This window comes from Oncorhynchus mykiss, chromosome 7 (genome assembly GCF_013265735.2).
Source record: "Oncorhynchus mykiss isolate Arlee chromosome 7, USDA_OmykA_1.1, whole genome shotgun sequence".
Classification (NCBI taxonomy): domain Eukaryota; kingdom Metazoa; phylum Chordata; class Actinopteri; order Salmoniformes; family Salmonidae; genus Oncorhynchus; species Oncorhynchus mykiss.
In genome coordinates, this window is record NC_048571.1 from 60,685,103 (window position 1) to 60,942,547 (window position 257,445).

General features: G+C 43.0%; 2 protein-coding genes across 8 annotated transcripts; both read right to left on the reverse strand.

Annotated features, from left to right (window-relative positions):
* Positions 1-14,176: 14,176 nt before the first annotated feature.
* LOC110528989 (collagen alpha-1(VII) chain) lies at positions 14,177-137,423 on the reverse strand. 7 transcript variants are annotated; one of them, XM_036983696.1, is made up of 121 exons: positions 137,177-137,422; positions 110,395-110,467; positions 108,008-108,188; positions 107,661-107,817; positions 107,478-107,571; positions 106,546-106,704; positions 106,243-106,400; positions 101,165-101,294; positions 94,872-94,991; positions 91,857-92,012; positions 87,815-87,934; positions 87,396-87,545; positions 85,211-85,327; positions 83,585-83,731; positions 83,355-83,480; positions 83,114-83,260; positions 82,592-82,714; positions 82,112-82,390; positions 81,764-81,907; positions 81,424-81,555; positions 80,563-80,709; positions 80,055-80,186; positions 79,757-79,903; positions 79,450-79,569; positions 79,149-79,298; positions 78,850-78,986; positions 78,527-78,653; positions 75,702-75,845; positions 75,329-75,504; positions 75,117-75,155; positions 74,939-74,965; positions 74,787-74,831; positions 74,572-74,685; positions 74,417-74,488; positions 70,306-70,341; positions 70,149-70,202; positions 69,472-69,546; positions 69,261-69,374; positions 67,923-67,949; positions 67,728-67,781; positions 65,451-65,522; positions 65,237-65,296; positions 65,118-65,153; positions 64,966-65,010; positions 64,835-64,870; positions 64,515-64,559; positions 64,273-64,308; positions 64,084-64,119; positions 63,867-63,899; positions 63,680-63,751; positions 63,415-63,474; positions 63,172-63,207; positions 62,916-62,996; positions 62,250-62,285; positions 61,823-61,867; positions 61,420-61,491; positions 61,093-61,137; positions 60,966-61,001; positions 60,694-60,735; positions 58,573-58,653; positions 58,367-58,402; positions 58,235-58,270; positions 57,728-57,808; positions 57,585-57,620; positions 55,293-55,364; positions 55,145-55,189; positions 54,581-54,616; positions 54,085-54,120; positions 53,395-53,499; positions 53,222-53,287; positions 53,059-53,094; positions 52,900-52,935; positions 52,701-52,748; positions 52,403-52,438; positions 52,010-52,135; positions 51,486-51,695; positions 51,318-51,353; positions 51,190-51,234; positions 50,946-51,062; positions 50,773-50,844; positions 50,576-50,620; positions 49,773-49,808; positions 46,407-46,442; positions 46,275-46,319; positions 46,011-46,043; positions 45,776-45,838; positions 45,530-45,565; positions 45,303-45,383; positions 45,089-45,157; positions 42,081-42,116; positions 41,641-41,700; positions 41,446-41,490; positions 41,295-41,330; positions 41,166-41,201; positions 41,020-41,079; positions 39,520-39,645; positions 39,350-39,421; positions 38,571-38,606; positions 38,423-38,482; positions 38,268-38,312; positions 37,055-37,090; positions 36,886-36,921; positions 36,655-36,711; positions 36,419-36,490; positions 36,243-36,314; positions 35,928-35,963; positions 35,620-35,700; positions 27,807-27,860; positions 27,399-27,452; positions 27,198-27,260; positions 27,008-27,070; positions 20,840-20,956; positions 20,680-20,757; positions 20,250-20,303; positions 20,036-20,084; positions 19,789-19,797; positions 19,248-19,328; positions 18,717-18,848; positions 17,956-18,018; positions 17,291-17,473; positions 14,177-14,881 (listed from the first exon to the last, which is right to left on the reverse strand). In XM_036983696.1, exons 2-121 carry the CDS (start codon positions 110,456-110,458, stop codon positions 14,853-14,855), a joined length of 9,432 nt encoding a protein of 3,143 aa, XP_036839591.1. In that variant the 5' UTR covers positions 110,459-110,467; positions 137,177-137,422; the 3' UTR covers positions 14,177-14,852. The 7 variants fall into 7 exon arrangements, with proteins under 7 accessions (XP_036839591.1, XP_036839588.1, XP_036839590.1 ...); XM_036983693.1 differs by having other exon boundaries at positions 19,239-19,328; XM_036983695.1 differs by lacking the exon at positions 49,773-49,808 and adding an exon at positions 50,141-50,176 and having other exon boundaries at positions 19,239-19,328.
* Positions 137,424-245,198: 107,775 nt separating this feature from the next.
* Positions 245,199-248,645, reverse strand: LOC110528153 (PAK4-inhibitor inka1-like). The gene is made up of 3 exons (XM_021609979.2): positions 248,472-248,645; positions 248,331-248,368; positions 245,199-246,304 (listed from the first exon to the last, which is right to left on the reverse strand). Exons 2-3 carry the CDS (start codon positions 248,331-248,333, stop codon positions 245,330-245,332), a joined length of 978 nt encoding a protein of 325 aa, XP_021465654.2. The 5' UTR covers positions 248,334-248,368; positions 248,472-248,645; the 3' UTR covers positions 245,199-245,329.
* Between the last annotated feature and the right edge of the window lie 8,800 nt (positions 248,646-257,445).

A 257,445-nucleotide genomic window follows, 5' to 3' on the forward strand; every position in this document is an offset into this window, starting at 1 on the left:
TATCCCACACAGTCTCTGTGGTTCATATGTATGCCGAAATGAACTGTCTTACTCCAGCTCAGCACTTTTCATTCCTGGGAATTAGATTTGATTACCAATCACCCCTGTCTGTTACCACAGAAGGCGTCAGTTTTTCAGAGCTGTCTGTCCCAGCTGGGTTACAAGGCGCTTTGTCGCCAGTAACTATAGCTGGTTGGTAGGTTAACCTCCATGATAAAGTGTTTTATGTGTGCGGTGCAGATATAAGTTTTATTGTCACATACACCAGATTGGTGCAGTAAAATGTGTTGTTTTACAGGGTCAGCCATGGTAGTGCGGTGCCCTTGGAGAAAATGAGGGTTAAGTGCCTTGTTCAAGGACACCTGTCGCCAGATGGCACTGCCAATCGTGGTATGTCACGGATTGCAGGAGACTTTTATGCAAAACTTGGGACATAAAATATTTTTTCAACCTCAAATGCCACAGTGTTCACAGGTGCCAAAAGTGTTGTCTCCCGCATGTTAGTTAGATGAAAAGCGTCCCTTCTCCAGTGGTGGAAAAAGGACCCAATTGTCATACTTGAGTAAAAGTAAAGATACCTTAATAGAAAATGGCTCAAGTAAAAATATAAGTAGGTATAAAAAGTAAATGTAATTGCAAAAATATACTTAAGGATCTTAAGGATCAATCAGGGGTCTGGCAGCGTTTTAGGCGTTGTTTAAACTGTTGACTGTAGGAGATATTTGTGCTGCAGCGATTTGGCCATCACCACACACTTTTGTGAGGTTTTATCACTTGGATGTCACTGCTCCCAGTGTAGCCCACAGGGTGCTTATGGCTGGGACAGGGGAAATCACTAGGCAGCACGCCGTGTGCACAATACCTAGACTGACACATCTGGCAGGTTCAGGTCTGGGTGGTTTGCCATGGGCCGTTTTCATTTAGTATCCGTTGGAGTCGGCTTGGGGCGTGATTATATTTCCCCATATTATGTTGTACCAAAGTTGACTGACTGAAATGTAACGTAACATTATGACTATAACTAATATTCCCCGAAGAAGGGAAAAGAGGTCCAACATGAGGTACAGCCTGTTACTGGGTTGGGTGAAGAGCGGTATTGAATTGAAGGAATTAATCCGAGCCTCACGCTTATCATCTGTGGAAGGTGGGGCTTCCAGCGCGGCGCGGATTTCATTGGTCTTGTCAGGTGTGATTGTAGATCCTTCAACCAAAGTTGCGAGAGTGCAACACCCCAAAGTACCTTGTATCTTGTATCGCTCCTTCAGGGAACAGTAGTTAATAGGCATAGCGTTACATTTTCACATTTCACAGATGAGACATTTGAAATTAGTCTCATCTGTGAAGACAGTGATGCTTAGAAACCAACTCTGGGTCTAAGGCAACCCAGACCAAATGATGGAAGCATCAACTGAAAGATATAACCACTGGCCAAACCATTTCACAGAGGTATGATAATCTATTCCATTATTGTTGGCCTAACTACAGAATCGGTTCAAATGTGTGTGTCAGTGTATATAATATAAGTGTCTATACAATGGTGCCTAAATGTACACATTGTGTACATGTGCCTGTGTGTGTGTACGTGTCTGTCTGTGTATGTGTGTGTATAAGGGAGGCTTCCTGTCCAGTCTAGAAATCTTTCAATCCACAGCATCCAGTGACAGATAGAGGATGAGAAGCGCATTGACCTGTCACTGCAACCCCGAACACCCTTTCTCCTCATCCCCCTTTTCCTCCACCTCCACTCTCTCCAGTCTGTTCTCCCAGGATGCCAGTGACCCATGTACCTATCCGTCAGCTCACCCCCTCTCCCCCTCACCACCTTCTGTCAACCCCTCCTACCCTCTCCTCTCCCTCATTCCCTGCCATCTGTTCTCTAAATAACCTCAGCATCCCATCTTTAATACATCTTCACCATATTCCACCTGTATGGCTGATGGCGGCACAACGGTTCACAATGGCATAAGCCTCCACTCTAGAGAGCCTCCTTCACCTTCACAAGATGACCAGTGAAGACTGGCTCCAATTGGGACCCCAGCTAAAGCTGCCTGAGACGAGAGCAGAGGAGAGCTGCGTCCAATGAAAGAGAAGCAAGTCTGGAGTCCAGTAATCTAAGATGACACATCATTATAGAGTGCAGCTCTACTCGTGATGCAGAACGCCAATAACAATACACACAAATCTGTCTGCACTGAATGACCCCAGTCAATGGCAGATCTAATACCTAACCTGCTAATATATCCATATCTTCCTCTGGAGAGCTGACAGCTGTGTGTGTGTGTGTGTGTGTGTGTACTCAAGGTAAACCTTGTTAAGTGTTTTCAAAATAAAACTTTGAACGCACTGAATCAATAATTAATTACCTAAAGGAGTCATTTGATTGGCCCAGATGTAGTTAACAATTGCACAGGAAAACAGAGGAGCTAATCCCAGTAATGATCCCATGGTTCTGGAGTCTAGACAGAGTGTGGTTCATGGAGATCATTGTGGAATTGACTGTTGGTTGACTGGTGCAACTGGTCCACGTTGGCCATTTTGTGCCAAAAAACTCTAACTCTAGCTAGACTATCAGTTATCACTGAGAAATTAAGAATCATTTAAGCCACATTTGTCAAACCAGAGAGGAAATGGAAGAGATGGAAGAGAGGCCCAACTCAGCTAGAAATCTGTCTCCATCCAGCAGGTGGTGTTTTTTTTGTTGTTTCCCTACCAAGCAAGGATTCTTTGTATGGAGGTCAATGAGTGTCGAATTATGTAAAAACAGGTTTTATTTGCTACGTGAGATTTATTTTATCTAATAAAAGTTTTGTAATGCTTAAGTTGTTAGAAGTTTACTGATATAAGCAGGACATGTGACATCCCGGCAACCTTGAGAAAAAAACACTTTAAATCAGAGTTCTCTCGAGATGGCTGTATATATTCATGGAATGAGGCTAGTAGCATAGCATCTCTCTCCATTAAATACAGGCGGTTGACATCAACAACCCTCATTGAATATTCAAAAAAGGATTAGAATAATGAGATGTATCCACCAATCCAAAGAAAGGATAGTCTTCAGTTAGACAACCCGCTGTGCAGCTTTGTGGACAAGGACTCCCATTGTTAGTGCGGAGAGAGACATGTATCGTGTCAGTATATCCATAATCATTGGTCAAACTCATTCCACAGAGGGCTGAGTGTCTGCGGGTTGTTAGCACCTCTGTCAAAGCCTCTCCTTGTTCGGGCGGTGCTCGGCAGTCGACATCACCGGTCTTCTCGCCATCATTGATCCATTTTTTATTTTCCATTGGTTTTGTCTTGTCTTCCTACACACCTTGTTTCAATCCCATTCATTACCTGTTGTGTATTTAACCCTCTGTTTCCCCTCATGTCTTTGTCAGAGATTGTTTATTGTTTTGTTTTGTTTGTATTGGGTCCTCGTACCCATTTTGTTGTGTAATTATTCATAGTTTTGGAGTTATGTTTTATTTACAATCATTAAACAACTCCATTTCATTAAGTTTGATTCTCCTGCGCCTGACTTCCTTGCCACCTATACACACGACTCTGACAGCCTCCCTTGTACTTGATTGATTAATTAAGGTAACTGATTAGTAAGGAACACCCCTCACCTGATTGTCTAGGTCTTACTTGAAAGGAAAAAACTAAAACCAGTAGACAATAGGCCATCCATGGAATGAGTTTGACACCACTGGTTTAGGTGATTAAAATGAGCATCACCTGATTCAACTACTCAAGGGCTTGATGATTTGATGAATCAAGTGTGTTAGTGTAGGCATGGAAGAAGAATGGAAGAAGAAAAAAAATGTGACAGCTAAGGAGGACCCAGGACTGGAATAGAACCTCCCCTGGATTAAATCCCCAAAAGATCAAGAGGGTCAATTAACTTGATAGAAAAGGCAGGGTGACATTGTCCAGGGGTGGGGGTGGAGGTAAAAGCAGGGCAGGGCAGGGGGAACTCATCTGGCCTCAAGTGGCCAGATAGTTCGTTCTCTCTCTCAATGACGGCTCATTTCCACCACTTTCCACTTCCTGCTCAGCTGCATAATTATCCTAATTTCAGCCGAGAGATAAAGATAGGAGGAAGAGATGCTCTTCCAGATTCTCTCATGTTGGTAAAGCCAAAGTATACTTGAGAACAGTCCAGCACTGCACTGGCCAGGGGAGAAGGTAAGTTGAGCCACCTCTCAAAGTCAATGGCAGTTCTCTGTCCTGATAGAGTTGAGAGGGAGCCAGACGTGTAGAGCGAGAGAGAGAGAGTGTGTATGTGCATTGTGTAAGTGTGTATTGTTTTATGTGCACACGTGTGTGTGTGTGTGTGCGGGTGTGAGGAGTGGGGGAGAGCAATGCAACAAAAACAACCTAATAAAGACTGGGGGCATCAATAGTTTTAGCATAAATTGGAATGGGGAATGAAATAGTGAATGACAGCTGGCGGGAATGAGGAATGGCGTATGTTAATGTGGGTTTATGAGCCTGAGACGGCCCCAGAGACTTTTAATAACGCTCAGCTACTCTGGCACAGCCATTCAGGTGGCCCATAATCTGCACTGTCATAATGAAGAAAATATGCTAATGTGAAACCCATCAAACGAAACAACTTGTTTGTGTGTGTTCATGTGTGAGAGAGAGAGAGAGAGAGAGGGAAAAGGGGATAGAAAAGGAGAAAGGTTATTGCTTTTCATACTGTGACTCTGCACACACTGTCACTCCAGAACTTCTCAACTATGTCATGAATATTGCAAGTATGATGTTCTCAATTTTGCACTTTTCTCTTCAATTTGTGCTTCTTAAATACCTTCATAAGCATTTAATCATATCCCTGAATATACAGTACCAGTCAGTTTTGACACACCTACTCATTCAAGGATTTTCCTTTACAGTGCCTTGCGAAATTATTCGGCCCCTTGAACTTTGCGACCTTTTGCCACATTTCAGGCTTCAAACATAAAGATATAAAACTATTTTTTTGTGAAGAATCAACTACAAGTGGGACACAATCATGAAGTGGAACAACATTTATTGGATATTTCAAACTTTTTTAACAAATCAAAAACTGAAAAATTGGGCGTGCAAAATTATTCAGCCCCCTTAAGTTAATACTTTGTAGCGCCACCTTTTGCTGTGATTACAGCTGTAAGTCGCTTGGGGTATGTCTCTATCAGTTTTGCACATCGAGAGACTGACATTTTTTCCCATTCCTCCTTGCAAAACAGCTCGAGCTCAGTGAGGTTGGATGGAGAGCATTTGTGAACAGCAGTTTTCAGTTCTTTCCACAGATTCTCGATTGGATTCAGGTCTGGACTTTGACTTGGCCATTCTAACACCTGGATATGTTTATTTTTGAACCATTCCATTGTAGATTTTGCTTTATATTTTGGATCATTGTCTTGTTGGAAGACAAATCTCTGTCCCAGTCTCAGGTCTTTTGCAGACTCCATCAGGTTTTCTTCCAGAATGGTCCTGTATTTGGCTCCATCCATCTCCCCATCAATTTTAACCATCTTCCCTGTCCCTGCTGAAGAAAAGCAGGCCCAAACCATGATGCTGCCACTACCATGTTTGACAGTGGGGATGGTGTGTTCAGCTGTGTTGCTTTTACGCCAAACATAACGTTTTGCATTGTTGCCAAAAAGTTCAATTTTGGTTTCATCTGACCAGAGCACCTTCTTCCACATGTTTGGTGTGTCTCCCAGGTGGCTTGTGGCAAACTTTAAAAGACACTTTTTATGGATATCTTTAAGAAATGGCTTTCTTCTTGCCACTCTTCCATAAAGGCCAGATTTGTGCAATATACGACTGATTGTTGTCCTATGGACAGAGTCTCCCACCTCAGCTGTAGATCTCTGCAGTTCATCCAGAGTGATCATGGGCCTCTTGGCTGCATCTCTGATCAGTCTTCTCCTTGTATGAGCTGAAAGTTTAGAGGGACGGCCAGGTCTTGGTAGATTTGCAGTGGTCTGATACTCCTTCCATTTCAATATTATCGCTTGCACAGTGCTCCTTGGGATGTTTAAAGCTTGGGAAATCTTTTTGTATCCAAATCCGGCTTTAAACTTCTTCACAACAGTATCTCGGACCTGCCTGGTGCGTTCCTTGTTCTTCATGATGCTCTCTGCGCTTTTAACGGACCTCTGAGACTATCACAGTGCAGGTGCATTTATACGGAGACTTGATTACACACAGGTGGATTGTATTTATCAACATTAGTCATTTAGGTCAACATTGGATCATTCAGAGATCCTCACTGAACTTCTGGAGAGAGTTTGTTGCACTGAAAGTAAAGGGCCTGAATAATTTTGCACTCCCAATTTTTCAGTTTTTGATTTGTTAAAAAAGTTTGAAATATCCAATAAATGTCGTTCCACTTCATGATTGTGTCCCACTTGTTGTTGATTCTTCACAAAAAAATACAGTTTTATATCTTTATGTTTGAAGCCTGAAATGTGGCAAAAGGTCGCAAAGTTCAAGGGGGCCGAATACTTTCGCAAGGCACTGTATTTGTACTATTTTCTACATGGTAGAATAATAGGTAAGACATCAAAACTATGAAATAACACATATGGAATCATGTAGTAACCAAAACAAATGTTATATTTTAGATTCTTCAAAGTAACCACCCTTTGCACAATCTCTCAACCAGCTTCACCTGGAATGCTTTTCCAACAGTCTTGAAGGAGTTCTCACATATGCTGAGCACTTGTTGGTTGCTTGTCCTTCACTCTGCGGTCCAACTCATCCCAAAACATCTCAATATGGTTGAGGTTGGGTGATTGGAGGCCATGTCATCTGATGCAGCACCCAATCACTCTCCTATGTCAAATGGCCCTTACATAGCCTGGAAGTGTGTTTTGGGTCATTGTCCTGTTGAAAAACAGATGATAGTCCCACTAAGCGCAAACCAGATGGGATAGCGTATCACTGAAGATGCTGTGGTAGCCATGCTGGTTAAGTGTGCCTTGAATTCTATATAAATCACAGACAGTATCAGCAGCAAAGCATCTCCTCCTCCTTGCTTCACGGTGGGAACCACACATGTGGAGATCATCCATTCATTCACCAAATCTGCGTATCATAAAGACACGTTGGTTGGAACTAAAAATCTAAAATTTGGACTCATCAGATCGAAGGACAGATTTCCACCGGTCTAATGTCCATTGCTTGTGTTTCTTGACCCAAGCAAGTCTCTTCTTATTGGTGTCCTTTAGTAGTGGTTTCTTTGCAGCAATTAGATTATGAAGGTCTGATTCACGCAGTCTCCTCTGAACAGCTGATGTTTAGATGTGTCTGTTACTTGAACTCTGTGAAGCATTTATTTGGGCTGCAATTTCTGAGGCTGGTAACTCTAATGTCCTGAGAGCCAGTTTCATCATAGTGCTTGATGGTTTTTGTGACTGCACTTTAAGAAACTTTCAAAGTACTTAATGTTCCAGATTGACTGACCTTCATGTTTTAAAGTAATGGACTGTCATTTCTCTTTGCCTATTTGAGCTGTTCTTGCCATAATATGGACTTGGTCTTTTACCAAAAAGGGCTATCTTCTGTATACCACCCCTACCTTGTCACAACACAACTGATTGTCTCAAACAAATTAAGAAGGAAAGAAATTCCACAAATTAACTTTAAGGCAGACTTGTTTACTGAAATGCTTTCCAGGTGACTACCTCATGAAGCTGGTTGAGAGAATGCCAAGAGTGTGCAAAGCTGTCATCAAGGCAGAGGGTGGCTACTTTGAAGAATGTCAAATATATTTGGATTTGTTTAACACTTTTTTTTGGTTACTACATGATTCCATGTGTGTTATTTCATACTGTTGATGTCTTCACTATTATTCTACAACGTAGAAAATAGTAAAAATAAAGAAAAACCCTGGAATGAGTAGGTGTCCAAACTTTTGACTGGTACTGTATATCTGCCATGCATTATAGTCCTTCCGCTAATAGTTATTGAGAGGGGTAGATAGGGAATGTATAAAGAGGCAGATAATATGTATAATATCAATTTGTAATTCTAATTCGTTTCCAGTAAAACTGCTTACTGGCAAAAGAGAGAGCAGCCAAAAGTCCTGCAGGGCGCAACCAAGGTTCGGATCAATAGGCCAAATAAATGCTTACAGTGGCACTACTCTGATTTAACGTCTTACAGAACAGGGAACTTTGAGTGCCCTCACTAACACGCTCCTTGGATGATAGATAAGACCTGAGGTCAAAGCCTGAATGAAGCTGATGGGTAAAATTGGACACAGATAAGGGGACACACACACACACACAGATGCAAACACACACACAGCACATGGTTGGTCATCACCACACAGATGTACTGTATGTGCTTAAGATAAGATATACTATTGTTACCTGAGGATTGCACAATAGTGTCAAAGTTATAAGGTAAACGGCAATGGAAGCAAAACATACATGGCAGTAGATTTTTATTTCTGTGACAACAGCCCTCAGAGTACTTGGATAGGGAATATGTCAGGAGACAGTGTGATAGGGAGGGAGTGAGGGGAGGAGAGAATGAGAGAGGGAGAAAGGGTGACTTCTTGGCATGCGCCATCCATCCTCTTAGCTTATTCCTACTACTCTAGCACTGCCAACCACAGACCCTGCAGACAAGGTCACTCGAGGACTTCAGAACGTGCCTCTGCATCCTTCTAACTGAAAGGTGTTAGATGGATGATAACTACTTCATTGAGGTAAAATGTACTTGCTATGACTGTGATGTTTTTTTCCACCTTGGATATCTTAAGGTGAATGCACAAACTGTGAGTCGCTCTGGATAAGAACGTCTGCTAAATGACAAACGTAAAATAAAAAAGTTAGGGTGCAGTACTCACACAGACAGACGGAGCCCCCTCTGCACTGATACACAGGACTGTGATTCAAGATTCACTGCGGTATTGAAGTGACCTTGAAGGGATCACTCACCACAATCACCCATGAAAAGCTTCAAGTATATCATCTTATATGTGTATGCCATAAACAAAGATCAGCAGGTTAGAGTGGTAAGCAGGTTAGAGTGGCACTCAATTTAAATAATGTAATTACAATGCAAACATTGTACATGTGCACAAACAATCCTTGGCCCATGAAGGGCAAACCACATGCAACATAATTACTAACATTCATGGAAAATGGGAAAAACACAGAGTACAAATGTGCTCCAACACGCACGCACGCACGCACACACGCACACACACACACACACACACACACACACACACACACACACACACACACACACACACACACACACAGGGGTCTGGCATGAACCACCTGGGGTGTCTGAATCTCAATTAAGTTAGTGGATTAAATCAGAAATGTGATCAAACTCGGAGGTACCACAGCCCCCCTCTCATCTCTCAGAGGTACCACAGCTCCCCTCTCCTCTGAGGTACCACAGCCCCCCTCTCCCCTCTGAGGTGTCACAGCCCCCCTCTCCGAGGTACCACAGCCCCCCTCTGAGGTGTCACAGCCCCCCTCTGAGGTACCACAGCCCCCAGCCCCCCACTCCTCTGTCAGTAGGTACAGTACCAAAGAGGAAAGCAGTCTCCCAGGCAGAGGCTCATGGGAAGGATAACTCCCCCTCCTCTCGTGTCCCTCTCTAGAGCTACGGTTTTGATCGGTGACATGTTGCTTTATGTACCACTGACTGGTAAAAGCTGTATGACTCAATGACAGATGTTCTTGATCAGACACACACACACACACACACACACACACACACACACACACACACACACACACACACACACACACACACACACACACACATCCTGACTGACAGTAATAGACAGAGGGACTGAGTAGATTGAGAGCCAGGCTGGGTGCAGAGAAGTGTGACGAATACTAAAACACATCCAAGTCTTAAGCCTCCTATTCTGGGGCTCAACCAACCCCCCTCACCCACACAAGCACAACTTTCATGAACATGATCACACCTGTAATAACCATGTAATGGTGTGTATGCCCAAGGTGTGTATTCCCAGGGGATATATATATATATATATATATATATATATATATATATATATATATATATATATATATATATATATATATATATACGTACATACACATACCTACAAATATATATATATATATATATATATATATACAGTACTAGTCAAAAGTTTAGACACACTCATTCAAGGGTATTTCTTTATTGTTTTTTTTAACTATTTTCTACATTGTAGAATAATAGTGAAGACGTCAACACTATGAAATTACACACATGGAATCATGTAGTAACCAAAAAAGTGTTAAACAAATCTAAATAGATTGTTCGAAGTAGCCACCCTTTGCCTTGATGACAGCTTTGCACACTCTTGGCATTCTCTCAACCAGCTTCACCTGGAATGCTTTTTCTACACTCTTGAAGGAGTTCCCATATGCTGGGCACTTGTTGGCTACTTGTCCTTCACTCTGCCGTCCAACTCATCCCAAACCATCTCAATCGGGCTGAGGTTGGGTGATTGTGGAGGCCAGGTCATCTGATGCAGCACTCCATCACTCTCCTTCTTGGTCGAAGAGCCCTTACACAAGCTGGAGGTGTGTTGGTTCATTTTCCTGTTGTAAAAAAAAAGTATAGTGGGACTAAGTGCAAATCAGATGGGATGGCGTATGGCTGCAGAATGCTGTGGTGGCCATGCTGGTTAAGTGTGCCTTGAATTCTAAATAAATCACAGACAGTGTCACCAGCAAAGCACCCCAACACACCAACTCCTCCATGCTTCATGGTGGGAACCACACATGCAGAGATCATCCATTCACCTACTTGGCATCTCACAAACACACAGTGGTTGGAACCAAAAATCTCAAAGTTGGACTCATCAGACCAAAGGACAGATTTCCACCGTTCTAATGTCCATTGCTTGTGTTTCTTGGCCCAAGCAAGTCTCTTCTTATTATTGGTGTCCTTTAGTAGTGGTTTCTTTGCAGCAATTCGACCATGAAGGCCTGGAACACAGTCTTCTCTGAATTCACGTCTGTTATTTGAACTCTGTGAAGCATTTATTTGGGCTGCAACTTCTGAGGCTGGTAACTCTAATGAACTTATCCTCTGCAGCAGAGGTAACTCTGGGTCTTCCTTTTCTGAGGCGGTCCTCATGAGAGCCAGTTTCATCATAGAGCTTGATGTTTTTTGCGACTACACTTTGTGGCAATTTACCAGATTGACTGACCTTCATGTTTTAACGTAATGACGGACTGTCATTTATCTTTGCCTATTTGAGCTATTCTTGCCATAATATGGACTTAGCCCTATTTTGTAAAATACTATCTTCTGTATAACACCCCTAACTTGTCAAAACACATATGATTGTCTCAAACGCATTAAGGAAAGAAATTCCAAAAATTAACTTCTAACAAGGCACACCCGTTAATTGAAATGCATTCCAGATGACTACCTCATGAAGCTGGTTGAGAGAATGCCAAGAGTGTGCAAAGCTGTCATCAAGGCAAAGGGTGGCTACTTTGAAGAATCTCAAATATATATTTTTATTTGTTTAACACTTTTTTGGTTACTACATTATTCCATGTGTTTTCTTCATAGTTTTGATGTCTTCACTATTATTCTACAATGTTGAAAATAGTAAAAATAAATAAAAACCCTGGAATGAGTAGGTGTCCAAACATTTGACTTTTACTACAGTACATACATACATACATACATACATACATACATAACAAAAATATAAAACGCAACAATTTTTTTTTTTACTGAGATACAGTTCATAAAAGGGAATCCATCAATTGAAATAAATTAATTAGGCCCGAATCTATGAATTTCACAAAGTAGGGATGTGGATCAGAAAACCAGTCAGTATCTGATGTGACCACCATTTGCCTCATGCTGCTATGACACATCTCCTTCGCATAGAGTTGATCAGGCTGTTAATAGTGGCCTGTGGAATGTTGTCCCACTCCTATTCAATAGCTGTGTGAAGTTGCTGGATATGAACGGGAACTGAAACACGCTGTCGTACATGTCGATCCAGAGCTTCTCAAACATGCTCAATTGTTGACATGTCTGATGAGAATGCTGGCCATGGAAGAACTGTAACATTTTCAGTTTCCAGGAATTTGTACAGATACTTGTGACATGGAGCCGTGCATTAACATGCTGAAACATGAGGTGATGGCGGCGGATGAATGGCACAACAATTGGCCACAGGATCTTGTCATGGTATCTCTGTGCATTCATATTGCCATCGATAAAATGCAATTGTGTACGTTGTCTGTAGCTTATGCCTGCCCATACACCATAACCCCACCGCTACCATGGGACACTCTGTTCACAACGTTGACATCAGCAAACTGCTCTCCCACACAACGCTCTACACGTGGCCTGCAGTTGTGAGGCTGGTTGGACATACTGCGAAATTGTCTCAAAAATGTTACAGGCGGCTTATGGTAGAGAAATTAAAATTAAATTATCTGGCAACAGCTCTGGTGGACATTCCCTGCAGTCAGCATGTCAATTGCACGGTCTCTCAAAACTTGAGACATCTGTGGCATTGTGTTGGGTGACAAAACTGCACATTTTAGAGTGGCCTTTTATTGTCTCCAGCACAAGGTGCACCTTTGTAATGATCATGCTGTTTTATAAGCTTCTTGATATGCCACACCTGTCAGGTGGATGGATTTTCTTGACAATGGAGATATGCTCACTAACAGGGATGTTAACAAATTTGTGCGCAAACTTTGAGTGAAATAAGCTTTATGTGCCTATAGAGCATTTCTGGGATCATTTATTTCAGCTCATGAATCCAGCAGTTGACATGTTGCATTTATATTTTTTGTTCAGTGTATATATATATGAAAGAGGGGGGTGGGGGGGACCAGGGGAGGATGAGTCATACCCAACAGGCAGAGCATCCTCTCATTAATAAAACATTGTACAGCTGAATTAGAACATTCACCAATATGAACACACACACGCAGGAGTCGAGTGAAGCAAGGGAGTGTAAACAGATCAAAGTATCACCCTCAACCATGTGACTTGACCAGTAAACACCCATGGCCCTACTACAGTGGCTTGCGAAAGTATTCACATCCTTGGCATTTTTCCTATTTTGTTGCCTTACAACCTGGAATTAAAATATATTTTTTGGGGGGGTTGTATCATTTGATTTACACAACATACCTACCACTTTGATGTTGCAAAATATTTTATTGTGGCACATCTAGCCACTGGGATTTTTGCCATTCTTCAATGAAAAACTGCTCGAGCTCCTTCAATTTGGATGGTGTTCTCAGGGTGATGTGAGGTGTTGTGTTTGTGCCAGACATTGCGTTTTCCTTGATGACCAAACATTTCAATTTCAGTCTCATCTGACCAGAGTACCTTCTTGCATATGTTTGGGGAGTCTCCCACATGTCTTTTGGGGAACACCAAACATGTTTGCTTATTTTTTTCTGGACACTCTTCTGTAAAGCCCAGCTCTGTGGAGTGCACGGCTTAAAGTGGTCCTGTGGACATATACTCCAATCTCTGCTGTGGCGCTTTGCAGCTCCTTCAGGGTTATCTTTGGTCTCTTTGTTGCCTCTCTGATTAATGCCTTCTTTGCCTGGTCCGTGAGTTTTGGTGGGCGGCCCTCTCTTGTCAGGTTTGTTGTGGTGCCCTATTCTTTCAATTTTTTAATAATGGATTTAATGCTGCTCCATGGGATGTTCAAAGTTTCTGATATTTTTTTTATAGCCCAACACTGATCTGTACTTCTCCACAACTGTGTCCCTGACCTGTTTGGAGAGCTCCTTGGTCTTCATAGTGCTGCTTGCTTAGTGGTGTTACAGACTCTGGCCTTGCAGAACAGGTGTATATATACACAGATCATGTGACACTTAGATTACACACAGGTGGACTTTATTTGACTCATTATGTGACTTCTGAAGGTAATTGGTTGCACCAGATCTTATTTATGGGCTTCACCACTTTTCCGTTTCAATTTTTTTTAGAATTTTTTGAAACAAGTTATTTTTTTCATGTCACTTCAGCAATTTGGACTATTTTGTGTATGTCCATTACATGTAATCCAAATAAAAATCTATTTAAATTACAGGTTGTAATGCAACAAAATACGAAAAACGCCAAGGTGGTTGAATACTTTCGCACGGCACTGTATACACCTCTAAATTTGTTTTATATATTAAAAAACATTGCAGAAATACTATTATTCATTCTCTGGTTTATTCACATATTTCATAAAACAATGAGTAGTGTTTCCGAGCCAACATGAATGAGTGTGCTTTTTGCAATTTGAACATCAAACATGGCGAAAATACAAACAAATGAAATGTGCAATTTATATGTGCAATATAAAAATATATTTTAAAATAGCACCTTTTCTCTGTCAGGTTAAAACATGCAGAGTTTAACATGAATCATTAGGACACACAACACTATTTCCCAGGTAATACAAATATACATTTATATGTACATTACATTGGCAAAATATGATAACATGTATTGTGAGTGCCTCTTTATACATACAGAACAGCTATTTAGTGGACAGATTTGGAACTTATTACCTGTACATCCACCACAGATTCTGCATTCTGTGGTATGGTTGCATCAATGTTTGGACAACATTGTCTTCCTGTAATACGGTGCTGCTGTAATCACTAGACGTAATTCTGAGGGGGATTTAAAAGTTTGGCTGCAGAGTTAACGTAATATAAATGTACTTGAAATAAATAATAAAATCATCAACCATGAGAAAAGATCCGTCAATGGTGTATGTACTGTATACTAAAAACCTTGCCAATGTTTTATAGCTTTAAATATGAATTAAACAACCATTTGTTGCCCTTCTTTAGGGTGGAGAGGAGGTAGTCATGACACGCCCTTCATCATCGCCCCTTTTTCAAAGGAACAGCATCTGCAACAAAACACAAGAATCCGTTTTGGGGATACATGTTCTTGTGTGTACGTGTGTGTATGTGCAGCATGAATGTGTGTGTATTCAGCATGATATACACTACCGTTCCAAAGTTTGGGGTCACTTAGAAATGTCATTTTTAAAGGAACACATTTTTTGTCCATTAAAACATCAAATTGATCAGAAATACAGTGTAGACATTGTTAATGTTGTAAATTACTATTGTAACTGGAAATGGCTGATTTTAATGGAATATCTACATAGGCGTACAGAGGCCCATTATCAGCAACTATCACTCCTGTGTTCCAATGGCACGTTGTGTTAGCTAATCCAAATGTATCATTTTAAAAGGCTAATTGATCATTAGAAGACCCTTTTGTAATTATGTTAGCACAACTGAAAACTGTTGCTCTGATTAAAGCAATAAAACTGACCATCTTTAGACTGGTTGAGTATCTGGAACATCAGCACTTGTGGGTTTGATTACAGGCTCAAAGTATCCAGAAACAAAGACCTTTCTTCTGAAACTCGTCAGTCTATTCTTGTTCTGAGAAATGAAGGCTATTCCATGCGAGAAATTGCCAAGAAACTGAAGATCTCGTACAACGCTGTGTACAACTCCCTTCACAGAGCAGAACAATCTGGCTCTAACCAGAATAGAAAGAGGAGTGGGAGGCCCCGGTGCACAACTGATCAAGAAGACAAGTACATTAGACTGTCTAGTTTGAGAAACAGACGCATCACAAGTCCTCAACTGGCAGCTTCATTAAATTGTACCCACAAACCACCAGTCTCAGCATCAACAGTGAAGAGGCGACTCTGGGATGCTGACCTTCTAGGCAGAGTTCCTCTGTCTAATGTGTGTTCTTTTGCCCATCTTAATCTTTTCTTTTTATTGGCCCATCTGAGATATGGCTTTTACTTTGCAACTCAGCCTAGAAGGCCAGCATCCTGGAGTCGCCTCTTCACTGTTGACGTTGAGACTGGTGTATTGTGGGTACTATTTAATGAAACTGCAAGTTGAGGACTTGTGATGCGTCTGTTTCTCAAACTAGACACTCTAATGTACTTGTCCTCTTGCTCAGTTGTGCACCGGGGCCTCCCACTTCTCTTTATATTTTGGTAAGACCCAGTTTGCGCTGTGAAACACAGGAGTGATGGTTGCTGATAATGGGCCTCTGTACGCCTAGATATTAGATATTCCATAAATCTGCCGTTTCCAGCTACAATAGTCATTTACAACATTAACAATGTCTACACTGTATTTCTGATCAATTTGATTATATTTTACTGGACAAAAAATATGCTTTTCTTTCAAAAACAAGGACATTTCTAAGTGACCCCAAACCTTTGAACAGTAGTGTATGTCCAAGTTTTAAACCTCCTATTGTGGGTCTCAGCCAAAACCCACACACCTCCGCACATGGACACACACAGAGAACTTTAATAAACATGATTAAACCTGTAATAACCACGTAATGAGACACAAGGTGTCTCCCCAGGGGAAATCAAGATTAGACTACTGCAATACTCTGCTCTCGGGCTACCCGGATGAAGCACTAAGTACATTTCAGCTAGTGTTAAATACAGCCGCTAGAATCTTGACAAGATCCAAAACATGTGATCATATTACACCAGTGCTAGCCAGTGCTATACCGGCATCCTGTTAAGGCTAAGGTGGATGTCAAGGTTTTACTGCCAACCTACAAAACCTATCTCGCTGATTTGATCCTGCCATACATACCTACACGTATGCTACGGTCACTAGACACAGGCCTCCTTATTGTTCCTAGAATGTCTAAGCAAACAGCTGGAGGCTTCCTCCTATAGAGCTTCATTTTTATGGAATGATCTGGTGATCCATGTGAAACACACAGACTCGGTCTCAACCTTTAAGTCCTTACTGAAGACTCATCTCTTCAGTAGGTCTTATGATTGAGTGTAGTCTGGCCCAGGGGTGTGAAGGTGAACGGCAAGGCACTGGAGTGACAAACCACCCTTGCGGTCTTTGTCTGGCCAGCTATCCTCTCTCCACTGGGATTCTCTGACGCTGACCTTATTACGGGGGCTGAGTCACCGGCTTGCTCGCACTCTCCCATGCCGTCCCTAAGAGGGGTGCATCACATCTTGCCAGGCTTTTTTCGCTATACTTGACTTGAGTGGGTTGAGTCACTGGCATGATCTTCCTGTCCGGTTTTGTGCCCCCTCGGAGCTTGGTTCTTCTCTAAGTTTATTCATTGGTTCCTGCCTTTCTTTTCCTAGCCACCATGCTTCTACATCTGCATTGCTTGCTCTTTGGGGTTTTAGGCTGGGTTTTATAAATATATTTGATTGATTGATATGTATGTATGCACAGTAAGCTACTATGTGTGCTTGCTTGTGTGTGTATGTGTGTGTGTGTGTGTGTACCTGTGTCCTCCGGGAGGCAGCGCTCCTCACAGGTCTCCTGATGGAGGAAGCGGTTGGCGTTGCCCTCACAGCCGCTGTAGATGAAGGGTCTACAGGCCTGCACCTGGCTGTTAAAGTACCAGCGCAGAGTAAACCTCCCACAGCTGCCCTCCTCCAGGGGCAACACACAAAGGTCCACTGGAGCTTGAATACATCACACATACACACAGTGAGGAAAATCACAGTGAGAGAGACAGAGAGCTCCAACAGTAAGCTAGATGAATGTGATGTTAGTATTAATGTTAATGAACAGTAACTTAAAATTCTGTGATGAACATTAAATAAGTGACCATACAATTAACACAGTCTTTAAGGGATAGAAAATCTAAATTATGTCTGGGATAAAAGCTGAAGATGGCTTGTAAGGTCAAATCCATTCAGGTTTTATAAAAAAAAAAAAATTTCAGTACAATTCTTCGTATATTATCTATTGTAACTTTTGTCAATTTGCCACACAAAAACAATTCAGTGCCCAAATTCAGATATGCTTGGGTGTTTTGATTAGTTATCAACAGCAATCAAAGAAAATAAAACCATCATGCTAGAGAGGCCAGAGGCATGCAGAGATGGAGGCGGAGTTAACCCTTAACACCCCAGCAGTGGAGGAGAAAGTGGGCGGGGTTTACCTTCCCCTTTGACCTCTCTCCTGGACCTTTTTGCTTTCAGAGGGTCAACAGTGACTGTCTCACCTGTCGACATGCAATCATTCAACAAACATCAACATCTATCAACAGACACCCTGTAATAAGCAAACTAACACAAAACAAACACACTGAATCGACAACACAATAAAACGCACAAATACAGTCCTAACTTGATAAACATGCACATAATTTAACGTTTCACGTATTGTTGGAAATTAGAGATTTGCAAGACTGCTATATATATATACCCATATATCTTAAGTTAAGAACAGACCACTGTAAAACAACACATACAAAAACACTATCAACACAATAAAGACACACAGGAAGCTGTTGATGTTGATGGCAGTGTGTAAAGGGGATCCAGGGTTGGTTTGTGTGTTAGACTGGGTTCAGTGTGTGAGGATGGATTAAGGGTTAAATGAATACTTCAGGATTTTGGCAATGAAACCCTTTATCTACTTCCTCAGAGTCAGATGAACTCGTGGATGCCATTTTTAAGTTTCTAACTAGTGTTAGCGCAATTGCTTACTAGCGTAAGCACAATGACTGGAAGTCTATGGGAGCCGTTCCTGTAGACTTCCATTCATTGGGCTAATGCTGATTTGCGTTGGCTCGAAAACTACCTCTAACCTCCTACATACTGGATGCAGAGACATACAAATTGTATCCACTAGTTTATCTGACTCTGGGGAAGTGTATTGCTATCCCTTTAAGGGTGTGCGTTTGTGTGTGAGAAGTACCGTCGTTATGATTCGCAGCGGGGGTTAGGTGGATGCTCTGCTCCATAGCCATGGAATCATCGTAACTCTCCATAGAGTAGATATCTTCGTAGTCAGGGTCATTGGTGTTCACCACCACACGCAGCTCACGCCCTGCAACACAGCACAGGGCAGGGGGCGCCACAGCGGTCACAACCCTAACCCCAACCACCCCACGACCAGAGGGGAGACACCCCCCAACTCCTACAGCACAACACTGGACTTTCACCAAGGGCTCAGTCCACCCGTGAATGGGCCTTAATTCAGCTGGAATACCCCACTTACAAACCCTCTAACTTTAAAAAGCAGACAAAACAGAGTTAGAGAGTGAGTAAAACTGATGGACAGACAGAGATATCCTTTATAATGTTCAGAGAATACTGATGAGAAAACGGGGCCCATTGTTTAGAACCAGACACAGCATCACTCTGGGCTGTTTGTTAAGACATACTGATGGACAGACAGACAGGTAGTGATGAAGGACAGTTGGACAGACACACTCACCATCCTTACCATCCTTGCCCTGCCGGGCCAGCTGTTGCTCTGGAACAGGACGCGCCCTGGGGCGGGACAGAGTTTCTGTCACAACAACACCTGAGAGCAGGCCAGGATGGGGGACAGGGGGGGAAGGAAGAGGGGCCAGGAACATAAAAACAACAACAGGACATCCACACTGGTCAGTAACACACATAGACGTAGCCACCAGACACCACCGAAACCCAACATATACACCCATGAGAACATACAGTAGAACCAGTGGTTGAAGTGGACTGAAATAGATACCAGTACTCATTTTGGGTGCTAGTACTCATCATATTTTAGAGCCAATATTCTAAACAGGTCAGCACTGGCCCTCTTTAAGCACTGAGTAGAACAGATAACCACCTACATGGACCACACCACATAACAGAACCAAGACTACATAGTACAGACACACGTCAGAACCAAAAACACAGTGACTACATAAATTAATAATAAATCTAAACAGTTCATGTCAAAGCTAGCTACTGCCCTCATCCCATCGGGTCCACGTGTCAGACTGATACCCACTCACCTCCACAAGCTGAAAGACAAAGAGAAAAGGGAGGAGAGGAAAAGAGAATGTTACAGGGAAAGTCAATAGCAGTGAGAAGTTTTACATGGACAGAGGGTCTGAATCAGACTCTGTGGAGCATTACGTTCAATACAGATGTGTTAGCACCATTACTTGTTTCACTTGACGATGAGGAAGTGAAGTTTAACTGAGGACACCAGCATGTTGGATTGGGACATTGGGGTTTTGGCAGGTGACTAAGACTTACCACAGTGTTGGCTCATTTCTGTGCGGACGAATGTCCGAATCTCATCCTCCTTCACAGAGAGCCAGAGGGGAAGAGGAGGAGTGTAAGAGACAGGCAGAGAGACGTGACAGCATTATAATATGTGTGTGTGTGTGGTTGCATGCGTGTGTATGTGTAGGCAGGTTGGTGGTAGAGTCAGCAGATTTGGGCCTTGAGGCCCAGGTGAAGCACTGACCGTCAAGCCTGGTTCTCCTCTGTCTCCCTTGGCTCCATCTGGACCCAACTCCCCCTGCAGCAGAGACAGGTATTAGAACACACAGCTGACAAATAAACTGTTCTCAGAGTAGTTGAACAAACTAATAGCTCTATGATCCCAAGGTCAGATGTACTAAGTACATATCCACCACGAAGAATCAGAAATATAAACTGGAAAGGAACAACACCTGTGTTTTCAGTAATTAAATGTATTATGTCTGTTCAAAACCGTTTTCTACATTTTCTGTTTAAGTCTCCAAACTTTCCATTCAGTGCATACGGTTTAGAAAAAGGTCCCCAGCTTCACTGCTGTGTCTGTGCTGTGGCCAGTTTGAGGGAGTTATTGGGGGACAGTTGCAGTTAGATACTTTATGAGCAGACATACTGCACAGTAGAGAGGAGACACTCACCTCCTTGCCCCGGTCTCCTGGTTTACCTGGGATACCGCGTGGACCTATCATGGCAGGACCAAGAGGCCCCCGCTCCCCCTGACAATGACAACAACCATGTTGAACCATGTTTAATTTACCCCATAACTAGATGGCATAAACAACCAAAGCAAGTGAATACCTTCTGTCCTTGGAGGCCTTCGGGGCCCTTAGCTCCAGTTGGTCCCTGAGACCCTGTCAGTCCAGAGGACCCGTCTACTCCTCTGGGGCCTGGGGGGCCGGGGATACCTGAGGGGCCCTGTAGAGAGGAAGAGGGAGATGCCACAGACAGATACCCTTTACAAAAAACTCCTTCCTCTCCTTCCCTGCCTATTACAGTTGAGTCAGGCACTGGCATCATTGAGAAGAATTAGATAAGTGATGATTTTAATCAGCATTTTATCTCGGCAGGCTTTTTATTTTAAATAAATGGTAGATTAATTGATCCTGGTCTGTCATTCGACTGCTCTTCCCTCTCCCAGCCTCCATTTGGCTCGATGGAAGATCAGTCGACTTCTAGTGAATATCTTTTTCATTTCAACAACTTTCTACTTGTGATGTATTAGACACCTTGATTAAGATGAATGTAAAAATCAACTGGGGCTGATTTACATGTTCCTTTTCTTGCTGCAGCTTTCTGCTACCAATATGTTTTATCAGACGATTATCTTGGGTGCTATCCCCAGGGTTTGGAAGGTGGCCTATGTGCTCCCTCTCCACAAAGGTGGTGACCCCTCCAACCTAAATAATGATCGCTATCTCGAAATTGTCTTGCCTAGATTAAAAATAAATAGAACCAATAATAAACAGTCATCTTAGATCCTTCCTAGCTACAAGTGTTCACTGGTCTGGTTTCAGGCCAGGTTATAGCACCATCTCTGCTGCAACCTTGGTGTTAAATGATGTTGTAAAGGGTATGGATCGGAGGAAGCACTGTTGCTGCTCACTTTATTGAATTATTGACAGCTTTCGATAGTGTGGACCACTCTTTATTGATTCAAAGATTGTCTGAAATCGATATGGATCAGGAGTCATGTAATTGGTTCAGGACACAATGTGTTTTTTTTCTGATGGTGTTAAATCAGATTTCCTTGATATTACAAAAGGTGTCCCATAGGGATCGGTTTTAGGTCCTGTACTTTTTACTGTCTATATAAATAATGTTGGTCTATCTGCAAAAAATTGTAACAAACACCTGTATGCACTATTGCCCAGAGTTGTGGACTTGAGTCACATGACTTGAGAGAAAATAAAATACTGTGTGTGGTAAATCTTTATTACAGCTAATCCTACAATAATTGCTAGCGTTTCATCATTCCATCTCCGTACCGTTTATTGCAAACCTTAGATATTTCTGTTTCATGATTGATACGATATATTTCAATATATATATATATATATATTTCGATTTCTTACCCTCTGAGTGAGCGTGTGCACATGAACGTTCGCAACTCATGTCAGAAGTTCTGTTTATTTAATTCAATGTACGGTTTCCTTTGTTCATATTTCCCGGGTTATGTCCTTGTTCTGTGTGTCTGTGTCCTATGTCTCTGTCATTCTGGTTTGTGTAATAGGAGCAAAATGAGACATTTTATTTTACATTGTAGAACCAGTTCATTGGTAAAAGCCCAGTGGTTCCCAAACTTTTTATAGTCTCATACTCCTTCAAACATTCAACCTCCAGCTGCGTACCCCCTCTAGCTGTCACGTTCTGGCCTTTATTTCTGTTGTTTTGTCATTATTTAGTATGGTCAGGGTGTGAGTTGGGGTGGGCAGTCTATGTTTGTTTTCCTATGATTTTGGGATTTCTATGTTTCGGCCTAGTATGGTTCTCAATCAGAGGCAGGTGTTATTAGTTGTCTCTGATTGAGAATCATACTTAGGTAGCCTGGGTTTCACTGTTTGTTTGTGAGTGATTATCTATGTTAGTTGCTTGTGTCAGCTCAGTTCTTATGATAGCTTCACGGTCGTTATTGTTTATTGTTTTTGTACAGTTTACTTCGTGTTTTTTGTCATCTATTAAATGATGCATTCACACCACTCTGCGCTTTGGTCCGCTTCTTACGACGATCGTGACAGAATCACCCACCAACCAAGGACCAAGAGGCGTGGTCAACAGAGGCAGCAGCAAAAGCAGCAGCAGCAGGAGCAACAGCAGCAGCAATGGGAGAGGCAGCACTATTTGGAGAAGTGGACTAGGGAGGAGATCCTAGACGGGAAGGGACCCTGGGCAGAGCCAGGGGAATATTGCCGCCCAAAAGCCGAGCTGGAGGCAGCGAAAGCCGAGAGGCGGCATTATGAGGAGCTGACACGGCAGAGCGGCTGGAAGCCCGAGAGGCAGCCCCAAAAATGTCTTGGGGGGGGGGGGGGGGGGTACAGGGAGAGTGTGGCAGAGTCAGGAGCCAGACCTGAGCCAACTTCCCCTGTTTACCGTAAGGAGCCATGGATGTTATCGGAGCTGTCGGCGAAGCTGAGGGCTGAGTCTGAGAGGGTCGAGAAGTTATTGGACAGAATGGAGGAGCGTGAACGGATGAGAGATGAGGAGACACTCGAGGAGGTGTTAATAGAATTGGGGGAGCGTAAAGAGAAAGAGCAGTTGATTTGGCGTAGTATGCAAGGCATTCGCCCTGAGGTGCGTGTCCCCAGCCCGGTACCACCAGTGCTGGCACCCCGCACCAGGCTGTCTCTCCGTCCCATCAATACAGGTGCTCCCGCCTGTCCGGCGCTACCAGAGCTTCCGCCCCTCAGTCCAGAGGCGCCAGAGCCCCTCAGTCCAGCGCTGCCAGAGCCTTCATCCTCTCCAGCGCAGCCGGAGTCTCCCGCCTGTCCGGCGCTACCAGAGCTTCCGCCCCTCAGTCCAGAGGCGCCAGAGCCCCTCTGTCCAGCGCTGCCGGAGCCTTCCTCCTCTCCAGCGCTGCCGGAATCTCCAGTCTGCCCAGCGCCGCCTGAGCTGGCCGTCTGCCCAGCGCCGCCTGAGCTGACCGTCTGCCCAGCGCCGCCTGAGCTGACCGTCTGCCCAGCGCCGCCTGAGCTGCCCCTCAGTCCCGAGCTGCCCCTCAGTCCAGTGGGGCCATTTAGCAGGGTCGCCGTGTTTAGGAGGCCACGGAGGCGGACAATGAGGCGGAGAAAGACTGTGGTGAAGTGGGGTCCACATCCCGCGCCAGAGCCCACCCAGACCCTCACCTATAGGTTAAGGTTTTGCGGCCGGAGTCCGCACCTTTGGAGGGGGGGTGGGTACTGTCACGATCTGACCTTTATTTCTGTTTTGTCATTATTTAGTATGGTCAGGGCGTGAGTTGGGGTGGGCAGTCTGTTTGTTTTTCTATGATTTTGGGATTTCTAAGTTTCGGCCTAGTATGGTTCTCAATCAGAGGCAGGTGTCATTAGTTGTCTCTGATTGAGAATCATACTTAGGTAGCCTGGGTTTCACTGTTTGTTTGTGGGTGATTATCCATGTTAGTTGCTTGTGTCAGCTCAGTTCTTATGATAGCTTCACGGACGCAGCCCTATCCAGAAATCTAGCAGTGTCTTCAGAATAAATTCAATTTTCACAGAACCGCTTGTTGCAATTTCAATGAGGCTCTCTTGTTCAGATATTGGTAAGTGGACTGGAGGCAGGGCATGAACGGGATAACGAATCCAGTTGTTTGTGTCATCCAATTTGGTAAAGTACCTGCGTAATTGCGCACCCAGCTCACTCAGGTGCTTCGCTATATCACATTTGATTTTGTCTGTAAGCTTGAGTTCATTAGCACATAAAAAAATCATACAATGATGGAAAGACCTGTGTGTTATCCTTGTTAATGCAGACAGAAAAGAGCTCCAAATTCTTAATCATAGCCTCAATTTTGTCCAGCACATTGAATATAGTTGCAGAGAGTCCCTGTAATCCTAGATTCAGACCATTCAGGCGAGAAAAAACATCACCCAGATAAGCCAGTCGTGTGAGAAACTCGTCATCATGCAAGCGGTCAGACAAGTGAATATTATGGTCAGTAAAGAAAACTTTAAGCTCGTCTCTCAATAAAAAATGTTTTGTCAATACTTTGCCCCTTGATACCCAGCGCACTTCTGTATGTTGTAAAAGCGTTACATGGTCGCTGCCCATATCATTGCATGATGCAGAAAATACACGTTCGGGTGCCTTGCTTTAACGAAGTTAACCATTTTCACTGCAGTGTCCAAAACGTCTTTCAAGCTGTCAGACATTCCCTTGGCAGCAAGAGCCTCTCAGTGGATGCTGCAGTGTACCCATGTGGCGTCGGGAGCAACTGCTTGCACACACGTTACCACTCTACTATGTCTCCCTGTCATGGCTTTTGCGCCATCAGTACAGATACGAACACATCTTGACCACAAGTCCATTTGATGTGACAAAGCTGTCCAGTACTTAACAATATCCTCTCATGTTGTCCAGGTTTCCAGTGGTTTGCAGAAGAGGATGCTTTCCTTAATTGACCCCCATAAACGTAACGGACATATACCAGGAGCTGTGCCAGAATCGCCATGTCTGTTGACTCATCCAGCTGTAACGCATATAATTCACTGGCTTGTATGCGAAGCAGTAATTGTTTCAATCTCCTGCCATGTCAATGATGCGTAGTGCAACAGTATTGTTTGATTAAGGCATTGTCTGTATAGTTGTTTTGGCCTTTTCCCCCAGCATTGTCCCTGCCATATAAGCGGCAGCAGGAAGAATGAAGTCCTCCACAATAGTATGGGGCTTGCCTGTCCTAGCCCCTCGGTAGCTCACCATATAAGATGCTTCTAGCCCCTTCTTATTAATGGTATATGTTGCTTTTATACATGTCTTACTACTCAAAAGTAATCTTTATTCTCACTCAAAAATCTCCCATGGCTTATTTTTCAAATGGTCATGTTTCGTTTCTAAATGTCTGCGTAAGAGTGAAGGTTAATGTGATTAGATGTTAATTATTTGACTAGGCTACCTGTATTTGACATTTTGTTATTATTACGCTTAACACTAGATGGTTTAATTTTATTTTGGGCAGTGAAACGAGGCTACTCAGGCGAGAAAAAAAACTCACCCAAATGTATAGCCCAGTTGGAAAATATAAATGTACTTTCTGAAAATGTGAATCACATTTTTATTTGGTGTACCCCCGACAGCATTGCCGTACCCCAGTTTGGGAATACCTGTAATAGCCAATTGGGTAATTGTATGGTCCTGGGAGAGGCAAAGTGCTAATGTACAATGCACTTGGAATGTATTCAGACCCCTTGACTGTTTCCACATTTGATTACATTAAAACCTAATTGAATCTGTCTAACAAGGTGCTCAAACAAAATGGGTTAAATTGTTTTGAATACTTTTAGAATGCACTGTATCTGTTTGAGCTCCTGTTAGATTCAATTTGGTTTCTCAATGGGAGGCTCCAACTATGGGTTTCTGCATACTTGGAAATGGGCATTGCGAAATAAGTTAGTGAATCAACAGTGATGAGTGCAACATCAGTGGGAAGCTCAACAGTGATGGGTGTAACATCAGCGCGTGGATCAACAGCGATTGGTGTAACATCAGTGGGTAGCTCAACAGCGATGGGTGTAACATCAGCTGGTGGATCAACAGCAATGGGTGTAACATCAGCTGGTGGATCAACAGCAATGGGTGTAACATCAGCTGGTGGATTAACAGCAATGGGTGTAACATCAGCTGGTGGATCAACAGCAATGGGTGTAACATCAGCTGGTGGATCAACAGCAATGGGCTTAACATCAGCTGGTGGATCAACAGCAATGGGCTTAACATCAGCTGGTGGATCAACAGCAATGGGCTTAACATCAGCTGGTGGATCAACAGCAATGGGCTTAACATCAGCTGGTGGATCAACAGCAATGGGTGTAACATCAGCGGGTACTTTTGGTAAATGTGAAGGTGAATATTGATGTGGATATTGATGTGTATAGTGTGTATCGATGTGTATACAGGGCTCATCTGAGCACAGCGGAGGCTGCTAAGGGGAGGACAGCTCATTATAGCTGAAAAGGAGCTAATGGAATGGCATCAAACGCATGGAACCCATGCGTTTGATGTATTTGATACCATTCCACTGATTCCACTCCAGCCATTACCACGAGCCTGTCCTCCCAAATTAAGGTGCCACCAACCTCCTGTGTCTCAGCATGACTCCCTGTCAAAATGAAGGTTAAATAAAACAAAATCAGTTTTCATCAGACCTTATATACAGTACAGCTACAGTCAGTGGTCAGCTTGCGGTTTTTCTGTGGTCACATTCATAGTATTAGTGGTGCACTTTATGAGTGGATTCAGTTGTGGTTAAAGACTCACCCTTTCACCCTTCTCTCCCTGAGTTCCTTTGGGCCCCAAGACTCCATCCAAGCCTCGGTCACCCTACAAAACACACAGGCATGTAGTTACACACCGACACACAGTACCCCTGATACATTTTGAAAGATATATATCACACATAATGAAGTACGCACACGCGCACACACACAAACCATACATAGACTAATACCTTGGGTCCGATCAATCCCTCCTTGCCTGCGGTTCCAGTGGCCCCTGGAGAACCCAATTCTCCCTGAAACACAGATACAACAACACCTGGTAACATGTCCACACTAAGCTGATACAGTTTTAATACTAAATTCCAGATATTAGTCTGAATGGTGCACTGTTCAGAGCCCTCTAAACTTGTACTTCATGGGATGATTCTTACCTGCTCACCTTTCCTTCCAGGCAACCCTGACCGCCCATGGATCCCTGAATCTCCCTGATTACAGAAAGAGAAAGAAAGGGTAAAAACATTCAACACCATCAAAAAGTCCAATAGTATTCTGTTCTGTATGTAGTCCACGTCCACTATAGCCAGGTCATTAGAAAGACACACCATGGTGCATCCACACCGTTTTCCCCCTACTGTTAATCTTATTCAATGTCCTTATTAACAGGAAAAGGGAAAGAGGTCATAGTTACAGTGGCTATGAAACACTTTCATCACAAAACTCACCATGCAACTCCCATAAAGACCCCTCAGGGATAAATAAAGTGAATTAAATTGAACTTCCTGTCATACATTTCTTCCCCTCATCCCTCTTCCTCTCTCTCTCTCTCCCTCCCATTGTACCTTTTCTCCTTTTGGTCCGTCCGATCCACACGCCCCCTTTGATCCTCGGTCGCCCTGGAAATGATCAGTTAGTTAGTCAGTTAGAGAGGCAGATGAGGGGCCCTGTCAGTCACAGTGGGACAAACTACTCCAAACTGCCAATTCAGACAGAGAGCTTATACTGTACATACACTGACAGTCCTTTCAGCTGCCAGTCAAACCAAGCCTAACGAAAACAACCCCTCATTTACAAGGTGACTCATCAACAACTGTCACTTACTTCAACGGTTGCCAATACCAACCAGCTAGTCAAAACCGGATTGTGTTGTGTGAAGGTCAGATTTTTTTTTTTAGGGGGTAGATCAGCTTTAATATTGAGGATAGATTGTAGCTTCCATCAAGGTAATTGTATGCATAATTTCCAATCCCCCAGATATTTTTGGGGTTAATTTGTATTTTATTTTTTAAATTAAATATATACACACACACACGCACACACACAACCGTTCCAAAGTTTGGGGTCATTTAGAAATGTCGTTGTTTTTGAAAGAAAATTTTTAAAAATTGTCCATTAAAATAACATCAGATTAAAAATGTCTACACTGTATTTCTGATCAATGTTGTAAATGACTATTGTAATGGAAACGGCTGATTTTTTTAATGGAATATCTACATAGGCGTACAGAGGCCCATTATCAGCAACCATCACTCCTGTGTTCCTACGGCACGTTGTGTTAGCTAATCCATGTTTATCGTTTTAAAAGGCTAATTGATCATTAGAAAACCCCTTTGCAATTATATTAGCACAGCTGAAAACTGTTGTTCTGATTAAAGAAGAAATAAAACTGGAGCATCAACATTTGTGGGTTCGATTACAGGCTCAAAATGGCCAGAAACAAAGACCTTTCTTCTGAAACTCGTCAGTCTATTCTTGTTCTGAGAAATGAAGGCTATTCCATGCGAGAAATTGCCAAGAAACTGAAGATCTCGTACAACGCGGTGTACTACTCCCTTCCCAGAGCAGCGCAAACTGGCTCTAACCAGAATAGAAAGAGAAGCGGGAGGCCTAGAAGGCCAGCATCCTGGAGTCGCCTCTTGGGGTCACTTAGAAATGTCTTAATTTTTGAAAGAATAGCACAAAGAAATAAAAATCACACACAGACCGAGCTGTTTCTCAAACTGGGGCCTCCCACTAGAGCTGTGAGATGTTACCACTCTTCCACCAAGGCACCTGCAAGTTCCCAGACATTTCTGGGGGAATGGCCCTAGCCCTCACCCTCCGATCCAACAGGTCACAGATGTGCTCAATGTTATTGAGATCCGGACTCTTCGCTGGCCATGGCAGAACACTGACATTCCTGTCTTGCAGGAAATCACGCACAGAACGAGCAGTATGTCTGGTGGCATTGTCATGCTGGAGGGTCATGTCAGGATGAGCCTGCAGGAAGGGTACCACATGAGGGAGGAGGATGTCTTCCCTGTAACGCATAGCGTTGAGATTGCCTGCAATGACAACAAGCTCAGTCCGATGATGCTGTGACATACCGCCCCAGACAATGACGGACCATCCACCTCCGAATCCATCCCGCTCCAGAGTACAGGCCTCGGTGTGATGCTTATTCCTTCGACGATAAACGCAAATCCGACCATCACCCCTGGTGAGACAAAACCGCAACTCGTCAGTGAAGAGCACTTTTTGCCAGTCCCGTCTGGTCCAGCGACGGTGGGTTTGTGCCCATAGCCAACGTTGTTGCCGGTGATGTCTGGTGAGGACCTGCCTTACAACAGGCCTACAAATTCTCAGTCCAGCCCCTCTCAGTCTATTGCGGACACTCTGAGCACCAATGGAGGGATTGGTGCGTTCCTGGTGTAACTCGGACAGTTGTTGTTGCCATCCTATACCTGTCCCGCAGGTGTGATGTTCGGATGTATCGATCCTGTGCAGGTGTTGTTACACGTGGTCTGCCACTGCGAGGATGATCAGCTGTCTTTCTCGTCTCCCTATAGCGCTTTCTTAGGTGTCTCACAGTACAGATATTGCAATTTATTGCCCTGGCCACATATGCAGTCCTCATGCCTCCTTGCAGCATGCCCATGTTTGCGCAGATGAGCAGGGACCATGGGCATCTTTCTTTTGCTGTTTTTCAGAGTCAGAGTAGAACGGCCTCTTTAGTGTCCTAGGTTTTCATAACTGTGACCTACCGTCTGTAGGCTGTTAGTGTCTTAACGACAGTTCCACAGGTGGATGTTCATTAATTGTTTATGGTTCATTGAACAAGCATGGGAAACAGTGCTTAAACTCTTTACAATGAAGATCTGTGAAGTAACTTGCATTTTTACAAATTATTATTGGAGGTAATCCATTCACCTACTTTGTGTCTCACAAAGACACGGCGGAAAACAAAAATATCAAATTTGAACTCATCAGACCAATGGACAGATTTCCACCGGTCTAATGTCCATTGCTGGTGTTTCTTGGTCCAAGCAAGTCTCTTCTTATTGGTGTCCTTTAGTAGTGGTTTCTTTGCAGCAATTTGACCATGAAGGTCTGATTCACCCAGTCTCCTCTGAACAGTTGATGTTGAGATGTGTCTGTTACTTGAACTCTGTGAAGCATTTATTTGGGCTGAAATTTCTGAGGCTGGTAACTCTAATGAACTTATGCTCTGCAGCAGAAGTAACTCTGGGTCTTCCTTTCATGTGGCGGTCCTCATGAGAGTCAGTTTCATCACAGCGCTTGATGGTTTATATGACTACACTTTCAAAATGTTCCGGATTGACTGACCTTCATGTTTTAAAGAAATGATGGACTGGCATTTCTCTTTGCTTATTTGAGCTGTTCTTGCCATAATATGGGCTTAGTCTTTTACCAAATAGGCCTATCTTATGTATACCTTCCCTACCTTGCCATAACACTGATTGGCTCAAATTTATTTTGAAGGAAAGAAATTCCACAAATTCACTTTTAATAATGCACACATGTTACTTGAAACGCATTCCTGGTGACTACATCATGAAGCTGGTTGAGATAATGCCAAGAGTGTGCAAAGCTATCATCAAGGCAAAGGGTGGCTACTTTGAAGGATCACAAATATGAAATATATTTTGATTTGTTTAACACTGTTTAGGTTACTACATGATTCAATGTGTTATTTCATAGTGTTGATGTAGTCACTATTATTCTACAATGTAGAAACTAGTAAAAAGTAAAGAAAAAGCCTTGAATGAGTAGGTGTGTCCAAACGTTTGACTGGTACTGTACATACGTACACAAATACACACATCATACATATCTTTTAAAAAATTTTGTTCCTTTATTATTTCCCGCAAACCCTACCAATTGGAGTAAACAAATTAACAACACGTAGGCTTCTACATACATTTTACAGAAACAATCTATTTTACAATAGTTATATTTGGTTTGTTTTTAGTCCTGGCCTTCCTATAACCTCTCCCATCTATTTCTGATGTCCATCCAGTTTGATTTCTATTCGCCATACATTTTTAACTGTGCTATTTCACAATGTTTGAACCTATATACATTTTGCAGACACTATATTTTACATTTGTTATCTTGTTGTTATTAGTCCCACCCTTCAGCTCCATTCAACCCCTGCCATCGATCTTTTTATTTTCCATATATTTTCGAATTGTGCTGTGATCGGTACATCGAAAATCTCTACCCAACTATTTTGCAATCTATGGCACAACTTTTTGGTCCTTAAATGAAACTGGTATATATTTATCACAATTTTCTTAAAAACAATGTTGGTATTTAATGCATGGCTGACAGACGAGGTCAGCATGGGCTTGAACAAAAAATGACTCCTACAGTCACAGTGACCAGCAGAACTGATTTTGACCATGTTTGGCCATGAACAGACCACAGTTCCAGTCTTAGACTTACAGTGCATTCGGAATGTATTCAGACTCCTTGACTTTTTCCACATTTTGTTACATTACAGTCTTATTCTAAAATGGATTAAATATATGTTTATCCTCATCAATATACACAATACCCCATAACAACAAAGCAAAAACAGGTTTTTAGAATGTCTGCAAATTTATGAAAAATAAAAACAGAAAAACCTTATGTAAATAAGTATTCAGACCCTTTGCTATGAGAATCGAAATTGAGCTCAGGTGCATCCTTTTTCCATTGATCATCCTTGAGATGGTTCTATAACTTGATTGGAGTCTACCTGTGGTAAATTCAATTGATTGGATATGATTTGGAAAGGCACACATCTGTCTATATAAGGTTCCACAGTTGACAGTGCATGTCAAAGCAAAAACCAAGCCATGAGGCCGAAGGAATTGTCTGTAGAGCTCAGAGACAGGATTGTGTTGAGGCACAGATCTGGGGAAGAGTACCAAAAATGTATGCAACATTGAAGGTCCCCAAGAACACAGTGGCCTCCATCATTCTTAAATGTAGGAAGTTTGTAAACACCAAGACTCTTCCTAGAGCTGGCCGCCCTGTCACGCTCGTCGTTAGAATCATTGGAACAAGGTGCCGCGTGATAAGGTTTCAACATATTTATTTAGTGAAATGCACAAAAACAATAAAGAAAGAAGGAAATGTGAAGTCAATGAAGTGCTAACAGGCAACTAAACATAAACATAGAAATACTAGATCACCGGCCGCAAAACCTGAAACCAAATGGGGAGGGTAGGGGGGTGGTTAGTGTCGGTGGCGGATCCGGTGCGGGGCGAAGTGCCCACTCAGCTCACGGATCCGCCAGCATCGGTTGCGGCTCCGGTGCGGGGCGAAGTGCCCACTCAGCTCGCGGATCCGCCAGCATCGGTGGCGGCTCTGGTGCGGGACAAAGAACCCGCTCATCCCGAAGATCCAGCCATGGACTGAACACTGTGCCTGGACCTCGGCTCCTGCCATGGAACCGGACTGGACACCGGCACTGGCTTGGACATTGGTGCAGAGGAAGGCTCCTGCCATGAAGCGGGACTGGACACCGGCCCTGACTTGGACATTGGTGCAGAGGAAGGCTCCTGCCATGGAGCGGGACTGGACACCGGCCCTGGCTTGGACATTGGTGCAGAGGAAGGCTCCTGCCATGGAGCGGGACTGGACACCAGCCCTGGCTTGGACATTGGTGCAGAGGAAGGCTCCTGCCATGGAGCGGGACTGGACACCAGCCCTGACTTGGACATTGGTGCAGAGGAAGGCTCCTGCCATGGAGCGGGACTGGACGCTGTGTTTGGAAGCTCCGGACCATTGACCCTCGCTGAAGGTTCCGGACCGTGGACCGTCTCAGGATGTTTCGGACTGGGGAGGCGCACTGGAGGCCTGATGTGTGGGGCCGGTACAGGTGGCTGGTGACACGTACTTCAGGGCGAGTGCTGGGAGGAGGCACAGGACGTACCGGACTGGGGAGGCACACTGAAAGCCAGAAGCGTAGAGCCGGTACAGGTTGCACCAGCCTGCTAACCGGATCCTCTGGTCGGATGTTGAGCAGAACACACTTGCACAACATCTCTCTCATCTCTTTCTATCCCAACTTCTCCATTGCCTCCTTAACAGTCTCTGCCCCCCCCCCCAAAAATTAATATTGGTTTCTGCGGCCATGGTCTGACAATTCTTTCCTCCAGAGTTTGCCTTTCGGGCTCTGGCACTCTCTGGCACTCTCCTCGGCATGACCGGCCACCCCATGTGCCCCCCCCAAAAAATCTTGGGGTTGTCCTTGGGCTTTCTGTGGCTGTCCTCCATCCTTAACTTCCGTCTGCCGCCAAGGAAGGGTTTCGCATCCTCCCATGACTTCTTCCCATGTCCAAAACTCCTTCACCTGGTGAAAACGCTGCTTGGTCCTGGTTAGGTGGGATCTTCTGTCACGCTTGTCGTTAGAATCATCGGACCAAGGTGCCGCGTGATAAGGTTTCCACATATTTATTTAGTGAAACGCACAAAAACAATAAAGGAAGAAGGAAACGTGAAGTCAATGAAGTGCTAACAGGCAACTAAACAAATATAGAAAATAAACTAGAACACAACATAGAAATACTAGATCACCACCTATTCACGCCCTGACCTACTGTACCATAAAGAAACAATGGCTCTCTATGGTCAGGGCGTGACACGCCCAGCCAAACTGAGCAATCGGGAGAGAAAGGCCTTGATCAGGGAGGTGACCAAGAACCCAATGGTCATTCTGATAGAGCTCTAGAGTTCCTCTGTGAAGATGGAAGACCCTTCCAGAAGGACAATCATCTCTGCAGCACTCCAAAAGGACATTCAGGCTGTGAAAAACAAGATTATCTGGTCTGATGAAACCAAGACTGAACTCTTTGGCCTGAATGTCAAGCTTCATGTCTGGAGGAAACCTAGCACCATCCTTACGGTGAAGCATGGTGGTGGCAGCATCATGCTGTGCGGATGTTTTTCAGCGGCAAGGAATGGGAGACTAGTCAGGATCAAGGGAAAGATGAACAGAGCAAAGTACAGAGAGATCCTTGATGAAGACCTGCTCCACAGTGCGCAGGACCTCAGACTGGGGGCGAAAATTCACCTTCCAACAGGACAATGACTCTAAGCACACAGCCAATACAATGCAGGAGTGGCTTTGACTGTCCTTGATTGGCCCAGCCAGAGTCCGGACTTGAACTCGATCGAACATCTCTGGAGAGACCTGAAAGTAGCTGTGCAGCAACATCCAGCCGTGATTGGGAGTCCCATAGGGCACCGCACAATTGGCCCAGCGTCATCCGGGTTTGGCCGGGGTAGGCAGTCATTGTAAATAAGAATTTGTTCTTAACTGACTTGCCTAGTTAAATAAAGGTTTAAAAAAAAACATTTAAAACACTCCCCATCCAACCTGACAGAGCTTGAGAGGATCTGCAGAGAAGAATGGGAGAAACGCCCAAAATACAGGTATGCCAAGCTTGTAGCGTCGTACCCAAGAAGACTCGAGGCTGTAATCGCTGCCAAAGGTTCTTTAACAAAGCACTGAGTAAAGGGTCTGAATATTTATGTAAATGTGTTACTTCAGTATTTAACTTTTTTATAAATGTGCAAAATTTCCCCAATTTGTTTTTTGCTTTGTCATAATGAGTTATTGTGAGTAGATTTATGAGGGGATTTGAAGAAAAAAAATCTATTTTAGAATAAGGTTGTAACATAACAACATGTGGAAAAAGTCAAGGGGTCAGAATACTTTCACGAATGCAATGTAAAGGATGAGTAACTGGGTGATTTGTTGAGCATAATTGCTAGTGACAGATAAGGGGAAGTTGAAGGGGTTCTGATAGCATTGTGAGACTGAATGAGCTGGCTGATATTGTGCCGTCTGGATTAGTCATTTCTAAACCCAGATTATCATGCTGTGATTGTACTGCCGTTAGAGTGGCAAGGTCATGTGAAGGAAACACTGAACACATCTCAAAGTGTCCCTCAGACACACTTTGTCGTTACTTTAGAAGAGGACAGTGATTCACACAGTATACAGTAAGAAGGTTAGGGGGTTCTGATAGCCTATTAGTCTGGCAGAATGCCACAAACACACAAATTATACTTTTAACCGTCATTAAAGGTATTTATAGACCATATGAGAATGAACGCATACTCTATCCTGGGCTATATCCAGCTGAATTTATACTAATCCTCCATTACGTAATGTCAATTTGGAGCCATTGAAGAGTTATGGCTGGCGGCATGATCTGGGAGGCTGGCACTGGAGCTTAGAGGACGTATCAAGTTTGGCACCAAACTTCTTCAAGTGGGGATGAACTCAAAGACTGTTAAAATACAATGACAGACACAAGCACAAGACACGTACACAAACAGATGCATCACGCTGCACACACACACAGACGTACAAACCTTAATTCCACGCATTCCAGTTATTCCCATGTCTCCCTTCTCTCCTCTAAAGCCTGACATTCCATCTTTTCCTGGTGTACCCTGGGAGAAAAACACAATCAACCAGTCTTTTATCGATCAATAGGAGAGTGAATGGGGAGTTAGTCATAGGACCTGGAGTTTTTCCTGACCATGTGACCTGACCAGGAAGAACTTTAGATCCTAGTGATAGGCTATAATTAGGGCCCAGAGTTTTTCACATGTCAGTTCATGTGGTCAAGAAAAAGTATATATTGTTTTCATAACTGAGGGTGACATGGGAGACTCACAGATTCTCCAGGTACACCAGGCAGGCCCGCCTCTCCCTACAGACACAAAGACAAACCCATTAGAACACTGCATCTGTACAACAGTCCCCTACAGCATCCAGTCTGAGCAATACAGTGTTCCTTTTCACATAACATATTGTTGGGTGATGATCCATTCTCACATGACGGGTGGGAGAATTGTGCAATGCAACCATTATACACACAAGGACATTCTGATAGTGATTTTGATATTGACTGACTATCGATGATATTGGTTCTGACATATATGACACAGTGATGATGAAAGCTTTGATAAAGATCAGGTGATGTCGTCACCTTCTGTCCTCCTGGACCTCTGGCCCCCTGGAACCCTGTAGAGCCCCTGTCTCCTGGCTCACCTCTCAGACCCTGTGGAGACACACAGTTATACTCCTGTTATTAATAGCCTGCTCCCAGAGCTGTTTGTGTTTTTGCCAACTCCATGAATTGTTCATTGTCAAGCCCAACCTCACCTGCTCCCCAGCTGGGCCATCACTGCCTTTCAAGCCTTTCTCCCCCTGCCCCCCTTTTGGCCCTCGGTCACCCTGATAAAGAAGAGAACAACAGTTGTAAATTACCACTACCCACACACACACAGATTAGCAGTGTCATAGTCAATACTTGGTGCTCTGAAGTATTTTTGTGATCAATTGTTTTATTAGATCAATAAATTGGTGCTGTGAGGTTGAGGGTTGAGAGGGTCACACACCGTCTCTCCTTTGTTCCCCTTCTCTCCTGTAGGTCCTCCCACCAGGAGAGTATCGCCCTGCAAGGGAACAACATCATGGTCAGATAACTAGGTTTTAAAAAATTGTTTTAGAACTTTTATATTTTCACATTTTTATTTTCGTTGTCTCCCCTTTGCTCTTTTTCTGCACTTCTCTGTAATATTATACCACGTACACACACAATATTACTACTCATTCATTACAATTCATACCTTTTCTCCTTTGTCACCTTGAGGCCCCAATTCACCCTGAAATATATTGAGAGTAGGACTCACTAGGTAGGCATGTTAATTTGATTGACTATTTTACATGAGCAGAATGCTCAGGGGACAGAGAATGTTGGAAAATAAAGCTGTGGGGAATAATAGTCACAATATTCACCTTCTCTCCACTGCCTCCTTTGCCACCCGGAGAGCCCTGGTGAACACACACAAACACACACATTTAATCAAACAGAACACACAAAGGAAGAAAAACAATTATACTCCCACATGCACATCCTCACCAGCAATCGTCACCATTATGGTGTAAATCATCCTAAACTACAACCAATAGCTCTCTATACCCACCACAACTAGCACTCTCCTCTTGTATGAGAAACGAGTGTACTGTAATAGGTGAGTTCCTGTCTGTGTGTATGTCTCACCTGAGTTTAAAGTGGAATACCATGGGCACTCTACAGTACCAGGCCCCCTTCTGGAAGTTACCAGGCAACTAATGTGAGTCTGTCAGTATGGCCTTGATGAGAGCTAAGGTGAACAGGTTTAGTGGCCCTTGCCTTGGAGAACAGCCCTACTCTCAGTAGCACTAATGCACAGGCAGCGACAGAGGACCAGGGGCTGGCTGGCAGCTTTTAAAGGAGCTATGGTTGTACAGAGGCCTATCATTAGATCAAAGTGGAGGGTAGAACAATCTACTGCACTACTGTGCTCAGAGAAACAGGATATGTATACTCTATGTATGGTGGGATAATGAGCTTGACAGTAATGGATAAATGTATAGTCGTGATGGAAACGATTTAAAGGTTTATGCATCATGTTGATGAAGATGATGAAGTCTTTTGCTTTCAGAACTTTTCCTTTCGTTTGGGCCCTTTCTATTTACTGAAGTACACTGCTCAAGCCACACAAACGTTTGAGCTCTATCTATGTTCACTTCAGCCTTCCCCCTTCTGTCATTTTCTCTCTCACTCTATTAAGTTGCATCAATATTGAGGGTTGGGGCAATCAATGAAATCTAGTAATAAACAGACAGAAACAAACACCATAGAACTCTGAGGCAATTATCAAGCACAAGACAGAGGCGGTAGAGTCAAAATTGCTAGATAGTGATGTTGAGAGTAGATAAGATGAACAGGCGTAGAGCTCACAGGAGGCTGCTGAGGGGAGGATGGCTCATAATAATGTATGGAACGGAGTTAATGGAATGGTATCAAATACATGAAAACCATGTGTTTAATTTATTTGAAACCAGTCCAGCAATTCTGCTCCAACCATTACCACGAGCCATTCTCCCCAATGAAGGTGCCACCAGCCTCCTGTGGTAGAGATACATGAGAGACAGACAGTGATGAAAGAAGAGAAGACAGACGTACCACTAGTCCTCTCTCCCCGTCCAAACCTGCTCGACCCTCCTCCCCCTGCAAACATCAGGCACACAAATCTGTAAATCCCCCAACACACACAACTCTACAATACAACACTGTCAAATATAGATACAATTCAAACTCAAATGGTGATGTGGTTTTACCCGGGGTCCTGGGTCTCCTCTCTCGCCTCTCAATCCAGGTACTCCTGCTCCAATCGCTCCCTAAAGAGGAAGATTAATGAGCAATCTCACCCTATTTGATAAGATATTATACAGTATGGAAGACATGCTTATCTCTTTGTTAACTCACCTTGTCCCCTTTGCCTCCAGCAGTTCCCGGTGTACCCTGGTAAGGAAAAACAGGTATCTGTTAGTGTTCATGTTCAGTATAACACAAACACACAAAGTCTTGCTCTCTCCTTGGTCCTCTGTAGCTCAGTTGGAAGAGCATGGCTCTTGCAACACCAGGATAGTGGGTTCGATTCCCTGGGCCATCTATACATAAAAAGTATATGTATGCATGACTATAAGTCACAGCATCTGCTAAATCAAATGTCAAACATGGGGGCTTACATTTGTCCTGCTTCAAACATGTACTGTACAAGTGTGTAACCTTTACTGGTGTGAAAAGGAAATGTGTTTTTGACCCTGGAGCAATTAGGGTTAAGTGCCTTGCTAAGGGGCAGATCGACAGATTTCACCTAGCGGGCTCAGAGATTCAAACTAGCAACCGTGCGGTTACTGGCACAATGCTCTAACCGCTAGGCTACCTATAAGAAACTATCAGACCATATACCACGGGTATGACAAAACATTTATTTTTACTGCTCAAATTACGTTGGTAACCAGTTTATAATAGTAATAAGGAACCTCGGGGGTTTGTGGTATATGGCCAATATACCACAGCTAAGTGCTGTATCCAGGAACTCTGCGTTGCGTCATGCTTAAGAACAGCCCATAACCGTGATATATTGGCCATATACCACACCCCATCGGGCCTTATTGCTTAAATATATTATATATTTATTTGTCTCTCTCGCTCGCACACACTCAATTAAGTCATCATGATGCAATGTAAAGAATACTTACAACTAGGCCGGTGGGTCCAGGGGGCCCAGGACCTCCAGGGGTCCCTGCCTGACCAGCAAAGCCTTGGAGACCCTGGAGATGAGACAACATAATCATACAACACAGAGTAGGGCTAACAAGACAAGACCACACCAGTCACCCAACTACCGTGGCAATATAGGCCCTCTCACCCTGGGTCCTAGAGGTCCTGGGGGTCCTGGGGTTCCGTTCTCTCCTCTCAGGCCGGCCAGACCAGGGGTCCCTGCTATGCCACGGGCTCCTGGAGGACCTGCTGGGCCCGGGAGTCCTGTGTCTCCCTAAAACACAAACACACAGGGGTTCACATTCACTGTAGAAGAGCAGAAACTGCTAAGTTTGCATATGTCCTCGACTAACCGGTGCCCCCGCACATCGACTCTGTACCGGTACCCCCTGTATATAGCCTCCACATCGACTCTGTACCGGTACCCCCTGTATACAGCCTCCACATTGACTCTGTACCGGTACCCCCTGTATATAGCCTCTACATTGACTCTGTACCAGTACCCCCTGTATATAGCCTCCACATTGACTCTGTACCGGTACCCCCTGTATATAGTCTCCACATCGACTCTGTACCGGTACCCCCTGTATTTAGCCTCCACATTGACTCTGTACCGGTACCCCCTGTATATAGCCTCCACATCGACTCTGTACCGGTACCCCCTGTATATAGCCTCCACATTGACTCTGTACCGGTACCCCCTGTATATAGCCTCCACATTGACACTGTACCGGTACCCCCTGTATATAGCCTCCACATTGACTCTGTACCGGTACCCCCTGTATATAGCCTCCACATTGACTCTGTACCGGTACCCCCTGTATATAGCCTCCACATTGACTCTGTACCGGTATCCCCCTGTATATAGCCTCCACATTGACTCTGTACCGGTACCCCCTGTATACAGCCTCCACATCGACTCTGTACCGGTAAGCCCTGTATATAGCCTCCACATTGACTCTGTACCGGTACCCCCTGTATATAGCCTCTACATTGACTCTGTACCGGTACCCCCTGTATATAGCCTCCACATTGACTCTGTACCGGTACCCCCTGTATATAGTCTCCACATCGACTCTGTACCGGTACCCCCTGTATATAGCCTCCACATTGACTCTGTACCGGTACCCCCTGTATATAGCCTCCACATTGACTCTGTACCGGTACCCCCTGTATATAGCCTCCACATTGACTCTGTACCGGTACCCCCTGTATATAGCCTCCACATTGACTCTGTACCGGTACCCCCTGTATATAGCCTCCACATTGACTCTGTACCGGTACCCCCTGTTTATAGCCTCCACATTGACTCTGTACCGGTACCCCCTGTATATAGCCTCCACATTGACTCTGTACCGGTACCCCCTGTATATAGCCTCCACATTGACTCTGTACCGGTACCCCCTGTATATAGCCTCACTACTGTTATTTTACCGCTGCTCTTTAATTATTTGTTATTCATCCATTTTTTACTTAACACTTATTTCTTCTCTTAAAACTGCATTGTTGGTAAAGGGCTTATAAGTAAGCGTTTCACTGTAAGGTGTTGTATTCAGCTCATGTGATAAATAACATTTGATTTGATGTTAATATGAACATAGCTACATATGTGATTTGTGTTTATGAGAACATTTAGTATGATAGTAACCTTTAACCCTTGAGGTCCCAGCTGACCAGGAGGCCCTGCCAGTCCGATGCCTCTCTCTCCCTGCAACACAAATCCTGTTAGTACTGTCACATGGTTAGCAGCCAGGGAAACACAGACACGAGGAATCAGCTGGTGATTTGCATTACCTTGTCTCCTTTAGGCCCTGCATGTCCTCTGCCCCCCTAAAAGAGACAAAGTGGATGGAGAAGTAAGTAAGACTGACATCTGTTAGACATTAAATATTTGATATTACAAAATGTCAAAAGGTGACTCACATCTTCTCCAGGCTCACCATTTTCTCCAGCAGGGCCCTATTTCAACAAGACACAGAAACAGACAGACACACACACAATAATTTCCCTTATCACTGACATAATGTAGTGTCTGTGAATGTCGACTAATGTTGTTTTATGTGACATTACTCACCCTGTCCCCTTTGATGCCTGCAGGACCCTTGTCCCCCCTCTCACCCTAAAGGACAAACATTTTAGAAAAATACAACTTTAGAAACACGTGGTAACCCAGAAATCCCTAAACATTCTTGTTCATGTTTGGTAATCTGTATAGCAAATGCCTGAATAATAGCTGATGTAAATAACTGGTTCAACCAAGCAGACCTACCCGTAGCCCTGGCAGCCCTCTCTCTCCCATTGTCCCAGATAAGGTCACACCAGCAGGTCCCTGAACCAATCACAACCAACAGACAGCCCATTACATTAAACTCTGTTCCATCCTATTCCATTGCACCTAGTTCCTCACGAATCACAGCCTACTTAGAGGGAGACAGGAAAGATGAGAGACAGAGGGCCGGATTTGAACCCACGCCAACATGGCATATGTGATTGTGCTCAGCGGCCCTAACCGCTAAACCACCCCATACCATTCTGCTCTAGTCAAAGCCGTCTACAATACGTCTGTTTGTTGGCCTATGATTCAGTATGGTGATTCACTGGTTCTGAGTTGTCTATTGTGCCTTCATACACTGGTTCAACAGGGCGAGGTTGTAGTCAACACTAACCGGATGTTACCACGACCGAATAGTAACCATGAGAACCACTCACCTGTGCTCCTTTCACACCAGGGGGTCCTGCTACAGCCTGTAAAGGGGATGTATGGAGGGAGAAGTTGACGTGAAACTCAAACATCTGGATTAGGTTGTTTGAAAATTCACTGAAGATGGACAGCAATAGTAAAAAATTGAGAACTCCAACCCACTATGTTTTCAAAATATCATTTTTTATTATGCTACTGTTTTGGCCTTTTGACCTTCATTAGAGCATCCCATGAACGGGAGTGTCATTTGGTTAGTACAGTACATCTCGTCCTTTCAAAAGCTTTTCTCCTGAACCGTATTACATCCTGCTAAAGCGTCCGGCGAATAATGTGAGTGCGTGTGTGTGGGTTTGTATTACTATCCTCATGGGTACCGGAAACCCCCAAAAGTCCCTGCAAGGATTGTAAAACAAAGAACATTCTCCTTGTGAGGACATTTCCCAGGTCCCCATAAGGATAAAGGCTATTTTAGGCTTAGGGGTTATGTTTGCGTTTATGGGTCAGGTTTAGGAGTTGGGGTTAGATTTAGGGTTAGGTAAACAGGATTTTGATTGGAAATAAATGTTTGGTTTCAACAAGGATACTAAACATATGCTGTGTGTGTGCGTGCGTGCATGCATGTGTAGCACATGGGGATGTGTGAAACTTACTCCCTCAGCCGGAAATGTTGCCACTTTCGCCGCAGAATTGCTAGCTTTTCGCATGGCACTGACTGATAAGACACTTGAGGGGGAGGTCACTTGTGCTAGCAAGGTAGAGGTCCTGGATTTGAGCCTTGGTAAGAGCAGTGTGACATCCTTTACAAGTGCACATACAGTATATGCTTGAGCATTGGTGTGTCATTGTATGCGTATGTTTACATGTGTCTGCGCCCTCCTATTCATGCCAGTAATTACCTCTTCTTTGATTTGGAGAGATGTTGTAAAAAGAGGATATGAGTCATGGCCATTTACAGTAAAGAAAAGAGGGATAAATGTGCAGCTGGAGCTTCTGAATGAATTACTTATCAGAGTCCACAATATGTACAGTCCACACAGCAGTGTTGTAGAATATTGGACCATTGGCTTTCATACTTTTAGATTTCTCAGCACAGCTCAAACAATTTCTCCAACCATCACCATATTCAAATGAATAGGGCTCCACAGTGGCGCAGCGGTCTAAGGTAGAGGTCGACCAATTAAACGCCAATGGTTGATTAATTAGGGCCGATTTCAAGATTTCATAACAAATCGGTAATCGGCCTTTTTGGATGCCGATTATGGCCGATTACGTTGCAATCTGTGAGGAAACTGCGTGGCAGGCTGACTACCTGTTACGCGAGTGCAGCGTCAAAAGGACCTTGTGGCTGCAAGGAGCAAAGGTAAGTTGCTAGCTAGCATTAAACGTATCTTGTAAAAAATAATCAATCTTCACATAATCACTAGTTAACTACACATGGTTGATGATATTACTAGGTTAATTAGCTTGTCCTGCGTTGCATATAATCAATGCGGTGCCTGCTGGTTTATCATCAAATCACAGCCTAATTAAACTTCGCCAAACGGATGATGATTTAACAAAGCGCATTCCCTGCAAAAATGTACCCAACCATAAACATCAATGCCTTTCTTAAAATCTTTTTTTTTGAACCTGCATATTTAGTTAAAATAAATCAATGTTAGCAGGCAATATTAACTAAGGAAATTGTGTCACTTCTCTTGCGCACAGTGCAAGCAGAGTCAGGGTATATACAACAGTTTGGGCCGCCTGGCTCGTTGCGAACTGTGTGACCATAATTAATTTGCCAGATTTGTACATAATTATGACATAACATTGAAGGTTGTGCAATGTAACAGCAATATTTAGACATAGGGTTGCCACCCATTTGATAAAATACGGAACGGTTCTGTATTTCACTGAAAGAATAAACATTTTGTTTTCGAAATTATAGTTTACGGATTTGACCATATTAAATGACAAAAGGCTCGTATTTCTGTGTTGATTATATTATAATTAAGTCCATGATTTGATATTTGATAGAGCAGTCTGACTGAGCGGTGGTAGGCAGCAGCAGGCTCGTAAGCATTCATTCAAACAGCACTTTACTGCGTTTGCCAGCAGCTCTTAGCAATGCTTCAAGCATTGAGCTGTTTATGACTTCAAGCCTATCAACTCCCGAGATTAGGCTGGCAATACTAAAGTGCCTATAAGAACATCCAATAGTCAAAGGTATATGGTATAGAGAGAAATAGTTGACGCGTCATAATTCCTTTAATAATATCTACAACCTAAAACTACTTAACTGGGAATATTGAAGAACTGGGAATATTGAACCACCAGCTTTCATATGTTCTCATGTTCTGAGCAAGGAACTTAAACGTTAGCTTTTTTACATGGCACATATTGCACTTTTACTTTCTTCTCCAACACTGTGTTTTTGCATTATTTAAACCAAATTGAACATGTTTCATTATTTATTTGAGACTAAATAGATGTTATTTATGTATTATATTAAGTTAAAATAATGGTTTTCATTATTCATTCAGTATTATTGTAATTGTCATCATTACAAATATATATATAAATATCGGCCGATTAATCAGTATTTGCTTTTTTTTGGTTCTCCAACAATCGGTATCGGCGTTGAAAAATCATAATAGGTCGACCTCTAGTCTAAGGCACTGCATCTCAGTGCTAGAGGCATCACTACAGACCCTGGTTTGAGTCCAGGCTGTATCACAACCGGCCGTGATTGGGATTCCCATAGGGTGGCGCACAATTGGCCCAGCGTCGTCCGGGTTAGGCCGTCATTGTAAATAAGAATTTGTTTTGAACTGACTTGCCTAATTAAATAAAGGGTCAAAAATAAAATTAAAATAGGAACTGGAGCTGCGTTGGTTGGGCATTTTGGGGGAGGTGCGCGGTCGGGCAGTGCGGTCTCACAATGGCAATTGCGGCTCTGCGGCTGTGGACTCTGAATTAGCCTGAAGGAGAACTCAATCCAAACTCACATCACCTACCTGATCCTCTCACTCACCTTTCCTGGGGGGCCACTGTCCCCCTGCTCCCCTTTCAACCCTGTGGAGCCCATTGGTCCAGCGATACCCTGAAGGCGGGAAGAGGGGAGGACGTTTGATAAAGAACAAAAGCAGCAGCCTGAAAATCATTATCAAAGACAAATCCACACTGAAGCTGATGCCATCATAAGACATGCTATAAACATGAAGAGTCAGATACCATACAGTAGATACCTGTTTGCCTGGCAACCCTGGTGTTCCCTCTTTTCCAGGTATTCCATCTCTTCCTGGGACCCCTGGCTTGCCCCCCTCGCCCTATGGAGAGACACACACTGCATGTCACCACCAGAACTGATGTGCGTAAATTGATTGGTGTCTGTTAACTATGGTGGTGATGGAGGTGTGTGTGTGTTTGCTCTACGGTATGTGAGCTGTGAATCCTATGGAGCTGCTGTACTCACCGTCTGTCCCGGCAGACCTGGAGGTCCTGACGGACCCTGGGAAGAAAGAGTATCATTACAATACATCATAAAATATTAAACACACATTACTGTGTCAATGGCCTGTTGAATTACAGTAGGCCTAAATGGCAAGTGTGAGCATACAAGGGATCCCCAGTCCAATGGGAATATACTAGAGCAGCAGTTTAGCCTGCAAAAATCTCCAGTATGAGAGTTGGTTTATAGATGACTGATCTTTTGACGTACCACAGCTCCGGGAGGCCCTGCAGGTCCCGGCAATCCCATGCTGCCTTGGGGACCAGACAGTCCCTGTGGAACAGGAGATTCAATTCAAGTAGATTATTATAAAGCTCTGTGTCTTTGACTGTGAATGGGTGAGTAGTTGCCTAAACACTGAGGCAATAAACAACAGGAATACATACAACTCATAAAACGTAGTAGAAGACAAAATATATAATATAACACATAAAACAAGTGTCACCTGAACGCCAACCCCAGGCACTCCTTGATTACCCTGTCAGAGATAAAAACACACTCTCAGAAGAGAAGGGTACAGTATACACTTAAAATGATCATATCATTCCAGTGGCGTAATACTAAGCTACAATAGCCTAAGCCATATCTACACTAATCAATGCATCAGAGCTGGCACAGAGAATAAATAGGTAGGTATTCATTATGGAAGACAGGATACAACATACTTTATTGTCCATTTACATGGAAATGACATGGAAGACGATCTCACCTTGACCCCTGGTGGACCTGGAGGCCCGTTCGTACCGATCGGACCCTACAATTACAAACCGATAGTATCAGTATACTTATAGCGCTGTGTGTGTGTGTGTGTGTGTGTGAGAGAGGAGAGTATCATACTTACAGTTGATCCTCTAATTCCAGGTTCTCCAGGGTTCCCCTGCAAACAAGAGACAAGAGCATGCTGGATTCACATGACCAAGACATAGCACACACACAGAATGACACAAGCATGATGCAAGTTACAATACACAAACAGACAGCAAATTGAACATGTACAGAGACAAAGACACATACACACATAAACAAGTGCATACACAGTACATACAACAACCCCCCAAAAATGTTTACACACACACACACACACACACAATACACAACTCCAAACTACATAGACACAATACACAACTCCAAACTACATAGACACAATACACAACTGCATCCACATTCACAATACAAAGAAAAACACATGTTATATAATGTGCAAACAGTGCTTTGGGAGAGCTGAGAAGCAGACAACAGAGCAGGTGAAGCCACATGCACAAAAAGCCAGCAGACTTAAGCCTCTCAAATGCAAAATACATCTGTTAAATATCTGACGAGCATGTATTCTTTTTCAGTATTCACTATATACCCAATTATGTCCATTTGATCTTTGCTATGGTATGCTAGTGTTTGTCATCTATTCTCTTATTTCAGGTAAAGATGTGTGGTGTTTAATACATAAACCGTGGCGACGCGCAGAGCCCCACCTGTTTTGAGCCACACATTTTTTGTAAAAAAAAGGGGGGTTTGCCTGTTTTCAACAAATAATAATTTTATTTCTAATACACTTGAATAAATTATAATAGTTTCATAACAAAGAATGACATACCTGTAAATGCTTTCTCCTTTCTTACTTTTGAAGAAAGGGGGTTTAAATTGTCGTTTCTATTCATCATTAACACGTGTCATATATCAGTATGCAGAATAAAAAATATGACTGACTAACGGCAAATAAACTATTAACTATCAAAATAAAGTTGCACACATATATAAACTTCCAGAAATGTATTGGGTATTTATCAACGTTTTGGCATCACTGTGCCTTCTTCAGGGTGATATCAGTTTGCAAACAATGTAAAAAATATATACAAATATTACAAACATGGCTTCTTTTTTGCAGCTCCAAAATGCAGGTGTTTCAGCCTAGCTCAGTGTAACACCCTGATCTGTTTCACCTGTCTTTGTGCTTGTCTCCACCCCCCTCCAGGTGCCACCAATCTTCCCCGGTGCATTTATACATGCGTTTGTCTGTTGCCAGTTCGTCTTGTCAGGTCTTACCAGCGTGCATTCCAGTCTTCCTGTTTCTCAAGTTCTGTCTCCTAGTTTTCCCAGTTCTGACTATTCTGCATGCCCTGACCCTGAGCCTGCCTGCCGTCCTGTACCTGCCTGACTCTGACCCGATCACGACCCCCTGCCTATCCTCGACCTGCCCTTTGCCTGCCCCATGTTTACAATAAATAATCTGAGAACTGTACTATCCGCCTCCTGTGTCTCCATGGAGGTCATATCCTGAGTCGTGATAGTGTTTTCTGTGGTGGAAAATAGAGAGTGTAGGGGTTGGTAATGTTCTCTAGTTGCGCTGTTATTGACTCAGTGTTCTGTCACTCATGGGGACACTCCGTCACTGCCAAATCTAAGGGTAGAGCTCGGAAATTCAGGCCCTTGAGTGCTGCCATAGAGTTAAAAGTGCCCATCCAATAAGGCTCAAGGTCATTGGCCACAGATAAAATGACATCAAATGACTTTATATCTACAGTTGCTTTGATTAGAATTGATCATGTTAACATCATACTTTCAAAATCTTAGCTAGCAGTCATCATCATGAATCAAATTGACAATCTACTGGGATAATATTTTTTAATCCTTGTCATATGAAGATAAATAATGAAGCGAATTTATAGATAAAAAAGTATCGGTGCTCATTGGCCATTGGACATAAACATTACACAACAAGTTGGAAATCGCAAATTCAACAATGAGTGGTTTGGAAGCAATTCGTGGCTAACTGCAAGCAATGGTCTCAGTTCTAGGTGTACGGGTCTCTTTTCCAAGCTTAAAATTGTAAACATTCAACATTGGCCATGCTGTCGGTCCAGCATGATTTCTGCCGTGCTCAAAACATCTATTAACTCGGAACTGGAATATCTGACTTTAGTGAGTTCACGACAACTGGGAACTCTGGAAAAAAACTAGCTCCGACTGGGAAAATACGTTTTGAACAGTCCAACTCGGAATTGTAAGTCGGGAACTCGGGCCTCTTTGTAGAGCTACGACCTGAAGATCATTGATGTCATCATGATATGACCTAGTTTTTTTTCCCCCAAGTTCCCAGTTCTCTTGAAAGCACCATAAATCCAGGGAATGCCAGACTTTGATGACAAAATTTGATCACGAAAGACCACCGCACCACCTTCCTGTTCAAGTGAGCACAGCACAACAACGTGAGTCCAAAAATGTATTGTATGCTACTGCATAAACGATGGAATATGCCAGAGAGATATGTATACCGTAGCTAAGAAAGTAATACTAAGTATATGTTGTGTCGTAAGCTGTTAGTAGCCCATGTGCTTCACCTGAATAATTTAGTCTATTTCCCCCTCTTAATTTTGCCTACTGTTCTGACTTGGTGGTGCACATGTAGCCTATAACCTGTTTTAGAGAAATGTAATCATTGAATATTGTAAGAGCTTTCATTGTCTGCCTATATGCCCCCTTTGTTTGTCCTACGGTTCTGACTTGGTGTACAGGGAGAACACTGTAAGAACAGACCATGTTCTGAATTCTGTCGCTGTACATTTCAAAAGTGCTGAACAAATAGTTATATTGACAACGTCCGCCCTAGCTCGCTCATTAATATCTTAATAAAAATTATGGATTGCTGCTTGTCGTCCCCTTATGCCATAGTTTGTACATCTCAATTGTCACCGTTATAGTGCAATTAATGTATTGTTTAGTGTTGTGTTGTGTCGTGGCTTTGCTGGTATGCATCCCCCAAGTGTTCATTTTTTGCCCCATCAAAGATGTACATGTTGAAATCGCCACTGTACATAAAACATTCCAGACATCTTGGGTATGACAGGGGTGCTCTGGGAACAAGTGGTCCAGATTAATATGTCACAAGTCTCCTATCAAGGCCCAACTCTAGTTTCAGTCCCCTGGGAGATGGGCCCTAAAACCAATGAATGAGAATTAAAGTGGAGAAATGAATGCAGATGATGGTGAGGTGGAGGACTGTGTGACCGTGTATGTATGTTGATGGTGATCTGTTGATACTAGCGTCCCTTGACATGATGTTGCAATGCCATTTCCCAGGGCTACCCCCCCCCCCCCTTCCAAACGCATCTGCTTCAGTGAGTTGTTCCTGTACACTTTCTTCCCGAAATATGTACCCCAGCCCCTCCTATGGGTCACAAGCATGCCAGCCAGCAGCACAGAAAAAACCTACCGGTCTGCCCAGCACTCCAGGGAACCCAGGCAGGCCCTAGAGTCAGAGAGGGAGGAGAGGAAGAAGGATGGGGAGAGGAAGAAGGGAAAGAGTAGGTAGTTTGAAGTGTTGAAAAGAGAGGGAGGTACAGAAAGGGAGTAACATAGATCAAAAGGAGACATTTTGAAAGGGGGAGGTAAAAAGAAAGAGGGAGGGGTAGTTAGAAGCCGAGCTGCAAAAGGTTACTGTCTAAAGGTTATATGTAGCCTCAGCCCAAAGAAAACAGATACAGTAGCTCCATCAGCTCCATCGGCAGCCTAGCGCTCACAGCCTTTCATATGCAGGACCAGCCCAAAAGGAGGATGCCTGGCTGGGTTATTGTTACTCACTGAGCGGCCTTGAGGACCAGCTGGCCCTTGTGGACCCTGCTCCGAAACATTGTGGGATGAAATAAGAAGTGTTATCTTCTCTCTCCCTCTCCACACCTTCAGTTCTCTTTCTCCTTCTACCCATCTTTCTCCTCTTCCTGCACATGTTATGACTACTAGGGCCCTGAGTTCTTCCAGACCAGGGACACTCTGGGCCCTAGTTAGTCATGGCTGATTACATATCATCATTGATTGTCATACTCACCTACTGTATGGTTGGACATTTTATGATCACTGTGTCTGAAACACAACATTATCGGCTTAACTACAGTACAACCAAGCTATTGAAGAACTAAAAACTGTGTTTTCTTTTGATGTCTGGGATCTGTCTCCTGGAAGCTGTCTCTTAAAAAACAGATGAGTCTACAGTATGCACCCCCCCCCCCTCTCTCTCACCGGCTTCCCATCCTGTCCCGGTTTTCCAGGTTCTCCTGCTGTCCCCTGAAATGACCAGAAAACAACCTGGTTACTACTAGCTAACACTACAACAATGTCTTGACAACCTCTGCAGAACCATAATCACACAATGAAGAGGGTAATACAACCTGGCATCAGGGAGTGCCAACACTTTGGTCAGGGCAGCACACACTCACCTGAAAGCCATTGCGTCCCTGCTCTCCAGATGGACCTCGGTCGCCTTTATCTCCACGGGGACCTGCAATACCCTGTTACACACACACAACCACAGACACAGCAGGTTAAACACAGCAACACTATAAAGCCTGCCTAATGAAGTACTGTAATATATTGGGTTAGGTGTTCTCACCCCGTCTCCTTTGGATCCCTGTGGTCCTAAAGCACCAGGCTCTCCTTTCGGTCCTGTGACCCCAGGGGGCCCCCTTGCTCCGGGGAGTCCAGCCTGACCCTCTTCTGCAGAAGCACCCTAAAACACACACACGTACACCCCTCACTAAACACACTCCAAACAGTAGCCTCTGGATAAACAATGATATGTCTACTGTAATGACGACTCATTAGAAATTAGTAGTGTGTTCAGGTCAGGGACATACCTTTGGTCCAGGTGGGCCCACTAATCCAGCTAGCCCATTTTTCCCCTGATGAGAACAGTCAAGCGCATGTCAACATCCATATATACAGTACATTGAATGATGATTATCGTGGTGACGAATATACTCACATCCTCTCCTTTGTCACCTTTCTCTCCTCTATCCCCCTGAATTCAAAGTGGAATCACATGAAACATCTCTCATTCACATGCTCTTCCTCTTCTTTTTTTATTTTCATATTCCTCCTCTCTTCTCCCTCTCCTTGAACCCCTCCTTCCTCCCTTCCTTCTCTTTCTCACCTTATCTCCAGGTCGTCCAGCCTCTCCCAGTTCTCCGGCTCTCCCTGGTACTCCAGGTATTCCAGGTTTTCCTGGCTCCCCAGCCTGTCCCGGGGGCCCCACTGGGCCCTTCTCTCCGATGGCCCTCCCTATGGGTCCTGTGGCCCCTACAGGCCCCTGTTCCCCCTGCTCTCCCTTCACACCTCTCTCCCCAGCCAGCCCGCGAGCACCCTGAGATGCAAACGAGTAAAGACATTAATTACACATACTCTCCTAGAAATGATAATTGTTTTCAAAATCTATGCAATCATACAGAGAATCAATTTTAGAGTAAACAGAGAGATATACATTACATCATGGGTCAAAGAAGCACACGAACAGAATGTCTGAGTTCACTCTACTACACCATTTGTGTGGAGGTCTTGATATAAGCTCTATTCAAATCAAATTTTATTTGTCACATACACATGGTTAGCAGATGTTAATGCGAGTGTAGCGAAATGCTTATTCAACACAACGGCCCCAAATTGCCCCCGCCCACTCACATCTATCCCTGCTGGTCCTCTCTGTCCGGCCTCTCCCTTGTCTCCTCTCTGGCCCTTCTCAGCTTGCTCCACCACAGGCTTGACCAGAACATTCCTCCTCTCCACAACCAACTTCAAGTCCTGCACCTACAGACAGGCAGTACAGGAACAGAGATGTCAAGGTTTTATTCAACAGGCATCAAACTGAAGAAAACGGATTGAAACAGAGGGGGCCTACCTGGACGTGTCCAATGAGAACTGATTGTTTTCATTTCCAGTTGTAACCATTTTTAAAACACTTTGCTACGGCTAATGAATACGACCCAGGCTTGGTCAAGATGAGGGGAACTCATCTACACAACACAGCTATGACTTAATGTCACAGCACATTACAAAGATTTAGTGTTCACTTACCTCAATCCCAAGGTTAGAGAGGGCCTTCTGCACATCCTGATAGGAGAGAATCACAAACAGCGTCAAGGAGGAGAGACTATAGCACACAGTCATACTTGTTGGGCTTATACCTATTACTGAACATGATTTGGCTAACACTTGTGTAACGGAAGCTAATCTGCATGCCAAAACAGCTGTAAATCGTAGCATCCTTAGCATAATGTAAAAGCTCCGGAACACACGTGGTGTGTCTGTGGCTCTTCTTGTACAGTATGTCAGTCAGACAGGCCTCTGGGTTGTGCAGGTCAGGTTGTCTTACCACTGCTGTTCCAGGCCTGCCCGGTTTCCCGTCCTCTCCAGGGTCACCCTGTCAATAACATCTCAGTATTATCGCCCACATCCTACCTAAACCTTTATCGAAGATTCACAAACCCATACACATAGATAATCAGAAAAGAGCATGTATGCTCATTAATATGCAATCATGTAATCATACACACGCACACACAAAAACTTACACTTTCACCTTTACCACCCACTGCTCCTTTCTCCCCCTGAAATACAAGAGTGAGAGGGTGAGTGTGAGGTCAGAGATCAGACTAAAGGACAGATGGATGGATGGATGGAGAGACCTGGACCATGTATATGAATAAAGATTTAGACGATGACAAACTTACTCTGGCTCCTACAGCCCCTGGGATTCCAGGCTCACCCTGAGAGACACAGATATATGGGAATCACTATCAGTGATTCAGAGTGCACGAGTAACATACTAGAGACAAGTACTGCTACACCAGGCTATGCTATGATGCACAGCTCATATTCAACATAGTAACTCACTGGGGTTCCTGTATGCCCCTGAGGGCCAGGAATAGATGGTGCTGGCGCTCCCTTCACATAGACCACCTGAGAGGGAGAAGAGAGGGGAGAGAGATTACTGTATAACCAGAGCACCATAGACAAGTGACACAAAGACATATTTGAAGAAGCAGAACCATATGGAAGTACTGTACCTGTCCTGGAGGTCCGATGGTGCCAGGAACCCCTGGGGGCCCAGATTGACCAGTTGGCCCTGTAGGCCCTGCAAGGCCCCGGTCTCCCTTCAACCCGTCACGGCCCTGGAACAAATGCACAAGCACACAAATGCATACACACACACTTCAGACCAGCACGGACATTACTCCATTCCTAAGGGGCCTGAACTAGAAAGGAGGAAATCAAAGCAGGTGAGCCATGTCCCCCTATCCACCTCATCATCTTCTCTGATTTTCTAGAGATTATTAATATCAATTTGCGCGTGAAACTACAGCCGTGGCAGTTTGTGCCCCTGTGGATCCCCTCTCAGAAGTGGCTGGTGCTCAAAGGCAGGGCTTGATCATCAGACAATGTTGCATTTAAAAGGCTGACGCTTAGAGTGCTACTGATTCCACCGAGAAGGCAGGTTGTGATGGTAATATCAATATCCGAGTAAAGTACGCTAAATAGACACAAACTCTGACTGGAATTGAAGACGAGAAAAAAATAGAAGAGGGATAATGAGAGACACTAAGGAGCCGAGGAGAGTAGGATTGATGAAGACGGAGGGAAATAAGGAGAGAGAGGAAGAGAGAGACAGCAGGGGAGGAATTAAGGACATTTTTCAGACAGAGAGAGCGAGAGAACAAGAGTGGAGAGATTAAGATACAAGGTAACAAGTTACTAACGTCTCTTCCAGCAGCCCCAGCCTCTCCTTTGTCACCCTGTAAGGTAGAGAAACATCATTAATATCACACTCACATTAACTACAACTATTAACTATTTATTTCACCTTTATTTAACCAGGTAGGCTAGTTGAGAACACCTTTATTTAACCAGGTAGGCTAGTTGAGAACACCTTTATTTAACCAGGTAAGCTAGTTGAGAACACCTTTATTTAACCAGGTAGGCTAGTTGAGAACACCTTTATTTAACCAGGTAGGCTAGTTGAGAACACCTTTATTTAACCAGGTAGGCTAGTTGAGAACACCTTTTTTAAACAGGTAGGCTAGTTGAGAACAAGTTCTCATTTGCAACTGCGACCTGGCCAAGATAAAGCATAGCAGTTTGACACATACAACAACACAGAGTTACACATCGAATAAACAAAACATACAGTCACTAATACTGTAGGGAATAAAAAGAGTTTACAGAATAGTCCTGAGTGCCGTGACCAACACTGACCTTCCTGCCATCTTCCCCCGGTTCGCCATCCTCGCCCTGCAAAACACAACACAATAACAAACTTACCATACTAACAACGCTGAAATGCGCATTTATCAAAGCTCAGCATGCTGTTGTATCAAGCAGAGCCTCTCAGTCAGATAGATAATGTATTGCCGGTGCTTTGTCTGGTCATCCCATTACCTCTTCGCTTAACACTAAAAAACAGACAGGCTACATCCCAAATGGCTCCCTATTCCCTACATAGTGCACTACTTTTGACCAGAGCCCTATGGGACACAATCATAATCATTATGCAGCACAGCCACTCAGGTGGAATAAAAGCCTCACATTCCCATCTGATCAGTGCACTTTCACCAGAGGATGTGATAAACATGTCTAATGGTAATTACACACAGATAGACAGAGACACATAGGACTCACTGGTGATAAAGCTCATAATGAATAGCACTGAATAGCATCCAATTCCGTTTGTAATCAAACAAACAGAGGTATGATTGCCTGTAGTGTGTGTGTGTAGTATAAAAATGCCCTGCTATGTTAGAGGTCTGACTGATCCCTTACCATTTTCCCAGCAGTCCCTGGTTTTCCATCTTCTCCTGCTTTGCCCTAAAACACACCAATTAGGGTGATGAGACGTGATTAGCTGTTTGTGTGTGTGTGTGTGTGTGTGTGTGCATGTGTGTGCGGTTGAGAGTGTTTGCAAACTCACAGGTGTGCCTGGATTTCCTGCAGGCCCAATAGGGCCTGGGAGGCCCTGTGCACCTCTCAGTCCTGGCAGCCCCTGGTGACAGACAGACAGACAGACAGAGTGGAGGGGTGAGGGCTGAAACCACACAGCATCCTCTAGTCTTCAAACGCACTAAGTGCACAGAGATAGATAGATATCAAATCTAAATCATAGAAAATCAAATGTTATTTGTCACATGCTAAGTAAACAACAGGTGTAGACTAACAGTGGAATGCTTACTTTCGGCCCTTCCCAACAATGCAGAGAGAAAGAAAATAAAATAAATAATAGAAAACACGTAATAATAAAAGTAATAATAGATACAGAATGAGTAACAATAACTTGGCTATATACAAGGGGTACCAGTACCAAGTCCATGTGCAGGGGTGAAGGTAATTGAGGCTCCAGTGATGTACTAGGCTGTCCACACTACTCTCTGTAGCACCTTGCGGTCGGATGCCAAGCAGTTGCCATACCAAACGGTGATGCAGCCAGTCAAGATGCTCTCAAGGGTGCAGCTGTAGAACTTTGAGGATCTGAGGGCCCATGCCAAATCTTTTCAGCCTCCTAAGGGGGAAAAGGCATTGTCGTGCCCTCTTCATGACTGTGTTGGTATGTTTGGACTATGATAGATCCTAAGTGATGTGGACACCGAGGAACATGAAGCTTTCGACCCGCTCCACTAAAGCATGTGAATGGGGGCATGTTTGACCCTCTTTTTCCTGTTGTCCACAATCAGCTCCTTTGTCTTGCTGACAGGTTGATGTCCTGGCACCACACTGTCAGGTCTCTGACCTCCTCCTTATAGGATGCCTCATCGTTGTCGGTGATCAGGCCACTGTTGTGTCGTCTGCAAACTTAATGATGGTGTTGGAGTCCTGTGAGGCCACGCAGTCGTGAGTGAACAGGGAGTACAGGAGGGGACTAAGCATGCACCTATGAGGGGCCCTGTGTCAGGGGTCAGCGTGGTGGATGTTGTTGCTTACCCTCACCACCTGGGGCGTCCAGTCAGGATGTCCAGGATCCAGTTGCAGAGGAAGGTGTTCAGTCCCAGGGTCCTTAGCATTATGATGAGCTTGGAGGGCACTATGGTGTTGAACGCTGAGCTGTAGTCAATGAACAGCATTCTCACGTAGGGGTTCCTTTTGTCCAAGTGGGAGATGGCAGTGTGGATAGTTATAGAGATTGTGTCATCTGTGGATCTGTTGGGGCTGTGGGTCCAGGGTGTCTGGGATGATGGTGCTGGTGTGAGGCAAGACAAGCATTTCAAAGCATGGCTACAGATGTGAGTGCTACAGGGCAATAGTCATTTAGACAGGTTACCTTGGCGTTCTTGGGCACAGGGACTATGTTGGTCTGCTTGAAACATGTAGGTATTACAGACTGGATCAGGGAGAGGTTGAAAATGCCAGTGAAGACACTGTCCAGCTGGTCAGTGCATGCTCTGAGTATGCATCCTGGTAATGAATCTGTCTGGCCCTGTGACCTGGTGAATGTTAACCTGTTTAAAGGTCTTACTCACATTGGCTACAGAAAGTGTGATCACGCAGTCGTCCGGAACAGCTGGTGCTCTCACGCATGGTTCAGTGTTGCCTTGTCCATGTTCAGTCAAGTTTGCGAGAAAAATAGGATACTACAGCTCTTCAGGTTTTGTTGATAGGATAGTCTCAAACCGAGCCCGTCCAGTTTGTTCTCCAGTGATTGTACATTCGCCAATAGAAGAGAGGGAGGGCAGAGGCAGGTTTATTTACTCGCAGCCGTAGTTTCATCAGGATGCCTGCACGTCGGCCTCTATATCGCCGTCTCTTTCTCTTCTGAGTGTCGGGGATTAGGGCCTGGCCCGGGGTGAGCAGTATGTCCTGTGTCGCCGACTCGTTGAAGTAGAAATCTTCATCCAAATCGAGGTTAGTGATCGCTGTTCTGATGTCCAGAAGCTATTTTCGGTCATAGGAAATGATGGCGGAAACATTATGTACAAAAAAAGTTAAGATCAGGGCAAAAATAGCAGAATTGGTCAGGAGCCCGTAAAACAGCCGCTATACATTCCAGCGCCATTCTCCAGACAGATAGAGAATCCTCCACTAGCCTGAAGTCCTTTCTCACTTCTTAATGGGTCCTCTCCAAGGATCAGATTCGGCAAATGGTAACATTCTCAACTTGCTCCACTCATTGACTTTAACAGACTAATGAAAGCGCCAGAGAAACACACAAACCATCAAGAGTGCAGCCCTCTGGGACTGGGGTTGTGCACCCCGAGGGATGAATGGTACTCACATCTCTTCCTGGATCCCCTAGTTTCCCTGCTTCTCCCTGTAACATCAAAGGGAAATTATTGAGAGACATCTAGACACAGTAATGCTTATGTAATGCTCAGAGAATTTTACAGCTGAAGTAATGACAGAGACAGAGGTACTGACCCTCAGGCCGGCCGGTCCTGGTGCACCTGGTTTGCCATCCAAACCGTTGCGTCCATCCAGTCCAGACGCACCTCTCTCACCCTACAGAGAGGAACACACATGATGTATACAGTATGATCAGAATAAGAGCAGCACTGGGTTTGTATTGGACCTGAATACTATTTACAAAGGATACTACTCTACTGTACTGTGTCAGACTTTCAGTGCTCCAGCATCATTAATCAGAGTTAGTTAATTGTTTGGAAATTCTGATGGTAAGGTATTCTTTAGGATGTACAGTATGTTGTGTCTTTCATTCAGTGCTTCTGTAGGCTGTGATGATGCTGTGAGCTGGCCCCACTGCGATTCATCCCACTGGGAATCTGCAGACTGGGAAACAGGATCCGGTGGAATGAAGGACAGTGTAACCTGCCAATCACCAGCCAGTTTTGAGTCCCATATCCTATCATGATGGGTCCAATTGAAAATCAGCCTGTGTGAGAAGTCACTGTAGTGTGTTGTTCAAACCTTCTCTCCTGGGCCTCCTCTCTCTCCTGTGTCACCCTGGAGAAATAGAAAGAAAGTGCAATGAGTGAAATAGAGGGAGAGAGAGAGGGAAAGAGTGATTAGACAGAAACAGGCAGACAGACTGTGACTTACTCTTGCCCCTGAAGGTCCACGTTGTCCCTCAAGACCCTACACACACAAACAACAGATAAGGTGAGACAGAGAGAAGACACAAGGTAAGAATTACACACACCACAGCACACAAACAGACAGACAGACAGACAGACATCACGGGTCAGTATACTAGCCAAGCTCAAGCTTCTCAACGATACTAGATTTGGAAGCATGGTCTTACTCACACGCAACCCAGTGGCCCCTGAGGGCCCTGTCTCGCCCTTCTGACCTTTGCCCCCGTGCTCTCCCGGATCGCCAGCATCCCCCTAGACACAGGAAGTGACGTCAGACACTGGGCGGTTAGGTGGACTGGGAGAGAGAGCTGTGCTGTATATACAGTGGGGCCAAAAAGTATTTAGTCAGCCACCAATTGTGCAAGTTCTCCCACGTAAAAAGATGAGAGAGGCCTGTAATTTTCATCATCACTTCAACTATGACAGACAAAACGAGAAAAAAAAAAATCCAGAAAATCACATTTTTAATGAATTTATTTGCAAATTATGGTGGAAATTATGGTGGAAGTCAATACTTTATGGTGGAAGTCAATACTTTATATACTCTTTGTTGGCAATGACAGAGGTCAAACGTTTTCTGTAAGTCTTCACAAGGTTTTCACACACTGGTAATTTGGCCATGCATATCTCCTCTAGAGCAGTGATGTTTTGGGGCTGTTGCTGGGCAACACGGACTTTCAACTCCAAAAATTCACTATGGGGTTGAGATCTGGAGACTGGCCAGGACCTTGAAATGCTTCTTACGAACCACTCCTTCGTTGCCCGGGCGGCTTTCATGCTACCCAGCCACGTGCCCTTGCTTTTTTTTTGTGAATTTTACCCCTTTTTCTCCCCAATTTCGTAGTATCCAATTGTTGTAGTAGCTACTATCTTGTCTCATCGCTACAACTCCCGTACGGGCTCGGGAGAGACGAAGGTTGAAAGTCATGCGTCCTCCGATACACAACCAACCAAGCCGCTGCTTCTTTAACACAGCGCACATCCAACCCGGAAGCCAGCCGCACCAATGCGCCGGAGGAAACACCGTGCACCTGGCCACCTTGGCTAGCGTACACTGCGCCCAGCCCGCCACAGGAGTCACTGGTGCGCGATGAGACAAGGACACCCCTACCGACCAAGCCCTCCCTAACCCGGGCGACGCTAGGCCAATTGTGCGTCGCCCCACGGACCTCCCGGTCGCGGCCGGTTACGACAGAGCCTGGGCGCGAACCCAGGACTCTGAAGGCACAGCTGGCGCTGCAGTACAGCGCCCTTAACCACTGCGCCACCCGGGAGGCCCTGATGGAAGGAGGTTTTCACTCAACATCTCATGATACATGGCCCAATTCATTCTTTCCTTTACACGGATCAGTCGTCTTGGTCCCTTTGCAGAGAAACAGCCCCAAAGCATGATGTTTCCACCCCCATGCTTCATAGTAGGTATGGTGTTCTTTGGATGCAACTCAGCATTCTTTGTCCTCCAAACACGACGAGTTGAGTTTTTACCAAAAAGTTATATTTTGGTTTCATTTGACCATATGACATTCTCCCAATCTCCTTCTGGATCATCCAAATGCTCTCTAGCAAACTTCAGACGGGCCTGGATATGTACTGGCTTAAGCAGGGGGACACGTCTGGCACTGCAGGATTTGAGTCCCTGGCGGCGTAGTGTGTTACTGATGGTAGGCTTTGTACTTTGGTCCCAGCTCTCTGCAGGTCATTCACTAGGTCCCCCCGTGTGGTTCTGGGATTTTTGCTCACCGTTCTTGTGATCATTTTGACACCATGGGGTGAGATCTTGCGCGGAGCCCCAGATTGAGGGAGATTATCAGTGATCCTGTATGTCTTCCATTTCCTAATAATTCCTCCCACAGTTGATTTCTTCAAACCAAGCTGCTTACCTATTGCAGATTCAGTCTTCCCAGCCTGGTGCAGGTCTACAATTTTGTTTCTGGTGTCCTTTGACAGCTCTTTGGTCTTGGCCATAGTGGAGTTTGGAGTGTGACTGTTTGAGGTTGTGGACAGGTATCTTTTATACTGATAACAAGTTCAAACAGGTGCCATTAATACAGGTAACAAGTGGAGGACAGAGGAGCCTCTTAAAGAAGAAGTTACAGGTCTGTGAGCCAAAAATCTTGCTTGTTTGTAGGTGACCAAATACTTATGTTCCACCATAATTTGCAAATAAATTCATTAAAAATCCTACAATGTGATTTTCTGGATTTCTTTTCTTCTCATTTGCACAATTGGTGGCTGACTAAATACTTTTTTGCCCCACTGTATACAAAAATGTGTTTTTACAGTGTTACATACCTTTTCTCCTCTTTCTCCTTTAAGCTTTTGCTCTATTTCGCGCTGTAGAAGTTAGAGATCGACAAACAGAGAGATAGAGCGGGTGTTAGATAACCAACTAGATACGGTATGTGGTTCCGATGGCTTATTCAGTTGGAGTTTGGTGCTCGTAACACCATTTGTTTGGTATGATTCCCACAAAGGCTATATGTGTTGACTGAGTGTCGCATTTAGCCTCTGATAAATTACCATATTATTATTTTAAAAAGAGTTAGAATCTTATCAGGACTCACCATGTTCCCTGGAGGTCCTGGGAGGCCTTGAGCTCCCTATTGTGTCAACAAACACGTGTTGTTAATCGGTGTAGATTGGAACTATTATGTCAGATGAGATAAGACAACAAACAGATTAACCTCTGACCTCAACTCCTTTCTCTCCTCTTGGTCCAATAGATCCTGGGCTGCCCTGTGGAAGACACACACCACACACACACACACAGGATCACACAAACACCAACTGACTCACTGCTACTGTATTACACACAGAAACCAGCACAAATACTGACACAGACAGTATCAGATCAATCTGGCAGAAGAGTGTCATGTGAATGACTGACAAACAGGTGTCACAAACATGCATCCCACATGTCATCCTCTCTCTCGATAACTATTACACAGGAGACACAGACAGTATATCAGATACAACTGTCAGAGGGGTGTCACGTTGTCACATAAACATGTGTCTCACGTTGCGTCCGTGCGCTCCAGAGTCTCCCAGGTCTCCCTTCTCCCCTGCTCGCCCAGGCTGACCCGACAGACCCTAAGGACGGGAGGGAAAAAAACACACAGATTATGTGCTTAGTTACTATGGCAGTCCTCAAAACATCTTAGAAAATAAAAAATAAAAAGCTGCACACCCATGCAAATGGGTTTAACCAACGTTTCGACAGCTAAGCTGTCTTCGCCAGGGTTTCATCTGTCCTCAAAACATTCACTTCAGATCACGTAAGAAAGATTTCCTGTGGTTCATCATGACCTACATTAGTGACCAATCACCATATACAGTACAGCGAGACCATTCTGAAAAGAGGGCATAAAAGGCAATATTTTTACGTTTCATAGTTGTATGTGACACATTCGTGACTACTCACCCGCACTCCTCTCTCCCCTGCCTTCCCTGGTAGACCAGACTCCCCCTGGTGGAAGGAGAGAGAACAGAGAAAATGAGAGAGACCAATTGGGGAGAGGAAGAGGGAGAAGGAGGAGGAGAGGAAAACATAGAAACAGACAAATGCGATGCCTCTGCTCTTGTCTCTAGTCTCCATCAATCCCCTGTCAGATGAAAAGAGGGTCTGAAGCGTGACTAAATCATATGACGATACACATCTCTCATTCACCAATTCAGTTAATGCATGCTTCATCTAATACAGAGAATGGGAGCCAGAGAGGGAGAAGTGGCATTCAAACATGAAAAACTTTGAATGGAACTAGATAAGAGTGAGAGAGAGATAGAGAGAGAGAGAGAGAGAGAGAGAGAGAGAGAGATGTAGAGAGATGGATGGAGAGATTGTGACTTACGGGAGTGCCTTCGTCGCCCTTGTCTCCTTTGGCTCCCTGTAAAACACAGTCATCCATAATTAAGGCCCATGACAGGGGGAGAAGACAACGCTGACCACAATGACAGTCAAAACACAAACTTTTAAACAAGAACCCCACAACATCACATAGGGCAATGGTAAAAGTAGTGCTATATATACAGACTTGAAGTAGACTTAGTTGGTAGTACTAGTAGTATTGTTTTAGTATTAGTGCAAAAAGTAGTTGTAGTAAGTCATTAGTGATGTACCTCTAGTGGCATCAGGGTATGAGGGGCAGGGGTGAGAGATAGAAAGGACTGGTTAGGTCATCATAACAACACTTATACAACAAAGAGGTCAGAATAGACCAACTGTATTAGTACAGTAATTAGTTGCACTGGAATGGCAATATTACATTCATTCCCTTCAGTGGTACAGTAGAAATAACACGGTAATGGCCCAGTAGTGAAGAGAAAATCCAATAGCTATAAGATAATAGTTGCAGAGTTCTAACAGAGTAGCAGTGATAGAGTGATAACAGGACGTTAGCGCAGTGAGTGACCAGTAACAGGTCACAGCGGTTATTGTAGTGGGTGAGTGATTGTATAACATGCAGGGGTTTGGCAGAGGTGAAAAGCTCAAGGATCAGAGGGGTAGTGTCTCAGACCTCTTTCCCTGGGAGGCCATTCTTTCCTGCGGGTCCAGCTCGTCCTGTCTCCCCTCTCTCTCCTGGGTCACCTGGGTCTCCCTACAACACCAAGAGGAACGCATTGAGATCAGCTAGACTCACATGACACAAGAACTTTACTGTTACAAGTAAAGTACTTACAATATACTTCATGAAACAACAACACTGTTGTAACATAAACACTAAATAGAAGTTAAAATAAAGGAACAAAAGCCAATCAAGGCACGTGTCTCACCTTGGTCCCCAGTCTTCCAGCTATGCCAGGGACTCCCTAGAGGGAAAAGGACATGTCAGTGTGTAGGACATGGCCTACATGCTGAGCATCTGTAATCAGCTACACAGAGAAGCTCATTGAATAAAACATATATACTTTACAATATATCCTGTACCTCTGAGGCTTTCTGCACATCTATCAAAGAGATTTGGTTTGTAGCTTAGATAAAGATTGATACATGATCACAGCTTCATCTGAACTCACCCGATCCCCCTGCTCTCCTTTAGGTCCAGCCTGGCCAGGAGTGCCAGCACCTGGGGGACCCTGGAAGAATGCAAGAAAGAGAGAAATAAGAGAATGAGAAACAGTGAGAAGCATAAAGAGAGATGAACAGCAGAAAACATCTATACCCACTTGCATAGAGAGAATCATGAAATTACCTGTACACACACACACACACACCACCCAAGGGCAAGCAGTGCCCGTTTCATGCAGCGCTCTATCATGTACCCTGTGGGTACCTACTCACTTTTTCACCTTTCTGGGCTGGCTCGCCTTTCTGGCCCTTAGGCCCCTCCAGACCTGGCAGACCCGGTTCACCCTGAGGGAGGAGAGGAGGAAGAGAGAATGAGTCTATGGAGAAAGCATTGTTACTGTGTACAGTACATCAACATATCAATCATTGCAGTATGAGGAAGTCAAAGTGGGCAACTTGCCTGTTCACCTTTCTTCCCACCTAAGCCTGGCCCCTGGATGTGTAGAATGATACAGAGGATGAGATATCATTACATTAACCAATACTGACCAATCTTGATCTCTTCCTTCCAAAATGTATAGTGAATTGCTTCTATCAAAATCCATGTAATATAAATCATATCGGTCTATCTAACCATGAGGCATCAAAATAAATAATGTAGCTATGAGGTGACTCACACTCCGGCCAGGTTCTCCCTTAGCGCCCTCGCTGCCCTGGAAACAGAGAAGTTAGGATGTTTTTATCTAATGTTCATCTATGTTAAGTTGATGTCGTTGTTGTGATTACATTACACTGTTCAGTCATGTTAATTTTGTGGAGATTCACTTCGATTGATCAAAGAGTCAGTCAGACTACGTTAGCCTCACCTTCTCCCCTGGTAATCCACTGGTGCCAGGCAAACCCTGAAAGCAAATCAACACAGACTCACATGTACACACATGACTCACACATGACTCACACATGCTGATAAAATATCACAATTCTCTAAAGCTGTAGCTTGTATAATCAAATCCTATAACTAAATGACATGAATCAATAGTGTGAAGATGACCCAAATATGTCATGAAGAGAGAGACCAATAGAAGTACAGTAAGATATAGTTACTCACCCTCAGGCCTGGAGCCCCTGTAGAGCCTGGCTGTCCACTTTCCCCCTGAAACACACAGCGCCAGTGTGGTCAGGACAACACACTTCATGACACGGATCTCAGCAGGCTTTTCCAATACCTGTGACCTTCATGCTAATACTAATTGATTCGGTTCAGTATAGGAGTAGAAGTGAGTGAGTGAGGATGAATACTAGTGAACACATGAACATGTAAAACACATGTGATATTCCTACAATGTAGCTGTACAATATCAAGCTTAATGGTCATGAACAAGGTCACAGTGAAAAGAGGCATAACCAAATGCATGGAACTGTACTCACCCTCTCCCCTAGCAAGCCAGCAAGTCCTCTCTCCCCCTGGAAAGACAACACAGTCAGTTACAACCCACAGCAGACACACCAGTTTAACAGCAGGAGTCAAAATGGGTTAAAGGGTCTCTATCCTTACTCACCCTGTCACCTTGTGATCCAGGCTCACCTGGCTGGCCACGGTCCCCCTGAGAAGACAGAGAGAGCAGGGTCATCCATCCACCCAAATATAAATTGTTTCATCAATTCTAGACCCAAATATGGAGATTGTATCTAATGTTTTGTATTGTCTTACCTTGACTCCAAGGCCTCCAGCAGGCCCACGGAGACCCTAAATCACAAAAATACTACATTGTTGGAATATACTGTACATGATATGTAACAGATATGTATGCATGTGAATGTGTGTCCTACCCGATCACCAGGCTCTCCTGTCTTCCCAGACGGTCCTGGCAACCCCTCTGCACTCTCTCCCTGAAACATCAAAAACACTCAGTACACACTTTCTCTCTTTCACACATTCTCTCTTTCACACACACACACACACACACACACACACACACACACACACACACACACACACACACACACACACACACACACACACACACACACACACACACACAACCTTGTCTCCTTTGGCTCCCTGTTGTCCTGTAAGTCCTCTGGGACCTTGAGCTCCTGGGTTTCCATCAGAACCCTGAAACCAACAAAATACATCAATTATGGTAACAGACATATCAAACCATAGACATGAATAGGGCTGTGGCGGTCATGGAATGTCAGCGGGTAATGCAAATACCTGCCGTTCTCACAGTAATTGACCGTTAATTAACATCAACGTTTAGCATCTCGGGGCCTCCATGCAGAGACTACAAGCTGCTGATGCGGACCTTTGGAATTTTAAAAAGTCTAATACATGGATTTAATATAGCCTACACCATCACAATAAATCCATTATTTACTTTAGGCAGGTCTTAAGAAACATGTAGCCTATTTCAGAAGAACAGATTAGTGTGAGTTGTCCTTATGTTAGGCCCTGATCTGGCTATGCCATTTGGCTGTGAGCTACACTAGTTCATTTAGCCGGACAAGATTTTATAGTAAGAGGAAGACAATTGAACATAAACATAAAAAAACATAAAATTGAACATAAAATAGAAAAGCCTCAATTTGTCGGGGCATGGACTGTACAAGGTGTCGAAAGCATTCCACAGGGATGCTGACCCATGTTGAAAACAGTGCTTAGTTGTGTCAAGTTGGCTGGATGTCGTTTGGGTGGTGGACCATTCTTGATACACACAGGAAACTGTTGAACGTGAAAAACCCAGCAGCATTGCAGTTCTTGACACAAACCGGAGTGCCTGGCACCTACTACCATACCCAGTTCAAAGGCACTTAAATCTTTTGTCTTGCCCATTCACTCTGAATGGCACACATACACAATCCATGTCTCAATTGTCTTAAGGCTTAAAATCCTTCTTTAACCTGTCTCCTCCCCTTCATCTACACTGATTGAAGTGGATTTAACAAGTGACATCAATAAGGGATCATAGCTTTCACCTGGATTCACCTGGTCAGTCAATCTCATGGAAAGAGCAGGTGTTCTTAATGTTTGGTACACTCAGTGTGTGTGGAATTATTTTTTATTTAGAATGGCCCACCAAAAAAACATGTCATCTGTAGCCATCTGTAGCCTGCACTCAAATAGCGAATGGAGGAAGTGCAGCACATTTCAATATGCCAGGTGGGCTACACCGATTTTAAAGTGGAATAATGTGCTTAAATTTAAGCAAGAAATATAGCAGCACGAAAAAGCTGGGATCCTCTTTGAAATAGTGGCCAGTGATGACTGGGCTTATAAGAACACGTTTCACTAGGCTCTGTAGGCTATGGGCTCTCCAACCTGGTTCCAGGGGCCCTAGGCCTATAGCAGGGTTCCCCAACTGGCGACCTGCAGGCCAAATTTGCAAAAGCTGTCATCAAGGCAAAGGGTGGCTACTTTGAAGAATCTGAAATATAAAATATATTTTGACTTGTTTAACACTTTTTTGGTTACTACATGAATCCATGTGTTATTTCATAGATTTGATGTCTTCACTATTATTCTACCATGTAGAAAATAGTAAAATAAAGGAAAATCCTGTAATGAGTAGGTGTGTCCAAACGTTTGACTGGTTCTGTATTGTGAAATGAGTTTAGAACGGGTCATTATCATGCACCTGTTGGAACAGGGCCAGGGAGAAATAAGACATGTCATCCGTATGCAATTGAATAGCAAATGGAGGACGTTTTTCCCACAGTTCATTTTCCAGCCAGCCAGGTAGGCTACTACGGTTGTGTTGCAAAGTAAAGCAATGTGCTTAATATTAGAAAAGTTGAAGAATAAATATAGTAGGCCTAGCCTATAGAAAGCTGATGAGATCCTCCTTTTTTAAAATAAAACTATTTTCTCTTGCAATTTCATTGTCTATATACATTTTGCACAACATGGGCTTCTAGGAACAATTATTTCATTCCATGCATCAACCAGCTATGAGGAGTTGGCTCTCGCTGTGCAACAGGTGAAGTGTTCGATGTGATTTTCAATTGCATTTGCATTGATGTCAGAGTGGTTAGACTAGAGGGACAAGAGAGCGCTGAGTTCCAGGCCATTAGCGACTGGCCGTCAGCAAGTTTAGTAGGCTTCTAACGACCATCAGTGGCATCAGAGCACAGTTTTGGAGAAGCCTAGTTAATATGACAACATGGAATTTGACTACGATCATGACTCATGACTGCCGGTGTTGCGGTAATACGGTCACCGTAGCAGCCCTAGACAGTATAATTATCACCTCAGAGATCTGCACGATGCAAATGCAGACACATACACAAAGACACATGTCCAGTGATTGACAAATCTTACCGGTGATCCCTTCTCCCCCTTTACAGCCAAGCCACTGCCCACTCCTGGAGGTCCCTGTAAGCAAGACAAACACACAGACAGACACAGATAGAGAGAAATAAAATAGATGTGACAATCATTATCCTCTTGTCATTCCAACAGAGATATGTGCAATGAATCTACAAGACAAGCTGGGGACAGCACTGGATGACTCACCCTCTCTCCTGTGCTGCCCTTATCTCCCTAAAAGGAGAGAGAGAGAGAGAGAGAAAGAGAGAGGAGAGAGAAAGAATGGAATGATTAGTGATTGAGTTTTGTTGTTCCGCAGACGCTATATCATACATCCCAGTATAGGAATACATTGGACTCCCAGACATGCACACAATCACACTGCCCGTCTACTGCACTATGACGAAACATCAAGGCCTTTAAGTCTGAAGAGTATCTTGTTGTCAAGGAAACTGATGGAAGGGTACGATCAGGTGGAAAATTACAAGATACAGAGGAGGACGACAGAGATATTAAAAGAGAGAGAAAGGTTCCTAAGGTCACTCTTATACATCTCAACAGAACCAATCATTTTTAAATGACACATGAAAAGAAACTAGAAATCTAATCATGTTTTCGTTTTCCATATTATCATATCACAGCCAGACTGTTGGGGGTTATTCTCAAGGTTAGGATACATTTTACATGAAGAAGTAAAATATGTATGAACATCCCTCACAGCACTTCCATAACCTGAAGTTTGAACCATCTACGCACTTTTGAAAAGGGACATGTTTTTGGGAGCAACTTCAATTGAACCTGAACTGATGAGGTGCCTGCGAAATGAGTAGCAACTCTCTTCCAACCCTGTGTGTCCACTCTTGACGTTCACAGTATACATACACTCACGCATGTTCCCGCTCTTCCTCCCCCTGGCGCTCGAGGTTGCCAGGCTCCCCAGGATTACGCAATCAAGCCACCATCAGTACTCACACTTGTCTTTCCCGGTCACGCGCATCTGCCCTCATTAGACTCCGCCAAATTCTATTACTTGTGTTATTGCCTTCCCTATATCTGTCTGTTCCCTAGCTCTGTTCCCTGCTTCGGGATTGATGTTTGTCATATGTCCTTGTTTACCCATGTGCTGACGCTGTTTCTGTCGTGTTCCATGTACGTTCCCTATTAAATGTTTGACTCCCTGCACCTGCTTCTCCTGTCCAGCGTTGAGCCTTACACATACAGGTTACAGGCTACTTGAATGAGTGTCTTTCTTCCCCATGTGGCCACTTGATAGCCACAGTATACATACACCTGCATTGCTTGCTGTTTGGAGTTTTAGGCTGGGTTTCTGTACAGAACTTTGTGACATTAGCTGACGTAAGAAGGGCTTTATAAATACATTTGATTGATTGCTTGACACACAGGTTACAGGCTACTTGAATTTGTGTCTTTCTCCCACATGTGGTCACTCGTGATATTCACAGTATACATACAGGTTACATGCTACTTGAATTAGTGTCTTTCTTCCCATGTGGTCTGTTCAAGGACCAGACCAGGGTAACTGACCTTGATGGAGAGGCCAAGGGCGCCTGGTATCCCGGGGCGACCGTCCTGTCCTGGGATCCCTGCAGGTCCCACAAAGCCTTTGGCCCCTTCAGTTCCTGGACGCCCTGTGGTACCCTAGGTAACAGAGAAATATCATTAATCATCACAAAGAATTTGACCTACAATCACACGTGCATGTGTGTGTCTGACTGTGTGGGTGTGTGTGTCTCACTGGTAATCCTGGAATCCCTGGTTCTCCTTTCCTGCCAGGCAGACCTCCTCCTGAAACAGCCGACCCTGGTTCACCCTGAAACACCAGTAGAGAACCAGCTTAGTGAACATCGAATATACAAATAACAGATGGGATGACATACTGTCACAGATTCCCCCGGTACTGCTGCTAATTCTGTGCACCAGTTCTGGAGATCTACGTCACCAGAGTCTAGGCGTCACTGAACTGTCTCATTACGCACACCTGATTCCAATTCCCCTGATTAGTAATTGTATATATGTGCCCTCTGTTCACCATTGTCTTGTCAGTTATTGTTCCCATGTCCGTTGGTCTGTGAGTACCTGTTCTTTCGGCTTTTGTGCTGCGTGTATTGTGCACTTGTTATTATGGGTCTCGTCCCGTGTATTGTTGTGCACTTGTTATTACGGGTCTCGTGTAGTGTATTGCAGGTCTCGTCTCGTGTATTTATTAGAGGTTTAACCCTGCTCTTTTCTTTGGGTTACATCCCTGTGTCTTTGTATACGTGTTTGTTTTGGGCTTCATCCCCGTGCCTTTTCATGGCATGTTGTATATTTTGGGTGGAGTATTAAATCCCCCCCTATTACGAATTCCTGCACCTGTCTCCAATCACTTACAACATATAGTTTACTGAGGGAAAAGAGGTGTGCTGTACTCACCCTGTCGCCCCGGTCACCCTTTGTCCCTGATGCTCCTTTAACCCCAGGATCACCCTGCCACAGAGAAAACATCAAAAATCTGACTCCATAATACAACACACATAATTGCTAGATACAGTATAAACAGATCAAATAGGTATTGTTGAGGGATACTCACAGGATCTCCTCTGATACCTGGTCTCCCCTGTGAACCCTGAAAAAGACAAAATAGCAAAACATCTATTAAACAACGTCTAGAGCAGGTTGGACCAACTCCAGCGTCATTGTGGTTAGATTGTCTGCCCTGAGATTGAAAGGTAAGGGGTTCGATCCCTGGTCGAGTCATACCAAAAATGCTGAGCGCTTGGCATCAGTGGCGACCCATCATTCAGAGCAGGTGAGGCATAGCCTGTTTTGAGACCCACATTATTTGGCCTTTCCTGATTTGCATGTTATTTTGGCATTAACACGTGTCAAAAATACGTTTTCAAACAATGTAAAAAAATATATATATCATTGAGATAATAAAGCTGCATACAAACATGGTCTCATTTTTGTTTTCTTGAGTAAGGCAGCTCCAAAATGCAGGTGATTCAGCCTAGCTAAGTGCTTTCTGTGGTGGTGGGGAAAGCCAACAGAAAATACGGAGCGTTGCGCCGTGATTGGCTCAATGTTCTGTCACTCATGAGGAAACTAAGTCACAGTCAAGTCTAAGGGAAGAGCTAGAAAATTCAAGCCCCTTGGGTGCTGCCATAGAATTACATTAGAAGTGCTTTGATTGGACTGATACTTTCAAAATCTTAGCTAGCAGTCATCATCATGAATCAAGTCGACAATCTACTGGCAAATCATTTTTAATCATTGTCATATGAAGATAAATAATTAAGAGAAATTATAGATAAAACGTATCGGTGCTCATTGGCCATTGGACATAAACATTACACAACAAGTTGGAAATCGCAAATTCAACAATGTTTGGTTTGGAAGGAATCAGTGGCTAACTGCAAGCATTGCAAAGCAATCATTAGCCTGTTATTCAGTGGAGTGGCTGTGTGGTCTAAGATTAACCTCTTCATTCTACCCCCTCCTTTTTCGAACATTCTGTTAAAAATCGCGCAACATTTCAGCGTCCTGCTACTCACGCCAGGAATATAGTATATGCATATGATTAGTATGTGTGGATAGAAAACACTCTGAAGTTTCTAAAACTGGTTAAATCACGGCTGTGACTATAACAGAGCATGTGTTTCATCGAAAAGCGCAAGAAAAACTGGTCACTGAAAGCTGAAAAAAGTATCCATGCTTTGATCGCTTATTAACGTTTACAAATACCTAAAGTTGGGTTACAAAAGTAGGTTGAAGTGTTTTGTCAAAGAATATAGGCAACTTATATAATTTAAAAAATTACGTTGCGTGTTGGAAGAGAGCTTTTTTCCTGAACCAGACAGGCTATACAAATGAATATTTTGGGCATACATGGACGGATTTAATCGGGAAAAAGACCAATTTGTGATGTTTATGGAACATATAGGAGTGCCAACAAAGAATATCATCAAAGGTAATGAATGTTTTATATTTTATTTCTGCGTTTTTGTGTAGCGCCGGCTACGCTAATTATTTTGTTTACGTCCCCTTCAGGTATATTGGGGTGTTGCATGCTATCAGATAATAGCTTCTCATGCTTTTGCCGAAAAGCATTTTAAAAATCTGACTTGTTGGCTAGATTCACAACGAGTGTAGCTTTAATTCAATACCCTGCATGTGTATTTTAATGAACGTTTGAGTTTTAACGAGTACATTTAGCATTTAGCGTATCGCATTTGCATTTCCAGGTGCCTACTTGAGACGTCTGCGTCTCAAGTAGGATCAAGAGGTTTTAAGGGTCTCTTATCCTAGTTTAAAATGATAAACATTCAACATTGGCCATGCTGTCAATGAAGCATGACTTGTGCCACGCTCAAAACAACGTAACTCGGAACTGCAAAATCTGAATTTAATTTTGCCTACTGTTCTGACTTGGTGGTGCACATGTAGCCTACAACCTGTTTTTGAGAAATGTAATCATCGAATATTGTAAGAGCTTTCATTGTCTGCTTATACGACCCTTTATTTGGGTGTACAGTGAAAACACTGCAAGAATGGCCCATGTTCTGAATTCTGTTGCAGTACATTTCAAAAGTGCTGAACAATTGTTGCCTTATCCCATCTGGACAAAAATAATACCTATGTAAGAATGCTGCTCAGCATCCAACACTATAGTACCCTCCAAGCTCATCATCAAGCTGGAGGCCCTGGGTCTCAACCACTCCCTGTGCAACTGGGTCCTGGACTTTCTGATGGGCCGCTCCAAGGTGGTGAAGGTAGGAAACAGCATCTCCACCTCACTGACCCTCAACACTGGAGCCCCACAAGAGTGCGTGCTCAGTTCTATCCTGTACTCCCTGTTCACCTACGACTGCGTGGCCATGCATGCTTCCAACTCAATCATCAAGTTTGCAGACAACACAACAGTAGTGGGCTTGATCACCAACAACGACGAGACGGCCTACAGGGAGGAGGAGAGGGCACTAGGAGTATGGTGTCCGGAAAACAACCTCTCACTCAACGACAACAAAACAAAGTAGATGATCGTGGACTTCAGGAAACAGCAAAGGGAGCAGCCCCCTATCCACAAGGGTCAGCAGTGGAGGTCTCCAAATGTGGAGAAGCAGTGGTGAAATGGTCCACCCACACAGACAGCGTGGTGAAGAAGGTGCAACAGCGCCTCTTCAACATCAGGAGGCTGAAGAAATTTGGCTTGTCACACAAACCCTGATAAACTTTCACAGATGCACAATCGAGAGCATCCTGTCAGGCTTTATCACAGCCTGGTACGGCAACTGCACCGCCATCAACCACACGGCTCTCTAGAGGGTGGTGAAGGGGGAGAGGGAAAGTACATGACATCTACAGCACCCGATGTCACAGGAAGGCCAAAAAGATCATCAAGGACAACAACCAACCGAGCCACTGCCTGTTCACACCGCTATCATCCAGAAGGCAAGGTCAGTACAGGTGCATCAAAGCTGGGACCGAGAGACTGAAAAACAGCTTCTACCTATCTAAGGCCATCAGACTACTAAACAGCAATCACTAACTCAGAGAGGCTGCTTCCCACATTGAGATCCAATCCCTGGACACTTTAATAAATGGATCACTAGTCACTTTAAATAATGCCACTTTAATAATGTTTACATATCTTACATTACTCATATCACATGTATATACTGTATTGAGACCCAATCACTGGACACTTTAATAAATGGATCACTAGTCACTTTAAACAATGCCACTTTAAATAATGCCACTTTAATAATGTTTATATACCTTACATTAGTCATATCACATGTATATACTGTATTTTATACCATCTATTGCACCTTGCTTATGCCGACCATCGCTTATTCATATATTTATATGTACATATTCTCATTCACCCCTTTAGATTTATGTGTAGGTAGGTAGTTGTTGGGGAATTGTTAGATTATTTGTTAGATATTACTGCACTGTTGGAAATAGAAGCACATGCATTTTGCTACACAACATCTGCTAACCATGTGTATGTGTTTGATTGAATTTAAATTTGAATAGTTATATTGACTACGTCTGTCCTAGCTCGCTCATTAATGTCTTAATCAAATTTATGGATTGCCTCTTATCTGCTTGTCGTCCCCTTATGCCATAGTTTGTACATCTCAATTGTCAGTAGAAACCACACTTGTTTAAACAAATCAGCCATACCAGCTATGTTTTTTTAAAAGGTAGTAAATGAGGCTGAATTAACTGTTTCACTGCCAGATAGGCTCCGCTGATAGCCAGGTGTAGCAGTGGTAAGGTGTTGGGACTCTGCTGTTGGGACAGCTTTATGTAGGCCCTAACAGGTGATAGGCACTGTTTGTCACCGTTATAGTGCAATTCATGTATTGTTTAGTGTTGTTTTGTGTCTTTGTTGGCATGCATCCCACTCTTTTTTTCCCCCCCCCCCCAACAAGATTTACATGCTAAAATCGCCACTGCTCAGCATTAAGGAGATGGATTGGGGCTTAGGCCCTGCGATAGACTAGTGTCCTGTCCAGGGGATGTACATCAAGCTGCCTCACCCTACATAAACAGGAGATAGGCTCCTGCTCCTATGAACCGTTGGCCATTTACTACTTATAAGAACATCAGGATAACAACATGTGTTACTGGGTTTTAGATTAACACACTGGGACTGGCCCTGACTGTGATTTCGGTCCCTGACTACTCACCGGTACTCCTCCAGGGCCCGGGGTCCCTGGTCGCCCTGGCAATCCTGGACCCCCATCCAGACCAGGAAAACCCTGAAGAGGGAACAACAGTAAATACAGCAGAACAGTACAACAGTACTAGTGTTGAGTATACGTGTTTATGTGTATGTACTTACCCTCTCCCCCTTCTCCCCTCTAACACCAACTGAGGGGGCCTCACTCCCGCCAGGCAGGCCCTGTCGCCCTTCAGGCCCCCTTGGGCCGTCCCTGCCAGGCAAACCATCACGACCCTAGAACACACACACACAATTAAATATCTCAGTGAATGATAGGTAGACGCTAATGTTTGAGCTACCAGTAACAGATCAATATTCAGTGGTGAATGACTCACAGGCTCTCCTTTGCGTCCGTCAGTACCGTCTCGTCCTATCTCTCCCTGTAGCAGAGAGTCAGTAACTTTTCAGGACAACTGATACAACTACTGACCATAGAGCTTCCAAGACAACATTACAGAGCATGGTATTAAAACAATTCAATTGTTACCTTTTCTCCTCGCTCCCCTCGATCACCCTAGAGAGAGTAAAATGAACAGATAAGAGCGAGAGCAGGGCAAAGAGGGAAAGAGGGATGAAAAAGAGAGCACACACAAATTGAAAGGTATGGTGATAGTGTAGTGATGGCTACTGTATTTGGATGGATGAGGGACAATAAAGTAACTCACCCGAGGACACTGTATGGTACACGGCTCTGCCACTGGGCCCTGATAGGAAACAACATACACACTGAGACCCAGAGCACTCCACCATATTGTTGTCACTGAGTCCCTGGCAATGATTCACTGACTGACTGGGAGAGCATACATTGACAGCAATATCATGGGATCTACAGGATCTCTCTCTCACCTCCCCAACACCTTTTCCTCTCTTAACTCACCCCTCCCTCTGGTATCCTGGCGACACCACACAGCAGGTCAGCCAGGTCGGCGTGCAGGGTGCCAAGCTGGGTGGTATCACGAGCATATAGGAGGTTCTGGGTGCTGCCATCTGTCACCGCCTGGCGCAGTTCCTCAGAGTCCGCCCGACCTATACCCACCGCCAGCACTGTGACACCTGATAGACACACACACATGGTCATGTAAATGTTGGAATTGTATTTATTTACTGTACAACCTTTTTGTTTTAAAACAGTCAGTGACAAGGGACTGTGGGGATAAAAACTATTGTAGCAGATTCTATTAGTAGAGATGTGCAGGTGCTGTATATCTGCTTGTGTGTTAGTGCTTTCTATACAGTCTGTGTGAGGCTACCTGAGGCTTTGACAGCACTGGCTGGGACAGTGATGTTGTCGGATGATTTTTTGTCTGCAATGATCACCACTACGCCAGGAACTCTTGCTCTACGACCAGCTGTCGGGCTGAGAAGGAACTGTCTAGTGAACGTCAGCGCCTGGCCTGCAGGGAAAGATACACAGTTACATATCATCGCATACACGTATGCACACACGCACACCAGGTTATCCATTAGCCGGTAATTGGCGGATTTTGGACGATAAAATACATGAAAAGCCGATAAATAAAATTATAGCGACAGAGGAGCCTTGGCAAAGGCTACTGTTGATTGCGAAGATGGAACGAAGTTAGACCGTATGCCTATAGTGAAAAGCCTACAAGGCAGGGCTCCATTTAGTTGCATTATGCAACCCGTTGATTTGGCTGTGCGAGTAAAAAACATTATTGGTCGTATCGGTGCGGGCTGCATATTCATTCACCTCAATCAAAACATCCTATTTTTTAGGAGGCTAAAAACATGATTTGAAAGTGTCTTCCTGCATGTACCCGTTTCCTGCTGTTGTGTCGACCAAGCCACTCTATCTCTCTTCTTTCCCGGGGGAAAAAATGCTCTAGGAGAAAGAAAAGTGTTCTGATTGGATAACATTTTAAAATCCAATTGCTGGGAAAACACAGCTATCCTGTTGTCACAGACGGAGAGAGGATGTTCTCAGCTTTCTGTAGGTATACTTCAGTGGAGGCTGTTGAGGGGAGGACGACTTATAATAATGTCCGGAACGGAGTAAATGGAATGGCATCAAACACATGGAAACCGTGTGTTTGGTACCATTCCACTGATTCCGATCCAGCCATTAAAACAAGCCTGTCCTGCCCAATTAAGGTGCCACCAACCTCCTGTGGTATACATTTTATTGTTCAACCCCCATTTTGAGCTCAATAGCAACTATTTTACAAACAAGATATTTGATATGGCTTTGAGATACAAAGTGCGAAATGCACATTGGCCATTGCTAGTGCATAGGCCTCATTCAGCGGTATGTTACAACTGCAACATTTTGGGGGAAATTAAATGTACTGTTAGGTTAATACATGGCTACTATGAGTAGCTATTATCTATAGTTAGTGATGTGTTTTGAGTTTTCACTTACTTAAATAAATTAGCCTATGGTATTAGAGCATATAAAGATGCAGGCAAATTCAGCTCTATAATTGTCTACCCAAAATGCATGACAATCACTGGATTAGGTTGCACATTTTGTACATTAAAATATGTAGAATCACAACATGAAAAGATGATGAAACAACTAATTTCTTCAATACCATCTCAGTAGTCTATTACACTTTTAAATAAAGCACTGTGAATGACTGTGCGACCAAAGCATGGGCTGGTGTCACCAACTGAAAGACTTAGTGGCACCAGTGCACCAGGGAAAATGTAAGTCTAGAGACCTGTTACAATGGGAAAGTCCTCTGTATGGACAAGTGTTAATATTGTAGTGGACAAAGATAAGAAGAATGTTGGTGCAGCCAAATGCAGGCAACTGTGCAACTTATTAAGTAGGATGCAATTTTGGAACATTAAAATGTTTTTATTTATAATACTTTTTGTTTTATCATTATTATTATTGTATATCATTATTATTATTGTAGACCTATTTATTCATCTAAACCAGTTCTTTAAACATGCAAAACATGTTTTGTTTCATTCTGTTGAGACATTTTCGTTGGCTAAATTTATTTAAATTAAGTATTTTTAATTGTGTGCTCCGTACTAGCTGTAAAATCAGTTATAAGTAATCCTGTTGTAAAATAAATATAATCAGCCTATTGCTGTCATTTGTTGGATAACTGCTGCAATATAGCCTGTGCAAAACTTTTGTGAAGGTTAAAACCAGTTTGCAAGTGTTTTGCTTGATTCTGTTGAGCCATTTTCTTTTTCTGAATGAAGTTGCAACTGTAATGTTGTGTTTGCAGCAATATAATATCCTGCTCGTGTTTTCCCTAATGGCTTGAATTACTTTTGATATTACCTTAATAAAGTGTATACATTTTTGTGAAAGTTTGCTGTGGTGTGGCTATTAGCCTATTATACTGCAGGCCTATGATAAGCACACCGCTGCTCCAACTGACTCCGACAGTTAAGAAGAACGTTTTAGGCATACCAGAGTTACTACTATAATCTAACAATATAACGCTTATCTATATAAAAAAAATAGTATTATAGAAAATGAACGAATTAGCCTCCTTCTGTACACCTATAGTATAGCCTATCTGACAAGTATAAAGAAATTCATGTCGGCATCGCATGCTGCCGACATATCTTTGGGGCTCTGCCTAGGCTTCTTCTCCTTAATATATATATTTTAAATATTACTATAATACAGTGGACACCTAAGCCTATAGGCCTATGCATGCAATTCCCTGCTGCATTTAGTGCTCAAATCTGGGACAGCTTGAATCTTGAGGTGAACAGTTATTCTTTACAAGCATTTCACTAAATATGTGTGTGCGACCAATTACATTTTATTTGATTTATTGTTTTAGGAAAGACAAAAAACGATAAAACAATAGGATATAAAGTTGTGTATACGCTACTCATCAGAACACAGGGAATAGTATTTTTGTAATTAGTAAGGCCTATAGGTTGTTTTGAAGGACACATAAATATGGCTCATTTAGCCAATATGGGTGGACGGCCTAATGGGTTATGCACCCATGTCCGATAAATTAAAATCTTTCCAAATTGTCCTAATGCAAAACCCTGACACACACACACACACACACACACACACACACACACACACACACACACACACACACACAGGTATGTATAAAACACACACCTATAGCATTCCCTGGGCCGTCTTCAAAAGGCGTGGACAGGATCTCCTGAAGCAGCGTCTCACTGTTGCTATGGCGACTGAGCAGGAACCAGACCTTGGGCCGGGCGCTGTACACTACAATCCCCATCTGGAGGAGGCAGGAACCACAGAATATAACACCACACCACAGAATCACATCACAAAAGTACACCAGAAGCCAATATACAGATGTCTGGGCCTTCACAAAGCGTCTCAGAGTAGGAGCCCTCATCTAGGATCAGGTTCCTAACCGTCTTATTCATTATGATCTAAAAGGCTAAACTGATCGTAGACCACTCCAGTACCTGTGAATCCTGGGCTCCGATGCTGGTGAGGGAGCCGGCAGCGCTGGTCAGGAGAGAGAGCAGGGGCTCAACCAGGCTGGTCCGATCCCTGGAAGCTGGAACCAGGAACACCACGTCCAGACGACCACCTACACACACTGAAGACAGAGACACAGTGACAGAGAGAGGAATATTGAGTTGGGCTGGTTCCTCTTAGACTGGCAAAGAAACATTTGGGGAAGAAATGTCACAGTGCAGAAATGTTTAGAAAGTAGTAGTTTAAGGGATTCAGGGGCCAGTATGAGAATTGTCAGTCTTACCAGTACGTTCGTCCAGTGAGGTCTCAGGGCCAACCTCCCTCTGGAAGCTAGGCTGCAGGGTGAAGCGGTACCCCAGTCCCAGACGCAGCCCAGTCACCCTGTAGGAGCTGGATGTCCCAGGCAGAGGGATGGACTGACCCGGACCAGTATCTGTTTAGAGAACACACATACATGCAAGCAAGCAAGCACACACACACAAACCCACACGCACACACAGACAAAGATTAGAGATCAACCTTTCAATGTGTAACTTTGTCAATAAAATACTAAATTGAACCACATTATCCAGTGTCTGTCTCACCCCTTTCCTCTCTCCAGCGCAGGACGTATCCTGTAGCACCCGTTAATGGAACCCAGTCCAACAACACAGAATTCTCGGTAACCTCCATAGCACGCAGACCCCTTATAGGCTGTAAGGGAGCTGAGGGGAGGAGGAGAGAAGCAAGGGATCAGTAATGGAGAGAGATACTGTGACTACAGTGAGTGACTAGTTATAGCCTATTACTAGGGCCAAGAGTTTTTCTTGGTCAGGTCACATGGTCAGGAAACTCCTGTCCCTAACTATAGTGAATGAAAGGAGAGGAGATGGTGTTGACAGAGAAGTATACCTGTGGAGGCAGTGATAGTGACAGCTTGACTCTCTCTGTCCCTGAAGATGGCAGCCAACCTCACAGTGTAGCTCACCCCAGGCCGCAGACCATCCAGGTCAAACGAGGTTGCATCTCTACCTATCAGACGGCTCGATTCAGCCTCGCCTACATGGAACCAATAGAGAATATAATGAAACAGTAAACAAAAAAATCACAAAAATACATTTGGATGCACATTTTATGTATGCATATATATCTGTATATAAATCTGTGTGTGTATTTGTATATTTATCTTTGTGTGTATCTGTGCGTTTACCCAGGGCTGATCTCCAGTAGATGCGGTACCCTGTAACCCCGGCCATCCCTCTCCAGACCAGACGCAGCACCCCTGGGGTAGCCTCCAGCACCCTGACCCCTTCCACCCGGGCTACAGCAGCAGGTTCCCCTGCTACACACACACACAAACACACACACACACACACACACACACACACACACACACACACACACACATGAGAATACTGGGAGAGGAAATACAGTACTAAGCAGTAGCCATCAAAACACCACACACAGTATAATACTACAGGAAAGTTACAGTATTATGGGACATAACGCTAGATAGCAGGGTTGGGTTCAAATCCATTTAAAGTACACTGAAATTCAAATTCAACAATTTGGAATTGGAATTTAGATGACTTTCTGAATTGACATAGTACTACAGGAAAGTTACACCTTCCAATGTTTTCATATCCATTCTAATCAACAGAGGGACATGTTACCGCACAGTCTCTATTCTTTAAGGCTGTGATGTAGTGGTGACTCACGTGTGGTGACTCTGACAGAGACCGGGGTTCCCTGTCTGTTCTGGACCAGGGCCATGACCTGCACCTCATACTGAGCCCCTGGGTCCAGCTGCTCCAGATCCACCGCTGTCAGGTCACCACCCACCAGCTGGCTCCTCTCCTCCCCACCTACACCAAGACAGAAGGGGCAGTGGTGAGTGGTCTTGCACAAAATGGCTGCCATGTTTCATTAATATTATGTTAAAGCCCTTGGGGGTTTGTGGTATATTTCCAATATACCACGACTAAGGGCTGTCTCCAGGAACTCCATTTTGCATCATGCATAAGAACAGCCCTTAGCCGTGGTATATTGGCCATACCACACCCTCTCATGCCTTATTGCTTAAATAGACCAGAGATGGGCAACTGGAGGGCTGCAGGCGGGGCCCCCTTTTGTAGTCCCGTGGACCAATTTCGCAGGCCTATGGCCCCCATCCCCATCAAAGTTGCCCAACCCTATAACTGACCAATAAGAAAGAGAGTTCCAAACCTCTCTGCCAATAACAGCAAATGTTCAGTTTTCCCCTCCCCACAGACCACTCCCAAGTTGTCCTATCAAAATTCTTGCTTGAGAATTTGGCCATTGCTAAGAAGCTATTTCTGTTCATTTTTAACTATTTTTATTCAAAACAATCACAGTAGGGTACTTAATTGTTAGCCAGAAATGATTTGATATTGAGATAAAAACATCTGCATTGGACCTTTCAGTGTGAAAGGTGTAAATAGAGGTTCATATGTTAAAGATAAGCTATGGATACTATGCCATTGAATCATGAACTATCAGGGAATATCATTCAGATTTCAAAATGTTTCAAAGCAAAAAAAACTGATCAAATCTCTTACCATCAATTCGCTTCCATGACACACGATAGGCTGTTGCTCCCTGCACGCCCACCCATGTTACCCTGACGACCTCACCGCGGGACTCCTGGACTTGGAGTGAGGTCACTGTTCCCACAACACCCTGGTCTGATGCTGAGGACAGAGAGGTGGAAGAGTTCAGTCACCAATTTACAAGCACTGTTTATATGAGTGTAGCACTCATTTAATTCAATCAATCCTTAAAATTAACTAAGTGAGGGCAAAGAAAAGCTGTTATCATATTGTTGACAGCTAACCAGGGCTATCAAGAACAGAATGGATAGAGGTTAGTGGTCAATTTGGAAATTGAGCGATTGAGTACCTGTTCTGGTGTTCAGGGAGGCGGGGCGTCCTTCTCGAGAGCCAATCAGTGAGGAGACTGACACCCGGTAGGAGGAATCTTCCTGAAGGCTGTCAATGGTGAAGGAAGTGACATCAGCGGCCACTGTGCGGGAGGACTCCACTCCTGTAGAGAGATAGGATCAGGCAGAGAGGAGAATGCTACTGGGGATTGCTACTACTGTACTATTAGACTACAGAAACCACAAGACAATCCCTATAAAATGTGTTATTTGAGCCTTAATGTGCTTTGAGACCTAAGGTAAGGATCCATAAGAATGTAATTTATTCATCAAATGACATCCAAATAATTTATTGTAACCGCGCCTACCATCTTCACTGCGCCAGGTAATCTTGTAGTCAGTTGCCCTGGAAACAGGTGACCATGTGATGCGTATCCTCTGAGAGGTGACATCAACGATTCGCAGGCCGCTAACCGTGCTTGAGCTTGAGCCGGTGTTCCCATTGGTCCTGGCTGAGAGAGTGACCACTTCCCCGATGCGTTGACCAATCACAGCCGCCAAACCCAGGACCACAGCCTCATCTGGCTGTAACCCCTCCAACGTGTAGGTTGAGGCCTCTGGTCCCAGATCACGGGACTGTTCAGCATCTAGGAGTGAAACATACTGTTATAGACACAAACACTGGGACTGCTCAGCATCTAAATAGAGGGTGAGAAAGACAGTAACACATACATACATAAATAGGGATTGCTGCTTTAATTATGTTTATCATAACATGTAAAATAATTGTATTTCAGAGGACTAGTTTAGCACAAAATCATTCCAATTAGAAATCATCTGACACTTACTGTTGCCTTGTCTCCACGTGACCCTGTACCCTGTCGCCCCCAAAACACCTGCCCAGGCGATTCGGAGTCGCCGACCATTGATATTTGTCACACGTAGGTTGGTCACTTTCTCCAATGCTTGTTCTGCAATCATACATCAATAAGAACACTGTAGTTCAGTGGACAACCAAACATTTCCAATGTTCAATATCAAACTTTTATTTCCCATTTTAAAAACATTTTTCCGTTTCATGCCAACTAAACACGGCCCAGGTGCCATGTCCTGTACCTCCACACTAGCCCACAGGCCCTCTTCTGTCATCTCTGCCTGGGCTTGCTTCAGCTCACCTCTCCTCAGTATCTCTATTCACCACCCATTGACATGGATATTCAGCTGGCAGCCATTCATCACACAGCAGACCATTGTTTACCAGACTGGCAAACACACTGCAGCCCTGAGCCAAGATCTGCACCCATTCAATCTGTTCACATCCTCTCTCAAGACAAGCTGGAGCAAGCAGTAGCATACAATGTCTGTGTCACCTGCTTTGATGTAAACAGTGACCGGGTCCCCCTCGTTGTCTCCCACCACAGCGGTCACGCTGACCCCATAAGACACGCCCTCCGTCAGATCCCTAAGGTCAAGGGTCGTCTGGCTTCCAGGGACACTGCGTATTTCCTCTGTTTGCGCTATAAATACACAGTGTTAACACCTATGTGGCCTCTGATCTAAAAATAGTGCACATAAGGAGGGAAAAGGGTGTCATTTGAGACATGCCCTTACCTTCCGTATTGACCATGAGGATACGGTACTGTGTTGCCCCGGCAACCCCTGTCCATCCCAGTCGCACAGTGCTGCCCAGGGACTCTACCACTCGCAGGTTGGACACACTCCCCACCTGCTGTTCCACTATACAGGGACGAGGGACAGGAGGGGGTCAGTAAAATAGTAGTGAAACTGGTAAAATATACAAATAATTTAATGGGGGGGGTGCGCCTGCCACTATCCCTGACCTGTTGGAGAGGTGGAGACGGGGGTGGCCTCCTCTCGTCCATCATACAGGGTGAACAGGGTGATGACATACTCAGTGCTAGGCTGCAGCCCTGTCAGATCAAAACTAGTGGTGCTCCGGGAGAACGACTGACTTTGCACTCTGCCACCTGAGGAATACAGTAAGTCAGTTAGATGTTGACAGTCAGTCAGTGAGGGTACATCAATGTTTGTATGAGTGGATCAGTGTACTGTATGTAATTCATGCTGAACGGTTTGAAAGTACATTCATATTTTGTATGTGTGTGTGCTTGTGTGCACACTTGTGTGGCGCACAAGTGTGTGTGTGCATACGCATGTACAGTCCCAGTCAAAAGTTTAGACACCGACTCATTCAAGGTTTTTTTTTGTTGTTGTTTTTTTGACCTTTTTCTACATTGTAGAATAATAGTGAAGACATCAAAACTATGAAATAATACATACAGAATCATGTAGTAACCAAAAAAGTGGTAAACAAATCAAAATATATTTTATATTTCAGATTCTTCAAGGTAGCCACCCTTTGCCTTCATGACAGCTTTGCACACTCTTGGCATTCTCTCAACCAGCTTCACCTAGAATGCTTTTCCAACAGTCTTGAAGGAGTTCCTACATATGCTGAGCACTTGTTGGCTGCTTTTCCTTCACTCTGCGGTCTAACTCATCCCAAACCATCTCAATTGGGTTGAGGTCGGGTGACTGTGGAGGCCAGGTTATCTGATGCAGCACTCCATCACTCTCCTTCTTGGTCAAATAGCCCTTACACAGCCTGGAGGTGTGTTGGGTCATTGTCCTGTTGAAAAACAAATGATAGTCCCACTAAATGCAAACCAGATGGGATGGCGTTTCACTGCAGAATGCTGTGGTAGCCATGTTGGTTAAGTGTGCCTTGAATTCTAAATAAATCACTGACAGTGTCACAAGCAAAGACCCCCGCACCATCACACCTCCTCCTCCATGATTCACGGTGGAAACTACACATGCGGAGATCATCCATGCACCTACTCTGCGTCTCACAAAGACACCGCGTGATGTTGAGATGTGTCTGTTACTTGAACTCTGAAGCATTTATTTGGGCTGCAATCTGAGGTGCAGTTTGCTCTAATGAACTTATCCTCTGCAGCAGAAGTAACTCTGGGTCTTCCTTTCCTGTGGCGGTCCTCATGAGAGCCAGTTTAATCATAGCGCTTGATGGTGTTTGCGACTGCACTTAAAGAACATTTTACAGTTCACAACACAACTGATTGGCTCAAACGCATTAAGGAAAGAAATTCTACAAATTAACTTTTAACAAGGCACACCTGTTACTTGAAATGCATGCCAGATGACTACCTCATGAAGCTGGTTGAGAGAATGCCAAGAATGTGCAAAGCTGTCATCATGCAAAGGGTGGCTACCCTAAGAATTTCAAATATAAAATATATTTGGATTTGTTTAACACTTTTTTGTTTTCCACATGATTCCATATGTGTTATTTCATAGTTTTGAAGGCTTCACTATTATTCTACAATGTAGAAAAATAGTAAAAATAAAGAAAAACCCTGAATTGAGTAGGTGTGTCCAAACTTTTGACTGGTACTGTATTGTGAGGATGAGTGTTTGTGTCTGACCTTCCCCCTGCCTCCACTCCAGGCGGTATCCCCTGGCAGACTGGATTAGGTTCCAAGTGAGGCGGATGGAGGAGGGCCCGGTGGTGGCTGCCTTCAGCACCTGCTGCTCCAGACGCTCTGCATGGGGGGAACACACAGACACAACACAACCACTGATACATCATGCTATGTCAGAACCTCTTACAAATCCTTCAGGTGATATTCAGCTCTTTTAGGGGATTTCAATTCATGATGCATTTTCATTGGACTGCCAGTATAGTTGTTTTTAACAAATCTTACACTCTCAAAAATGCTGGGTTAAAAACAACCCATTTTGGGTTCTTTGGTAACCCAGAGCTGGGTAAATATTGCACGGAAAACACGCTGGGTTATTTTGACCCAGCCAGTTGGGTTGTTTGAATACCCTAACATGTTGGGTTGTTGGGATTACCCAAACATGGGTTCATTTAATCATCAGTTGGGTATTTCTTACTTTCATGCTGGATTGACCCAACAGCTGGGTCTTTTTAATATGACATTTACTCTCACAGGTGGCTAAAAATACATTTCCTGCGTGTCATGTCACTACTAAAACTACGCCTCCAGTTTGCTGATCTGACCGCTGCGTCACATCTCAATAACCCAGCACCAATAACCCAGCACCAATAATCCAGCACCAATAACCCAGCATCAACAACCAAACATTGCTATTTTTTAAGAAAACAACCCAACTAAGTGACCCAACACATCCAACTCAGCACTTGGGTCAAACAAACAACCCAGCATTTTTTAGAGTGTAGCTAGCTACACAAACATAGTTGTGTTTCCCTTCCCATTTGAGATCTAAGATCCCAGAGAGGAACATTAGGGGGTATTCTGTCCTAATTAGCTACAGCACCCACCTCCCTTAGAGACCAATGATGACTCGTCTTTAACTCACACACAATTCCATGCAATATTATTTGGGCGAACCGACCAAATTCATTTAGAAATGTGTGTTCTAGATCTGTCATATAAGAAGTGTCAGATCTGTTCTATGTGCGCTATTTCTAATGCGTCCTGTTCTTAAGTACATTTTTTGGCGTATTTTACTTTCGGTTTGCACTCCAGCTTCAAACAGCTGAAAATACTATATTTTTATTATGGAAAATATATTTTACAGCGGTTTAGAATGTACAATGATTGTCTACACTATACTTGCTTGTTTTGTCACATAAAATGAAGTTAGGCTAACTATTAGAATTTTAGCAACCAGGAAATGGCAGAGAAATTTCTGCACAGTGCACCTTTAAGTAAAGACATCCCTCTAAAATTAGTCATACACAGGGGGTGATTGTATTTGTGTGTGTGTGTGTGTGTGTGTGTGTGTGTGTGTGTGTGTGTGTGTGTGTGTGTGTGTGTGTGTGTGTGTGTGTGAGTGTGTGTGTGTGTGTGTGTGTGTGTGTGAATGTGTGTGTGTGTGTGTGTGCGCGCGTGTGTGTGCTTGTTCTTCTATCCTCGTGGGGGACCTGAAATCCCCAAATTTCCCCTCGTGGGGACATTTCCCACATCCCAATGAGGAAAAAGGCTATTTTAAGCTTAGGGGTTCGGTTTAGGGTTAGGGGTTAAGGTTAGACGTTAAGGTTTAGGATTATGGTTAGGGGTGAAGGTTAGGGTTAAGGTTAGGGTTAGGATTTGGTTTAGTATTAGAGTTAGGGAAAATAGGATTTTGAATGGATATACATTTTAGGTCCCCACGAGGATAGGAATCAAATCAAATCACATTTTATTTGTCACATGCTTCGTAAACAACAGGTGTAGACGAACAGTGAAATGCTTACTTAAGGGCCCTTCCCAACAATGCAGAAAGAAAAAATATAAATAATAGAAAACAATAATACGAGGAATAAAGAAATTCATAAAACTAAACGGTTGTTGTTCTCTCCATAGACATTTACCATATATACAGTGTTCTATATCTATGGCTCTCTAAGGCTCTATTATTCTATTTCTCCTTCTCTTTCTGCCTCTCCACCCCCTATAGTCCCTTACACTAAGGTCTGTTGAATGCAGCAGAAAGTATTTTATAAATGCATTCTTTCACTGGCTAAAATGAACCACAAGTAGAAGTTACTGGGACAGAGACAGATGAAAATAGACAGAGGGACAGAAGGAGAGGGAAATGTATGTCTGCAGTGCATACATGCATTTGTGTGTAGCTCTGTACCTATCTTGAACCTGGCGGTAGCAGCAGGTCCCTCTGTGTTGTCTTCGTAGAGGGCGATGACAGTGACAATGTACTCGGTGTCTGGCTGCAAGTTCAACAGGGTGTGAGTCTCAGTGTCGCCAGCCACCTCGACAGACTTCACATCACGTCCTGGGAGAGACACAGGTACAGGGGGAGAGGAGATAGGGGTGAGGGAGAGAAGAGAGGGGCAGGAAAGAAGAGAGCAGAGAGTAGACAGAGGAAAAATGGAAGGGTGAAATGGACAACGACAGTTGTTGTGTACACATTGTGTCACCGACTGCTCACTATATAAAGTATTAACAGATTCTATCATAAATTCCATTCTGCATTTCTGCAGAACAACCCTTTTGTGTAAATACAAAAGTCAATACTGATTGGTGCATCTCTCCGCTCCTTACCTGTGAATGGTCCCCAGACCAGTCTGTAGGCCCTGGCTCCACCCACTCCCCTCCACAGCACCCGGACACTACGCTCTGACACGGTCTCTACTGACAGCTGCTGGGCTGCCTCCAGACGCACTGCAACACACACACACACACACACACACACACACACACACACACACACACACACACACACACACACACACACACACACACACACACACACACACACACGAAGAATCCGCAAGGCTGTTAATCCTTTATATAATGAGCAGTCAGTTACATTATGTGTGCACAACAACTGTCCTTGTGTTGTGTGCTTAGTGCGCCCTCCTGTACTTCTTGTTCACCCATGACTATGTGGCCACGCACGACTCCAACACCATCATCAAGTTTGCCGACAACACAACGGTGGTAGGCCTGATCACCGGCGACGATGAGCCTACAGGGAGGAAGTCAGTGACCTGTGTTGCCAGGACAACAACCTCTTCGTCAATGTCAGTAAGACCAAGGAGCTGATCGTGGACTACAGGAAACGAGGGGGCGAGGACGCCCCCATCCACATCGTCAGAGCTACAGTGGAGCGGGTCGAGAGCTTCAAGTTCCTCGTTGTCCAAACCACTAAGGATTTAAAATGGTCCACACACACAAACAGACGTGAAGAAGGCGCGACAGGGCTTCTTCCCCCTAAGGACGTTGAAAAGACTTGGTATGGCCCCTCAAATCCTCAAAAAGCTAAACAACAGCACAATTGAGAGCATTTTGACTGGCTGCATCCCTGCTTGGTATGGTTTATGCAACGCCCTCGGTCACATGGCGCTACAGAGGGCGGTGCGGACAGCCCAGTACATCACTGGGGTTGAGCTCCCTGCCATCCAGGACCTCTACATCAGGCAGTGTGAAAGGATGGTCCGTAAAATTGTTAAAGGCTCCAGCCATCAAAGCCATAAACTGTTCTCTCTGACACCAACAGGCTCCTGAACAGCTTCTATCCCCAAGCCATAAGACTTCTAAATAGCCAACAAAATGGCCGCAGGGACTATCTGCATATACACTTTTTATTTGTACTTTTGCACTGATTCTACGGACACTCTACACACACACACACTCACTTAACACACACCCACATTCATACTGACTCTACACACTCATATACAATCATCACATATGGAGCTGCTACTTTGTTTATCAGATAACCTGATGCCTAGTCACCTTACCCCTATACATACTGTATCTACCTCTACCACTCCAGTATCCCTGCACATTGTAAATATGGTATTGGCACCAACTCTGGAATTATTACAATTGTTTAATTCTACTGATATTGATTATACTGCATTGTTGAGAAAGAGGAAGCAAGAAAGGCATTTCACTGTACTTGTGCACGTGACAATCACACACACACACACAGACACACACACACACACACACACACACACACACACACACACACACACACACACACACACACACACACACACACACACACACAGTATGCATCCTGAAATAGGGAAAATATGAACAACAGAGAAGAGCTTCAGACTTTTATTGATTAATGCAGGCAACAGTCAACACCAGGCGGCAGTATGATCATCTAACCATTTAAAAGTTGCCTGAGATAAACGCGCAAACCCACTGGGCACACACTTGTTGAATCAACGTTGTCCCACGTCTGAAATTATGTGGAACCAACGTGGAATAGATGTTTAATTGACATCTGTGCCCAGTGGGAAGCTGGCGATGAAAACCTTTCTGATTACTGTTACCTTACCACCTATCGTTCACATAAAGTCGCAAATGCATGAGGCCAATCTGTATAGTTTAGGGTTGAATATTTTCAGTGAACTGACTTGCCTAGTTAAATAAAGGTTAAATTGGTCAATAACAAAAAATAATCCTCAGCAATCTACACACAATACCCCATAAAGAGAAAGCGAAAACAGGTTTTTGAAATTGTAACAGATTTATAAAACATTTAAAACAGAAATACCTTATTTAAATAATTATTCAAACCCTTTGCTCTGAGACTCGAAATTGAGCTCAGGTGCATCCTGTTTCCCTAGATCATCCTTAACATGTTTCTACAACTTGATTGGAGTCCACCTGTACTAAATTCTATTGATTGGACATCATTTGGAAAGGCACAAACCTGTCTATATAAGGTCCCACAGTTGACAGTGCATGTCAAAGCAAAAACTAAGCCATTGAAGGAATTGTCCGTAGAGGTTCGAGACAGGATTGTGTCGAGGCACAGATCTGGGGAAGGGTACACAGTGGCCCCCATAATTTTAAATGGAAGAAGTTTGGAACCACCAAGACTGGCCGCCCGACCAAACTGAGTAATCAGAGGAAAACGGCTTTGGTCAGGGAGGTGACCAAGAACCCGAAGGTCACTCTGACAGAGCTCTAAAGTTAATCTGTGGAGATGGGAGAACCTTCCAGAAGGACAACCATCTCTGCAGCACTCCACCAATCAGGCCTTTATGGTAGAGTGGCCAGACGGAAGCCACTCCTCAGTAAAACGCAGATGACAGCCCGCTTGGAGTTTGCCAAAAGGCACCTAATGACTCTCAGACCATGAGAAACAAGATTCTCTGGTCTGATGAAGCCAAGATTGAACTCTTCGGCCTAAATGCCAAGCATCGCGTCTGAAGGAAATCTGGCACCATACCTACGTTGAAGCATGGTGGTGAAAGCATCATGCTGTGGGAATGTTTTTCAGTGGCAGGGACTGGGAGACTAGTCAGGATCGAGGGAAAGATGAATGGAGCAAAGTACAGAGAGATCCTAGATGAAAACCTGCTCCAGAGTGCTCAGGTCCTCAGACTGGGGCGAAAGTTCACCTTCTAACAGGACAACAAACCTAAGCACACAGCATGAAATCTCCCTCATCCGTACAAAAAAAGTTCCACATGATTTCCTCTTAAAGTAATTTTTTTGAGTCATTTCTGAATTATTTAATGTAACATACCTTCCCAAGTTCTCTCATGTCACCCCCCTCGTCTGCACACTCCACTGGCTTCCAGTTGAAACTCGCATCCACTACAAGACCATGGTGCTTACCTACAGAACAGCAAGAAGAACTGCCCTTCCCTACCTTCAGGCTATGCTCATACCCTACACCCCAGCCCGAACACTCCGTTCTGCCAACTCAGGTCTCTTGGCCCTCCCACCCCTACGCGAGGGCAGCTACCACTCAGCCTAGTCAAGCTCTTCTCTGTCCTAGGACCCCAATGGTTGAAGCTCTCCTGGCTTCAGGGGGAGAGCCCCATCTTCTGAAAACATCTCAAACCCTACCTCTTCAAACAGTATATTAAATAACCCCCCCCCCCCCCCCCCCCCATAAAAAATAATACATAAAAATGACCACCACTTGCACTTGACTCTCTGACTCTACTGATAGCTACGTTATTGAGGAAAAATGTACTTACTATAACTGTGATATGTGGTGGTTCCACCTAGCTATCTTAAGATGAATGCACTAACTGTAAGGTGTTCTGAATAAGAGCGTCTGCTAAAGGACTAAAATGTAAATGTAAAACTGTTTAACAAATCAAACATTAAACCTCGTAAACAATTAATGGTAATTCCTGGTAACCTCATAAACAATTAATTTAGACCCAGTGTTAATTTGAAATTCTATTTGCTGAAATGTGTGCCATTGCGCGGCTATTCGAGACTGCGTTTCATTTAAGTTTTACGGTACTTAATCTACTTTTTTTGGAATGAAAACTCTCTCATCATTTTATTTTAGCTCATATTTCATAGACATCTGGAAACACTAGATAGTTACTTTAATGTAGCTTTCACATTACTGGCACAAGGAACTGTGCTTGCTGTAACGGCAGGCTCAGGAGCATGGAAAGTTCAAGCACAGGAGCTTTGCAGCACACATCTCTTTTGCTTTATGCCAACTGTAGAACTTCTGAGCTTTTCCATTGAAAAGCAATGATTCACACCAATAATGTTAAGTGCACTTAAAACTGAAGATGATATAATGATGCATCATACAGTACTGACTGAGGGTAATGAGAGAGAGTGGGTGAGATGTACTTACATGTGCGTGAGGTGAGGGTGGCAGGGGAGACAGAGTTTCGGGGGAACAGGGGGTATAGGGTGAGGACGTACTCTGTGTCTGGCAGTAGCCTCTCCAGGGTGAAAGAGGTGGAGTCTGCAGCCAGAGACTGCTCCAATAGCTGGGCTGCAGGCTGACCTGTCAATCAATCATAGCCAGCCAATCACACAAGGGTTACAGGAGGCAACAGACAAGTAAATAGACAGCTCACTATTCACATCTTTAAATGCACTTGCTTATACTCGTAGTACATGTGTATGATATAAGAAAGAGCAAAAACAGTCTGTGCGTGAGTGTATGTGTGTCAGTATTGGGCTGTGGCGGTCACAAAATTTTGTCAGCTGGTGATTGTCAAGCAAATAACTGTTGGTCTCATGGTAATTGATAGTTAATTAACATAAACACATTTAGCATCTCCTAATTACAGGCCTCTCTCGTCTTTTTAAGTGGGAGAACTTGCACAATTGGTGGCTGACTAAATACTTTTTTGCCCCACTGAACTTTAGGCTCTCCATGTGAGACTGGTACTCCTGCCATGCCCTGACTCAGGGATGGAGCTGTCGCGCTTAGTTAATGTGTCTGTGTGTGTGTGTATTGGACTTTTTTCTCACATGTCGTGCCACGCACCTCACACTATTTAACATAACACATCCCTTCTTTTGTTCTTCTTAACGTATCTCAAATGTACAGACCTATATCCATCCTGCCCTGCATATCTAAAGTCTTTGAAAGCCAAGTTAATAAACAGATCCCTGACCATTTCGAATCCCACCATACCTTCTCTGCTGTGCAATCCGGCTTCACGGGTGCACCTCAGCCACGCTCAAGGTACTAAACGATATCATAACCGCCATCGATAAAAGACAGTACTGTGTCTTCATCGACCTGGCCAAGGCTTTCGACTCTGTCAATCACCGTATTCTTATCGGCAGACTCAATAGCCTTGGTTTTTCTAATGACTACCTCGCCTGGTTCCCCAACTACTTTGCAGACAGAGTTCAGTGTGTCAAATCGGAGGGCATGTTGTCCGGACCTCTGGCAGTCTCTATGGGGGTACCACAGGGTTCAATTCTCGGGCTGACTCTTTTCTCTGTATATATCAATGATGTCGCTCTTGCTGCGGGCGATTCCCTGATCCACCTCTATGCAGACAACACCATTCTGTATACTTCTGGCCCTTCCTTGGACACTGTGCTAACTAACCTCTAAACGAGATTCAATGCCATACAACACTCCTTCCGTGCCTCCAAATGCTCTTAAACGCTAGTAAAATCAAATGCATGCTTTTCAACAGTTCGCTGCCCGCACCCGCCCGCCCGACTAGCATCACCACCCTGGACGGTTCCGACCTAGAATATGTGGACAACTATAAATACCTAGTTGTCTGGTTAGACTGTAAACTCTCCTTCCAGACTCATATTAAACATCTCCAATCCAAAATCAAATCCAGAATCGTCTTTCTATTTCGCAACAAAGCCTCATTCACTCACGCTGCCAAACTTACCCTAGTAAAACTGACTATCCTAACAATCCTCGACTTTGGCGATGTCATCTACAAAATAGCTTCCAACACTCTACTCAGCAAACTGGATGCAGTCTATCACAGTGCCAGCCGTTTTGTTATCAAATCACCTTATACCACCCACCACTGCGAACTGTATGCTCTAGTCGGCTGGCCCTCGCTACATATTCGTCCCCAGACCCACTGGCTACAGGTCATCTATAAGTCTATGCTAGGTAAAGTTCCGCCTTATCTCAGTTCACGATAACAACACCCACCCGTAGCACACGTTACAGAAGGTATATCTCACTGATCAACCCCAAAGCCAACACCTAATTTGGCCGCCTTTCCTTCCAGTTTTCTGCTGCCAGTGACTGGAACGAATTGCAAAAATCCCTGAAATTGGAGACTTTTATTTCCCTCACCAACTTTAAACATCAACTATCTGAGCAGCTAACCGATCACTGCAACTGTACATAGTCCATCTGTAAATAGCCCACCCAATCTACTTACCTCATCCCCATACTGTTTTTATTTTATTTACTTTTCTGCTCTTTTGCACACCAGTATCTCTACTTGCACATCATCATCATCTGCTCATTTATCACTCCAGTGTTAATCTGCTAAAATTGTAATTATTCACTCCTATGGCCTACTTATTGCTTAGTCATGCCTTTTGCACACACTTATAGACTTTATTTTTTCTACTGTGTCATTGACTTGTTTATTGTGTTATTGGCTTGTTTATTGTTTGCTCCATGTGTAACTCTGTGTTGTTGTCTGTGTCACACTGCTTTGCTTTATCTTGGCCAGGTTGCAGTTGCAAATGAGAACCTGTTCTCAACTAGCCTACCTGGTTAAATAAAGGTGAAATTAAAAAATTACAAAATTGCAGCCATATTATCTCCTCTTCAGATTGAGCCTCTACATTCAATCATTAATTCACACACCTGAAGTCTCCCTTAGTCTCTACTGCCCAGTTTTTAAAGTCTCTGTAAAGCTTTCTGTAAAAGTGTATGTGGTATTTATTTGTGGTAATGACTGGGTAATAAAACTCTTCTGATAGACAGGGAGAGCCGGGGGGCGGTATAATGTGAGACAACATCTCATCTCTACCATAGTACTGCATACTACCCTGATGTCCATAAATCTTCACACAGATTTACTTGTCTCAATTTGCCAACTGCAGGTTCTCTATTATCTATTATCCGTATCCCTTCTCTCCCTCTTGCTCTCTGTTACAGTCTTACCAGCCAAAAATAGATGTGTGAGGAGTTAAGTATTATATAATGACAGTTAACAAGATGGCTTGGCATGGCCCACAGAATGTTGTGTGGTATTTGTCCTTCATGCGTAAAGAATTTGAGTATGATCAGAGTAAGCAGTAGTCATATTGTGGATGTTCATGAGTTTGTGTGTGTGTGTGCGTGTGCGTGTGCGTGTGTGTGTGTGTGTGTGCATGCGTTTGTGTGTGTGCGTACGTGCGTGTGTCTGACCTCGGGGTCCGTAGGTGAGTCTATAGCCCTGGATCTGTGATGTGGGGGCATCCCAGCCCAGAGAGAGGGAGAAGAAACCAGCCTGGATTAGACGAAGACCAGACACCCCTGGTAGAGACTCTGTGAAACAAGGGATGGAGAATAGAGGGAGAGAGATAAAGGGAAGATGGAGGATAAGGATGATGAGAGGCGTATCCTATGAGGATGATGGTATAGCTTCACATGGAAGAATCACACATTGGGAAGAAACAGGGGAGTATTTGAAGTGAGTGACTTAGGAAAGACATGTGGAGAGAGAGGATGATATGGCAAAGAAAGACTGTTGATATGGTTCTTCACTTCATTAGATTCATCCGCTAGATGTAGTTTACCATAGCGCACCTCGTTTTATTACAGGCGACAGGTTCAGTAAACATCACTGCATTCTTTACCAGAAAGTTTGCTGGCCCTCTGAAGTATTGTAGGTCGATTCATTGCTCTCTTTTATCTATAAAGCTATCTTACAACCATTCCTAACATAATTAACAACCTTCTGATGTACAACTAACCATACCCGGTCTCAGGGTTGGCTAACTCTGGAAATCTCTTTCGTCTCTTCAGAGTTAGGTAAATCTGCTTTTAGCTTCTTTGCACCATGGAACAGAGTTCCATACAACTGGATGTACTGGTGCCTCTCAGGCAGTTCCACATGCTGATTGGCAGATGATGGAGGACCTCTTTGCTGAGAAATGTGATTGTTTTTCTTGAGTTTGTTTGTAATTTTGCATATTTGTATTTTGTAAATTGTGTATATCAAAATCAAATCCAATACAACAGGTGTAGTAGACCTTACCGTGAAATGCTTACTTACCAACCATGCTGAATATTTAAAAAAAAGTTTTTTAAATAAGCTAAAGCAAGAAAATAAGTTACAATAAAATAACAATAACGAGGCTATATACAGGGGGTACCAGTACCAAGTCAATGTGCGGGGGTACAGGTTAGTTTAGGTATATGTACATGTAGATAGGGGTAAAGTGACTATGCGTAGATAATAAACAGTGAGTAGCAGCAGCGTTAAAAAAGGCTGGGTCAATGCAAATCATCCGGTTAGCCATTTGATTAACTGTTCAGCAGTCTTATGGCTCGGGGGTAGAAGCTGTCAAGGAGCCTTTTGGACTTGACGCTCCGGTACCGCTTGCCGTGTGGTAGCAGAGAAAACAGTCCATGACTAGGGTGACACCGCCTAGTATAGAGGTCCTGGATGGCCGGAAGCTTGGCCCCAGTGATGTACTGGATGGTACTCACTACCCTCTAGCGCCTTGCGGTTGGATGCTGAGCAGTTGCCATACCAAGTGGTGATGCAACCAGTCAGGAGGCTCTCGATGGTGCAGCTGTATAACTTTTTGATGATCTGAGGACCCATGCCAAATTGTTTCAGTCTCCTATAGGGGAATAGGCATTGTCATGACCTCTTCACAACTGTCTTGGTGTGTTTGGACCATCATAGTTTGTTAGGGATGTGGACGCCAAGGAATTTGAAGCTCTCAACCCGCTATGTGAATGGAGGCGTGCTCGGCCCTCCTTTTCCTGTAGTCCACAATCAGCTTTTTTGTCTTGCTCACGTTGAGGGAGAGGTTGATGTCCTGGCAGCACACTGTCAGGTCTCTGACCTCCTCCCTATAGGCCCCGTGTTGAGGATCAGCGTTGCAGATGTGCTGTTGCCTACCCTTACCACCTGGGGGCATCCCATCAGAAAGTACAGGATCCAGTTGCAGAGGTAGGTGTTTAGTCCCATGGTCCTTAGCTTATTGATGAGCTTTGAGGGCAGTATGGTGTTGAACACTGAGCTGTAGTCAACGAACAGCATTCTCACATAGGTGTTACTTTTGTCCAGGTGGGAAAGGCCAGTGTGGAGTGCAATAGAGATTGTGTCCTCTGTGGATCTGTTGGGGTGGTATGCAAATTGTAGTGGGTCTAGAGTTTCCGGGATGATGGTGTTGATGTGAGCCATGACCAGGCTTTTAAAGCACTTCTTGGCTACAGACATGAGTGCTATGGGGCGGTAGTCATTTAGGCAGGTTACCTTGGCGTTCTTGGGCACAAGGACTAGGTCGGTCTGCTTGAAACATGTAGGTATTACAGACTCCTTCAAGGTGAGGTTGAAAATGTCAGTGAAGACACTTGGCAGTTGGTCAGCGCATGCTCTGAGTATGTGTCCTGGTAATCCGTTTGGCCGTGCGGCCTTGTGAATGTTCAGCGTGATCACACAGTCGTCCGGAACAGCTGGTTCAGTGTTGCTTGCCTCGAAGCGAGCATAGAAGGCATTTAGCTCGCCTGGTAGGCTTGCGTCACTGGAGAGCTCGCGGCTGGGTTTCCCTTTTTAATCCGTAATAGTTTGGAAGCCTTGCAACATCCGACGAGCGTCAGAGCCGGAGTAGTAGGATTTTATCTTAGTCCTGTATTGACTCTTCCTGTTTGATTGTTCGTCGGAGGGCATAGCGACAGCTCTAGTCACTGGTACTTCCTGCTTGAGTTTTCCTTGAAAGCAGGAATCAGGAGGATAGCAGATTTGCAAAATGGAGGGTGAGGAAGAGCGTTGTACTGTTGGATTCTGGGTTAAACTTGCTATCCTTTGATATCATAGAGACTGGTTTTTACATCAGAAGTTAATGTTTATCTGTAGGAGCCAGCTTTGGAATGTGCTGGGTGGACGGGAGGAAGTCACAGAATTGCTATAGGGGATACGGATGGACATCTGTGGATTAGGCAAATGAGGGGTTGAGGTCAGGTCAGATCCCCTTACAAGAGAAATTATGGTTTATTATCCTATTACTTCGTCTTCCTGTCGAACCATAATAGATGTAATTGGAGAGAAGGAGGAGTGCCTAAATTGGAGTGTTTATACTTTTGGTGGTGGAAACATGTTTTGTCTCATGCACCTGTATTGATCCTCTGGGAATAATTAAACTTGGTTAAGCTTTCATAGTGTCCGTTGAGATATTTACTCTGAGAATTAGAGCCTAACAGTACGTGTCTCTATGTGTGGAGTAAAGGTGGTCTATAGTTTTTCTCCCCTCTGGTTGCACATGTGACATGCTGGTAGAAATGAGGTAAAACGGAACAATAATGAACCAACAACAAACGGTGAGCCATCGTATTCATACATAAAAAACTAATAACGAAAGAAAAGTATTGCCACTTTGAATTTTGTAAAGTTAGTTTGGGAGAGGTGGAAACATTATTGTTATCGATCAATTATGACAAACCTCCTGGCATTAACAACTTAGATGGAAAGCTACTGAAGATGGTAGCTGACTCTATAGCCACTACTATCTGCCATATCTTTAATCTGAGACTAGAGGAAAGTCTTTGTCCTCTGGCCTGGAGGGAAGCCAAAGTAATTCCACTACCCAAGAGTGGTAATGCGGCCTTTACTGGTTCTAACAGCATACCTATAAGCTTTCTGCCAGCTCTTAGCAAACTGTTGGGAAAAAATGGTGTTTGACCGAATACAATGCTATTTTTCTTTAAACCAATTAACAACAGACTTTCAGCATGCTTATTGAGAAGGGCACTCAACATGTACTGCACTGACACAAATGACTGATGATTGTTTGAAAGAAATTGATAATAAGTAGATTGTGCGAACTGTACTGTTAGATTTCAATGCAGCCTTTGATATTATTGACCTTAACCTGTTGTTGAAAAAACGTATGTGTTATGGCTTTTCAACCTCTGCCATATCGTGGATTAAGAGCTATCTATCTAATAGACTTCAAAGGGTTTTCTTTAATGGAAGCCTCTCTAATGTCAAACATGTAAAGTGTGGTGTACCACAGGGCAGCTCTCTAGGCCCTCTAGTCTTTTCTATTTTTACCAATGACCTGCCACTGAAATTAAACAAAGCATGTGTGTCCATGTATGATGATGATTTAACCATATAGGCATCAGCAACCACAGCTAATGAAGTCACTGAAACCCTTAACCTTAACAAAGAGTTGCAGTCTATTTTGGAATGGGTGGCCAGTAATAAACTGGTCCTGAATATCTCTAAAGAGCATTGTAGTTGGTTCAAACGATTCCCTAAGTTCTAGACCTCAGATAAATCTGGTAATGAATTGTGTGGCTGTTAAACAAGTCGAGGAGGCTAAATTACTTGGCGTTACCTTAGATTGTAAACAGTCATGGTCAAAACACATAGACAGATGTTAAACAGATGGGGAGAGGTCTGTTCATAATAAAGAGATGCTCTGCTGTTTTGACACCACACTCCAAAAAGCAAGTTCTGCAGGCTCTAGTTTTTGTAATCAGAGGGCTGGTATAAATACTATGCATGCCAGTCTCTCCTGGCTAACAGCTGAGGAGAGACTGACTGCATCATATCTTATGTTTATTAGAAACATTGTGTTGAAAATCCCAAATTGTTTGCATAGTCAACTTACACAAAGCTTAGACACAGCATTGTCGACACACACACATACCGCACCAGACATGCCATCAGGGGTCTTTTCACAGTCCTCAAATTCTTAATATATTCAAGAAAGCGTACAGTATTATATAGAGCCATTATTGCATGGAACTCCGTTCCATCTCATATTGCTCAAATAAACAGCAAACCTGGTTTAAAAAACAGATAAAGCAACACCTCACGGCACAATGCCTCTTCCCTACTTGACATACAGTTGAAGTTGGAAGTTTACATACACCTTAGTCAAACACATTTAAACTCAGTTTTTCACAATTCCTGACATTAAATGCTAGTAAAAATTCCCTGTCTCAGTTCAGTTAGGATCACCACTTTATTTTAAGAATGTGAAATGTCAGAATAATAGTAGAGAGAATGTTTTACTTCAGATTTAATTTCTTTCATCACATTCTCAGTGGGTCAGAAGTTTACATACACTCAATTAGTATTTGGTAGCATTGACTTTAAAAAATTGTTTAACTTGGGTCAAACGTTTCGGGTGGCCTTCCACAAGCTTCCCACAATAAGTTGGTGAATTTTGGCCCATTCCTCCTGACAGAGCTGGTGTAACTGAGTCAGGTTTGTAGGCCTCCTTGCTCGCACACGCTTTTTCAGTTCTGCCCACAAATGTTCTATTGGATTGAGGTCAGGGCTTTGTGATGGCCACTCCAATACCTTGACTTTGTTGTCCTTAAGCCATTTTGCAACCTCTTTGGAAGTATGCTTGCGGTCATTGTCCATTTGGAAGACCCATTTGTGACCAAGTTTTAACTTCCTGACTGACCTCTTGAGATGTTACTTTAATATATCCACATAATTTTCTTTCCTCATGATGCCATTTATTTTGTGAAGTGCACCAGTATCTCCTGCAGCAAAGTACCCACACAACATGATGCTCCCACCCCTGTGCTTCACGGTTGGGATGCTGTTCTTCGGCTTGCAAGCCTCCCCCTTTTTCCTCCAAACATAACGATGGTCATTATGCCCAAACAGTTCTATTTTTGTTGCATCAGACCAGAGGACATTTCTCCAAAAAGTACGATCTTTGTCCCCATGTGCAGTTGCAAAGCATAGTCTGGCTTTTTTATGGCGGTTTTGGAGCAGTGGCTTCTTCCTTGCTGAGCGGCCTTCCAGCTTATGTCAATATAGGACTCGTTTTACTGTGGATATAGATGCTTTTGTACCCGTTTCCTCTAGTACTTCACATGGTCCTTTGCTGTTGTTCTGGGATTGATTTGCACTTTTCGAACACCAAAATACATCTCTAGGAGACAGAATGCGTCTGTCGGCTGCGTGGTCCCATGGTGTTTATACTTCCGTACTATTGTTTGTACAGATGAACTTGGTACCTTTAGGCATTTGGAAAATGCCCCAAGGATGAACCAGACTTGTGGAGGTCTACAATTATTTTCTAAGGTCTTGGCTGATTTATTTTGATTTTCCCATGATGTCAAGCAAAGAGACACTGAATTTGAAGGTAGGCCTTGAAATACATTCACAGTCATACCTCCAATAGGCTAATTGACATAATTTGAGTGTATGTATTGATATGTAGAATACGTGTGAATTAATAAAACATATGTAGTTCTGTCCTTGAGCTGTTCTTGTCTATTAATGTTCTGTATTATATCATGTTTCATGGTTTGTGTGGACCCCAAGAAGAGTAGCTGCTGCTTTTGCAACAGCTAATGTTACTCTCTCCTCTCTTCCCCACTTTCATCCCCCCTCTTCCTCCATCTCTCTCTGTGTACTCACTTATTTGTGCTTTGGTTTCTAATTATCTCATCTCATCTCTCCTACCCCTCCCTCCCCTTTTCCCTCTGTCCCACCCTGTCTGTGTACTCACTGGTTCGTGCCTTGGCAGAGACAGGCTCTCCCACACTGTTGGGGTATTGGGGGATGATCGTCACCAGGTAGTCTGTCTCTGACTTCAGCTCTCTGGCCACAAAGCTCCTCTGACCTGCAGACACTGTCTCCTGCAGGGGTAGACAGGGTGGGAGAGAGGGGTAAGTACAGAAGACAGGGGTGCATAGTTCTGGTTCACAAGAGGGCTGCAGTGTCAGCTGGTTTTTGACCAGATACTGGTTTATACCTGAGAAAAAGTATTTAGTCAGCTACCAATTGTGCAAGTTCTCCCACTTAAAAAGTTGAGAGAGGCCTGTTTTCATCATAGGTACACTTCAACTATGACAGACAAAATTAGGAAAAAAAATCCAGAAAATCACATTGTATGATTTTTTATGAATTTATTTGCAAATTATGGTGGAAAATAAGTATTTGGTCACCTACAAACAAGCAAGATTTCTGGCTCTCACAGACCTGTAACTTCGTCTTTAAGAGGCTCCTCTGTCCTCCACTTGTTACCTGTATTAATGCAATTTTTTGAACTTGTTATCTGTATAAAATACACCTGTCCACAACCTCAAACAGTCACACTGCAAACTCCACTATGGCCAAGACCAAAGAGCTGTCAAAGGACACCAGAAACAAAATTGTAGACCTGCACCAGGCTGGGAAGACTGAATCTGCAATAGGTAAGCAGCTTGGTTTGAAGAAATCAACTGTGGGAGCAATTATTAGGAAATGGAAGGCATACAAGACCACTGATAATCTACCTTGATCTGGGGTTCCACGCAAGATCTCACCCCGTGGGGTCAAAATGATCACAAGAACGGTGAGCAAAAATAGTGAATGACCTAGTGAATGACCTGCAGAGAGCTGGGACCAAAGTAACAAAGCCTACCATCAGTAACACACTACGCTGCCAGGGACTCAAATCCTGCAGTGCCAGACGTGTCCCCCTGCTTAAGCTAGTACATGTCCAGGCCCGTCTGAAGTTTGCTAGAGAGCATTTGGAGGATCCAGAAGAAGATTGGGAGAATGTCATATGGTCAGATGAAACCAAAATAGAACTTTTTGGTAAAAACTCAACTCGTCGTGTTTGGAGGACAAAGAATGCTGAGTTGCATCCAAAGAACACCATACCTACTGTGAAGCATGGGGGTGGAAACATCATGCTTTGGGGCTGTTTGCAAATTATGGTGGAAAATAAGAAACGACTACCGCCCAGTGTTGAGGATCAGCGGGGTGGAAATGTTGTTGCCTACCCTCACCACCTGGGGGCGGCCCGTCGGGAAGTCCAGTACCCAGTTGCACAGGGCGGGGTCGAGACCCAGGGTCTCGAGCTTGATGACGAGCTTGGAGGGCACTATGGTGTTAAATGCCGAGCTGTAGTCGATGAACAGCATTCTCACATAGGTATTCCTCTTGTCCAGATGGGTTAGGGCAGTGTGGAGTGTGGTTGAGATTGCATCGTCTGTGGACCTATTTGGGAGGTAAGCAAATTGGAGTGGGTCTAGGGTGTCAGGTAGGGTGGAGGTGATATGGTCCTTGACTAGTCTCTCAAAGCACTTCATGATGACGGAAGTGAGTGCTACGGGGCGGTAGTCGTTTAGCTCAGTTACCTTAGCTTTCTTGGGAACAGGAACAATGGTGGCCCTCTTGAAGCATGTGGTAAACACATTCAATATTGATATTGATTGAATATGTCCGTAAACACACCAGATAGCTGGTCTGCGCATGCTCTGAGGGCGCGGCTGGGGATGCCGTCTGGGCCTGTAGCCTTGCGAGGGTTGACACATTTAAATGTTTTCCTCACGTCGGCTGCAGTGAAGGAGAGTCTGCATGTTTTAGTTGCGGGCCGTGTCAGTGGCACTGTATTGTCTTCAAAGCGGGCAAAAAAGTTATTTAGTCTGCCTGGGAGCAAGACATCCTGGTCCGTGACGGGGCCGGTTTTCTTTTTGTAATCCGTGATTGACTGTAGACCCTGCCACATTCCTCTTGTGTCTGAGCCGTTGAATTGAGATTCTACTTTGTCTCAATACTGACGCTTAGCTTGTTTGATTGCCTTGCGGAGGGAATAGTTACACTGTTTGTATTCGGTCATGTTTCCGGTCACCTTGCCCTGATTAAAAGCAGTGGTTCGCGCTTTCAGTTTCACGCGAATGCTGCCATCAATCCACGGTTTCTGGTTTGGGAATGTTTTAATCGTTGCTATGGGAACGACATCTTCAACGCACGTTCTAATGAACTCACTCACCGAATCAGTGTATTCGTCAATGTTGTTGTCTGACGCAATACGAAACATATCCCAGTCCACGTGATGGAAGCAGTCTTGGAGTGTGGAATCAGATTGGTCGGACCAGCGTTGAACAGACCTCAGCGCTGGAGCTTCTTGTTTTAGTTTCTGTCTGTAGGCAGGGATCAACAAAATGGAGTCGTGGTCAGCTTTTCCAAAAGGAGGGCGGGGCAGGGCCTTATATGCGTCGCGGAAGTTAGAATAGCAGTGATCCAAGGTTTTTCCAGCCCTGGTTGCGCAATCGATATGCTGATAAAATTTAAAACTTGTTTTCAGATTAGCCTTGTTAAAATCCCCAGCTACAATGAATGCAGCCTCCGGATAAATGGATTCCAGTTTGCAAAGAGTCAAATAAAGTTCGTTCAGAGCCATCAATGTGTCTGCTTGGGGGGGGATATATACGGCTGTGATTATAATCGAAGAGAATTCCCTTGATAGATAATGCGGTTGACATTTGATTGTGAGGAATTCTAAATCAGGTGAACAGAAGGACTTGAGTACCTGTATGTTGTAATGATCACACCACGTCACGTTAACCATGACGCATACGCCCCCGCCCCTCTTCTTACCAGAAAGAAGTTTGTTTCTGTCTGCGCGATGCGTGGAGAAACCAGCTGGCTGCACTGACTCCGATAGCGTCTCTCCAGTGAGCCATGTTTCCGTGAAGCAAGGAACGTTACAGTCTCTGATGTCCCTCTGGAATGCTACCCTTGCTCGGATTTCATCAACCTTGTTGTCAAGAGACTGGACATTGGCGAGAAGAATGCTAGGGAGTGGTGCACGATGTGCACGTCTCCGGAGTCTGACCAGAAGACCGCTCCGTTTCCCCCTTTTACGAAGTCCTTTTTTGGGGTCGCCGGCTGGGATACATTCCGTTGTCCTGGGTGAAAGGCAGAACACAGGATCCGCTTCGCGAAAGTCATATTCTTGGTCGTACTGATGGTGAGTTGACGCTGCTCTTATGTTCAGTAGTTCTTCTCGACTGTATGTAATGAAACCTAAGATGACCTGGGGTACCAATGTAAGAAATAACACGTAAAAAAAACAAAAAACTGCATAGTTTCCTAGGAACGCGAAGCGAGGCAGCCATCTCTGTCAGCGCCGGAAGTAGTCAGCTACACCACCCGATGTCACAGGAAGGCCATAAAGATCATCAAGGACAACAACCACCCGAGCCACTGCCTGTTCACCCCGCTATCATCCAGAACGCAAGGTCAGTACAGGTGCATTAAAGCTGGGACCGAGAGACTGAAAAACAGCTTCTATCTCAAGGCCATCAGACTGTTAAACAGCCACCACTAACATTGAGTGGCTGCTGCCAACACACTGACTCAACTCCAGCCACTTTAATAATGGGAATTGATGGGAATTGATGTAAAATATATCACTAGCCACTTTAAACAATGCTACTTAATATAATGTTTACATACCCTACAATATTTATCTCATATGTATACGTATATACTGTACTCTATATCATCTACTGCATCTTTATGTAATACATGTATCACTAGCCACTTTAAACTATGCCACTTTGTTTACATACTCATCTCATATGTATATACTGTACTCAATACCATCTACTGCATCTTGCCTATGCCGCTCTGTACCATCACTCATTCATATATCTTTATGTACATATTCTTTATCCCTTTACACTTGTGTGTATAAGGTAGTAGTTTTGGAATTGTTAGCTAGATTACTCGTTGGTTATTACTGCATTGTCGGAACTAGAAGCACAAGCATTTCGCTACACTCGCATTAACATCTGCTAACCATGTGTATGTGACAAATAAAATTTGATTTGATTAGATTTTTTCTGTAAAGGGACCAGAACGACTGATCCGTGTAAAGGAAAGAATGAATGGGGCGATGTATCGTGAGATTTTGAGTGAAAACCTCCTTCCATCAGCAAGGGCATTGAAGATGAAACGTGGCTGGGTATTTCAGCATGACAATGATCCCAAACACACTGCCCGGGCAACGAAGGAGTGGTTCGTAAGAAGCATTTCAAGGTCCTAGAGTGGCCTAGCCAGTCTCCAGATCTCAACCCCATAGAAAATCTTTGGAGAGAGTTGAAAGTCTGTGTTGCCAAGCAACAGCCCCAAAACATCACTGCTCTAGAGGAGATCTGCATGGAGGAATGGGTCAAAATACCAGCAACAGTGTGTGAAAACCTCGTGAAGACTTACAGAAAACGTTTGACCTCTGTCATTGCCAACAAAGGGTATATAACAAAGTATTGAGATAAACTTTTGTTATTGACCAAATACTTAATTTTCCACCATAATTTGCAAATAAATTCATAAAAAATCCTACAATGTGATTTTCTGGATTTTTTTTCTCATTTTGTCTGTCATAGTTGAAGTGTACCTATGATGAAAATTACAGGCCTCTCTCATCTTTTTAAGTGGAAAAACTTGCACAATTGGTGGCTGACTAAATACTTTTTTGCCCCGCTGTATGCCATTCATTATTATGGTCATGAATCATGATTACACACAAGCGCACACATACACACAGTTACAGAAGGGGAATTTCACTGTTTTCCAGCCGACGTTTAATCTGCACAGACACAGAAACTCAATCAAACTCTAGATCCACCCATTAAAACATGTTCCTACTCAACCTAATCCCTCTCTGTCTGTCTGCCATGTAGCAGGCTCCCAAAACTACAATGAGCTACTAGAATCTGGGTCACATTTATAGTATGAGCTGCTGCCTGCTGCCCATCCCCTGAGTCAGGAATGAGCACCACACCCCCCTACCCAACCAGCAGTGCTCACCTGACGCAGCTCCGCTGTAATTGGCTGGCCCAGGCCAGAAAGGGGTGTGTACTGCACCACATAGCCACTCACAGGCCCCCCTGCAGGAGTCCACCGGAACCTGAGCGAATCAGAGGTCTGGCTTGAGAACTGGAGGTTAGAGGGACCGGAGAAAGCCTCTGCCAGAAAAAGAGAGAAAGAGATGGAGAGTGAAGACAATGAGGGAAATAAATATAGAGAGGTGATGTTAATTGTGTAATAGACAGTCATGTATTGTACTAAGCTGAATATGTTCCAGTGTAATGTATGGCAGTGTGTCTTTACCATCGCTAGCATAGACTCCCCCTGAGCTGGAACACACACGTGGGCCCACGAGGGACAGCAGTGTGTTGAGCAGCTTAAAGTCCCCCACAAAGAATGTGTAGTCCCTCTGAGGAGGAGTGGCTATCAGAGCCAACTCAGTCTGGTCTGCACTCTTTATACCTGACAGACATAAACAACCAGTCAAATACTGTACACACACTATCAAGATATACCGCCTGAGGCTTGTGGTCGGGATTAATGAGTCAATGTGGCAAGTCAGACGGTATCGGTCTCGACCAACAGGTTCTGAGACAGCTTCTACCTCCAAGCCATAAAACTGCTGAATAGCTAACCCTAGCTGGCTACCTGCACAGACCTGCTTGCTATTCACCTGCACCTTACGAGACTACTTGCACTGACTCTCAACACACCCAACCCATACACTCACACACACACAAACACACATGCACACTTATGGTCATCATTGCTGTTACTATTTATTTAAGCTGCTCAATCAAGTCACTATTCACTTTACTACTTGTAAATAACTGTCATAATTTACATAGCACATTCCATATTTGTACAACTTTGTGACTTACTTGTTAATATTTAGATTTTGTTATCTGACTGATATTCGACTTTGATTATTGTGATATTGATATTTGTACCTCACTGTTGAGGAGTGCTTGCAAGTAAGCATTTATTCTGTGCATGTGGGGATGCAGGTAGCCTAGTGGCTAGAGCGTTGGGCCAGTAACCGAAAGGCTGCTGGATTGAATCCCCGAGCTGACAAGATAAAAATCTGTTGTTCTGCCCGTGAACAAGGCAGTTAACCCACTGTTCCCCGGTAGGCCGTCATTGTAAATAACAATTTGTTATTAACTGACTTGCCTAGTTAAATAAAGGTTCAATTTATTTTTTTACTTTCATTTGATTTGTCCTCCCAAACCTACCCACTGCAAACATCTCCACTCCCAGACTCCGCAGCTTCTGAGCTGGGTCCCTTACATTGTCTTGCGACTTTCCATCTGTGATCAGTATACAGACCTACATCAGAGAGAGAGAGGAATATGTCATGGTCTCTCACAGGACAAAATATAGTCAGTCTTTCACTCCATTTTATCCCTCTGTCAGACCTTTGAGACGTTCCGGATGGAGGTGGGGTTGAAAAAGTTGTCAGCGACAAATTTGAGGCCGGCACCTGTGCGAGTGTTGCCACCCTTGTAGTTGAGGTTCTCCACAGCGCTGACCAGCTCAGTGCCATTCAGGTAGGTTGTGAAGGTGAACTCCACCCTGAATGGGACAAAACACACAACAATAAACTACTGCATCGCCTGGGGAAAAACATTCACCATTTTTAAGAGGGTAAAAAACTATTGGTAACAGACAAGAAAGAAGAGTCAAGTGTTAATGTGAAAGTATTGTACCAACATATCATTTTTAGAAGAAACAAACATTACAGACAAGACTCTCAGTGTCTGACCTAGAGGTGTCGCTGTACTGCACAGCCCCGAAGCGGATCCCTGATTGGCCCACAGAGCTGGTAAAGGGCTTGACGATGCCAGCCATGAAGCCCTTGACCTGCAGGAAGTTGGCCCTGCCGATACTTGATGAGCCATCTATCAGGAAGACTATGTCTGCTGCTCCAACATTATTACACCTGCCTAAAGAGAGGTGCATTAGTGAGTTTCTGTATCTTAGCTCTGAGAGTTTAAAATGTGGGCTACAGTAGGGCAGGCTACCATGATGAAGCAAGCAGAGAGTTAGTGCAGACATACGTGCAGACATACATGGCAATTTATTCGGTACACCCATTTAGTACCGGGTCAGACCCCCCTTTGCCTTCAGAACAGCCTGAATTCTTCAGGGCATGGAAACATTGCTCAATTGGTACCAAGGGACCTAACCTGTGCCAGGAAAACATTCCCCACACCATTACACCATTACATGAGGGCATGGACTCATGCTGCTTACACCAAATCCTTACACTGCCATCAGTATGGCGCAACAGGAACCGGGATTCGTCAGACAAGGCAATGTTTTTCCACTCCTCAATTGTCCAGTCTTGGTGAGCATGTGTCCACTGGAGACGCTTCTTGTTTTTAGCTGACAGAAGTGGAACCCGGTGTGGTTGTCTGCTGCAATAGCCCATCCGTGATAAGGACGAACGAGTTGTGCGTTCTGCGATGCCATTCTGCACACCACTGTTGTATTGTACCGTTATTTGCCTGTTTGTGGCTCACCTGTTAGCTTGCACGATTCTTGACATTCTCTTTCGACCTCTCATCAATGAGCTGTTTTCGGACTGCCGCTATCTGGATGTTTTTTGTTTGTCACACCATTGTCGGTAAACTCTAGACACTGTTGTGCATGAAAAGCCGAGGAGGCAAGATGTTTCTGTGATACTGGAACCGGTACGCCTGGCACCGACGATCATACCAGGCTCAAAGTCGCTTAGTTCACTTGTCTTGCCCATTCTAATGTTAAATTGAAAAGTAATGCCTTGATGCATGTCTGCCTGATTTATATAGAATGCCACGGCCACATAGCTCACTGTCTGTAGGAGCGAACAATTTTTGTGAATGGGGTGGTGTACTAAATAAACTGTATAGTGTGGCTTAGAATAGATAAAGTGTCTTCAGAAATAATTAATACCCCTTGACTTATTCACATTTTGTTGTGTTACAGCCTGAATTCAAAATGGATTAAATCAATAAAAAACATCACACAACACCCCATAATGACAAAGTGAAACATGTTAGAAATGTTTGCAATGTTATTCACACCCCTGAGGTAATACAAGTTAGAATCACCTTTGGCAGCAATTACAGATGTGAGTCTTTCTGAGTACGTCTCTAAGAGCTTTGCACAACTGGATTGTACAATATTTGCACATTATTACTTTTAAAATTCTTCAAGCTCTGTCAAGTTGGTTGTTGATCATTGCTAGAGCCATTTTCAAGCCTTGAAGTAGATTTTCAAACCGATTTAAATCAAAACTGCAACTAGGCCACTCAGGAACATTCAATGTCGTCTTGGTAAGTAACTCCAGTGTAGATTTGGCCTTGTGTTTTTTTCTTATTTTCTTATTTATTGTCCTGCTGAAAGGTGAATTTGTCTCCCAGTGTCTGTTGGAAAGCAGACTGAACCACCTCTAGGATTATGTCTGTGCTTAGCTGTATTCCGTTTAATTTTATCCTAAAAGATTCCCTAATGTTTGTCGATGACAAGCATACCCATAACATGATGCAGCCACCACCATGCTTGAAAATATGAAGAGTGGTACTCAGTGATGTGTTGTGTTGGATTTGTATTCAGGACATAAAGTTAATTTCTTTGCCACATTTTTTGCAGTTTTACTTTAGTGCATTATTGCAAACAGGATGCATGTTTTGGAATATTTGCATTCTGTACAGGCTTCCTTCTTTTTGGCAACTGAGTTAGGAATGACACCTGCCACTTTGTAGTGACTGGGTGTATTGATACACCATCCAAAGCATAATTAATACATTCACCATGTTCAAAGGGATATTCAATGTCTGTTTTTTTTTTAGTCATCTACCTTTGTGAGACATTGGAAAACCTCCCTGGTCTTTGTGGTTGAATCTGTGTTTAGAATTCACTGCTCGACTGAGGGAACTTATAGATAATTGTATGTGTAGGTTACAGAAATTAGGTAGTCATTCAAAAATCATTCTAAACACTATTATTGCACACAGAGTGATTCCATGCAACTTATTATGTGACTTGTTAAGCACATTTTTACTCCTGAACGTATTTGGAAAAAGTATGTGGAAAAAGTCAAAGGGTGTGAATACTTTCTGAAGGCACTGTAGTTGTTCTACTGTAGGCAGAGGGTTAATTGTTTACCTTGGGCTTCAGCCTGGTGCACCGAGGACAGCAGGACAGCCACAGGGAAAACCCAGCTCCACATCTTCACAACCTGCACACAGACACACACAACTGTTACACTATATACATATCCACATACAAATGTACACTGTAGACACACACACACACACTGAGTTGCGAAATACACACATATACACACACTGAGTGTGGTCAGACGCTGAGCTGGCCCACAGACCTTTAGTCAGTGAGGCCTCTGAGGGTCACAGAGTGTGGAGGGACACATTAGTCTACTGCCTGCCTTATTTCCCCTCACTTCACTACAAGGACCTCATCATGTCACTGATCAATGGGGCTAACTAAATAACATGCTCAGTGAAGAAAGCCCGTTTTCAACTACTCTTGTTAACATCATTGCTCTAAAGCAAGATGGCCCAATGTTCTTTATGGCCTTCTTTCCTTCTCTCCTCTCCTTCATGACCACCATGAAGGGGCTGCTTCTTTCCACCACAAGGTTGCTCAAAAAGAGGCAAGGTGCTGCACAACAGAAGAGCTACTTCGAAAAACCTAACAGATGCTGACCACTAGGGAATAACTCAAACCTGCTAACAAACATAGACATTCTTTCATAACTACTGTAGGCTACCAAAATTCCAAACCATTAAATGACACGTGTTTACATGTATATATAGGCAGTACAGAGTAACAGAGGAAGAGAGGGCAGAGTATATGTATTGGTCTGTATAGTGATTCACCATCCAGCATCTGTAGGTGTTTACAGTAGCATAGTGTGTCACACTACTGAACTAGCTCAACCCATAGAGCAGACTGAACGTCAAGCTCTTCTGAGTCCTGCTACATCAAAGAGGTCATGATGGGAATCCCACTTAACACACTCCTAAATACATTGTGCAGTATAACAAATAACTAAGTCCTTACAAACACACACACACACAGGGTTGGGAGTAACTGTTACATGTAATCAGTCACATGTAATCTGATTACAAAAACACTGTAGCTGTAATCAGTTATGTTACAAGCAAAAATATTACAGATTACAGATACATATGAAAAACTAGATAATTACTTATTATTTATTTTGAAATTCAGAAACGATGTTGCGAAAAAATACATTTATGACACTTTTCTGTTTTCGCGTTGACATTTAAAATAGTTGAGCTGACAGCCGTTTTGCACTGTTTCGCTATGGTTATAGTCAACAATCTAGCAAGAGGGCAATATTTTATTAATGTAGTGGCATACCCCCTAGAAAGCTATGACCTTTGGCTTTCACCTGGAATTGTTAATTTATGTCTGTGAAAAAGTACACAATAAAAGTATAATAAGACATACAAATATGATTCATACTTTATAATATGTCCATATATAGTTACAATCTGTTTTAGGAACATCTGCCCACAATATTTCAGCATCTTTACCAAATAAATAATGACATTACTGATAGTCACTAATGATCATCAATTAAATGTTTAAATCAACATTTGGAAGGGCTTTCGTGGAGTGATGGGTAACGCTGCTTCGAGGGTGGCTGTTGTCGATGTGTTCCTGGTTCGAGCCCAGGTAGGAGCGAGGAGAGGGACGGAAGCTATACTGTTACACTGGCAATACTAAATTGCCTATAAGAACATCCAATAGTTAAAGGTATATGAAATACAAAGGGTATAGAGAGAAATAGTCCTATAATTCCTATAATAACTACAACCTAAAACTTCTTACCTGGGAATATTGAAGACTCATGTTAAAAGGAACCACCAGCGTTCATATGTTCTCATGTTCTGAGCAAGGAACTTAAACGTTAGCTTCCTTACATGGCACATATTTCACTTTCACTTTCTTCTCCAACACTTTGTTTTTGCATTATTTAAACCAAATTGAATATGTTTCATTATTTATTTAAGGTTAAATTGATTAAGTTAAAATAAGTGTTAATTCAGTATTGTTATAATTGTCATTATTACAAATTTTAAAAAATTCAAAAATCTAACGATTTTTTCCCTCCAATAATCAGTATCGGTGTTGAAAAATCATAATCGGTCGACTTCTACTCTGTACGCATACGTAGATATTCCACTTTTTTTTTATCTGCCGTTTCCAGCTACAATAGTCATTTACAACATTAACAATGTCTACACTGTATTTCTGATCAATGTGGTGTTATTTTAATGGACAATTTTTCTTTTTTTTCTTTAAAAATCAAGGACATTTCTAAGTGACCCCAAACTTTTGAATGGTAGTGTACATATGAAATGAGTAAAGCAGTATGTAAACATGATTAAAAAGTGACTAGTGTTCCATGTCTATGTACATAGGGCAGCAGCCTCTAAGATGTGGGATTGAGTAACCGGGTGGAAGCCAGCTAATGATGGCTATTTAACAGTCTGATGGCCTTGAGGCCTGTACTGACCTCGCCTTCTGGATGATAGCGGGGTGAACAGGCCGTGGCTCGGGTGGTTGATGTCTTTTTGGCCTTCCTGTGACATCGGGTGCTGTAGATGTCCTGAAGAGCAGGCAGTGTGCCCCTGGTGATGCATTGGGCAGACCGCACCACCCCCCTGAGAGCCCTGCGGTTGTGGGCCGTGCAGTTGCCGTACAAGGCGGTGATACAGCCCGACATGATGCTCACTATTGTGCATCTGTAAAAGTTTGTGAGGGCCGTAGGGGCCAGGACAAATTTCTTCAGCCTTCTTCACCACATTGTCTGTGTGGGTGGACCATTTCAGATTGTCAGTGATGTGTACTGTGAAACTTGAAGCTTTTCACCTTCTCCACTGTGGTCCCGTCAATGTGGATAGGGGCACACTCCCTCTACTGTTTCCTGAAGTCCACGACCAGCTCCTTCGTTTTGTTGACGTTGAGGGAGAGGTTATTTACCTGGCACCACTTCACCAGGGCCCTCACCTCCTCCATGTAGGCTGTCTCGTCATTGTTGTTAATCAGGCCTACTACTGTCGTGCCGTCTGCAAACTTGATGATTGAGTTAGAGGCTTACGTGTCCACGCAGTCACGGGTGAACAGGGAGTACAGGAGGGGGCTAAGCACGCACACTTGTGGGGCCCCTGTGTTGAGTATCAGCGAAGTGGAGGTGTTGTTTCCTACCTTCACTACCTGAGAGCGGCCTGTCAGGAAGTCCAGGACCCAGTTGCACAGGGCAGGGTTCAAACCCAGGGCCCTGAGCTTAATGATGACCTTGGAGTGTACTATGGTGTTGAATGCTGAGCTATAGTCAATGAACAGCCTTCTTACATAGGTATTCCTCTTGTCCAGTTGGGATAGGGCAGTGTGCAGTGCGATGGCGATTGCATCGTCTGTAGATTTATTGGGAAGGTATGCAAATTGAAGTGGGTCTAGGAAGTCAGGTAAGGTAGAGGTGATATGATCCTTAACTATACTCTCAAAGCACTTCATGATGACAGAAGTGAGTGCTACGGGGCAATAGTAATTTAGTTCAGTTACATTTGCTTTCCTGGGTACAGGAACAATTGGGGACATTTTGAAGCAAGTGGGGACAGCAGACTGTGATAGAGGGAGATTAAATATGTCAGTAAACACTCCAGCCAACTGGTCTGCGCATGCTCTGAGGACGCGGCTAGGAATGCGGTTTGGGCCGGCAGCCTTGCGAGGGTTAACGCGCTTAAATGTCTTACTCACGTTGGCCACAGAGAGCGAGAGCCCACAGTCCTTGGGAGCGGGCAGCAAGTCGGTGGCAGTGTTATCCTCAAAGCGGGCTAAGAAGGTGTTTACTTTGTCCGGGAGCAAGATGCCGGTGTCCACGACGTGGCTGGTTTTCCCTTTGTAATCTAAGATTGTCTGTAGGCCCTGCAACATATGTCTCATGTCTGAGCTGTTGAATTGCGACTCCACTCTGAATAACTACACAGTTTGTATTAAACCATATTCAAAGTCACCTTTCCATGGTTAAATGCGGTGGTTGGCGCTTTCAGTTTTGCGTGAAAGCTGCCATCTATCCACGGTTTTTGGTTTGGGTAGGTTTTAATAGTCACAATGGAAACAACATCCACTATACACTTCCTGATGAACTCAGTCACCATGTCCGTGTATATGTCAATGTTATTCTCAGAGGCTACCCGGAGCATATCCCAGTCCGAGTGAATTAAACAATCTTGAAGCATTGATTCCGATTGGTCAGACCAGGGCTGAAAATACCTTAGCACATGTACTTCCTGTTTGAGTTTCTGCCTATAGGAAGGGAGGAGCAAAATGGAGTCGTGATCTGATTTGCCGAAGGGAGGGCGGGGGAGGGCCTTGAAGGCCATCCCGGAAGGGGGAGTAACAATGGTATAGCATTTTTAGAGCGTGAGTAGTACCGGCAATGTGTTGATAAAACTTTGGTAGCGTTTTCCTCAAAATTTTTTGTTAAAATCCCCAGCTACAATAAATGCGGCCTCAGGATATGTGGTTTCCAGTTTGCACAAAGTCCAGTGTAGTTCCTTGAGGGTCGTTGTGTTATCGGCTTTAGGGGGAATATACAAGGCTGTGACTATAACCAAAGATAATTATTTTGTTTGGAAATACAGTCTGCATTTGATTGTGAGGTATTCTAGGTCAGGTGAACAAAAGTACTTGAGTTTCTGTAGGTTATCACAATCACACCATGAGTAGTTCATGAGTAGTCATGAAACATACACCACCACCTTTCTTCTTCCCGGAGAGTTCTTAATTCCTGTCTGCACGATGTTCTGAGAACCCAGCTGGCTGTATGGACTGGGACAGTATATCCGGAGAGAGCCTTAATTGCATGAAACAGAGTATGTTACAGTCCCTGATGTCCCTCTGGAAGGAGATCCTTGCCCTGAGCTCGTCTACTTTGTTGTCCAGAGACTGAACATTAGCGAGTACTATACTCGGAAGCGGAGGATGGTGTGCACGCTTCCTGAGTTGGACTAGAAGTCCACTCCGAATACCTCTTCCGAATCAACATGCGTGCAATGGTGCACACGGGCGAACGCACATGCATGCCCGGTCTAGTCAGCATGTTAATGAGGTTTAATTCAGCGTTGAATAGGCAAAACCTTTACATTTGTTCTACCTGAGTGAGTCTGACCATAAGTCAGAGACCACTATGATGACACACTAAATGCATTTTATGGATTATTTTTGTCTTCTTCTAATGACCCTTAATGGGAGAGTAATTCAAAAGTAACAGAAAATAATCTGATTATGTTACTGATAATGGGTAACGCATAAATTGCGTTACTGATTATAATTTTGGACTGTAACTAATAACTGTAATGGATTACATTTACAATAGAAAGTAACCTATCCAACCCTGCGCGCACACATGCATGTGCACACACACATACACACAGTATCAAGATATACAGCCTGTGGCTTGTGGTTGGGAAGAATGAGTCAATGTCTTACTCATCCTATCGTTCACTAAAAATAGACAAGCACACCTGCCCCCGGCAAGGGTGGAATTTACATATTTGAATAAGTTTAGATTAAGTTCAGTTTTCTACATAGAAAACTAGGAAAGGGGAGAAGGAATCTCTCAGTATCTAACACAAAGTCACCCTGTTTCTGTTTGTGAAAGTCTAAATGTTTGTTCTGGTATGTATATACACTGAAGAACTCGGGCTGCTCTTCTTGTATATCAACAATCGACAGCTGGACAAATTTTTAAACATACAAAATATTACTTTGCTAGGAGACTCGAAACTGAGCTCAGGTGCATCCTGTTCCCATTGATCATCATTGAGATGTCTCTACAACTTCATTGGAATCCACCTGTGGTATATTCAATTGATTGGACATGATTTGGAAAGCCACACAACTGTCTATAAGGTCCCACACTTGACAGTATGTGTCAGAGCAAAAACCAAGCCATGAGGTTGAAGGAATTGTCCGTAGAGCTCAGACACAGGATTGTGTCGAGGCACAGAAGGCAACGCCCGGCCAAACTGAGCAATGGGGGGAGAAGGGCCTTGGTCAGGGAGCTCCAGAGTTCCTGTTAGTGAAAACATTCCAGAAGGAAAACCATCTCTGCAACAATCCACCAATCAGGCCTTTATGGTAGAGTGGTCAGACAGAAGCCACTCCTCAGTAAAAGGCACATGTCAGCCCGCTTGGAGTTTGCCAAAAGTCACCTACAGGACTCTCTGGTCAATTAAACCAAGATTGAACTTTTTGGCCTGAATGCCAAGCGTCTGGAGGAAATCTGGCACCATCCCCACGGTGAAGCATGGTGGTACAGCATCATGCTGTGGGGATGTTTTTCAGTGGAATGGACTTGGAGACTAGTCAGGATTGAGAGGAAGATGAACGGAGCAAAGTACAGAGAGATCCTTGATGAAAACTTGCTTCCGAGGGCTCAGGACCTCAGACTGGGGCGAAGGTTCACCTTCCAATAGGACAACGACACTAAGCACACAGCCAAGACAACACCGGAGTGGCTCCGGGGCAAGTCTCTGAATGTCATTAAGTGGCCGAGCCAGAGCCCGGACTTGAACCCAATCAAACATCTCTGGAGACCTGAAAATAGCTGTGCAGCGACGCTCCCCATCCAACCTGACAGAGCATGACAGGATCTGCAGAGAAGAATGGAAGAAACTCCCCAAATACAGGTGTGTAAAGCTTGTAGCGTCATAACCAAGAAGACTCAAGGCTGTAATCGCTGCCAAAGGTTATTGAACAAAGTACTGAGTAAAGGGTCTAAATACTTATGTAAATGTGATATCCGTTTTCATTTGTTTATTTATACCTCTTTTTGCTTTGTCATTATGGGCTATTGTGTGTATATTGATGAGGGGAAAAACTATTTAATTCACTGTGGAATAAGGCTGTAACGTAACAGAATGTTGAAAAAGTCAAGGGGTCTGAATACTTTCCGAATGCACTATAGCTTTAGAGCTAAACCCAAATTGCTACTTATCACTGTTCAGTTCATTAAAAAGTCCATAGCAGATGGAATAATACTAAAATGTGAATACATCAATTAGTCTGATTGTGTTTTTATTTTTCAGATAGGGGAGCAGTGAAAAAACAACCACTTTAGAGAATTGTCTGAGGGCAGAAACGCATAATGCGTGTTAAATGTTAGTTCCCCTTGTATGATTTAAAAATGACAGAAACAACATTCCTTTAACTTTTTGCCTAAAAAAAACAGCATCCAACATATTTAATGAATTCCAAATGCAGTGCCCATTTTCCATCTGAAACCCCAGACAGATTGAGTTCATCTATATAGGTTCCTCACCCATAAAATTAAATTGCTCACAATTGCTCAAATACAAACCAAATCCACCCTCATACTATTCATGCTATTTTTTATATTTCCTGCGGAATCTGTAAAGTTACAGTCCTTTTATGTTCAAAGTAATGGAACTGTCTGACCACGGCCTATTTACAGAAACCGTTATGATAAGACCATTGTCATTAACGATGAAGATAAGACATGTCTTTTAGGTCTTAATTTACAACTGAAACACTATACGTCAATGGCAGTTAAGTAAAATCAAACACCAGCTGGAAAGTACACAGTTGTGCACAAACTGGTTGAATCAATGTTGTTTCATGTGGAATCTACGTAGAAAATACATTGGGTTTTAAATGTCGTCAACTATTTTTTGAGGGTGAAATTTCAACCACAGGATTATGTCATCCTTGTAACCAATTTTCAGCTTAGATAAACCTTGTATAAAATAGTTGAATTTGTACCTTTGAAACAATGTCAGATCTTCAATGTTATATCCACTATCAGAAAAACTCTATAGGATGGGCAGCACCTCCTACTGTAGTTGATTGATCTACAGCTATTAATTTGGTCTCCCAATGTGGGTTTTAACCAAGCCCGGCTTTGCTTTGATATTTGTCACTGACTACTACCATTGTGTTACCATGAGAATTACTATTGACAGATGAGTTAATAACTAAATATACTCACTGTTGCCAGTGAAGTCATTCCAAAGGGTAGGTTTAACAATAATAATACTATTTAGGCCTATATAACTGGCAATGTCATCAACAGCTATTGTTTAAACTCAACCTAGGTTAACTAAAAGTATACAAAACATACAGTGCCTTCAGAAAGTTTTCACACACCTTGACTTATTACACATTTTGTTGTGTTACAGCCTGAATGTAAAATGGATTCAATTGAGAGCTTGTGTCACTGTACTACACACAATACCCTAAAATGTCAAAGTACAATTAATTTTTTCGAAATGTTGACAAATTAATAAAAAATGAAAAGCTTAACTTAGTGCTTTGGCAAAGTGGGTGGGGTTATATCCTGCCTGGTTGGCCCTGTCCGGGGGTATCGTCATACGGGACCACAGTGTCTCCCGACCCCTCCTGTCTCAGCATCCAGTATTCATGCTGCAATAGTTTGTGTCGGGGGGCTAGGGTTAGTCTGTTATATCTGGAGTATTTCTCCTGTCTTATCCAGTGTCCTGTGTGAATTTAAGGATGCTCCCTCTAATTTGCTCTCTCCCTCTCTTCTCTCGGAGAACCTGAGCCCTAGGACCATGCCTCATGCCTCGCTGTTTTCAACTCTTTCTCTACCGCACCTGCTGTCCCTAACTCTGAATGATCGGCTATGAAAAGCCAACTGACAATTACTCCTGAGGTGCTGACCTGTTGCACCCTCTATAACCACTGTGATTATTATTATTTGACCCTGCTGGTCATCTATGAAAGTTTGAATATCTTGGCCATGTACTGTTATAATCTCCACCCGGCACAGCCAGAAGAGGACTGGCCACCCCTCAGAGCCTGGTTCCTTCCTAGGTTTCTTCCTAGGTTCCTGCCTTTCTAGCGAGTTTTTCCTAGCCACTGTTCTTCTACATCTGCATTGCTTGCTGTTTAGGGTTTTAGGCTGGGTTTCTGTATCAGCACTTTGTGACATCGGCTGATGTAAAAAGGGCTTCATAAATATATTTGATTGAATTTGATTGATTATGGCATGCCTAAATAAGTTCAGGAGTAAAAATGTGAAAAAAATGTGTTTAGGAAGTCACAAAATAAGTGGCAAGGACTCACTCTGTTTGCAATAATAGTGTTTAAAATGATTTTTTTAATGACTACCTCATCTATTACCTCACACATACAATTATCTGTAAGGTCCTTCGGTCGAGCAGTGAATTTCAAACACAGATTCAACCACAAAGACCAGGGAGGCTTTCCAATGCCTCGCAAAGAAGGGCACCTATTGGTAGATGGGTAAAACGTGGGAAAAAAGTCGACATTGAACATCCCTTTCACTTTCAGCATGGTGAAATTGTTAATTACACTTTGGATGGTGTATCAATACACCCAGTCACTACAAAGATACAGGGGTTCTTAACTCCGTTACCGGAGAGGGAGGAAACTGCTCAGAGATTTCACCATGAGGCCAATGGCAACTTTTAAAACAGGTATAGAGTTTAATGGCTGGGATAAGAGAAAACTGAGGATGGATCAACAACATTGTAATTACTCCACAATACTAACCTAAATGGCAGAGTGAAAAGAAGAAAGCCTGTACACAATAGCAAACATTTTAAAACATGCATCCTGTTTAGGATAAGACACTAAAGTAAAACTGCAAAAAGTGTGGCAAAGAATATTTGAGCTGTTCTTGACATTATATGGACTTGGGTCTTTTACCAAATAAGGCTATCTACTGTATACCACCCCTACCTTGTTACAACACAACTGATTGGCTCAAACACATTAAGAAGGAAAGAAATTCCACAAATTAACTTTGAACAAGGCACACCTGTTAATTGAAACGCATTCCAGGTGACTACCTCATGAAGCTGGTTGAGAGAATGCCAGGAGTGTGCAAAGCTCTCATCAAGTCAAAGGGTGGCTACTTTGAAGAATGTCAAATATAAAATATATTTTGATTTGTTTTTGGCTACTGCATGATTACATATATGTTAGTTCATAGTTTTGATGTCTTCACTATTATTCTACAATGTAGAAAATAGTACAAATAAAGAAAAACCCTGGAATGAGTAAGTGTGTCCAAACTTTTGACTGGTACTGTATAATCCATATTTCCACATTCAAATGTTGCAGTGTGGTAAATATCCTATAAAGTGCCTTTAAGTGGTCTGTCTCGTGCTTTCTCTCCCCTCTCAGTTGATATTCCAGCTTCTCTCCTTCTTTGGCTCGCCACCCTTTCTCTCTCTCTCTGTCTGCCTCTCATTCTCTCATGGTTTCATCTTCTGTGACAGCACCTGTCCTTTTGTGACAGTATCTGTCCTTCTAATGTACATCACATTATTATCATTACCTACAAGCAAAATGAGTCAAACCTCTAATTTGGGACATGCAGTGCATTTGGAAAGTATTCGGTATTTTTCCACATTTTGTTACGTTACAGCCTTATTCTAAAATTAAATAATTTTTTTCACCTCATCAATCTACACACAATTCCCCATAATGACAAAGCGAAAACAGGTTTAGAAATCTTAGCAAATATAGCGAAAAAAAATGAAATATCACATTTACATTAGTATTCAGACCCTTTACTCAGTACTTTGCTGAAGCACTTTGGCAGCGATTACATTCTTGAGTCTTCTTGGGTATGACGTTACAAGCTTGGCACACCCTGTATTTGGGGAGTTTCTCCAATTCTTCTCCACAAATCTTCTCAAGCTCTATCAGGTTGGATAGGTAACATTGCTGCACAGCTATTTTCAGGTCTCTCCAGAGGTGTTCGATCGAGTACAAACCGAGCTCGGACTGGGCCACAAGGACATTCAAAGACTTGTCCCGAAGCCACTCTTGTGTTCTCTTGGCTGTGTGCTTAGGGTCGATGTCCTGTTGGAAGGTAAACCTTCGCCCCAATCTGAGGTCCTGAGCCCTCTGGAGCAGGTTTAGCAAGGATCTCTCGGTACTTTGCGCAGTTCATCTTTCCCTCGATCCTAAGTAGTCTCCCAGTCCATGCTGCTGAAAAACATCCCCACAGTATGATGCAGCCACCACCATTCTTCACTGTAGGGATGGTGCCTAGTTTCCTCCAGACGTGACACTTGGCATTCAGGCCAAAGAGTTCAATCTTAGCTTCATCAGACCAGAGAATCTTGTTTCTCATGGTGTGAGCGTCCTTTATGCCCCTTTTGGCTAACTCCAAGTGGGCTGTCATGTGCCTTTTACTGAGGAGTGGCTTCTGTCTAGCCACTGTACGATACAAGCCTGATTGGTGGAGTGCTGCAGAGATGGTTTTCCTTCTGGAAGGTTCTCCCATCTCCAAAGATTAACTCTGGAGCTCTGTCGGAGTGACCATCGCGTGCTTCGTCACCTCCCTGACCAAGGCCCTTCTCCCCCGATTGCTCAGTTTTGCAGGGCGGCCAGCTCTAGGAAGAATATTGGTGGTTACAAACTTGTTCCATTTAAGAATGATGGAGGCCACTGTGGTTTGGGGACCTTCAATGCTGTAGACATTTTTTGGTACTCTTCCCCAGATCTGTGCCTTGACACAATCCTGTCTCGGCGCTCTAAGAACAATTCCTTCGACCTCATGGCTTGGTTTTTGCTCTGCCATGCACTGTCAAGTGTGGGATCTTATATAGACAGGTGTGTGCCATTCCAAATCATGTCCAATCAATTGAATTTCAAGATTGATCAATGGAAAAAGGATGCACCTGAGCTCAATTTTCTAGTCTTTTCTAGTCTCATAGCAAAGGGTCTGGATACTTATGTAAACATTTGCAAAAATGACAAACCTGTTTTCACTTTGTCATTATGGGGTATTGTGTGTAGATTGATGAGGATGTTTTATTTATTTAATCAATTTCAGAATAAGGCTGTAACGTAACAAAACGTGGAAAAAGTCAAGTGGTCTGAATACATTCCAAATACATTCCGATTGCACTGTATGCTGTTTAATAGACAAATTAAACAACTTCTAGACAAATTAAACAACTTCTTTGCTTGCTTTGAGAACAATATAGTGCCACTGACACGGCCCACTACCAAAACCTGCGGGCTCTCCTTCACCGCGGCCAACATGAGTAAAACGTTTAAACATGTTAACCCTCGCAAGGCTGCAAGCCCAGACGGCATCCCTAGCCGTGTCCTCAGAGCATGCGCAGACCATTTGTCTGGAGTGTTTATGGACATATTCAATCAATCCCTATCCCAGTCTGCTGTTCCCACATGCTTCAAGAGGGACACCATTGTTCCTGTACCTAAGAAAGTGAAGGTAACTGAGCTAAACGACTATCGCCCCGTAGCACTCACTTCCGTCATCATGAAGTGCTTTGAGAGACTAGTCAAGGATCATATCACCTCCACCCTACCTGACACCCTAGACCAACTCCAATTTGCTTACCACCCCAATAGGTCCACAGACGATGCAATCGCAATCCCACTGCCCTAACCCATTAGGACAAGAGGCATACCTATGTAAGAATGCTGTTCATCGATTACAGCTCAGCATTTTAACACCATAGTACCCTCCAAACTAGTCATTAAGCTTGAGACCCTCGGTCTCGACCCCGCCCTGTGCAACTGGGTCCTGGACATTCTGACGGGCCGCCCCCAGGTGGTGAGGGTAGGAAACAACATCTCCTCCCCGCTGATCCTCAACACAGGGGCCCTACAAGGGTGCGTTCCCAGCGTTCCCAGCGTTCCCAGGGATGAGAGAGGCCAAGGCAGGTGTGAGAGAGTCCGAGGCAGGGGGTGAGAGAGCCCGAGGCAGGGGGTGAGAGAGCCCGAGGCAGGGGGTGAGAGAGACAGAGGCTGGGTGAGAGAGAATGAGAGCAACAGAGAGAGACAGAGGCAGGGGTGTATTAGAGTAGTGCTGGGACTATACCAATATCATGATACTCATTAGTAGAGTGGCAAGGAAATAAAACAAAAAATAAGATTTCACTTCTTAAGAAAACAGCCCTAATGTTGGAAACAAACATCATTATGTTGTCATCCAGAGTCACATTAATTTATTTTCCAAGCTATAGCGCACAATATTTTACATAAAGCAGGTTTTTAAAGGACAAAAGTTCGGTCTGTTTCGTATTTTCATTTATGCCCTTCGAAAAAAATATTGTGATACCGTTATCGTCCCGGTCCTAGAATAAAGTGAGTGTGTCTGAGTAAAAGATGGAAAGAAATGAACGAGAAAGGGAAAGAGATCGTGGAGAAAAGAAGAGAGTGAGACAAAGTAAGGAGGCAGTGAACACACACTGTACTTTCTCATAAGAGAGCAGCTGAGGCATGGAGGTAGTACAGACAGTGAGAGATGCCATTCTCCTGGGGGGGTCGCAAGCCGTCTCATAGTGACAGAGAGGACTGTTGTGTAACTGCAAGGTTCCCTTGGCGTGACATAAGCACAGGGACAGAGGAGGACAGAGGGGGGGGGGGGAGGGGGGTGTCACAGTCAATTATACAACTATTTCTCTCACTGGGGAGTTTTTGTGTAGGCCTAAGTGTACAGTAGGTGACACAGCATTTGCCCCTATCTGTGACGGGAGCAATGTTATAAAGAGCAGCTCTCCTGTCGGCCTATCTGTCTGAGTTCAAGAACTTGACAGGACGACCCAGTCAATGATCTTTAATCTCTAACCCCCAGGGCAAGTGTTGCACCTATCACCTTGGTCTGGAAGGCACTAGCCTCAAGCTTGATCATGTCCACATTCTCTTATTAGCCAAGCAAAACAAAGAGACTCCATTTTGATCAATTGTCTTAGAGAAGTTCATAACCCTGCTTGCACAAGCTCCCAACATGCCCCTGGGGAGGAAGATGTAGCAAATTAACAGTGTCAGTGACTTTATGAACCTCAAGCTTGAAGACTTTGTACTTGTAAGACATGTTTAAGTTTCTGCATTTCTTTAAACTCTTTTAAGTTTCCCTGTCTCTAGTGCATCTTTACCTGTCTCACTGCAAGAACATCTGCTCTAATGAGTCACTTTCCCCACATAGACACAGAGAAAGGACCGAGACAAACATACAAAGAGACTCTTTCCTCTACAGATTATGGCCTTTGTCTTGTTCATATTCCATGAGACATTAACAACCACTTAAGATCCAGCCTTTCGATATCAAACCCTAAACCCACATAAAAACATGAGTCACATCAGTTCCATACCACTGTCTAGACATCCCCAACCTCCATACAGACCTTTTAATAACCTCTGCTTTACCTAATTTGTCTTCTGAAGCTCCCTGAAGACAATAGAGATTCAGCTCCCTGACAAAACCAAGATGGACTCACACATGAAAGACAGTAACCAACAGCAGCCTTCCCTTCCACAGATGGAACACTTGGTAACAGTCCAGATCTCAACACAATGCAGCCCAGAAGAGCACCATGCCAGAAGCAGCAAATAAACCATGAATGAGGAGGAGAACAAAAAAAGAAGGATAGAGGAAAGAGGGGTGAAGGTGAAGGCTGAGAGGATGAGAGCGAGAGGAAAGCGACTATTGAGAGAAGGTAAGGAGGAAAACCAGACACTTCAGAGAAGGAGGAGAACTGGGTGTCAATCACTGTGGCGATGGGGGAGGTAGAAAAAACTGCAAAAAGCAAAACCCACAGTAAATTCAAAACAGCTCATAGAGGGATGGAGAGGGAAAGAGAGAGCGAGAGAAAGAAAGAAAGCCTATGGGAGAGAGGAATATATAGAAAGTGAGATGGAGAGAGAGTGGGAGAAAAAATTGAAAGATGAGGGAACAAACAGAGGGAGAGGAAGGGCTTTGCACTGCCAATTAAAGTTCTCATTGGATCTGGCAGACATATAACTACAGGATGTAGTGCTAGTCTCTTTGATGTGCTGGTATTGGAAAGTTCATTCAGCAGCTTAACAAATAATAGCCCAGCACAACAAAGAGACTAGCACGGTATAAATGGTATGAGTCAGAAAGCACCACCCTGCCCTTAGCAAGAGTTTTATTATGTCAGAGGAAGCTTCAGCCACCCACATCCCAGCCATCCCACACCTGCCTAGCTGGCTGGGCTGAGTCACACTGGCCCACCTGAGAACAAAACTACTAACTAACATATAGCCCTAGGTCTGGCTGGAGTTCCTGCTACTATTACTTAGACAGGGTGGGATTGAGCCTGCTGCCTAGCTCCATTACCCCCAGCCCGATATATATTGGCTACAATTGATTTACCTTTGTAAATAAACGTCTTGAAATAAACGCCATTGACACCAGTTCCCAATATGAAGGCCATCAATCAGTGTGAAATCTCTTATTTTGAAGACTTTTACAGAGTGTGAAATATGTAATGTTGCCAAGCAGACAAGGTCATTGCTTACGTAATCACCTGAGGCAAAACACTGCAACTATACTATACAATAATTGTCACAGAATACCATACCAATGTGGAGAGAACGAAGGCTGAAAATTGACTACAGACATCCTGTTCTTTTAAATTAACAGGCATGAATGCCTGTTTAGAAGATACACTTCATCCTGCATATTACTTCTTTGGATTATGAAGTCTAATGAACCAGGTGAATTCTGCCATCTGATGATGGATACTGAGGTAATGAGATGTGCTACAATTTGAGTTGGTCTGAGACTGTGAGGCAAGTCTATAGAAGTAGCCTAGTCTGAATCAGAACAGGCATTGGACCTTAGTTCGCAATATCAAAAACCTGATTTAAAAACAATTATGGCATAATTTGACAAGTAAGATGCTGATCAGTTGTCTGGTCTCATTCAAGTGCTTTGTCTCAGGGAGAATATTTTTTGGTTGATTGATAAACACAGAAAGCTATGCCTATGTCTAAGCACCTCTATAGAGGCTAGAGCAAACATGAATAAAACAAAGAAGCATACTCCATATAAAACGATGTAGATAGTATACCATGCACTTTCACTAAGTGAGTAGCCTAAACAGGGGCGGACTGGCTGGCTCAGTGGGCCTGTCTATCATGTTTATTTTGGCCAAAATGATCATTATTTGGCTAAATCAATAAATTGAACCTTTATTTAACTAGGCAAGTCAGTTAAAAACAAATTCTTATTTACAATGACGGCCTACCCCGGCCAAACCCTCCCCTAACCCAGACGACGCTGGGAAAATTGTGCGCCGCCCTATTGGACTCCCGATCACAGTCGGTCTGTAGTGATGCCTCTAGCACTGCAATGCAGCACTTTACACTGCTGCGCCACTTGGAAGACTAATAATGGGGCCATGAGGAAAGAAATGGTCCGGTGTGGGATCCTTGAGAAAAACAATTGGGCCAGTGTGGTCCCAGTCCGCCCCTGAGCATAAGAAACATGCTTAATGGCCCCCTGCAATGACGGTTTCGGGGTTTCCACTAGTTACCACAGGCAGAAAGTAAAAATGGTCTATATTGTAAAAATGTATGAAAGCAAACGTTTGCTTTTTGGTCTTAATTTAAGGTTAGGGGTAGGCATAAGATTAGCAGTGTGGTTAAGGTTAGGGTTAAAATCAGATTTTATGAAGAGACATTTTTTAAATAGGGTTTATGACGTTGTGGCTGTGGTCACGACAGGCCCCCAGTGTCCGGTCTGGAGCGTGAAGACACAAGCTTTGCTGGGCGGTTACTGAGTAGCAACCGATGATTGTTGATGGCGCCAGTGGGCAGGGCTGCCATCTTATCGGCTCTCAACCAATCATGCTATTTTTTTTACTTGTTTTGTACAATGTTTCTGCTACCATTTCTTTTGATTATGACCGAAAAGAGCTTCTGGACATCAGAACTGAGATTATTCACCTCAAATGGGACAAACTGCAAGCACATATATCATACCAACGGGACATTAAAAACTGTAACATCTTATGTTTCACCGAGTCGTGACTGAACACTCGATTGGCAAAACAAAACAGCAGCCTCTGGTAAGACACGGGACGAGGGCCTATGCTTTTATGTAAACAACAGCTAATGCACGATATCTAAGGAAGTCTCAAGGTTTTGCTTGCCTGAGGTATCTCATGTATCTCATGATAAGCTGTAGACCACACCATTTACCTAGAGAGTATTATCTATATTTTTTGTAACTGTCTACATTCCACCACAAAGCGAGGTTGGCACTAAAACCACACTAAATGAGCTGTATTCTGCCATAAGCAAACATGAAAACGTTCATCCAGAGGCAGCGCTCCTAGTGGCCGGTGACTTTAATGCAGGGAAACTTAAATCAGTTTTACCAAATTTCTGTCAGCGTGTTAGATGTGCGGCCAGAGGGAAAGAAATTCTGGACCACCTTTGCTCCACACACAGAAACACGTACAGAGCTCTCCCTCACCCCCAATTAGGCATATCTGACCATGACTCTATCCTCCTGGTTCCTGCTTACAGGCAAAGATTAGAGCAGGAAGCACCAGTGACTCGGTCTATAAAAAAGTGGTCAGATGAAGCAGATGCTAAACTACAGGACTGTTTTGCTAGCACAGACAGGAATATGTTCCGGGATTCTTCCGATGGAATTGATGAGTACACCACATCAGTCACTGGCTTTATCAGATGGTGCATTGAGGACGTCGTCCCCACTCTGACTGTACGTACATACCCCAACAAGAAGCCATGGATTACAGGCAACATCCACACTGAGCTAAAGGGTAGAGCTGCCACTTTCAAGGAGCGGGATTCGAACACGGAAGCTTATAAGAAATCCCGCTACTCTCTCCGATGAACCATCTAACAGGCAAAGTGTCAATACAGGACTAAGATCGAATCGCACTACACCGGCTCTGACACTCGTCCGATATGGCAGGGCTTGCAAACTATTGCAGACTACAAAGGGAAACACAGTCGAGAGCTGCCCAGCGACACAAGCCTACCAGACGAGAGAAATAACTTCTATGCTCGCTTCGAGGCAGGTAACACTGAAACATGCATGAGAGCATCAGTTGTTCCAGATGACAGTGTGATCACGCTCTCCGCAGCCGATGTGAGTAAGATCTTTAAACAGGTCAACATTCACAAGGCCGCAGGGCCAGACGGATTACCAGGACGTGTACTCCGAGCATGTGCTGCCCAACTGGCAAGTGTCTTCCCTGACATTTTCAACCTCTCCCTGTCTGAGTCTATAATACTAACATGTTTCAAGCAGACCACCATAGACCCTGTACCCAAGAACACTAAGGTAACCTGCTTAAATGACTACCGACCCGTAGCACTCACGTCTGTAGCCATGAAATACTTTGAAAGGCTGGTCATGGCTCACATCAACACCATTATCCCAGGAACCCTAGACCCACTCCAGTTTGCATACCGCACCAACAGATTCACAGATTATGCAATCTCTATTGCACTCCACACTGCCCTTTCCCACCTGGAAAAAAGGAACACCTATGTGAGAATGCTCTTCATTGACTACAGGCTCAGCGTTCAACCCTCAAAGCTCATCACTAAGCTAAGGACCATGGGACTAAACAGCTCCCTCTGCAACTGGATCCTGGACTTCCTGACGGGCCGCACCCAGGTGGTAAGGGTAGATAACAACACATACGCTATGCTGATCCTCAACACGGGGGCCCCACAGGGGTGTGTGCTCAGTCCCCTCCTGTACTCCCTGTTCACTCATGACTCCAACATCATCATTAAATTTGCTGATGACACAACAGTGGTAGGCCTGATCACCGACAACAATGAGCCTATAGGGAGGAGGTCAGAGACCTGACAGTGTGGTGCAAGGACAACAACCTTTCCCTCAGTGTGATCGAGACTAAGGAGATGATTGTGGACTACAGTGGAGCAGGTTGAGAGCTTCAAGCTTCCTGCCATCCAGGACCTCTATACCAGGCGGTGTCAGAGATGGGCCCTAAACATTGTCAAAGACTCCAGCCACCCTAGTCATAGACTGTTCTCTCTGTTACCGCACGGCAAGCGGTACCGGTGCGCCACATTTAGGCCCAAGAGGCTTCTAAACAGCTTATTTTTTTGTGCCATTCAGCCCACTGAGGTATTATAAGTATAATAGTATAATTCTGACACAAATTTACATTCAAAGAACAAGTGAGACAGATTCCCACCTTCTTTTTCACAGAAAACACAGATATCATCAATAGCCACACATTTGGATATCATAGAATTACATGGATATATCTTATGTAAAATTTTAACTTTGTTTGGTATACAATATTTGTAAGGCCTTAACCATGCATTTTTCCTGACAATGTCAGGAATAAGCGTGTTCCAGAAAAACGTTCCTCTCGGTGCAAGTTGGTTTTGTGAATGAAGAATTTGTCTTCTATATTTATTACGACAAGATTTCTCAAGTAAGCCCACGCCATCCAATCTGAGTTCTGGATAAACTTTGTGATCATTACCAAAGCTAAGATGAGTTTTCATTAGTGTAGTTGGACCACTGGGAACGGCTTTGATCACAGAAATAAACTCTCTGAAAGGTATTGGAAACTATTTAAATGTTATAAATTGCTCATATGTGAGAATATTACCCTTGTTGTTGAAAACATCAAGAACAAAGTCAATATTCCTCTCATGCCAGCTGGGGTAGAACAATGACTTATTCCTTACAGTTATGTCTTAATTATTCCACAAAAGAGCTTTATGTGGAGACAAATTGTGCAGGAAACATATTTTCTAGGCCATTAAAGCTTGTTGGTGAAACCTAGCCAATTTAGCAGGTAATCTTTCAGGAATATAATTACATTTCAGTCAAATTTGAAGACCTCCCGACTTATTAAACACATTATTTGGAATGAATCAGTAATGATCAAACATCTTATCTTGAAAGTGTTATTTATATCAACAAAATCCAACACTTCTAGACTGCCTTCAGCTCTTTTGTTAGAAAGTACTGACTTTTTTAGTTTGTGAGACTTATTTTTCCAGATGAAGTCAAGAAAGGTCTTATTGATCTCTTTACAAGTAGAAGGATTTACACATAACGATAATGAAGCGTACACAAAACAAGACAGTCCCTCTGCCTTGGACAGAAGTACTCTCCCAAGTATAGAAAGATCTCTTTGTAGCCAATTATTGAATATATTTTTGGGTTTCTTAATTTTAGGAGAGAAATTCAAATGTTGTCTGACTAGGTGGTTTTTTGACAGATGTATTCCTAAATATTTAACACAGTACTTCACATGAATATTTTCTATTTATTTATCATCAGAGTCAAATAAACATAAGATTTCACATTTAGAAACATTCCGTTTTAATCCTGATGCAATAGAAAATGCAGTTATAGCATTAAGGGCATGGGCGACCTGGTCTTTGTCTCTTAAGAAAAGAGTAGTATCATTAGCCAGTTGGGACATTTTGATTTCTTTGTTAAAAATGGTTAAGCCATACAAATTTGCATTTTTCAGAATATCTAAAGATAGAAGTTCCACAACCAAAATGAATAAAAATGGCAAAATTGGGCATCCCTGTCGTACACTTCTGTTGATACTGAATATTTTGGAAGTATTAAGGTTTAGTAACACAGTACTATTTATATCTTTGTAAAACATCCAAATTACTTTGATAAAATTTTCACCAAATCCCAAAAGTTTAAGAGACCTAAAGAGAAATTAATGTTCAATTGTGTCAAAGGCTTTACAGTAGTCCAAAAATAATACAACCGCATCTGAGTCAATTGCATCTGAATAAGCTTATGTGACGGCCCTTCATAAATCCTGTTTGAGTCTCATTTATAATGGTATCTATCCCTTTCTTTAATATTTTGGTGTAAACCAGAGCAATCAATTTGTAATCAATATTAAATAAAGTAATTGTCAATGAGACAAGGGTCTTTATTGAGCTTCGGAATCAATTAAATAAGGCCCTGTTTCATAGTAGAGACCATTTCCCCACTTTTAATGCAATCTTGAAACATATTAAAAATCAGGTCTTCTATTAACTCCCAAAACTGTCTAAAGAATAAAACTGAGAGGCCATCAGGGCCAGGATATTTATCTTTTTTCATTGAATTCAGAACCTCTCTAATTTATTCAATTGACACAGGTGAATCGCAAAATGAGTGGAAATCATCCTAAATTACAGGGACATCAAATCAAATCAAATCAAATTTTTATTTGTCACATACACATGGTTAGCAGATGTTAATGCGAGTGTAGCGAAATGCTTGTGCTTCTAGTTCCGACAATGCAGTAATAACCAACAAGTAATCTAACTAACAATTCCAAAACTACTGTCTTGTACACAGTGTAAGGAGATAAAGAATATGTACATAAGGATATATGAATGAGTGATGGTACAGAGCAGCATAGGCAAGATACAGTAGATGGTATCGAGTACAGTACATACAAATGAGATGAGTATGTAAACAAAGTGGCATAGTTAAAGTGGCTAGTGATACATGTATTACATAAGGATACAGTCGATGATACAGAGTACAGTATATACGTATGCATTTGAGATGAATAATGTAGGGTAAGTAACATTATATAAGGTAGCATTGTTTAAAGTGGCTAGTGATATATTTACATCATTTCCCATCAATTCCCATTATTAAAGTGGCTGGAGTTGAGTCAGTGTCAGTGTGTTGGCAGCAGCCACTCAATGTTAGTGGTGGCTGCTTAACAGTCTGATGGCCTTGAGATAGAAGCTGTTTTTCAGTCTCTCGGTCCCAGCTTTGATGCACCTGTACTGACCTCGCCTTCTGGATGATAGCGGGGTGAACAGGCAGTGGCTCGGGTGGTTAATGTCCTTGATGATCTTTATGGCCTTTCTGTAACATCGGGTGGTGTAGGTGTCCTGGAGGGCAGGTAGTTTGCCCCCGGTGATGCGTTGTGCAGACCTCACTACCCTCTGGAGAGCCTTACGGTTGAGGGCGGAGCAGTTGCCGTACCAGGCGGTGATACAGCCCGCCAGGATGCTCTTGATTGTGCATCTGTAGAAGTTTGTGAGTGCTTTTGGTGACAAGCCGAATTTCTTCAGCCTCCTGAGGTTGAAGAGGCGCTGCTGCGCCTTCTTCACAATGCTGTCTGTGTGAGTGGACCAATTCAGTTTGTCTGTGATGTGTATGCCGAGGAACTTAAAACTTGCTACCCTCTCCACTACTGTTCCATCGATGTGGATAGGGGGGTGTTCCCTCTCGTGGGTGAACAGGGAGTACAGGAGAGGGCTCAGAACGCACCCTTGTGGGGCCCCAGTGTTGAGGATCAGCGGGGAGGAGATGTTGTTGCCTACCCTCACCACCTGGGGGCGGCCCGTCAGGAAGTCCAGTACCCAGTTGCACAGGGCGGGGTCGAGACCCAGGGTCTCGAGCTTGATGACGAGCTTGGAGGGTACTATGGTGTTGAATGCCGAGCTGTAGTCAATGAACAGCATTCTCACATAGGTATGCCTCTTGTCCAGATGGGTTAGGGCAGTGTGCAGTGTGGTTGAGATTGCATCGTCTGTGGACCTATTTGGGCGGTAAGCAAATTGGAGTGGGTCTATGGTGTCAGGTAGGGTGGAGGTGATATGGTCCTTGACTCTCAAAGCACTTCATGATGACGGAAGTGAGTGCTACGGGGCGGTAGTCGTTTAGCTCAGTTACCTTAGCTTTCTTGGGAACAGGAACAATGGTGGCCCTCTTGAAGCATGTGGGAACAGCAGACTGGTATAGGGATTGATTGTATATGTCCGTAAACACACCGGCCAGCTGGTCTGCGCATGCTCTGAGGGCGCGGCTGGGGATGCCGTCTGGGCCTGCAGCCTTGCAAGGGTTAACACGTTTAAATGTCTTACTCACCTCGGCTGCAGTGAAGGAGAGACGGCATGTTTTCGTTGCAGGCTGTGTCAGTGGCACTGTATTGTCCTCAAAGCGGGCAAAAAAGTGATTTATTCTGCCTGGGAGCAAGACATCCTGGTCCGTGACTGGGCTGGATTTCTTCCTGTAGTCCGTGATTGACTGTAGACCCTGCCACATGCCTCTTGTGTCTGAGCCGTTGAATTGAGATTCTACTTTGTCTCTGTACTGACGCTTAGCTTGTTTGATAGCCTTGCGGAGGGAATAGCTGCACTGTTTGTATTCGGTCATGTTACCAGACACCTTGCCCTGATTAAAAGCAGTGGTTCGCGCTTTCAGTTTCACGCGAATGCTGCCATCAATCCACGGTTTCTGGTTAGGGAATGTTTTAATCGTTGCTATGGGAACGACATCTTCAACGCACGTTCTAATGAACTCGCACACCGAATCAGCGTATTCGTCAATATTGTTATCTGACGCAATACGAAACATTTCCCAGTCCACGTGATGGAAGCAGTCTTGGAGTGTGGAGTCAGCTTGGTCGGACCAGCGTTGGACAGACCTCAGCGTGGGAGCCTCTTGTTTTAGTTTCTGTCTGTAGGCAGGGATCAACAAAATGGAGTCGTGGTCAGCTTTTCCGAAAGGGGGGCGGGGCAGGGCCTTATATGCGTCGCGGAAGTTAGAGTAACAATGATCCAAGGTCTTTCCACCCCTGGTTGCGCAATCGATATGCTGATTAAATTTTGGGAGTCTTGTTTTCAGATTAGCCTTGTTAAAATCCCCAGCTACAATGAATGCAGCCTCCGGATAAATGGTTTCCAGTTTGCAAAGAGTTAAATAAAGTTTGTTCAGAGCCATCGATGTGTCTGCTTGGGGGGGAATATATACGGCTGTGATTATAATCGAAGAGAATTCTCTTGGTAGATAATGCGGTCTACATTTGATTGTGAGGAATTCTAAGTCAGGTGAACAGAAGGATTTGAGTTCCTGTATGTTTCTTTCATCACACCATGTCACGTTAGCCATAAGGCATACGCCCCCGCCCCTCTTCTTACCAGAAAGATGTTTGTTTCTGTCTGCGCGATGCGTGGAGAAACCCGTTGGCTACACCGCCTCGGATAGCGTCTCTCCAGTGAGCCACGTTTCCGTGAAGCAAAGAACGTTACAGTCTCTGATGTCCCTCTGGAATGCTACCCTTGCTGGGATTTCATCAACCTTGTTGTCAAGAGACTGGACATTGGCGAGAAGAATGCTAGGGAGTGGTGCACGATGTGCCCGTCTCCGGAGTCTGACCAGAAGACCGCCTCGTTTCCCTCTTTTTCGGAGTCGTTTTTTTGGGTCGCTGCATGGGATCCACTCCGTTGTCCTGTTTGTAAGGCAGAACACAGGATCCGCGTCGCGAAAAACATATTCTTGGTCGTAATTGGTCGTTGACGCTGATCTTATATTCAGTAGTTCTTCTCGACTGTATGTAATGAAACCTAAGATGACCTGGGGTACTAATGTAAGAAATAACACGTAAAAAAACAAAAAACTGCATAGTTTCCTAGGAACGCAAAGCGAGGCGGCCATCTCTGTCGGCGCCGGAAGTGCGCCGACAGGACATAATTCCGAATGTGGCAAATGTAGCGTTCACAACCATCTTCCTGAAATTGAGAGCTGTAAAGGTTTTCATAAAAGGAATTGAAAAATGATGATATTGTAATGGGATCTTTGCATAAAACATCATTCAATTTGAGTCAGTTATAGATTTTCTTTAATAGCTTCTCGGGAGAAGGCTGAATGTCATGCGTCCTCCAATACACAAACCAACCAGCCGTACTGCTTGGTTAACACAGCGTGCATCCAACCCGGAAGCCAGCCGCACCAATGTGTCGGAGGCTACACTGTGCACCTGGCAACCTTGCGCCCGGCCTTGCGCCCGGCCCGCCACAGGAGTCGCTGGTGCGCGATGAGACAATCCCTCCCTAACCCGGACGACGCTAGGCCAATTGTGCGTCGCCCCACGGACCTCCTGGTCGCGGCCGGTTACGACAGAGCCTGGGCGGGAACCCAGGGACTCTGATGGCACAGCTGGCGCTGCAGTACAGTGCCCTTAACCACTGCGCCACCCGGGAGGCCCCCATAGTTTCTCTTTTCAAGTGCAAAAAAGTAACTAGTGTTTCTTTCCCCCTCTTCAATTCATTTTGCTGTTGACCTTACAAAGGCATCCTTGCCAGATCTGTGTAAAGCTGTTCCAATTCTAGTTGTAAAGACTTGAATACAGACTCCTCTTCTTCAGACAGATTATCTTTCTTTAGAAAACTGTCAAGCTTGCTCATCATCTCTTTTTCTCTAAGGTTCTTTAATCGCATCAGCTCTTTGGCGCGTTTAATGGCTACCACTCTGACTTTATATTTGAAAAATTCCCATCTACTTCCATGACCCAAGTCTTTTCTTGCAAAAATATCATTAGCTAACGATTTGATGTTTTCAATGAGAGTAGAATCTTTAAGAAGTGTGTTGTTTCATTTCCAATATCCTTGAGAACCTTTTGATTTTTTCGTAGCTTGTACATTCAGGGAAATCAAGTGTTGATCAGAAAAGGGAGCCAACTGATGATCTACATCTATAACAAATTGTAACAAAAAAGGGGAAATTAGGAATAAATCTATTCTAGATTTACATGACAAAGTTTTGTTGGTCCAGGTATAACCCTTTGCATCTGGATTGAAATAACGCCAGGCATCTTCAACACAGAGATCCTTGCATAATGTAGTGATAATATTGCTATTTTGAGGGCTTTGACTCGTTCTAGGAGGAAAACGATCAGCAGATGCATCAGGTGTTTCATTAAAATCCCCTGAAATAATTACAAAAGCCTCTGAGTATTTGCGCTAGCACTCCGTGCACACAGGGAGCAGTGCGAGCAGTGACGTCGTCAGCACGTCTTCCAAAAACATGACATACATTGGATGACTGTAAAATGTTAATATCTGGAGTGCTGGAAAACAAAATCGGCCTCGGCGACAATTATTTGAACAATTTAATGGATGTTTTGTGAATAAAGGTGATGACTAAAGTGTCTTTTTAGACATTTTTAAATCTGACTTATCTATGTGGCCATTTATGGAAATTGTATTTCTGGGCCGGGCATCCGTTAAACTGCAGTACCGAAACAAAACTGTAGGAGCAGTCAGAAACGTGTTTCTAGATCGGAACCTTGGCCCCTTGATTCAGTCACATTCAGCAATATGGCTCGCTTGATGTGCAATCGAGACAGAGTTCCGATTGAGAAACAGACCAAGCAGACCTGGCCATGGTTTGGGGTTAGAGAAGTGAAACATTCTTCCTTAGTTGTTAATTTTCTCAAAATCTAAAAGGCACGACCTAGATAGTAGTTGAATATGTTATTACTCCAACCTTGTGAAAGTGACAAACTGACAAGTTTGTAATGAAGGCTTGCCTTTGATTTGACGGCCTAAACATGCGCAGTTCGGTGCGAAAAGACTATTAGAGGTGTTTCTCCGCATGACCTTAGTTAGCCAACATCGCCTACAAGCATGGGATTTCTATAATCAGTTTCTGCCTATCTTCATACTGTACGGTCATTGATTGGACGTTTTCTATAGGAATATGTGGATGACATCAACGCTATCACTATCTACTAGTTTTAATATCTATGGGTAACTAGTGACGACAACATTTTAGCGGCTATTAAGGATGCGCTGATGGTCATGTGTGACCAGCTTTAATGTGGTCCTAGGCCGCTAGCTGTCTGGACTCCACACTGACAACCCATTTAGCCCAGTTACGATTAAATTAAATCGTCAGCAATCACACTTTATAATCAAATTGATTAATACAAACTATTTGAGCAATTTTTAAATCAATAATGGATGGTCAAGACTTTCCACAACTTTGCGCCTGAGAGGCACCTTTTGGCAACTACACTAACATTTCGGCAATTCCTCCTTAATTGAACCAATAAATCATCGTTTCCTTTATCAGTGACATGGAGCAAATCCCCCGTGAAGCTGGACGCGTAGACCTAACCGCCTGCACTCTGCAGAGCATCCCAGCTCACAACGGACGGGAACGACCTCACCTGACAACGGTTCAAGTCCTAACTCACCTTTCCACTTGTAGCATATTAATCCACCCGTGGCTCCCTGTTCTGTCTCCAAACTACTGAGAGTTATTCAATTAATAAGCAAACTGTATATTTACTCTGTCACTCCAGTCCCTTGTCGGATAGCCGCCTCTGCTGCATAACGTTTATGAAGAGTATCGTGGCGCATCCCAGGTCCCGCGAAGCGATGATCAAAGTCGTGTTTTATTTAACTGTAACACAGACAGACTCGTTGGCTCAGGTTGGGCAGAAGCTGCAGTACTGTAAGTCCAGACTTGTTTGGTTGCCTGAAGGAGAGTTCCCTCGTTTTCCTTTTATTTTTTTCAGTCTCATTTTCTCTCTCTCCCTCCCAGTCCCGACCTGGGATTGCAAGCTCTACCCGCCCATGTCAGCAGCAGCCAATGGCGCGAAGACCTCGTGCGTTCATGAAATATTTGCAGCTATACCTTTATCAGGTAAGAACCCGAAGTATAAGCCTCTTATTATAGCTCAACGGTATAGGCTAACCCAGACTTAGATATTGTTTTCCTATTGATATTTATGTCTTAGAGTCAGAGTTTTGCACTAGGCATATGGGATGACACTATGCTGAAGGAAGTGAAGATACATTTAAACCAGAAAAGAAGAGATAAGGCCCAGCATAGCTTGTTTGGAAGGGAAGAAAAAAGTTCATATAGATTGGAGGATGGGAGGAAGAACACACAGCTAATTGTTTTGATTTGGATTGTTTTTATGACCATGCAGTAAGGATGTGGAAGGTGTACTCTTACAAGTGCTAAGTATGTTTGAGATGGGTTGACATGGGTCAGAGTAGTGCTTGACAGACATGTGCATATTTATGCACATCAGTCAGGGGAGGGGTGTTTGTGAGCATGCATGTGTGTGGGTGCATGTGTGCCAGCAAGAAGGGGGAAACTGTGCTGTGCAGATGTACATGTCTGACTTTCTTGAAGCAGTCAAACGAATTAAAACCATAACCATACCAGTCATAAAAACACATTCCAGTTCAGGACTGGACTCTGCATGTTCTACTAAGGCTGCTGCTTTAGGTTGTGGTTGGAGGCAGGAGCATAGGCACAGGTGGGTGGTGCGGGTGGGTGGCCCCACCGCACCCACTGGGGAGCCAGGTCCACCAATCAGATTTGTAATGCTCTTTACTTGTCAGTGTTCCAAACTAGACATTATTTGTATTTTTATATCATTTGACTTTTTTATATAAATATGCAAACACCATCAGATAGAATGCATAGCGAGCAGTGCACTGGGTTAGTCAGATTTGATTAAATATAACAGAACAGATTAAATAGAATGACATTTTCTCTCATGGGATGGGTTGCCAAAAATAACTGAAAGCCACACCTGCATTAAGCCACGAATATGATTGAATTGAGGCATATGTCACTATGCTTCTATGGGTATATGCACCATGCCACTGCCTACTTCCTTTGTTCATTTAGCAAACAAGACAGCTCATAATCCAGTGCCTTTATCACAGACAACTAGGGCTGGGCGATATGTACTAAAAAACATATCTAGATTTTTTTCTAATTTATGGGCAATTCACAATCTATAAGTTTTCTCTAAATAAGCTTTGTTGCACAATTAAAGTTCAATTCACTGCATTTAAAACAGTCAGGAATACATATAATTAATTCAGGGCTTGTGAAATTATATCCTGGCAAAATATAAGCTTTCCACAACCATAAAACGCATTCATATTTTAGTTATTTTATCAAAATAGTTTAACCTGTTTTTTTGTTGTTGCAATAATCATTGATCTGGCTTTCAATTCTGTCTATAAAATTCCCTTTTTGTAAAAAAAAAAAAAGATCAGAACCATGCACATCCACTAATAATGACCAACTTCTGGTAGTGGGCATTGTAGATAATGAACACTCTCTCAAGCACAAGCCTACATGCTAATGAGTAGCCAGCTAATCTTTATACACTGAGTATACCAAACATTAGGAACACATTCTGAATATTGAGTTGCATTTTTCTTTGTATTATCTTTTACCAGATCTATTGTGTTATATTCTCCTACATTCCTTCCACATTTCCACAAACTTCAAAGTGTTTCCTTTCAAATGGTACCAAGAATATGAATATCCTTGCTTCAGGGCCTGAATTACAGGCAGTTAGAGTTGGTTATGGCATTTTACGCGAAAATTTGAAAATATACCGCAAATCCTTAAGAGGTTTAAATCTTTTGTCTTGCCTACTCACCCTCTGAATGGCACACATACACAATCCATGTCTCAATAGTCTCAAGGCTTAAAAATCCTTCTTTAGCCTGTCTCCTCCCCTTCATCTGTTCTACACTGATTGAAGTGTATTTAACAAGTGACATCAATAAGGGATCATAGCATGCACCTGGATTCAATGTCATGGAAAAAGCAGGTGTTCTTAATGTTTTGTATACTCAGTGTATATTTGAGCTTTAATTAACTTTAAAAATGCTAACTTTTCTCTCAGCCTCATGACAAACTGTGTAGAAAAGTATGAGATGAGCTATGAAACTGCACGTTTCTCTCTGCTCCATGGCAAAATGTGTAGAATACAGTGGTGGTCGGTGCCATTTAAGATGAGTGAGGATTATTAAAAATGTTTATGAGCATAGCCTTATTTCTATTACAGCATATTGGATGACTGTCATTCATATTCAGTTCATCCAACTCAATGTAACATCAATAGGTTTAGGCTACTACATGATAGTCACATTTTCCCTGTACCCATCATGAGGTTGCTATGAAAGTTTATAACGTTGGCGCACAGGTCGAGAGAATTTTGAGTAATCAAGGTGACAGACAGTGACACATTCAATACACATTCTTGCCTGCATCTAGCTTATCTAGGATGTAATCATTAGTTCAACAGTTGCAAATTAGAGTTTCTATTGGTAAAATGCAGGTATAATTATCCCTGTTTGTTCAGTTTGCTTCCGTTTTAGAAACGTTTTTCAACAGAATCAGCGGAATGAATCATACGCAAACACAGTTCACTTTCATAGCAGCCACATAAAAACAGCATGATCACATGCTCATTGTATATATAATTCTTTCTCGCAAATATCTACGCGATCTCCTTCTCTCACTCTTGTGGACAACACGTCAGCTGTCTGTGACCAAGCGAATAAACCTTTTCAAGCTTTAGCTTCAAATCATGGCTGCTAACCGCCACACACAGCATACATCTTTGTCACGTCATAGTCAGCATAGCTACTAGAACTAACGCGTTAGTAAACCCGCTACAATCATGCGGTAAAGTGTGCCGTCAGAAAGCAGTTTAGCGGCGGCAGGGTAGCCTAGTGGTTAGAGCGTTGGACTAGTAACCGGAAGGTTGCGAGTTCAAACCCCCGAGCTGACAAGGTACAAATCTGTCGTTCTGCCCCTGAACAGGCAGTTCCCAGGCCGTCATTGAAAATAAGAATTTGTTCTTAACTGACTTGCCTGGTTAAATAAAGGTAAAATAAAAAAAAAAAATTAAAAAAAATACACCGGCTTGCCCTGATGGCAATAAATTAACAAAACCAAAAGCTTAACTTGGAAGAGTTCCAGTATTGGATAGCCATAGCTAGCTAGCTAACGTAACATCCCTCTCTGCACTGCTTCTTGACACAATGCTCGCTTAACCCGGTAGCCAGTCGCACCAATGTGTCAGAGGAAACACCGTACACCTGGCAACCGTGTCAGCGTGCATTGCGCCCAGCCCGCCACAGGAGTTGCTAGAGCGCAATGGGACAAGTATAACCCGGCCGGACAAACCATCCCCTAACCCAGACGACCCTGGGCCAATTGTGCGTCGCCTCATTGGTCTCCAGGTCGCGGCCGGCTGCAACACAGCTTGGGATCAAACCAGGATCTGTAGTGACGCAGCTAGCACGATGCAGTGCCTTAGACCGCTGTGCCACTCATTAGGCTCATAACATCCCTCTCTGTTTGAGCCGGTAAGCTATACTAGCTAGCTGCATTCGCTACCTAAATGAACGTAAACAAATCTCTCTCTCTGTCTCTCTCTCTTGCTTATCTTTAATTTTGGATTAAATTGATTTGTTCAAAATGGTTCAACTATTGTTTTTCTCTCTCTATGTCAACTACTCACCACTTTGTATGCACTGCAGTGCAAGCTGTAGCTAATGCTTTCAGTACTAGATACATTCTATGATCCTTTGATTGGGTGGACAACATGTCAATTCATGCCACTAGAGCAACGATAGGTTGGAGGACGTCCTCCCAAAGTTGTCATAATTATTGTGTAAGTCTATGGAAGGGGGTGGGAGCCATGAGCCTCCTAGGTTTTCTGTTGAAGTCTATCTACCCAGATGAGGACAGATGCTAGCTGTCCTCCAGCTACACCATTGTGCTACCCTACAGAGTGCTGCTGAGGCTACTGTAGATCTTCATTGCAAAACAGTGTGTTTTAATCAATAATTTGGTGACGTGAATATATTTAGTATAGTTTTATCTAACAAGGATGTCTTTTTTAATGTTTGACTATTTAAATGTATAAGAAATTCGCTGAGGAGGATGGTCCTCCCCTTCCTCCTCTGAGGAGCCTCCACTGGTAGAATTGCAGGAAATTAGCTATAAAACAGCAACATTTTCCCTTAGCCTCATGGAAAAATGTGTAGAATAGCATGAGATTATCTATAAAACTGCACAGTGTTCTCTTTGCCCCTTGGCAAAATGTGTAAAATTGCAGGAAGTTAGTCTGGTTGGAGGAGACAGAAACAAGGGGACTGACTGGGTATGCTGTGGTTGTTATGCCCCTCTGCCTTCCTAAATGCTACTACTCCCTATACCAGTCATACAGTCACTTTCTCATGACCCAAGTCAGGCTTTTAATTGCATAGTTACTCCCTCCAGTGACTTACAATCAATAAAAGAGATGAATCCATAGTAAAAAGCTAGGATTACAAAGAATGACCAACACACACACACACTACACTGTATTATTATTACACGTGTGATAAACAAAGAGGAACCATTTCAACCATGCTGCATTTACACAACCAGGACAAGATGGGATGCATAAACATTATATTCTTTTACTTTGACCAGACAATTATTAAGTAATTACCCAAGAGCCAGGCTGTCTCCCACTGCCTAATTAGCATAACTGTTGTTGTTATTGTCTGCATGTTCCTCTTCCTCTTTCTTCTTAAATGCCACAGGAAAAGGGCCAGACTGGGGGGGATTGAAGAGAGAACCGAGTGTAAAAAATGTTATGGAAGATGGGGAAAATGTGTCATAGACCTGTGTATAATACATGGCCTGGCTTAGTGGTTTAGCATTCCTGACCATTTAGTCAATTAAATGTTCTTATCCGATGGTCAACTTGATGTGCCAGTACATTGTGTACTACTAGGACAAGAATAGAGCAATGCAAGGGGACATATTTTTACCAACATCCTCTCACCTTGGATGTATGAAGACAGGAGGATAGATCAGGCAGGACAAGAAAGAGAATGTTAGAAGGAATGAAAGAGAGGCAACAGAATACAGAAACGGTGTGTATAAAGGCCACATCACGCTGCTTGCTTAATGAGTACCATTTCCTCCCGATTTGGCCAATATCTGACGCAAACTCGGGATCTCTGCCGTGCTAGCACACAAGACCGCCCTCCTGAAGCGTCTTACCAGTCTGTGCCATGCCAAAAGCTAGTTATGTGTGTGTGTGTGTGTGTGTGTGTGTGTGTGTGTGTGTGTGTGTGTGTGTGTGTATGTGTGCGTGTGTATGTGTGCATTTTGATTCGTTTTACAACCTGCGGCCAACTTTTTATTTTTATTTTTTATTTCACCTTTATTTAACCAGGTAGGCTAGTTGAGAACAAGTTCTCATTTGCAACTGCGACCTGGCCAAGATAAAGCGTAGCAATTCGACACATACAACAACACAGAGTTACACATGGAATAAACAAAACATACAATAATACAGTAGAACAAAAGAAAACAAAAGGTCTATCTATATACAGTGAGTGCAAATTGGGTAAGTTAAGGAAATAAGGCCATGGTGGCGAAGTAATTACAATATAGCAATTAAACACTGGAATGGTAGATCGGCAGAAGATGAATGTGCAGGTTGAGATACTGGGGTGCATAGGAGCAAAATAAATAAATACATAAATACCAGTATGGGGATGAGGTAGGTAGATAGATGGGCTGATTACAGATGGGCTATGTACAGGTGCAGTGATCTGTGAGCTGCTTTGACAGCTGGTGCTTAAAGCTAGTGAGGGAGATGTGAGTCTCCAGCTTCAGAGATTTTTGCAATTTGTTCCAGTCATGGGCAGCAGAGAACTGGAAGGAAAGATGACCAAAGGAGGAATTGGCTTTGGGGGTGACCAGTGAGATATACCTGCTGGAGTGCATGCTACGAGTGGGTGCTGCTATGGTGACCAGTGAGCTGAGATAAGGTGGGGCTTTATCTAGCAGAGACTTGTAGATAACCTGTAGCCAGTGGGTTTGGCGACGTGTATGAAGCGAGGGCCAACCAACGAGATCATACAGGTGACAAAACGGATGGCACTGTGATAGACTGCATCCAGTTTGTTGAGTAGAGTGTTGGAGGCTATTTTATAGATGACATCACCGAAGTCATGGATCGGTAGGATGGTCAGTTTTACGAGGGTATGTTTGGCAGCGTGAGTGAAGGATGCTTTGTTGCGATATAGGAAGCCGATCCTAGATTTAATTTTGGATTGGAGATGCTTAATGTGAGTCTGGAAGGAGAGTTTACAGTCTAACCAGACACTCAGGTATTTGTAGTTGTCCACGTATTCTAAGTCAGTGCCGTCCAGAGTAGTGATGCTGGACGGGCGAGCAGGTGCGGGCAGTGATCGATTGAATAGCATGCATTTAGTTTTACTTGCGTTTAAGAGCAGTTGGAGGCCACGGAAGGAGAGTTGAATGGCATTGAAGCTCGTCTGGAGGTTAGTTAACACAGTGTCCAAGGAGGGGCCAGAAGTATACAGAATGGTGTCGTCTGCGTAGAGGTGGATCAGAGAATCACCAGCAGCAAGAGCAACATCACTGATGTATACAGAAAAGAGAGTCGGCCCGAGAATTGAATCTTGTGGCACACACAGAGACTGTCAGAGATCCGGACAACAGGCCCTCCGATTTGACACACTGAACTCTATCAGAGAAGTAGTTGGTAAACCAGGCGAGGCAATCATTTGAGAAACCAAGGCTGTCGAGAATGTTGTGATTGACAGAGTCGAAAGCCGTGGCCAGGTCGATGAATACGGCTGCACAGTAATGTCTCTTATCGATGGCGGTTATGATGTTGTGTAGAACCTTGATCGTGGCTGAGGTACAACCATGACCAACTCTGAAACCAGATTGCATAGCGGAGAAGGTATGGTGGGATTCAAAATGGTCAGTGATCTGTTTGTTAACTTGGCTTTCGAAGACCTTAGAAAGACAGGGTAGGATAGATATAGGTCTGTAGCAGTTTGGGTCTAGAGTGTCACCCCCTTTGAAGAGGGGGATGACCGCGGCAGCTTTCCAATCTTTGGGAATCTCAGACGATACGAAAGAGAGGTTGAACAGGCTAGTAATAGGGGTTGCAACAATTTCGGCAGATAATTTTAGAAAGACTCCTTACTCCATGGTGGATAGGGGGAAGAGAGGGCGTGTGGTGCTCCCAGTTGCATTGCAGATGTTCTGAGCAAGGTGTGTCTTGCTGTAAATCATCCTTCACCAAAGCCATAATCTGGAGGCATGATGTCATCCTCCTCTGTTATTACTTATGGATCCAGGAGGTTAAGGGCCTGATACCTGTTCCCCATCCGGAGGGCATTGGGGAGGGAGTAGGGCAGGGCTGGAAGAGGGTACTTAGGACAGGGCTGGGAGAGGGTGCTTAGAGAGAATATAATATATAGAATACAAATGTATTCTGAATGGAAATGTGCCTTTAGCATTAACATACAAAAAAGGATCTCATAGAGGAGGATGCCGACTCCCAGGTAATATGGATCTGAAGCACTTCCCAGAACAGAGTACAATGGGAAACAGTCAATGGCCTTTACTCCTTGATCAAAGGCCCAAGAAAGGAAGAAAGGATGTGATGTAATGTGGAGTTTGAAGAAGAGTTTGATGTTCCCAGAAAAAGTATTCTAGTGGTTGTCACATATAGTCTACATGCCTACCTGCAATTAATTATTTTCATTATCTGTACTGTAGAGGCAGCATTGGAATCAGGTACCTACAAAAACCATAAACAGCTAGTATTGGTACATTTTACTGCTTAATAAAATAGCAACCTTTCTCTCTCTCCATGTCACAAACAAGTAGAATAAGGACATTCTGGATGATCCCTCTGTGCTATTCCAGATGGAGAGAGGAATGCAGAGATGATGTCTCTTTAATTTGTGCTGTCTTTGTACTTTCACCTTTCATGTCCTCCCTCTCCTTGATGGATGTCTCTCTTCTCAGTTGTGAGTACAGTTACGAAAGGAAGTTGCTTTCGTAGCAGGTTAGGAGAGCATTTTAGCTAACCCTTTTCCTAATCTTAACCTAAATCTCCTAACCTGCTGCGTACATTTTCCTAACCTGCTACAAAAAAGTCCCTTCCGGTCGTAGCTGTACTCCCTCTAGTCAGAACCTCTCTTCTCCCTCGTTCTCTTTTACAGGTTACACATGTGTTATGCTACATACCCACCTAAGGTGGATATTAGATGTAAGAATGTGTATGTACGCATGGGGGGAGAGTGAAGAAAGATTGACAAAACAGGTAGACGTTTTTCCTATGAAAACTTTATTACAGACCATTTTGACTTTCCTCTGTTCGCGATCGTGTGTGTTGTGTGTCAATGTCAACATGTCAGAGTGCATACTGTTGACAGGGAGAAAATACTACTGACACAAGCTGTGTTCAAACTAGAGGTCAACCGATTAATCGGAATGGCCGATTAATTAGGGCCGATTTCAAGTTTTCATAACAATCGGTAATCTGTATTTTTGGACACCGATTTGCCAATTTAATTTTTTTTATTTAATTTTTTTTAACACCTTTATTTAACTAGGCAAGTCAGTTAAGAACACATTCTTATTTTCAATGACGGCCTAGGAACGGTGGGTTAACTGCCTTGTTCAGGGGTAGGGACAGATTTTTACCTTACTAGTCCATCGCTCTAACATTGCACCTTACATTGCACTCCACAAGAAGCCTGCGTGGCAGGCTGACTACCTGTTACGCAAGGGCAGCAAGAAGCCAAGGTAAGTTGCTAGCTAGCATTAAACTTATCTTATAAAAAAAACAATCAATCTTAACATAATCACTAGTTAACTACACATGGTTAATGATATTACTAGTTTATCTAGCGTGTCCTGCGTTGCATATAATCGATGCAGTGCCTGTTAATTTCTCATTGAATCACAGCCTACTTCGACAAACGGGTGATGATTTAACAAGCTCATTTGTGAAAAAAGCACGGTCATTGCACCAATGTACCTAACCATAAACATCAATGCCTTTCTTTAAAATCAGTACACAAGTATATATTTTTAAACCTGCATATTTAGTTAATATTGCCTGTAACATTAATTTCTTATAACTATGGAAATTGTGTAATTTCTCTTGCGTTCCGTGCAAACAGTCAGGGTATATGCAGCAGTTTGGGCCGACTGGCTCATTGCGAACTGTGTGAAGTCCATTTATTCCTAACAAAGCCTGTAATTAATTTGCCAGAATTGTACAAAATTATGACATAACTTTGAAGGTTGTAAAATGTAACAGCAATATTTAGACTTAAGGATGCCATCCGTTAGATAAAATACAGAACGATTCCGTATTTCACTGAAATAATAAACGTTTTGTTTTCTAAATGATAGTTTCCGTATTCTACCATTTTAATGACCAAAGGCTCATATTTATGTGTGTTATTATGTTATAATTAAGTCTATGATTTGATAGAGCAGTCTGACTGAGCGATGGTAGGCACCAGCAGGCTCATAAGCATTCATTCAAACAGCACTTTCGTGCATTTGCCAGCAGCTCTTCGCAGTGCTTCAAGCATTGAGCTGTTTATGACTTCAAGCCTATCAACTCTCGAGATTAGGCTGGTGTAACCGATGTGAAATGGCTAGTTAGTTAGCGGCGTGCGCGCTAATAGCGTTTCAAACGTCACTCGCTCTGAGACTTGGAGTAGTTGTTCCCCTTGCTCTGCATGGGTAATGCTTCCCTCGAGGGTGGCTGTTGTCGATGTGTTCCTGGTTCGAGCCCAGGTAGGGGCGAGGAGAGGGACGGAAGCTATACTGTTTCATTGGCAATACTAAAGTGCCTATAAGAACATCCAATAGTCAAAGGTATATGAAATACAAATGGTATAGAGAGAAATAGCCCTATAATTCCTATAATAACTACAACCTAAAACTTCTTACCTGGGAATATTGAAGACTCATGTTAAAAGGAACCAACAGCTTTCATATGTTCTCATGTTCTGAGCAAGGAACTTAAACGTTAGCTTTTTTACATGGCACATATTGCACTTTTACTTTCTTTTCCAACACTTTGCATTATTTAAAGCAATGATTTATTTGAGGATTTATTTGAGGCTAAATTGATTTTATTGATGTATTATATTAAGTTAAAATAAGTGTTAATTCAGTATTGTTGTAATTGTCATTATTACAAATACATTTTAAAAAATTGTCCGATTAATCGGTATCAGTTTTTTTTGGTCCTCCAATAATCGGCGTTGAAAAACCAGAATCGGTCGACCTCTAGTTCAAATACCCATACTAACATACTGTATACTACATACTTAATGAGTATATACTACATAGTTACATTTAGTATACTGTAAACGAACGGTATCATTTCAGTTGAGTGTACTAGCGCTTCGCCTGTCTAACAGAAGTTGATGCTGTTGCTATGCAACCTCTTGCTAGCTTGTTAGCATAACAAATGACCAGCTAGACATTTAAAGATTTCGGGTGTGTTCGTAAATTCAATCTGGATTGCCAGAGTGCACTCTGGGCATTTGTAAATCCAGAGCGTTGCCAGATTGAGTTTACTAACGGACAATCTGACATCGCTCTCTGGCACTCTAGATTGAGATATGAATAATATTACCTTAGTAATATTATCTCTTAGGGCTTAGGTCCTAAGGCAGAAAAGAGAGAAAGAGAGAGAGAGAGAGTTAGAGGAAGCGTACTTCAATTCTCAGGACACTGGATAAGACAGGAAAAATACTCCAGATATAACAGACTGATCCTAGACACCCGACACAAACTATTGCAGCATAAATACTGGAGGTTGAGACAGGAAGGGTCTGGAGACACTGTTGCCCTGTCTGAAGATACCCCTGGACAGGGCCAACCAGGCAGGATATAACCCCACCCACTTTGCCAAAGCACAGCCCCAACACCACAAGAGAGATATCTTCAAACTACCAACTTACTACCCTGAGACAAGGCTGAGTATAGCCCACGGATATCTCCCCCACGGCACGAACCCGAGAGGGTGAAAACCCGAACAAGTCCAATACCACGTCAGTGACTCAACCCACTCAAGTGATGCACCCCTCCTAGGGACGGCATGGAAGAGCACCAGTAAGCCAGTGACTCAGCCCCTGTAATAGGGTTAGAAGCAGAGAATCCCAGTGGAGAGAGGGGAACCGGCCAGGCAGAGACAGCAAGGGCAGTGTGTCACTCCAGTGCCTTTCCATTCACCTTCACACACCTTGGCCAGACTACACTCAATCATATGACCCACTGAAGAGATGAGTCTTCAATAAAGACAAAGGTCGAGACCGAGTCTGCATCTCTCACATGGGTAGGCAGACCATTCCATAAAAATGGAGCTCTATAGGAGAAAGCCCAGCTGTTTGCTTAGAAATTCTAGGGACAATAAGGAGCCCTGCGTCTTGTGACCGTAGCGTACGTGTAGGTATGTACGATTTGGCAAGACCAAATCGGAAAGATAGGTAGGAGCAAGCCCATGTAATGCTTTGTAGGTTAGTAGTAAAACCTTGAAATCAGCCCTTGTCTTAACAGGAAGCCAGTGTAGAGGCTAGCACTGGTGTATGATACATTTTTACATGTACATTTTTTAGCAGTCTTGTTTAGCACTAACTAAATTGTATTTCGTGCTTTATCTGGGTAGCCGGAAAGTAGAGCATTGCAGTAGTATAACCTAGAAGTGACAAAAGCATGGATACATTTTTCTGCATAATTTTTGGCCAGAAAATGTCTGATTTTTGCAATGTTACGTAGATGAAAAAAGCTATCCTTGAAACAGTCTTGATATGTTCGTCAAAAGAGAGATCGGGGTCCAGAGTAATGCCGAGGTCCTTCACAGTTTTATTTGAGACGACTGTACAACCATCAAGATTAATTGTCAGATTCAACAGAAGATCTCTTTGTATCTTGGGACCTAGAACAAGCATCTCTGTTTTGTACAAGTTTAAAAGTAGAACATTTGCAGCCATTCACTTCCTTATGTCTGAAACACTGGCTTCCAACGAGGGCTTCACCATGTTTCATTGAAATGTACAGCTGTGTATCATTGCCAGCGGGAAGGTTGCTCAACTTTGTCCTTGGCTAAACCAACTAGGCTCGTAATTTAACTATTTTATTTGTATTTACAGGTGGCATACAAATTTGTTATTAATAAGGCACACGAAAGTTCACATGTTCCAGAAGCCATTTCTCCCAAAAAATGCATTTTGTAAAAAAATATGTTTATGTTCAAATGGCGCTCCTGTGAAGTAGTGATGCGCGACATATGCCCAGTTTCCTGAAACCAGTCACATATTTAGATGGCTTTCTTTCACTGATCCCAATATTCTGAACCAATTCTCTCTATGTATTCGTGTGAGTCTGTTGACAAAATTCAAAATGAAAGGTACACTGTATTTAAAGGGATGGCTTAAGATAACTGTACTGCCAATCCTGTTGAATGAAAACTCCATGAGAAAATCTATTAGCCATCAAGTGGGAGTGTTTTCAGCGCAAGCAAGGGAACCACGCTTGCAAAGCCTGTTGCACACCTGCATAAGGTAAATCCATTCTAAGCCCACAATGTAGGGGGGATCTAAGGGTTGCCCGGTAGAATTGAAAATTCCAAAAACAATGAATTTAGCTGTATTGATTTTGTTATTATGTTTGAGCAAAGGAACACAGCATTAGCCATGGCAAAATGCATAGAATTGCAGGAAATTAGCTTTAAAACTGCAACATTTTCTCTCAGCTCCATTGCAAAATGTGTAGAATTGCAAGAAATGTGCTTTAAAACCAGCCGTGCAGATGGGGCCGACTGCTGCTCTTGCCACGCCCCCTGCCATATCCCTGCTACACCCACCACGTAAGCCCTTTTTTGATCCAGAAAAACCCTGATAGGGGAGTAGGTAGAGGGGGAGAGAGATCCAATATCTAATGGTAGAAAAAAAAAACTGTGCCACACTAAAAATGTTTCCACCCACAGTTGTTATGCGAGTAAAGTAATGCCATATATTTAAAAAATCATGACAGTTGTGATGAAATAGGAAGTTTCGGTAAAATTGTATAAATGCAGACAGATACTTTTTTGGGTTCGACATGGTGGGATCTTTTTGTGTCGGTAAAATTAGTAATGCAAGAAATGGCGGTGGGAACGCCTTTACGTGCAATTATTGATTTAATAACCACCATATCGAAGTAAACTTGAAGTCATATCATTGAAGTCGATGATATGGTGTGTGGTCCTCCCACTACGACTTCGCAAACCATGAAGTTTATTAGGCTACTGATTAAGTAAGTTCCAATGAACTTCACAGGGTGGGAAAAGTGTGCAGTGGTGAGCTCGATGCTCCTTTCCAATACATATCGACGGTCTTATTCTGGTGAAATGATCATTTATGCTTGACTGCCATTTGACAAATACAAATATTGTCAAACGGGTGGTGCAACTCAATATTAGGAAGGTGATCCTAATGTTTGGTAAACTCAGTGTATATATAAAACACAGGAGAATCAAGTTTTTTGACTGCACTGGGCCCTTAAAACTGCTAAATGTTCTCTATTCCCCATGGCAAAATACAGTGCCTTGCGAAAGTATTCGGCCCCCTTGAACTTTGCGACCTTTTGCCACATTTCAGGCATCAAACATAAAGATATAAAACTGTATTTTTTTGTGAAGAATCAACAACAAGTGGGACACAATCATGAAGTGGAACGACATTTATTGGATATTTCAAACTTTTTTAACAAATCAAAAACTGAAAAATTGGGCGTGCAAAATTATTCAGCCCCTTTACTTTCAGTGCAGCAAACTCTCTCCAGAAGTTCAGTGAGGATCTCTGAATGATCCAATGTTGACCTAAATGACTAATGATGATAAATACAATCCACCTGTGTGTAATCAAGTGTCCGTATAAATGCACCTGCACTGTGATAGTCTCAGAGGTCCGTTAAAAGCGCAGAGAGCATCATGAAGAACAAGGAACACACCAGGCAGGTCCGAGATACTGTTGTGAAGAAGTTTAAAGCCGGATTTGGATACAAAAATATTTCCCAAGCTTTAAACATCCCAAGGAGCACTGTGCAAGCGATAATATTGAAATGGAAGGAGTATCAGACCACTGCAAATCTACCAAGACCTGGCCGTCCCTCTAAACTTTCAGCTCATACAAGGAGAAGACTGATCAGAGATGCAGCCAAGAGGCCCATGATCACTCTGGATGAACTGCAGAGATCTACAGCTGAGGTGGGAGACTCTGTCCATAGGACAACAATCAGTCGTATATTGCACAAATCTGGCCTTTATGGAAGAGTGGCAAGAAGAAAGCAATTTCTTAAAGATATCCATAAAAAGTGTTGGTTAAAGTTTGCCACAAGCCACCTGGGAGACACACCAAACATGTGGAAGAAGGTGCTCTGGTCAGATGAAACCAAAATTGAACTTTTTGGCAACAATGCAAAACGTTATGTTTGGCGTAAAAGCAACACAGCTGAACACACCATCCCCACTGTAAAACATGGTGGTGGCAGCATCATGGTTTGGGCCTGCTTTTCTTCAGCAGGGACAGGGAAGATGGTTAAAATTGATGGGAAGATGGATGGAGTCAAATACAGGACCATTCTGGAAGAAAACCTGATGGAGTCTGCAAAAGACCTGAGACTGGGACAGAGATTTTGTCTTCCAACAAGACAATGATCCAAAACATAAAGCAAAATCTACAATGGAATGGTTCAAAAATAAACATATCCAGGTGTTAGAATGGCCAAGTCAAAGTCCAGACCTGAATCCAATCGAGAATCTGTGGAAAGAACTGAAAACTGCTGTTCACAAATACTCTCCATCCAACCTCACTGAGCTCGAGCTGTTTTGCAAGGAGGAATGGGAAAAAATGTCAGTCTCTCGATGTGCAAAACTGATAGAGACATACCCCAAGCGACTTACAGCTGTAATCGCAGCAAAAGGTGGCGCTACAAAGTATTAACTTAAGGGGGCTGAATAATTTTGCACGCCCAATTTTTCAGTTTTTGATTTGTTAAAAAAGTTTGAAATAACCAATAAATGTCGTAACACTTCATAATTGTGTCCCACTTGTTGTTGATTCTTCACAAAAAAATACAGTTTTATATCTTTATGTTAGAAGCGTGAAATGTGGCAAAAGGTCGCAAAGTTCAAGGGGGCCGAATACTTTCGCAAGGCACTGTATGTAGACTTGCACGAAATTAACTCTCCACTGTCAGGAGGACGGCAACTAAATGTTTTTGCCACGAGGTGGGGCCCCCAACAAAAATTGGCTTTAGGTCCCCAAAAGGCTAGAGCCGGCCCTGGCCTACCCCCACTATATCTGTGAGCTGTTGGCTAGGATGCATCTGCCAAGACCAAAGTATGCACATTTGCTCTTTAACACAACAGTTTTTTTGAAAAAACTATCGGTAGAGTTGAACATGTGATGGAAACACATTGATTGAAAAAGTATATTTTTGCACCAATTTTTATCCACAACAAGTCAGTTTGTTGGAAACACACCACTGGTGGGAAATGTGTGTATTTTCTTCATGCAGATTGTAGAATAGTTGCATGAAAATCTGTTGCCAATTGGATGGAAACCTATTGGCAGCTTCCTGCCACACCCGTAGGGACAACCAGTAGAACAACTAACCAGAGCAATAACATTGCTACCTGTGTCTTTATCATTATTTTATTATTGTCCTCATTCATTATTACTGTATTGTCCTGTCAATCGATGTCATTGAGTATTGTTTTTCTTATTAATATCTGCGTCATCATTCATTGTTTGTGTTTCTATATGTTTGCTTTGTCAATATATGGGATTGGGAAGATCTCAATTGCATACTCCTAGCGTCCTCTCTCCTGTCTCCTCAACTTCTTCTCAAAACTGGAGAAGGTCACAGGAGAGGGACCTTTGGCTTTCTCATCCAACGGGTTTTGAGAAGGAGATCAGGAGAGGAGAGAGGAAGCGAATTGAGATCTTGCCCCTGTGTTTAACACTTCCCATGCCAATAAATGTCATTTAAATTTGAGAGATAGCGAGAGAGATGGGGAAAAGAGAAAATGGGAAGGAAAGGGAGTGTGTGGGCACAGTCACATGATGCAATGGATCCCTGTACCCACATGTCTCTCTGGTTTTAAAAGAGAAAATCTGTGGGTTTGATCCATGTTCTTTACATACAGCATTGCTGACATAGTGGACATCACAGGCAGAATTTATAGGAATTCCTGAAGAGAGCTGTATCAACATGGGAGAGTATACGTGGAAAACCATACTGACAAAACCTACTGTACTGTATCAACCAGTATTAGCTCTTAGGTTTCTCTAAGGCACTTTCTTCTCTCTGCGGTGTTCCTCCTTCCCATTGCATCAATGAGAGTGTAGGCAGGGCATACGGCCTAGGATCTGTCAAAGGAGGGGCACAAGGTGAAAATGTTGATGTGGTGTTCAGGTGCTAGCATGGATTGTATAAATGAAGCAATTACCTAAGCTTTTATGTTTCTGCCTGTGATCTCTACTCTTTACCTCACATATTGTAGGCCTACATATAAGATGCATATGGTAGGCTACAACCATACAGATGCTAGGCCTACAACAACATGTGTCATTGAGCTGATCATGCCTTATAATTCTAACAAAGGAAAACAATTCTCTGATTAAAAGTCTGGATTGAAAAGATGTTGGTTCTCCGCCTTATTGTGATTATTGTAACTGTTAATCACCTGTGAAAATATGCCATTTAGCAGATGCTTTTATCCAAAGCGACTTGGTCAGTTTGGGATGGCACACGCGGAGTCATTTGTGGCGCCAAAATGCTGTTTGCAGCTCTACACTAGGGTAACTACTCTTCCAGTTTCAATCATGCTTTTGTTTGATAAAAGTACAAAGTGATCATGTTTAAGAATTAGCCTAATGCTAAAGTTCAGCTAAAGAAATGTAAATGCATAGACTTACTTTGTCTTCATAATTGCAGACAGGTTGGACGTGTTTCCTGGTCAAAGATTGTGAGAGACAAAAAGAGGTGAGTTCGAGGCTCCACATTTAAACCATATTGTGGTTCATGCCAAAACTGTTGGATTCTCCAGGGTAGGATAGGCTAATTGGGAAATATTTAGATGTGTAACTTCAGGCATGGTTTAGCACCTTTATTGAAGTGTGTGCACTGCATACGGCAGAATTTGAAGACTGGAGACTCAACTTATAAAATAAGTTAAGAGTTGATTTGGAGCCTCAAGACTCTGGACTTGACTTTGACTTGACTGTCCATCTTTTGTCTCATTTTGTGGCACAGAGTCTGTGGATTACTCTCCAGACAGCCAGAGACAGAAACATTGCCCTTGCAAAGAAAAAACATGCAACAGATTGGCTATTGATACACACTCTGCCCTCTGATTGGACCAGCAAACTGTCAATCAACAGAGGTCGAGTGAGCTAGCGAACAGATTGCTGATGTTCTGTACAGCTTTAGGATTGTGGGCAGGGCAAACGTCAAACTGTAAGGATAAATAATTGCCATAATAAATAAATATGCTGCTCCAAAAATTGGTTGGTGATTATTAACTGTTTACTTTGCAAGCTCACCAGCAATGGGGCACCATGCAACAATTACTAGCATAGGCTTACTGGTCTTTTGGTATGTAAAAATTGCATGAACTTCATAATTAACTTATAAAGTTTGCATTTGGAATTTGTTGTGAAAATAAATTGTGGTGGAAACGCACCATAGAAGTGTCTCTCTTCTTGAGGGAACCCTGTTTGTCTTCCAGAGATTTGAGACTGGGATGGGGGTTCACCTTCCAGCAGAACAATTTTAATTACAGGTTGTAAGGCAACAAAATAGGAAAATGGGGGGTGAATACTTTCACAAGCCACTGTACATATTTTGAAGCATACATTGATGGCAGCTTCAACGGAAAGTATACAAAGAAATGACGCAACCTTGTAAAAATTCAAATTTTCTTGAAATCAATGGCTGAAGCGAGAGAAAATACACTGACTTCAGATTTAAATGTTGCCTATTCACATCTCATATGCTGTCTGACTACAATATTTTATCTTGATGCGTTAATAAATACATGCCGTGTTCATTTTGGCATGGTTACTTGCCTACAATACCCACTGTCGATCATAAGCCCATAGTACGTAAATAGAGCTAACTGGCTAGCTTCTACTCTTAGCTAGCCAGATGGTCACGTAGAATTTACATCTACCTTGGATAACATTAGTTTTAGGTCATTTTTGCCTGTTACACTATCTGGTTAACTACATTAAGATTCAAATATAGCTAGCTGATAGTTATGAAGTAAATGTTCTGCTTTGTGTATATCGTGTTTCATCACAATTATTGTCCTGGCTGGAAGAAGGTTCAGTGAATGGGGAGATGCAGCTTGAGGTAATACAAATTAAATGTTTTATGCGCTCTCCACACTCTTGTCCTCACAAGAATGTACTCGAGATAGCGTCCTCGGAGAATGCACTTGGAGCATAAGAGTGTGGAGCACGGCAGTATGCATATTGAGAAACACCCAGTGAGTATCCATTACCAGCTGATCTGGAAACAGTGACTGATTCCGTTACCAACTGATTTAGAAACAAAGTATCCAGTACCAGCTGATGTTAAATTAGTTGGATTTGGTCATATGTCTGCAGATACTGACCCAGACAATGGGTACAATTTTTTGCTTGACTTGTGCTTTTCATTTTCCCAGTAATATTGTAGCTGTGGTGGACAGCATGATTCTTAGCCCAGCTACACTTTCTTCAAAGCTACTCATGCTCTGTGGTTTCCAACTCCCACTCCTAACTACACAATCTCAGCTCAAATATGTATTTAGATTAAAATCCCTATTATAGACCTGTCCAGATCCAACTGAGATATGAAGTGTTTAGTTGTCTAACAGGAAAGCACGCACACACTGATACATGCTGTGGATAAGTATTACTGTCTTTCCAATCCAGTCAGTTTCCTTGTTGCATATCCCCAGATTTGCATATTGAGTCTGATACATAATTTTGTCCAAACCAAATGGATCAGATACCATTGCTGTCTTACAAATGTCATCCCTATAATTGTACAGTATCTAGGCATGTTGAGTGAGTCTAACAAACCGGCATTTGCTGAAATTGAGATAGCTGAATTTATATTATAGAGATCATTCAAATTCTTGACCTTGAAGTACTTTACAAATAATGCCTGAATGGATATACATTGTCATGTACCAGTATTTAACATGAGTATCTGCATAAATGTTTGGGCAAAGTGTGTGTGTGTGTTTGATCCACTTAAGGGTTTCAAAGTCCATTTAAAATGTTCTGATGAGAGAATGATGCCAGCTATAATAACAGTGTTTAAACCACTAGACAGGCAGATGTGCACTGGATAAGGAGAATGGATTAAACAAGAAACAAAGGTTCATTCTGATTTTTTAAACATGCATGTTCAAGGCATATGTTACGAATCCCTTTTGGCCCGACAGTCTAGGGGGGATGGTAATGAGACGTATAACATAACTCATGCAAATTATAATTGTGACAAAGTAAAAGTGTGAACGTAATAACCAGGACAACTGAAATCTACCGTCAAACTCAGTTTATTTGATAAACACACGGTAATGGGGGGGAGCAGGAAAAGGGGCTGAGCTGGACCCAAGGAAAGAAACAATAAATATGCAAAAACACCCCTAAGCTAGACTAGCCTACTTTAACAACAGCTAACTAACGAACCAAAAATACAGTGGGTGGCCCGCCCAGTTCTAACTAGTGTATTTAACAAAGTTCACCTACGGGTAGTGTATGCCCATGGGCGACTTGTCTTGGGTTCCCCCTTTTCCCACCAGCAACAAACAAACACCATAACCAAAACAATACTCACAGGGGATGACAAAGTGCTATGGAGGTGCTCAAACAAAAGAGAGGTTAATACACAAAAAGAGAGTGAAACACAGGATCTACAGACATGGCATTTACAGAGAGATTGAGCTCTAGAGCAAACAAATGATGGGGTTTTTAAACCATGGGGAAGGAACTGTGATAGGGTAGGAAACAGGAGGAGGTGTGTCTTCTGATTGAGGATTGATTGTTGACTGATTGGGGAGTGATGATTTTCACCTGTGAGGGGAGAAGGAGAGAAAAGAAACACACACACACAGGATACACACGCAGAATACTTGTATCCGTAACAGCATAGTTACATTTGGTGATCCAGATATCATACATTGTAAGATGTCTATATCCCTAAAATGCAACAATGGAGCAAGAGACAGACATACACATGTAGGGAGTAGCTTTTAACACTAAACAACGGTTCTGATCTAGCTGTCGATCACTGAGCTAACCTACCTGACAATCAACTTTCACTAGTAATCAGTAGAACCTCTCAATATGCTGAGTTAGGGAAGACGGTGGCGGCAAAGGGGGTTGTGGACATACACCAACTCCTGGGCAAAGCACGGCGACATCCCAAATGAGTGTTGGTAATTGTTGGTGTCTGTGTGTGTAATGTTCGGTATGTATCAGTGAGTAGCCACGTCTCTATCTATTTGCATTAGAATTATTTATACATTCTTTTTTTTTTTCGATATGTGTGTATTGTTAGATATTACTGCACTGTTGGAGCTAGGATCACAAGCATTTCGCTACAACAGCAATAACATCTGCTAAATGTGTGTATGCAACCAATAACATTTGATTTTGATTTGATACTTTATTGTAAACACTGCTTACAAAGCCTCTGTGTACTGTACCTTATGTGCATGCAGTGAATGCATGTACACTGTACAACATGTACGACGACAGCGTGTTCCAGCATGTTCCAGTTCCCACTAATATCCAGCAACTTTGCACAGCCATTGAAGAGGAGTGGGAAAACATTCCACAATCAACAGCCTGATCAACTCTATGCGAAGCAAATGTGTTGCGCTGCATGAGGCAAATGGTGGTCCCACCAGATACTGACTGATTTCTGATCCACGCCCATACCTTTTTTTTATAGTATCTGTGTCCAACAGATGCATATCTGTATTCCCAGTCATGTGAAATCCATAGATTAGGGCCTACTGAATTTATTTCAATTGGCTGATTTCCTTTATATGAACTGTAACTCAGTATAATCTTTGAAATTGTTCCGTGTTGCATTTATATTTTTGTTCAGTGTAAATACATGCAGGTGTACGTGTGTGTGCGCAGATGTTTAATCCAAACAGCCTTCTATAGACTCCTTGCATTAGAGTTGCAAAAAAGGCAACAAAAAAAACCCAGACAGATCCACACTCATCAGTCTTAGACATAGACACTGTGTTTATTTACATATAATTCAACTGTCCATCAACTCTGAATAAGGGTGAGTATGTTGGTGAGCTCCTGTGGACATGTTTGACTCTGTGGTAATTTGTATGCTGAGCTAAACATCAGAAGCCATTGATAGGGTGTGAAATCAGTCTTTGAGGGTACATTGAGAAAATCTAAGGGTAGGACCAGCGCATACAGTTGAATCAGAAGTTTACACCTTAGCCAAATACATTTAAACTCAGTTCTTCACAATTCCTGACATTTAATCCTTGTAAAACATTCCCTGTCTTGGGTCAGTTATTTTAAGAATGTGAAATGTCAGAATAATAGTAGAGAGAATACAGATTGTATTTCATTCATCACATTCCCAGTGGGTCAGAAGTTTACATACACTCAATTAGTATTTGGTAGCATTACCTTTACATTGTTTAACTTGGGTCAAATGTTTTGGGTAGCTTTCCACAAGCTTCCCACAATAAGTTGGGTGGATTTTGGCCCATTCCTCCTGACAGAGCTGGTGTAACTGAGTCTGGTTTGTAGGCCTCCTTGCTCGCACACGTTTTTTCAGTTCTGCCCACACATTTTCAATAGGATTGAGGTCAGGGCTTTGTGATGGCCACTCCAATACCATGACTTTGTTGTACTTAAGCAATTTTGCCACAACTTTTGAAGTATGCTTGGGGTCGTTGTCCATTTGGAAGACCCATTTGCGACCAAGCTTTAACTTCCTGACTGATGTCTTGAGATGTTGCTTCAATATATCAACATAATTTTCCAACCTCATGATGCCATCTATTTTGTGAAGTGCACCACTCTCTCCTGCAGCAAAGCACTACCACAACATGATGCTGCCACCCCTGTGCATCACAGTTGGGATGGTGTTCTTCGGCTTGCAAGCCTCCCCCTTTTCCTCCAGACATAACGATGGTCATTATGGCCAAACAGTTCCATTTTTGTTTCATCAGACCAGAGGACATTTCTCCAAAAGTACAATCTTTGTCCCCATGTGCAGTTGCAAACCGTAGTCTGGCTTTTTTATGGCGGGTTTGGAGCAGTGACCTTTCAGGTTATGTCGCCATAGGACTCGTTTTACTGTGGATATAGATACATTTGTACCCGTTTCCTCCAGTACTTCACAAGGTCCTTTGCTGTTGTTCTGGGCTTGATTTTCGCACCAAAGTACGTTCATCTCTAGGAGACAGAACGCGTCTCCTTCCTGAAAGGTATGACGACTGCGTGGTCACATGGTGTTTATAGTTGCGTACTATTGTTTGTACAGATGAACGTGGTACCTTCAGGCGTTTGGAAATTGCTCCCAATGATGAACCAGACGTGTGGAGGTCTACAATTTTTTGGCTGATTTCTTTTGATTTTCCCATGAGGTCAAGCAAAGAGTAGGAGATGTCCTAACCGACTTTCCAAAACTATAGTTTGTTAACAAGAAATTTGCGGAGTGGTAGAAAAACACATTTTAAATGCTCCAACCTAACTGTATGTAAACTTCCGACTTCAACTGTATGTTCACTTTTCAGGAGGAAAGAGCAAAGTATGTATGTGTCCGTGTAAGGGTTGTTCTCTGGTAATGTATGAGAATCACTTTAGGAGCATATTGAGGAGCTTGGCACGCTCTTCATCTACCATCCATCTCCTCCCTGTCTGCTTCCATGGTGACCCAGCATAGCCAAGACCCAGCAACACCCAGGCAGTGACGTCCTTCTCTGTGGGAGAGGAGTATTGGTGCTTAATCACAACTGGACATCTCTGCTGAAATACCCCGCTCTTGCCAGGCCACTCAAACTACCTGGCTGCTGGAGTAAACAAAGTGCTCGTCTTGCCAACCACACTTAAAAGGGGTTGTAAGAAGATAACTCTGAGTCCCTCTTGTGGTTATGAGATGGCAATACTACTTAACTGGACTCTCAACTATTTTTTATTTATTTAACTAGGCAAGTCAATTAAGAACAAATTCTTATTTTCAATGACAGCCTAGGAACAGTGGGTTAACTGCCTTTTTCAGGGGCAGAACAACAGATTACTACCTTGTCAGCTCGGCGATTCAGTCTTGCAACCTTCCGGTTACTAGTCCAACACTTTATCCACTAGGCTACCTGAGTTGGGGCAACTCATGTCAATACATGCTTGGCTTTGATGATGTAAAACAGAGACTATAGAAGAAAATATTTGGACACTGTTCCCATTCTTCTAAAAGTATTAGCTTGTCCCTTGATATGGCATTGTTGTGTTGAGAATTAAATGTTCTGATTTGAGCCAGCAGAGAGCATAGAATCTGTGTGTGCTTATCCTATGTCACACTGAGGAGGCAATTGTGTGATGATGCTTACACAGCCTATATCTATTGACGTTGCACAATCATTACTTGCAAGTGGTAAATATTGTGCATAATGTGGGTTTAAAAAATCTCTCATGTTTAACAAAAAATCGCACTCATAGAATAGTTTACCAATGACAGGGTGATTCTGGAGTAGTTTATGCTCTGAGGCCTGTGGACATACCCCGGTCTTTCAGATACATATCCCTCCCCTCACTCAGTTTATCTTCAGTAAACCTTTAGTAATTCATTTCTATGTGTTTTGTCTTTCATTGAACTCATAGTACATTTTAGAGAAGGTTCACTTACATATTCACAAACACAAGTATATATCTATCTATCATCAGGTATAGAACAATAGAATAACCACTAATGCAGTGGTGTGTATATAGTTCAACTACTTGTAATCAATCACTGATTGACTGTCAACTCAGAAGTGAGAAAACTGAGTCAAAGATTGAAGGCAACTGTGACCTGAAACATGTAACAATGTGAACAGTCAAACAATACAACATTGTCAGTTTGCTAAAATATCCTTAAAATGTGCAGTTGTCTCCACATTTCCTGGTGAATTATGTGGTTTCATTTAAGGACCAAAAAATTGACACCTGTGCCATACAGATTGCAAAATATTTGGGAAGAGATTTTCAATGTGCCAATTCCATGGCATGTGGTTTATGAAGTGATAAACAAAACAACACCGGATTCAAAAAGCTTTTCAATTTTAAATTATTCAAAATAATTATTGCAACCAGTAGACTGTTATGTATATGGGGAATACAACCATCCCAGCTCTGTAGATTTTGCTGTGAAGAGACAGAATCATTAGATCACTTGTTTTGGTACTGCCCATAAGTAGCTTGTTTTTGGTCGCAGGTTCAGGAATGGCTGAAAGATTGCAACATTTTCTTGGAGCTTAATAGCACTACTAGCTGACTTGAAAAGCCATGGTCTAATCGATCAATAATATAATAATACTCTTAGTAAAAATGTTAATCTTTAATTTACAATCTGTAGAAATTTAGAATAGCTTAGAATACTTCAGAACTTTTGTGAAGTATTACAGCACAGTTGAAAAATATATGGCAATTAGAAATCAAAACGGAATGGTTTTCAGAGATACTGTAGATGGGAGGGGTTTCAGGTAGATGAAGGTTGGGACTAAAAACGAGAAGGAAAAAAAGATAAATGCTTTCTAGTATTCTGTGTCTGTAAAATGTACATAGTTTGTATAAGCAGGAACTAGAAGACTGAATATTGTGGTCCATTGGTTTACTCCAAGTAGGGGAGGTAGAGTTAGTTAGGGGAAAATAATTTTTAAAAAATGCAGACAATTACATTGATAGAGTGGTTCTATCTGCAATATTAAAGCTGATCTACCTCCCCAATCCCCCAAATAACAGTTAAGAGGGTTTCTGTCTGATGTCAAGTCCATTATAGGCTGTGCTATGAACACAGCAGGTAAGCCTCATTTAGTGGTCTGTGAGGCCCCTCTACTGTACATGCGGGATCACAAACAGACAAAGGAAAATGTGTTTCTGATGAGGTGGTGAGTCATCTCTAAGATTTCCTATAGAAGCCCTGGTTAATACATTCAGAAGGCTTAACAGTGATTATTCTATCCCCTGGTCCTTTTTGTATCGCCTAATCTTCCACTTCAGCCTTTTCTAGTCATCTTTATCAAGGAAGTATGCACAATAAAACCTCATTGCAGATTAGCTGCCTTTGTTGTAACGGTTGTCGTTGGTGGAAGAAGGTGAAGTGGACCAAAGTGCAGCGTGGTACATATCCATAATACTTTTAACCAAAAAGGAATACACGAACAAAAACACCAAAACGATAACTGAACCGTTCTGACAGGTGCAACAAACACTAACCAGAAAATAATCACCCACAACTCAAAATGGGAAAACAGGCTACCTAAGTATGGCTCTCAATCAGTGACAACGATAGACAGCTGCCTCTGATTGAGAACCATACTAGGCCAAACACATAGAAAAAGAAAACCTAGACCTACAACATAGAATACCCACCCACATCACACCCTGACCAAACTAAAAATAGAAACATACAAAGCAACCTACTGACCGTAGGTTGCTTTGTATGTTTCTATTTTTAGTTTGGTCAGGGTGTGATGTGGGTGGGTATTCTATGTTGTAGGTCTAGGTTTTCTTTTTCTATGTGTTTGGCCTAGTATGGTTCTCAATCAGAGGCAGCTGTCTATCGTTGTCACTGATTGAGAGCCATACTTAGGTAGCCTGTGACATTTGTGCCCTATTTTTTACAACCTTGTCTTTACCTGTGTCTGCCACACCATATTTGAGCTGCCACTTGGGGTGTGATAGAAAACATCAAGAGGTTGGGAGATCCTATATCTCATATTTGTTTTTCTTCTCTATTTTGCACAGGGCAGGGCCAAATACAGAATTTGATCAGGGACAGAGACAACAAGATATGAACAACAGAAACTTGGCCCCACATCACAACAATATATGTGACCCTTACAGCCTAAAAACACCTCATATCATCATTATAGCGTTCCACCTGTATTCCTTCTCACCCTACAGCCCTCTCAGAGACATTCCCTGATACCATCTTTCCCTAAAATGTGGGGCCCTGGTTTGATCTCTTGCCCCTGATTGTTTTTATTGTCCCTCTGACATGCAGACACGCCATCCTATTGGGTAAAAGTACAACAAGGGCCCATCCCCTCACTCCGCTAGTACCAGAGTCCTCACAGCAGATTTCCAAGTACAAGGGCAGGGAGACCCATGATGCAACTGGACCATTACTAAAGATTCGAGTCCCTCTAAAGATGCCAGTCCGACGTCCCTCTATACCATAAATTACAAACGTTCTGCTCTCCCACAGTGCCTTCAGAAAGTATTCACACCCCTTGACTTTTCCACATTTTGTTGTGTTACAAAGTGGGATTAAAATTGATTTACTTGTAATTGTCTGTCCAAGGTCTACACAAAATACTATGTCAAAGTGGAAAACAAATTATAAAATATTTTTTAGATGTATGGAATATAAAACACTAATATAGAGTATCTTGATTAGAGAAGTATTCAATGCATGTTAGAATCCCCTTTGGCAACGATTACAGCTGTGAGTCTTTCTGGGTAATTCTCTAAGAGCTTTGCACACCTGGATTGTACAATATTCACCAATTTGTTGGTTGTTGATCACTGCTAGACAGCCATAGATTTTCAAGCCAATTTTTAAGTCAAAATTGTAACTTGGCCACTCAGGAACATTCAATGTAATCTTATTAAGCAACTCCAGTCTATATTTGGCCTTATGTTTTAGGTAATTGTCCTGCTGAAAGGTGAATTTGCCTCCCAGTGTCTGTTGGAAAGCAGACTGAACCTGTGCTTAGCTCTATTCCGTTTCTTTTTATCCTAAAAAAACTTCCTAGTCCTTGCCGATGACAAGCATACCCATAACATGATGCAGCCACCACCATGCTTGGAAATATGAAGAATGGTACTCAGTGATGTGTTGTGTTGGATTCACCCCAAACATAACATTTTGATTTCAGGGGGAAAAAATCTATTTCTTTACCACATTTTTTGCATTATTCATTTAGTGCCTTATTGCAAATAGGATGCATGTTTTGGAAAAAAATGATTCTGTACAGGCTTCCTTCTTTTCACTCTGTCATTCATGTTTGTAACTACAATGTTGTTGATCCATCCTCAGTTATCTCCTATCACAGCCATTAAACTCTGTAACTGTTTTAAAATTAACTGAGTTAAGGAGGTATCATTGTAGTGACTGGGTGTATCACAACTTGCAGACTTGTTTACGTGCTGCTGTGCATTTTGTTGCTAACCTTACTTTGCTACCTGACAACTTTACATTTTTAAATGTTTAATTACGTTTATATTTGTAGTTTTTCCCTCACTCAACTTTTTTTTCAACCTTTTCACTCTGGACGCTTTATCTGGACGTGGTGCGAAGCTAAGTAGTAGCATTAACATGATGCCTTCTAATTGCAGTCGCTGTACTCATAATATACAGGAGAACAATCGCCTTACGGCGAGGATAGCTGTGCTGCAAGCCCAGTTTCAGACGCAATCGTTAGGCAAGGGTAATTTAAGTGTAGGAAAGGATGAAACAGCACGGTCCCCGCAACCGGACAACTTTCTCATGGCTTCTGGAGGGAAATGCTGTAAGAATGCTCAAACGGTGTGGCTCATTCAGCAGACAGAAACTTTCAACCGGTTCTCCCCATTAAGCAGCGAGTCAGAGTCAGAGGCTGAGCCTTCTCTGGTCTCTACTCCTCCCGTTACGGGGTATGAGACGCCGAAGCCTCCCACCATTAGCTCTGACAAATTGAAAACCCTAGTCATTGACGACTCCATTACCTGCAGTATTAGACTTACAACAAATCATCCAGCGATCATACACTGTTTACCAGGGGGCAGGGCTACCGACGTTAAGGCTAACCTGAAGATGGTGCTGGCTAAAGCTAAAACTGGCGATAGTAGAGAGTATAGGGATATTGTTATCCACGTCGGCACCAACAATGTTAGGATGAAACAGTCAGAGGTCACCAAGCGCAACATAGCTTCAGCATGTAAATCAGCTAGAAAGATGTGTCGGCATCGAGTAATTGTCTCTGTCCCCCTCCCAGTTAGGGGGAGTGATGAGCTCTACAGCAGTCTCACAACTCAATCGCTGGTTGAAAACTGTTTTCTGCCCCTCCCAAAAGATAGAATTTGTAGATAATTTGCCCTCTTTCTGGGACTCACCCACAAACAGGACCAAGCCTGGCCTGTTTAGGAGTGACGGACTCCATCCTAGCTGGAGGGGTGCTCTAATCTTATCTACGAACATAGACACGGCTCTAACTCCCCTAGCTCCACAATGAAATAGGGTGCAGGCCAGGCAGCAGGCTGTTAGCCAGCCTGCCAGTTTAGTGGAGTCTGCCACTAGCACAGTCAGTGTAGTCAGCTCAGCTATCCCCATTGAGACCTTGTCTGTGCCTCGACCTAGGTTGGGCAAAACTAAACATGGCAGTGTTTGCCTTAGCAATCTCAATAGAATAAAGACTTCCTCCATTCCTGCCAATATTGAAAGAGATCGTGATGCCTCACATCTCAAAATAGGGCTACTTAATGTTAGATCCCTCACTTCCAAGGCAGTTATAGTCAATGAACTAATCACTGATCATAATCTTGATGTGATTGACCTGACTGAAACATGGCTTAAGCCTGATGAATTTACTGTTAAATGAGGCCTCACCTCATGATTACACTAGTGACCATATCCCCCCGCGCATGCCGCAAAGGCGGAGGTTTGCTAACATTTACGATAGCAAATTTCAATTTACAAAAAAACAAATAAACGTTTTTGTCTTTTGAGCTTCTAGTCATGAAATCTATACAGTCTACTCAATCACTTTTATCTCCTTTTACCTCCTGGGCCACATACAGCGTTCCTCACTGAGTTCCTTGAATTCCTATCGGACCTTGTAGTCATAGCAGATAATATTCACATTTTTGGTGACTTTAATATTCACATGGAAAAGTCCACAGACCCACTCCAAAAGGCTTTCGGAGCCATCATCGAGTCAGTGGGTTTTGTCCAAACATGTCTCTGGACCTACTCACTGCCACAGTCATACTCTGGACCTAGTTTTGTACCATGGAATAAATGTTTTTCCTCATAATCCTGGACTATCGGACCACCATTTTATTACGTTTGCAATCGCAACAAATGATCTGCTCAGACCCCAACCAAGGAGCATCAAAAGTCATGCTATAAATTCTCAGACAACCCAAAGATTCCTTGATGCCCTTCCAGACTCCCTCTGCCTACCCAAGGACGTCAGAGGACAAAAATCTTTAACCACCTAACTGAGGAACTCAATTTAACCTTGCGCAATACCCTAGATGCAGTTGCACCCCTAAAAAGTAAAAACATTTGTCATAAGAAACTAGCTCCCTGGTAAACAGAAAATACCCGAGCTCGGAAGCAAGCTTCCAGAAAATTGGAACGGAAATGGCGCCACACCAAACAGGAAGTCTTCCGACTAGCTTGGAAAGACAGTACCGTGCAGTATCGAAGAGCTCTCACTGCTGCTCGATCATCCTATTTTTCCAATTTAATTGAGCAAAATAAGAACAATCCTAAATGTCTTTTTGATACTGTCGCAATGCTAACTAAAAATCATCATTCCCCAAGAGAGGATGGCTTTCACTTCAGCAGTAATAAATTCATGAACTTATTTGAGGAAAAGATCATGATCATTAGAAAGCGAATTACGGACTCCTCTTTAAATTTGCATATTCCTCCAAAGCTCAGTTGTCCTGAGTCTGCACAACTCTGCCAGGACCTAGGATCAAGGGAGACACTCAAGTGTTTTAGTACTATGTCTCTTGACACAATGATGAAAATAATCATGGCCTCTAAACCTTCAAGCTGCATACTGGACCCTATTCCAACTAAACTACTGAAAGAGCTGCTTCCTGTGCTTGGCCCTCCTATGTTGAACATAATAAACGTCTCTCTATCCACCGGATGTGTACCAAACTCACAAAAATTTGCAGTAATAAAGCCTCTCATTTGAAAAAGACAAACCTTGACCCAGAAATGATTTTAAAAACTATCCGTCTATAGAATCTCACATTCCTCTTAAAAATGTTAGAAAAAACTGTTGCCTGCTAAACTCACTGCCTTCCTGAAGACAAACAATGTATACGAAATGCTTAAATCTTTTTTTAGACCCCATCATAGCACTGAGACTGCACTTGTGAAGGTGGTAAATGACCTTTTAAAGGTGTCAGACCGAGGCTCTGCATCTGTCCTCGTGCTCCTAGACCTTAGTGCTGCTTTTGATACCATCGATCACCACATTCTTTTGGAGAGATTGGAAACCCAAATTGATCTACACGGACAAGTTCTGGCCTGGTTTGGTTTAGATCTTATCTGTCGGAAAGATATCAGTTTGTCTCTGTTTGTCCTCTGACAAATCAACTGTACATTTTGGTGTTCCTCAAGGTTCCGCGTTAGGACCACTATTGTTTTCACTATATATTGTACCTCTTGGGGGATGTCATTCGAAAACACAATGTTAACTTTCACTGCTATAAGGATGACACACAGCTGTACATTTCGATGAAACATTTTGAAGCCCCAAAATTGCCCTTGCTGGAAGCCTGTGTGTCAGACATAAGGAAGTGGATGGCTGCAAATGTTCTACTTTTCAACTCGGACAAAACAAAGCTGCTTGTTCTAGGTCCCAAGAAACAAAGAGATCTTCTGTTGAATCTGACAATTAATCTTGATGGTTGTACAGTCGTCTCAAATAAAACTGTGAAGGACCTTGGCGTTACTCTAAACCCTGATCTCTCTTTTGATGAACATATCAATACTTTTTTCCATCTACGTAACATTGCAAAAATCAGAAATGTTCTGCCCAAAAATGATGCAGAAAAATGTATCCATGCTTTTGTCACTTCTAGGTTAGACTACTGCAATGCTCTACTTTCCGGCTACCCGGATAAAGCACAAAATACATTTCAGTTAGTGCTAAATACGGCTGCTAGAATCCTGACTAGAACCAAAACATTTGATCATATTACTCCAGTGCTAGCCTCCCTACACTGGCTTCCTGTTAATGCAAGGGCTGATTCCAATGTTTTACTGCTAACCTACAAAGCATTACATGGGCTTGCTCCTACCTATCTTTCCGATTTGGTCCTGCCGTACATACCTACACGTACGCTACGGTCACAAGATGCAGGCCTTCTAATTGTCCCTAGAATTTCTAAGCAAACAGCTTTAGGCAGGGCTTTCTCCTATAGAGCTCCATTTGTTTGGAAGGGGTCTGCCTACCCATGTGAGAGACTCAGACTCGTTCTCAACCTTTAAGTCTGTATTGAAGAATAATACAGTGCCTTGCGAAAGTATTCGGCCCCCTTGAACTTTGCGACCTTTTGCCACATTTCAGGCTTCAAACATAAAGATATAAAACTGTATTTTTTTGTGAAGAATCAACAACAGGTGGGACACAATCATGAAGTAGAACGACGTTTATTGGATATTTCAAACTTTTTGAACAAATCAAAAACGGAAAAATTGGGCGTGCAAAATTATTCAGCCCCCTTCAGTTAATACTTTGTAGCGTCACCTTTTGCTGCGATTACAGCTGTAAGTCGCTTGGGGTATGTCTCTATCAGTTTTGCACATCGAGAGACTGACATTTTTTGCCATTCCTCCTTGCAAAACAGCTCAAGCTCAGTGAGGTTGGATGGAGAGCATTTGTGAACAGCAGTTTTCAGTTCTTTCCACAGATTCTCGATTGGATTCAGGTCTGGACTTTGACTTGGCCATTCTAACACCTGGATATGTTTATTTTTGAACCATTCCATTGTAGATTTTACTTTATGTTTTGGATCATTGTCTTGTTGGAAGACAAATCTCCGTCCCAGTCTCAGGTCTTTTGCAGACAATCAGGTTTTCTTCCAGAATGGTCCTGTATTTGGCTCCATCCATCTTCCCATCAATTTTAACCATCTTCCCTGTCCCTGCTGAAGAAAAGCAGGCCCAAACCATGATGCTGCCACCACCATGTTTGACAGTGGGGATGGTGTGTTCAGCTGTGTTGCTTTTACGCCAAACATAACGTTTTGCATTGTTGCCAAAAAGTTCAATTTTGGTTTCATCTGACCAGAGCATCTTCTTCCACATGTTTGGTGTGTCTCCCAGGTGGCTTGTGGCAAACTTTGAACGACACTTTTTATGGATATCTTTAAGAAATGGCTTTCTTCTTGCCACTCTTCCATAAAGGCCAGATTTGTGCAATATACGACTGATTGTTGTCCTATGGACAGAGTCTCCCACCTCAGCTGTAGATCTCTGCAGTTCATCCAGAGTGATCATGGGCCTCTTGGCTGCATCTCTGATCAGTCTTCTCCTTGTATGAGCTGAAAGTTTAGAGGGACGGCCAGGTCTTGGTAGATTTGCAGTGGTCTGATACTCCTTCCATTTCAATATTATCGCTTGCACAGTGCTCCTTGGGATGTTTAAAGCTTGGGAAATCTTTTTGTATCCAAATCCGGCTTTAAACTTCTTCACAACAGTATCTCGGACCTGCCTGGTGTGTTCCTTGTTCTTCATGATGCTCTCTGCGCTTTTAACGGACCTCTGAGACTATCACAGTGCAGGTGCATTTATACAGAGACTTGATTACACACAGGTGGATTGTATTTATCATCATTAGTCATTTAGGTCAACATTGGATCATTCAGAGATCCTCACTGAACTTCTGGAGAGAGTTTGCTGCACTGAAAGTAAAGGGGCTGAATAATTTTGCACGGCCAATTTTTCAGTTTTTGATTTGTTAAAAACGTTTGAAATATCCAATAAATGTCGTTCCACTTCATGATTGTGTCCCACTTGTTGTTGATTCTTCATAAAAAAATACAGTTTTATATCTTTATGTTTGAAGCCTGAAATGTGGCAAAAGGTCGCAAAGTTCAAGGGGGCCGAATACTTTCACAAGGCACTGTATCTTCAGTAGGTCCTATGATTGAGTGTAGTCTGGCCCAGGAGTGTGAAGGTGAACGCAAAGGCACTGGAGCAACGGACCACTCTTGCTGTCTCTGCCTGGCCGGTTCACCTCTCTCCACTGGGATTCTCTGCCTCTAACCCTATTACAGGGGCTGAGTCACTGGCTTACTGGTGCTCTTCCATGCTGTCCCTAGGAGGGGTGCGTCACTTGAGTGTGTTGAGTCACTGGCATGGTCTTCCTGTCTGGGTTGGAACCCCCCCTTGGGTTGTGCCGTGGCGGAGATCTTTGTGGGCTATACTAGGCCTTGTCTCAGGATGGTTAGTTGGTGGTTGAAGATATCCCTCTAGTGGTGTGGGGGCTGTGCTTTGTCAAAGTGGGTGGGGTTATATCCTGCCTGTTTGGCCCTGTCCGGAGGTATCATCGGATGGGGCCACAATGTCTCCTGACCCCTCCTGACTCATCCTCCAGTATTTATGCTGCAGTAGTTTATATATCTTGGGGCTAGGATCAGTCTGCTATATCTGGAGTATTTCTCCTGTCTTATCCAGTGTCCTGTGTGAATTGAAGTACGCTCTCTCTAATTCTCTCTTTCTCTCTCTCGGAGTACCTGAGCCCTAGGACCATGCCCCAGGACTACCTGGCATGATGACTCATTGCTGTCCCCAGTCCACCTGGCCATGCTGCTGCTCCAGTTTCAACTGTTCTGCCTGCGGCTATGGAACCCTGACCTGTTTTCAACTCTCTAGACACAGCCGGAGCGGTAGAAATACTCTCAATGATCGGCTACGAAAAGCCAACTGACATTTACTCCTGAGGTGCTGACCTGTTGCACCCTTGACAACTACTGTGATTATTGTTATTTGACCATGCTGGTCATTCATGAACATTTGAACATCTTGGCCATGTTCTGTTATAATCTCCACCCGACACAGCCAGAAGAGGACTGGCCGCCCCTCATAGCCTGGTTCCTCTCTAGGTTTCTTCCTAGGTTTTGGCCTTTCTATGGAGTTTTTCCTAGCCACCATGCTTCTACACCTGCATTGCTTGCTGTTTGGGGTTTTAGGCTGTGTTTCTGTACAGCACTTTGAGATATCAGCTGATGTAAGAAGGGCTATGTAAATACATTTGATTTGAAACTGATACATCATTCAAAGTGTACTTAATAACTGCACCATGCTCAAAGGGACATTCATTTTTTTAACCTATCTACCAATAGTTGCCCTTCTTTGGGAATCATTGGAAAACCTCCCTGGTCATTGGGGTTGAATCTTTGCTTTAAATTCACTGCTTGACTGAGCGACCTTACAAATAATTGTATGTGTTGGGTACAAAGATGTGGTAGTCATTTAAAAATCATGTTTATCACTATTGTTGCACACAAAGTGAGTACTTACAACTTATTATGTGACTTATTAAGCACATTTTTGCTCCTGAACTTATTTAGACTTACCATAACAAAGGGGTTGAATACTTATTGACATTTCAATTTTTCATTTTTTATTATTTGTAAACATTTCAAAAACATCATTCCGCTTTGACATTATGGAGTATAATACTAGTAGGCCAGTGACACAAAATCTCAATTGAATCCGTTTTAAATTCAGGCTGTAACACAACAAAATTAGGAAAAAGTCAAGGTGTGTGAATACTTTCTGAAGGCTCTGTATATCCACCCCTTGTGGGGATTGTGTTCCAACAAAATGCCCTTTTATTTTTCAATGAGCCCGACTAAAGTGACTTTCTGCCTGAAATGTGCAGTATAGACTCCAGGTGGCAGTATAAACTTACTTTGTCACTTTCAGACAAGCATCTTTCCATACTATCCTGAAAGTGTAGATAAAATAACAGAAACATTTCTTGATTGAAAACTATACCAACTTTGCCAGTAGCAAAGAAAGATTGTGGTACAATGTAAGTGTAGCTGATGGTGTAGATCAGGGATGGGCAACTTTGATGGGGTGGGGGCCACAAAAATGTTTAACTCATCATGGGGGGCCGCAGTAGCTTATGGGTCTGCGTACCTCTATGAAGGGTTCAACCAATAACCATTTTATAATCTAAAAGTTCTTTCTAGAACCGTCTATGAAGGGTTCTACTCAGAACCCTTTTATCTTTGGAGGGTTCTTCTCCTATAAAACTGCCTTATTAGCCTTAAAAAATGTAATTATTTTTGACAATACATTGCGTGTATCATAAGGCCTTTCTCTGAGGGCCTAGTTATACCATAGCACATTGGTGTTAGGAATCTCCTGGTTTACATGCCACATCAGGCATGCAAGTCGAATTGTGCTTGGCTTGCAAAGTGATGTGTAATTCCTATTGGAATCCAGCCAGAGTTAGGATATCCAACAAGTAGAATTGTTAATCACCCACAACCTGCATTCAGAATGACTGCAGGGTAGGGAAGATTGAATACTGAGACTACCTCAATCATCTAAACTGGAACAAACATCTCAGTAACCTGTGTAATAAATCCAAATACTAAGAGATTGGATTAGTTTAGATGTTATTTATCTTTGTGTAGCATACAATTAATCAACCAATCAATGTACATGCATAAACACAGATATTACAGTAAAACAAACAATTCTGAAAATCGTCCTGCAATAGAGCATGCTGGGAAATATTATAAATGGTTTTATATAGAACCTTTCTTGCCTTCCAACGAATCCTTCTTGTCTACCAAATAATCATCAAATAACCATTTCTTTAAAAAAAAAACGGTTCTTAGGATGTTAAAGGTTCTAGGTAGAACCCTTTGCCTTACAAAGAACCCTTTTCTTCCAAAAATGGTTCTCCTGATCAAAATGGTTCTTGGTAGAATCCTATGGGAGTGTAGATGTATTTTTTTGATATAAATCTTTCCTCCTCTAGTCATACCTTATCTGAGAGGTCAGTAGCAAGGAGGTGGTCAGTTGTCCACATCCTGTATCTAACTTTAGTTTTAACCAGGGATTGGTTTTGGAGTTTTTTCAGCAGGATGTATACATATTTTTGGGCTAAATGCCTAATAAATCTGAGAAAACAAATGTAAACAAGAAGAGTCTATAAAACGGTGAGCCTCACATTACAGTATTTTACTGATACTCAGTTCAGAGCAGACTCGATGTCTATCTGTTGTTTGAAAGGTCAAAGTTGTAGCTTGTGAGGGTTGGGGTTATGATGTGTTGTAAAAGTTCACAGTAAAGTACTTAAAATTACTTACTGAGTCATACGGTAAGAAGTTTTTGTCCTCCAGCGCAGCTCTGGCCGGGCTAAAGTCCTCTACACTCTACCTACTAACCCCTCTTATCTGCCTTCATACTGAAAGGTCAATGTGTTTTTCTCTCATTGTCTAACCTCAGCCCTGTTTGACATTGGCCTTGTTTGTCATCCAGGATGATCCTGGGCTTATCAAAATGACCACAGTGCTCAATTCAATCAAACCTGCATCATAGTGTAGACAAACGTACCCTTTTTCCTGTAGTCAAATTAATAGTTAGTTTTTAGTTAGTTTTTTTTTCAGAATAGTTTTTTGTTCCTGTGGAAAATACCATGTAGACTCCCCTCACAGGTAAATGTGTCCAGTTTTCATAATAAGACGTGTGGACAGTTCACACACTCACACACTACCTGCTTACCAGTGGTGGGAAAAGTACCCAATTGCCATACTTGAGTAAAAGTAAAGATACCTTAGAAAACCTTAGAAAAATGAAAGTCACCCAGTAAAATACTGCTTGAGTAAAAGTCTAAAAGTATTTTGTTTTAAATGTACTTAAGTATCAAAAGTAAAAGTATAAATCAGGGCTCCCGAGTGGCACAGTGGTCTAAGACACTGCTTCTTAATGCAAGAGGCGTCACTGTAGTACCTGGTTTGAATCCAGGCTACATCACATCTGGCCGTGATTGGTAGTCCCATAGGGTGGTGCATGTTTGGCCAGGGTAGGCCGTCATTGTAAATAAGAATTTGTTCTTAACTGACTTTCCTAGTTAAATTATAAAACATAAAATTCCTTCTATTAAGCAAAGCATACTGCACAATATTTGTGTTTTTTATTTATTTACAGATAACCAGGGGCACGCTACAACATGCAGACATAATTTACAAACAAAGCATTTGTGTTTAGTGAGTCTGCCAGATCAGAGGAAGTAGGGATGACCAGTGATGTTCTCTTGATACTGTAAGCTTGTGAATTGGACCATTTTTCTGTCCTGCTAAGCATTCAAAATGTAACGAGTACTTTTGGGTGTCAGGGAAAATGTATAGAGTAAAATGTACATTATTTTCTTTAGGAATGTAGTGAAGTAAAAGTTGTCAAATAAATAAATAGTAAAGTGAAGTACAGATAACCCCCAAAAACGACTTAAGTAGTACTTTTAAATATTTTTACTTATGTACTTTTCACCACTACTGCTTACCTGCTCAGGCATCTGAGTGATGGATTGGGATGTGGAGAGAGGGAGAGGGGTCGTATTACCTGTGTGTCAGGGACAGCGAAGCAACTCTCTGGTTGTGTGGTAGTAGTTGTTACTGCTTCAGTCCTTTGTTACTGCTCATGGCTGGAGTGTGACCTCATACTTCCAGCTCCTTACAACAACAATAGAGATCAGTCTGTTTGTCACGAACCCACTGAATGTAATATGGTCCATAGTTTTGCAAATGTCATACATTACTTTTGCTTAGAGTATAAATCCTCCAAAGTATTTGAACATTTTGGGAGACCTTTCCATATGACTGTGGAGTCCTATCCAACATATATTTGGGAAGGAGGGAATCTAGGAGATCAAATTTCATAGCCCTCACCTCTGGGTTTCCAGTGTATAACAGGCTTACCCTACCTCACTGTGTGTTTTATTCACATACTAATCCACTGGCAGGTGATGACATAGTACTGGTGCTCTTTCTGTGGAAATATCCCTTCTCTCCTCCTCCTCTGTCTGCCTTGTCTGTCTGCCTGTCTGTGTCTGACTTACTGACATCCTTGGCTCTTATCTCTGGCTGCCCTCCTCTGGTGTGTGGTTGCAATACAATACAGTATTTGCATATATTTGTGTGGGAAAATTGGCCAAAATAATAAAAATGAAATAATAACACAATAAAATAACAATAACGAGACTATATACAAGGAGTACTGGTACTGAGTCAATGTGCAGGGGTACGAGACAGTTGAGGTCATTTAGGTAATACAGTGGGGCAAAAAAGTATTTAGTCAGCCACCAATTGTGCAAGTTCTCCCACTTAAGAATATGAGAGAGGCCTGTAATTTTCATCATAGGTACACTTCAACTATGACAGACAAAATTAGGAAACAAAATCCAGAAAATCACATTGTAGGATTTTTAATTAATTAATTAGCAAATTATGGTGGAAAATAAGCATTTGGTCAATAACAAAAGTTTCTCTCAATACTTTGTTATATACCCTTTGTTGGCAATGACAGAGGTCAAACGTTTTCTGTAAGTCTTCACAAGGTTTTCACACACTGTTGCTGGTATTTTGTCCCATTCCTCCATGCAGATCTCCTCTAGAGCAGTGATGTTTTGGGGCTGTTGCTGGGCAACACGGACTTTCAACTCCCTCCAAAGATTTTCTATGGGGTTGAGATCTGGAGACTGGCTAGGCCACTCCAGGACCTTGAAATGCTTCTTATGAAGCCACTCCTTCGTTGCCCGGGCGGTGTGTTTGGGATCATTGTCATGCTGAAAGACCCAGCCACGTTTCATCTTCAATGCCCTTGCTAATGGAAGGAGGTTTTCACTCAAAATCTCACGATACATGGCCCCATTTATTCTTTCCTTTACACGGATCAGTCGTCCTGGTCCCTTTGCAGAAAAACAGCCCCAAAGCATGATGTTTCCACCCCCATGCTTCACAGTAGGTATGGTGTTCTTTGGATGCAACTCAGCATTCTTTGTCCTCCAAACACGACAAGTTGAGTTTTTACCCCAAAAGTTATATTTTGGTTTCATCTGACCATATGACATTCTCCCAATCTTCTTCTGGATCATCCAAATGCTCTCTAGCAAACTTCAGACGAGCGTGGACATGTACTGGCTTAAGCAGGGGGACACGTCTGGCACTGCAGGATTTGAGTCCCTGGCAGCGTAGTGTGTTACTGATGGTAGGCTTTGTTGCTTTGGTCCCAGCTCTCTGTAGGTCATTCACTAAGTCCCCCCGTGTGGTTCTGGGATTTTTGCTCACCGTTTTTATGGTCATTTTGACCCCACGGGGTGAGATCTTGCATGGAGCCCCAGATCGAGAGAGATTATCAGTGGTCTTGTATGTCTTCCATTTCCTAATAATTGCTCCCACAGTTGATTTCTTCAAACCAAGCTGCTTACCTATTACATATTCAGTCTTCCCAGCCTGGTGCAGCTCTACTATTTTGTTTCTGGTGTCCTTTGACAGCTCTTTGGTCTTGGCCATAGTGGAGTTTGGAGTGTGACTGTTTGAGGTTGTGGACAGGTGTCTTTTATACTGATAACAAGTTCAAACAGGTGCCATTAATACAGGTAACGAGTGGAGGACGGAGGAGCCTCTTAAAGAAGAAGTTACAGGTCTGTGAGAGCCAGAAATCTTGCTTGTTTGTAGGTGACCAAATACTTATTTTCCACCATAATTTGCAAATAAATTCATTAAAAGTCCTACAACGTGTTTTTCTGGATTTTTTTTCTCAATTTGTCTGTCATAGTGTACCTATGATGAAAATGACAGGCCTCTCTCATCTTTTTAAGTGGGAGAACTTGCACAATTGGTTGCTGACTAAATACTTTTTTGCCCCACTGTATGTACATGCAGGTAGGGGTAAATGTGACTAGGCAATCAGGATAGATAATCAACAGAGTAGCAGCAGTGTATGTGAAGAGTGTGAAAGTGAGTGTGTATGTGTGTGTCACCTGCATAGCCTCACTTCCCATCCACTTTTTTCACGTATTTTGTCTTCTGAGACTCCTACTCCTTCTGTTTGCTTGTATTTTCACCAGAACCCCAGGCCTGACCCTGATATACACAGTGAAACACTCCCACCCACAAACCCAAAACACAGTCCAACACTCCCACCCACACACCCAAAACACACAATCAAAAGCTCCCACCCACCCATCCAAAAATCACAGTCAAACATACTGTTTGTCAGACGGCATGTTGGCAGTGGCTGCACAGGAGTCTCAAACACAATCTTAGAACAACTGAACCAGTCACTGTTTTAAGCAATGCTCATCTTTTCACCTCACATCCCACCAAAACAAATTATTTGTATCTGGATGCAAAGAAATTGTCCCATCACTAAAATAATATTTTGTACACTGAATGTACAAAACATTAAGGACACCTGCTTTTTCCATGACAGACTGACCAGGTGAATCCAGGTGAAAGCTATGATCCCTTATGGATGTTACTTAAATCCACTTTAATCCCTGTATATGAAGGGGAGGACACAGGTAAAATAAAGATTTTTAAGCGATTGAGACATGGATTGTGTATGTATGGAGGGTGAATGGGCAAGACAAAATATTTAAGTGCCTTTGAACGGGGTATGGTAGTAGGTGCCAGGCGCACTGGTTTGTGTCAAGAACTGCAACGCAGCTGGAGTTTTCATGCCCATCAGTTTCCCGTGTGTATCAGGATTGGTCCACCTCCGAAAGGACATCCAGCCAACTTGACACAACTGTGGGTAGCATTGGAGGCAACCTGGGCCAGCATCCCTGTGGAACGCTTTCGACACCATGCCCCAACAAATTGAGGCTGTTCTGAGGGCAAAAAGGGGGGTTGCAACTTAATATTAGGAAGGTGTTTCTACACTCAGTGTATAATAGCAGCATATATATTTTGCTCAGTGTCTTTATGTAATGTCTGGCTGAGCACCTGGTGGTGAGCACTGCAGCCAGATGTTTGAAGGTTGTGTAAGTATTGGATCTCTGCCCAGTGTTAGCAGTGGGGTCAGGGGAGTGAGTGCTAGTGAGGGAGAAATCAAGAGAGAAATATCATAACTTCCCTCTCACTGACTCTGCACTCCTGGCTCTCCAGTGCTGTAAACCTTTAAACCTGTTGTGTGTGTGTGTGTGTGTGTGTGTGTGTGTGTGTGTGTGTGTGTGTGTGTGTGTGTGTGTGTGTGTGTGTGTGTGTGTGTTGTGTGTGTGTGTGTGTGTGTGTGTGTGTGTGTGTGTGTGTGTGTGTGTGTGTTCGGGCTGGCTGAGTCAGTGTGTATGGTGGTGGGCCCCAGTGCTGGGGGCCAACTGTGTGTCTGAGCCCTGGGCCTGGCACCCATCACACACAGGAAACAGGCACTGGGCCCTAGAGATGAGCTGCACATTAAAACACACAGGAAACACACATAGGAAACTGAGGCTGAACCGACTGCCCGCTCGCCTCACTCCCCCATCCTCCACTTCTCTCCTCCTCCAGACAGCCAGGGCCAAGCTGACACAGCTGACAGCCCATCTAACCTCTCTGCAGAGCCGCACGCTCTCTCAGGCAAGATCCCACCCATCCTCCCACAGACACCCAGACACTCGGGAGGCTGGGAGCCAACTCTGGCTGTGGCAGATTGTATGAACTGATTTATAACAACGCATAACTCTGCAATGCTTTAGGCTAGAAACTATTCTAGTAAAAAAATACATTAATGAACAAAACAATCGGTAAAATGCCAGAGGAAGATGCAATGCCAATGCACATGGGATATCTTTGGTTTGTCTCTGTGACATTCAGAAGCTAAGCTGCGACCTTCTAAAGTCGAGGAGTCCAAAAAATTGTCTTTGCTTGGGAAGTAATCTTAATCTCTGTCGCTATCAATTGTTCTATTCACTTTCTGTAAAAGAGAATATGTATTATTCAATTGAGGGTTTATATAAATTATAATAATAAACCATATTTGGTAGCTGAATAACATTTGTGGAAATCGGGTCTATACTTTATTTTCCTTATCCATTATTATTTAGTTTATTTATTTATTTATTATTCTTATTCTTATTAGATAGCCTGCCTAAAATATGTCATCAGTCTTGTCAAACTATGTAGAATAGCAGGATATGAGTTTCAACCCCCCAGAAATGTCCTAGGTCCTTCAAATTAAACAAAATCAAGCTTTTGGTGGTGTATTTAATTTAGGCTCTCTCAATAAAATAAAAAAACATTTCAACAGTAAACATGTCGTCCCCCACTAACAGTGGTGTAAAGTACCTTTAAGTACTACTCCATACATTTTCCCTGACACCCAAAAGTACTCGTTACATTTTGAATGCTTAGAGGGACAGGAAAATTGTCAAATTCTCACACTTATAAAGAGAACAGAAACTGACTTTTAGAACTGTTAAAGCTTTATGGATTGATGAGGAATTGAATAACTGTATGGTTGAAAGAGATGGGGCAAATGGAGTGGCTAATAACTCTGGCTGCACATCTGACTGGCTGACTTACTGCAAATTGAGAAATTATGTGACTAAACTTAACAAAAAGAAGATAAAACTGTATTATGAAGCCAAGATCAATGGTCCATGATCAATGGAGAAAAAAAACTTTGGCGTACTTTTAATTGAAATTATGAGCAGAAAGACTAATTCAACTCTCTTTGATCGAATCAGATGGCTTATTCATCACAAAACCATTTGATGTTGCCAATTATTTTAATGATTACTTAATTGACAAAGTGTGCTAACTTAAGCAGGAAATGCCAACAACGAACACTGAGCCATCGTATTCATGCATAAAACAAATAATGAAAGAAAAGCATTGTAAATTTGGATTTTGTAACATTATTGGACAGGTGGAAAAATTGTTATCCTGCCACTGACAATTTAGATGGAAGGCTACTGAGGATGGAAGCTGACTCTATGGCCACTTCTATCTGTAATATCTTTAATCTGACTCTAGAGGAAGGTGTTTGTCCTCAGGCCTAGAGGGAAGTCAAAGTCCTTCCTCAACCCAAGAGCGGTAAAGCAGCCTTTATTGGTTCTAACAGCAGACCAAACAGTTTGCTGACAGCTCTTAGCAAACTGTTGGAAATAAATACTATGCTATTTCTCTGTACACTTTCAGCATACTTATAGAGGACACTCAACATGTACTGCATTGACACAAATTACTGATGATTAGTTGAAAGAAATTGATAAGAAGATTGTGGGAGCTGTACTGTTAGATTTCTGTGCAGCCTTTGATATTATTGACCATAACCTGTTGTTGAGAACTAATGTTTTATGGCTTTTCAATCTCTGCCATATCGTGGATTCAGAGCTATATATCTAATAGAACTGATGGTTTTCTTTAATGGAAGCTTCTCTAATGTCAAACAGATAGGGTGTGGTGTACCACAGGGCAGTTCTCTAGGCCCTCTTTTAAAAATATTTTTACCAATGACATGCCACTGGCATTAAACAGAGCCTGTGTGTCCATGTATGCTGATGATTCAACCATATACATGTCAGCAACCACAGCTAATGAAGTCACTGAAACCCGTAACAAGAAGTTGCAGTCAGTTTTGGAATGGGTGGCCAGTAATAAACTGTTCCTGAACATCTTTAAAACTAAGAGCATTAAATATGGTACAAATCATTCCCTAAGCTCTAGACCTCAAATGATTCTTGTAATGAATGTTGTGGCTGTTGAACAAGTTGAAGAAACTAAATTACTTGGTGTTACCTTAGATTGTTACGTGTCATGGTCAAAACGTAGATTGAATTGTTGTAAAGATGGAGAAAAGTCTGTAATGAAGAGATGTTCTGCTTTTTTGACACCAAACTCCACAAAGCAAGTCCTGCAGGCTCTATTTTTGTCTTATCTGTATTATTGTCTATCCATGTGGTCAAGTGCTGTGAAGAAAGACCTTGTTAAGCTGCAGCTGGTGCAGAGCAAAGCAGCACATCTTGCTCTTCTGTCACGGCCGTCGTCGGAATGAGACCAAGGTGCAGCTTGATGAGCGTACATTTTCCTTTTTATTAGAATGTCGCCAACAAAACAATAAACAATACAAAAACGACTGTGACGCTAAACAGGGCTATGATGCCTCTAACAAAGTTACTACCCACACTGAAAGGAGGGAAAAAGGTCGACCTAAGTATGATTCCCAATCAGAGACAATGATAGACAGCGGTCCCTGATGGAGAACCATACCCGGCCAAAACATACACTGCTCAAAAAAATAAAGGGAACACTACAATAACACATCCTAGATATTTTTTCTTTACATAGTTGAATGTGCTGACAACAAAATCACACAGGAATTATCAATGAAAATCAAATTTATCAACCCATGGAGGTCTGGATTTGGAGTGACACTCAAAATTAAAGTGTAAAACCACACTACAGGCTGATCCAACTTTGATGTAATGTCCTTAAAACAAGTCAAAATGAGGCTCAGTAGTGTGTGTGGCCTCCACGTGCCTGTATGACCTCCCTACAATGCCTGGGCATGCTCCTGATGAGGTGGCGGATGGTCTCCTGAGGGATCTCCTCCCACACCTGGACTAAAGCATCCGCCAACTCCTGGAGAGTCTGTGGTGCAACGTGGCGTTGGTGGATGGAGCGAGACATGATGTCCCAGATGTGCTCAATTGGATTCAGGTCTGGAGAACGGGCGAGCCAGTCCATAGCATCAATGCCTTCCTCTTGCAGGAACTGCTGACACACTCCAGCCACATGAGGTCTAGAATTATCTTGCATTAAGAGGAACCCAGGGCCAACCGCACCAGCATATGGTCTCACAAGGGGTCTGAGGATCTCATCTCGGTACCTAATGGCAGTCAGGTTACCTCTGGCGAGCACATGGAGGGCTGTACGGCCCCCCAAAGAAATGCCACCCCACACCATGACTGACCCACCGCCAAACCGGTCATGCTGGAGGATGTTGCAGGCAGCAGAACGTTCTCCACGGCATCTCCAGACTCTGTCATGTCTGTCACGTGCTCACGTGAACCTGCTTTCATCTGTGAAGAGCACAGGGCGCCAGTGGCGAATTTGCCAATCTTGGTGTTCTCTGGCAAATGCCAAACGTCCTGCACGGTGTTGGGCTGTAAGCACAACCCCCACCTGTGGACGTCGGGCCCTCATACCACCCTCATGGAGTCTGTTTCTGACCGTTTGAGCAGACACATGCACATTTGTGGCCTGCTGGAGGTCATTTTGCAGGGCTCTGGCAGTGCTCCTCCTGCTCCTCCTTGCACAAAGGCGGAGGTAGCGGTCCTGCTGCTGGGTTGTTGCCCTCCTACGGCCTCCTCCACATCTCCTGATGTACTGGCCTGTCTCCTGGTAGCGCCTCCATGCTCTGGACACCAATCTGTGTTGCTTCCTAAGTGGACAGTTTGATTTCACAGAAGTGTGATTGACTTGGAGTTACATTGTGTTGTTTAAGTGTTCCCTTTATTTTTTTGAGCAGTGTAGATACACAAATCATAGAAATAAAGGACATAGAATGCCCACCCAAATCAAACCCTGACCTAACCAAAATAGAGACATAAAAAGGCTCTCTCAGGTCAGGGCGTGACATCTTCATTGTAATCAGAGGGCTGATATGAATACCATGCATGCCAGTCTCTCTTGGCTAAGAGTTGAGGAGAGACTGACTTCATCTCTTCTTCTTTTTATAAGAATCATTGTGTTGAAAATTTGAAATTGTTTACATAGTCAACTTATGCACAGCTCTGACAGACACACTTACCCCACCAGACATGCCACCAGGGGTCCTTTTCATAGTCCCCAAAACCAGAACAAATTCAAGAAAGCGTACAGTATTTTATAGAGCCATTATTGCATGGAACTCCCTTCCATCTCATGTTGCTCAAATTAACTGCAAACCTGGTTTAAAAAAACAGATAAAGCAACGCCTCACAGCACAACACCTCTCCCCAATTTGACCTAGATATTTAGTATGTATATATTGATATGTACGTAGGTTATGTGTTCTGTTTTGAAATTTCTGCAGTTCTGTTCTTGTCTATGAATGTCCTGTATTATTTCATGTTCTGTGTGGATCCCAGGAAGAGTAGCTGCGGCTTTCGCAACAACTAATGGGGATCCTAATAAAATACCAAATACATCCCTGGTCACCCTTACTGCCTCTGATCTGGCGGTCTCACCAAAACCCAAATGCTTTGTTTACAAATTATGTCTGAATGTTGGAGTGTGCCCCTGGCTATCCGTATATATTTTTTTAAATAGATACAATCTATTTGGTTTGTTTAATATCAGGAATGAAAATGATTTATACTTTTTCTTTTAGTTTTTGATACTTAAGCGTATTTTAGCAAATACATTTACATGCTTACTTAAATATATTTGAAACCAAGTGCTTTTAGAGTTTTCCTCAAAGGGTATTTTACTGGGTGACTTTCACTTTTACTCAACTATTTCCCCCACTGCGCCTATTAGTGTAATTTTGTAAATGCCGGATCTCTATAGCAAGCCACATCATTCATTCAGCCAGTGTCATCATAGCGCTTGATGTTTTTTGCGACTGCGCTTGAAGAAACTTTCAAAGTTAAAAGGTACATTTATAACAATACTTTCCATTGCTGCCAGGCAATGACAGGATTGCCTGGGTGAGGCTGAAACGGGTCCGGAGGAGGCAAAGAGATGGTGGGGATGATGGGGGCAGGATCAGACATCCTCGTCACCAATGTTGTGTTGGAAGAAAGACATTTTGTTCCTTATAAACAGCTCCGGTTTATCCGCTGTCACTCTAAAATGCTCACGTTCCCCATCTAGCATAACAACAATGTTTAGCCAAAATACGGTAGCCCTTCAGGATAGCAATCCGGTGAGTAAAAGGAGACAATATAACGAACATAACTAAAGGACTTTTTTCAAATGTGGAAAGGGGGCACTTGGGAAAAAATATTGAGAATCCCTGCTTAGTATTCCCAGACTTGAGCAGGAAACTCTCCACAGCACCAACCATGCTTGCACCATGCATACTTTAGTTACAGAAAACTGTGCCACATAAAAATATGGTATACACTCAATAGTACACACTCTTTAAGACATGTACCCTATATGAGGCCCACCCATTAGTCTCTCGCTCTCTCTCTCTTGCTCTCTCTCATGCAGCTCATCCCAGAGCCCTGATTAAGCTCCCAGAGACGAGATAATGAAGGCTTTGCCTGTTTGTTGGATTAATCACTGTCATTATGCAGCAGTGCTGTTTTTTAGCTGACTCTGACACTAGGGGATATCACTTTTACCCTTGTGCTGAAAATGACCTTTTAGTCCCATGTATTCACTCTCCATGAAACAGAATCCATGTTGTGAGAACTTTGACTATATTATTAATAGTGGGTTCATATAATTGTGCTGTAGCACTCTGGGCCTACAATGAGCATTGCCCCAGTGAACACATACCTGTGAGGATTGAACTACTGTTATCTTAAATGCTTCCTCTTCTTGATTATAGCATTGCGCTCAAACTCCCATGAAAAAGTTGCCAGGACAGGAAGCAGTAAAGCACTGTGACAGTGAGAATACACAGAGCTCTGTTTAGTGTCCGTGTTTTAGATATTCGAGTACAATCATCTGACATATTCTACATTTACACAAGTTGATGTAGAGTGCATGCCGAGAAATGGAATGAAAGACTGGATGAAGCCAGACCGAAGTTAGAGGACACCATGACAAGCATCGTGATGGAGGGGAACACTTTGGCACCATGTTCATTATGTCATCATCATCTCTGTCCTCTTCATGGGACAAGATGCCCCCATGCAGCATCTGGTTCCCACATGTTACCTGGCCCAGGGCTCATCCATCAGTCTAGAGGGCTTCTGGGCTCCAGCTCCTAGTCAGCACCATCACACACACACACACGGGTGCACACTCAGCAGAGAGATTGAGGGGTTTACCTCAGTTTAGTAGAATCAGTACATCACTAACATCGTTTATTATTTAAGTCTTGAGAAGGGAGGATGTGAGAGATGAGAGACTGGGGATTTAAGGGACAAGTATGAAAGTTGAAAGATCCGTGGAGCTTTCATGAACCATATGAGAGAAGGCGTGAGTGCACATTGATCACGCTGGTGAAAAACTGAGTGCTGTGATAAAAGATGGAAGAAAAAATAAAGAGTGAACACGTGTCTGGGATAGAGAGTGTGATAGATGGGGGAGATAGAGAGGGTTACGGGTATATCAGAGGCTGATAAAGATATGAGACTCTTTGATGCCTTAAAGATCCAAACTGAAAGACTGATTGGACTTCTGGTCACATGGGATGTCAGTGAGTTCTGTGACACGTAGAGCTGTGATCCAATTGAAATGTGACCCCTAGTGTTTCAGCCCCACTCTGGCCTCTATTAACCCCCTGGGGGAGACTGACCCGTCTCTGTGACCCCTGACATGACCCCGCACTAGGGGGCTAGGGATGCTGGCTAACACTCACCTGGTTCTCATTACAGATCAATCATAAAGCAGACAGAGTCAGAGGCTCCCACGCTTATTTATACACAGAGGGGAGGAAGGGTTGGTTTTAACTGTGTGTGCTGTTAGTTAGTTTGTCCACAGTAGCTAACTTGTACTAAGTGTCACATAGGTTAAAATAAATACATTTGATGACTTCATCATAGTCATAATTATCTATAAGTAAACTAAGGCCAGAATGTAACATTCAGCTCTTTGAGCCCTCTATCCTGCAACCAGGCCATGCATATAGATGGGCTGTGTGTCGTTTCCCATTACTCTGACCTGGTGTGAGTCAGGTAGATGTCAGGTTAGTCCAATCTGGGCCTGTATTTAGTTACTTACCCTGGCTTTCTTTGTGTGTACCTGACATGTGCTCAGAGAGTAGGCTCCAGATGGAGAGGTGACATATGAATGTAAATGGGTATGGGTATACACTCTGATGTATGCTTGAGTCATAGACACTGTGTACTCCTGTATTTGATCTGTCCATCTGCACTGCGGAAGACCATCTGTGAGGTAAAGTCTGAAGGAATATCAGGTGACTCTGATACAAGAGCACATTTTGTCCTCTCAGAGTTGTTACTCCAAAGTAGGCATACGACTGCAACATGTAAAGTGTTGGTCCCATGTTTCATGAGCTGATATACAATATCCCAGAAATGTTCCATAAGCACAATCTCTGAAATTGGGTGCACAAATTTGTATACATCCCTGTTAGTGAGCATTTCTCCTTTGCCAATATAATCTATCCACCTGACATCAAGAAGCTGATTAAACAGCATGATCATTATACAGGTGCACCTTGTGCTGGGGACAATAAAAGGCCTCTGTAAAATGTGCAGTTTTGTCACACAACACAATGCCACAGATGTCTCAAGTCTTAAGAGTGTGCAATTGGCATGCTGACTGCAGGAATGTCCACCAGAGCTGTTGCCAGAGAATTGAATGTTAATTTTTCTTTCGCCTCCAACATCATTTTAGAGAATTTGGCAGTATGTACAATCGGCCTCAAACGCAAACCACGTGAAACCACGCCAGCCCAGGATCTCTACATCCAGCTTCTTTACCAGCGAGATGGTCTGAGACGAGCCACCCAGACAGCTGATGAAACTGTGGGTTTGCACAACAGAAGAATGTCTGCACAAAAGCTCATCTGCGTGCTCATCGTCCTCAACTTCAGTGGGCAAATACTCATCTTCGATGGCCACTGGCACGCTGGAGAAGTGTATTTTTCACGAATGAATCCCGGTTTCAGCTGTACCAGGCACATAGCAGTATGTATGGCGTCTTGTGGGCGAACGGTTTGCTGATGTGCTCCGTGGGGTTATGGTAGGGGCAGGCATAAGCTACGGACAACTAACACAATTGCATTTTATCGATGGAAATTTGAATGCACAAGATCTTGAGGCCCATTGTTGTGCCATTCATCCGCCATCACCTCATGTTTCAGCATGTAAATGCACAGCCCCATATCGCAAGAATCTGTACACAATTACTGAAATCTGAAAATGTGCGAGTTCTTCCAGACATGTCACCCATTGAGCAAGTTTGCGATGCTCTGCATTAGGGCAGTGGCAATCATGAAATTACTTCAGCCGGTGATTGTTAAGCGAATTGTCACGCCTTCTCCCGCTCCCCCTCCCTGGCGCTCAAAGGCGCCAGGCTCCCCATTACGCACTCCTCCCACCATCATTACGCACACCTACCTTCCCCTGTCACGCACAATTATTGCACTCACATGGACTCAATCACCTGTGTGATTACTTCCCCTATACAGGAAGTTCACATACACCTCAGCCAAATACATTTAAACTCAGTTTTCCACAATTCCTGACATTTAATCCTAGTAAAAATATCCCTGTTATAGGTTAGTTAGGATCACCACTTTATTTAAAGAATGTGAATGATTTATTTGGTAGCATTGCCTTTAAATTGTTTAACTTGGGTCAAACGTTTCGGGTAACCTCCAACAAGTTTCCCACAATAAGTTAGTTGAATTTTGTAGAGTCAAGTTTGTAGGCCTCCTTGCTCGAACACGCTTTTTCAGTTCTGCCCACAGATTTTCTATGGGAATGAGGTCAGGGCTTTGTGATGGCCACTCCAATACCATGACTTTGTTGTCCTTAAGCCATTTTGCCACAACTTTTGAAGTATGCTTGGGGTTATTGTCCATTTTGGAAGAACCATTTGCGACCAAGCTTTAACTTTCTGACTGATGTCTTGAGATGTTGCTCCAATATATCAACATAATTGTTTTTCCTCATGATGCCATCTATTTTGTGAAGTACACCAGCCCATGTAGAACAAGGGGAACAACTACTAGAAGGCTCAGAGCGAGTGAAGTTAAGTTTGAAACGCTATTAGTGAGCGCTAACTAGCTAGCCATTTCACTTCGGTTACACCAGCCTCATCTCGGGAGTTGATAGGCTTGACGTCATAAACAGCGCAATGCTTGATGCACAACGAAGAGCTGCTGGCAAAATGCACGAAAGTGCTGTTTGAATGAATGTTTACACGCCTGCTTCTGCCTACCACCGCTCAGTCAGATACTTGTATGCTTGTATGCTCAGTCAGATTATATGCAACGCAGGACACGCTAGATAATTTCTAGTAATATCATTAACCATGTGTAGTTAACTAGTGATTATGATTGATTGTTTTTTATAAGATAAGTTTAACACTAGCTAGCAACTTACCTTGGCTTACTGCATTCGCGTAACAGGCAGTCTTCTTGTGGAGTGCAACGAGAGAGAGGCAGGTGGTTATTGCGTTGGACTAGTTAACTGTAAGGTTGCAAGAATGGATCCCCCGAGCTGACAAGGTGAAAATCTGTCGTTCTGCCCCTGAACAAAGCAGTTAATCTACCATTCCTAGGCCGTCATTGAAAATAAGAATGTGTTCTTAACTGAATTGCCTAGTTAAATAAAGGTATAAAAATATATATATATTTAAATCGGCAAATCGGCGTCCAAAAATACCGATTTCCGGTTGTTATGAAAACTTGAAATCGGCCCTAATTAATCAGCCATTCCGATTAATTGGTTGACGTCTAGTACGAACACAGGATTCGATTCGGGAATGTCGTATTCCTGGTCGTAATGCTGGTGCTGGTGAGTTGCTGCCGCTCTGATATTGTAATAACATAGCAAAGATTTCTGGCCTAATAATGTAAGAAATAATACATAAAAAAACGAAATACTGCAAAGTTGCCTAGGGGCTAGAAGCACGGCTTCCCTCTCTATCGGCACCATTTTCATAGGCTATCGGCGCGATTTTCATAGCTTGGAGAAGCCTAATTACCATGACTAAACGGTCATGTGGAATTTGACTGCCATCATGACTCGCGACCTCCGGTTTGGCTGTAATATGGTCACCGTACAGCCCTATTCTTAATTGGCATGTATGACAGCATGTTTCAGTCCCACCAATATCCAGCAATTTTGCACAGACATTGAAAAGGAATGGGATAACATTCCACAGGCCACAATCAACAGCCTGTTCAACTCTATGTGAAGGAGATGTGTCGCGCTGCCCGAGGGAAATGGTAGTCACACCAGATACTGACTGGGTTTCTGATCCACACCGCTACCATTTTTTTACGGTATTTGTGTCCAAGAGATGTATATGTATTCCCAATCATGTGGAATCCATAGATTAGGGCCTAATGTATTTATTTAAATTGACTGATTTCCATATATGAAGTGTAACAAGCCCCCCCAAAAAACAAAACTAAAATGATTGTACTGTTTACAATACATATCCTACCGCATATTACGCATGGCAGAAAACAACATGGATTTAAGATGTCTTTGTTATATAATTATAGACTATCCCCCAAAGGAAATATATTCTAGTAATCACCTTTGAGTGTGGCCTATATTATTATGCATACTAGATGGACTGTTATCATATTCTACACTTCAAGCGTTCTATACATGAGTATGTGAGAGAAAGTATAGGCATATGAGATGCTGTTGGTTCATTGATTGTGCAAGGCAGCTTACAGAGTTAGCCTACAATTATAGTGAATTTGTATTTGATTTTGAATAGTATAGTAATAGGGCACTTCTTATATTTTCAGAATTAATAGGCTGACACTTTACCTTTAACTACAGAATATCTCACCACCGTGTGTTTCAATCTCCTCCTCTCTCTCCTTCATTCCTTTCTGGAGTGTGCATAGAGAGGTTGTCAACATTTTAATGAAATACAGTATGTTTTGTTGTGAAAACATGCTACTATTGATGTTCCCGAACAGATTTCACTTTGTTTCCCAAAGCACTGGGTAGCTGCAGGAACAGGATTGCAGAGCCCATGGCATACAGAGCTTGGGCAGAATATCACCTGCCATGAAGCGAGATGCTGCATGCTCTTCAAAACTGCAGGAAAGCGGCCTCCATTCACTTTTCGAGTGCATACATATGACATGTCCATTTTCCCCTGCCCCTGTTCCTGCCCATTTGATAATGGGCCGTTCTAAATCAAAACTAATTTGACATATAAGTAAAGACAAGATTACATTTAGAATAGTCTGATGGGTGAAAATATGATCCGTTGATGAGAGAACAGCATATAATAGAGAAATTGCGCAAAAGTCGTAAAAAATATCTGGCATTTGCCAGAATTGCCAGATGGCCAATCTGCCCCTGGTGATGAGGGAGGAGTGCCCTTCTCAACTGGAACAAGGCTGCATGGAGCATTTTTATCAAAAGCAATAACTTTTGCATGTGAAAACACTGACTCCTACTTATTACTCCAGGTGCTTAATAACATCACTTTTGTTTTGGGCCAACTTCCTACTTATTACTCCAGGTGCTTAAAAACATCACTTTTGTTTTGGGCCAACTTCTCCTTGGGCTTTGAGTAGGGCACCTGGCTCACGCCTGGGAGGCATTCCAAATCCAAAACAAATGCAATCAACTTTAATCCGATGCAAAATGCCTATCCGGGTGCCCGGGCCAGGTTAATCGAATCCCCTCATTGAGGGAATGAGTATTAATTAGAAACCTGATCCACACTCCCCACACCTGAGGAGCATTGGGCAGCTCAAAGGCAGTTCCCAAACAATGTTCTGGAGATTCAAGCCAGCAAAGACTCTACGCAGACGACACCATTCTGTATACATCTGGCCCTTCTTTGGACACTGTGTTAACTAACCTCCAAACGAGATTCAATGTCATACAACTCTCCTTCCGTGCCTCCAACTGCTCTTAAACGCAAGTAAAACTAAATGCATGCTATTCAATTGATTGCTGCCCGCACCCGCCCGCTCGACTAGCATCACTATTCTGGACGGTTCTGACTTAGAACATGTGGACAACTACAAATACCTAGGTGTCTGGTTAGACTGTAAACTCTCCTTCTAGACTCACATTAAGCATCTCCAATCCAATTAAATCTAGAATCGGCTTCCTATTTCACAACAAAGCCTCATTCACTCATGCTGCCAAACATACCCTCGTAAAACGGACTATCCTACCGATCCTTGACTTCAGCGATGTCATTTACAAAATAGCCTCCAAAACTCTACTCAGCAAATTGGATGTAGTCTATCACAGTGCCATCTGTTTTGTCACCAAAGCCCCATATACTACCCACCACTGCGACCTGTATGCTCTCGTTAGCTGGCCCTCGCTACATATTCGCCGCCAAACCCACTGGCTCCAGGTCATGTATAAGTCTTTGCTAGGTAAAGCCCCGCCTTATCTCAGCTCACTGGTCACCATAGCAACAACCACCGATCGCACGCGCTCCAGCAGGTACAGTGCCTTGCGAAAGTATTCGGCCCCCTTGAACTTTGCGACCTTTTGCCACATTTCAGGCTTCAAACATAAAGATATAAAACTGTATTTTTTTGTGAAGAATCAACAACAAGTGGGACACAATCATGAAGTGGAATGACATTTATTGGATATTTCAAACTTTTTTAACAAATCAAAAACTGAAAAATTAGGCGTGCAAAATTATTCAGCCCCCTTAAGTTAATACTTTGTAGCGCCACCTTTTGCTGCGATTACAGCTGTAAGTCGCTTGGGGTATGTCTCTATCAGTTTTGCACATCGAGAGACTGACATTTTTTCCCATTCCTCCTTGCAAAACAGCTCGAGCTCAGTGAGGTTGGATGGAGAGCATTTGTGAACAGCAGTTTTCAGTTCTTTCCACAGATTCTCGATTGGATTCAGGTCTGGACTTTGACTTGGCCATTCTAACACCTGGATATGTTTATTTTTGAACCATTCCATTGTAGATTTTGCTTTATGTTTTGGATCATTGTCTTGTTGGAAGACAAATCTCCGTCCCAGTCTCAGGTCTTTTGCAGACTCCATCAGGTTTTCTTCCAGAATGGTCCTGTATTTGGCTCCATCCATCTTCCCATCAATTTTAACCATCTTCCCTGTCCCTGCTGAAGAAAAGCAGGCCCAAACCATGATGCTGCCACCACCATGTTTGACAGTGGGGATGGTGTGTTCAGCTGTGTGGCTTTTACGCCAAACATAACGTTTTGCATTGTGGCCAAAAAGTTCAATTTTGGTTTCATCTGACCAGAGCACCTTCTTCCACATGTTTGGTGTGTCTCCCAGGTGGCTTGTGGCAAACTTTAAACGACACTTTTTATGGATATCTTTAAGAAATGGCTTTCTTCTTGCCACTCTTCCATAAAGGCCAGATTTGTGCAATATACGACTGATTGTTGTCCTATGGACAGAGTCTCCCACCTCAGCTGTAGATCTCTGCAGTTCATCCAGAGTGATCATGGGCCTCTTGGCTGCATCTCTGATCAGTCTTCTCCTTGTATGAGCTGAAAGTTTAGAGGGACGGCCAGGTCTTGGTAGATTTGCAGTGGTCTGATACTCCTTCCATTTCAATATTATCGCTTGCACAGTGCTCCTTGGGATGTTTAAAGCTTGGGAAATCTTTTTGTATCCAAATCCGGCTTTAAACTTCTTCACAACAGTATCTCGGACCTGCCTGGTGTGTTCCTTGTTCTTCATGATGCTCTCTGCGCTTTTAACGGACCTCTGAGACTATCACAGTGCAGGTGCATTTATACGGAGACTTGATTACACACAGGTGGATTGTATTTATCATCATTAGTCATTTAGGTCAACATTGGATCATTCAGAGATCCTCACTGAACTTCTGGAGAGAGTTTGCTGCACTGAAAGTAAAGGGGCTGAATAATTTTGCACGCCCAATTTTTCAGTTTTTGATTTGTTAAAAAAGTTTGAAATATCCAATAAATGTCGTTCCACTTCATGATTGTGTCCCACTTGTTGTTGATTCTTCACAAAAAAATACAGTTTTATATCTTTATGTTTGAAGCCTGAAATGTGGCAAAAGGTCGCAAAGTTCAAGGGGGCCGAATACTTTCGCAAGGCACTGTATATTTCACTGGTCATCCCCAAAGCCATTGGCCGCCTTTTCTTCCAGTTCTCTGCTGCCAATGACTGGAACGAATTGCAAAAATCACTGAAGCTGGAGACTTATATTGCCCACTCTAACTTTAAGCATCAGCTGTCAGAGCAGCTTACCGATCACTGTACCTGTACACAGCCCATCTGTAAATAGCACACCCAACTACCTCATCCCCATATTATTTATTTTTTTGCTCTTTTGCACCCCAGTATCTTTACTTGCACATCATCATCTGCACATCTATCACTCCAATGTTAATGCCAAATTGTAATTATTTCGCCACTATAGCATATTTATTGCCTTACTTCCTTAATCTTACTACATTTGCACACACTGTACATATATTTTTATTTTGTGTTATTGACTGTACGTTTGTTTATCCCATGTGTAACTCAGTGTTGTTGTTTTTGTCGCACTGCTTTGCTTTATCTTGGCCAGGTCGCATTTGTAAACGAGAACCTGTTCTCAACTAGCCTACCTGGTTAAGTAAAGGTGAAATAAAAAATATAAATAAATATAAAAAGGGAGAGGACAGGTACCATAGGCCGTGCTCAGCCACACCACTACCACTACCGCTGTGTCTGGGAGAGGTAAACCGGATGAGTGTGACCCTGCTCGGGAACACCCGAACAGAACGTGCCTGCTCAGGAAGAAGAGCCGGATGACGTGAGTGTGTAACAATAGTTTCCAGTATGATGACGTTACTGGTGAAGCTTTCTCCACCATCTCCAGATGTGGCCTACTATGACAAGACTGCAGATGCCACAACTACCGCATAGGAACAACATGATGCCAACTCCTAGGCGACGAACACTCCATGCGAAATGACTGGACTCTAGCGTATATGGGGTGTGAGTGTGCCAGGGCCTGTGTGTGCTTGTGTTTTTGTTCTGTATCATTTTATTATTGTAAAAAATCAATTTAAAAAATCAATTGAAAGAGAAAGATATTAAAGAACTGTAAAGTGACTGACTGCCTTCTGCCTGTGTTTGTGGTTTCGGGATTCAAAAATATCTTTGTTGACAAATACACTCTTTATATGATTACATGAGAGGAAATGTATAGTTACATTAACCTCAATGTGGCAATGGATGTTACTAATTTTAAGGTTGAATGTTACATTAGTTTGTAAGATGGCCTTAACTGTACAAAAGTGATATTGAATTGTGTTTTGGTTGTCAACGCAAGCAACCAAGTATCAACATTTGAAGGAGCTGTAACTTCTGCTTGCATAGTTCCATCCGTGCCACTGACTTAATCTGTCTTTAATTGAAGTTTAAATACAACGTAATAATTGATCAATTGGATTCACGTCTCCAACTCAACCAAAATCTAAGTTAAAGAATAGTCTCTAATCAAACTTTAAATAAAGTTTGATTTGATTTAGTAATCTATTCTTTAACTTAGATTTTAGTTTGAGATGGAGACGTGAATCAAACATATCAATTATAATTTTTTTTGAATAACTGTAAATGAAAGCCAGATTAAGTCAGTCAAACGGCAGTGCAGCATCGATCATCATGTCACCAGAATAATTTATTGGAAAGGAGCATCAAGATCACCTTCCACTTTCACCACCAGGTGAAGTTCATCATCATTTATTTAATTTGTAGCCTAATAAACTGCATGGTTTCCCGAGTTGTGGTGGGAGGACCACACATCATATCATGCATGACTCCAAGTTTACGTCTTCAATGGTTATTATTACTGAACAAAAATAGAAATGCACCATGCACCAATTTCAAAGATGTTACTGAGTTACAGTTCATAGAAGGAAATCAGTCAATTGGGGAGCCAGGCCCAGCCAATCGGAATTAGGGCTTTATTACAGACAGAAAAAACTGCACATTTTAGTGTCCTTTCATTGTCCCCAGCACAAGGTGCACCTGTGGAAAGATCATGCTGTTTAATTAGCTTCTTGATATGCCACACCTGTCAGGTGGATGGATTATAGAGACCCAAAGTGGAAGTGTCATAATACCCATTAAACCTAGCTGTCAAACAGGGAAATGGTTTCAATCGTTTTTTTCCACCATTCATTTTTCCCATAGAGGATTTTAGAAACACTTCAAATAAAAGGGCTGTGTTTCGTGTAGGCTTACCCTGGTGTGACGTTTTGATTACCATGTAAATCAGTCTCGGACAAGGGGATATTTCTGAAAATATTTGCCTCTATTTTCTCTCAGATTCGAAAATGCTAATTAGCATCAAAGTAGACATCACACAAAACTACAAATCAAGGATGCATCGATGGTGCAGCTGTAAAACCTTTTGAGGATCTGAAAACTCATGCCAAAACTTTTCAGTCTCCTGAGAGGGAACAGGTTTTGTCGTTCCCTCTTCACGATTGTCTTGGTGTGCTTGGACCATGTTTGTTTGTTGGTGATGTGGACGCCAAGGCATGCTCGGTCGTCCTTTTCCTCTAGTCCACAATCATCTCCATTGTCTTGATCACGTTGAGGGAGAAGTTGTTGTCCTTGCACTACACGGTCAGGTCTCGGACCTCCTCCCTATAGACTGTCTCATCATTGTCGGTGATCAGGCCTACCACTGTCATCAGCAAACTTAATGATGGTGTTGGAGTCGTGTCTGGCCGTTCAGTCATGAATGAGAGATTCTTACATTTGCTTCGATTCGGCAGCCTCGTCTAGATCATCATGGCATTTGTAGTTCTTTATGATCGCCACATTAGCAGCTAATTTAATTTTTTGGGGCGTAAATACAGGCTAATATATTGATGCTTTGCCAACAGGTATTGTGTCAACTTAGAACTTGCACAAGACAGTTCACAGAATGATCCATTTAAAGAAATGTAGCCAATTTATTCATTACTACATTTGGTTATGTAGTGAGGTCTGCACAACGCATCACCGGGGGCAAACTACCTGCCCTCCAGGACACCTACACCACCCGATGTCACAGGAAGGCCATAAAGATCATCAAGGACAACAACCACCCGAGCCACTGCCTGTTCACCCCGCTATCATCCAGAACGCGAGGTCAGTACAGGTGCATCAAAGCAGGGACTGAAAAACAGCTTCTATCTCAAGGCCATCAGACTGTTAAACAGCCACCACTAACATTGAGTGGCTGCTGCCAACATACTGACCCAACTCCAGCTCACTTTAATAATGGAAATTGATGTAAAAAATGTATCACTAGCCACTTCAAACAATGCCACTTAATTTAATATTTACATACCCTACATTACTCATCTCATATGTATATATATATATATATACTGTACTCTATATCATCTACTGCATCTTTATGTAATACATGTATCACTAGCCACTTTAAACTATGCCACTTTGTTTACATACCCTACATTACTCATCTCATATGTATATACTGTACTCGATACCATCTACTGCATCTTGCCTATGCCGTTCTGTACCATCACTCATTCATATACCTTTATGTACATATTCTTTATCCCTTTACACTTGTGTGTATAAGGTAGTAGTTGTGGAATTGTTTGGTTAGATTACTCGTTGGTTATTACTGCATTGTCGGAACTAGAAGTACAAGCATTTCGCTACACTCGCATTAACATCTGCTAACCATGTGTATGTGACAAATAAAATTGGATTTGATTTGATTTAGTTAACATTAGATAGCTAATCCAGAGATTCTTACCTTTGCTTCGATTCGGCATTCTCCTCTAGATCATCACGGCATTTGTAGTTCTCCTGCCACATTAGCAGTTAATTAACGTTTAATTTTTGGGGGCCTAAATACAGGCAAATATATTGATAAAAGTCACCTTGTCCTAGAGAGATTTACACAGTTATCAAAACGCCACGCCGGGGTATGCCTACACGAAACACAGTCCTAATTTGAAGTGTTTCTAAAACAAATGTGTCCACCTAATGTTTTAGAAATGAACTTTTTGTGCATATGAAACATTTCTGGGATGTTTTATTTCAGCTCATGAAACATGGGACCAGCACTTTACATGTTGCGTTTATATTTCTGTGCAGTAATGTATCAATATTTTATTTGCGCATAAAGGCCTTCCATCATCATTCCTCACACAATTCATCTTACTGACACAAGAAGATTCCACCATGTTCAAAGAACAAATGATCTCTCGACGTTTATACAATTTTACCGAAACTTTTTGTTTCCATCATGTTTCTGTCATTTGTATTTATGTGGTATAACTTTACTCGCATAAAAACTGTGGATGGAAACCTGGTTAGAGATCATATATGAGTAAAGTATGGTCACATTTCACTGTTAAACCTACCCTTTGGAAAGACTTCGATAGCAACAGTGAATCTATTTATTTAAATAGATCTCTCAACAATTACTCTCACGACAGGACATTGTTAATAGTCAGTGACAAATATCATAGCTAAGCAGGGCTTGGTTAAAACCCTGAATGAGAGACCAAATGTAGCTTATTCCATGTCACAATGTGTTGACAAATTACATTGAAACAATGTTGATTCAACCAGTTTGTACCCTGTGGGATGTGCATGTACAGTACGTTTGAACACAGGATTTTTACAGTACATCTCCTGCTGTGTCAGGAGCTGTCAGGAATGTGATGGATGGATGGATGGATGGATGGATGGATGGATGGATGGATGGATGGATGGATGGATGGATGGATGGATGGATGGATGGATGGATGGATGGATGGATGGATGGATGGATGGATGGATGGATGGATGGATAGATAGATAGATAGATAGATAGATAGATAGATAGATAGATAGATAGATAGATAGATAGATAGATAGATAGATAGATAGATAGATAGATAGATAGATAGATGGATAGATACTGTGGTGTTTTTCTCCATCACTCTGAGAGGTTCATAGACACTGTGTCAATGCCTTAGAGGAATGAGCAACACAAACACAACCACCGGCCAGTCTGCATGGAGACTGTGGACACAGCACATTGACGCTAAGTGTTTGAGTGGTCGTGCTGGTCCAGGCCTTTGTTAGCCCATGGGGGCTTGACCCCAGGTTCAACCGCTCATGAGAGTGCTAGAAGTCATAAAGTTAAACGTGAGAGAAAAGGATCATTAACGGACCAGGGCTATTGGTAATGAAAGACAGCAGGCGTTAGTTGTGTTGATGTGTGTCACCCAACACACTCTCTGTAAATGAGAATAGCCCTTCCTTCCCCGCTGCATTGTCTTATGTTATGAACAGGATGGGCCCTATAGAGCCACAGACAGCCAGCTGTCATATAATAGGGCTCTGGGTCACAGTGTCACTGTGTGTCCACTGTCCAGGTGTGCTCTCATTATGTGTGGCATGGTGAGTTTCCCTTTGAATGGCTTTACATTGGTTTTACAAGCCTAATTCATTAATTCAATACGTTTTGATTGTGATTTGTTGGCATTCTATCATTCAATACAGGAGTAGCCTATTCTAAGAAAACATTCAGATTGTTTCCACATTTACAAATAATTAGTTAGTTGAGAATGGCTATAGTGTGGTCTGCATGTGCAGACGTGTGGCATACCACTGAAAACATCTCCACTGTCAATGATAGGGCTCTTCATTCATGACTCGAGCTATAGCTTCTATGTTGACTCTGCAGCCAGCATGATGAAGACATTCACTCTAACTGTGAAAACATTGAGGTCACTATTGTGTGTTCATCTCTAAAGCTAAAATGCAGGTTGACATAGCATGTTTGATAGTCCTGTTTTGTTTTTCTCCCTGAAGATAAGTTAGTGCTCTATGACTCATTGTAAACATACAGTGCATTTGGAAAGTATTCAGATCCCTTGACTTTTTCCACATTTTGTTACATTACAGCCTTATTTTAAAATTGATTCAATTGTTTTTTTCCCTCATCAATCTACACAAAATACCCCACAATGACAAAACAAAAACAGTTTTTTATACATTTTTGCCAATAAAAAATAGAAAGTATTCAGGCCCTTTACTCAGTACTTTGTTAAACCACCTTTGGCAGTGATTACAGCCTTGAGTCTTCTGGGGTATGTCGCTACAAGCTTGGCACACCTGTATTTGGGGAGTTTGTCACATTTTTCTCTGCAGATCCTCTCAAGCTGTCAGATTGGATGGGGAGCGTCACTGCACATCTATTTTCAGCTATCTCCAGATATGTTTGATCGGGTTCAAGTCCGGGCTCTGGCTGGGCCACTCAAGGACATTCAGAGATTTGTCCCGAAGCCACTCCTGTGTTGTCTTGGCTGTGTCCTTAGGGTTGTTGTCCTGTTGGAAGGTGAACCTTCACCAACAGTCAGAGGTCCTGAGCTTTCTGGAGCAGGTTTTCATCAAGGATCTCTCTGTACTTTGCTTCGTTCATCTTTCCCTAGTCTCCCAGTGCCTGCCGCTGAAAAACATCCCCACAGCATGATGCTGCCACCACAATGCTTTAGGGATGGTGACAGGTTTCCTCCAGCTAGGCATTCAGGCCAAAGAGTTCAATCTTGGTTTCATCAGACCAGAGAGTCTTGTTTCACATGGTCTGAGTCCTTTAGGTGCCTTTTTTCAAACTCAAAGTGGGCTGTCATGTGCCTTTTACTGAGGAGTGGCTTCCATCTGACCACTCTACCATAAAGGCCTAATTGGTAGAGTGCTGCAGAGATGGTTGTCCTTCTGTAAGGTTCTCCCATCTCCACAAATGAACTCTGGAGCTCTGTCAGAGTGACCATTGGGTTCTTGGTTACCTCCCTGACCAAGGCCCTTCTCCCTCGATTGCTCAGTTTGGCCGTTCGGCCAGCTCTTCGAGAGTCTTGGTGGCTCCAAACTTCTTCATTTAAGAATGATGGAAGCCACTGTGTTCTTGGGGACCTTCAATGCCGCAGACTTGTTTTGGTACCCTTCCCTAGATCTGTGTCTCAACACAATCCTGTCTCGGAGCTCTACGGACAATTCTGCTTAGACATGCTTAGACATGCACTGTCATCTGTGGGACCTTGTACATTCAAGTTGTAGAAACATCTCATAGCAAAGGGTCTGAATACTTATGTAGATAAGGCATTTCTGTTTTTATTTTTTTATACATTTGAAAAAATGTTGCTTTGTCCTCATGGGGTATTGTGTGTAGATTGATGAGGACAAATATAATTTAATCAATTTTAGAATAAGACTGTCACAAAATAAAGTCACAAAATGTGGAAAAAGTTCACCGGATGTGCTACCTGTCCCAGACCTGCTGTTTTCAACTCTCTAGAGACAGCAGGAGTGGAAGAGATACTCTGAATGATCGGCTATGAAAAGCCAACTGACATTTACTCCTGTGGTGCTGACCTGTTGCACCCTCAAAAACCACTGTGATTATTATTATTTGACCATGCTGGTCATTTATGAACATTTGAACATCTTGGCCATGTTCTGTTATAATCTCCACCCGGCACAGCCAGAAGAGGACTGGCCACCCCTCATAGCCTGGTTCCTCTCTAGGTTTCTTCCTAGGTTTTGGCCTTCCTAGGGAGTTTTTCCTAGCCACCGTGCTTCTACACCTGCATTGCTTGCTGTTTGGGGTTTTAGGCTGGGGTTCTGTACAGCACTTTGAGATATCAGCTGATGTACTTAGGATGACCCTACCCTAAAATCTAACCCTAACCTTAACCTCTACTCTAACTTTAACCTTAACCATAACCTTAACCACAACTCTTACCTAACCCTAACATTTAACTTAACAATTTTAAATGTCAACTCCATTGGGGTAGGGAAGTACCAAGGATCTAGATAGCACGGACCCTCAGCCCAGAGCCGTGAAGTCTGTTTAGGTATGTGGTGGGTAAGAGGGACACATCCCATTGGGGATATTGTGTTACGCAAGTTATTTTTAAATCAGGAATATGTTTCTGGATGCTCTTCTGCAGGGGCCTGAATGTATAGAGGAGGGGGATTTGAGTAGACTTAGAGGTGAAGTTTCCTCAAATTACATTTGAATCCTCTTTTGTGCTCAAATACAGAAATACAATGCCTTTGTTCCTTCCTCAAAGTGGATGTGCTTTGGGGCAATATTACACAGTACAAATATAGTTCTAATGTAATTCTCTAAATATCTCAATTAATAATGCAGACTTGTGAATATGGATATAGTGGTAGTAGCTTAGACATTTCACTGTATCTATTTTAGGCCTAGATGGCCCTAGTGTTTCCTGTGGTCATACCTGGAGAGGGGATGCTCACACACATCAGTCTCTAACATTCCCAGGCCCAACCTATCTGAATCTGAACCCTCCTTTGTGGCCGAGTGGAATGTCCCGTGGTGCGGCGGGCTCCGGGGCCGAGGGGAGCACAGGGGAGCAGTAGCGCCAAGGTCGCCCCTCACAGGCCCGCTTTGTTGACTCCCCACAGCAAGGAGGGCCATTTCCTGCCCTCACAGGAAAAACTCCTATTGGAAACAGATTTTCGCTGACAGTTGACTGTGATCCCAGGCTCAGCTGAAACCACTCTCAGCATCTCCTGCTTTGAAACTCATCTGCCTCATCTGATGGGAGGAAGTGGGGGTTCTTTCCTTCATTATTTCACTTATTTATGACTGTTTTTTCTCTCTCCCTCTCGTCACAGATCTACAGCCATTGCTTCCCTGTGTTCTGATTACGTTTCACTGGTAAACGCATGTTGGGTTTTCAAATGTTAACATGCAGGGGCAGGGACGGGTGGATGGAGCCAGGGAGGAGACACCCAAACCTCAGCAGTGTGGCGGAGGTCCAGATGGACCAGCCGTAGCCCCAACATAAATAGTGTAGATGACACACCATCACAAAGCACTTTTAAATCTTCAGCCCCTTCAGCCAGAGAGAGCTAATATCTGAGCCCTGGAGTGCAAATAGGGCAAATAGGGCCCAGATATTGACAGTTATCTATTGGGTATATTCAACTGTCAGGAGAAACCTGACTGACCCTGGTGTCAACCCAAACACAGCCTTCCTGCAGTGCCCACCACACACACACACACAGAGTCTGGCTGACTCTGGCTGACTGGCACCACACGTGCTGACAGATCAGTCTAATAAATAGTGAATGTGATGGACCATGCTGCTGCTGTGGCGTCTGGTGGATGCTGAACGGATCATTTTATAAGGCATAGGGCATCACATAGGGAACAGGGAAAGTCCAGTTGCATAAGAATTGTCAATGGAGCACTCACTCATGTGTCAGAGGGGTGCAGTACTTCCCTGAAATGTTGTATAAGTGTTCCCTCCAAATTGTATTTACCTATGAAAAGCCAACTGACATTTACTCCTGAGGTGCTGACTTGCTGCACCCTCGACAACGACTGTGATTATTATTATTTGACCATGCTGGTCATTTATGAACATTTGAACATCTTGGCCATGTTCTGTTATAATCTCCACCCGGCACAGCCAGAAGAGGACTGGACACCCCTCATAGCCTGGTTCCTCTCTAGGTTTCTTCCTAGGTTTTGGCCTATCTAGGGAGTTTTTCCTAGCCACCGTGCTTCTACACCTGCATTGCTTGCTGTTTGGGGTTTTAGGCTGTGTTTCTGTACAGCACTTTGAGATATCAGCTGATGTAAGAAGGGCTATATAAATAAATTTGATTTGATTTGATTTGCTACCACACCAAAGCTACTCTCTGTTTATCATATATGCGTAGTCACTTTAACTATACATTCATGTACATTCATGTACATAACTATACATTCATGTGCATTCATACTATACTATCAATTAGCCCGACTAACCGGTGCCCCCGCACGCACATTGGCTACCCGGACTATCTGCATTGTGTCCCACCACCCACCACCCGCCAACCCCTCTTTTACTCTACTGCTACTCAGTTTATCATATATGCGTAGTCACTTTAACCATACCTACATGTACATACTACCGCAATTAGCCCGACTTACTGCATATAGCCTCACTACTGTTATTTTTCACTGTCTTTTTACAATTGTTTTTCATTTCTTTACTTATCTATTGTTCACCTAATACCTATTTTTTAAACTTAAATTGCACTGTTGGTTAGGTCCTGTCATTAAGCCTTTCACTGTATACACCTGTTCAGCTCATGTGACAAATCAACTTTGATTTGATTTGAAAGACTTGTTCATTTTAATACACCCCAGCAGAAGGGTCATTTCAGCCTGGCAGCTCATTTTCCAACTACACCCCAGCAGAAGGGTAATTTCAGCCTGGCAGCTCATTTTCCAACTACACCCCAGCAGAAGGGTCATTTCAGCCTGGCAGCTCATTTTCCAACTACACCCCAGCAGAAGGGTCATTTCAGCCTGGCAGCTCATTTTCCAACTACACCCCAGCAGAAGGGTCATTTCAGCCAGACCCAGGACAAGGCCAGGTATATTACCCAGTAGCCACTGGGCCATTCCTTTCGGGGGCCATTGTCAGGATTACCATGGTGATAACCCTAAGGGTCAAGGGAAGTGTGGCAGGAGGAGGACACCCCATACCGAGGCAGGAACAGGCTCCCAGAGGACCAGACTCTTCGTATGTTTACCTCACCTCAATTCTTCCACTAATAAATTAACAAAGCAAACAGAACATAGTGCATCTGCTTGATCCTAAGGGAGGAGGAAATAATTCCAAGCCACACAGAACTCTGATGCATGGTGGAAAGCACATGGACACATTGCACGTGGACACAAAACATACACTGTAGAGTCAGGGGTCAATTTAAAATATATATTTAATGTCTTGAGATACCTCCTTTGTGTTTTACAGTTATTGCTTGAATAGGATGATTGAGGATTCATTGAGGATGCTCAATATGTACACGCTAAGCAGCTGGCAGCTCATTGAGATTCTCCAAAAAGCATGAGCAAAGCACACCAGCATGAGAGCTCATAAATATAAACACAACCCTCTGATGTATGTGCTATTGTGCAACATTTAGTTTACTTTTAGTATGAGAAGCATGGAGCAAAACCCACATTTTTTCCATTGAAAAAGGATACTTATTGGTGGGCAGCCGGTGTGAGTAACTTGTCCCAGCGAATCTGTGTTTGTGGTGCGGTTAATGCAGGATGATTTCCTCTTCCCTAGGTGTTGTATTTCTCCCTGACTAATCCTCCTCTCATTTATAACCTTTTCTCTCCTTTGAGTTGATTCTTCTGCACCGCTGTGCATTACTTCTCCCTCTTCAAAGCCTTTGTCCTGTCTGCCGGTGGCTCAGGCCTCAACCTACCTGGGTAGGTCTTCTTAATGACCCATGGGTCTCCTAGCAACCAGGCAGGTGAGCTGGGTGTTCGGAAACAGAGGCAGATGTGGGTGTATTATAATCCATAGTCTCAAACCAAGAGGCTGCAGTAGGGCAAACTAACTCTCTTAAAACATCCCACAAGTTGGGTCCTAGTTTTTCAGCACCATGTAACTTAACATAAGTGTAATCATAGATCAACTTCACCATGATTCTCTCCACACTCCAATTGCTACAGTACAGTACACCTCTATTATTCCAAGTGTGTGTGTGTGCACGTGTGTGCAGTCGTGTGTGTGTGTGTGCCCGTGTGCCTGTGTGTATGTCCCTGTATGCAACCGGTGCGTGTGTGTGGTCTCCAATCTCTAGGACATAAGGGACCTCAGGAGAGAGCTACAGTATGTCTTCAGGGAGGGTGCGGTGACTTTTCCCAGCTCTCTTTCTCTCTGGCTGTCAGAGATAGAAATGGTGTTCACAGGCCTCTTAATAACATGCATCCTGGGATCTCTAAACTGGAGTTAGCGGGAGAGGGTTCACCCTCCCATCATATTCTCTCCACAGGGTTGGTTGCTGCCATGCCAGAATGACACACTGCAATTTGGCTGGGGCTGCAAGAGTGTATGCTGCAGCGCGCTGCTGGGAAAGAATGTGCGCTCTGTATCATTTTATCCCTCTAGATCTTGCCTATATTTGAACCTGAAGACATCTACTGAGGCGAAACAGATGCTTTGTTCAGAGTTCAAAGAGGAGGCTGTTATTAGCTGGGCCCAGTGATAAAGCACTGGAGAGGGAATATGGACTGTACATCTCAGTTCTCTCACCACCACAGCCCAGTCTCAACTGACCTCCATCTGGTAGTGCTGCCAAGAGCTGTGGTCTGTGTGTGAGTTAGAGACATGAGCACTTATCTGATGCTACAAGGGACAAATGTCACATTTAAGAGCTGAACAGCAAGTCCTTGAGATTTATGAGTGGAAATCCTCAATGCAAGTTTTGCTTTGTACAAATTTGTGTGGTATGTGTTGTGTGAATCTCTAAATGAGTAGGCACATTATAGAATATTGCATTATACAGTTGGAAAGAAAATAATGACAATACGGTACTGCAATGGCAACAACTTACTGTAACAGTCATCAATTTGTATGCTCTCCAGTTGCAGGGTGGCGTAGTGTGTGAAACTCTGTGTAGTGACACCATGGGCATTACAATAATCACACTTCACATCCTCTTACTCACCACACAACCACAATACTAAGTTTGAATGTCTTACCTAGGTGGTTTCAGAGGTACTGCTTATTGTCCTGAGATAGTATGATGAAGTTATATAACTGAATGGAAAGACAGAATAAAACTGTCACACAATTTGTCCAGCTGTATTTATTTCTCTTTCTTTCCCATCTCTCATTTTCCATCTATAGTCATGTGTACAGAGGGAGGGGGGGTTCGCTGGGCCTGGGTCCAGGGAGAGTGTGTTAACTGTGAGCCCCAGTCCTCTCCACAAACGTGACCTTCCTCACGAAGCGTTCCAACCTTTTGTGCTATTGAAAAAGGCCTCCTTCAACCATGCAAAGAGCGACACTGCAGGCTGAGAAATGAGATTCACATATCCCCATCTGCTACGCTAGCAGAAACAAACTGTAGATGTATTAACACACACACACACTGAATCAGCCAGCTGAAAATGGTTAGTAGTGTATTATAATAATAATATTAATATTTCATAATATATAATAACAGTAATATTATCACATTCCCGTTGGATCACATGCATAGAGAGCATTGATGCAATTCATGCATTTCAATGATATGTTGTTGTCATTCTTGCTGTACTTTCTGGGGCCTATTTTGGGGCTTTCATTCAAAGAGGGTTTAATCAATCAATCACATTCATTTATAAAGCCTTTTTTACATCAGCAGAAGTCACAAAGTGCTGTACAAAAAAAAAGCTTAAAACTCCACACAGCAAGCAATGCAGAAAAACTCCCTAGAAAGGCAGGAACCTAGAGTAGGAAGACATCTAGAGAGGAACCAGAATCTGAGGGGTGGCCAGTTCTGGCTGTGCCGGGTGGCGATTATAAGAGTACATTCCCATTAAGGCGTGTGTATTTTTTCTCTACATGCAGTCAGTAGGGTATCAGCTTGTTCCTAGCCTAGCGTTGACAGAGGGGACTCACAAGCCCCTGGCTTGCATCACAGGGCACCCATCTCCCTCCTTATGTCCCAAACAACTTATCCCCCCTCCTCCCCTCCCCATCCTCCCCCCTCCATTAGCCCCTCATCTCTCTGGTATATGCTCACTGCAGGTAGCCAACAGTGGGCTACAGGAGGCTCCAGACCCCCTCGCCAACATAAACATAGTAGTGGAGCTCACACAGAGACAGGTTGGGTCAGAGTTAACACTGGACTGATATGGCTGCTCTGCTGTAGTACTGTTGTACTCGGTGAAAAGCAGTGGCAGTCTTCAGCTTTTGCCTCTTTTGTGTTTATTGACACTCCATCTCCATGACAGTGGAGACAGCATGTACAGCATGCTATTGATTTATTCAATACAAACATGAATGCTGTATGTCTTGCTGTATGTGTTACTAATGGGTTATGTCAGGGTGTATGTCAGGGGGTCCACTCTGGGTGTTGTTCAGGAGACATGCAGTAGTGGTAGGTGAGAGAGGTGAGGAGGGGTAGACCAGTTCTCTGACTTGCCCCTCTAGCTAGCTTGCAATCTGTTGCCAATTATCCTGATTGGACGGCTGCTGGCCTACAGACAGCCTGCAGTGTGAGCGTGATTAGCTCTCTCCCAATGCCGCAGATACACCATCAGGTGTGAGGACCACATGGAGCAACGGTAATGAGAGATGGGTAGGAGCCATTTGGTGAGGTCCAGCTGTGTTCCACTCAGGCACTTTGGTCAAATAAGATTCCGGTGTTCACCACAGTTAAATCAATTTGGCTACACAATTAAAGGGATGTTCCACTCAAAATACAACCTTACTTTAAAGCTAATTTTGTAAGGCAAAAGGCTCATTGTGCATTAATTTATGGGAAAGAGAGGGGAAAGAACAGCAGGTCTGGTGGTGTAACATAAGAAGAGACCGGGTACTGAATGGAATAAGTCCTTAGAAAACAGTTTGAATAGCTTCCAGAATATTCCATTTTCACCATGGCCAAGTGCTATGTCTTTAATGATGAACTATTTCACCATTGTTTTTAACGCATATTTGGAACACTTCCAGAAGGTTAGTCCATAGATTCTTACTGAATTTCATAGATGTTTTGATTGCTGTAGCTATATTTGTATTGGTTTGGTTAAGATTAAGATCATTTTATTGTACACAAGGTCCAACTGAAATCTGACTTCCTCTTTATCCCAACCCCTCCGAAAGACACATACATGTTGGAGAGGTTGGAGCAGCGGGCTGCCACACTGGGCAGTTGTTGTGGGGGGTTAAATACCTTGCTCAAGGGCACAGCGGCAGGCAATGGCAGCTAGGATTTGATACCAACAACCCTCCAGTTGCTAGCTCACTTCAACAGATTTCTCCCATCCGACCCGGGATTCGAACTAGCAACCCTCCAGTTTCTGGCTCGCCACTCTAACCGCTAGCCTACCTGCTGCCAATTTGGCAATATTTTACGCACATTATTAACTGATGTCAAGATGCATGATGATGTTAAGATGATGTTAAGATGTCATAATATGTATGGTGTGGTGTGGTTACAAGAAGCAGCATATGTAACCAAACATGATATTTGATGTAGAATAGAATATACTGTAGCTTCCTCTCGGTTTCCACCTTCCATGCTATTGTTTGGACAGGCCACTGTAAACATCTCCATCTCTGGGGAGGACTAGTAGTAAATTGAGTTTGTTTATATTCACTCATGACACTAAGGCTGCTCAAGACAAGAGCAGTATCCTTATATAGACTTGGAGCATCAGTCTGTCTGACTGCAGTAAACATCCTCCTCAACCTCAGACTGTCCCATTCAGCCCCATACCTTCTCACTGATATCAGCCTGCTCTCCTCAGCCCCATACCTTCTCACTGATATCAGCCTACTCTCCTCAGCCCCATACCTTCTCATTGATATAAACCTACTCTCCTCAGCCCCATACCTTCTCACTGATATCAGCTTGCTCTCCTCAGCCCCATACCTTCTCACTGATATCAGCCTGCTCTCCTCAGCCCCATACCTTCTCACTGATATCAGCCTGCTCTCCTCAGCCCCATACCTTCTCACTGATATCAGCTTGCTCTCCTCGGCCCCATACCTTCTCACTGATATCAGCTTGCTCTCCTCAGCCCCATACCTTCTCACTGATATCAGCCTGCTCTCCTCAGCCCCATACCTTCTCACTGATATCAGCTTGCTCTCCTCAGCCCCATACCTTCTCACTGATATCAGCCTGCTCTCCTCAGCCCCATACCTTCTCACTGATATCAGCCTGCTCTCCTCAGCCCCATACCTTCTCACTGATATCAGCCTGCTCTCCTCAGCCCCATACCTTCTCACTGATATCAGCCTGCTCTCCTCAGCCCCATACCTTCTCACTGATATCAACCTACTCTCCTCAGCCCCATACCTTCTCACTGATATCAGCTTGCTCTCCTCAGCCCCATACCTTCTCACTGATATCAGCCTGCTCTCCTCAGCCCCATATCTTCTCACTGATATCAACCTGTCTCCTCAGCCCTATACCTTCTCATTGATATCAGCCTGCTCTCCTCAGCCCTATACCTTCTCATTGATATCAACCTGTCTCCTCAGCCCCATACCTTCTCACTGATATCAGCCTGCTCTCCTCAGCCCCATACCTTCTCACTGATATCAGCCTGCTCTCCTCAGCCCCATACCTTCTCACTGATATCAGCCTACTCTCTTCAGCCCCATACCTTCTCACTGATATCAGCCTGCTCTCCTCAGCCCCATACCTTCTCACTGATATCAGCCTGCTCTCCTCAGCCCCATACCTTCTCACTGATATCAACCTGTCTCCTCAGCCCTATACCTTCTCATTGATATCAGCCTGCTCTCCTCAGCCCCATACCTTCTCACTGATATCAGCCTGCTCTCTTCAGCCCCATACCTTCTCATTGATATCAGCCTGCTCTCCTCAGCCCCATACCTTCTCACTGATATCAGCCTACTCTCTTCAGCCCCATACCTTCTCACTGATATCAGCCTGCTCTCCTCAGCCCCATACCTTCTCACTGATATCAGCCTACTCTCTTCAGCCCCATACCTTCTCACTGATATCAGCCTGCTCTCCTCAGCCCCATACCTTCTCACTGATATCAGCCTGCTCTCCTCAGCCCCATACCTTCTCACTGATATCAGCCTGCTCTCCTCAGCCCCATACCTTCTCACTGATATCAGCCTACTCTCTTCAGCCCCGTACCTTCTCACTGATATCAGCTTGCTCTCCTCAGCCCCATACATTCTCACTGAAATCAGCCTGTCTCCTCAGCCCCATACATTCTCACTGATATCAGCCTGTCTCCTCAGCCCCATACCTTCTCACTGATATCAGCCTGCTCTCCTCAGCCCTATACCTTCTCATTGATATCAGTATGCTCTCCTCTCCAGACAATCCTAGAGGCTTACTCTCTCTCTCACACCAGAACTTAACCCATGCTGGCCTTGCTTGGTCCTTTGTGTCATAATGGGTCCCATTGTTTTTAAGAGTGTGATTGAGTCTCTCTACAGTGGTCACTTCTAGCCAAACGTCCAGTTAGGAGCAAACGCTAATAAGCTACTGTCCCTTTGACCAGCAACAGAGGCTGACCCATTGTTTTAAAACTGCAGGCCACATTGATGCTCAGTCTGTCACAAGTGACCCTATTGACAACTTCAACTACTGGGACATCTGCTCTGTGCTAATTTACAGAGTTCTCATCTACAGGACAGACTGCCAGGCTAATTTTCTCTCCAGTGTTAACTGGCAGACCCAGAGGAAGAAGGAAGAGTGTCTCCCTTCACATTGTTCTCCTAACAGACACAATCTGAAGGGGTATTCTCTACATTTAATTTGCCACTGCACACCATTGTTCTGTCTCTATCACTGGTATTGAATTGTGAATTAGTGCATGATTTGTTGCAATGAAAATATACTCTCTGATTCAATACAATTGTCATAAAAAATGCACACTGTAATGCTAATCTATCTCTGTTGATCGTAGCTCCTGTGTGGGAAAACATAGGTGATGATGTCAGCTGTTCTGTGAGTGACCCAGGTTTGTGAGAGTGGGCTCTGCTCTGTGTTGAGCTCCTGAGGGTGGGACACAGTCGTTTCCGGGGTGGTGAGGACCTTCAGAGTGTACATGGAAAAAGAGAGGGAGCAGATCACTGGGATTGAGTGGATTCTTTCATACCTGGTATAAATGTCCAGTTGAGCAGAGTGTTAAGGGTGTGTTGATGGTTTGTGGGTGCGGCCAGTACTCTGTGCCACATGTGGGCGGATCGGCTCCCGCCCCTCAGAGAGCAGACAGAGGGGCACACATCACCTCAGGGGTCAAGAGGAGTCACACTTCCTGTGGTCCGGGTCGACCGGTCGTCAGACCCCTGCTGTCAGACTCCTTTACTGGCTCCCTGATTGTTCTGATTTATCATCAGGCCCATTGATGTGGAGCCTGTTGAACACCAAAGAGTTTCACCCCAAACCAGATGTAGCACCAAACGACCTCTCTGCAGGTCATCACTGAGACTGATAAAACACAAGGAGGAGTGATGGCTCATATACCTTCACTTAGTCTATATGTACTAGGAACTATTTAATCTATAACGAGGTAAACCTCTAACTGTCCAGGCTGGGGTCAAATATAGCATTGGTCGTCTCTCACCCCCAGTTTAAATGCATCATCTGAACTGTCAGAGCGAAACTGCACGGCTCAATTCTGGAGTTATTTTGGTGGGTAATTACCGGCCTGTAGCGTAGTTTAATGTTTGTGGTAGGGAGGAGTAGTCTGTCCCCAGAGAGAGAGACCAGCAGGGTGACGTGGTCCTGATCAGGGACTGGAGAAGGAGAAGTGGCCACCATGGTCCTGTGTTTATATGCCTCTGCTGATGGTACATGAAAGCCTACCGCCTCACTAAGGACCAGAGAAAGGATCACCGCCCTGCAACCCTGCTGCGCTCCAGAGAGAGGCAGGTAGTGGAGGGGGCCAGGGACTAATGTGATCACATCAACCCCATTAGGAGGGTCCCACGTGTGGCAGGGCCGAGTGGTAGAGGGAGTGCACACAAAGGGGTGCACTGTCCCCCCCCACCCTCCCCCACCATCGGCTGGGTGGAGGAACTGCCTCTTGCTAATGTGAAAATGAACATAGAGGCTAATCAGAGACAGCAGACCCGTGCACTTAACCACTGAAGTACAGATGATGATGCATATTTAAAGTATGAGGCCAGTGACTGTGGTTTCCTTTGGTGTAATGCAATAAGAGAGGGAGTGAGGCACATCTGCAGCCAGGGGAGAGAAGAGAGGCCTGGAGCTAAAGCTGTGGTGGGAGACCAGAGGAAAATTCTCTCTCCTTGTACATCACTGGGATTGTGTTCACATACTAACTATGTTCAGGGACATAGTGTTCCACAAATATAAGGCACAATAGCACACAGTTTTTCTACAAAAACTGTCTTTGGATTTGTGGGACTTCAGAGTAGACCTACTACTTTATTTCCAATAGGCTTCCTTGATTAAATAAGAAAGATGAGTATAATTTATCTTTCGCGGTTATTCTGGCTAAACATGATAATTTCCTCAAGGAAAAGGCACAGTTGTCGAGGAATCAGTTATAGGTAAATGCAGCAATCAACACCTACATTACAGCAATTACATAGTCTATAGAGAGAGTAAGTAAACACTGACATAAAAACCCGATCAACAGAACCAACCAGCTATTAACCAGCAACCAGCTACCAAACAACTATCATAGCAGCAATGTCATATTTGGGCTTTTATAAGTTTTATTGCTGCCTTCCACTCACAAAACATGTAAATAGATAATCTACAAGTCAATACTGCTGGTAATATAAAAAGTCTGGGAAAGACACAGCCTGGTCTCATAGACTAGATGTAACATAGTAAACGTAAATCCAGGACATTAGTATGATATGTTCCATTTGGTGTGGTTACATAAGACAGAAGGTTACTTAAGGCAAAAAACGGAAGGTAGGTGGTTGGTCGATGGATGGATGGATGGATAGGCATTAAATGTGAACATCTAGCATGGATGGATGGTTGGGTGTATAACACAAATTGTTATACGTCCATCAAATTGGAATTTGTAACAAATAATACGTATGGCAAATTCTTAACAAATTGTATGAATTGCAATTTATTACATATCATACAAATTGTCATTTGTAACATTTCATACACAATGGATGATGGACATCCACAAATTAATGCATACCATATGAAATGTAACATATTAAATGGAGGCAGACAGATTTACATGTACTATGTTACGTCTACCCAGTGTCTCGGTTGCAGCATCATACGCTAAGAGAATTAATGACTTCTGTAGACTCGACTGTTTACTGAGGTGAATTTATCAAACCCGAGTCTAAACCAATCCATCTTGACAAGTCACAGAGAAGATTGCCAAATTGCTGCAATAACACAGCATTTGACCAAAAACCAACGTGTGTTATTTTTAAGTGTAATTTAAAAGAGGATGAAAAGCATAGCTTTTCTGGAATAGCTTCTCTGATTGTTAGGCTCAGGTTTAACACTCAGCAGCAATGTGAAAGTGAGGATCTTAACTGCAATCAGGCGTGTGTGTGTGTGTTTGATCTGCACTGAGCAACACGCATTAGTCACAATGACACGTTCCCTGAAAACAAGCCAAGAAACCAGCCTGACTTCCACTGCGTAAACACTAGTATTATCAGGGTTTATTAAGCCCGGTTGGCCTGATGTATGTATGTGTGTGTATATATAAGCATATAAGGGTCATTCTACAGAAGTGATGCAAATTGGGGATTGGAAAAAAATAGAATTTGTATTCTATTTTTCTCAAACTTTTAGCACACGTCTTCAAACATATGTCGGGTAGATAGATATACTATATATACTACTCACACACTTTGTTTGTATTGCATATTTAAAATATTTACCTGAATTCCTTACCACTCCACGAAATGTGGCACTACCCAAACATAGAGGTAGAACAATGAAGGTAGAACAATGATTTAGACATTGTTCATCATTTTGATTAACCTTCTATTACAGATGACTTTTAGAAAATGTATTTGCATACCATAGAACACAAATTTTAAAACTTAATTTTAACCAGATTTTCAAAAACTAACATTTAATTTAGAAAAATATAATCTCTATTCTTCTCTGTAAAATGTTCAATGTTGGTTGTATGAATCTGAAAATAAACTTGTTGATTGATTGAATTACTTATAAATCTAATTAATGACAGTGTTAGATGTTTAAATTATCACTTTACCTATCTTTATTTTGGTGTTTTCGGTGTCAGGTGTCAATCATAGAGATAAGTGGAGGACCAATATTTATACCAGGACATTGGTCCCAAGATCCAGACCCAGACCCAGTGAGTTGAGATCAAGACAAGTTGAAGACCGAATTTATGTGGTCCAAGACCACTAGATCGATAATCTGTAGGCCCTTTCTTCAATTGAAAGAAGCTCAAGTAAACTTGAGTACAGTACGATACATTATATTACAGTATTGCGCATTATAGACATCTACAGTATGTTTTGGCCAAAAACATGTTTGGGCTCTTGGAGGGTTGGAGCCCCTCTGCTGGCTATGCATCTCAATACTCTACACTTTTCCCTGACGTGTGCAATTGATCCTTACCCACATGGTGGTCCTCTGTAACTTAGTTGGTAGAGCATGGCACATGCCACTTTAAAATGGAGATGCCCCCTATTAGGTGTTCTGTAGGGACACTTCTTAAAAATACATGAAGATTTACCAACTTGCTCACTTATTTTCTCCAAAAGGTTTGCAGACTACTCACCATGTGCCATGCTGGAGAGGGGTGCAATCTCATCACCTGGTGATGTTTGTCGGGTGTGACATCAAAAATTGGGACAGCATTTTTTGGGGAAAAGGTTTTAAAAATGTATCAAATATGCTAATTAGATCAGTATCTTTCAACATAATAATATGCAACTTAAGATGTTCTATTAAAATAATAGTGTTAAAACTTTCACGTTTGGAGAACGTGGATGAACGTCTAATTCTGCTGTGAGACCGTGAGAGCTTGTTGAGTTTGCTACAGCAGGAAAATAATCCTGCAGCAACAGGATGTTAATTACAGTTGCAGCCAGAGGTTTACACACACTTAGGTTGGAGACATAAAACTTGTTTTTCAACCACTCCGCAAATTTCTTGTTAACAAGCTATAGTTTTGGCAAGTTCGTTAGGACATCTACTTTGTGCATGACACAAGTAATTTTTCCAACAATTGTTTACAGACAGATTCTTTCACTTCTAATTCACTGTATCACAATTCCAGTGGGTCAGAAGTGTACATACACTAAGTTGACTGTGCCTTTAAACAACTTGGAAAATTACAGAAAATTATGTATTGGCTTTAGAAGCTTCTGATAGGCTAATTGACATCATTTGAGTCAATTGGAGGTGTACCTGTGGATGTATTTTAAGGCCTACCTTTAAACTCAGTGCCTCTTCGCTTGACATCATGGGAAAATCAAAAGAAATCAGCCAAGACCTCATGGGATCATTCTGCCGTCATACCGCTCAGGAAGGAGACGCGTTCTGTCTCCTAGAGATGAACATACTTTGGTGCGAAAAGTGCAAATCAATCCCAGAACATAAGCAAAGGACCTTGTGAAAATGCTGGAGGAAACAGGTACAAAAGTATCTATATCCACAGTAAAAATGAGTCCTATATCGACATAACCTGAAAGGCCGCTCAGCAAGGAAGAAGACACTGCTCCAAAACCGCCATAAAAAAGCCAGACTACTGTTTGCAACTGCACATGGGGACATAGAGCATACTTTTTGGAGAAATGTCCTCTGGTCTGATGAAACAAAAATAGAACTGTTTGGCCATGATGACCATCGTTATGTTTGGACGAAAAAGGGGAGGCTTGCAAGCCGAAGAACAACATCCCAACAGTGAAGAACGAGGGGAGGGGGGGGGGGGGGGGGGCAGCATCATGTTGTGGGGTTGCTTTGCTGCAGGTGGGACTGGTACACTAAACAAAATAGTTGGCATCATGAGGAAGGACAATTATGTGGATATATTGAAGCAACATCTCAAGACATCAGTCAGGAAGTTAAAGCTTGGTTGCAAATGGGTCTTCCAAATGGACAATGACCCCAGCATACTTCCAAAGTTGTGGCAAAATGGCTTAAGGACAACAAAGTCAATGTGTTGGAGTGGCCATCACATCACCCTGACCTCAATCCCACAGAAAATCTGTGTGCAGAACTGAAGAAGCGTGTGCAAGCAAGGAGGCCTACAAACCTGACTCAGTTACACCAGCTCTGTCAGGAGGAATGGGCCAAAATTTACCCAACTTATTGTGGGAAGCTTGTGTAAGGCTACCCGGACCGTTTGACCCAAGTTAAACAATTTAAAAGCAATGCTACCAAATACTAATTGAGTGTATGTAGAATTCTGACCCACTGGTAATGTGATGAAAGAACTAAAAGCTGAAAAAAATAATTCTCTGTGCTATTATTCTGTCATTTCATATTCTTAAAATAAAGTGGTGATCCTAACTGACCTAAGACAGGGAATGTTTACAAGGATTAAATGTCAGGAATTGTGAAAAACTTTAAATGTATTTGGGTTTTAACTTTGCTAAGGTGTATGTAAACCTCAGACTTCAACTGTATTATGGGGTTATAATTAATGGACATTTTTTTGTAGGTGTTTTTGTACATGTTTTGTTAAGACAAATCAAGTCTGACATTTTAAAGTGGCAATTACAAACTTTAGAAGCCTTATTAAACCGCAAATACTCTGTTTGCATTTCTCTGCCGTGCAGGAAAATTCTCAGCAACAAAAGAGTGATCAAAATAAGGGCCTTTTTTCATAGACAAAAGTTTAAGGAGAGGAACCGCGACGACATTTCAATTGACATAACATATACGGAAACATTTCAATTTACATTAACAATGGAATGTTATGTGCCGAGAGAGGGTTTGGGCTTTGCAACTGACATTTACCATGAATATCCCAGTAAATCCACTAGCCAGCAGCCTAACCACATTACATGTTTGACTAATGGAACCAAATCACATCACACTTTGGAATAATGCATTAATTCCCAAGCAAATGCAGACAATTAAAAAACATATATTAAAAAAAATAAAAGATTTAATTTCTCATCCGTACACTCATTACAATTTCGCTTCAAGATAAAAGTTCCTGCTAGCTAGCTAAAGTTAACAGCATGTCTTCATTAAGTAACATAGTCTATTAAAATTTAATGATTACCCCTCTCATTTGAATATATAAGTAGGCCACAGTAGGCCTACCTTACAACTAAGGCTTCGTTTTTATCATTATCATGCAAATCATTACATGTGGTAAAAGCAAATTGCCACTGAAAACGTGTGTAAGTTAATTCACTTGGAAGTTGCAACGATCTATTTTGTATGGAAGCCGTTTTTTATGTCAATAGCTACAACAACAAAACAATTAGATAATACATCATTTATATAGGTTATGCTTCAACATAGCAGCAGGGCAACCGGCAAACGTATGGTGAACTGGCATTTACCCCATGAGTTTACATTTTGGTTTAATAAAAGATCTAACACAAAAGCGTTGAAAAGATGGACAAAATACTTTTGTTTAGACTGATTTCTCCTGCACAAGTAATCTTTGCTTCAGTCTGATCAACTGTAGGCTATTCGGACAAAACAGAGATGATAGTTCTAGATTGCAAGAAACCCATCTCGTCCAAATAGTTGACTCAAGGGCCTCCTGAGTCGAGCAGCGGTCTAAGGCACTGCATCACAGTGCTAGAGGTATCCCCACAGACCCGGGTTCGATCCCGGGTTGTATCACAACCGGCTGTGATCGGGAGTCCCATAGGGCAGCGCACAATTGGCCCAGCGTTGTTAGGGGAGGGTTTGGCCAGTTGAACCGTGTGTCTTCTGACACATTGGTATCGCTGACTTCCGGGTTAAGCAGGCAGGTGTTGTTTCCGGGGGATGTTTCCGCATGATTCAATCTTTGCTTCCTGACCCTGTTGGGGAGTTGCAGTGATGAGACAAGATCAGAATTGAGGAGAAAAAGTGTGTAAAATACAAGTTTGTCAAAAAGCACCTGGATGATTATCAAGAATCTTTGAAGAATGTTCTATGGACCGATGAGTCAAAATTATAACATTTAGGATGAGATGGGTCCCATCATGTCTGGCGAAGCCCAAACACTACATTCCACAGTAAGAACCTCATACCAACGGTCAAGCATGGCTGTGGTATTGTGATGCTTTGCTGCCTCATCACCTGGATGACTTGCCTTAATAGAAGGAACCATGAATTCTGTTCTTTATCAGATAATTATACAGGGGAATGTTAGGCCATCCTTCTGTGAGCTGAAGCTGAAGTGCAGCTGGGTCATGCAGCAAGACAATGAACCAAAACACACAATCAAGTCTACAAGGAAATGGTTAAAAAGCAACAAATGTGAAGTTTTGGAATGGCCTGGTCAAATTTGAGACCTAATCCCAATTGAGATGTTGCGGTAGGACTTGAAACGAGCAGTTCATCTCACTTAGTTAAAGCAGTTCTGCATGGAAGAGTGGAACAAAATCCATCCACAGTGATGTGAGAGACTGATCAACCAAACACTTTCTGTAGTTGTTGGAGTCATTGCATCTAAAGGTGACATAACCAGTTATTGAGAGTAAGGTGACAATTACTTTTTCACAAAGGGGCATTGGGTGTTGCATAACTTTGTTCATGAAATAAGCATGTAATTGTTGTGTTTTTGTTCACTCAGGTTCCCTTGATCTAATATTAGGTTTTGTTTGAAGATCTGATAACATTCAGTATAAAAAAATATGCAAAAGTAAAGGAAAGTAGGAAGGGGGCAAATACTTTTTTCACAGCACTGTATTTATAGCTTAAAATAAGAAAATGTATTTGTTTTCTGAGAAAATGTGAATGTGGTGAAATTAGATTTTTATTCAAACTTCTGGTGGCTAGGCTACCTACGCATTTTAAATCCAAAACTATTGACTGGAATTAATCGATCAACACAATAGTGATGACAGAATGTGTGAGTTACTTTTTGAAATATAATTATTATGAACAAGTACAAGGTTGCTGCAGTTTGACAGGGTTTAAATATTTTCATCCTCCTTTGAGCCAGGAGATTTTCCAGGAGTTTCTTTTTAACCATTAAACCTGATTAGAAAAAAATCTGGTCCCATCATAGCCCATATAAAACAATGTTTTACCTGGTTAGGTTAGCCTATCAGATCAAAATAATATATATAAAGAAATAACTGGGTACTTGTGGTGCCACCTCTGAAATCACCACACAATGTTACAAATGAAAAAAACATATCCTATTTGTGTGATCTAATTTCTCAACATTTTGAGATAGTGCAGCTCCCTTTTCTACATTTTGGTGTGTTACAGCCTGAATTTAAAATGGATTAAATTAAAATGATGTGTCACTGATCTACATACATTACCCCATAATGTGAAAGTTTCATTTGTTTGTAGAACATTTTAGAAAGTTATAAAAAATAAACACTTTTGAATGAATACCTCATCTCTATACCCCACACATACAATTATCTGTAAGGTCCCTCAATCGAGAGGTGGATAAAGAGTTTAATGGCAGTGATAGGAGTAAACAGAGGATGGATGATCAACAACATTGTAGTTACTCCACAATACTAACCTAAATTAAAGAGTGAAAAGAAGGAAGCCTGTAGAGAATGTTTGCAATAAGGCACTAAAGTAAAACTGCAAAAAATGTGGCAAAGAAATTAACTTTATGTCCCGAATACAAAGTGTTATGTTTGGGGCAAGTCAATCACAACACATCACTGAGTACCACTCTTGATATTTTCAAGCATGGTGGTGGCTGCATCATGTTATGGGTATGCTTATGTGTATCATTGGCAAGGACTAGGGAGTTTTTTTGGATCAAAATAAACGGAAAAGAGCTAAGCATAGGCAAAATCCTAGAGGAAAACCTGGTTCAGTCTGCTCAGAGACAATTTCACCTTTCAGCTGGACAATAACCTAAAACACAAGGCCAAATAAACACTGGAGTTGCTTACCAAGAAGACATTTGATTTTCCTTAGTGGCCTATTTACAGTTTTGACTTGAATCGGCTTGAAAATCTCTGGCAAGACTTGAAAATGACTGTTGAGCTATGATCTACAGTCAACTTGACAGAGCTTGAAGAAATGTTTAAAGAATAATGTGCAAATACTGTACAGCCCAGGTGGGCAAAGCTCTTAGAAAAGTACCCAGAAAGACTCACAGCTGTCACCGCTGCCAAAGGTATTGACTCAGGGCTGTGAATACTCAGGACTGTGTAAATGAGATATTTCAGTATTTCATTTTTTTTATACATTTGCAAACATTTCTTATTTTTAGGAGCATTCAGGGTTCAGCGCATTCAGGGTGGCATGGCCGTAAGTGTATTTTTTTATTAGGTCCCTCGGCTCATGTCTGCAACTCCTCAATGGGAGAGGCGAAGGTCGAGTCATGCGTCCTCCGAAACATGACCCGGCTGGCCGCCTACTTCTTATCACACTGCTCATTTAACCCGGATGTCAGCCGCACCAATGTGTCGGAGGAAACAGTTCGACTGACGACAGGAGTCAGCTTGCAGGCGCCCAGCCCTGTCACAAGGAGTCATTAGAGCATGATGAGCCAAGGAAAGCCCCACCGGCCAACCCTCCCGGACGGCGCTGGGCCAATTGTGCTCCGTCCTATTGGGCTCATAGTCACGGCCGGTAGTGGTGCCTCAGTACTGCAGTGCAGTGCTTTGACTGCAATGCACCCGGGACCCCTTGAAATTTGCTAACATTTCTAAAAACAGGTTTTCACTTTATAATTATGGGGTATTGTGTGAAGATGGGTGAGAATTCCATTTTGAATTCAGGCTGTAACACAACAACATGTGGAATAAGTCAAGGGGTATGAATACTTTCTGAAGGCACTATATCACTTTTTGGTGGCGGAAATGAGCTTCCATAGTTTTAAGTAGCTACTGTAATTGCAGCCGGCAGCTACTGCAAACATTTTGGAATGTAACAGGCTGTTACTCCAATTTCAGGAAAGAAATCTATCAAATAAGTCTCAAATATAAGGAAAAATAATATACATTTCAGCTTGTTCAAAAACATTGCTCTGCTATTCCCATTTATACTGTAGTGTTGAGCTCAACGAGACAATTCTGTTTCCACCAACTGTCGGGCGTGTGTCATGCGCTTCCTCTGGAGGTAGGGGTCGAGATGTAACAAGTTCACAAGTTTACATTATAGTAAAAAGTCTAACCGAGGAAATTACCTCAAAACCTCTAGAGAATCTGTTGTAGAGTGAAGACCTGCTAGAATCCTACATCTGTAGTGCATGGGACCACAAAGTGAGCTAATAGTACTGACTGAACTCACTAAAGAAGCAGTGCGTCCATCTGTCTGAAGATTGTTGAATTTTGAGGCAACATCTTGTTTCTGAGAACCAGGAGTTGTTTTTGCTGTACTGTTTAAATTGGAGCTCAGGCCCTAGTCAGAATCTCAGCTGGGCTAGGGCAGTCTCTCCCGCACAGCCACAAACTCTCATTCCAATCTAATATAAATACAAATGCAGTTGGAAATTGACTAAATGAAAGGCAGATTCCATGCTGGATGTGTTTTCAGTTGAAAGAGGACCTCTACTTTCACTTCTGTCACGAGTACAGTGGGGAGAGATGGTGGCTGTATAGTGGCTGGATGGTGACCATCAACAGGAGGTCAGTGCCCTGTGGTCAGGGTGATTAGTCAGACAGTGGTCAGTCTGTGTGGTCAGATGTGAAGACTTGTCAAGTCCTGCCCTGCAGCATCACTGGTGCTGTGCGCTGAGGGACATGGTGTCGTAGGTCAAAGATGTCCAGCACGGTCATCAAAGACAAAACAGCCATTCACTACCTCCATTATTCTCACCCTCTTTCGATGTGTGTGTGTGTGCGTGTGTGTGTGTGTGTGCACGTGTATCTGTATGCATGTCCATGCATGTGTGAGCAGTAACAATCATGCATGCCTTACCAGTTTTTACAACCAATGTTGAAAAGCTACATTGATGAGGTGACAGTAATGGTTATGATACTGTTTCACAGTTTCCCACGCTGCATCACGTTTGTCACTTGTCTCCGTCATGCTAAACAGCCGAACTGGTTCTGCCAGTCGGCCGTCTGAGGAGAGTTCCCATGTAGAGTGCCATGCCTCTCTGCCGTGCCTTGTGGCGTAGAGAGCTAGCTGTGCCTTGTGGTGCTGCCTGCAATGACTGCTCTCACCGAGCAGTCTGGCCTTTTCCTTGACTCAGTCTTACTCACCTAGTTAGCCTCCGTTCACACAACCAAGTGACCCACTGACAGTTCATACACATACATTGTGTCCCTTACAGCTGAGAATCAAGATATCCCCTCAGTAGGGTGGTTTTCCTTGGGCCATGGATGGTTTCTGGGACAACTAGGCATAGGAAGGTTTGTCAGCCTGTTGTGATTATATCTGAAAACAGGCTTGTGGCTATTGTGTGCCATGTGTGCTGTGTACTGTATTGTACTGTGCTGTGTGGCGTGTGAGGGGTTGGTTGAGGCTGGCTGGGCCTGGCAGGGCAGGGTTGACCTCTACATCAGACTAGGCCACAGCAGTCATTAACTCTAATCTATTTTCAGATCATGTCATCAGATGAGCTCAATCAGAAAGCATCATTAGATCTCAAAAGGACAACAATAACCACCCCATGACTGGCTAATAATCATGAACTGGCATGGGTCTCTTTATACAAAGATGTGATCTCCATTAGGTGTTTCCCCTGTTTCACTTTAGCTTCAACCGTTGACTTCACATTGCCGATAAACAGTAACTGGCATCTTAAACCGAGAATAAACATAGGACCTGAAATTCAGGTCAAGAGTTTGACACTGCCATAAGGTGGAATGTGTCCTGATAACTCATGTGTACTGCTGAGATAAACACCAAGAAAATCTAAGCATAGGCCTACTATAACATAATCAACCAAAGTAATGAATTGTGGTTCTTTTACTTGTTATCTTGAAACTACTCAATAGGGCCTTTTAGTGTAGTAACTTATTATCCTAACTTTAAAAGTAGTATAGGTTAGTTACTTGTATTTAGCACTGTCGTTTTGGGGTCTGGGAGAGTGTGTTTGAACTGTGTGTGTGAGTTTAATATTTTACTTTGCAGCAATTCGACCATGAAGGTCTGATTCACGTAGTCTCCTCTGAACAGTTGATGTTGAGATGTGTCTGTTACTTGAACTCTGTTAAGCATTTATTTTGGCTGCAATTTCTGAGGTTGGTAACTCTAATGAACATATCCTCTGCAGCAGAGGTAACTCTGGGTCTTCCATTTCTGTGGAGGTGCTCATGAGAGCCAGTTTCATCATAGTGCTTGATGGTTTTTGCGACTGCACTTGAAGAAACTTTCAAAGTTCTTGAAATGTTCCAGTTTGCCTGACCTTCATGTTTTAAAGTAATGATGGACTGTCATTTCTCTTTGCTTATTTGAGCTGTTCTTGCCATAATACGAACTTGGTATTTTACCAAATAGGGTTATCTTCTGTAAACCACCCCTACCTTGTCACAACACAACTGATTAGCTCAAACGCAATCGAAAGGAAAGAAATTCCACAAATTAACTTTTAACAAGGCACACCTGTTAATTGAAATGCATTCCAGGTGACTACCTCATGAAGCTGGTTGAGAGAATGCCAAGAGTGTGCAAAGCTGTCATCAAGGCAAAGGGTGGCTACTTTGAAGAATGTCAAATATAAAATATACTTTGATTTGTTTAACACTTTTTTGTTTCCATGTGTGTTATTTCATAGTATTGATGTCTTCACTATTATTCTACAATGTAGAAAATAGTCCAAATAAAGAATAACCCTTGTAGGTGTGTCTAAACGTTTGATTGGTACTGTATATAATAATATTACTTTTGTTGCTGTTGTTGTTGTTTTGCTGTAATACTACTAGCCACCTAGCAATTTTATGAAGTTGGCTTTAGCTAGCCCAGATAGGTTCCCAATCTTCCAACCTCATAACTAGCTACCAAGAAGAATTTCATGGTATCAATCAAGTTAGAGTAGCTAACTTGTCTAACTATCTTAGGCATACCTGCTGGCAAGGTTCAGTAAAATAACTAAATGTACTGAAGAAGACTCATATTTCTTTGAAATTCCTGACTTGATTTGCCCTAACAAAAAAAACATCAACTCGTACAGAAATGCCCATAAATTATAATACACATAAGAATTCACATTTCCTGTTGCTGCAGGATTTTTTCTGTACACTCTGTAGCCATAGAGCCTGCTACGCACTATGAACACACCGGCCAGGCCATCAGCAAACCACTCTCTGATTAGGGGCCTTCACACTGTTGCCCTGTGGGGCTGGGCAACAGTGTGACAACCTACATTTTTCTGATAGAGGATGGTTATTTAACGCATTTTGACTTCTCATTAACCCATTGCCAGTAATTACACTGGAAGGGTAGAATTATACAGCACTAGAATGATGAGCATGATCAGTGATCACGAAGTTAGCCTGATATGATTTCATTTTAAAAGCTGGAATCTCCGTAATATGATTTGTTATTGTTTTGTTGATGAAACGGAGAGGAACATCCAGTATTGTGGAAATAAGTAATTGCAGGACATATTCTGCTGTTCTATCTCACGTGCAATGACATCTGAAGGGGGAAAAAAGTGTTTGTTTGAAGTAACTTCTTTGTTGTAATATCCCAAGCGGACATGGCAGTTTCATTCAGTATGGATTCCAACATTAACTGGTCCATCATGTGATAATTTGACCATTGAAATAAAGAGAAGGGTGCAATTGCGGCCTGCAATTTGGGGCGTGCCTGCATGTGGTCTTTCCTGCATCTGCAGGAACCCCTCTTTGAACCTACAGTGCATTCAGAAAGTATTCAGACCCCTTCACTTTTTCCACCTTTTGTTACATTACAGCATTATTTTAAAATGGATTAAATACATACAAATCCTCATCAATGTACATACAATAACTCATAATGACAAAGCAAAAACTGTTTTTTATAAACTTGTGCAAATGTATAAAAACATATATAATAACGATGCATAATTTACATAAGTATTCAAACCCTTTGCTATGAGACAAGAAAAACCAAGCCATGAGGTCGAAGGAATTGTCCGTAGAGCTCAGAGAATGGATTGTGTCGAGGCACAGATCTGGGGAAGTGTACCAAAACATTTCTGCAACATTGAAGGTCCCCAAGAACACAGTGGCCTGCATCATTCTTAAATTGAAGAAGTTTGGAACCACCAAGACTCTTTCTAGAGCTGACCACCCGGCCAAACTGAGCAATTGGGGGAGAATGGCCTTGTCTGGGAGGTGACCAAGAAACCGAGTTCCTTTGTGGAGATGGGAGAAACTTCCAGAAGGACAATCATCTCTGCAGCACCCCACCAATCAGGCCTCTATGGTAGAGTGGCCAGATGGAAGCCACTCCTCAGTAAAAGGCACATGAGAGCCTGCTTGGAGTTTCCCAAAAGGCACGTAAAGGACTCTCAGATCATGAGAAACAAGATTCTTAGGTCTGATGAAACCAAGATTGAACACTTTGGACTGAATGCCAAGTGTCACGTCTGGAGGAAACCTGGCACCATCCCTACGGTGAAGCATGGCGGTGGCAGCATCATGCTATGTGGATGTTTTTCAGCGGCAGGGACTAGGCGACTAGTCTGGATCGAGGGAAAGATGAACGAAGCAAAGTACATAGAGATCCTTAATGAAAACCTGCTCCAGCTCTCAGGACCTCAGACTGGGGTGAAGGTTCACCTTCCAACAGGACAACGACCCTAAGCATACAACCAAAACAACGCACGAGTAGCTTCGGGACTAGTCTCTTAATGTCCTTTAGTGGCCCAGCCAGAGCCCAGACTTGAACCCGATCAAACTTCTCTGGAGAGACCTGAAAATAGCCACTCCCCATTCAACCTGACAGAGCTTGAGAGGATCTGCAGAGAAGAATGGGATAAACTCCCCAAATACAGGTGTGTCAAGCTTGTAGCGAGGCTATATTCGCTGCCAAAGGTACTTCAACAAAGTTCTGAGTAAACGGTCTGAATAGTTATGTAAATGTCATATTTCCATTTTTTATTTGTTAATACATTTGCAAAAATGTCTAAAAGCCTGTTTTTGCTTTGTAATTATGGGGTATTGTGTGTAGATCTAGGGGGAAAAAACGAATTAATCCATTTTAGAATAAGGCTTTAATGTAACACAATGTGGAAAAAGTGAAGGGGTCTGAATAGTTTCTGAATACATTGGTCCATTTTTAAGCGAGGACTCTGGTACACAGATGGGAGGTGGGGGCGTTCCAGTACAGTAGGTGGCGGTAATGTACCATAACAATAAGCACCATAACCACCGATAAACCTTACTTAAGAAGAAGAAGAGGTGGGGCCGACAACAGTAGCTAGCTAGCTAGGACACAGGTAGACAGTGTCCTTTGCCCCTGAAAAACTCTAATAGTATAATTTCCCTTTTGGCCAACATTTTAATTACATAGACAATCAGTGGAAATCCAAAACATCAGGTGGCGGTAATGTACCATAACAATAAGCACCATAACCACCGATAAACCCCACTTAAGATGAAGAAGAGGTGGCGCCGACAACAGTAGCTAGCTAGCTAGGACACAGGTAGACAGTGTCCTTTGCCCCTGAAAAACTCTAATAGTTTTATTTACCTTTTGGCCATCATTTTAATTGCATAGACAATCAGGGGAATCTAAAACATCAAGTGACACACAAGCATGAAGATGTTATCCTCGAGGGGGGCATTCATATGCAGGAACCAACGGGATGCTTGGGGGGTACAATTCCTGCAAATTCAGGGGCACAAAGGCCGTGTGAAACCAAATGTTTCTTCACTGCAAAAGGCAGCGTGACAGCCTTGTAATTAGTTCTGTAAACCCTCTGTGTCATGTCATCGTTTGGAAAGAGGAAAAAAATAATCTCCTATTTTTTTGTTGCATAACAAGGATGAATCTAATGATATCTTTAGTCCTAGCTGCTGGCTCTGCTGACTGATTTAAAGACAGTAACTGTCAGTAGGTCAGGCCTAGGAGTCTGATTTGTGTGTCTGACCCCACATACCCGCCTTCACCACCATATTCTCACTACATCAACATCTGCTTGTGTTCCCACCATTTATATGTACAGCTACTCAGCTCTGCTCTAGATCAAGACAGGAGGTCACTTAACAGATTCTACCCTCATACAACAAACTATGCTCCAACACCAGGACCAAGGGTAAAACAGCAGCCAGTCGCACAAGTCTAATGGAACATTAGGAAAATATAGAGTGATGAATATTCTCTGATCTGCAAGTCTGAGAAGCAACCATGCATTTGCCAGGAACAAAGATAATAATAATTTGACAATTTAGGTTATATTGTAACCAATAGTTTCAACTGTTTGATAGGATGATGAAATGTTGTAGGAAGTCAGGATGACACAGGGAACAGAGCAGGAGGAAGTGGGTCAGTGAGAGCACATTGACCACATTGAGACAAACACTGCCTGTCCTCTCTATGGCTGTCTCCTCAACACAGTGCCTGTCCACTGCTTGTCCACTCAACACAACGTGTCTGGGTCTGGAAAATGGCCCCTTTGTTGTAGACTGAAGACTGTGGGAGGGCCTTCTCTATGGAGCCGTGGAGGGGACAATTTGTGACACAGCCATGCTGGGTTCCACTGTGGTCCGCGACAGGAAGACAACTTATCAAGGTCACTGTTCTGACCTCAGCTTCCTGCCTGCCAGAATGACCCATTGTGCAGCTCGTAGACTGACTTCATCACTGCAGTTTGCCCACACTGCTGTACCAGCCTGGTCCAAGTCAGTGGGTTCAACATTTGTATTTAATCCTCACGTCTAACTAACGCTGTCAGGCAGGCCATACATAAGAACAACAGTTAGAGCAGTTGATTCAACTTTAAACACTACTGATCTCGGACCAGGATACCATTTCTCTCTTTCACACATCCCTGTGGTGTTTCTCCATCATACAGCTTTTCCTCCTCAGCTCAAACAACCCACACTCCCCCTCTCTTCTCCTCACAGAGCTGGCTTTGTGTTCATCCTCGGAGCCTCTCCTTATCTCCCCAGACCTTGGGTTCATCTGACCACGAGCCAGAAGTTGCTCCACCCCTCCTCACTCCCCCAGTCCAAGACATTTCCTGTGTCTCGAAACATTTGTAGAGCTGCGGTTATTGCTCTCCCTCTCACCCATGTATATTCTAATATAGTCGCCACAGTGGTTAAAGGTGATATATGTCACGCTTACATGCCACGCTTGCTCTCTGATGTTGTGTTAAATGGGAAATAGAATTTCAATGGATGTATAGTTGCATATGGTTGTCAGTAAGGCTTTATATGTTGTAGGGATGGGCATTTTACATTTTTTTATTGTCCGAGTACTCGGATATATTTTTTTTTGAGCACTCGAATGAAAAAATATGTACATTTTTAGAACACAAGGCCCATACAAAATGTATGCATTTATCTACTTGTCAACAGATCGCAACAATGCGTAGTTTATCATAAATTTGACAGATAACAAATCCTAATTGCTAAATGCCCCATATCAGCCTGGTCTCATAGACCTCATTGTGCTATTGTGTGTTTTTTTTCTCATTATTTGTAACTTATTATGTACATAATGTTTCTGCCACCGTCTCTTATGACCAAAAAGAGATTCTGGATATCAGTACAGCGATTACTCACCTCGTACTGGACAAAGATTTTTTCTTTAACAAGTCGGACGCGAAGTATTTACTTCAGACACCTGACAAGGCCCACATCCCCGTCATTCGCATGAAGAAGAGACGGAGATATTGGGGACATAGGTCAGGGGGCCTTGTAAGAATCCGACGGCAAGTGAGTAATCCCCTTCTACCATTAGTCCTATTATTCAGATAACAAAATCATTGGATAACAAAATGGATGAGTTCCAATCAAGACTATACTGGCAACAGGACATTAAAAACTGTAATATCTCATGTTTCACCGAGTCATGGCTGAACTACGACATGGATAACATACAGCTGGCTGAGTTTTCAGTCCATCGGCAAGATAGAACAGCTGCCTCTAGTAAGACAAGGGGTGGCAGTCTGTGTCTATTTGTAAATAACAGCTGGTGCACAAAATCTAATATTAAGGAAGTCTTAAGGTATCTCATGACAAGCTGTGGACCACACTATTTACCAAGAGAGTTTTCATCTATATTTTTCGTAGCTGTCTATTTACCACCACAAACCGATGCTGGCACTAAGACGCACTCAACGAGCTGTATAAGGCCATAAGCAAACAAGAAAATGCTCATCCAGAGGCGGCACTCCTAAAGGCCAGGGACTTTAATGCAGGGAAACTTAAATCCGTTTTTCCTCATTTCTACCAGCATGTTAAATGTGTAACCAGAGGAAATACAACTCTTGACCACCAATACTCCTCACACAGAGCTCTCCCTCACCCTCCATTTGGAAAATCTGACCATAACTCTATCCTCCTGATTCCTGCAAAAACTAAAGCAGGAAGTACAAGTGACACACTCAATAAGGAAGTGGTCAGATGACGCTGATGCAAAGCTATAGGACTGTTTTGCTAGCACAGACTGGAATACTTTCCGGGATTCTTCCAATGACATTGAGGAGTACACCACATCAGTCACTGGCTTCATCAATAAGTGCATCGATGACGTCGTCCCCACAGTGACCGTATGTACATACCCCAACAAGATGCCATGGATTACAGGCAACATCCGCACTGAGCTAACCCGGACACTTATAGAAATTCCGCTATGCCCTCCGTCAAACAGGCAAAGCGTCAATACAGGACTAAGATTGAATCGTACTACACTGGTTCCGATGCTCATCAGATGTGGCAGGGCTTGCAAACTATTACGGACTACAAAGGGAAGCCCAGCCACGAGCTTCCCAGTGTCATGAGCCTACCACACCAGCTAAATAACTTCTATGCTCGCTTCGAGGCAAGCCACACTGAAGCATGCATGAGAGCATCAGCTGTTGGGGACAACTGTGTGATCACGCTGTCCGTATCCGATGTGAGTAAGATCTTTAACAGGTCACCATTCACAAGGCCGCAGGGCCAGATGGATTAACATGATGTGTACTCCGAGCATACGCTGACCAACTGGCATGTGTCTTCACTGACATTTTCAACCTGTCCCTGACCAAGTCTGTAATACCAACATGTCAAATCAAATCATATTATATTGGTCACATACACATGGCTAGCAGATGTTAACGCGAGTGTAGCAAAATGCTTGTGCTTCTAATTCCGACTGTGCAGTAATATCTAGCAAGTAATCTAACAATTTCACAACAACTACCTTATACACACTAGTGTAAAGGAATGAATAAGAATAGGTACATATAAATATATGGATGAGCGATGGCCGAACGACATAGGCAAGATGCAGTCGATGGTATAGAGTACAGTATATACAGTGGGGCAAAAAAGTATTTAGTCAGCCACCAATTGTGCAAGTTCTCTCACTTAAAAAGATGAGAGAGGCCTATAATTTTCATCATAGGTACACTTCAACTATGACAGACAAAATGAGGGAAAAAAATCCAGAAAATCACATTGTAGGATTTTTTATGAATTTATTTGCAAATTATGGTGGAAAATAAGTATTTGGTCACCTACAAACAAGCAAGATTTCTGGCTCTCACAGACCTGTAACTTCTTCTTTAAGATTCTTCTTTAAGAGGCTCCTCTGTCCTCCACTCGTTACCTGTATTAATGGCACCTGTTTGAAGTTGTTATCAGTATAAAAGACACCTGTCCACAACCTCAAACAGTCACACTCCAAACTCCACTATGGCCAAGACCAAAGAGCTGTCAAAGGACACCAGAAACAAAATTGTAGAGCTGCACCAGGTTGGGAAGACTGAATCTGCAATAGGTAATCAGCTTGGTTTGAAGAAATCAACTGTGGGAGCAATTATTAGGAAATGGAAGACATACAAGACCACTGATAATCTCCCTCGATCTGGGGCTCCACGCAAGATCTCACCCCGTGGGGTCAAAATGATCACAAGAATGGTGAGCAAAAATCCCAGAACCACACGGGGGGACCTAGTGAATGACCTGCAGAGAGCTGGGACCAAAGTAACAAAGCCTACCATCAGTAACACACTACGCCGCCAGGGACTCAAATCCTGCAGTTCCAGACCTGTCCCCCTGCTTAAGCCAGTACATGTCCAGGCCTGTCTGAAGTTTGCTAGAGAGCATTTGGATGATCCAGAAGAAGATTGGGAGAATGTCATATGGTCAGATGAAACCAAAATATAACTTTTTGGTAAAAACTCAACTCGTCGTGTTTGGAGGACATAGAATGCTGAGTTGCATCCAAAGAACACCATACCTAATGTGAAGCATGGGGGTGGAAACATCATGCTTTGAGGCTGTTTTTCTGCAAAGGGACCAGGACAACTGATCCGTGTAAAGGAAAGAATGAATGGGGCCATGTATCGTGAGATTTTGAGTGAAAACCTCCTTCCATCAGCAAGGGCATTGAAGATGAAACGTGGCTGGGTCTTTAAGCATGACAATGATCCCAAACACACCGCCCGGGCAACGAAGGAGTGGCTTCGTAAGAAGCATTTCAAGGTCCTGGAGTGGCCTAGCCAGTCTCCAGATCTCAACCCCATAGAAAATCTTTGGAGGGAGTTGAAAGTCTGTGTTGCCCAGCAACAGCCCCAAAACATCACGGCTCTAGAGGAGATCTGCATGGAAGAATGGGACAAAATACCAGCAACAGTGTGTGAAAACCTTGTGAAGACTTACAGAAAACATTTGACCACTGTCATTGCCAACAAAGGGTATATAACAAAGTATTGAGATACACTTTTGTTATTTACCAAATACTTACTTTCCACCATAATTTGCAAATAAATTCATTAAAAATCCTACAATCTGATTTTCTGGATTTTTTTCCCCTCATTTTGTCTGTCATAGTTGAAGTGTACCTATGATGAAAATTACAGGCCTCTCTCATCTTTTTAAGTGGGAGAACTTGCACAATTGGTGGCTGACTAAATACTTTTTTGTCCCACTGTACATATGAGATGAGTAATGTAGGGTATTTAAACATTATATAAAGTGGCATTGTTTAAAGTGACCAGTGATATATTTATTTACATCCAATTTTTAATTATTAAAGTGGCTAGAGATTTGAGTCAGTATGTTGGCAGCAGCCACTCAATGTTAGTGATGGCTTTTTAACAGTCTGATGGCCTTGAGATATAATCTGTTTTTCAGTCTCTAAGTCCCAGCTTTGATGTACCTGTACTGACCTCGCCTTCTGGATGATAGCAGGGTGAACAGTCAGTGGCTCAGGTGGTTGTTATCCTTGATGATATTTTTGGCCTTCCTGTGGTATCCGGTGATGTAGGTGTCCTGGAGGGCAGGTAGTTTGTCCCCGGTGAAGCGTTGTGCAGACCTCACTACCCTCTGGAGAGCCTTACGGTTGTGGGCTCTCGATTGTGCATCTGTAAAGGTTTGTGTGTGTTTTTGGTGACAAGCCAAATATCTTCAGCCTCCTGAGGTTTAAGAGGCGCTGCTGCGCTTTCTTCACCACGCTGTCTGTGTGGGTGGACCCTTTCAGTTTGTCCGTGATGTGTACGCCGAGGAACTTAAAACTTTCCATCTTCAAGCAGACCACCATAGTCCCTGTGCCCGAGTACAACAAGGCACTGTAACCTGCCTAAGTGACTACCGACCCGTAGCACTCACGTCTGTAGCCATGAAGTGCTTTGAAAGGCTGGTCATGGCTCACATCAATACCATTATCCCAGAAACCCTAGACCCACTCCATTTTGCATACCGCCCCAACAGATCCACAGATCCAGATCCATTTCTATTGCACCCCACACTGCCCTTTCCCACCTGGACAAAAGGAAGACCTACTTTAGAATGCTAATCATCACTAAGCTAAGGAGCCTGAGACTAAACACCTCTCTCTGGACTTCCTGACGGGCCGCCCCAGGTGGTAAGAGTAGGTTACAACACATCTGCCAAGCTGATCCTCAACACAGTGGCCCCTCAGGGGTGCGTTCTCAGTCCCCTCCTGTACTCCTTGTTCACCCATGACTGCATGGCCAAGCACGACTCCAAAACCATCATTAAGTTTGCAGACGACAACGATGAGACAGCCTATAAGGAGTAACGGTACAGAGAGGTCAGAGACCTGGCAGTGTGGTGCCAGGATAACAACCTTTCCCTCAACGAGATCAACACAAAGGAAATGATTCTGGACTACAGAAAAAGGAGGACTGAGCATGCCCCCATTCTCATCAACAGGGATGTAGTGGAGAAGGTTGAAAGCTTCAAGTTCCTTGTTGTCGACATCACCAACAAACTATCATCAGTCATGAAGAGGGTACAACAACGCCTATTCCCCCTCAGGAGACTGAAAAGATTTGCCGTGGGTCCTCAGATCCTCAAAAGGTTCTACAGCTGCACCATCGAGAGCATCCTGACTGGTGGCATCACCGCCTGGTATGGCAACTGCTTGGCCTCCGACTGCAAGGCACTACAGAGGGTAGTGCGTCCGGCTCAGTACATCACTGGGGCCAAGCTTCCTGCCATCCAGGACCTCTATACCAGGCGGTGTCAGAGGAAGGCCCAAAATATTGCCAAAGGTCCAGCCACCCTGGTCATAGACTGTTCTCTCTGCTACCATGGGACAAGCGGTACCGGAGTGCCAAGTCTAGGTACAAAAGGCTTCTTAACAGCTTCAACCCCCAAGCCATAAGACTCCTGAACAGCTAATCAAATGACCACCCGGACTATTTGCATTGTCCCCACCCCACCCCCATTGTTACTCTGCTGCTACTCTCGGTTTATTGTCCATGCACAGTCACTTTACCTCTACCTACACGTACATATTACCTCAATTACCTTGACTAACCAGTGCTCCTGCACATTGACTCTGTACTGGTAATTCCTGTAAATAGCCTCGCTACTGTTATTTTATTGTTGCTATTTAAAAATAAAAAATAAATGATTTATTTTCTGATTATTTCTCTTTTTCCCCAATTAATTTAAGTTAATACTTTAACACTTTTTTTCTTAAAACTACACCTGTTGTATTCGGCGCATGTGACCAATCAAATTTGATTTGATTTAACCTAGCTCCTAACCCTAACCTCACGCTAGCTAACCTTAGCCACCTAAGAAAACATTAGCAACCTAGCCACCTAACTAACTATAGCCACAACAAATTGGAAGTCGTAATATATCATAAGTTTTGCAAATTCGTACCATATTGTACATAATACAATTTGTAACATATACACTGAGTGTAAAAAACATTAGGAACACCTTCCTAATATTGACTTGCACCCCCTTTTGCCCTCAAAACCCCCTCAATTCATCAGGGCATGGATTCTACAAGGTGTCGAAAGCGTGTCGAAAGCATTCCACAGAGATGCTGGCCCATGTTGACGCTAATGCTTCCCACGGTTGTGCCAAGTTGACAGGATGTCCTTTGGGTGGTGAACCATTCTTGATTCACACAGGAAACTGTTGAAAGTAAAAAACCCAGGAGCGTTGCAGTTCTTGATACACGCAAACTGGTGCGCTAGGCACCTACTACCATACCCCGTTCAAAAGCACGTACATTTTTTGTCTTGCCCATTCACCCGATAACTGGCACACATACGCAATCCATGTCTCAATTGTCTCATGGCTTAAAATCCATCTTTAACCTGTCTCCCCCTTCATCTACATTGATTTGAAGTGGATATAACTAGTGACATCATTAAGGGATCATAGCTTTCACCTGGATTCACATGGTCAGTCATTGAATGTTTTGTACACTCAGTGTATTGTACGAATTGCAATTCGTAACATACATACAAACTGGATGATGGACATCCACAAATTATTACACACCATACGAACCTTAACATATCAAACTAATTGAAATATCACGGATTTACATGAACTGTGTTACAATTTTCAAAATGGATGAACTATTCCACAATGAACACTGCATGGTGATGAATTACGGCCATGGCATCTGTTTGGTGACAAACTAATGTTTTTGCATATTTTCAGTGTGGAACCTGTATGTTTAGGGGGGTTATAGCGTAGGCTAACCAATTCTAAACGGTACTAGCAGTTTGCAAAGTACCTTAAGCGGAAAAAAGATTGGACACAATTATTCAAAAATTGCAGCTCATTGTTGGATCACATATTTTCTTACTTCAATCAACCAGTGCTCATAGAATTTGTAATAAAACTGTTGTCATTTAGGCAAGGAATGTTGCTTGTGTATCCCATCAGTTAAATATGTTTTTATAGGCATTTATTTCTGGAGCTTGTGTGCTCAATTAGCACACATGATTGAATGAAACAAAGAAGGGAAAGGGAATTTAGGAAGAAAAATGGTGTGATACTCGGCTTGGTTTCTTTTTTGTTGTGCCCTGCAAATGCACATGTACAAATGGAACACTAGAGTCAAAGCAAATGAACGTTGTCTTCAAGACAATTTAACTTGCCCGTTGGGGGGGCAGCCACAAATCACATTCCACCAAATAGTTTTACAGTATTATTATTATTTTTTAAATCTCTGGTTAAAAGATCATGCTTTGATGTCCGTTCGAGTACCTGATTACTCTTGCCCATTTGTTGTGATTGGAGAGGGAATGTTTATAGTGGTATGGTGGCTGCAATAATACAAAATATTCTGGAGCTCAGTTCTACAGGTCCTGCTGGGTATAAAGACAAGAACTAGGGAGAAGAGGCTGATTTATTGATTTTACCCCTCAGAGTCTGTGTGTTTTGGAGAGAGAAAGCATGTGAGGATTCTGGTGACTCTGTTTGTGACTGGGAGAATGTGGACATTTGTGTTTGGCAGTGAGAGTGTGTCTCTCCAAACAGTATGTCTTACAGTTTGGTCCTTTCCTGTTTGAGCACACACACAGAGCGACACACAGACAGCAGCTTCTTCTTATAGCAGGGGCATGGAGGAATGCATAGAACTTCTCTCCATATGTTTTTCACAGCTTTCCATGCTTGGGTTGAGGTCTCTTTGTGACTCTCATTATGTTACTGCAGTTGATCATTGTATAAAATGCACTGAATTCCTACATGTCAAACTGTGATTTCTTACTGTATTCAACGGTCATTTGGCATTGATACTGCATGGGCCAATTGCCGTCAATAAGCTTCCCATTACAAACAAACAAAAACAGACTACACAACGATGTGATATGTTCTGCTTGTGCCAATGTTTCCAACAATTGTCTATTATTGCATGACAGTCTTACTTGGACATCTCTTTTATTAGACAAAGGGGGAACTGGGCTCTGTTTTATGCGAGTTTAGAAACAAGAGATCGAGCGGGAAACAGAAAGGGCATTAATTGTCTCCAGAGAAGTTAATGTTTTTTCCGTTCTCCTCTATTGTGGTGTTTTTTTCTCTTTTTTCGATGCTTGGAGACGTCACGGTTGTGGCTGGCAGCGGCTGTGCTTTAGTCTCTGTTCGTGACTGCTGGGGTTTTTGGAGAAGAGCGGCCCACATCTAAAATCAAAATCAAATCAAATTGTATTGGTCACATACGCCGAATACAACAGGTGTACACTTTACAGTGAAATGCTTACTTATGAGCCGATTCCCAACAATGCAGAGTTAAAAATAAGACAAATATTTGCTAAAGAGAAAACAAAATAGTAACACAATAAAATAACAATACCGAGGCAATACAAGGAGTACCAGTACCGAGTCAATGTGCAGGGTAACGAGGTTGTTGAGGTAATACAGAATGTACATGTAGGTAGGGGTAAAAGTGACTAGGCAATCATGGTATATAATAAACAGAGTAGCAGCAGCATATGTGAAGAGTGTGAAAGTGAGCGTGTGTTGATCCTGAGAAAATCTGACCATTCTCAAACTGCTAATTAAGCATCTACTGTAAATCAGAGGAGGCTGTTGGGATGAGCTATAGGAGGACGGGCTCATTGTAATGGCTGGAATGGAATAAACAAACAGATCAAACTTATGGAAACCACATGTTTTACTCCGTTCCATTAATTCCATTCCAGCCATTACAATGAGCCTGTCCTCCTATAGCTCCTCCCACCAGCCTCCACTGCTGTACATGCAAACAGAGTATAATGTCCATCATGCAAAGTGTTCCTACATGAATCTACTCACTACAACACAAAAAACACCACACTGCATGAAAACACACAACCTTCACCTGATTTATAGACTCCTACATCAACTGTGATTCGACCTTTAGCACGGCTGTACATGCAGAGGTCATATTTATACTGAGCCATGTCTTATTTGCCTGTGAAAGAACCTGTTTGGCCCAGCAGAGGAAGAGGGGTTTGACCCCAGGGGTCATGTTTGGCCTTCATTGCGTTACGGCCATGAGAACCCAGGCAGGCTGGCCGGGCTCCGTGCAAGCCAAGGCCTCGTGGGATGCTCCCTCTCTCTGTGTGTGTCAGCCCCTCTTATGTTTCCCATGAACCTCATGGTTAAGGTTTAAGACACATCATGACATGTAGAGGAGTACAGCTGTGTGTTGTCACTAGATCATAAAAGTAGAACATATTAAAAAGTCTGCTCTTTTACAAATGGATTAGGGCTATTTCATTATTCAACATTTAATTCTCATGAATAAGATAACGTTTTTTCTTATTTGATTGCAAGAAAAATAACCATTAACATGATTTAAGACTATATAATAAAACTAAAGGCACAATTTTAGGCTGAAAATTAGATATACCATACTCCTCTAGTCCTCCTGACAATGCTGTGAAGGCTGTGTCTGTGAATATGTGGAGTGATTACTGTGTGCTGAGTGAGGACTCATTGCTGACTGCACCTTCTGATTGATTTTATTTACCCAGTCCTCTCATAGAGAGAGATGGGCATTAATCATGTTCAGCTTTTGTCATCCTTTCTCAGACTCCAGCCCTGACTGACTCCACCCCCCCCCCCCCCCCTCCCTCCCCTGCCCCCTCCACTTCCTGCCTACCACGCTCTCTCTGTGGAAGATTAGCTAGTGAAGGAGTTGTGTGTGTGTGTGTGTGTGTGTGTGTGTGTTTTTGAGTGCGCGCTTGTGTGTGTGTTTTTGCGTGAGCGCTTGCATGTGTGTGTAGGTGTGTGTGTCACTGTGTGTGTGCACTTCTTCTCACATGGCACCAAGACAGAAGGGAGCGAGAGAGGGAGAAAGAGTTGATTATACCTTCTATCAGAGACAGAAGTGGTCTAGCCCAGTGGCAGATATATCCTTAATCCTCAGTCTGTCTGAGTCTGGGTCTGATAGTGGGAAGCTCAGCACTGGGCAGGGCTCCAACACATTTTTTTATCCTTATATTGCTTTAGAGTCTGCAAGCCCACTGTGGTCATCATTATTTTCTAGCATTCAAAAGCTAACTCTTCAACTACGTTGTCCTCAGTTACTTTTTCTCCAATATAACAGACATCCTGTGAGATCATTACTGTACATATGGTGTTGTTGTTGTCCACATGTTTGGCCACAGGATGTTTTTTTACCCTCCTGAGTTTACTGAACGATAATGATTCTCACTGAGGAACACTGCTGCTACACTTGGCTGATTCATTTCCATTCCAGAGAGGGGCGTTTATGAACGGTTGATTAAGAGGTAGATAATGAATTTAATAGAAGCATAGACAGTAGGATCAGACTTTCTATAGATAAGTATTCTGGAGAAAGAGCACGACAAACAGCCAGGCTCATGTTATTATTTAATTGTAAATGTAACCTTCATTTAACTAGGCAAGTCAGTCAAGAACTAATTCTTATTTACAATTTACCGGGGAACTGCCTTGTTCAGGGGCAGAACGACAGAATTTTACCTTGTCAGCTCGGGGATTCAATCCAGCAACCTTTCGGTAACTAGACACTAGGCTACCTGCCACCCCAATGTTGAGACAACTGCTTAGCCTAGTTCTAGCTTGTTGACACCCAGTAGCCAGCACAGTGGGATGAGTTCAGACATGCTCCTTTATCCCCCTCATGTTCCCTCCATCTCTGATCCTGACACCAAACCACATTCCCTGGAAGTGGTAAGGAAAACCAGGGCTTCTGACAAAAAATGTTACTACCATTATGGTTTTTTTTGGCCAGTCAGACTTCTAGGTGACATATTTTAATAATGTGCATAAAATCAATCATCTTCGGTGTAATCAGCGTCTGCAGCTTCCAATGTACGGTGAAATGTAAATACACCATGACTGAACTGTTGTATTACTTATTTCCTCTCTCATTTGGAAATTGAGAAAGAAACGACGGTCCCTGTCTTCAGAAGATATCAACTGCTGTTTTGAAACCCTTCCTGGGGTGTGATATTAACCATGGCAGAGCATTTAGAGCGTTGGGCCAGTAACCAAAAGGTCGCTAGTTTGAAGCCCCGAGCCAACAAGGTGAAAAATGTGTTGATGGGATCTTGAGCAAGGCACTTAACCCTCATTGCGCCGAGGTCACCACTGATAATAGGACACCCTCGCCATCACTCTCAGGGGGAGTTGGGATATGCAAAACAAGAAAATAAATACAATACACACTTGTACATGTGTTAAATATAAACACCCTCTTCATTATTATATTGGTTTTCTATGAAAACCACACATAGCGAGTAGAATCTAAATGTTGTGTTTTGAATTGAGTTTCGAACTAGGCAAAATCCTGAGCACACTACACAGACTGCACAGAGGTATGAGACAAAGGTATGCTAAATGCTAACTAACTATGGCCTTCACACCTTTATCCCAGCCTAAAAGTGGTAACAATCATTACCATGGCTGAGCAGCTCTAGGGCTGATTGGAGGGGCTGTTGGCAGGTACGCTACAAAGTTCTTTGTCACCATCCACCCCAACTCCTCTCTTCTAATTTCTAGTCTCTCTGTGAAGAGCATGACCAGTGCTTGAATATCCAGTGCTTGAATTGAGCTGGTACAAACTGTTTTGTACTGCCTGACTTCCGGCTCCTCTTATAGAATACTGACTCTACCCGCACCTAACTATATAAAGAGTACCAGCACCCACAACGAGTATCAGTACCTATTTCAGTCCACTTTAAGCACTGCACATCTCCATTCCCTTTGTAGTAGTTAGCCCCCTGCCCAGTAGTTACCCCCCTGCTGCTCACACCTCTCATCTGAGCCCCCATCCCCTCTGCGACATTTGTCCACTTGATGTCACAAAGACAATTCGTCCACCCCCTGCTCAGATAGCCCCTATTGAAGCCATTCAAATACAGAGCCCGTTTAGGATCCGGTCTGTGTCTATACTGTTTCCAGAGTGTTGGTGCATTTCAGGTTTGGGGGTTACTGATTATACCTGGCTTTCACCCTTTTCTCCTTACAAACTTATCTACTGCAGTTTAGAAAAGCTCTGGGTGAAATAGGTCTACCCCGACACTGTAAAGCCACAAGAATGAGGAACATGCCAAACTTTAACAGAGGTCTGTCTATTTGTCTGATTCAGGCTTGCTGCCTCAGATTATCTGTCCGAGTTGATCGCTCGCTGCCCTCATCCTCTCACCTGAATGGCGTCGAATGATCTCTAAACCATCACACCTCCGGCATCCACACACATGTCTGTCTGCCCGCCTGGCTGTCTCACTGACAGTCCTCAGAACCCCAGTAATGATAAAGCTGTGTAGAGAAGCTAGAGTTGACCACTCCTAAGTCTTCTTAGGATTACTATGATATTACTATTGTAATCACAGATCTGTAGGGTCTTATTAGGGCAGCAGGTAGCCTAGTAGTTAAGAGCGTTGGGCCAGTAACCGAAAAGCAGCAAGGCACTTAACCACAGGAGGTTGGGGGCACCTTATTTGGGGAGAACGGCTCGTGGTAATGGCTGGAGCGGAATAGGTGGAATGGTTTCAAATACATCCAAAAATTGGTTTCCATGTGTTTGATGACATTCCATTTGCGCAGTTCCAGCCGTAAATATGAGCCATCCTCCCCTCAGCAACTTCCATTGCACTTAACCCTAATTGCTCCTGTAAGTTACTCTGGATAAGAGTGTCTGCTAAATTACTCAAATGTAAATGTTATTAAAGATATTCAAGGATAATTTAATGGTGTATTGTTGAAATGATTGCATTTGAACTACATTGGATACTACTATTCATTGGACCAGAGTTCATACAGTAGAGTAGACGTCTCTGGTTGTTACCCAACCCCGGTGTGAGGGAGACACGACACGACAGCTTCATCTCAGTTTAGTAGTTGTCATCCACTCCTGTGTGAGCCCCCTGTGCAGCATGGCACTATAAGGACTGGGATAAGAGGACCAGGCTCATTAGTGGCACCTTTAATGACTTCTACAATCAGCACATAACACTTTTTTATTCTGAATTAGCAAAAAACACAACACCTCAAGCATCTACCTACTCAAACTATGATCTATAGACCAAGTCAAGTGGAGGAACAAAGAAACTTTTTGGAACCTGTATGTTGGCGTAAAGTAGGCTCAGTAAAATGTGCTTGCTCCACAACTCTACAGCTTCATCTCTCTATATCTCTTATCCCTCTATAAATGATTCCCAGAGTTGGAGACAGATTGATGCACTTAGTAGCCGGGGTACCCAATATTTCTAAAAAGGAAGCTATACGCACTCAGAATACTTCCATACAAACTTCTAAGTTCAAACCCTCGTTTCTTCAAATACTAGACAAACCACTCTCATCCAGCCTGTTCTTTGTTGAGCATGTTTCTATAAAAATATTTTCTCAGCCATCATAAGTTTTTCCGTACTTTTTTTCAATGTAGAAACTTAAGACATTGGAGGATAAGGGTTCACCTCATCACAGCTGCCTCAGGTAGAATGGGCCTGGCTGGCTTTCTTTTAGGAAACCTAGATAAACAGGCAAAGATAAACGACACCCTGAGAGAGTCATCTCTCTTCTCTAATCCCCCGAGTCCTCCTTATCACATGTGATTGGTGGAGCTGTTTGCTCCTATGGAACTCTGGGAGAATCTATGCTGGAAACTCTTTTCGTCTTTACTTCTTAATGCTGTCAGTGTACTTTTATCATTAAACTGGACATAATAATTATAGAGGAAACCCTAAATTAGTGTATATCTTATTTTGGTGTAGATTTCCTCTATCTGTATCCTGTCTGAGTGAGTTCGCATTTTCTACTGAATGAGTGGAAACAAATGGTACCCTCCATTAGCCAATGACTGTGGATGAGTGGTCACTACCTGTGAGTCCAGCAGCCAAGTGACTATTAGAGCTGGATAAAGGAGGTGGTGGGCTGTTAGTTTGCTAGTGAGAGCCCTGCTTAGTAAAGCGAGGGATGAGGAGAAGAGTAAACTTATGCTCAATCTGAACACAGCTGCTCTGCTCAACTTTTCCTCACATAGCTCTGTTTGGACACATGAGACATTTGCTCATAAGACAGATGCAGCTGGGGCTGAGGCTGGCAGATAGTTGTGTTAATACTCCCCACGGTCTGTAAATAACTTGGTTGTCCTCTTTACGCTCTCTGGGATATATTCAGATATATTCAGTCCCTGTGGGTAGGGTAATATAGTGGAGTGGAGCAGTGAGACACAGGAGGTTGGTGGCACCTTAATTGGGGAGAACTGGCTTCTGGTAATGGCTGGAGCAGAATGAGTAGAATGGTATTAAATACATCAAACTCCGTTATCATCCTTCCTCCCCTCAGCAGCCTCCACTTATGTGAGGACATTGTGTTTAAACTGAGTCAAATATATGCCCTGAGGGAATACATGAAAAATATATATATATGCAGTGAAATGTGTGGTTTTACAAGGTTAGCCATAGCAGTACAGCACCCCAGGAGAAAATCAAGGTTAAGTGTCTTGCTCAAGGGCACATGAACAGATTATTCACCTTGTAGGCTCAGGTATTCGAATCAGCAACATATTGGTTACTGGCCCAACACTCTAACCGCTAGCCTACCTGCCACCCTACAAATGAGGGCAAATTAGATGAGAAAATATAATTTATTCCAACTTTTGTAAAGAAATCTTTGTGGTCTTTCATTTTATCATTCAATTATTTGATAACTGGAATGATAAAAACGGTTTACCAGTATTCTGGTGACTAAATGGTCCAAATGGTTTCTCAAGCTGGCATGATTTCTACCACTCTTGATGCTATTTGCCTTGAGTTCTAGATGTTTCTAATTAATAACATAGGGTTGTTCAATTTGATTTCAATCCCTTTTTGACCGCACCCCTTTTGATTTGAACAAAACTTTCTATACATATTTTTCCATGGTAGAAGTGGTCAGAAAGTAACATTTTGGACCTGAATGCCAAAACATTTAGGAGATAGAGGTGCTCCAAGTTTTGCATACCCCACCCTACAATGAGACGTCCATGTCTTCATCACTGGAAAAGATAAACGGTTGAGGATGACATCATTTAAAAGCTTAAAAACAGGTTTGGCAAACTATTTATAATTTCTAAAATGGTATATTTTTTTAACTGTCACTTTTTAACCATTAACGGCAATTATCTAAAATCACGTAAACACAGATTTTGTTTGTGTGCCTTTGACCATATTTCACATAATCGGAGGTGTTTGTGTTGTGCCCGCCATCGGTTGAGACAACATGCTCTTGAAAACAGGGTGGGTGTAATGTTTTGGCTGATAAATGTACTGAAATGGGAATACATTTTTAATTTCCTCTTTCAAATGGTAGCACAAAGATGGTTGACATAACTTTTATTAAAAAACATTTATTTCAAGAAATGACAAAATAGTTTGACAACCCTGTTTGTAAGCTTTTCAACTATATCCAACTCAACCATTTATATTTGTCAGTGATGAAAACAAGGATGTGTCACAGTAGTGTGGGGTATGCAAAATGGGGTAACTTTCAGCACCTCTATCTCCTGAATGTTTTGGCACCAAAAAGTAACTTTCTGACCTCTTCTACTATGGGCAAATGTGTATGGAAAGTGTCATTCAAATCAAAAGGGGTTCGGTCCAAAAGTGAAATCTTTGACATCAAATGGAACAACCCAGTAATTAAACCCTGCTTTGCGTTCAAAGTGGAATTATTATTTTACCCCATAATGTCAAAGTGGAATTATTATTTTACCCCATAATGTCAAAGTGGAATTATTATTTTACCCCATAATGTCAAAGTGGAATTATATTTTTTTGTTGTTGAAATTTTAACTAATTAATTCAAAACAAAAAACTGAAATGTCTTGAGTCAATAAGTATTTAACCCATGTTTTAGGGCAAGTATAAATAAGTTCAGGAGTGAAAAATATTCTTAACAAGTTATGTAACCGATGTGAAATGGCTAGCTAGTTAGCGTGGTGCGCGCTAATAGTGTTTCAATCGGTGACGTCACTCGCTCTGAGACCTTGAAGTAGTTGGTCCCTTTGCTCTGCAAGGGCCGCGGCTTTTGTAGAGCGATGGGAAACGATGCTTTGAGGGTGAATGTAGTCTGCGTGCAGAGGGTCCCTGGGACGAGGAGCGGGATGGAAGCTATACTGTTACAGTTACATAATAAGTTGCATTGACTCCGTGTGCAATAACAGAGTTTAAAATTATTTTTGAATGACTACCTCATTTCTGTACCCCACACATACACATCTGTAAAGTCCCCCAGTCGAGCAGTGAATTCAAACACACGTTCAACCACAAAGACCGTGGGGGGTTTCCAATGCCTCGCAAAGAAGGGCACCTATTGGTAGATGGGTAAAAAAAGAAGAAAAAAAATACATTGAATATTTTGAGCCTAGTGAAGTTATTAATTACACTTGGGATGGTGTATTACACCCAGTCACTACAAAGATACAGGCGTCCTTCCTAACTCCGTTGCGGGAGAGGATTCACCTTCCAGCCGGATAACCTTATACACAAGGCCAAGTCTACACTGGAGTTACTTACCAAGAAGACAGTGAATGTTCCTGAGTGGCCGAGTTAAAGTTTTTACTTAAATATGCTTGAAAAATCTATGGCAAGACCTGAAAATGGTTGTCTAGCGATGATCAACAACCAATTTGACAGAGCTTAAGATAAATATTTGGGCAAATGTTGCACAATCCAGGTGACCTAGAGACTTACCCAGAAAAACTCACAGCTGTAATCACTGCCAAAGGTGCTTTAACAAATTATTGACTCAGGGTTGTGAATACTTATGTAAATTAGATGTTTCTGCACAAAAATGTAAATACATGTTTTCACTTTGTCTTTATGGGGTATTGTCTGTAGATGGCTAAATAACAACAGCAATTTCATCCACTGTAAGTCAAAGGGATATGAATACTTTCTGAAGGCAATGTATTTTCTATGAAAAAAAATCGATGGAAAAGTTCATGGAAACATAGCTAATGACACAACAAATATTTCCAATTTCAAATAATACAATGTTTTATTTTTGGCAGCTTATAGTCAGAACATAGTGATAACATTTTTCAAAAATTGTGAAACATTGTCTATTGTTCAGAATAGGAGTCTATTAGTGGCTGACCTGGAGTCAGATGTAGCCAATGATGTCATTACAGATAATAGGCTGTCTGCTGCCAGTCTGCATGAGGGCAGTGAATTGATAGAAGTCTGTGTCTAGATCATGAAGGCCAGAGTGGGACTGGTGGAAGAAGGGGGACTGACGCGGGGCAGGGGCCTGCACCCCTAGGGGGCAGGAGAGTCGTTTGGGGGCCATAGCTGTCCGACTCACACGAGAAGAAGGATCTGAGGACCTCATCCTCACCCTCTCCTCTACACTCTTTGACATGCCAGCTATTTTCCGCCTCATGTTGACCAAGAAGCCTCGAACCAGTCTGCACCCAGAGCTGGGCTTCAGTTCTGCTGGTTCTGGGAAGTCCGGTAGGTCCATCCAGTTCTGTATGAGGTCAGCAAAGCTGTTGTCCCCCAGTACCAGAGGTTGTCTGTTCCGTCCCCGCGTCAGCAGCGATGTGGTCCAGTCCTCAGGGTCATTGGCCTCGAATGAGGTCCAACTCTCCAGGGATGCGTCTGATGTGGATTTGGGTCGGACCCGGCCACTGGGGGCCAGGTTGGTGCGGAGGCAGGCAGAGGAGGACACCCGTACATTCCTGGTCCTCCTGAGCACCACGCCCTCGTCCTGCCAGGAGGCCTCAGAGTAGCCAGAGTCAAACTCCAGACTTTTCTCACTACTGGGGGAGGTCAGACCCAGGCCAAGGCCCAGACCCAGCCGGCTGCCTGCATCCTCCTCCTCCTCCAGAGGACTGGCCAGACAGCAGGCTGAGTCATAGGTGCTGGCTGTACTAGCGTCAGAGATGCGCAGACGGGTACGGCGCTCCAGCTGAAGTGCCCTCTGATGGCAGGCTCGTGCCACTGCAGAGCGGTGGGCAGGGGTGATTGCAGGGGCAGCAGCAGGGCAGGTCCTTCTAAAGTACTTCAGGTCCTGCAGGGACCTCATCATGTAGTGCATCTGGTCCCGCAGGCAGCCTCCAGAGTCACGCAGACACAGCTGGGAGGGACAGAGAGTACACAGAGTCAGACACAGGCTGGTACACACACACTATGACACATTACTATGTTCACTTAAAGAAAACAAAGTCAGTGGTTGAGTGCTATTCTTTTGTTGTTGCAAATATTTTATATTAAGCCGGTGAATACAAAATGATATAATGCATGTTGTAAATAATGTCCAGCCTGCAGCAGATGTTTGATAGACTGAACATTCTTTATGAAGTCTGGTGAACTCTTTCTAATAAGCACACTGCATTTGTTGGTGACTATAATAGAGACCGGCTCTGTCGGACAGGCTCAGATTGCTGATTGGGTGACTGCTGCTACGTTTCAACTGTATGAAAGAGCTACACCTCTTCTCTAATGTCGAACTTTCACAGCAACACACAGCCACAATAAAACATGCCCTACCTGTCCTGCTGTATCACACCACACTTGAGCAGTTTTCATATAGATCCACCCACACCAAATGTAATATCAAAGTTACCTCCCACCACACCTACTGTACGTTCATTTACTTCACCACACCTGTGCCTAAATGTGTGTAACACAACCATCACCCGCCCACACCATAATGTATTTGAGGTTTTATTTTAACAATATTAAACAACAAGTCTCCCTTCTTCCTAACACTGCAATATAAAGGCTGAAGTCTTGTGGAAATTATGGCTACTTTTCTGTAGGGGGATTGAGGTTTCTCTGATGTAGTTCAAGGCACAGGATGTAGGTATAATGGTGTGTGTCTCCTTAAGAGTGCTGTGTGCCTGCATATGAAAGTCAGCTGTGACATACTAAAGACCATATGCTCTAATTTCCTCTCCCTCTGATTCACAGGGACCCACTCTGATTGGTCCAAACCAACCAGTGAGCAGCGTCGGCTTACACTCAAAATCAAACAGGGTTGACCGAGCATAAAAGTGTGTGAACCACACAACATTACCTCTGAAGGAAAAAGGTGGGCTACAAAACATACACAACAAAACACACACACTGATACTTAAAAAAGTGGGATCGAAGAGTAAATCATGTGACCCTGAAAGAGATTGTAACTGGTAGTTAAAAATAAAACATTGAGAGGATCCATTAACTCTTTTTCATGTCGGTGATAATACCATATGACAGTACCAAATGGCATTACAATTGTCATGATGGCATGTGACCTTCACCTTCAAGCCCTTTATGGGGGGGGGGGGCTGATCTGACAATGAGGTGAGAAATGTTTAGCAGACCAGAGGAGGAGAGACATGAAGCCCTCTGAGACACAGGTTAATGTGCCAAGACCTTCAGCCTCTGTTTGCTCTCATGACAACACTATTAGATGCAACAGGAACTGGAGTCCGCAGCCACAACACAGGTTGTGTGGTACTCTCATAAAGACACACCACTGCCTATAAAAGTCTGACTTTGATGAAACATTATAATTTAGCTATAGTATAATAAACTTCCTGCAGGGATGCAAAAACATGTGTCCAAAATGGACAAAGTGATTAAACACCATATCTACTTTCAAGAGTAAAGTTAAATACAACTAGGAAGGAAATGATGATGCAGCCCTTTCCATACAGAGAACATTTAAATTATCTCTAGCAAATTCAACAACCATATGCCTCCTAAATTTAGAACACATTTACAAACTGCTATTTCTTTGTTTACCCGACACATGGCATAGCCTGCAGCGGATAGCACCACTCAGCAGAGGCATTTGGGCATGGGCATCTATAGTCATTATGCGGGACAACGTCGTGTGTGGACAGAGCGTTGCCCTGCAGATGTTGTCCCCGTATGCTGGTGTATAACGCCATTATTTCAGGGACTGACAGTTAATTTAGTGTTTATAAATTCATTGCGCCTATTTAATTTAAAATGTGGCAGGCCTGTAGTTTATCTAATTCATTGTCGTTTTACGCACAGAATAATGTCAATTTGATAAGACTGTGCATAAAACAATTACAATGCCATTGTCCACTACTGTACTGTATTGCATGATAATCTATGCTTAGGTTACAGAAGGGAAAAATACTTACCATTTTATTTATTTCAGCATCACCGTGACAATTAACTCCTAAAATAGAAAAAAGAGGAGATTAATTTCTGTACGTTTTAGTCTAGAAGTATAGTAAAAGCAAACTCCTTCAGAATTGTATAATTAGTCTGTTGATACTCACATTTGATATGGCACGTTGAATCCAGTTTGACATTAATCCCTGAAGGGTTGATGTCTTCCCATAAAGTAAATTTTGCGCACAGCTGTTGGTATGAATCCTCGTGACTGAAGGCGCACGGTGAAGTTGTAGTGATTTTATCTGTTTCGTTTTCTCCAGCGTGCGCTCTCCAGCCAGTTATAGAGCGTCGCATCTCTGAAGCAGTGAAGCAGCCAATCAGAGTTTGAAATCTGATCAAGTGAATAGCTAGCTAGTCGCCACCTCTTTGCTACACACATCTGTAGCATAATCTTCTAAACATTCACACATCATGCGCTTGTCATCGGTGGCCTAAATTTCATTTAAAATGGACTTTGTGTCACTGTTCTACACACAATACCCCATAATGTCAAAGTGGAACTATGTTTACGACATTAAAAAAAAATACTTTGTCATAAAAATGGAGCCTATGCATTTACTAAAACAATGTTTTTATTAATGACAGATGTGTATAAATATTTGTGTCATGTTTTGGTACTAAACATGCCCGTTTTTTTTTATTTTACCCCTACTATAAATATAGATTGAGAAATTATTCGGGCGTCTCTGAGGTCACGAGTTCAATTTGTCACGACGATTATTCTCTGGAAGACCCCTGTGGAACCAGCAATCCCAAATGAGAAACTGTTAAATCTTTAAAGTATGTGAGGCTGCATTGTGCTTTCGCCGATTATTTTAACTTGAATGTATGCAAAGCTTTTACGGTAATCCAGCAAATGGAACACAATTCGCTGGTAAAAATTAAATCAGCCCTAAAAGAAATGTCAAATCTGGCCTATATGTTGTGGAGGATCCAACGGAATGTAATCTATATTCTAAGTACATTAAACACATAGCTAAGTGCTTTAAGTATATTGCGCACAAACATGACTGAAATGATTGAAATTACAGATTAATTAAATGTTTGAAAATTAAAGCACGAGGGCTGCCACAGGGATAGAAATGTATAGGGCCACATTTGTCGCCATCTAGTGAGATATATGCTGAAAGCCACTGAGCAGGTGATAATCACCTACAGTCAATGGGTCGTCACCCATTTGCACCATTTTGTCATGTAATTGTTATTCATGTCAGTGTGAAGTTGCCTGATGTACAACTGTTCACTGTTAATTGGACGAATCCAAATTTGATGGTCTACTATTCATGTGCAGATGTTTTCCTCTCATCGACCATGATGTGACCAGGTCTGTGTAGGTGCATCATATTCCTGTGACATGTCTCAACCTGCTTCTACAACTTATCCTTTTTCTGGAAGTGAGTAGTTCAACACATTTAGTCCACACATATTTTTCCATATGGTGCAAAATCCAATGTATAACCTAGTTCTCCAGATGCCTTCCGTCCTCTAATGATTATTCTAATATACTAAAACCAGCCCCAGCTACCTCAATGACATCTTGTAATGTCCATGGGGCTGATTTTATAATGATGTGCCATGTTTTAATTAAGTCATTCACAAGATGCTTTTAGGGTCTTTTGGATGTGTCTTTATGAAAAGGGCCACTGCTTTCTATAAAAGGGTCCATCATCATCATTTAATGTCTCTGAAAAAAATTTCCATTAACAACTGCACACTTCAATTATAAACGTTTTTATGTGTGTAATAGCAGCTGTAAATGCCACTGCATCTACATTTTGGATCAATTATGTCTGTTTTCTTTAAATGCTTTAGGCCTAAGTAATTACACTGTTCCACTTCTTTTGAATGGGTTTGTGGCCATTACTGCATTATGACCGACCGAAATGTGAATTCATTTTAGGAACATCCAGGCCTTTCTTTCTAATGGATTATATATACAGTATACATGAATTAATATGCAGTTCTCATGTTCCCAATCTCTCCCCTGTTAATGTGATTGTTAGATAATAGAACATGTGATCAGTTCATCTTGATTTTAGGATCATAAATGTGGCAAGACCAGGCAGAGTTGATGTGGTCATGTACTGTATATCTGAGGTGGAGTATAGTGCATTCGGAAAGTATTCAGACCCATTGACTTTTTTTCACATTTTGTTACATTACAGCGTTATTCTAAAATAGATTAAATATATTTTTTTCATCAACCTACACACAATAAACACCCCATAATAACAAAGCAAACTGGTTTTTAGACATTTTTGCAAATGTATTAAAAATAAAAAACAGAAATAACTTATTTACATTTGTATTCAGACCCTTTGCTATGAGACTCAAAATTGAGCTCAGGTGCATCCTGTTTCTATTGATCATCCATGAGATGTTTCTACAATTTGATTGGAGTCCACCTGAGGTAAATTCAATGGATTGGACATGATTTGGAAAGGCACACTCCTGTCTATATCAGTGGCGATTTTAGCATGTAAATCTTGGTGGGGCAAACACATTTTTTGGGGGGGAGAGGGGGGTGAGGTGCACGCCAGCAAAACCACTACACTACACAGCACAACACTAAACAATACATTAATTGCACTATAACGGTGACCACAAACTGTTAGGGCCTACATAAAACTGTCCCAACAGCAGTCCCAACACCTTACCACTGCTACACCTGGCTATCAGCGGAGCCTTGTCTGGCAGCGAAACAGTTAATTCAGCCTCATTTAAATCAAATCAAATGAAATAAAATTGTATTGGTCACATACACATGGTTAGCAGATGTTATTGCGAGTGTAGCGAAATGCTTGTGCTTCTAGTTCTGACAGTATCTAACAAGTGATATCTAACAATTCAACAACAACTACCTAATATACACAAATCTCAGCAAGGAATGGAATAAGAATATGTAATATAATATACTGCCTTTAAAAAAAACATAGCTCATATGGCTGACTTGCTTCAACAAATGTGGTTTCTACTGACAATTGAGATGTACAAACTATGGCATAAGGGGACGACAAGCGGATAAGAGGCAATCCGTAATTTCAATTAAGACATTCACGAGGGAACTAGGACAGATGTAGTCAATATAGCTATTTGTTCAACACTTTTAAAATGTACAGCGACAGAATTCAGAACATGGGCAGTTCTTGCAGTGTTCTCCCTGTACACCATGTCCAAACCGTAGGATAAATCAAGGGGGAATATAAGCAGACAATGAAAGCTCTTACAATATTCAATGATTATATCTATATTTAGGTTATAGGCTACATGTGCACCACCAAGTCAGAACAGTAGGCAAATTGAATAGGGATTCCGATGAGGCACATGGGTTACTAACATCTTACTACACAAAATACACTTAGTATTACTTTCTTAGCTACAGTATACATATCTCCCTGGCATATTACATAATTTATGCAGCAGCATACAAGACATTTTTGGACTCACCTTGTTGTGCTGTGCTCACTTGAACAGGAAGGTGGTGCGGCAGTCCTTGAGGGCACATTTTGTCATCAAACGTTGTCATCAAAGTCTGTCATTCTCTGGATTTATGGTGCTTTCAAGACAACTGGGAACTCTGAAAAACACTAGGTCGAATCATGATGACGTCAGTGATCTTCAGGTCGTAGCTCTAGAAAGAGGCTAGATTTCCCAACTTACAATTCCGAGTTGGATGACGGTTCTAAACATATTTCCCAGTCAGATCTAGTTTTTTCCTGAGTTACCAGTTGTCTTGAACTCACTGAAGTCAGATTTCAGTTATTTTGAGCACGGTAGAAATTATGCTGGATTGACAGCAAAAAATATGCACACTGAAAATAATTGTATAGATTTGCCTGCAACATTTTATACCTGAATCCCATGGCACTTCGAAATAACTATTTTAGTCTTCACATTTATCCAGAGATATTAGAGAGTAATCAGATATTTAGCATTTTGCTTCTAACAACGATCACACTCACAACCACCACCCCCACCACACAGGGGCGGATTTGGAACAGAAATCGGCCCTGGCATTTCTCCAACACTGGCAATTTTTTTCCCATGATGCCCACACACCAGCCCATTTTTTCTCGAGGCCCTGACATCGGCCCATTTTTTCCGTGTCCCCCCATTAACCAAATTAGCAAATCCTTCTCCCAAGTTAGACAGGCTCCCTGGGCCAAAAAGGGTCCAGTCCATCTGACATTTGCCAGAAATGTCAGATAGCCAGTCCACCCCTGCAACCGCACCACAAGCCATAACACTCAGCCCAGGTGAACAAGAAGAGTATGTTACTCTTTTTCCTCCTCACGTTCTAAAATCACACAGATAATATGCCAGTATAATATATCAGTAACCCTGCCCTCTGTATTTCTGTTCTGTGCAATAACCTCATGCTGTATTGTCGACACAAGCTCTGAATGTTCTGTTTAGTATTTAGAGCAGTGGTCACTTTGCTGTGGCTCCCTCTAGGGTTCATAGACCTCCCTGCCTCTGTGTCTGTGTCAGAAAAGTACCCCCTCCAGGAGTGTGGTGGTGCAGTTTCTGGTGCAGAGCTCCAGTTTTCTCCCTACAGTCAACATCCTCTCTTTTCACCCCAGAGTTAGCAGTGTTTGAGACGCCCATCGTCAACCCTATTAACGTCTCTGGTATCTTCAATGTCCAGGTCGGAACAGACAATTTAGTCAAATATCAGTTTTCATGTCTCTTCAACCCTAACTTTAACCCTAGCCTCTAATCCACACCCCTGCTTAACCCTAACCCCTGTTTTCCACGTGAACAAATGAGACATTAGTGAAGAGAAATATTTTTTGACTAATATTGTATACGTATAGATAGTGTTGAACGGTTCTCTAGACTATGAGAAGGCCAGCAGGGTGAGTGTTTGTCTGGGCCTGGTCACTGCATCAGGCTATGTAGAGCAGACCTTCCATATCAGTGTGTTGGATGAGAACACGTCGAAGTGTGAACCTCTTTTCCAGCTGCCTGGTAACACACCCTCACCTCAATCACTACACATACATTATACACGGTGTTTACATGGCTATCACATGTTTATCACAATGTTATTACAAGGGTATAAGGTTCATGTATTGTTAAGAGGGACATTGTAATTTATTGATGGTCTGATAAGTGTTTGTGTACAGTTGAGGTTCATGTCCCAGAGAACCTGTTCCTGTGACTCTCTACACTGTCCTGGCCTCCGGCCCAGTCCGCAATGACACACTCTCTGTAATATACACACAACTGTATTACTGTACCAATACATAGTCCTATTTGAATGAATGCATTCAGTTGTGTAACTGACTAGGTATCCGCTTTCCCTTCCCTTTAGTACAGGTTTAGACAGTGAGTGTTGATACCTTTTCCGGTTTGTGTGTTTGTGCTGCAGTTTTCTATCAGTCCTAACCTACTCCAAAGAACCGTTCCACATCACTGGAGATGGCAACATCATCTCTATCAAACCCTTTAACTACCGCAGAGGGACAAGGGTGAGGGAGTGACATGGTTTATCTTTACGTACAATGGCAGGTTTTAAAAGTTTGTTTTATCAAAATGATTTCCTCCTCGTGTGATGTTGTTGAACAGAAGTTGATGCTGTCTATGATTGTGAGAGACAGACAAGGGGCTAACTACACTGGAACAGTCAGGATCAAGATCAAGACCTTGCCTTCTGAATGCTTATCTATGATTTTTTTAACCTTTATTTAACTAGGCAAGTCAGTTAAGAACAAATTATTATTTACAATGCCAGCCTACCCCAGTCAAACCCAGATGACGCTGGGACAATTGTGCGCCTCCCTATGGTACTCACAATCATGGCCGGTTGTGATACAGCCTGGGATAAAACCAGGATGTCTGTAGTGACGCCTCAAGCACTGAGATGCAGTGCCTTAGACCTCTGCTCCACTCGGGAGCCCTATATCACTCCCGTTTATATGTACATTTACATCATTTAGCAGAAGCTCTTAAAGGAGCAATTAGGGTTAAGTGCCTTTCACCTTGTCGGCTCAGGAATTTGAACGCTCTAACCGCTAGGCTACCCGCCGCCCAGTCTTAAGAGGTTTCATTTCTAGGGTTTATGATACAATTTTGAGTTCATCAGATGTAGAAGTTGTAGAAAGTGTGTTTAACCAAAATCTCTTCTGTCTAGTTGTAACGGTTGTCTTGGGTGGAAGAAGGAGAGGACCAAAGCGCAGCGTGGTTAGTGTTCATCTTACTTAATAATAATCAAAACTGAACACTGAATAACAAAAAACAACAAAGTAACAACCGAAACAGTTCTGTCTGGTGCAGACACACAAAGACTGAAAATAACCACCCACAAAACACAATGGAAAACAGGCTACCTAAATAAATAATATAAATAGCCAACCCACCCAACTCACGCCCTGACCATACTAAACAAAGACAAAACAAAGGAACTAAGGTCAGAACGTGACAGTACCCCAGCCCCCCCCCCCCCCCCCAAAGGTGCGGACTCCGGCCGCAAAACCTGAACCTATAGGGGAGGGTCTGGGTGGGTGTCTGTCTGGCGCGGGACGTGGACCCCACTCCACCATAGTCTTTCTCCGCCTCCTTAACCGTCTCCGTGGCCTCTTAAGATCGGCGACCCTCGCCGCCGACCTCGGACTGGGGACCCTAGCCACGGGTCCCGAATGGACGGGAGACTCCGGCAGCTCCGGAGTGTAGGGCGATTCCGGCATCGCCGGCGTGACAGGCGGCTCCGGCAGCTCCTGGCTGACTGGCGGCTCCGGCAGCTCCTGGCTAACTGGCGGCTCCGGACAGACGGGCGGCTCTGGCGGCTCAGGACAGACGGGCGGCTCTGGCGGCTCTGGCGGCTCAGGACAGACGGGCGGCTCTGGCGGCTCAGGACAGACGGGCGGCTCTGGCGGCTCAGGACAGACGGGCGGCTCTGGCGGCTCAGGACAGACGGGCGGCTCTGGCGGCTCAGGACAGACGGGCGACTCTGGCGGCTCAGGACAGACGGGCGACTCTGGCGGCTCAGGACAGACGGGCGACTCTGGCGGCTCAGGACAGACGGGCGACTCTGGCGGCTCAGGACAGACGGGAGACTCTGGCGGCTCAGGACAGACGGGAGACTCTGGCGGCTCAGGACAGACGGGAGACTCTGGCGGCTCAGGACAGACGGGAGACTCTGGCGGCTCAGGACAGACGGGAGACTCTGGCGGCTCAGGACAGACGGGAGACTCTGGCGGCTCAGGACAGACGGGAGACTCTGGCGGCGCTGGACAGGCGGGAGACCCTGTAGGCAGAAGACGAAGAGACAGCCTGGTGTGGGCGGCTGTCACTGGAGGGCTGGTACGTGGAGGTGGCACCGGATAGACCGGACCGTGAAGGCGCACAGGAGGTCTCGAGCATAGAGCCTGCCCAACCCTACCTGGTTGAATGCTCCCCGTAGCCAGGCCAGCGCGGCGAGGTGGAATAACACGCACTGGGCTGTGCTGGCGAACCGGGGACCCATGCGTAGGGCTGGTGCCATGTACACCGGCCCGAGGAGACGCACTGGAGACCAGATGCGCTGAGCCCGCTTCATGGCACCTGGCTTGATGCCCACTCTAGCCCGGCCAATACGAGGAGCTGGGATGTACCGCACCGGGCTATGCACACTCACCTGCCCGGCCCCTCTCTCTCTCCGTTAAGCACGGGAAGTTGGCGCAGGTCTCCTACCTGCCTTCGCCACACTCCCCGTGTTCCAACCCCCCCAAGAAATGTTTGGGGCTGCCTCTCGGGCTTCCTTGATTGTTGTGCCAACTCCATTCGTAGGTATCCCTCCTCACACTGCTCCAGAGAATCCCAGGCGGGCTCCGGCACTCTCCCTGGGTTGACCGACCACCTGTCTATCTCCTCCCAAGTTGTGACATAGTCCAGATCTCACTCCCATGTCCAGGAGTCCTGTGATCGCTGCTCCTGCTGCTGCTGCCTGTTACCACGCTGCTTGGTCCTTTTTTGGTAGGTGGTTCTGTAACGGTTGTCTTCGGGTGGAAGAAGGAGAGGACCAAAGCACAGCGTGGTTAGTGTTCATCTTATTTAATAATAATCAGAACTGAACACTGAATAACAAAAACAACAAAGAAACAACCCGAAACAGTTCTGTCTGGTGCAGACACACAAAGACTGAAAATAACCACCCACAAAACACAATGGAAAACAGGCTACCTAAATATGGTTCTCAATCAGGGACAACGATAGACAGCTGCCTCTGATTGAGAACCATATCAGGCCAAACACAGAAATAGAAAATATAGAAAAACTAACATAGAAAACACACCCAACTCACGCCCTGACCATACTAAACAAAGACAAAACAAAGGAACTAAGGTCAGAACGTGACACTAGTTTCCCAGAATCTTTGAAAACCAAGGACCCGAGGATATTATAGCCACTGTCAGCACTAACCTCACCAACCCTGATGTACTCTATAGTTTTGTGAAAGATCTAACTTTCAAGATTAGAATTGTCAAATTTTTATCTCTCCGATATTGTGTCATGAAAATCAATGTTTTATTATATCCTTGATGCTTTGAAAAACAGAAAGAGCTGAATCCTAAATTACGTTCTCCATGTTTAACTGACATTTTCACTTAAATCTGTCTCTCTTCCTGTCTCTTGTCCTATCAGAGGATGGTACCATATTTAAGCTTGCTATTATACTGTATGGATACATGTCTGTAAGGATGTATACTGTTATACTGTACTAGATAAATGTACAAGGGTGCATTAGCTCTTTGCCCATTCATCAACTCCACTTGTGGTTGATACGGTCCACACCCTGGTCATCGTCCTCAGCCTGAACCCCCACTACATACACCTGTTGCTGCTCAAAGTCCAGCTCTCCACCCAGATACAGGTCCCCTGGAGAGAGCGAATAGGTCACTCTACAGGTTGGTACATGCAACATATGGATGGATGTTAACTGTTGGACTGTTTCTATGGAACCTAAGAATCTTAGGTGATGGTCCATGTGTGCTCAGCTGTAGCCTCACCTCCCTCAGGGTCCATAGTGAACATGGCCTCTCCTGAAGTGATGGAGTAGCGGATTATGTCAAAGGGCCAGTCTGTTTCTGGCCACCA

Coding starts and splice junctions, on each gene's coding strand:
- LOC110528989 (XM_036983693.1), bottom strand. CDS start 110,458: ATGTGGAGCTGGGTTTTCCCTGTGGCTGTCCTGCTGTCCTCGGTGCAC. Junction 35,701..35,927: donor CTGGTGTACCTGGAGAATCT/GTGAGTCTCCCA, acceptor TTTTTCTCCCAG/GGTACACCAGGAAAAGATGG. Junction 18,019..18,716: donor CGCTGCGAATCATAACGACG/GTACTTCTCACA, acceptor GCATGTCGACAG/GTGAGACAGTCACTGTTGAC.